The 288,358-nt window shown below is 43.0% G+C and overlaps 2 protein-coding genes across 6 annotated transcripts; one reads left to right on the top strand and one right to left on the bottom strand.

The window, feature by feature from the left end:
• Positions 1-46,807: 46,807 nt before the first annotated feature.
• INO80C (INO80 complex subunit C) lies at positions 46,808-71,853 on the bottom strand. 3 transcript variants are annotated; one of them, XM_005889230.2, is made up of 5 exons: positions 71,648-71,853; positions 56,406-56,516; positions 55,079-55,190; positions 54,082-54,149; positions 46,808-47,186 (listed from the first exon to the last, which is right to left on the bottom strand). In XM_005889230.2, exons 1-5 carry the CDS (start codon positions 71,801-71,803, stop codon positions 47,055-47,057), a joined length of 579 nt encoding a protein of 192 aa, XP_005889292.1. In that variant the 5' UTR covers positions 71,804-71,853; the 3' UTR covers positions 46,808-47,054. The 3 variants fall into 3 exon arrangements, with proteins under 3 accessions (XP_005889292.1, XP_070217609.1, XP_070217608.1); XM_070361508.1 differs by lacking the exon at positions 71,648-71,853 and adding an exon at positions 69,899-69,922; XM_070361507.1 differs by lacking the exon at positions 71,648-71,853 and adding an exon at positions 69,668-69,855.
• An 86,579-nt stretch (positions 71,854-158,432) lies between these two features.
• On the top strand, positions 158,433-281,669 carry GALNT1 (polypeptide N-acetylgalactosaminyltransferase 1). 3 transcript variants are annotated; one of them, XM_070361984.1, is made up of 13 exons: positions 158,435-158,583; positions 201,703-201,757; positions 212,740-212,984; positions 224,923-225,097; positions 249,373-249,539; positions 255,076-255,283; positions 259,744-259,914; positions 262,027-262,144; positions 263,613-263,793; positions 264,803-264,942; positions 273,630-273,728; positions 274,207-274,341; positions 280,310-281,669. In XM_070361984.1, exons 3-13 carry the CDS (start codon positions 212,846-212,848, stop codon positions 280,454-280,456), a joined length of 1,680 nt encoding a protein of 559 aa, XP_070218085.1. In that variant the 5' UTR covers positions 158,435-158,583; positions 201,703-201,757; positions 212,740-212,845; the 3' UTR covers positions 280,457-281,669. The 3 variants fall into 3 exon arrangements, with proteins under 3 accessions (XP_070218086.1, XP_070218085.1, XP_070218084.1); XM_070361983.1 differs by having other exon boundaries at positions 158,439-158,583; positions 201,700-201,757; XM_070361985.1 differs by lacking the exon at positions 201,703-201,757 and having other exon boundaries at positions 158,433-158,583.
• The last annotated feature ends 6,689 nt before the right edge of the window (positions 281,670-288,358 follow it).

Below are 288,358 nucleotides of genomic sequence, written 5' to 3'. Positions count from 1 at the left end.
GTTCCTTCCTTTGTTTTCTTGACTTGGGATTTTAGCTTTTACATTCTTGAATTGTTCTTTAATAGTTCTCTTCCCTTAGTTCTCTTTCTTCCCTCTTTCTAAAACTTATTCTGCTCTCTGCATTGTCTTTATTTCCAGCTTTTATTTTTTTTATCTGTTTATTTGATTTCCAGTATTCATGTTAAAGGCTTTCTCCAGTTATCAGGTGATTTCTGGTTTCTCATTCATGTTTAAGAGGATATTCATTTAAAAAACAAAGTGGAAGCTCTTGTCTTTTTACACAATAGTATATTTTACATTTACAACAGTTAACTTCACCAAATTATACACTCACCTTTCTGCTCCTTATTCCAAAGTTCTTCTCTATATTTACTTATTTGCTAAAATTTCTCCTCCAAGATTACTGTCAAAGAGTTTGTTTGTTTGTTTTAAATCTGGTAAAACTGTAGACTTTGTGAGTCTGGGGATATCTTTATTTCATCCTCACATTTAAATAGTAATAATGGGGACTTCCCTGGTAGTCCAGTGGTTAAGAATCCACGTTGCAATGCAGGGGACATGGGTTTGATCCCTGGGTGGGGAACTAGAATCCCACATGACGAAGGGCAGCTAAGCCCACCCACAACAATTTAGACAGAAGCCTAGGCAGTGCAAGGAGGATCCTGTGTGCCATAACTAAGACCCAACACAGCTAAATAAATAAATATATTTTTTAAAAAGCAATATAGCTGGACATAGAATTCTAGTTCAAAGTTCTTTTTCCGCAACACTTCCAAAATCATCATTCCATGATCCTATCAGGAGTGGCTGCCGACAAGTCTGATGTCTGTCTAGTTCGGGGCTGTCTTTAGATTCTTTGTCTCACATGCAGTGCATCTTTTTTTCTTTTCTCTTTTCCAAATGTCCTTAATGAAGCCAGGATGTCAGATCCCTCTCAAGAGAAGGGTGATGACTCTATGTGATTAAACCCTCCCTACAGCTAGGACTCGGAGAAGGCACTGGCACCCCACTCCAGTACTCTTGCCTGGAAAATCCCATGGACAAAGGAACCTGGTAGGCTGCAGCCCATGGAGTCGCTGAGTCGGACATGACTGAGTGACTTCACTTTCACTTCTCACTTTCATGCATTGGAGAAGGAAATGGCAACCCACTCCAGTGTTCTTGCCTGGAGAATCCCAGGGACGGCAGAGCCTGGTGGGCTGCAGTCAATGGGGTCGCACAGAGTCGGACACGACTGATGCGACTTAGCAGCAGCAGCAGCACAGCTGGGACTGTAACCCGCACCACACTGTCTGTGGGGCCAGCCGATGACTGATCACCCTGCAAGATAGATTCTGCAGCTGAGGGAAACTGCCAACCACAGAATCATGGAAAACGCCAAGTCCTTTGTCAGTTTGCTCTCAGAGATGAAGACAGAAGAAGGAGCCCCCAAGAGGAGGAAGGTGATGGCCTACAGGAGTCAACAGCAACCCTCAACTTATGGCCAGCAAGTAAACAGGGGCCTGGGGTCTACAACTGCAGGGAACTGAATTCTTCCAATGAGCCAAGCGAGCAGGAAATGGATTCTTCCCTAACACCTCCAAAAAAGAATACAGCCTGCTGAGGCTTTGACTTTTATCTAGCCTAGGAGGAGCCATATATCAAATTTCTGACCTCCAGAATCATTACACTATTTGTGTTTTACACAGTGAAGTTTGTGATAATTTGTTACCACATCAATACAAGGCTACCACAGAACCTTGCTGCTGCTGCTGCTAAGTCGCTTCAGTCGTGTCCGACTCTGTGCGACCCCATTGACTGCAGCCCACCAGGCTCTGCCGTCCCTGGGATTCTCCAGGCAAGAACACTGGAGGGGGTTGCCATTTCCTTCTCCAATGCATGAAAGTGAAAAGTGAAAGTGAAGTCGCTCAGTCGGGTCCGACTCTTAGCGACCCCGTGGACTGCAGCTCACCTGGCTCCTCAGTCCATGGGGATTTTCCAGGCAAGAGTACTGGAGTGGGGTGCCATTGCCTTCTCCAGCCACAGAGCCTTACACAAATGTCAAAGAACATTCAACAAATTGAGATGACTGTGAATCTTGTAGGAAGGAGGCCCTTATGTCCTCTGTCTTGGGCATTACTATGTTCCCAGATCCCTATCTGAAGGAGCAGGAATTTATATATATATACCATCGATTGTGAAATGCATCCCTACTTTATAAATAGTAAATTTGAAAAAGAATCTGGAGTTTAGAACTGATTACATTAGAATTGACTGATGAGTTTGAAACTGATTAAATTCTGTGTAGCCTTCAGGGCCAAAAAAAATCCTGAAGAAGGGAAGAAGAAAGATGCCAGGAATGGCTTGAGTGGTGCCAGGCCCGGAGGATGGCCTGTCTACCTGCTCCCCTTTGACTCCCTTGGCCCTGCCCTCGCTCCTCTGACTGTCAGAGCCCCCCACACCTTTTGGCCCAGAGGAGAAAGACAGTAACACTGTATCTGTTGTGTCTTAGGTTTAATATCTTCTTCTCTTCTTGCTCAGGAAGAAGGTCAAAAGCAAGAGCCCAGAGCCATGGCCTGCCTCCCTGGTGCAGGTGAAGTTTAATAATAAAGGAATCTCATAAAATAGGGTTTCCCTCGTAGCTCAGCCGTAAGGAATCCGTCTGCAATGCAAGAGACACAGGAGACGCCAGTCTGGTTCCTGGGTCAGGAAGATCCCCTGGAGGAGGGCATGGCAACCCACTCCAGTATTCTTGCCTGGAGAATCCCATGGACAGAGGAGCCTGTCAGGCTACAGTCCACAGGGTTGCAAAGAGTTAGACAGGACTGAAGCGACTGAGCACGCATGCATGAACTAAACTGTAAGTGAAAAACCATTGAAAACCCCACCAGCTTACTTAGAATAAAATAGCTACCTATGAACGTGGATTTTAAATCTTGTTCTGTCTATATATTTTCAACTTTTTATTATGGGAATATGAAAACACGTACAAAAAATAGAGAAACTAATGTTATGAGTGCCAATGTGTTATCTAGCTTCAACCATCATCAACAATAATCTCTTATTGTTTCATCTCTTTCCTCACAGCTTGGTCTTTACGTGAGAATATTTTAAAGCAAATCCCAGCCACCATGTAATTTCACCTATAAATACTTGAGTGTGCCTTTCCACTAAACGAGGATATTATTTTTAAAGAAATTATTCCTTTGGTATTATTATTATAACAAAGTAATCTTAAAACAAAATTATAAGGATTTGATGGAGAAGGAAATGGCAACCCACTCCAGTATTCTTGCCTGGAAAATCCCATGGACAGAGGAGCCTGGTGGGCTACACTCCATGGGGTCACAAGAGTCAGACATGACTGAAGGAACTTAGCACACTCATAAGAACCATTAGGCATGAGGCTACAAAGTGGAATGAGAGGGGAAAGACTAGAAGGAAAGTGTTTAGCTCTGTATTAGTTTCCTGTTGCTGCTGTAACAAATAACTACAACTTTAGTGTCTTTAAACAACACATTTATTACCTTACTTTGCAGTTCTGAGGCTTGAAATCCAAAAACCAGTGTTCGTGGGTCACAATAAAAGTGTCCATAGGCCTTCCTTCCTTTCTGGAGCCCTAGGGGAGAATCTGTCCTTGACTTAGCCAGTTTCTGGAGGCCACCCACATTCCTTGTCTCATGGTACCCTTCCTCTATCTCCAAAGTCACAAATGTTGCATGGCTCTGACTGCCTTTATTTTGTGGCTACATCTCCCTCTCTGTCCCTTCTGCTTCTCTCTTCCACTGTTAAGGACCTGTACATTACTGGGCCCACCAGGATAGTCCAAGGTGATCTCCTTATTTTAAGGTCAGCTGATTGTCAACCTTAGTTTCAACTGCAAACCTGATTCTGCTTTGCCGCATAACCTAACATCATCCCAGATTCCAGGAATAAATTGGGATGCAAACATCTTTAGGGCCATATTTGGCTTACCACAAGCCCCCTCCTCCATTAGGTGTGTGGCTGGGGACAGCAACCGAGAGAAGCAAATGATGGCAATATCTGGAAGGAATTCAAGTTCTATAGAGTTGGCCAAAAAGTTTGTTTTGATTTTTCCCTAAGACGTTATGGAAAAACCTGAATGAACTCTTGGGCCAACCGAATACTGGTGTGGTGGTGAAGAATCCTCCTGCCAGCGCAGGAGACTTGGATTTGATCCCTGGGTCAGGAAGATCCCCTGGAGTAGGAAACAGCAACCCACTCTAAAATTCTTGCCTGGATAATTCCGTGGACAGAGGAACCTGGCAGGCTAACAGTCTAGGGGGTCAAAAGAGTTGGGCACGACTGAGCAACTGAACATGAACACGTATAAACAATACAGAAGAAGCTTCAGGGAAAAGTCTTCCAGTGTCCCGAAACACAAGGAAAGAGATATGAAAGATGCAAGGAAAACTGAGAAGTTCCTTTGCATGATTTTCCAGCCTTGGCTGTGTGTTTGGAGTAGAAGGGTGGTTGTGAAATCCTCCCCTTTTCTCTCTAAACAGGGATTTAGTTGTGATAGGAAAAGTCATCATGGAACTTTTAAAAATTATAGGACTGTAAACCCATGATAAAGATGAGTCTTTGGCCAACAGATGAGGTGGCTGGCAAGTGCTGCTCATGTGCCTTTGTGAGGAAGGCCTAGGGGCCAGGAGGGAAAACAGTGTCAGGATGAGGGGAGGGACCCCAGCGTCCCCCACTGAGAGTCAACTTACAACGAGGCCAGTTGACTTGGATGTGATTCACACTGGTCTGAACAAGAGCACAAACCCAAGAAAGAAATATTGTTGAATGAGGTATTGATGACTTCATTTTATCTCTTCTTTTGAAACATTAAGAAATATGTTTATTTGAAACAGGCTTCGTTTGTTCAGATTTATTAGGGGTTGCATGGAAGAGGGGAAATTTTTAAAAATAAAAAACAAAAAGAAGAGCAAAATCTTGTTTTCGTTTGGCTCACATCTGTCTCTTACACATCGTTTCCAGGCCTGAACTGCACTTTGTAAACCAGGGTTTACCTGTAAACTTTCCTTCCTTTAGGACAGCTGGTTGCCAGAACTTGCTGACACGTGTATGCTCACGTGGTGATCCACGCCTGCTGCTTGCTGCCTGTTGTTCATTTGTAAAACCTCCTGAGGTTTTACAGGAGGTTAACTTGGAAACCATTTCCAAATACTATCACTTTAGTGTTCCTCCGGAGAAGGCAATGGCACCCCACTCCAGTACTCTTGCCTGGAAAACCCCATGGACAGAGGAGCCTGGTAGGCTGCAGTCCATGGGGTCGCTAAGAGTCGGACACGACTGAGCGACTTCACTTTCACTTTTCACTTTCATGCACTGGAGAAGGAAATGGCAACCCACTCCAGTGTTCTTGCCTGGAGAATCCCAGGGACAAGGGAGCCTGGTGAGCTGCCGTCTATGGGGTCACACAGAGTCGGACACAACTGAAGTGACTTAGCATAGCGTAGTATAGCATAGTGTTCCTCACTCATATTTTCTGTTTTCTAAAATTGTATTATTAATAATGTGCAACTCTCATGTGTGTTTTTATTTAACTAGCAGTGCTTTGTCTGTTTTCTCTGTGTGTGTGTACACACTGCACACTTCTGCCTGTGCATGGACATAAAGGAACCACCAGTCACAAAGGAAACACCAAATACTGTTCTGCTTCCACCCCAAAGTCAGATTTAAGGCTTGTTGAATTATATTATTGCGGATTTGAATAAGACGTTTGCTGCTGCTGCTGCATCGCTTCAGTCATGTCTGACTCTTTGCGACCCCATAGATGGCAGCCCACCAGGCTCCCCCGTCCCTGGGATTCTCCAGGCAAGAACACTGGAGTGGGTTGCCATTTCCTTCTCCAATGCATGAAAGTGAAAAGTGAAAGTGAAGTTGCTCAGTCGTGTCTGACTCTTAGCGACCCCATGGACTGCAGCCTTCCAGGCTCCTCTGTCCATGGGGTTTTCCAGGCAAGAGTACTGGAGTGGGGTGCCATTGCCTTCTCCAAGACATTTGAGTGCAGGGCAAATCAGAGCAAGCAAAGCACTGAGGCAGACTCATAACTGTTTTATCTTAATTTTACTGTAAAACAAAGCTGTGGCTACAGCCACAGTTGTGGGTCATGCTCTCCATATTTATTTATTCAGGTTTAAAAGAAAGGCTCGTCCTGCCTTGGCCATGTGCAGGCCATGTTCAATGAGCCACCCACCTTCCTCATGACCAGTTCAGAAGACAGACACAAGGAGCCCAGACACTTGCAGGCTCCTCTCAGGGACATGGGAGGGGGGTCCCTCTTGGAGGCTGTGTGGGCACCTCCACCCTGCGCTCTTCCCTCAGGACCCATCTTGCCAGGGTTCCCGCCTAGCTCTGCCAAGAATGTCAATGAGGCAGAGACTTGAGAGAGTCAATTCCTAGGCAGATTGATAAGAGGTCCAGGGGTCCCCAAGGAGAGAGGGGTCTGAAATTCTCAAGGAGGAAGAAAGGACAAACATTTTTTGTCCCTCTACATTCCTTAGGATTATATAACAATAATGTATCCTGCTTGAGGACCGTCTCTGGAAAAACCTTCTGGCTAATCCTGTTATCTTAAGGTATAAACTATGGGAGTAGGTCTAGTGAGGTCTTTACAACCTCCAGACATTCCTTTGATTCACTGTAATAACTAATTAGAGAGTATATAACTCCATGGCTAACACTAGCAAGGGGATACTCTTTCTGCCCCCTTCTGATGCCTATGTCAGAAGTTTTCTCTATCTCCTTTATACTTTAATAAAAACTTTATTACACAAAAGCTCTGAGCGATCAAGCCTCGTCTCTGGCCCCGGATTGAATTCTCCTCCTCCGGAGGCCAAGAATCCCAGCATCTTTGCGTGGTTCAGCAACAACCTTTCAGACTGATGGAAAGAAAGTGGGTGGGAGGCAGCTCAACTGAGCCTTCACTCCAGGAGTTTCAGTGTTGGTTGGAGAATCCCAGGGATGGGGGAGTCTGGTGGGCTGCCGTCTATGGGGTCGCACAGAGTCGGAGACAACTGAAGTGACTTAGCCACAGCAGCAGTGTGCTGTTGACTTGAGGATGGGCCTGTCCTCTAGCTTCAAGCATTGCTCCCAGTCTGTGCTTCCTCATGAAACTGGGGCTCCAGGGAGGAGGGGAGCCCCTCAGGTAGCCAGGAGGAGCCAAAAGCAGCTCTGGACACTACCTCTGCTGTCATTCATCGCAAAAGCTTTCCTTCTGTCTCCTATTTTTCCCGAGGGGAAGGATTAGCAAATTCTGAAAGGTCTCTCTCTTTGCTTCAAAAGGAAAAATAGAACAAGGGCAGAAGAAAGGGAAGGCATCGATTCATCTTCTGTTTGGGGAAAACCTTAGGCCTGTAACAGCAAACATCAATTGTGGCGGGTGGCCTCAGCCTTGCGGAAGGCCGTCCAGGCCACATGAGAATCCAGGGAATTCGAAATGGCGGCATTTGTGGTGGCTTGCAGATTTCCACTGGCGAGTTCTTTAAAGTCAAAGAATTATAATTAAAATAGAAATGGATCCAATTATATCTGCCTGCTGTCTGGAAGGATGGAGCTGGTAATGAGAATCACATGTCTAAACTCCAGCTCCTTCTATTTCCAAGCAAGCTGTCCCATGAGAGAAATTCCTTCTTTTCAGCAAAGCTCAGTACACCACGTTTCTCCCTCCTCTTCAGCTACTGTGGTTTTGCACTGATTTTTAATAAGTCTAGGCAGTGGAGTTCCAGTCATAGTAAATGCTTCATTTCTCTCTCCTTTCTTCTCTTTATGAGACACATCGGGTGATATGATATCAATCTTTTTGTTTCAAAGACAGAGGTCAGGAGAGTAGAATGCTGAGTCTCAACCACTCAAGATGCCCCCTCCCAGGATTGACAGACTAGGTAACTCAGGCCATTTCCACTTGGGATGTTGTTAGACTGTGAGAAAGTGACTGGGTTATGCAGGTGAGGTGAGGATCTTACTTGGTGGCCAGAGGAGACCAGTTGTGGGGAGAATTTTACCCATCGGATGAGTGAGGCTCAGATAACATGGCATTCATTAATGTGCCTTGAAAATGGCTGTCTGTACTGGGGCAGAAGGCCATGGTTGCCAGGAATAAATAGATTATGTAAGAGTGTCATTCTTGTCACTGTTACTACAACGACTCATGACAGATTTAGTTTGTGTAGGTCAGATCCATTCAGGAACAGGACATCCGGATGCTATTCTCCTTTCAGGAAGCCCTAGAAGCAAGAATAGGGGCAGAGTCAGCCCTTTGGTGCCCACCTGTTAGACACAGCCACATACAAGTCTTTGGGTAGACATATGTTTTCATGTGCTTATTAATTATTTGAATATCTTCTCTGGTGAAATACCTGTTAAAATCTTTTGCTCATTTTTAATTGAGTTTTTTGACTTATTGAATTGTTAGAGCTCCTTTATATCATTCTAGATAAAAATTTTTTTTTTATCATAGATTGCAATTATTTTTTCATAGACTGTGGTTTGTCTTTTTATTTTCTTAATTGTATTTTTTGAAGAGCAAAAGTTTTCAATTTTGATGAAGTCTAATTGAGCTTCCCTAGTGGCTTAGACATTAAAGATTATGCGTGCAGTGTGGAAGACCTGGCACTTTTGTTGAAAACTGATCGACTATAAATATAAGGGCTTCCCTGGTGGCTCAGATGGTAAAGAATCAGCCTGCAATGTGGGAGACCTGGATTCAATCCCTGGGTCATGAAGATCCCCTGGAGGAGGGCATGGCAACCCACTCCAGTATTCTTGCCTGGAGAATCCCCGTGGACAGAGGAGCCTGGCGGGCTGCAGTTGATGGGGTCACAAAGAGTCAGACACGACTGAGCGACTAAGTGCAGCACACATAAATATAAAGGTTTATTGCTGAATTCTCAGTTTTATTCCAGTTATCTGTATGTTGATCTTTACGCCAATATCACATTTTCCTGATTACTGTGGCTCTGCAGTAAGTTTTGAAATCAGGTAGTGTGAGTCCTTCAAGTTTGTCCTCCTCTTAAAAAATTGTTTTGACTAGTTTAGGTCCTTTGCATTTTCATAAACATTTTAGGATTGGCTTGTCAATTGCTACAAGAAATTCTGTTGAGATTTAGATAATGATCCCTTGGCCAGTCTGGGGAGAACTGCCATCTTAATAATATTGCTTCTTTCAGACCATGAAGATGGAATATAATCTCTTTATATCTTTAAATTCTCCTGTAATTCTCTTTAAATTCCGTTTTTAGTGTACAAGTCTTGCACTTCTTGAGTTAAATTTATTGTTAAGTATTTTATTCTTCAGGATGCTGTTGTCGTGAATGGGATTTTCTTAACTTTCTGGACTGTTCATTGTGAGTTTATAGGAAAAATTAATATATTGTATATCAATCTTTTATCCTGAGATTTTCTACATTCTGAGTGATGCTGTTTGTGGATAAAAACAGTTTTACTTTTTCTTTTCCAATGTGCATATGATACATTGGGTTGATCTTTCTTATTTCATTGTATTGGCAAAAACCTTCATTATTATGCTGAGAATATCCTTTTCCTCTCAGCCTATTTGACTTTGACTTGAAAGCCTGTGTCTTATAGACAACATATCCTTGGTTTTTGCTTTTTATTCAGTCTAACTATCTCTGATGTTTGACTGGAATATTTATTATTACTGTAATTAATAATATGGTTGAATTTGTATGTGTGTTATTTTCCTATTTGTTTTCTATATGCCTTGTGCCTTTTTTATTCCTTCTTACTCCCTTCTTTTTTATTCAACAAAGAATTTTGTATAGTGTTTTAATTCCTTGGTTGATTTTTTTTAAGTATACTTTTCCGTTATTGTCTTAGTATTTGCTGTAGGAATCACAATGTGCGTTTTAACATAGCACAGCCTACCCCAGGTTAATATTAACTCAACCTAGTAAAATATAGCAACTTTTTAAAATGTAGTTTTTCTCCCTACCTCACTTTTCTGCTGTTAGGGTTGCATATATATTGCTACAACTTTATACATTATAAATTGCAAAATACACTTGCTTTATATAATCTTATTTCATTTAAAGAAATAATAGAAGAAAAAAGACAATGTATATTCATTAAGTCTTTTATAATTACCCACATTTTTACCATTTCTAGTCTTCATTTCTTCTTGTGGATTCAAGCTATCAATTGAAGTATTTTTCTTCCCTCCTAAGGGACTTCTTTTAATATTTTTTGTAATTTAAGTCTGTTAGGATCACAGTCGGAAAAGGCAATGGCACCCCACTCCAGTACTCTCACCTGGAAAATCCCATGGACAGAGGAGCCTGGTAGGCTGCAGTCCATGGGGTCGCAAAGAGTTGGGCACGACTGAGCAACTTCACTTTCACTTTTCACTTTCATGCATTGGAGAAGGAAATGGCAACCCACTCCAGTGTTCTTGCCTGGAGAATCCCAGAGATGGGGAGCCTGGTGGGCTGCCGTCTGTGGGGTCGCACAGAGTCGGACACGACTGAAGTGACTTAGCAGTAGCAGCAGCATCACAGTATCTCAGTCTTTGTGTTTCTGAGAATATCTTCATTTCACTTTCACTTTTGAGTGTAGTTTTGCTGGATATGGAATTCTTAGCTGACAGTTGCTTTCTTATCCTGCTGCTTTCTGGCCTCTAGTTTTTCTGATGAGATTTAGCCATTATTTGTATTGCTGTTCCCCAATATATGATTAGTTTTTCTCTTGCTGTTTTCAAGATTTCCTCTTAGTTTTTTGGTTAGAAGAGTTTGATATGATTAAGTGAAGATCTCTTTGTGCTTTCCCTCCTTGGGATTCAGTGGTTTGTTAGGATGTATGAGTTTGAGAGGTTTTCAGCCATTATGTCTTCAATTTTTTTCTGCTTCTATTTCTTTTTCCTCTTTTTCTGGGATTCCCATTTTGCAGTTGATATGCTTGATGTTGCTTCATAGGTCTCTGAGATTGATTGTTTTTCTTCAATCTTTTTTCTCTGTGTTTCAGATTGGATAACATTCTATTGATCCATCTTCAAATTCACTGATTTCTTCTTCTGATGTTTCAAATCTACTGCTGATCCCATATAATAAAATTTTCATTTTGTTATTCTGTTTTTCAACTCTAGAATTTCCATTTGGCCTTTTTAAAAAATTTATGTTTTTTTTATTGATGTTCCTACTTGTTGAGTCATTTTAATAATATTTTCCTGAAATTCTTTAAATATGGTTTCCTGTAGTTTTTAAAAATACTTAAAATACCTTTGAAGTCTTTGTCTGTTAAAACCAACATCTGGGCCACTCAAAGAAAGTTTCCATTGACTTTTTTCCCCTCAAAGTATGGGTCACACTTTCTTGTTGTTTTGCATGACTTGTAAATTTTTTCTTGAATGTTGGCTATTATAGATAAAAAAGAAATCTAGATTAGGTTTTCTTTTCATCTTATGAGATTCCTAGTTGTACTGCTTTTTGTTTGTAACATGCAGCTTGATCTGCAGAATCTGTCACCCCACAGTATCATCAGTTGACAATTCAGTTCAGTTTTCCAATTCTTATTTGTATTTTTTCCTTTGCGGCCCTGGGTTCTTTGGAGTCACCTCTGTGTTTGTATAGCTTAATGGCCACTCAATGATTGGTCAGCAGTTGTGCTTAAACACCACTCTCTGCGGGTAGATCTGTGTTTGAATTGGGGGATGTATTCACATTTGTCGGTTTTCAACTCTACTCTTGCTATTACTTTAACACCAGGCCCTCTTGGATCTCCACTGTGCATGCACACAGGCTGCCAGACAGCCAGGGTTATGTCAAATGCTTACCAAGATCTCAGTAGCTATCTCATTTCCAGGATTTCCCTATTCAATTTCTGGCCAGTCTTATAAGCTCATCCTAACCAAGACTGCAGCTTTTTCAGGCTAGGAGATCTGCAGACTTTTCCCATTTGCTGTAGACTGTGGGTTTCTACTTTACTCCAGATCAAGTGAAGGCCAGTCCGATCCTGGAAGAACAGGCTGACTGGGTTGAGATGTCGGATGGAGTCAGTCCCAGGCAAGAAGGCCATGTAGCTCCACTGTTTTCACCTGTGTGTCCACAGTTTTTCATGGTTACGTGCATGTGTGCTTGGACTTCCCAGGTGGTGCTGCTGCTACTAAGTCGCTTCAGTCGTGTCCGACTCTGTGTGACCCCATAGACGGCAGCCCACCAGGCTCCCCCGTCCCTGGGATTCTCCAGGCAAGAACACCGGAGTGGGTTGCCATTTCCTTCTCCAATGCATGAAAGTGAAAACTGAAAGTGAGGTCGCTCAGTCGTGTCCCACTCTTAGCGATCCCATGGACTGCAGCCTATCAGGCTCCCCCGTCCATGGAATTTTCCAGGCAAGAGTACTGGAGTGGGTTGCCATTGCCTTCTCCCTATGTGGTGCTAGTGGTAAAGAACTCACCTGCCAAAGCAGGAGACTTAAGAGACGTGGGTTCAGTCCCTGGGTCTGGAAGATTCCCTAGAGGAAGGCTTGGCAACCCACTCCAGTATTCTTGCATGGAGAATCCCATGGATAGAGGGCTATGGTCCATAGGGTAGTAAAGAGTCAGACACAACTGATTTCTTAACATAGCATGCATGTTTGCCTGTGGTTAAATTTTCAGAGCCCTGAAATGATTGGGTTTTTTACAGTTGTGTCCGGTTTTATAGTTTATTTTAGTGGGGCAGATTTGTTGATCTCTTTACTCCTTTGTAGCTGAAAGTCTAACCACATACAATTATTTTTAAAGAAATGCATTTTATTATTTTTAAGCATGATAGATTATCAATTGGGCTATGAATCAGTACTAGTAAGCAAAATCAAATTTAGAAAAACTGATCTTTTGGCTAAGATCAAGTGTAGGAAAATCATAGTTCACAATAATGTGACTTTGACATTTTATTATTATGATCAGAAACAGAAAAGCTTTGCAAAAGACATTTTGAAATAATTCCTAAGTTTTCAAGTCTTGGATTTGAAAAGTCTCTCTGAATAATATGTCTCATTTTTTATAGCAGGAAATTATTTCAAATTTTTAATTTAGCAACAAGCATATGAATGAACTGGAGTCTGAACTGAAGAAGTCCAAATGTATTCCTGACTTGGTTGCTATTGAGGCATAATATAAATATTTTCCAGGTGTCCTGTGAGGGCAGGCACGATTTATATACTTGCCATCCTCTTTTAAATGGATTCTATGGCCTCAGGAGAATGTGGAGGTCAGCCTGTGGACCAGGACTGTGGCCATTTCAGGTGTTCAGCCAGACAACCTCCCCTGGGTCCTTTCCAGCTCTCCTCCTTTTCAGCCCATTTCTCTTGCCCTGCTCTGGATGGGGACATGGGAAGAGGGCCTGAGGGACATCCAGCCTTGGTCTCAGAAGCCACAATGTCCCCAGGGCAGACTGAGACATCCCAGGACCCTGAAAGCAGGGCAAAGAGTCATCCCTCAGGAGGATGGGGGGACATCTGGAAGGAAAGGCTTTCCTACTGGAAGCACCACAAGCTTGTCACCAGTGAAGTTTGAAGCCATTGACCATCCCCTTCTTCCCTGGTTTTCCTTCAAGCTCCTGTTTTCATCACCGACCAACTCATCTTTCCTTAAGTCTCAGTCTCTCCTAAAGAGAAACTCCAAGGTTCATCTTCTCCCTGGGCTCAGACCATCAGATGATCTGCACCCTCACATCAAGGATTCTCTATTCTTTTTTCTTTTAACTCTTTTTTTAAAAGTTATTTATTTATTTATTTTTGACTGTGTGGGTCTTCATGGCTGCACGAGATTTTATCCATTTGTGGCAAGTGGGGCTACTCGGGCTTCTCATTGTGGTGGCTTCTCTCTCGCAGAGCATAGCTCTAGGGTGCTTGGGCTTCAGTAGTTGCAAGAAGCAGGCTCAGTAGTTGTGGCACACAGGCTTAGTTGCTCCACGGCATGTGGAATCTTCCCGGACCAGGGATCAAACCTGTGTCCTCTGAAATGGCAGGAGGATCCTCAACCACTGGACCATCAGGGAAGTCCAATGAGTCCCTATTGTTGATCTTTCCCCTCTACTTCGATTCCAGATGACTCTTGGTCTGTGCCCTTCGTCCTGCCATGCCCAGTCACTCAGTCCCAGACACTCTCTGTTTCCCACATCACTGCCCTGCTCAGGAATGAATAGTTCCCTACTACTTACCCAAGGGGCTTCCCTGGTGACTCAGATGGCAGAGAACCTGCTTGCAATGCAGGAGACCCAAGTTTGATCACTGGGTCAGGAAGATCCCCTGAAGAAGGGCATGGCAACCCACTCCAGTATTTTTGCCTGGAGAATCCCATGGACAGAGGAGCCTGACGGGCTACAGTCCACAGTGTCACAGTCGGACAGACTGAAGCAACTTCGCATACATGCATGCACTGCCTACCAAGCTAGTTCAGATTCTGGATCTTCCATGACCTGGTCTAGCCTTACCTATTGCACTGACTGCCCAGCCAGACAGTGTGATGGCCATGGGGTAAGGAACAGGGGGAGGACCAGTCACTGAGGCCTGCATGACAGTAACAGTATCACTAACAAAAGCGTCCCAGCCTTAGGAGCATAAAACTTCTTTTTTACTTGAAATTATACAGCAGAAACACCGAGAGTAAAGCATGTTTTTAAAGGTATTGGTGGGAGTGATTCAGAGTCAGCAGCTCCAGTGTGTGGACGTGAGCTGACAGCATCTCTGGTGCAGAATCTACAACTCAGTCCTGTGCCGCCCAGTCCTTTCCAAGCTCTCTTCTTATCCTGGCAGAGCCATGCATTGTGGGTTGAATGTGTGCCCCTAAAGGATACGCTGAAGTGCCAACTTCGGGTGCCCCAGAATCTGACCTATTTTAAAGTAGGGTCATTGTGGATATAGTTAGGTGAGGTCATTAAGTTGGGCCCTATCCCATATGGAGCTTCGTCGGTGGTTCAGTGGTAAAGAATCTGCCTGCAATGCAGGAGTCGCAGGAGATGCGGGTTTGACACCGGGGTTGGGACGATCCCATGGAGGACGGCATGGCAACCCACTCCAGTAATCTTGCCTGGAGAATCCCATGGACAGAAGAGCCTGGAGGGCTACAGCCCATGGAGTGACAAAGAGTTGGACACAACTGAAGTGACTTAGCACACACACGCGTGTCCCATATGACTGGAAGATGATGTGATGATAGAGGCAGGGTGCTGCTACCAGGGGCCAAGGAATACTTGGGGCCCTGAGAACCTGGGACAAGCAAGCGGGATCTGACCCTGGAGACGTCAGAGAGAAAAAAACCCCTGCTGACAACTCGATTCCAGGCTTCTAAACTCTAGAATTGCGAGAGAGGAAAGTTCTGTTGTTTTAAGCCCCTCAGTTTGTGGCACGCGGTTACAGCAGCCCCAGGAAACTGATAAAGGCAGTGTGCATCCTTGGTCACATCAGCCTCTCTGTCTTCACGGTTCCCACGCCCATTTCCAGCCTAGCACACCAGCCTGGCTGCCACATGGTGGTGCCATGTGTGGGTCAGTGGCTTTGGAAGTAGGCTCATTTTATAGACTTGGATTTTTAAGAGACAGCCTTTTTATTTTTTTCCCACAATTTCTCACACTTCCCAGCATCTGGTCTGTTATAGAGGAAAGTATCTGTCATGGTCACGGTGAGATTACAGCTGTTTCTTGGGCACTACTGAAGAACTAGGCAGGCCAAGTTGACACCCTGGTACGAGAAATGGCAAGAGTGTGTGGCTGGTGTCCTGGATACAGAGTGCTGTTCCAGGGAGAGGCCAGGCGGGGACCGGGCTGAATGCTGTCATGCTGGCGTCCTCATCTTTGGATCTGGTCCCACCTCCCTGGTGCAAGGCCTTCGCAAGGCTGCTCCTTCTGCTGGGGACTCTACCTAGCTGCCAATCCTACTGTGTGTCTCAACCCAAGTGGCACCTTCTTACCTGACACTTGCTGCTGTTCAGTTGTTAGGTTGTGTCCGACTCTTCTAGACCCCATGGACTGCAGTTCTAGACCCCGGGGACTGCAGCACGCCAGGCTTCCCTGTCCTTCACTATCTCCCGGAGTTTGCTCAGATTCATGTCCGTCGAGTCTGGATGCTGCCTCCCCCGTTCTTGGCTTGCTTCCTAACTTTCGTTATGATTTGTCACTATTTTATTTATTCATCTGCTCTCTTGTTTTCTTGCCACGGTGAGTATCCCCCAGCTCTACCTCTGATACTGAGCACTGGTCACTACACATACCAGGCCCTCAAAACCTCCTGTTAAATGAACGCATTCCTACCTGGAAGGCTCGGGGACAGACATGCAGACACTGGACCATCCAGAAGAGGTTTGTTTTGACTGTTCTAAACTGCTAGACTCCCAGACCTGCCTCCTAAGGCCCGGGAGGCAAATGATTAAGTTACAGCCTGATGTTCCCTGTCCTTAGGCGGCCCCTCATTTTTACCCACATGATCCTTATCCTCCACTGTTGGCATGCTCTCTGTGGGTTCCCACTGCAGACTTGGGGTTTTCTAAGAAGAAACGTAAGAAGCTTCTGCTTACGTTACCAAAGATCTGCATGTACACATGTCCAGGAGAGGCACAGACAGGGCCGCCAGAGCAGGGGAGATGCCAGATTCATCCAGGGAGTCTGCAGCAGCCTCCTCACTGCCTCCCTGCTTCTTCCCTGACCCCACCCCCTGACCCCCCCAGTCTAGTCTCCACACAGCAGCCAGGGGGTGGATTACAGGGATTCTGCTGCTCAGAACCATCCAAACCTCCCCTGACCGCCAGGAGTGAAAGCCCGGGACCTCACCATACCCAGCAGACCCTAGCTCCCTCTCTGACTCATCTCTGTACCCTGTCCCTTGGGGCCTGCCCTCTACCCCCGCATGCCACATGCTCTTCTGTGGTGGGGCCTCTGCCAGAGAGAGTGTCCACCAGATAAATGCATCTCTAAAGTCTTTCAAGTCTTGGTTCAAATGTCACCTTCTCAGTGGGCCCACTGGGGCCACTCTATTTTTTTAATTAAACTTTTTATTGTGAGACAATTGGAGATTCAAATGTAGTTACAAGAAATCCTACAGGAAGATCTGTGCCTTTATCCTGTTTACCTGCCATGGTGATGTCTTACACACCTACATCTTACACATGTGGGACACCAGCATTGACAGTCAAGGTACAGACCATCTCTAGCCCTGCCAGGATCTTCCTGTTGTCCCTTTCATAGCCACACACACTCCCCTCTGGCCTCACCCCTTCCAGATCCCTAGAAACCACTCATCTGTGCTCCATTTCTAGACCGTTGTCATTTCAAGAATGTTCTTTATATGCAATCAAACAGTATGTAACCTTTTGGGATTGACTTTTTCACTCGGAAATAATGCTCTGGAGATTCCTTCAGGTGCCTGGGGTATCAATGGTTAGTCCCTTTTTCTTGCTAAGTAGTGTTCCAAAGTGAGGAAGCACCAGTTCATTTGATCATTCAGTCGATGAAAGGCAACTCTGTTATTTCCAGTTTGGGGCTCTTACAAGCAGAGCTGCCATGGAGATTCATGGATAGGTTTTTGTGTGGCCACAAGTTTTCATTTCCCTAGGAGAAATGCCTGAGGGTACAATCCCTCAGATCAGATCAGTCGCTCAGTCGTGTCCGACTCTTTGTGACCCCATGAATCGAAGCACGCCAGGCCTCCCTGTCTATCACCAACTCCCGGAGTTCATTCAGACTCACGTCCATCGAGTCAGTGAGGCCATCCAGCCATCTCATCCTCTGTCGTCCCCTTCTCCTCTTGCCCCCAATCCCTCCCAGCATCAGAGTCTTTTCCAATGAGTCAACTCTTCGCATGAGGTGGCCAAAGTACTGGAGTTTCAGCTTTAGCATCATTCCTTCCAAAGAAATCCCAGGGCTGATCTCCTTCAGAATGGACTGGTTGGATCTCCTTGCAGTCCAAGGGACTCTCAAGAGTCTTCTCCAACACCGCAGTTCAAAAGCATCAATTCTTCGGATCTCAGCCTTCTTCACAGTCCAACTCTCACATCCATACATGACCACAGGAAAAACCATAGCCTTGACTAGACGAACCTTTGTTGGCAAAGTAATGTCTCTGCTTTTTTTTTTTTTTAGAGGCAAAGGATATTTTGCCTTTATTCAGAAAGCCGGCAGACCAATAAAATGGCAGACTAATGTCTCAAAATGCCAGCTTATTTTATAGAGCAGAGATGGAGGAATGTGAAGAAATTAAGTAAAAAGGGCAGAATAGTTAAGGAAAGGTAGTGAGAAAGTAAAGTAAAAGGGCCATCAGAATTACAAAATGTCTCTGTGAAGGGCTAGCCTATGGACTCTGCTTTTGAATATGCTATCTAGGTTGGTCATAACTTTCCTTCCAAGGAGTAAGCGTCTTTTAATTTCATGGCTGCAGTCACCATCTGCAGTGATTTTGGAGCCCAGAAAAATAAAGTCTGACACTGTTTCCACTGTTTCCCCATCTATTTCCTATGAAGTGATGGGACCGGATGCCATGATCTTTGTTTTCTGAATGTTGAGCTTTAAGCCAACTTTTTCACTCTCCACTTTCACTTTCATCAAGAGGCTTTTGAGTTCCTCTTCACTTTCTGCCATAAGGGTGGTGTCATCTGCATATCTGAGGTTATTGACATTTCTCCCAGCAATCTTGATTCCAGCTTGTGTTTCTTCCAGTCCAGCGTTTCTCATGATGTACTCTGCATATAAGTTAAATAAACAGGGTGACAATATACAGCCTTGACATACTCCTTTTCCTATTTGGAACCAGTCTGTTGTTCCATGTCCAGTTCTAACTGTTGCTTCCTGACCTGCATACAAATTTCTCAAGAGGCAGATCAAGTGGTCTGGTATCCCCATCTCTTTCAGAATTTTCCACAGTTTATTGTGATCCACACAGTCAAAGGCTTTGGCATAGTCAATAAAGCAGAAATAGATGTTTTTCTGGAACTCTCTTGCTTTTTCCATGATCCAGCAGATGTTGGCAATTTGATCTCTGGTTCCTTTGCCTTTTCTAAAACCAGCTTGAACATCAGGAAGTTCACGGTTCACACATTGCTGAAGCCTGGCTTGGAGAATTTTGAGCATTACTTTACTAGCGTGTGAGATGAGTGCAATTGTGCGGTAGTTTGAGCATTCTTTGGCATTGCCTTTCTTTGGGATTGGAATGAAAACTGACCTTTTCCATTCCTGTGGCCACTGCTGAGTTTTCCAAATTTGCTGGCATATTGAGTGCAGCACTTTCACAGCATCATCTTTCAGGATTTGGAATAGCTCAACTGGAATTCTATCACCTCCATTAGTTTTGTTCGTAGTGGTGCTTTCTAAGGCCCACTTGACTTCACATTCCAGGATGTCTGGCTCTAGGTCATCTAGATTGCATATTAATTGCATGTTTAAATTTTAAAGAAACTGGCATTCTATCCTGATCTATAAGCTTCCCTTCTCACACCCAAAACACCCAACACCTTTTATCCCTGCTTTGTTTCTATCTTTTCTACCGCACTTCTCTTTCTAATGTAACATTTGCTGTTGTTTATTTGCTCAGTCATGTCTGACTCTTTGCGACCCTGTGGACTGTAGCCCATCAGACTCCTCTGTCCATGAGTTTTCCCAGGCAAGAACACTGGAGTGGGTTACCATTTCCTTCTCCAGGGGATCTTCCCGACCTAGGGATGGAACCGGCATCTCCTGCATTGCAGGAGGATTTTTTAACAGCTGAGCCACCAGGGCTTCCCAGGTAGTATAATGGGCGTATTTATTTATTAGATGTATTGCATTTGATCTGTCTTACCCATCCCCTTCCCCACAGCGTCGTTCTGGGCCTGAGCAGACACAAGAAGCGCCCATGTGGGTAAAGACCTGAAGTCAGCTCTCTGGCCATCTCCACTGGGAAAGCTCACTAACATCTTGAGGGCATACAGAGGCCAGTGAGCCCACGAACCGCATAATGTGGCTGTGATGACGAGGCCGACTGGGTGGACGTTCCCCAGCTGAAGCAGTCCACTGGGTTTGCAAGCAAATCACATTGAACTCAAAAAACAAATTAGGGCTCTCCAGAAGTAAAACTTTCTTGCAGTCAAAGTTTTAACTCAGAAACTCTTGTTGATTTATGACCAGACCTGCAGTCCACACAGGCCCTGGCCCCCCCAGCTGCGCTTCTCGGCATCCCCAGTCCCAGGGGAAGGAGTCTTTCTGCAAATGAGCAGAAAGGAGTCTAGTTAGAAACATCAGAGAGCTCGAAAGGCAGGAGAAGCAAGACAGAACTATATTTCAGCCTGAAAAGTGAAAACCAAATATACAAAGCTGCCTGTGATGGCAGCGGGCCAGCTCAGCTGTGTAAGTGAACAGCAAAAACATTCCTCTGCCCTGTGGAAGCCCCTGGAAGAAGTCCAGAACCTTGTGTACTTAGCCGGACCGGGAGGTTGTTGTTATTATTATCATCACCACAAATTCATTTCATTCTTACTACATTGGTTTCTTTCATTTTGAACCTTAGCTTGACATCTGTACTGATCAAGTGAATGCTGGAAGAAATGATTAAGTTCTATTGTAAAATAATGATTTGGCTTGACTTGAAGTGCAAATGTTTATAGTGTTCTCATTAACACCAGATGATGTCAGCCTGACTATTGTGCCTCTTTCTCAAAAACACACGGGGCTGGAAAAAAAAAAAAAAAAAAACACCTCACAAACAATCCAAAATGAGTCCAGGCTCTCAAAGACTTTTCCTCCATAAATATCCTTCTACATGACTAGATTCATGAAGGGGTTGGGAGTGCAGCAGCTCTTGAGTTTTGGGAACTCGTGTCTCGGCATCCAAAGTGTCACCCGGAGAGGTGACTCTGGTGTCACTTGTCCACGAGCTGCCTCTGTCCCCTCCCTGCCTGGCTCTGCAGGATCTGACATCTCTGCTTTGATCCTGCAACTCCTAGTCCCCACTTTTCTTCCTGACCCTTTTCCTCCTCCATTTTATCCTTCCTTTTCTTCAGTCTCTTCCCCACTGCTGCTGCTGCTGCTGCTAAGTCGCTTCAGTCGTGTCCAACTCTGTGCAACCCCATGGACTGCAGCCCACCAGGCTCCCCCATCCCTGGGATTCTCCAGGCAAGAACACCGGAGTGGGTTGCTATTTCCTTCTCCAATGCATGAAAGTGAAAAGTGAAAGTGAAGTCGTTCAGTCGTGTCCGACTCTTCGAGACCCCATGGACTTCAGCCTACCAAGCTCCTTCATCCATGGGATTTTCCAAGCAAGAGTATTGGAGTGGGGTGCCATCGCCTTCTCTGCTCTTCCCCCCAGTATAGGTTAAATCAACTCAGTTAACCAACTGACCCAACTCGGCCTCAGCCCCGGTGTCTATAATGGAAATACAGCTGCAGATAATTTGCCTTCATCACCTGGGAACTGCGACTCCGCAGTTGCCCTGGGCAATAGGAAGGAGGTATGGAGGCCCTGGGCATGGCTTGTGCCAGGGGGCAGTCCTCAGTGTTCTTCTCCAAGCAGACCAGCCTGCCCCTGCCCAAGCCCACCCCCTGAAAGTTCCACCTGGTCACCCCGAGCTTGGGTCCCCAAGGGACTGTGGAAACCACAGGAGACAAGCACTGTGGTCTCCTGACAGTGTCCTGGGGGTGGAGGAGGGGTTCTGAGGAAGGTATTATTGCAGGCTGCAACGTGATCTCTAGGGAAGATTATCAGCTTGTGGGAGAAAAGCAAAACTCATCTCCAGAGAGTCTCCAAAGACCAAAATATAAATTCTCAGTGAACACAGCAAGTGATGGAAAGGAGAATAGGCAAGTGCCTGCCCAGGCCTGCAGCGGTAGGTCAGGGAACCACAGGAAGGACCACTGTCCTCAGAGTCAGAGGCCCCAGGGCCTGGATCCATGGATCAGGCTATACTGGGGCAATCTCATGGCGGCTCCTGTATTAGTCTGCCCAGGCTGCCATAACAGAAACTCAGCATGTGGATGACTTACACACAAGAAATTTATTTTGTCACAGTTCTGGAGGCCAGTTATCCAAGGTCAAAGTCCAGCAGGGCCAGTTTCTGGTGAGGGCTCTCTTCCTGGCTTACAGACAGCCACCTTCCTGCTGTGACCTCACATGGCCCTTCCTCGGTGCATGCACACAGAAACCACTCTCTAGTGTGTCTCCGTATAGGAAACCAGTCCTGTGGGATCAGGACCCACCCTCTTGACCTCATGTAACCTTAATACCTTCCCATAGGCCCCATCTCTGAATACAATCACATGACAGGTTAGGATTTCAACATATGAATTTGGGGTGGGGGGCAGTCACAGATCAGTTCACAGCCGCACCCAAGGAACTGGTGTCTCACTTTGCTACCTGGAGGGAGGTCAGGACTCCCCAGCATCAGCTTGGCTCATGTCTGCTCAGGAAGCGTGTCTGCTGCTCTGGGTAGGGGCTGGGGCCCTAACGGGATCAGCATGCCCTGACTGGCCTGTCAAGACAGAAGCTCAACTGACAAGCGGGGAAAGTTATGGTGCATGAGTTCCTTCCAAACTGAGCTAAAGTGCAGATGCAGGAGCTGTGTGCTGGTCCCCAGCTGAGAGAGCTGGATGGGAGGGAGGCGCGAGCCATGGTGCATCTCAGACAGCAGACTGGCCTGCTTGTGAGAAGCCAGGCGTCCCCTCCCCACTTCCCACGCGCATACAAGGAGGATATACAGTGAGCGCTGGGCACCCATGGGGTTGTGTGCTGTTTGCACGTGCTCATATGGGTGGAGCCCCGAGAAGGAGGGAGGAGCTCTCAGCAGGAAAGGGCGCGAGGAGACTCCCCACCTTCCTGTGTGCCTCCAGAAGCCAGCCCTTGGATTAGCCGGCCCCCTGGGGTAGCCGGCCCCTGGGGTAGCCGGTCCCCGGAGTAGCTGGTCCCTGGGTTGGCCACCCCGCAGCCATCTCTCTCTGGCACTATGCCTTCCTGGTATTTGTCTCTAAATCTAGACTCTAAAAGAGTCATCAAGTGCCTTGTGACAAAAATTAGAGGCCTGCTGCCCTTGCCCCTCTGCAGCCAGCTCTCCCAGCCACAGGAGCGGACCTCTGCTTCCACCCCTGGCGGGACAGGGGCAAGAGGAGTCACACAAGGGAGAAGGTCACGGTATTTTAAAAGGAGATTAAAAATTACATAGCTGGAGGCCACAAATAGGCATCAGGATGCTCCCATTTAGTGTTGGCAGCCCTAATGTGTGTTATATAAGGCAGAGCTGGGCCCTAAATGACCTGTTACTTGGAATATGCTATTGCCAACAGGATAATATTTGGAAATGTCCTTTTCCCCCATGTGGAAGTGGACATGTTAGTCTCAGTCATGTCTGACTCTTTGCGACCCCATGGACTGTGGCCCTGCAGGCTCCTCTGTCCATAGAATTCTCCAGGCAAGAATACTGGAGAGGGTTGCCATTCCCTTCTCCATGGGGGTCTTCCAACCCAGGGATCGAACTGCATTGCAAGCAGATTCTTCACCATCTGAGCCACCAGGGAGGCCCCTTGCATCCATGTAACAGGTATCCGTAGAACCTGCAGCTGCACTGGGCCAGAACATCACTAGAGATGCATCAGTAAGCCAATCAGACAGAGTTCCATCCATGGAATTCACATTTAAGCAGGAGGAAATAGACCATGAGCCGCTAATAGAGTAAATCAGTAAATTGCGCTGTGTACCAGATGTCAGATAGGTGTCAAAGAAGGAAAAAAAGAAAGAAAATGAGAGAAGGGCAGTAACAGGATGGGTAGAGCAGGTTACAACTGTGGTCAGAGAAGGCTTCGTGGGGGAAGGGACGTTGAGAAAAGGCAGAAGAGCAGGAGTGGGTCAAGTCGAAACTGGGGCAAGAGCCTTCCCACCACAGAGAAGAACCAGTGCAAAGGCCCTGAGGCAGATAAGACAAGCAAGAGTTCATGGGTGACGTTTTCAGGGACCCACAAGCAGAGTGGAGAGACGAAAGATGCCCACAGGGATCAGGGTCCTCCTCCAAGTCATCTTCAGGAAGTCCCCTCAACTCTGGTTCTCTGAGCCCCAGGCCAGGAGACCAGCACTTCATGAAAATGGGCTTTATTGCACCAGGTGCCGCATTCAGTCTCCAGGCTGGATTCCAGCTTCCTATCTTTGGTCCTGAGCATCATTTTCTCAGTGGCTCATCCCCTCTCCATCACGGTGGTGCTCTGCCTTTGTGTCTGTTTTACCCTTCACTCCCCTTTGAGGGTCTTGGTTCACACTCTTCTAGCTACGCCCTGCTTGGCTGCCTTCAACCCCATCTCTAGGAAAGGTCTCTAGACTCAATCCAGATCCTTGAATTTTTCACTTCAGAAACTAGAAAATGCACTCTCACCCCTGGGTTCCTTCTGGACCCAGAGTTAGTGTCAAGATCATCCATCCCTCACAGGGCATTAGATTGAATGTTTCACTAGATATTTTCAAGGCCTGGTATTCCTTGACCCTAAGAGAAATATCTAAAAATATAATACACTCCTTATGGCCTTAGAAACTGATGTCCTTAGAAACTGACGTAGTAGACACATTTCATCCTTTCTGCAAACTGCAGTCATAATTTACATTACACAGTATAGAATCCTAACATTTTGGAATTGCTCTTAGGGAATATTTGTTGTCCTTGTCTACAGACAAGCAAAGGGATTATCAGATTATATGTGTGCGGGTCCCAGTAGAGACCCTAAAACATACCTGCTTGCAGAAGCCTATGCTTTCCGCTTGTGTTTTGTTTTTGCCCTTGTCATTTGGTTCTTACAAAAGCAGAGTGAAGACCTCAGCTCTCTCTGCCTCTGAACAGCATCATCCAGCAAAACTCATTACTGATTCCAAGAGGCTATATTCTCTCCACCAGTGTTCTTCCCCCATAGTCACCTTTCTTTGCTCTTGCCAAAACTCCCCGAAGTACACTTGCAGTCACACCTTGTATTGTCCCCTGGGTTTCCCGCCTATAGAGATTTTCCTTTCAATTACTCTCTGTTGGAGAAACCACAGAGCATTCTGAACCTCTGTGTGTGTCCTCTGTATTTGAGGAGCCAGGACATAACTAGGCCCTCAGCAGAACTAACTCGAAACCATTCCTGACGTTCCCGTCGGAGTAGCCCCAATATTTCATCACTTCTCGGGGCCTAAACTCACAGGCGCCACTGAAAAAACTTTTCAAGTCCCACAGCAAAACCATACAGTGTTACATTCTTTAAGTGGGATTGGTCCTGACACATAGCTCTGCTGTAAAAGTAGATATCTGCAAACACTCTGAGGCTTAAAAGGACCGAATTTTACTTCTTGCTCATTCTCCAGGCATGCCGTGATCAGCTGGGGCTCTGCTGTGCTCTGCGTCACTCACTCAGAAAAGCAGGCTGACAGCCTCCTCAACTTGGAGCGTTACTGTAGTTGGGACAGAATGTATTTGTTTCCTGGAATATGGAAGTTGCTCAGTCTGCCTCTTTGTGACCCCATGGACTATACAGTCCATGGAATTCTCCAGGTCAGAATACTGGAGTAGGTAGCCTTTCCCTTTTCCAGGAGATCTTCCCAACCCAGGGATTGAACCCAGGTCTCCCGCATTGCAGGCAGATTGTTCACCAGCTAAGCCACCAGGGAAGCCCAAGAATACTGGAGTGGGTAGCCTATCCCTTCTCCAGCAGATCTTCCTGACTCAGGAATCAAACCGGGGTCTCCTGCACTGCAGGCGGATTCTTTACCAACTGAGCTATCAGAGAATTGCTGCTATAACCAGCTACCAGAAACTTAAGTGGCTGAAAGCAATGCAAATTTGTCTTACAGCGATGAAGGTCATAGTTTGAAATGGGTCTCACTGGGCTAAAAATCAAGGGGTTGGTAGGACTGTTTATCTTCCCAAAACTCTAGGAGGACAAGCATCTTCTTCCTTCCCTTCCAGCTCCTCAAGGCTTCCTGTGCGCTTTCCTCTGTCTTCTGAGTCAGCAGTGGGGCATTTTCAAGTCTGTTACCTCAACCCCATCATCACATCTTCTCCCATTCTGCCTCTCCTGCCTCCCTCTTGTCAGGATCCTGTGATTACATTGTGATAATCTCCTTATCTCATAATCCTTACCTTAATCACACTTGCAAGGTCTTTTCTGTCCTGTGAGGTAACATATTCACACGTCTCAGGCATTCTTTACCCTGGTAGTCAGTGGTCACGAATCCGCCTCAATGCAGGAGACACAGGAGCCGAGAGTTTGATCCCTGAGCCAGGAAGATCCCCTGGAGAAGAGAATAGCAACCCACTCCGGTATTCTTGCCTGGAGAATCCCATGGACAGAGGAGTCTGGCAGGCTGCAGTCCATGGGGTTGCACAGTCAGACAGGACTGAAGGGACTGAGCACAGCACACTTGCAGGCACTAAGAGGACAGCTTTGGGGGGAGGGGCATTATTCAACTTACCATACAGAGGGCAGTGACCATGTCCAGTCACACATAAACTTTAATGCGTTACCCAGAAAGTCACATTTCACATTTAATTGGTCAATCAAGTCACATGGCCACATGTCACTTCAGTGAGGCAGGAAGTACAATCACTCCTGTATTAATATATAGAATGAGGGAATAGGAATAAATACCCTGAATTTTATTTTAGGATTATGATGAATGAGAAGGCAAAAGGCCTTCATTACCATGGTAAGAGCAAAATAAATCTACATGAGTGAAGAATCATTTGGTGAATAGGTTGTAGATGCAAGGAAGCCCTGATTCACTGAATTTCAGGTAGGAATGAACCCCTCCCCCAACTTTTGAACCAATAGCCCCAGCTGAGGCAGACACCTAGTCTGGTGTCGGAGATAGAAAAGCAGAACTGTAATAGAGGAAGACGATGTGGGCAGGAGGCAGCCAAGCTTTAAATGACTGAACAAAAGAAAAAAAAAAATATAAACCCACAGCCCCAAGAACTGAGCAAGTCATAAGCAAAATGAATATAAAAAAGTCACACCCAGTCACTTTGTAGTCAAAGTGCTGATTACAAATTAAAGGAAAAAAAAAAAATCTCAACAGGAGCCAGAAGAAAAAAGACACATGATACACATACACAATTAAGCTGTACATCTCATCAGAAATAGTGAAGGCCAAAAGATAAAGGAACAAGATCTTTTAAGTGTTGAAAGAAAAATGCCTGCAATTTAGAATTATAAACTATACTAAAATATCCTGTAAAATTAAAGCAAGATAAAAGCATTTTTTCAATAAATAAGAGCTGAGTCATCTCTAGCAAATTCACACTACAGGAAATGCTAAACAATTTCCTTGAGGCTGATAGAAAATAACACCAGATTGAGTAGGGTAACAAGAGAGAAAACAAACATTTCAAACAATAGGAATAAAGAGGGGCTATCACTAGCAAATACTAAGTTAGATTAAAAGGAAAAAATTTCTTGAAAAACACAATTTACCAAAACTGACACAGGAAGAAATAGAAAATCTGATGTTGATTTAAAAAATTGAATGTGCAATTAAAAACCTTTTGTAAAGAAAACTTCAGTCAAAGATGGTTTCACTGGTAAATTCTATCAAACTTGTAAGGAAGAAATTATGCCAACTATACACAAACTGTTTCAGAGAATAGAGGAGAAAATCATTTCTCAATTTTTAAAAATTTTGGCCAGCCAGCTCTAATACCAAAACCAGACAAAGACATTACAAGAAGAGAAAGCCACAGACCAATATTCCTCTTGAACATAGACACAAACATCCTTAACAAAATATTAGCAAACTGAACCCAGCATTTTTTAAAGGATAATACAGCATGACCAAAAACTAGGATTTTTCCTCCCAGGAATGTAAGTTTATTTATTTTTTAAATATTAATCAATATAATTCATCATATTATCAGAATAAAATGGAAAAATCATATGACTGACTCAGTAGATACAGGAAAAGGGGTCTAAAAAATTCAATATCTATTCATAATAAAAACTCTCAGCATACTAGGAACAAAAGAAAACTCAGCCTGATGTGCGTGCGTGCTGTTGTCTCAGTCGTGTCCGACTCTTTGTAGCCTGCCAGGCTCCTCTGTCCATGGATTCTCCAGGCAAGAATACTGGAGTGGGTTGCCATGCCCGCCTCCAGGGAATCTTCCTGACTCAGGGATCGAACCCATGTCTCTCGAGTCACCTGCACTGGCAGGAGGGTTCTTTACCACTATCGCCACCAGAAGTCCTATACCTAACACCATACATAGTGATGAAATATTGGAATTTTCACATTAAGAGGGGAAGCAAGGCAAAGCTGTCCACTCTCACCACTTCTCTTCAACATGGCACTGGAGATGGCTATTCACTGGGACAATGGGGCAAAAAAATAACAGGCATATAAACTGGAAAGAAAGAATTAAAGCTGTCAAGAACTAGTGAGTGAATTTGGCAAGGTCAAATTAATAATTTAATAATAAGCTACTAATAAATAATAAACCTGTACACCACAATAAATTAATAATAAACTAATTTGACAAGGTCAGACATAAATTCTAGTTTTATATGGTGCAAAAATTTAAAAATGAAATTAAATATACCATTTGACAAAATGGGTCAGATTGAGGGATGTTGGAATTATGTTTATGAGGGTATTGGAATCATGTTTATGATGGTAATAATGAATGATCTGAAAATAAAACGAAGAAAGCAATTTCATTAAAGTAGCATAAAATGGAATAACATACTTAGAAATAAATTTAACCAAGGAGGCAAAAGACTTGCAGGCTGAAAACTACAAAACATTGTTGAAAGAAAGGAAAAACTTAAATAAGGAAAGATATCTCATTTTCATGTATTGGAAGACTTAATATTGTTGAGATAACTGTACTCCCCAAAAGCAACATAGTTTCAATGCAATCCCTATTAAAATCCCAATGGCATTTTCTTTTTTTACAGGAATAGAAATGCAGCTGAATGTTTAGATGGTTCTTAAGGAATTCCAACTCACTAAAATAATCTTGAAAATAGTCAAGTCCCTGGACCCACATTTCCTGGTTTCAAAACCTCATGAAAAGCCATTGAAATAAAAAGTGTTGCTCTGACGTGAGAATAGATATGCACACCAATGGATGGAGTAGAGAGTTCAGAAATAAACCCTTGCATGTATGGTCAGTTGATTTTCAACAAGGGTCAGGACACTTTAATGTGGAAAGGACAGGCTTTTTAACAATTGTTGTTTAGTCACTAAGTCATGTCTGATTTTGCAACCCCATGGACCGTAGCCCACCAGGCTCCTCTGTCCATGGGATTTTCCAGGCAAGAATACTGGAGTGGGTTGCCTTTTCCTCCTCCAGGCAATCTTCCCAACCCAGGGATTGAACCTGCATCTCCTGCATTGGCAGGCGGATTCTTTACCGCTGAGCCACCAGGGAAGCCCTTTTAACAGTTAGTGACAGAAAAACCGTATATCCAAATACAAAGGAATAAAGTTGGGCCTTTACCTCACATCATATACAAAATTTAATTCAAAATGGATTAAAGGCCTAAATGTCAGAGGTGAAACTTTACAACTCTTAGAAGAGAACATATAGGAAATGTTTCATGATGCTGGATTTGGCAGTGATTTCTTGGATATGACACCAAAACACAGGCAACAACAACAAAAGAGATAAAGTGAACTTCATCAACATTCTGTAAGTTCTGTGCCCCAAAGAACATTATCAAGAGAGGAAAAATGCCATCTACAGAATGGGAGGAAATGTTTGCAAATCATATATCTGATAAAAGTCTAGCAACCTGAATATCTAAAGAACTTTATAACTCAACAACAAAAAGATAAGAAGCCAAATTTTCAAATGGGCAAAGGAATTGAACAGATGTTTCCCAACAAAGGTATACAGTTGGCCAATGGGCGAATGAAGAAGTGCTCAGCATCATTAGTCATTAGAGCAACGCAAACCAAAACCACAATGAGGTATCACTTCACACCCACTAGGATGGCTAAATAATTTTTTACAAAAGCCTATGTGCAGCAAAAAAAAAAGAGAACCTGTACACCGCAATGAAGACTTAGCTCAGCCAAAAAAAAAAAAAAAAAAAAATGACATGGAGGAATCTTAAATGCATATTAGTAAGTGAAACAAGCCAACCTGGAAAAGGCTACATAATGCATGTGAGTCCATCTGTATGACATTCTAGCAAAGGCAAAACTGTGGAGACATTGAAAAAGACCAGTGGTTGCCAGGGGTTGTGGGGGAGGGGAGGGGCAAATAGAGAGTCCAGAGGGGTTTTAGGGCATCGAAGATACTCTGTGTGATACCATAATGATGGATACATGTCATTTATCTAAACCCCAACATCATCCTCAAAATAATTAATTCAAGATGATAACAAATCTAAATAAAAAAGGGAACCAAAATGCGTTTAGCAGAGAGCATAGGAAAATATCTTCATGACCTCAAGGTAGGCAAAGATTTCTAAGGACACACACACACACAAAACCCCACTAACTGTACAAGAAAAATAGTGATCAATAAAAGCAAAATTTAAGCTCAGTTCATTGAAAGATACCATTCAGAGAATGAAAAGACTGAACAGCTCTGGTGACAACCACAGACTGGTTAGTGGCAGAGGGCCCCAGCCACTTCTACCAGCTTCCCACTCTCCTGCCCCAAAGTCTTGGACCTTTGAAAGAGCTTGTCAAGCCCTACCCATCTTTTCTCTCTCTTAGATGGATAGGTGGACAGCTTGTGAAGTTTGCATCTGGCCCTGACCAATTCAAGAGCTTTCTTGCCTAACTGTGAAGCCTACATCTCCAGTAACATTTCTGCAAATGCCAATCAGCCATGGTTTTCTCAACCTCCTTTTTAATATTCAATTGGTAGCCAAGTGGCACAAAAGGCCTGAAGAATTACATTTTTAATATCATGATGGAAGTGACAGTTCTGAGACTGCTTGCACCTTACCTCAGCTTGCTCAGGAAGCATCTTGTGTAGACTTTATACTGTGAAGACTAAAGGCATTTCATATCTGTAGCCCTTCACAAAGCACAATTACGTAAAATTGCGCACAAGCTCCGCAACACACAGGGATTATAACCGTCATTTTCTGATGAGCACATTGAGGTTTCTGAGAATTCCTGTAACCTGTCCTTCCCCTGTCTAGTAAGTAAAGGTGTGAAGCTCAGACCCCGACCCTCAGCCTCCAAGTCTAGACATTTCACTTCCTTGTCAGGCCTGGCGCTGAGACATGGCAGAAATAGTCTCACTCACTCTGCTTGATCACCATAGGAGTGAATCTGTGTGTAAACATTTGGCAGAATTTACAGAACAGTGGTGGAACCAAGCAGACAATTTGCCTCTCTCAGGATGACCTTGTGTCGTGTGAGCAGCCAACCTGGAGCTGCCGAAGGCTTTGGGCAACTGAAGATTTTGTTTGGGTAAGCAGTGCTAAGAACTCCAAGTATGAGCAGACCAGTCAGATTTTACTTAAACTGGGACTCCTTTGATCACTAGTTACCAGCAGAGGTGGAGAAGGAAATGGCAACCCATTCCAGTACTCTTGCCTGGAGAATCCCATGGATGGAGGAGCCTGGTGGGCTACAGTCCATGGGGTCGCAAATAGTCGGACACGACTGAGCGACTTCCCTTCCCTTTCCCTTTACCAGTGGAGGGGACGTGAGCAAACTGCTCAAAAGACAAGAGAGCTGAAAAGATGGCAGGTAAAACAAAACCAGCAGATGCTGGGATTTCAGTGGTGGGGCAGGACTGTATGACAGGCTTCATGGTACATACTACAGTTTTCAAAGGCATTTGCCAGCCCATTTATTTTCTATTTTGCAGAGCCTTTCATAACTTGATCTCATGGTGGTATCATAATGTGTTTTGTGCCACACATAGGCAAGCAGCTCAGTCGCTCAGTCATGTTTGACTCTTTGCGACTCCATGGACTGCAGCATGCCAGGCTTCCCCGTCCATCGCCAATTTCTGGAGCTTGCTCAAACTCATGTCCATCAAGTTGGTGATGCCATCCAGTCATCTCCTCCTCTGTTGCCTTCTTCTCCTCCTGCCTTCAATTTTTCCCAGCTTCGGGGTCTTTTCCAATGAGTCAGTTCTTCACATCAGGTGGCCAAAGTATTGGAATTTCAGCTTCAACATCAGTCCTTCCAATGAATATTCAGGACTGATTTCCTTTAGGATTGACTGGTTTGATCTCCTTGCTGTCCAAGGGACTCTCAAGCAAACCAAGGCACTAATACTATGTTCGAGATATTTCTTCAGAGAACAAGAAAAGTCTCTCCCCAAATTTCTACTTGATAACACCTCTCTCCCCTTCTCAAATCCTCTCATTCTCCATAAGACAACATCAGCAAAAAAAAATATATGATGGATGAAATCAGAATAACATGCTTTCATAACTTCACAAATTGCTCCAAGAAAGAAGAGAACAGATTTCAAATTTGCACAATAAGATATGGAATCATCTTATTGGGATGTAAGCCACCTAGCTATTACTGGAAATTACTGCTTCGTTATCACAGTTTCTACAAGGTAGAATGTGGTGGAGTCAGGAAGCATTCTGAGTCATTTCCAAAAATACTTTTAAGAGAAGTTTGCAAATAGTACTATTTTTTATGGGAGGAACAATTTTGCCAACAGTTTCTTTTCAAGTCTTACCAAGTAATATATTACTTTCTGAATCAGAAATAAGTCTAACCAGAATTTTTAAAGGACATAGTAATAATAGTTCTTTTGGAGTGTATAGTAGATACTTAAAATAGAAGTAAAGAAAGCTAAGGGCTTCCCTGGTGGCTCAGAGGTAAAGAATCTGCCTACCAATGCAGAAGATGCAGGTTTGAACCCTGGGTCAGGAAGATCCCCTGGAGAAGGAAATGGCAGCCCACTCCTGTTTTCTTGCCTGGGAAATCCCATGAGTAGGCTAAGTAGGGCAGAGTAGGCTGGCAGGCTACTGTCCATGGGGTCATAAAACAGTCGAATACAACTTGGCGACTAAACAAAAAATAAGGCTAAAGTGGGTGAGTTTTCATTTAGTACTAGTGATACGTTCAGTTCAGTTCAGTCTCTCAGTCTTGTCTGACTTTGCGGCCCCATGGACTGCAGTACACCAGGCTTCCCTGTCCATCACCAACTCCCGGAGCTTGCTCAAACTCATGCCCATTGAGTCGGTGATGCCATCCAAACACTCAACCTTGTCATCCCCTTCTCCTGCCTTCAATCATTCCCAGTATCAGGGTCTTTTCCAATGAGTCAGCTCTTCCCATCAGGTGGCCAAAGTATTGCTGTTTCAGCTTCAGCATCAGTCCTTCCAATGAATATTCAGGACTGATTTACTTTAGGATGGACTGGTTGGATCTCTTTGCAGTTCAAGGGACTCTCAAGAGTCTTCTCCAACACCACAGTTCAAAAGCATCAATTCTTTGGCGCTCAGCTTTCTTTATGGTCCAACTCTCACATCCATACGTGACTACTGGAAAAACCATACCTTTGATACAGGCATGATAAAGTGATACTTTATCATGGCTATAGTTTGAAAGGCAGCATTTAGGATCTGTAAGTAAGATTTACTTTAGTAATAAAGGATTCAGCAGCTGCTGCTGTATTAGGGGTTGTATAATGACTTTTCAAAAAAGCCTTTGTTTTTTTTAAATGAACTTTTTCTTTTAGAACAGTCTTAGATTCACATAAAAAATGCAAAGATCGTACATGGAGTTCCCACACAGCCACACCCTGTTTCCCTGATTGTTAACTTTGTATGTTATACCTTTATATATTTGCTAGAATTAATGAACCTATATTGATGAATTATTATTAACTAAACCCCATATTCACAAGGCTTCCCTGGTGGCTCAGACAGTAAAGCGTCTGCCTACAATGCAGGAGACCCAGGTTTGATCCCTGGGTTGGGAATATTCTCTGGAGAAGGAAATGGCAACCCACTCCAGTACTCTTGCCTGGAAAATCCCATGGATGGAGGAGCCTGGTAGGCTACTGTCTATGGGGTCAAAAAGAGTCAGACATGACTGAATGACTTCACTTTCACTTTCACTTTCAAACCCCATATAAGAGCCAAACCATTGGAAAAGACCGGGATGCTGGGCAAGACTGAAAGCAAAAGGAGAGGAAGGCGACAGAGGATGAGATGGTTAGATAGCATCATCAGCTCAATGGACATGAATTTGAACAAACTTAAGAGAGATAGTGAAGGACAGGGAAGCCTGGTGCGCTGCAGTCCATGGGGTTGCAAAGAGTCAGACACGACTTAGTGACTGAACAGCAAAACCTTATTCAGGTTTCCCTAATTTTTTGCTTAATGTCCTTTTCTGCTCCAGGATCCCATTTAGGACACCATGTTACATTTCATCCTCATGTGTCCTTTGGCTCCTCCTGACTGTGACAATTTCTCAGACTTCCTTTGTTTTTAATGACCTTGACAGTTTTGAGGAATGCTGGGTAAGTTATTTTGGAGACTGTTGCTCAGTTGGGATTTGTCTGAGGTTTTGCTCATAATTAGACTGAACTTATTGGGTTTTGGAAGGAAGATGACAGAGGTGAAGTGTTATTCTCATCACGTACATCAAGATGTACACTACCAACATGACTTACTACCATGGGTGTTAACATGTTGATGTTTTCTTTTACTGGGGAAGCAGGGAACTTGCTGAAGGATGGGCCAGAACTCGAAACTCCAGGCATTTGTAGGAGAGGTTGAAGGGGAAGGGGCCTGAGTGTCAGAGTTCATGACAGAAGGAAAAAAACAGAGAAACCTGACAAAGCAGGGACCTATGGGTGGTTTGCATGCATGCTAAGTCGCTACAGTCGTGTCCAACTCTTTGTGACCCTATGGACAGTGGCCCTCCAGGCTCCTATGTCCATGGGATTCTCCAGCAAGAATACTGGAGTGGGTTGCCATGCCCTCCTCCAGGGGATCTTCCTGACCCAGAGATCGAACCTGTGTCTCTTTTGTCTCCTGCACTGGCAGGTGGGTTCCTTACCACTAGCACCACCTGGGAAGCCCCCCTAAGTGGTTTAAACTGCCTACTAATGAGAGCACTTCCTAGGGAGAAGAAGTTGCACCCTGTGCCTGGTCTCACCAGCGGTCTGGTGAGTGGATGCCCAAGAAGGATTTTGATCATGCTGCAAAGAAGCCCCGGAATCCTCTGTGTGGAGTTGGAGGGTAGACAGGGAAGGAGAGGTGGTTCAGGTGGGAGTAATTTACGAACAAGGGTATTTGTTTAGCAGGCAGAGGCCATGTTTAAAATGGGAGCCCACTAAAGGGAGTAAATTAAGGCACAAGCATTACAAAGATGTGGCACAAACCTGGCTGGTAGGAGAAACAGGCCTGAGATTTGAATCCAAGGGTTAGAAGGCGCAGAGCAGGGGGACATCTGAGGGCAGGCTAAAAGGGTCTAGGGCAGCTCAGGGGCTGCAGGGCTGGAAGGTGGAGCCAGCGAGTCTGTAAGGAAGCTGTGGGCACGGCACACCAGGCCTCAGCCACGCTTCCCTCCCTTTGTCCACTGCAGCTGGGTGATGGATGGTTCCATCACCCTCCAGGACTCTGCCTGGCAGGCCAGCCAGAATTCTCCTGGGCCCTGGGCTTGTGCCTGTGCTCCCGATTGGAAGGTCCCCCAGGCTGCTCCAGGATGTCCCCTACGTGCCCCATCCTGTCCTCCTTATCACAGCTGCAGGCGGCCTGAGCGGCATTCCTCTTGCCTGAGTCACGGCCCCAGGCCCCTGGCTGCCTTTCCTTCAGCTTGGCCTAGGGGCCAGCCCCTGTCCATCCCACCTTGTTGCTTGTCCCTTTACTTGTCAAGAATACTGCAGATGTATTCTTACTGCCTATATGGAATGGCAGTTATTAGCCAAAGCAAATCTCCCATACTTAAGGTAGCCCTTTTCCCTTCTGCCTCCTTCTCAAGATCTAGCCTATCCCATCCCTATTGGGCCCCACCCCTGATCATAGCATTATCTGTATTGTTGTTAATAACCTAGGTTTCCTTGACTGTTACAGCGCCATTTGATCAGAAGTCTGTTTTTAGCTTTGGTTGGTGCACGCTATCCACCCGCTGTCGACTTCTGAATTTCTGAGGTGAGAGATCCCATACAGGCCATCAGTGTATGTGAACTCAGCTGTGTCCGACTTTTGTGACCCCATGGACTGTAGCCTACCAGGCTCCTCTGTCCGTGGGATTTTCCTGGCAAGAATACTGAAGTGGGTTGTCATTTCCTACTCCAGGGGATCTTCCTGACCCAGGGATCAAACCTGTATCTCTTGCGTCTCCTGCATTGGCAGGTGGATTCTTTACCACTGAGCCATCAGAGAAGTCCTCTGACCCTCTCCTCCTTGCTTATTGATGTCTTATCTCCCTGACCACCTTGAACCCTCCTACAACAGGGGCCTTCCATTCCCCACGGGAGCGGATGAATGAATGAAAAGGGAACAAGCATGATGTTGCCTAATGTGTAAACCAAGTGATTTTGAATTTGTTGAATTAACTGGAAAATTTGAGACCAGCTGGATCTTATTTTTCTAGATAATTGGCAGACCCCTGGAATCCTGCCATATTGAATTTCAAGTTGAAAATATCTCTAATACCCCCTAATTTGGGGCTAAATTTTGTGCTAATTACTAGATTGTAGATAAGCAACAAGGTATTATGGTGGTTTTAGAAAATGTATGGAAGGAAAACTTAAAATTGAAAGCATTCTCTCCATGGCCATTGATGTTTTTACCCAGAAATGACAGTGAGACTGCCTATTATCACCACAGCACAGCTGATGTCAGGGGCTATTTATTCTGAGCATAACCTTCTCATGTTTGAGAATTATTCTATAAACACTGAATGCCCATTATGTATCAGGCAAGATGAGTAGGAATTTCTAGTCATTTTTCCCTAAAAGGAAATATTTCCTAGTGTATTTATTTCTTCAATCCCCATGGTTTAGTCAATAGATGTTTACCAAGCTCTACCATGTGTCAGATGCTCTCAGTGTCAGCCTTCATGCCCTGAAAGGGCTCAACCTATGGGCTGCCAGGACTCCAAGGGGCACTTGTGGGGGGTGGGGGCAGGGAAGGCACAAGGAAGTTTTCTGGTGGAGGTAACTGCTAAGCTGAGTGCAGAGGGATAAGGGAACTCTCTAAGCCATAGGGTAGGACTTCCCAACCTCCAGGATCTTACATCTGAAGATCTGAGGTGGAGCTGATGCAATAATAATAGAAATCAAATGGACAATAAGTGTTACATGCTTGAATCATCCCGAAACCATCTCCAACCCTGGTGCCTGGAAAAACTGGCACAGTCCCTGGTCCCCAAACTACTGGGGACCACTGCCATAGGGGGCAAGAAATGAGCTCCCCATGTTGTGGGAAATGAAGTGTGGTGTTGGACTCCACTTTTTTGAAAGGAGACACTAGGCCGGAAATTCAAGTGAGAATTAAGAAGCACTCTTTCATATCTGGGTCACAGCTCTGAGGAGAAGCCAGGATGCCAGTCTCCATCCCTCCATCAGGCTCTGCTCCTTGAGAAGGGGTGAGGCTTGGTGAGTGGCGATTCCAGAGAAGCCAGGGCACATCCTCCCAGACCCCTTTCTTCTTCCCAGCAGCCCCACGACCAGCTCAGACCATGACTCCCACGCAGCCCTGGGCAGATAGCCCAATGTCCCTGGGCCTCAGTTTCCACCACAATTAAAATGGAAGCAGTGATGCTCTCCTATTAGGAGCTATTTCTGGGTTCTTCTTCCAACTCTCATAAAATGCAAACCATGCTAGGCACCTAAATGAGTTCATGCTGGTCTCAGCATTGTGCATATGGTGACAGGAAGCCTCTGCCGGCGGTGAGGGGTGTGTAGACAGAAGGGGTTGGGCCCTTCCTTACAGAAAGGACCTGAGCCTAGGACGGGAGGTGAAAGGAAACAGTGCCAGCCTTGGAGCTCTGTTGCTGGCCCTACCAGTCCCTGTTGACTCTGATTTATAAGACAGAACAGAAGCTATAGTTTCTGGAATAATCCTGGGTCACAGACTTTTCAGAAAAGGAAGGCACCTCACCTCTCATCACTCCTACCCACCCACCCTTGATTTAATCAAGATGAACTGTTCTTTTTCATGAGATTCAGTGACTGAGACAGGAACAAAACAACAGTTTAAATAAATATCCTATCCGGCGAAGCCATAGAGCATTTTCAGCCTAGCTGGTGGTTTTCACTCAATCACTTATGAAGCATATGAGTCTCAGAAGCCTCACTGCCCGGTGTGGTGATGCCCGTGGAGGGTAGTTTAGAAGGCATGTGTTCACCCAGTCTCCTTTAGAGAAAGTGTGTTGGTCAGAGTTCTCCAGAGACACAGAGCCAGTGGGATATGTGTATATACATGTAGAGAGAGATTGATTTTAAGGAATTGACTCATATGATTGGGCTTCCCTGGTGGCTCAGCTGGTCAAGAATCCGCCTGCAATGCGGGAGACCTGGGTTCAATCCCTGGGTTTGGAAGATCCCCTGGAGAAGGGAACGGTTACCTATTCCAGTATTCTGGCCTGGCGAATTCCATGGACTGTATAGTCCATAGGGTCGCAAAGAGTCAGACACGACTGAGCGACTTTCACTTTCACATGATTGTGGGGCTGGCCATTCTGCAATTTTTTTTTTTTTTTTTCATTCTGCTATTTGAAGGGCAGGCCCGCAGGCTGGAGACCCAAGGAAGAGCTGAGCTTGCAACTTGACTCCAAAGGCAGCCTGGAGGCAGAATTCTCTTCCATGATTGCTTTCTTTTTCTCTTAAGGCCTTCAACTGATTGGATGAATCCCACCCATATTATGAAGAGTAAAGTGCTTTATCCAATGTTCACTGGTTTAAATGCTAATCTCGTCTGAAAAATATCCTCACAGGGACATCTAGACTGCTGTTTGACTAAATATCTGGGCGCTATGCTTGAGAGCGTTGCAGGTGGCTCAGTGCTAAAGAATCTGCCCACCAATTCAGGAGATACAGGAGACATGGGTTCGCTCCCTGGGTTGGGAAGATCCACTGGAGGAGGAAATGGCAACCCATGCCAGTATTCTTGCCTGGAAAATTCCATGGACGGAGGAGCCTGGCAGGGCTACACGCCATGGGGTCGCAAAGAGTTAGATACGACTGAGCGTGCACACACAGACACACCCATGGCTGAGGCATGTTACACAGAGAGCTAACCACCACAGAACAGTCCTGGCCTGGTCATTTTGGCGTTCTGGTGGTACACCCAGGCAGTCTCTGTGCTCCGTTTCATCCTCCTCAGGTAGCTCCAGGCCAATCTTTTCCTGCCAGAGGACGCAGGGCTAAAAGGACTCTGCATGTGGATAGAGGAGCCTGGCTCACTGCCCCCGCTGACTCCCAGTAGCTGAGCAGTTTCTTGTCTTGGATTTCAGATTCCTCGGTGTAAAGTGGGCATGCTTCTCTACTGGCCTCACAGGATTGTCATGGGCATTAAATGGAAATAACATTTGCACTCTGTTAGGTACAGTCTTTGTGTTGTGAGAAAGAGCCAGCATTCCCCGCCTTGGAGCAGAGGGTGGGGGCAGAGAGGGTCCTACGTCATCCAGGTGGTGAGGGGGGCTTTCCTTGTGGACCAAGGCAGCCTGGGAAGGAGCGCCCAACCTCCAGGACGAACCTGAGTTCTGCGGGAAAGTGAATTCTCCCCACCCAGAGCTCCTAAATTGAGGTGGTTTTTTTTTTGCTCTTTTAAAATTACTTTGTGTTCTCTCCAAAAATTCCTAAATTTCCTAACTTCCTCTCCTTCATCACTCCTTCCCCCAAATCCACTCCCTTCTCCAAAGGAGGCAGCTGTTAACTTGTTGGCATAAATCATTTCACACTTTCTCATTTATTTATTTGCTGTTGTTACTATAAAAACGGAGTTTGGGGGCTTCCCTGGTGGTCCAGTGGCTAAGACTGTGCTCCCAGGGCACGGGGCCCAGGTTCCATTCTTGGTCAGGGAGCTAGATCCCACATACTGAAAATAAGAGTTCACTTGCAGCAGCTAAAGCTCCTGCATGCCGCAACTAAGACCCAGCACAGCCAAAAATAAATCATTTTCTTTAAATGGGGTTTGTCTATGGCTTTGTGATTTTTAAAATTCACTTAGCAATATACCATGCATGGTTTCTCATATCTGACTCTTTGTATGTGTACATACTCAGTGGTAACTGCCTCTTTGCCACCCCATGGACTATAGCCCACCAGGCTCCTCTGTCCATGGGATTCTCCAGGCAAGAATACCGGCATGGGTTGCCATGCCCTTCTCCAGGGGATCTTCCTGACCCAGGGACTGAACTCACGTCTCCTGCATTGCAGGCAGATGCTTTACTGCTGAGATACTGGGGAAGCCCATGTGTAGTGGGTTCCCCACCCTCTTCTCATTACATTAGAGAAAAAAGATAAAAAAGGGGGGAGGAAGTAAATTAAATAAAAAGGCTTTTTACAAAATAAAGGAGTAACCTCGCTGTAGACCCAAGACATCAGATTTCTGAGAGTGTCCGGAGTGTTCTCTGCAGAGGGCCCTGGCTGGGCAGTTCTACTGCCAAGGCTGCCTTTGCCCCCCAGACCCACTGTGCACCCCCAGTCCCCACGGACACCTTCCTTCCCTGGAGTCCCGCCTTGCCCTCCTTCTCTGACCCTGTACCCACATTTGCCACTGAGGCCAAGGCACAGGTTGGCCGCCTGCCACTCCATAAGCCTAGAAAGAACAGCATCAAATTTCAGACAGAATGGTAACGAGTGGGCACAAATATTAATACTTAGGTTGTTGTCTCTTTAACAGAAACTTCCAGGGGGGCAAGCAAAGCATTGGGGGGAATTTTGCTAGTGGGAGCTTTGGGGACACATTTTCAAGGTCTGGTGTTGAAAACACCAGAAGCTCTCTTATCTTTATCTCTCGCTAGCAGTTTCCTCCCCAGTTGTTATTAGGGGAGATATCAGTCACCAAGGCCTCAGCTGGATCCCATAAAAAAAAAGCCCCTGCAATATTCTACATTGCAAAAGCCCAGGCTGTGCCCTCCGAGTTCACTGGGAAGACCCAAGACTCTGAGGTCCGGGGCCAGTGGCGCTGACTCATCTTCCTGGCCCCAGCGGAGGAAAGCGGCATGTTTGGGGCACAGTGTGTGCCTGTCAGCCATCAGCATCCTGTTGGCCAGGAAAACGCTGCCTCTTCCCAGGAAAGCCTTTGTCTGCAGCTGGAACAGAATCACCAGTGGACAGAGGCCACCGAGTCATGGAAGAAAACCGGGCTGAATCCAGGGCTCTGTGTCTGTAGTGGGAAGAGGGATGCCTGTAGTTTCCCACCGAATCCTAAAACAAGTAGGCAACTTGGCCCTTCTTTTTTTTTTCTTTAATTGGCTGCACCACATGACATGTGTAACCTTAGTTCCCTGACCAGGGATCGAACCAAATCCCCCTACATTGGAAGGCAGATTCTTAACCACTGGAAGGAATGAAGTTCCTGAAGGATTGCCAGGGAAGTCCCCCTTTTTTTTTGTTTTTAAGGGTTTCCTGGTCCAGTATTACAACACACTTATTTACTTAGTTACTTACACCTTCCCTTGCTCCATTAAAAAGCTAAACCAGCTTATAAAAACACACAGAATAAAGGATAGAAGAAGTGACCAAGATAGGCAATGAAGAGAACAAGGAAAAGAGTGATGGAGGTAATAATAGGATGAAGACACAGGAATGAATTTCAGATGAGGCCGTTCAGTTACTGCAAGCGGGCTGCAAATTTGGGTCCAAGAGTCCCAGCAGCCAAAGAAAAGAGACAGAATAATCAGGCACAGAGTGTACACATCAACAAGTCAGGAAAAGATCCACCTTTTGAATGCAGAGACCAGGGGGAGGTGAGGACCACCATTCACGCTAGCTGGGCATGTGGGCCAGGGGCTGAGTTAAATGCTCTTTTTAAAAAAAAATTTTTTTTTATTTGGCTGTGCTGGGTGTGAGTTGTGGCGCTTGGGACCCTCGATCTTTGTTGCGGCATGCAGGCTCTTCGGGTGTGGCATCTGACATCTAGTTCCCTGACCAGGGTTTGAACCCAGGCCCCCTTGCCTTGGGATCATGGAGTCTTAGCCAGTGGACCACTAGGGGAAATCCCTGAGTTAAATGCTTGTCTGACATCTTCTCATTTGATCTGGTAACCGTGTCGGGTGAATGACAGTGATAACGAAACTGAGAATTTGAGAATAAGTTAGTAATTTGCCCAAGACCAGAGAGTTAGTCAACTGTAGAAATGAGATTCAAACCCAGACTATGAGGCTCCCCCCCAAGGCAGTGGGGGGCCCTGGGGTATTTCTGCAGCAGATGCAATAGAGATTTTGGTAGGACTGTGTCTCCTCACCTCTTTCAGTACAATTCCTAAATATAGGCACAGAGGCATAAATGCCGTTAAATTCTGTGGAAGCAGTGCCTTCAACTCAAACAGTTTGTTCAGGTGCTTAGTTCTCTGATGATTTAATTCCCATCTCTGTATAGATGTACAAACATTGCAGAGCCTACCAGAAAGTATATCAACAGTTATTTTCTCGAACCACAGTCATTTTAACATATCCCAAACCCACTCTAGTATATTTTATTTACTCCCTGGAAGAAATTAGAAGCTGATGTCTTTAGTTTCTCCACTCCCACGCCTGCCCCTACATGGGAAATACTCTCACAGCCTTCCAGGCTAACAGAACCCACAACGAAGACCTCTGTTAACAACGTCTTGAGGACAGCTTCCTCTGACTTGTGATTCTTTTCTTACAACCCATCTTTTGTGAGATGCTTTGAGAACTGGGTATTCCCTCTATTCAAGACCATACAACATTTAGCAGAGTTTCTCAAACTTTCAGTTTGCATAAGCCCCTTTATGCTCATGCAGACCACCAATTTAGGTAAAAAAAAATCATCACAATTTTTAGTAATAAAAATGTCATTCTTAAAAAAACCTTTTCATTATAAAGAAATTCAAACACCTATGAAAGCTGAATAGTATAATGAACCTCTGTGTACCTACCACTCAGCTTCAACAGTTACTGACTCCCGGCCAATCTTCTTTCAACACTATTCCCATCCCCTTCCTGTCTCCTGAATTATCCTGAAGCAAATCCCACTTAGCACATCATTCCATCCATAAATATTTCAGCATGTGTTTCTAAAAGATATGAATCCTTTCTTTTAACATTACAAGACCATAATCACAACTCAAAATATTCATAAGAGTTCCTAAAAACTATTCAGTATCAAATTTCCAATTGTCTCAAAAGACCTTTTTGTTGTTGTTTGAACCAGAATCCAAATAAGGCCTGGACATTCCTATCAGATAAGACATTATTTTAAATATTACTAATCGTTTCTTACACTTGTAAGAGGACAACATTTTCAGTCCCTCCCCAGGGTATCTGTCCTCTTTGTTCTGGTTTCTTTACCCTGTACTCCCCCAGTTTATTTCCTTCCTTTTTAGCTTTGCTAAGACCCCCAATTCACAGTTATAGGTTGCTGGGTACAGCATCTGGTGCTGATGTTGCTTTCTGATGGCCCTGGATTCAGAAGGCACAGATATCTCACTGATGGTACTTTTGGCCCAATTACAAACCACATTCAAAATCCAGAATGACGCATGCTTTTACCTGGGAGATGGGTACCCCTCATCCACACAGACTGCCCTCAGCTCTGGAAAGCATCTGCCCAACATTCCAGGTCATTCTAAACTGTGTCCACTAATAGATGACTTTCTTCTCCTCTCAAAGACAAGTGTCAGATACCAGGAAGAGTCAAACTTAGAGCAGACTGGACCTCAGGCTGGTTTTATGAAAACAACCTGGTTTCTCAGCTACCTGTTTTCTCTTTTAAAGGACTGAGTTCATCCTTTGGACACTACAGGCCAGCGCCAGAACTGACAAGGTATCTCAGACTGATCACCAATGGATGTGCCGCGACGCACAAAGTCCCGTGTCATCCAAAGATGTGGAAAGGCCCTCCGCGGGCAGAGAGGTGGGGTCAGATTGTTGGAAAAAGCAGTTAAAAGGACACCAAGAACGTCCAGGCAAGAGGCGAGGTTGGGTAGGAACGGGGCTGATAGGCGAGAAAGGAGTAGTGTGAGAAAAGGATCAGAGATTGGGTCCAAAGTGAACATGAGGAATAAATATAGAAGAGGGAGGAATCTTCAGTGACATTCAAGTTTCTGACTCCAGGGCTGGTTGTTGTTCAGTGGCTCAGTCATGTCCAACTCTTTGCGACCCATGAATCGCAGCACTCCAGGCTTCCCTGTCCATCACCAACTCCCGGAGCTTGCTCAAACTCATGTCCATCAAATTGGTGATGCCATCCAACCATCTCATCCTCTGTCGTCCCCTTCTCCTCCCGCCTTCAATCTTTTCCAGCATCAGGGTCTTTTCCAATGAGTCAGCTCTTTGCATCAGGTGGCCAAAGTATTGGAGCTTCAGCTTCAGCATCAGGCCTTCCAAAGAATATTAAGGATTGATTTCCTTGAAGATTGACTGGGAATCATGAACAGACACACCCACATACATAAGAACCCCCTTCCAAACTGCTCATGGGCCTGGGGTATACAGAGACGGCTGATCTGTGAATCAGAAAACATATCTCATGGGAAATACTCTCTTTATAGTTGCCGCAAGAGTCTCATCACTGACTGCACAACAGACTCATCCAGGGAGTTTAAAATAAACACCATGCCCAGCCCTCCTCCTGTATTACCTACCTCCGGCTTAGAACAGCTGAATGCCAACCTCTGTGTACTTTGACCCCTGCCCACTGCAGAGGTGATGCTATCATACAGCGGGACTGAGAACACTGGACCAGGTGTGCACAGCGAGGGCACCAAGTTACCTGCCTGTTCAGAACTGCTAGGAGGACTCCTTGGAGCTGCTCACAGCCCGAAGCTTAGTTTGGCTCAGCCTGGATCCCCGTTGCTTGGGGTGAGAGAAGTGACCTGACCTTCAGAACTCAGCTCTCTGGCCAAAATAAGGGCTGGCAAGGAAGACCTGGCAGGGGAACAGGAAAGAAGGGAGCCAGGTGTCCGGCATACGTGCTTCCCCTCTGGCTGCGGAAGGCGGCGGTCTCACCCTCCTGTGCCTCACAGTCACAGTGGAATACGGGTCAAATGCAGATGCCCGCGCTCCACTCCCTGCACTGGTTAGAAGTCTAGTGTGTAGCCCAGGAATCTGCATTTAACGGGTCCCAGGTGACTTCCAGAGAGCGGGTGGCACACCTCCACTGCCCATCCCCAACCTTGAGAAGCCCACAGGGGTCTGTGGCCCCCACCATGGACATGTGCCCGGTGGGGGCTCTCTTTTTTCCTGGACATGGCCCAGGAGAGTCTGAAGTCAGGATTGAGGTAGCGGCCAGCAAGCAGGGTTAAAAATGATTAGAACTGCCATTTCTAGACATGGTTAGAACTGGATAGTGGGCCACTAACCAAATGGGGGCCCTTCCTGGAAAAGAAGTGCACCTGCCCCAGGCGTTCTGCGTGTCACAGACGGTGGAAGTGGGGCAGGAAGGTCCCGTGACTCACTGGCTCCTTGATTTCAACAGAAATGTGAGTTTCCCAGGGCGAGTGCAGGAACCCAGGGAGCAGCCTCTGGCCTTGCAGAGAACTTCTGTGTCGGCAGTGGGTTTCAAAGTGCGGCTTCTGGGTCAGCAACATCAGTCTCGTTAGTTAGAAATGAAGATTCTCAGGCCCCACCCCTGATCTATGGCTCAGACACCCTGCTGGGGGCGGGTGTCTGAGTTACGCTGAGGCCTCAGATGGTTTTGTTAGTGCTTAGTGCCTCAGCGAAGCCTTGAGTGCTTCAGGGCCCACAGGCTTAGGAAAGGTCCCCGCTCTCCTGGCCGTCAGCCAGTCCCTTTTCATGGGGGAGAGGGAAGCACACAGCACCCCTCCCACCCCCTCGCCCCGCCCAGCTACGGGGCAGGGGCTGAATGACACAGGATTCCAGGCAGCTGCCGCTGGCCCTGCAGGCAGCCCCCAGCCGACTCTCGACCTTGTTTTCCCTTTCTCTCATCCAATACTTTGGCCACCTAATGCGAAGGGCCAACTCATTGGAAAAGACCAGATGCTGGAAAAGATGGAGGGCAGGAGAGGGGGCTGAAAGAGGATGAGATGGTTGGATGGCATCACCGACTTGATGGACATGAGTTTGAGCAAACTCTGAGAGTTGGTGATGGACAGGGAAGCCTGGCGTGCTGAGGTCCATGCGGCTGCAAAGAGTTGGACACAATTTAGCAACTGAAAAACACCACCACCCAGAGGGGCTTTCCCTAAGAAAGAAAAGGAACTTGGGGACCTAATCTCCAAAGCAGAGCCAGCCCCAAGGCCTGGTTCCACTCTCCCCTCCCCAGAGACTTGCAGGAATGGGGCTCAGAGGGGCTCAAAGCCCATCTCCTCCAGGCCCAGACTGCTTTCCTCTCGGAGGAGGGGAAGCGGGTGGCTTCCCGTGCCCAGACAGACGCCCCCATGGAAGGGGTTACAAGGGTCACACCCCATACCTCCAGAAATAGGCCAGAGCTAGTGTTTCAGTCAGCTCAGGCTGCTCTAAATGCCACAAACCGTCAGTGGCTTACCTAACAGGTTCTGGAGGCTGAGAAGCGAGGCTGATTCAGAGACCAAGGCCCAAGGGAAGGACCAAGCCAGGGCAAAGGGGTGAGCTCCTCTGTGCTTTCTCCTCCAGCCCCAGTTCTGGACCTCTTCCAAGCATTCTGATCAGAGACAGAGATGAACGTGCTCAAAGCGGGGATCACAGGGATCAGGGATAATCCAGCCTTACCGTCAGGATGCATCGTAGAGTCTTTAAACGTGTTATAAGAGACTCCATAGCTTTGAAGCCAAAATTCGAGGACTTACTTGGGTTAAACTAAAAGCACAATTTTCTTTCTTGTCAAACAACTTTATTTGAGGCAACAACTGAAGTATAATTTAATTCAACAGGAAATATCACACTTGGAGGGAAAACAGAAAAAAAAAAAAAAACCCTCCTTCAATGAAAGCCAAACATTCTTTCCAAGGCACAGCACTGACATTTCCAGATTGACAGCAGGAGTTTGTTTCCATAAAACAAAATCTTGAGCCCAAAGTCTGCCTTGGGAAATGGTTTTCCACCTCATCTCTGTTTCTCCAGGCTCAGGGAACGATGCTCGTGGCTTTCCTCAGGGCCAGGTAGCCTGTGACCACGTCGGACGGCAGCCGTCGAATGTAGGAGAACTCTTCGATGGTGCTGAAGCGCAGCTTGCTCTGCGGGTCCGTGTAGTTGGCCTGGGTGAGAAAACAGGCAGAGAGAAGGGCAGAGAGGTGTTGTTGGCAGTGAGATTCAAGTTCAAGTTAAAAATTAGTTTTCTGGTTTTTACTCAAAGTGCAATCAATGTATCTTCATCATGTCTGACTCTGTCACCAAGAAAGCCAAATCACTCACTGTGGGAAAGACACGTTAATCTCCCCAGACTTGAGAGATGCTTCAGGGTACGGACAGGAAAGAAGGGGAATAACCACAGCAGACACCTGGGGAATCTTCTGCTTGGCGCCTCAGGGCGGCAGGCACCCGTCCAGACGGCACCCGCCCCCACTCCACCTACTCCAGGCGCGCTCCTCTCCTGGTCCCCCCACCCCAGGCCTCTCCCAAGGCCCCCCACCTGGTTCCCCCACCCCAGGCCTCTCCCAAGGCCCCCAAGGGCTCCCCTGCAGGGCTGGGATGGCCACCCCACCCTCTTCCACTGGAAGGGACTGCCATCAACACCCGCAGCCAGGGGCATCGTCACAACCTGCAATTCTGATCATGTCTTTTCTCATGAAATCTCTCAACGGCTCTTCTCTCTGCTCTCAGGACAAAGGCGCAAGGCCACAGCATGGCTCCTCAGACACTGCCTAGAACCGCCCCCTTCCCGAGCCTCTTCCTCAGCCACGTGTACCCCACTCTCTGGTTCCAGCTACCCTGGCTCTGACACCCTCCTTCCTGTCCTGCCCATTCGCCCTTTCCTTGCTCAGCAATCACCTTCAGGGCTCAGCCCCCAAAGTCATATCATCTGGGAAGCCTTATCTGCCCCTGTAGGCGGGTCAGGACCCCACCCTGGGGTTCACCTCAGCACCTCTGTCTCCGGTGGAATGCATATCTCTGCTGCTTTTACGTTTATTATCTGTGTGACTCTGACTGAAGTCTAGGCTGTGAGGCTCCATGAGGCCAGAACCCCGTGGTCTGCTTATCACTGGATCCCAGCTGCACTGTCTCCTGGCGCGATGCAGAGCACACAGTGGGCCTACGGTGAGTGCTTGTCCCATAAAAGAGGGATGAGTGGGTGAATGAACAAATGAACGACCAGCACAAGCACGGAAAAGAGAAGTTGTTTCCGCTGACATATCACATTTCTCTTTTGGCCTGTTCTCCCCATATGCAAAGTGGAGAAAATACTCACTTACTGTCTACCTCAGGGCACACGGCTCCTATAGACTTTGAAACAGAAAACACGAGGGTGAGTCATTTGGAATTCCTTTAAGAAATTAGAAAAGATGCCACTAACATCTAGATAGATAGCAGCCAATTACTCAAGTGTGGATCATCTGTGCCAGCGCCGGTCGACTGCGTGGACCCAGACGCCCAGCGATGCAATGATTTCAGGAGGGAGAGAGGCTGGGTGAAGAGGCAACAAGCTGAAGAGACTGAGTCATGAGTTTCTCAATCTCTAAAAAGTCTCAGTTCTACCACAGGGAGCTTCCTAAAGTGTTTAAGGTCTGCATATCAGGAAACTGAGATTATCCCTAAAAAGCTAAGATTAATTAAAGCTCTATACAAAACAAACCTTTGATCCTTTGGCTTAATCCAGCGACTGCCTCTCTGTACAATGTTTCCTTCAGTGATGCTCGTGTAAAGGAAGGCTTAACTAGAAAAACAGCAGCGGGTCCCTTCAGAGGGACCATGAGGCAGTGAGATGCACTGACTGGCAGGGGAGGCTGCCCTGCAGTTCCCAGCAGAGGTGCCGGCGAATGCATCTGGCTTTGATCATCTGGCCTTCGCGGATGAACCAGCCCTGGCCTGCCTCCATCTCTGTGGCTGCCTCACTCCCAACATCAAGCTGTGCCTTGCCGGCCCGCCCAAGTTCAGACCTTACTGCCAGGAAGGCTGCTGAATCGATACTGCGGGACTCAGGGCACCGCTGCACCGACAGGAAGGTCAATGTAAACTTGCACAGACCGGACCTGACCGAGTGTTCTGAACAGAGGGAAGGAGGCCGGGGACCCCCCAGAGATGAACGAGCAGGGAGCTGGACTCCTGTGGTCTGTCCTCCTCTGGACTCCATCCCTCCAGCCTGAATGAAGCCAAGGCCCCCTCCTCAGAGGGCAGGCAGCAAGTGGCTTTATCGCCTCCCTTGTTGCAGGGAGCTGGGCAGTGAATGCTGGCCCCCACTTCCCCCAGGGCTGAAGCACTTTCCACAGCCTTGTAACCAGGGCTCAACACAGGTGTGACCCTGTGGGCCTTCTGGCCAGGCCCCTACACAGGGAAACAGCCCCTCACCGGAACAGACGTGTCAGTGTAAACACAAGCCTGGCTTTATTTTTTAATTACATAAGTTTAATTTATACAAGTAGCAGGTGAACATATTCTTCTCTTAACAAAAAAAGAAAGAAAAACATTGTCAATAAGACTACAGTCTCCTTTTACAAGTCTAACTGCCTGCCAAGCAGAAGACTGGGTTTGATCCCTGGACTGGGAAGATCCCCAAAGAAATGGCAACCCACTCCAATGTTCTTGCCTGGGCAATCCCATCAACAGAGGAGCCTGGGGGGCTACAGTCCATGGAGCTGCAAAGAGCTGGACATGATTTAGTGGCCAAACAACAACAAGTCCTTTATCTTCCCCTGTAGAAATCACTGCTAGGTGGGCACCTTTCCAGACTTTATATACACATACTCTTACACACACACACACACACACACACACACGCACATATGCCAGAGAAGCGCCCGGTGACTGGGTGTTTATTCTTACTTGGTAGTACCGTGCACTTACACTGCTTTGTACCACATCTTAAAAGTTTATCCATGTTTTTACCTATACATCAACCTCACAGAACAGGATGAACCCCTACCCCACATTGAATGCGTGCTTAGTCACTTCAGTCATGTCCGACTCTTTGTGACCCTATGGACTGTGTAGCCCACCAGGCTTCTCTGTCCATGGGATTCTCCAGGCAAGAAATACTGGAGTGGGTTGCCATGCCCTCCTCCAGGGAATTTTCCCGACCCAGGAGTTGAACTGCAACTCTTCCTGCATTGGCAGGTGGGTTCTTTACCACTAGCGCCACCTGGGAAGTGCCCCCCACCCCGCCCACCCCACCCCGGTTGACCTTTATGTTGCTTTCAATGTTTTGCTTGCACGTTTTCTCATGAGCATTTCTGCATGAAGCTCCTTGTACACACTATTTCTCTAAGGCACTGGCTGGAAGAGAAGTTGTTACATTGTAGGCCTCTACTTTCCTGTCTCCCTCAGTTCAGTTCAGTCACTCAGTCATGTCTGACTCTTTGCGACCCCACGAATCACAGCACTCCAGGCCTCCCTGTCCATCACCAACTCCCGGAGTTCACTCAGACTCACGTCCATCAAGTCAGTGATGCCATCCAGCCATCTCATCCTCTGTCGTCCCCTTCTCCTCTTGCCCCCAATCCCTCCCAGCATCAGAGTCTTTTCCAATGCGTCAACTCTTCACATGAGGTGGCCAAAGTACTGGAGTTTCAGCTTTAGCATCATTCCTTCCAAAGAAATCCCAGGGCTGATCTCCTTCAGAATGGACTGGTTGGATCTCCTTGCAGTCCAAGGGACTCTCAAGAGTCTTCTCCAACACCACAGTTCAAAAGCATCAATTCTTCGGAGCTCAGCCTTCTTCACAGTCCAACTCTCACATCCATACATGACCACAGGAAAAACCATAGCCTTGACTAGACGGACCTTTGTTGGCAAAGTAATGTCTCTGCTTTTGAATATGCTATCTAGGTTGGACATAACTTTCCTCCCAAGGAGTAAGCGTCTTTTAATTTCATGACTGCAGTCACCATCTGCAGTGATTTTGGAGCCGCAAAAAATAAAGTCTGACACTGTTTCCACTGTTTCCCATCTATTTCCCATGAAGTGATGGGACCAGATGCCATGATCTTCATTTTCTGAATGTTGAGCTTTAAGCCAACTTTTTCACTCTCCACTTTCACTTTCATCAAGAGGCTTTTTTTTTAGTTCCTCTTCACTTTCTGCCATAAGGGTGGTGTCATCTGCATATCTGAGGTTATTGATATTTCTCCCGGCAATCTTAATTCCAGCTTGTGCTTCTTCCAGCCCAGCGTTTCTCATGATGTACTCTTCATGGAAGTTAAATAAGCAGGGTGACAATATACAGCCTTGATGTACTCCTTTTCCTATTTGGAACCAGTCTGTTGTTCCATGTCCAGTTCTAACTGTTGCTTCCTGACCTGCATACAGATTTCTCAAGAGGCAGGTCAGGTGGTCTGGTATTTCCATCTCTTTCAGAATTTCCCACAGTTTATTGTGATCCACACAGTCAAAGGCTTTGGCATAGTCAAGAAAGCAGAAATAGATGTTTTTCTGGAACTCTCTTGCTTTTTCCATGATCTAGCAGATGTTGGCAATTTGATCTCTGGTTCCTCTGCCTTTTCTAAAACCAGCTTGAACATCAGGAAGTTCATGGTTCACATATTGCTGAAGCCTGGCTTGGAGAATTTTGAGCATTACTTTACTAGCGTGTGAGATGAGTGCAACTGAGCGGTACTTTGAGCATTCTTTGGCATTGCCTTTCTTTGGGATCAGAATGAAAACTGACCTTTACCATTTGTTTTCCTAAGAATATGCACGAATGTAATTCCCATCTCAAAACAACCATATAGGAGGATGTCCATTTCTGTATGTTGGTGGCAAGGCATAGAAGCCAATGTCTTCATTTCTCCCCTATTCAATGGGTCTTTTTTCTAACTATCAGTGAAACCGAACATCTATTTATCAGTTTCAGTGAAACTTAACATCTGCATTTCATCCTTGTAATTGTCTATTCATAATCTTTTTAATTGATTCTTCTATGGGATTGCTCCCTTCTCCAGGGGATCTTCCTGACCCAGGGATCAAACCTGAAATTGCAGGCAGATTCTTTACCATCTGAGCCACCAGGGAAGCCCCTCAGTGATTTGGTAGAGTTCTTTGTATATTCAGAATGTGTTAATTCTTACATACAGTAGGGCAAAAGGTTATGTATAACATGACAAGTCCTTTACCAATGGCATAAAGGGGCCTGGAACAATGCTTTTCAACATGAACAAAATTCCCTGGTGGCTCATACAGTAAAGTATCTGCCTACAGTACGGGAGACCCGGGTTCGATCCCTGGGTCAGGAAGATCCTCTGGAGAAGGAAATGGCAACCCACTCCAGTACTCTTGCCTGGAAAATCCTATGGACAGAGGAGCACGGTAGGCTACAGTCCAAGGGGTCTCAAAGAGTTGGACACGACTGAACGACTTCACCTTCAATGTGTAAAAACCACTGTTATTAGCAGATGAGCTGCCTGGAAACGGTGACGATAAAGCTATGATCTAAGGGGCCACCCTCCAAGTCATAAACCATGGCTGCTACAAGCTCAGCACAAAATGGAACAGGGGAAAATTTCCACTTTGGGCCAGAACAGAATAACTGGTGCGAGACTAGTTCTCCTTCCATAAACAGCTACTAAAATGGGTCAAATATACAAGGCAACTATTCTCTGGCAGGAGACAAGAGATAGCCTAAAACTACATTTCTCTCAAATGGAAGCTCCCTCAGGGGACCTTTCGGAAGAGACACACGCCCATGAACGGATGAAAGGAAGAGCCCACCAGACACAACCCCCACACACCGCTCCCTTCCCCCACCCCCCACACTGCTGCTCTCCCTGTTTCTTAGGCTCATTATACTTAAGGTCTGTGTTAATAAGTCTGAAGAGTATATGCTCCTCTCTGGAAGAAAAGCTAAAAACATACAACTAATCCAGAGAGGAAAACTAATGAAAAAAAAAAATCTTTCCTAGTGTAAAATGTGTATCATTAATTTAGTTTGTTACAGAGGTTGGAGTCATATATTTTCATAAAAAAGTAAAGAATTTAAATGAGGTATATGGGCTTCAAAAAATGAAGTGTCTCATTATTTCCACAGTTATGAGAAGAAGCCCACCTTCCAAATCTAATAATAATGAAAAAGCATGACAAAGTTCTAAAAACTTCTATACTTCATCCACATTCTGAAAATAAGGAAACAAGATTCTCTGGGGTACACCGAGGTTCATGGACTTGCCCAAGTCCCACTCATCGAACCACACTGCTGGTTTTCAAACTGTGTCCCCTAGAAGTACCACAGGGGTCCCTGTGGTGGGGAGTGGGCAGAAGGACAGAGGACCAGACCCACATGGGGCCACAGTGAGCAGGTGGGCTCCAGGGCATTCTGTAAAAGCTTTCATTTGGAAAAGGGATTCTGATGCTTAAAAATAAATATGAAAACCACTATCTTCACTGTAGTGCCTCTTTGGAAAAGTTTACATTTTTTTTTTTTTTTTAAGTACAATCATCTCTAAGATGCAGGGAATTTTTTTAACTTTAGCCAACAAAAAAAAAAATGTTTCTTTCATGTTATCTCATATAGTTAACAAGGAGAGGAAAGGAAAGTAATACCCAGGTCTCTTGCTTTCTGGAGCAACACCTGCTCCAGGCTGCCCACATGGATGCCCCAGGTTGCTGCTGCTGCCTTTTAGTTGCTAAGTCATGTTCAACTCTTTGCAACCCCATGGACTGTAGCCCACCAGGCTCCTCTGTCCATGGGATTCTCCAGACAAGAATACTCAGAGTGAGGTTGCCATGTCCTTCTCTCGGGGATCTTCCCGACCCAGGGATAGAACCCGTGTCTCCTGCGTGGCAGGCAGATTCTTTACCACCAAGCCACCTGGGAAGTCCCAGCTCTTGGTCGCTGCCGCTCTTAAATAACTGCATAAACGCTTCTGTACAAACCCATCACCTGTTCCCAGTACACGAGCCCCAGGCAGGACCAGTGTCACTATTCAACACTGTCTAAATAGAGGGGACAGTGAAATCTCCTTTTCGGCTCAGTGTTATATGACATAGAGGTGTGATGATACTCACAAGAAGACCTGAAACATCAGAATACTTCTTAGCTGGTTTAAAGGATGGAGGAGCATCAATACTGAAGTCTGGAAAAAAAAAAACAAGAAGCTAACTGAACTGGCTTTAAAGCATTCAGATCCCTTCCCCTTTTTCCCTAAAAATATTGCTTGATAATATTCCCAAACTTTCTACCATGTGACTAAGTGCTCAGAGAATTCTCTGGGGAAATAATACAGGATGCCATAGGCCAAGCACAGGCTTCAAGTATGGCTCTGCCTTGTCCCCAGGGACCCTCCACTCTAGCAGAACCACCAGAAAGCTCATCGGCCCACCAGCTGCTTTCACAGTCTCTGGCTACACAGGCTGATGGTGATGAGGTGTCAACAACCCACTAATTGGATCTGAGCATCCGGACACCGGAATGTCCACACCCAGGCATCTGACTAGCTCATTTGTCATCAGTCTGAGTCACCCCCACGAAACACACGCCGTGGGGCAGGAGATGGAAGGAACTTTGAACCTGTACTTTCCACTAAAGTGGAGCAGAACATACAACAGACATTCGGAAATACTGTAGTATAAAGCATTAACTCTGAAAAACACTGGCTTGGAGAGTAAAACAGAGCGGGCCTTTAAGCTGGTGGTGAGAAACCCTCCTAAAGCTTGGGCAACATTTTACTTGGAAACACATTTTAAGAGTAGACTTTTGAATAAGCAGTTTGTCTAACAGCAACACCCATATCATCATATCTAGACCTGCTTCTCCAGATTGAAATGTTAACAGTGACACTAAAAACCACACATCCATGACAACGCCAATACACACAGATTCAACACAGAGTATAAAGCTATGAGGAAACACACACATAATCTTCCTATATTGATACCACTGTAAAATTCCTAAGCTAGAAAATGTTTCTCCATGAACGCAAACATGGTAAGATAATGCAGGTTTGTTATAAGAAGGTTCCTAGGCTGAACATTGTGAACACATAGGAGGGTCTAGACAGCTCACAGTTGGGATCATTCAGTTGCCATGGCAATGCCCTTTCAGAAGCCAGGATCTGTTTCAGGTTCTTCCAGGTTCTGTTCTTCTTGCCAGCCACTGCACCACCATGGCCAGAATGCTCGAGGCGCAAGCGTGGATTAGAAGAAACAAAAATCAATGGAGACGATCATTTCAGAATCTGACATTTATGCTTATTCATAACTGTAATAAACCTTTCATTCAATCAACAGTCAGTGTACCCTAAGGCTTTAAAAAAACATATTACACCATATACCTTAAGCTTACTTATAAAAAAACACAGCTTTTGGATTTTTAAAATGCATGAGTTAGTCGCTGATGGAACAGAAATAAAGGGTTATTCTTTTAATATGTACATAGAAAATCACATCCTTTATTGGGTCTAACTTTATGGAATTCACTCATGAATTTCTCACTACTTTAAAGTAAGTTTACTACAAAGTTAGATTTAAACACATGACCACATCTCTCAATTCCCTTCTGAGGGCCAGTCTCCACCTTGTAAATTACTGGGGCTCCAGGAAAACCCAAAGAAGCCTCCCTCATGACACGGCAAGCTTTCTGGAAATTTTTTTTCTTTTTTGTCTTGTGAAGATAAAATGGAAAGAACACAAAAGTTACAGGCACTATTAATGCTGAATTTTCAAAGGTAATTAGTGAAAAATAAACTGTAATGGTATAATCAGAATCATGGAATTTATCCTACCCCTCAAGAACAAAAGAAAGAGGCACCTATATCTACTTGATAGCACAAGACCTTAGATGTACCTAAAGAAACTAGTGAGGCGCATTCCTCCTATAATTACTGCACACCTCATCTAAATCTCACGAAAAAAGGAAGGCGAGCAATCATCCTGGAAATGACACCCTAAAAACAGTATCACTGAATGAATTCCACAAAATCCTTGGGAACTGGGAGAGCCACAGGAAGGGCTGTCCTGCCCCCAGACCTCAAACCACAGTCCCCGGCGGAGGGCGTGGTGACTTAGACTGAAGGAGAAAGGCCACCAGCGCTGCCCGGGCTCCAGACCGACCGAGTGAGATCAGAGGCCGAGGCATGGTGGTTTGGTTTTTTATTTATAAAACAAATTCGATGCTTCTGGGGCTCAGAGCATAGTGAACCCACCTGACGGTGCAGGAGACCTGGGTTCAATCCCTGGGTCGGGAGGAAACCCTGGAGAAGGGAATAGCAACCCACTCCAGTATTCTTGCCTGGAGGATTCCACGGTCAGAGGAGCCTGGTGGGCTACAGTCCATGGTGTCGCAAAGAGTAAGACATGACTGATCAGTGGACACTTTCACTTTAGATGCTTACCACAAAGTTGGGATCCTTAAATGGCAATGGTTTGGCAGCTTTCTCCATGGGTCCTGTGCTAAAATCAGAGGGCACCATCTTATTCTCAGTCACACCATCCATGCTGATACCCTTAAAACAAAATAAGAATAGTATGGGGTCAGTGTCCTTTAGCTGAGCTTCCTAACTCAGCTCTCAACAAGATCTAAGATGACAGCACCAGACACAGGAGAGCAGACAGGGTGCCCGGAGCCCCAGCCGGAGATCTGCATGGGGTGGGGTCGGGGGAGAACCTGCCAGGCTGGGATCTGCACCTGTCTGTGCATAGGCCACAGTGGAGGCAGCCGGGGGACCCCAGCTACCAGACGTCCTGGCTCCTCTGTGTGCCAAGCACAGGTGTCCTACCACTACAAGGTGAAAACTGAGGCTCAGGCGGACAGGTCCAAGGCCCCACAGTAACTGCCTCTGGATTCAATCCAGCTGGGGCCAATGCCAAAGCCCCACCATCCCTGTGACTCCACGTGGCCCCTGCTCCTACTGATCTTGTTAAATTATGTCTTGAAACATTAAGACCGAAAAGATCCAGTCCCTTGAAGGGTCTCCAATCAGAGAACCCAGGCTGGTGCTGGCACGCTTCAGGGCACAACAGAATGCATTGTGAGCATTCTGAGCGAGGAGAGGAGAGGAGGCAGGAGGCCTCGGTTCAGCTGGCTGCAGCAGAGAGCGCCCTGACAAGCAGGCTCCCAGACTTTAAAACAAAATGCCTTTTAAGCTAAGAATCAAGAAGAAAAAAAACAACAAGCCAAAGCAAGAAATCACTTCTGATTTGTATTGCAATTTCCAATCTTCCCAGACTGCAATAAACTGTTTTTTAATGGATACACAATTTATACACAGTGAAAGGCGCAGATCTTAAGTGTAGGTTTCATGAGTTTTGCCAAATGTTTCCATTTGTGTAACCCAGGTCCCTGTGGAGACAGACTTTTTCCATCTTTCTCAGAAAGTTCCCTCAGGCCTCCTCCTGGTCAGTATCTTCCACCTTCATGGTCCACCATTGTTCTGAATCCCACGTTACTTTGGCCCGTTCTAGAACTTTATGAGTGAAATCCGACAGCATGTGCTGTCTGCTGTGTTTGGCTTCCCAGCATGGAGTTTCTGAGGTTTATCCATGTCACAGCATGGACTGGTGGTTTGTTGCACAGAATTTGTATACTGCTCTTAAGGTGGTATTCCCCTGAATAGGATGTACACAGTGTGTTTACCCATTTTCTTGCTGATGAAATGTGGGTTGCTTTCAGCCTTCAGCTATTATAAATAAAGCTGCTGCCAACGTTCTGTACAAGCCTCTGCATGGATGTATGTCTTTACTTCTCCTGGGTAAACATCTACATGTGGGATGGTCAGGTTACACGGTAAGCACGTGTTTCTAAGAAACCAACTAGTGTGTGCGTGTGTAGTCGCTCTGTCCTGTCCCGTTCTTTGTGACCCTTTGGCCTGTGACCTGCCAGCCTTCTCTGTCCATTGGGTTTTTTCAGGCGAGAGTCCTGGGGTGGGTTGCCATTTTCCTCCTCTAGGGGATCTTCCCAACCCAGGGATAAGAAACTGACATACCACTTTCCCAAACGGGCTGCCCTCTTTCACACTCCTAGCAGCAGAGTGCGAGAGTTCTGGTTGTATGTATAGATCCCACCCCTACCTGCCCCCCTAAAATGGCCTCCATGTGGGGGAAGGCGGGAGGGGGAGATGGGGACCACTCACTCTGTTGCAACAGCCCCCTGAAGGGCTTCTCCTCAGACACTTCCCAGACTCCTCTCCAGGGTCTCCCCTCCCATCCCCCCTCCCCCGACCCTGGGCCTGTGCATGACCCCTCTGCTATCCGGACGGCCCCTCCCCTCATCCGTCCCCCCATTCATAGCTTCTCCTAACTTTTCTCCTCTCCAAGATCTGCTCAGATGTCCACTCTCTAAGAACTAAGATCCCTCCGATTCCTCATCCTTTCCCCACCATATGTAGCCATAGTTCTCTCTCTTTCTTCTCCTTTCCACCCCTCCCTCCCACAGTCCTTCCTTTATCTGGCCCTTCCTCAGTTGTGGGTTCAGAGGAGGCCTGAGGCCCACTCCATTCTCTGCAGCATGCTCAGCGACACACTGTTAAGATGTAAGTTTGATGTCTGTCCCCTGCTGACAGCTGCCCAGGGCTTCCCACCACCCTTGGGATCAGACACAAATGCCGGCCTCCTTTCCAGCCTCCCCTCTCTCTCCCCCTCCCTCCTGTAATTTGTATTTTCTGGTCCCCAAACCCATGGAGTCATTTTCTGCCAGCATAAATGGTCTTCAGTGTTTTCCATTTTTTATTTATGCTTCATAAAAATTTCCGTCGGGATTAGCTCATGTCAGTTTTAATTTTACAAGAAAGATAAGATCTAGCATTTTGTATGTAACTAACTTCCATTACCCTTGTGATTTTTCCTTCATGGTCCTAAAATTTCTGTGGGTATTAATATATGTGTCCTGGGAGACCCAATTTGATGGAGCTTTGGTTTTTTCCCATCACATTTAATCAGTAACCAACATTACCTTGCGCAGTTTTGGCCAGTTGTCAATGCTATTTTGTGTTGACTATTGGTAAGAGTAATATCATAAATTGGATACATAATTAACAGTTGTATTTAACTCTTGGTTAGTCAATGAAGGGCTTCCCAGGTGGTTTGAGTGGTAAAGAACCTGCCTGCCAACGCAGAAGACATGAGAGACCTGGGTTCAATTCCTGGGTTGGGAAGATCCCCTGGAGTAGGAAATGGCAACCCACTCCAATATTCTTGCCTGGAGAATCCCATGGACAGAGGAGCCTGGTGGGCTTCAGTCCATAGGGTTGCAGAGGGTCAGACATGACTGAAGCGACTTAGCATGCAAGTAGTCAATGAAACGATAGCAGCTTTGTGAAACAGGCAGGGAACAACAGACTGGAACAAGGAGACACAGAGGAGAGAGGTGAACAGATGAGGAGAGGGGCCGATCTGAGACTGAGAAGACACAGGGGCCTGAACATCCGGCTTCACCATCTGGCCCAGTCTTCCATGCCTGCGTCTAACCCAGCACCTAGCACAGAGAAGCACCAAATAATCACTGGCTGATTAACTGATTGGAGTTAAGGAACAAGACAATGCAGCATAACTCTGTCAGCATCCGTTTTTGAGATATATATGTTCAGGGGTTTGTCGTAAGGAATCGCCTCTGGATGGCAAGCAGCAGCCAAACCCAAAGAAACACAGGAAGGCTAATTCAGAAATGACTGGGTTTGGTTACCCGTGGGTGCAAGGGAACAGGGTGGAAGTAAGAGAGGAGTAAACATCTCCAAGTATAGCTGTCCGTAGTTTTGACCTTTTGAGGCATGTTCAGTTCAGTCGCTCAGTCGTGTCCGACTCTTTGCGACCCCATGAACTGCAGCACGCCAGGCCTCCCTGTCCATCACCATCTCCCAGAGCTCATTCAAACTCACATCCATTGAGTCGGTCATGCCATCCAGCCATCTCATCCTCTGTCGTCCCCTTCTCCTCCTGTCCCCAATCCCTCCCAGCATCAGTCTTTTCCAGTGAGTCAACGCTTTGCATGAGGTGGCCAAAGTACTGGAGTTTCAGCTTTAGCATCATTCCTTCCAAAGAACACCCAGGGCTGATCTCCTTTAGAATGTTAAAGTTTCACATACAAATAGATGGACAAATCCAACAAGCATGGGGCAGCAGATAGAAAAAATGGAATGCACACAAGAAACCAAAACAACCTGAGGTTTGAGTGAATAACACAGACACACTAAAAGGGAGGAAGGGAGAAATAACGTTAGTGATATGAACACAGTATTCCAAAAATATAACTCAAGGTGAGAGGCAAAAAGAACCATGAACAATTGGGAGGTTTGTTTCTCCCAGGAGTACAGGTTAATGGTTCTGAAACTACTTAATATGCGTTCTAAGATGAGGCAAATAAGGACTGAGGGACAGCTAGAATGAACCGCCTGCTACTGGACTGAAATCACAGGTTAGCGATATAAATTCATGGGTTTAACATATAGATAGAAAGATAAACATGGAAATGGGAACTTCCCTGGTGGTCCAGTGGTTTAGAATCCACCTTCCGATGCACGGGACGTGAGTTCGATCCCTGGTCAGGGAACTAAGATCCCGAATTCCACAGAGTGACTCAGCCCACAGGCCATGACTAGAGAGTCCGCGAGCTGCAACTCCTGAAACCTGCCTGCTCTAGGGCCCATGCTGTGCAACAAGAGAAGCCTGCACATCACCACTAGAGAAAGTCCACATGCTGAAATGAAGACCCAGGGCAGCCAGATTTTTTTTTTAAATAATAATAATAATAAAGAAATGGATACAGGAGCATGGGGGACGGTCATACACACACTCACACACATGACCCCCTACATTTCCTAATTGCTTCCAATGAGATGGCTAGAAACAATGAACATGTCAACCGCAAATCGGCTTGCCAAGGGCATTTGCCATCTCTGCCTCTGTGGAGGACTGAACCCCGTGCTGCTGCGGCTGCACATGCCCTGAAGGGAGTTCAGGGTGGAGAACAGCAGCGAGGCCCTCTGTGCTCCAGGAGGACTGGTGGACAGCTCCTTGCTGCTACTGCTAAGTCACTTCAGTCGTGTCCGACTCTGTGCGACCCCATAGACAGCAGCTCCTTAGATACGTATTTTCAGGAACTGAGTTCACGGTCCCAATCCTTGCACCTCCTATCTACAAAAGCACTAAATCCCTTCATGGTGACATCAGCTCCTCTTGACTAGAGGAAAACCTTTTGTAAGATAAGCGTTTGATTGCATGGAACTCTTCACCAAAATCTTATTTATCAACCTTCCCCCACTACCTCTCTGGAGCAGTTTCTCCGAGCTCTTTGAGGTGCTGTCTCCTGGGCTGCAGTCCTCATTTTGCCCCAAATAAAGCTTAACTCACAACTCTCACATTGCGCACCTTCTATTGGTCAACACACAACAGGCACACCAGTGCTCAGATCCTGGTTTCCAGGTTTTGTTCTCCAAGAACAAGTGATCTATGAAGAAACAGCTGATTCCAGGACTGGGGCAAGAAAGTACAGCATGAGTTTTTGGTGCCAGAAGGTAAGAAATCACTTGTATCAGTTTGCTAGGGCTGTGTAACAAAATATTAATACCACAGACTGGGTGGTTTAAATAAGAGAAATTTAGTTTATTAAGGTTCTAGAGACTAGAAGTTCAAGATCAAGATGTCAGCAGGGCTGGGTTTTCCTGAGACTGATCTCTTTGATTTGTGGGTGACTGTCTTCTGACTGTGTATACACGCCCCTATGACAGCCTCCCTCTTATGAGGACACCAGTCAAATCGGATTAGGGCTCCACCCTTATGACCTCATTTAACCTTAACTACTAATGGCCCTATTTCCAAATATAGTAACTTTCTGAGGCATGCTGGGGGTTAGGCTTTTAACAAATAAATCTTGAATGAACACAGTTCAGTCTATCATGGCACTCAAAAAATGACAGAGGTAAAGTAAAAGACACAAGAGTCAGTTTGAAGAGGTTCCCACTAGGCAAACCTGGACAATTTGCTCAACATCATTAGTCATTAGGGAAATATATCAAAACCACAATGAGATATTACTCCATACCCACCAGGATGGCTCTACTCAGAGGCATAATAACATGTGTTGGTGAAGATGTGGAGAAACTGGAACCCTCACACACTGCTCGTGAGCTGTACAAAGGTGCAGTTACTTGGAAGAACGTCTAGTGGGTCCTCAAAAGTTAAACACAGAATTATCATATGACCTAATAATTCCAGTCCTAGGTACTTAGCTAAGAGAATTAAAAACAAATGTTTATGCAAAAACTCATACATAAATATTCATAGAAGCATTATTTATAATAACCCAAAAGTACAAACAACCTAAATATCCATCAACCAATGAGCGCATAAACAAAATGAGGTTCATCCATACAGTGGAATATTCTACAGTTGTAAGAAGGAATGAAGTACTAATACATGGTACGACATGGATAAACCCGAGTATATTATGCTAACTGAAAGAAGCCAGACACAGAAGGCCACCTATTGTATGGTTGCATTTAGCTGAGGCACCTAGAGTAGTCAAACTCACAGAGATAGAGAGTAGGCCAGGGGTTGTCAGGAGCTGGCAGGACAGGGGACCGGGGAGTGCTGCTAATGGGCAGGCGCTGCTTTTGGGGGTCACGACACCAGCGAGGAGCAGGCCGGTGGGTGTGGACTGCCAGGACACAGGGCCTATAGGGCGGCCCATGTTAAGGGAGAGAGAGAAAAACAACTCTAAGAACTACATGGTGAGCATCAGGTCAGACCAGAAAAGCCCAGCCAGCCGGGGCCAACTCGAGAAAAACAGGTGGAATGTGAAAGAGGTATCCTGGGGCCAGATCCACTTTAAGATTCAGCTTCACTGAGTTTTTCATAAAGAAAATGACTGCTTACATAATGCTGTTTCCACCAGGGAGAAAAGAAACCAACGGAACTGCTCAGAAGCAAAGAGGAGATACTTGAGGGCAATGAAGAACCAGGCCCAAAAGGCTCTGCTGGTGATTCCAGAACCATCCACAGAACATGCCTGGCTCGCAGGGCACCGTCCTCAGCAGGGGCATCAGCTTTTTCTTCTGAACCAGAAGTGTGTGTGCGTGTGTGCTAAGCTGCATCAGTCCTGCCTGACTCTGTGTGACCCCGTGGACTGTAGCCTGCCAGGTTCCTCTGTCCGTGGATTCTCCAGGCAAGACTACTGGAGTGGGATGCCATGCCCTCCTCCAGGGGTCTTCCCAACCCAAGGATCAAACCCGAGTCTCTTATATCTCCTGCATTGGCAGCGGGGTTCATTACCTAGGAAGCCCCCGACTCCTAAGTGGGGAGGCTCAGAGGTGCTGGGTGCACAGGGAAATCCTGGGAGGGAACACAGAACAGCCCTTTGATAAGGGTTGTTTGCTCCCAGGTCCTCGGAGGCCCAGGAGGACGTGGCAGGAATGCCTCGCTGGACCTGGACTGCTGAGGAACGAAGGTGCTTTGCAGCCCACGTGGGTTGGGAGGGCAGGGACCCCACCTGGAGACAGACAGCAGCCAGAGGGAGGGAGGCAGTGGGAGGAGAGGCCTGCTGCGCGGGCTGCTCCAGCAGTAGGAAGGGATTGACGAGGCCGCGCTCTAGCCCTGACCCCAGCACCAACCGAGCCCTCCTGTTTGTCTGATCACCTTTTCCTCGCCGCTTCCCCGTCCGCAGGCCAGACCTCCAGCAGCTGAGGCGGGGACAGGAAAGGACACCATCCTGACACCAAATGGGCCACCGTTGACCCGGAGCCGCTTCCTGACCCTGAAACAACGACTGCTGGCTTCCCTCTCTGAGCAGGTGCAAAGAACACGTGGCTCTGGGCCCAGGGCTGGGTGCTCTGCTTTTCTTTCCCCTTTAAACCCACCCTCTGTGGTACTCCACCCTCGGTCTTCCCTTCCCCTGGGCTTCTGCCAAGCTGGACGCCTGGGTCTGTTAGTGACGAGATGAGAGGGAGAGACCTTCTGTCCAGAGGAGGATCGAGTCCGGGAGGCAGGGCTGCAATTAATATGTGACTGCTAAGTCGCTTCAGTCGTGTCCGACTCTTTGTGACCCCATAGACGGTGGCCTACCAGGCTTCCCCGTCCCTGGGACTCTCAAGGCAAGAACACTGGAGTGGGTTGCCATTTCCTTTGCTAAGAGACTTTAGGAGCTGAACGGTTGAAGACATGACCGCCCTGCGATCAGGAAAGAAGTGACGCCTGGCCCTAAGGGGTGTCTACTCTGCAACACAGAAAGAGCTAAAAAGACCCTGATGCTGGGAAAGATTGAGGGCAGGAGCAGAAGGGGACGACAGAGGACATGAGTTTGAGCAAGCTCTGGGAGTTGGTGATGGACACGGAAGCCTGGTGTGCTATAGTCCATGGGGTCGCAGAGTTGGACACGACTGAGCGACTGAACTGAAGTCCCAAGGAAGAGAAACCCAACCCGCCAACAAAGGAACACCTGACAACCCCTACGTGACTCCAGAATCAGCCAGGCCTCAGCTTGCCTGCCTGGAGATCCCAGTCACACAGCTTCGTGTCTCCAGGGCAGCTCGCAGGGTCCTGACTCCAACCGAAGGGTAACTGGGGCCTTCTCTCTGGTTACACAGAGAGAGACAAATGTCCTTTGTCTATCATGTAAGAACCCAACACCCAGTTACATCTATCTAATAGTAACCTAGATTCAAACACCTGAGCCTAGTCTACAACGCAGGGCTACTGTAGGGTTATTACTTGAAACAGCAAAAATGTGAGATGTAATCTAACATCCAATCAAGTCAATTAAGTTAGAGCACTTAATTCCTTGTGAAGACTATCAACACAGAGAAAGGGCCAGGAAACAATGCTAAGTGGAAGGCAGGGCCCACAATGTTATACACCAAATATGGTTTATGAAAACCTGTATCTACACGTAGGAAACACAAATGATCATAGTTGTGGGGGAAGAAGACTGGCTGGTGTTTTATGGCCACTTTAAAAATAGAAAAAAGAAAACTAAAAATATGGTTTGTTTGAAAGGTGAGGTAGAATGATCGCTTGCTTAAATGAATAAAGCAAGCCAGGATAGTGTTCTCCAGCTGCCTCCAATGGCAGAAGAGTCTACTGTCCCCTGTACTCTGCACTAGCCTTCTAAAGAAGCAACTGTTGCCTCTCAGCTTACATGATGTTATGATAACTGCGTCACCATCATACATCAGCCGATTAGGTAACCTATTAGTCTGTAGGTCAATTAGGTTTCTCTGTAGATTTTATTAACCTGAATAGCCACTTGGAAAATATAAACTGCCCTGTATTCATAGAGAAGGACTTGCGGACACAGAGGGAGGAGAGGGTGGAACAAATTGAGAGAGTATCATTGACATATATATAGACTACCATGGGGCTTCCCTGGTGGCTTGGTGTTAAAGAAACTGCCCGCAATGCAAGAGACTTGGGTTGGATCCCTGGATCAGAAAGATCCCCTGGAGAAGGGAATGGCAATCCACTCCAGTATTCTTTCCTGGAGAATCTCATGGACAGAGGAGCCTGGCAGGCTACAGTCCTTGGGGCCACAAACAGTCAGACATGACTGAGTGACTAACACACATACACACATAGACTGCTGCTGCTGCTGCTGCTGCTGCTAAGTCGCTTCAGTAGGGTCCGACTCTGTGTGACCCCATAGACAGCCTCCCACCAGGCTCCCCTGTCCCTGGGATTCTCCAGGCAAGAACACTCGAGTGGGTTGCCATTTCCTTCTCAAATGCATGAAAATGAAAAGTAAAAGTGAAGTCGTTCAGTCGTGTCCAGCTCTTTGCGACCCCATGGACTGCAGCCTACCAGGCTCCTCTGTCCATGGGATTTTCTAGGCAAGAGTACTGGAGTGGGGTGTCATTGCCTTCTCCGACACATAGACTACCATATGTAAAATAGATAGCTAGTGGGAATTTGCTGTATAACAAAGGGAGCTCAGCTCAGGTGCTCTGTGATGACCTAGAGGGGTGGGATAGGGGTAGGAGTGGGAGGGAAGCTCAAGAGGGAGGAGATGTATGTATACTTATAGCTGATTAAAAAGCATGTTAAAAAGCAGAGATATTACTTGGTCGACAGAAGTCCGTCTAATCAAAGCTATGATTTTTTCAGTAGTCATGTATGGATGTGACAGTTGGACCATAAAGAAGGTTGAGAGCCAAAGAACTGATGCTTTCAAATTGTGGTGCTGGAGAAGACTCTTGAGAATTCCCTGGACTGCAAGGAGATCAAACCAGTCAATCCTAAAGGAAATCACCCCTGAATATTCATTGGAAGGACTGATGCTGAAGCTGAAGCTCCAGTACTTTGGCCACTTGATGCAAAGAGCAGACTCATTGGAAAAGACCCTGATGCTAGGAAAGATTGAGGGCAGGAGGAAAAGGGGGCGGCAGAAGATGAAATGGTTATATAGCATCACTGAATCAATGGACATGAAGTTAAACAAACCCCAGGAGACAGTGAAGGACAGGGGAGCCTGGCGTGCTGCAGTCCATGGGGTTGCAAAGATTCGGACACAACTTAGTGACTTAACAACAAATAGCTGATTCGCGTTGTTGTACACCAGAAACTAAGGCAATATTGTAAAGCAACTCTCCTCCAATTTAAAAAAATGCCCTGTATTGATCTAATAAAATCTTCCCCCCACCCCAAAGCATTCTCTGCACCTGGGATATGGTTATATTAGAGATCTAATTGTATCTTCTCAGATGTAGAGCAGTAAGAGTGATGTTAAGACAGGCAGTCAAGAAAAAGAATGTAGATTCTGGGTAGTCCATTTGTATCTCAATACCGACTCTATCACTTGTCAGCTGTGTGACCACAGAAAAGTTACTTAACCTCTCTATGCGTCTGTCTTTTTATCTGTAGAATAACAATTCTCAGAGGGTTGTTCTGAGAATTAAATGAGACAGCAATTAGAAAGTACTTAGAACAGTACTTGGTATACATAGTAAAGTGAAAGTGAAGTTGCTCAGTCGTGCCCGACTTTTTGCGACCCCATGGACTGCAGCCTACCAGGCTCCTCCGTCCATGGGATTTTCCAGGCAAGAGTACTGGAGTGGGGTGCCATTGCCTTCTCCAGGGTATACACAGTAAGTGCCCAATAAATATAACTATTATTATTTATCACGATTGCTTTCACTTTAGCACAGTGTATCTGTTTTTCAACCCAACTTAACACTAGTCATTTTCAAAGTATCAGGACCAAAATGGGTGGGAGGTGGCACTTTCCAAATTATAATGTAAGTAATCAATAAATATGTTAGTTACACTGAAAATCTAAATCCAAAAAGAAGACTTGTAGTTTTGTACAGATGTACTACTTAGCAAGCACAAACACTAATGATTTCTGCTGAACTAAAGATTCATCTTGATGAACTAATAAAACAAAATTGTTTTAGTACTCAAAGTATTTAATATCACTTTACACGGCTGACATAAATGAGACATCTATAAATGCTTTGCTCCAAATACTTTCAGGTCAAAAATATTCCCTTCAACCCCTGAGGATTTCCAAGCAGTAAGCCCTTTATATTTCATCCATTCATTCAATTTTACTTCAGAAAAAGCATGCACCTTCTGGAAAAGTAAAACCCACCTTAAGAATCCATCAAGTTATTTTCACTAATTTCAAAAAGCACTCTAATGTCTATGTGAGTGTCCTTTGTAAATTTTTAAATCCCATGAAAGGTTAACAGACACTGTTTTTTTAATTTTTTTGTAAGACACAAAATAGCTGAAATGACTGAAGTAGGGAAATTTAAGATACTGAAAGATCTGTAAAGTCCCTTTTAACTCAATAACTATGATCATTTATATAGAAAAACACTCATTTCCCATTGATGACACTTTGAGCATCCTGACACTTGGGCATAGCTCCAAGTCTGGAAGGCCTTCCCTAGTCAAACTGTCCACTCCTCAAAGGCCGCCTCTAGTCCCTCTTCTCTCTACTTCTCCTTCTCTGGTGACCATCTCTGGCTCTGAGTCTTCATCTTCCTGTGTCCCACCACTAAGGCACCAATACCAGAAAAGACCCATAACTGGCTTTGGGACATGGTTAGAAATGATGAGATTTTCCCATTTCAGATATGTGACAGGCAGAATTCAGAGATGGCCCTTAAGATTCCAGGTCTCTGGTGTATACACACCTTGACCCCATTTTTACGCAAATGCTAATGTATGTACCACTGTGAAGCGATCTGTGATATATTGAAGGGAAATGCAACACATATCTTATATTTGAAATAAAATTAAGGTCTCAGGTCAGCTGATCTTAAAGGAGACTATCCTGGTGGGCCTGCCCTAATCACATATGCTCTTTAAAGCTGGGCTCAGAGTCAGAGACAAGAGAAGTCAGAGATGTTTGAGGAGTAAGAGGGATTAGACACAAAAGAGATTCTCAACAGTTGGCTTCAAAGACGGAGGAGACAGTGCGTCAAGGAACTTGGACGGGGACGAACTGACAGCCAGGAGACAGGGACTTCAGTCCTACCACTGCAAAGAACTGAATTCTGCCAACGATCTCAGTAAGGCTCAAAAAAGATCCTCCCTCAGAGCATCCACCCAACAAACCAGCCCAGCCGACACTTTGATTTCAGGGACCAGGGAACCAAACCTATCTCGTTGTGCCTGGACTTATGACCTACAAAACCAGGAACTGATAAACCAGTGTTATCTAAGCCACAGAATTTGTGGTCATCTGTTATGATAGCAGAAGAAAACTACTACAATATATGTAGGTCATTCTCTCCTCCTGGAAGGATTTTGGGAGGGCAGAGACAAGCGATAATCCACTGAAATAACTTAAGCTTACTGCTGGAGACAGAACAGATATAAATACTTGCTGACTGAACTCAACAGAAACATAACCGAAGGCTGAGGACAATTTAGGAAGATGCCAGGCAGCCCTCAGGGCAGCACTGTGCTAATGCCTGCATTTACTGCGGACCAGGGAATGAGGACGCAATGTTATGTTGGTGGTGGTGGTGGTTTAATTGCTCAGGCGTGTCTGACTCTTTGTGACCCCATGGACTGTAGCCCACCAGGCTCCTCTGTCCATGGGGATTGTCCAGGCAAGAATACTGGAGTGGGTTGCCATGCCCTCCAGCAGGGGATCTTTCCAACCCAGGGACTGAACCCATCTCCTGCCTTGCAGGCAGATTCTTTACTACTGAGCCATTTGGGAAGCCCTGGTGCTATGTTAGAACAGGGGGGAAATCTAAGACTTCTGGAGATAGAAGACAATTTTTTTTTTCCTTCGTGAGATGCTGAGGGTGGGAGTCAGGTAACTGGCTATCCACCTCATTAGTTAAACACCAGCTGGGGAGAAGTGAACAAAGAAGTCACTATTCCTGGGAATGCCCTTCTCTTTCCAGCCCAAAAAAGGGCTGAGGCTGCTGAGATGGAGGGGACTCACAGGAAGAACCTAGGCAGCCCTTCCCATTACTGAGAGTTCTAAGACCAGCAAGGTTGCGATGTCCACCCAGTGGGGTTACTGGAAATCCCCCCATTCAGAAGGCATTCATCCACTTTCTGAAGCTTGCTGTGGTGGTGGGAGTTGATGAGCAGTGCTACCTTGGGTCAAGACAATCATTCCTCTCAATAGGTACTGACTACATTCTTTGGTCTTGGCACAGCTGGATATCAAAATGCACTGAGCACAATACTGGGAGAAAGTACTCACAATGCATATATCTGGCAGAGAACTCCGTGCGTGCTAGTGCATGCATGCTAAGTCACTTCAGTCGTGTCTGACTCTTTGCAACCCCTTGGACTGTAACCCACCAGGCTCCTCTGTCCATGGGATTCTCCAGGCAAGAACACTGGAGTGGACTGCCATTTCTTCTTCCAGCCAAGAATACGTAAAGAATTCTTATACTTTAGTTCCCTGGTGGCTCAGTGGTAAAGAACCCACTTGTCAACGCAGAAGGCTTGGGTTGGATTCCTGGGTCAGGAAGATCCCCTGGAGAAGGAAATGGGGAAACACTGTTTCACAGAGAAATCCAAACACACACAAAAGAATATGCTCTGTAAGAAAAGAAACGGTGTTAGTCACTCAGGAGTGTCCAACTCTTTGTGACCCATGGACTGCAGCTCACCAGGCTCCTCAGTCCATGGGATACTCCAGGTGAGAATACTGGAGTGGGTTGCCATGCCCTCCTCCAGGGGATTTTCTCAACCCAGGGGTCGAACCCAGGTCTCCTGCGTTGCAGGAGATTCTTCACCGTCTGAGCCACCAGGGAAGCCCTATGCTCTGTATGATTCCATTTATATTCTGCTCAAAAAGACAAAGTCAGTCTATGGTGGGAGAGGTCAGAGTAGCAATTACCTCCAGTTGGGAGGGAAGAGAGTACCAACTGGAAAGGTCACCAAGGAATATTCAGGGGCTCTTAGAAATGCTCTCTATCCTAATCTGGATGGTGGCCACATAGGTGGGTACATATGTAAAGTCACTGGTCTCTACTCTTGCAGGTCACTGTATGCAAATCATACACAAATATTTTAAAAGGAAAAAAGTGCACTGCTGCTAAGTCACTTCAGTCGTGTCCAACGCTGTGCGACCCCATAGAAGGCAGCCCACCAGGCTCCGCCGTTCCTGGGATTCTCCAGGCAAGAACACTGGAGTGGATTGCCATTTCCTTCTCCAATGCATGAAAGTGAAAAGTGAAAGTGAAGTCGCTCAGTCGTGTCCGACCCTCAGCGACCGCATGGACTGCAGCATACTAGGCTCCTCCGTCTATGGGATTTTCCAGGCAAGAGTACTGGAGTGGGGTGCCATTGCCTTCTCCGAAAAAGTGCGCTACCAATTACCAATGGAGAAAACCATAGACAGCTAATATCGCTAGACTATCCTTCTGGGTGAAGGATGCTACACCTTGTGTTGGAGAGTACAAAGTAACACACTCCATCTTTGCTCTCTCACGGCTTTAAATAAAATACAGGAGCCAAGAAAAACACTTATCTAACCAAGCTACTCTTGTGCTGCAAATGCTTTTCTGGAATCGTGGAGCCCGGATCGCCCAGATGCGGTGAAGTCGTGCCAGGCGCTGTGCTCAAGATCTTTACGACCATGATCTCACTGAATCCTCATAACAACCCTATGAGGTAAGACCAAACCTACTCTGGGGCAGGGAAACTAAAGGTCAAAAAAGCACTTTCCCGAGGATGAGGGAAATCATCCGTAGCAATACATCTTTATATTCCTCCACACGGTTCATTAGGGCGCTCTGCACCTCACAGGTATCTGGTAAATGTCTGAAGAATGGAGCAAGGCGAGACACACGCGAACTTCTGCTTAACTGAAACTCACATTAAGGAGAAGTCCGGAGCCTCGCTCCAAACAAGACTTCGACGGGAAGAGGTGGCCCTACGATTAAGGCAATAACAGCCTCCCCACCTCCCCTGTTCTAGACAATGCAACGCGGATGGTTATTTAATCAAAACCCACGTAGCCAAAGTAAGAGGGTGCGGAGAAGTTTCACTCGCACCAGAGACCGCATCTACGAAAGAGGTGTGACTGTACGGCCCCGCCCACAAGAAACGCCCAGCCTCGCTGAGCCCCACCCACTCGGGCCCGCGCATGTGCCCTCGAGCCCCTGGGATCGGGAAGGGGAAGGGAATGTGGGCTTCCGCGCACGCGCAGATTAGGCGAGTGACAGCGAACCTGCGCAAAGCCGGAGGCGGACACCTTTTTCTTCTTGCTAGCGCTGTAGCCCCCGGCGCTGCTGCCGTTGTGGGAAGGACTGGCCGGCCTCTTCTTGCTGTTCCGGGCTATCCCCGGAGTGGACGTGGTGGCCACAATGGGGATCTGAGCCGCCATTCCCACCCTGAGCCTTGCTCCTCCCCCCCTCCCCACTCGGGTCCCGGTGCAGGCCCTGGAACTTCCGGCCCGCTGTACTTCCGTCTCGATGGTTTGAAAACCCGGCCCGGACTCGGAGAGCGTGCGTTACTTGTCTCTGGGCCAGATCTAAAAGGCGGAGCTCGGAACAGTTTGTTCCTTCCGGGCGGGACGGCGTCTGCCACGGCCGAATGCAGCTCCTCCCGCGTTCTGACGCCGGGCACGTGCTAGGACGTCCCCAGGGATGGAGGAATAGACCATCCCACGATCTGTTCTGATTAAGTGGATTTTTAAAAAGTTAATCACCACGTTGTCTCTTCTCAGGTCAGAAGATTGATCCCTTTTGTTGCCTGTAAGTATACTTGTAAGTTTGTACTTGTAAGTATACAAGTCAGGGCATTGTCTGTGGACCAGTACTGCGACGCTCCTGGCTCTCCCCTTAGACGCAGCCTTGTTGCTCAGAAGTTTGTGTTTCGTGGTACCCAGATAAACTTGAAGGGTAGAGTGGCTGCTAACCTTGTAGGGGTCATCGACCCCACTGAGCATCTGAGCTCCCCCTCCACACCTCCTCGTGCAAGTGTACAGTTCAGTTCAGTCGCTTAGTCGTGTCCGACTCTTTGCGACCCCATGAACTGCAGCATGCCAGGCCACCCTGTCCAACACCAACTCCCGGAGTCCACACAAACCTATGTCCATCGAGTTGGTGATGCCATCCAACCATCTCATTCTCTGTCATCCCCTTCTCCTCCTGTCCTCAATCTTTCCCAGAATCAGGGTCTTTTCAAATGAGTCAGCTCTGCTCATGAGGTGGCCAAGTATTGGAGTTTCAGCTTCAGCATCAGCCCTTCCAATGAACACCCAGGACTGGGTGTTCATCCTTTAGGATGGACTGGTTGGATCTCCTTGCAGTCCAAGGGACTCTCAAGAGGCTTCTCCAACACCACAGTTCAAAAGCATCAATTCTTTGGTGCTCAGCTTTCTTTACAGTCCAACTCTCACATCCATACATGACCACTGGAAAAACTATAGCCTTGACTAGACCGACCTTTTTTGGCAAAGTAATGTCTCTGCTTTTTAATATGCTGTCTAGGTTGGTCATAACTTTCCTTCCAAGGAGTAAGCGGCTTTTAATTTCATGGCTGCAATCACCATCTGCAGTGATTTTGGAGCCCCACAAAATAAAGTCTGCCACTGTTTCCCCATCTATTTCCCATGCAGTAATGGGACCAGATGCCATGATCTTCGTTTTCTGAATGTTGAACTTTAAGCCAACTTTTTCACTCTCCTCTTTCACTTTCATCAAGAGGCTCTTTAGTTCTTCTTTGCTTTCTGCCATAAGGGTGGTATCATTTGCATATCTGAGGTTATTGATATTTCTCCCAGCAATCTTGATTCCAGCTTGTGCTTCCTCCAGCCCAGCATTTCTCATGATGTACTCTGCACATAAGTTAAATAAAGTGAAAGTGAAGTCGTTCAGTCGTGTCCGACTCTTTGCGACCCCATGGACTGCAGCCTACCAGGCTCCTCTGTCCATGGGATTTTCCAGGCAAGAGTACTGGAATGGGTTGCCATTTCCTTCTCCAGACTATCTTCCTGACCCAGGAATCGAACCCAGGTTTCCTGCATTGTAAGCAAGACTCTTAGATGTACTCCTTTTTCTATTTGGAACCAGTCTGTTGGTCCATGTCCAGTTCTAACTGTTGCTTCCTGACCTGCATACAGGTTTCTCAAGAGGCAGGTCAGGTGGTCTGGTATTCCCATCTCTTTCAGAATTTTCCACAGTTTATTGTGATCCACACCAAGGCTTTGGCATATTCAATAAAGCAGAAATAGATGTTTTTCTGGAACTCTCTTGCTGTTCCGATGATCCAGCAGATATTGGCAATTTGATCTCTGGTTCCTCTGCCTTTTCTAAAACCAGCTTGAACATCAGGAAGTTCGCGGTTCACGTATTACTGAAGCCTGGCTTGGACAATTTTAAGCATTACTTTACTAGCGTGTGAAATGAGTGCAATTGTGCAGTAGTTTGAGCATTCTTTGGCATTGCCTTTCTTTGGGACTGGAATGAAAACTGACCTTTTCCAGTCCTGTGGCCACTGCTGAGTTTTCCAAATTTGCTGGCATATTGAGTGCAGCACTTTCACAGCATCATCTTTCAGGATTTGGAATAGCTCTACTGGTATTCCATCACCTCCACTAGCTTTGTTCGTAGCGATGCTTCCTAAGGCCCACTTGACTTCACATTCCAGGATGTCTGGCTGTAGGTGAGTGATCACACCATCGTGATTATCTGGGTCATGAAGATCTTCTTTGTACAGTTCTTCTGTGTATTCTTGCCACCTCTTCTTAATATCTTCTGCTTCTGTTAGGTCCATACCATTTCTGTCAAGTGTACAAGCAAACATTAAAAAGTTCACAGATCTGCTAAAACCTGTTTATAAACTTAAGTGGAACACCACCACCCCCCTGCCCCTCTCAGTTACTAGCCATGTACTACTTTATATGTCTTCAAAGTTTCGTGACATAAGTTACCTGGTTTATAATTGGTAGACTAATTTATTTGGCTTCTGCTGGAACACAAGCTGTATGAGGGGAAACCAGTTATGTTTTCCTCACTTTTCTTTCCCAGGTTCACAAGTACCTTGCAAGTCGTTGTTACATTATACGTATTTGTGTAATGAAGTAATTAAAAACTGAATGTAATGAAGTAATTAAAACTGAATGAAGTAATTAAAAACCTTGTAGTAACTCGTTGAAGCTGCTGTTTTCTGATAGAGGAAAGGGATATTGGTCAATCTGGATATTTGAAAGACATAGGCTGCAAAATGACTTAAAAGGTGAGAGAAAGAACAGTTAGGAAACTAGTAGTAATGTTACTGACATCTTTTCTCCTTTAGAGAAAAGAATAGCTTACCACTGTTGAAATGTTCCCTTGTGTGCTCCAATCTCCACCCCCTCTTCACCTAGATCTAGTCTTCCTCATTCCTTATTTCAGTAACTAACACCTCCAGCAGGCTTGTCACCTAAGCCAGAACCTAGGTAGTGATCCTGGCCTCCTGGGTCCATTCTCTTCTCATTCTGGGTAACTACCCCCTCACTTCTGTTCCTATCCTGGGGAATCCATTTACCCTCATCTGGATCCTTGCAACACACACACTCTTTTTGTTTTGTTTTGTTTTAACTTTTTTTTTTTTTAATTTTTATTTTATATTGGATTTACACTGTTATCTCACAAAGCCCCTTTATGTCAGTTTGAACTTTTGTCTTTTCAGATACCACCCTGACCGAAGACCACCCTTCATACTGGTTTCCAGAATGGTCTGACTAGATCACAGAGCTAATCACGTCACCTGTGTTCTTCAGTGGCCTTTTACTTTGGCATATAAGGTTCTTATGGAGGTGATGGAATTCCAGCTGAGCTTTTCAAATCCAAAAAGATGACGCTGTGAAAGTGCTGCACTCAACATGCCAGCAAATTTGGAAAATCAGCAGTGGCCACAGGACTGGAAAAGGTCAGTTTTCATTCCAGTCCCAAAGAAGGGCAATGCTAAAGAATGTTCAAACTACCGCACAACTAAACTACCGTACTCATTTCACATGCTAGCAAAGTAATGCTCAAAATTCTCCAAGAAAGGCTTCAATAGTACATTAACTGAGAACTCCCAGATGTTCAAACTGGATTTAGAAAAGGCAGAGGAACCAGAGATCAAATTGCCACCATCCACTGGATCATAGAAAAAGCAAGAGAATTCCAGAAAAACGTCTGCTTCTTGACTATGTGGATCACAGCAAAGTGTAGAAAATTTTTAAAGAGATGGGAATACTAAACCACCTTACCTGCCCCAGAGAAACCTGTATGTGGGTCAAGAAGCAACAGTTAGAACCAGATATGGAACAACGGACTAGTTCCAAATTCAGAAAGGAGTACGTCAAGGCTGTATATTGTCACCCTGCTTATTTAACTTATATACAGAGTACATCATGTAAAATGCCAGGCTGGATGAAGCACAAGCTGGATTCAAGATTGCTGGGAGAAATATCAATAACCACAGATATGCAAATGATACCACCCTTATGGCAGAAAGCAAAGAAGAACGAAAGAAGGTCTTGATGAAAGTGAAAGAGGAGAGTGAAAAATTTGGCTTAAAGCTCAACATTCATAAAACTAAGATCATGGCATCTGGTCCCATCACTTCATGGCAAATAGATGGGGAAAAAGAGGAAACAGTGACAAACTTTATTTTCTTGGGCTCCAAAGTCACTGCAGATAGTGACTGCAGCCATGAAATTAAAAGATACTTACTCCTTGGAAGAAAAGTTATGACCAACCTAGACAGCATAGGGTTCAGGATGGGGAACACATGTATACTAATTAAATAAAAATTAAAAATAAATAAAATAAAAAGCAGAGACATTACTTTGCCAAAAAAGGTCCGTCTAGTCAAGTCATGTATGGTTTTTCCAGTGGTCATGTATGGATGTGACAGTTGGACCATAAAAAACGCTGAGTGCTGAAGAATTGATGCATTTGAACTGTGGTGTTGGAGAAGACTCTTGAGAGTCCCTCGGACTGCAAGGAGATCCAACCAGTCAATCTTAAAGGAAATCAGTCTGGAGTATTCACTGGAAGGACTGATGCTGAAGCTCCAATACTTTGGCCACCTGATGCAAAGAACCAACTCATTGGAAAAGACCCTGATGCTGGGAAAGATTGAATGCAGGAGGAGAAGAGGGTGACAGAGGACAAGATGATTGGATGGCATCACCGACTCCATGACATGAGTTTGTGCAAGCTCTGGGAGTTGGTGATGGACAGGGGAGCCTGGCTTGCTGTAGTCCATGGTGTTGCAAAGAGTCAGACACAACTGAACAACAACATACAGTTCCTAATAACTGCCTCTGCCCCCTTCTCTTGTTTCATACCGAACATTTAATTCTCTGTGCTCTGGGTGGGTCTAACTCTTGCGAAGAGTGTACATTCATTCTGATAATTCTTCATAGTTTCATTTCCACTATTTCCTAAGAATTCTGCAGTTCAGATGCTACTTCCAGTGAAAAGCTCCCTGCCACCTGATGCCCCTTCCATTTCCCTCCCCTGCCTTTTGCCCACCCTATGCATGCCTCCCAGAGGGCATCGAGCACAGTGTGCTCTGCTGGGCACCTTCCCATAATCCCCTAAATCATAAATGTTTACTGAGTTCAAACACCTATCCCCTGCTTCTGAGGAGTCAGACAAGTGGGTACCTCACCATCTGGCTTCCTAGCACAAAATTCAGTCCTGATTTTGTCTCCTCCTTTCTTCCTGAATTCCTTCCCCTGGGACTCTGAAACACCACCATCCTTTTTTTTTTTTCCCCTTTTTCCTAACCATGGATCCTTTCTTTGACAGTTTTTTTCTTTTACCAAATGGTTTCTAATCACACTATACTTTTTTCAAAATATAGGTTATATAGACATGCTCCCTGGACTTCCCAGGTGGCCCAAGTGGTAATGAATTTGCCTGCTCCAGAAGGCTCCAGAGACACTGGTGTGATCCCTGGGTTGGGAAGATCCCCTGGAGAAGGAAATAGCAACCTACGCAGGTATTCTTACCTGAAGAATCCCATGGACAGAGGAGCCTGTCAGGCTGCAGTCCTTGGGGTCGCAAAGAGTCAGACACAACTGAGCACACGTCCACCACACTAGATTTACTCCTCCTCCAGCAGGTAGGCTTTTAAAATTTCCCAGGTGATTCTAAAGGTCAGTCAGGTTTGGAATCAGCTCCTCCTGCTCAGTCCTTACTTACTAGTTCCTCACTGCTTGGTTAAAGGCCCTCTGCCCTCCACACTTTGTAGTCTCCCCAGACATTTCACCAATTCACAGGGGGTTCAGGTGCCATCTAAATGAAGATGACTTTCAGATCTACATCTTTTATCTGGGTCTTTCTACAAATATGCATATCCAGATATAAAATTCCCCACCTGGATATGAATTCATATTCAACAATGATGATGCCTACAGTCATCTCACAGTCAACATGGCAAAAACAGAATTTGTCTTCCTCCCTCCTCCTCCAAAGCACACTCCTCCCTACTGTTTCCTATCACAGTAAATGCCACCATTATCCACCAGTTGTTCAAACTGGAAACTGGACGTCATCCTGGACTCCTCCTCTTCGGCCACCTCTGAACTGTAACCCCATTCTAGCCACCATCGTCTCTCTCTGCTGCTGCTGCTGCTGCTAAGTCACTTCAGTCATGTCTGATTGTGTGTGACCCCATAGATGACAGCCCACCAGGCTCCACCATCCCCGGGAGTCTCCAGGCAAGAACACTGGAGTGGGTTGCCATTTCCTTCTCCAATGCATGAAAGTGAAAAGTGAAAGTGAAGTCACTCAGTCGTGTCTGACTCTTCGTGACCCCATGAACTGCAGCCTACCAGTCTCCTCCGTCCATGGGATTTTCCAGGCAAGAGTACTGGATCGGGTTGCCATTGCCTTCTCCGCCTCTCTCTCTAGGACTCCCATAATGCCTTGTATCTTTTGGATTCCTGTGGTCCCTCCAACCCAATCCCCGCATGCAATTCCACTTGACCTTTTGTACAGTACAGACGTGCCTGTGTTATCATGCCCTCTGCTTGAAACCCTTTGGTGGCTTCCCCTGGTCCCTAGAGTGAAGTCCAGTGTCCACAGCATGGATTAACAGGCCTTCAGGGAGGTACCCCCCTCTAACCTTGCCTCTCACCAGCTCCCTATCCTCCAGTCCAGTTTTCACGTTTTTCTCGGTTCCACCAATCAGCTGTATTCCCTCCTCCCTCAGGGCCTTCACCCACGTTGCTACTACATCTCCCTGGAAGTTGCTTTTCTCCCCATCCCACCCTCATTTCTTTCCACTCACCCTTCCTGTCTTGGCTGATGTTCTCTTATTTTAGCCCTCCCCATCTCCCTGGCTTGGTTAAAAGCTCTGTTCTGTGTTCCCATCACTGTTGATCATCCAGTATCTACGAAGCGGTTGTAATGTGTCCAGCCCTGAGGATGGAGCCAAGGACAAACAAAACAAGAGTACTCCCTGCTCTCAGGGAGCCCCCAGTCTAGCTGGGGAACAGACATTAGATTTGTCTTCTCAGCTGGACAGAAGCTGTCTGTGGCAGTGACTAGAGCTATCGAGGATCGAGTGGCTGAGCAGCAGGAGATGATGAGGAACAAGGAGAAGGAGAGAAATGCAGGCGCACAAACACTCAAGGGAGCAAAAAGCTTCAGGTTGGGAAGAAACCTGGCCCACGTCCACCTTGCAGAGCCATCACTGCACACCGTGGGCACCTGCAAGGGCTCCATGCCCTGCCATGGGTGTGGCTTCTGTGTGTGCTCAGTCATTGGCCGGGCTCCTCTGTCCGTGGGATTCTCCAGGCAAGAATACTGGAGTGGGTTGCCATTTCCTCCTCCAGGAGATCTTCCTGACCCAGAAACTGAACCTGTGTCTCCTTGCTTTGGCAGGCGGGTTCTTTACTGAGCTGCCTAGGAAGACCCTGGATGTGGCTCACACATGCTGGAGAGGAGATATGTGAACAGTGATGACCCGTATTCTGCTAGCTTTCATGTGGAGGCAGGGCCTCAGCCTTCCCTAAGTCCCCTCCCCAGTTTTTCTTGAGAACTTGCAGGCACATCTGCTGTAGCACGAGGCCTCTCTATGGACTTCCTCTGCAGCCTTCTTGCTGCTACCCGTGGCTCCCGTGTCCCTCACCGATGCCACCTTTCCTTTGGTGAAAGCTGCTGGTGCCCTCACTGTGACCGCCAATTAAGTATTTTTAGCCAGAGTCTCGATCCCAGTTAACACATAATTAAGAATAAATACAGTTGGGACTTCCTTAGTGGTCCAGTGGCTAAGACTCCACGCTCCCAAAGCAGGGGGCCTGGGCTGAATCCCTGGGCAGGGAACTAGATTCTGTGTGCCACAACTAAGACCTAGCACAGCCAAATTAGTAAATGTTAAATGAAAAGAATAAATACAATTGACCTTGAACAACGTGGGTTTGAACTGTGTGGGGCCACTTACACAAGGATTTTGGGGGTTTTTTTGGATAAATACATACTATAGTACTAAGGCCGAGCACTGAAGAATTGATGCTCTCGAACTGCAGTGCTGGAGAAGACCCTTGAGAGTCCCTTGAACAGCAAGGAGACCAAACCAATCAATCCTAAAGGAAATCAACCCTGAATATTCATTGGAACGACTGATGCTGAAGCTGAAACTCCAATACTTTGGCCACCTGATGTGAAGAGCCGACTCATTAGAAAAGACCCTGATGCTGGGAAAGACTGAGGGCAGGAGGAAAAGGGGACGACAGAGGATGAGATGGTTGGATAGCATCTCTGACTCGATGGACATGAGTTTGAGTAAACTCCAGGAGTTAGTGATGGACGGGGAGGCCTGGTATGCTGCCATTCACGGGGTCACAAAGAGTCGGACACGTCTTAGTAACTGAACAAGAAAACAATACAGTCTGGGCTGACTGAATCTACAGATGTGGAACCATGCATCTGGAGGGCTTCCTGTAAAGTTATATGCAGATTTTCAATGGCTCGTGGGTGGGCCGCCCCTCCCCCCAGCCCCCATGTTGTTCAAGGCTCAACTTGATGAGCTTTTAAGCTACTCCATCTCACCTGAGATATAATGTTATCTACTCAATCGTCTCATCAGTCTCAGGAAGAATGGTGTGTGTTGGGATCATGCTATAGGATGGAGGACACGGTGTCTGTCTTCTCTTGATAACTTGTGTAAAGTACAATGGGTGTTGCTCTCTGTATGATCAGTGGCTGCTCCAGTTGGTATGGGACTCCTTGACACAAATCTCGAAGCTGCAGTCAAGACCCTCAAAATCCCCAACTCCCAGCCACCAGGAGAGGAGCAGAGCGTGCAGTGCCTGTCCCAGACTATAGAGGTATGCAGGCCAAAATAGCCCAGGGCTACCAGAAGTCGATGGAGCCCCTCGGAGAGGGTCACAGTCTTATCTGGATTTGTTCTTTGGATGTCACCTCCCAGAAATCACCTCTGATCTCTCTGTTCCCACCTTTAAACCAAGTAAGATGTCCCTGAAGGACATGCTCCCAGCTGCCTGTTTCTTCCATCACAGGACACGTTGTGTAGTGTGGATTTTAGGCTCACTTGGGCAGAAACAGTTTCTTCTCCATCAGTTTTCGGAGCTTTGCACGCCCTGCAGTGATGATCTGCTGAGGGCCTTACTATACCAGCATGCTGCGGGCCTGCCCTAGTTACCATGTGCCCGTGGGCAGGCTGCACACAGCCCAACTCCGGATGCACCTTTTATGTCAGCTATGATATGATGGCAACCCCTCTAGTCGGGCATTGCACCTGTCACACAGTCACACCTGGCAGACCCAGGCTCATGCAGTCTCCTCTCTGAATTTTGACCTCAATAGGTAATATTGCTTTGCAAAGTCTGAATGAGAGAAAATAGTTTTAAGGGCTGCTGTGTTTACTGGTGGAGAAAGAATTGGCAACCTACTCCAGTACTCTTGCCTGGGAAATCCCATGGACAGAGGAGACTAGTGGGCTACAGTCCATGGGGTCACAAAGAGTTGGACATGACTCGGAGACTAAATAACAGCAACAACATGGTTTCTGGAATTACTCCTTAAACCCATTCATGTTATATAAACATGAATTTAACATTACAAATATGCCCCCAAATGCTGACATATGTCTCCCCCAATAGTGGGGTTCTTCCCTTTAATTTTGAGGGCTAGTGTCATGCTCCAGGGATAGTATTTTCTTATCCTGATCAGCCCCATACCCCTTCTCTGAGCACTGGTCCTGCCCTCGTCTCTTACCAGAGGCCCCACCCATTACTTAAAATGAATTACTTAGCATTTTAACGTTTACTCTTTGTGCATATTATATAGAGAGAAAACAATTGTGATTACTATAATTCTGTGTCTCTGAGGTTGCCTCCCTATTTTGCTCTCTGCAACCCTCAAATTTGCTAATCCCTGGGCTGTGGCAACACCTGCCTTCTTAATGTCAGCCAGCTTCAGTTTTCCCCATGTGTCATGGTTCTGAATTCTGCTGCGATGTTGTTGGTTTTTGTGTTTTCACTCACCCATGACATTTTGTTTCCACCAGCATCAGCTGTACTTATACTTTGAGGTAGCAGTGGAGACAGTCAGTCCAAAAGTTTTGGGGACAGTTGGTTGCGGAACAAAACAGTGATGATACAGAGGCCCAGAGCTGTTCATTTTCTAAGTTTGCAAAGAAATCCTCAGAAGACTCTAAGGAGCTGAGGTCTCCTCCCAGGTGTTGTTCATTCTACGTCCTCACAAGACCTTGCTTTTCCTGCTCCAAGGCTGGTGAACCGGCCAGCCCAGCTCCCAGAGTGTGCCCGGCTTGGAGACGGGGGCAGGGCCAGAAGATCCATGGCCAGCCGAGGAAGGGAGACCCATTCCGGGCAAAGGGCCAGCAGCAGCCACCTTTCTCCTTAGTGGGACACTGGGAGGCCCCAAGAGCTGTGGGGGCACAGAAGCCCCCACCCCCGCCTTGCCCAAGGAAGCCTGGCTAGCTGATGGGGTTTCCTCATCAACCCAATAATGGGTTGCCATTATTTGGAAGAGCAGAAATGGAACATGTGATGTCATTCATAGTTTTTTAGAAAACTATTCATTCTATAAAGTCTCGAACTACTTACAAGGCCCTATGATCAGTCTCATTATCTTTTCTTTTTAACTCTTACTGAAGCACACTTGAATGGGTGCTGACCAAGTCCAGCTGCCCTGGCCTCCCATCTGCTCGTCTCAGGGTTCCTGGACACCACCCCCCGCAACCTCACCCCAGTTCCTGAAGTGGCTGCTCTGAGTCCATCCCTGAATCTGAGTGCAAATGGCTCCTGACCTCTCACCTTAGCCCACATTTACCTTTGCAACTCTGACCCCATTGTGGAGCCATTTCTGAAATGGTCCATTTGATTCCCCACCTACTTGCGCTAAGGATCTGAACTTTTGTAAGGATTGGGAATCGTCAGTGTGAATGGAGCATCTGAATGTTTGAATGCCGCTCTAAGACAAGGAACTTCTCGTGAGTTGGAGCTGGTGTGTAAGGCGTTTTCCCTGTACAGAATGGCCCTGTACCAATACTCACTTGGAGTGCTCGCCTTCTGTTTTTCACTTCTGCCATTAAAGAGTTGGCTTTAGATTTCTCTCCTAGCACATCCATATGCTTAGCAGATTGTCTCTTTTTAATATGCTGTGGACTAAAGTGACAGATCCCCAAAGGTGTTAGAGGTATGTCTAAAATCATCACAGATGCCCGTGCGGGAGGCCTTGGGGTGAGCATTCATGGACCAGGGCATGTGCTTTGGTGTATGGACTTTGAAGATTTCGTTTGGTGAATCAAGGACTTTTCCTTTTTTAAGTCTTGTAACTTTTTATGACTTCATCTCTAAAATGAGTTAGCCAATCCTGTTTATCTAAGTTTTCAGAGATTAAAATTAAAAAAAAAATTTTTATTAAAGCATAACTCACATACCAAAATTACTCAGATCATAAGTGTACAGCAAGATGAATTTTGGCAATCTGGTTCAAGAAGTAGAACATCATCAGTGCCTTAAAAGCCCTCTGTTTTATGCCCATTGCCAACCCCTTTTCCTCCCCACTACTCGAAGATTCAGTCATGCAGCTCTGCTTCGTTTTCATTGCTGTATAGTTTTCCATTGTGAGAATACACCACAATGTATCTGTCCCTTTCCTGGAAACTTAGGTGGTTTCCAGGCTTTGGGGGTTCTGTTGGATTACCCTGCTATGAACACTGTGCACATCTTTTGATGCACTCGTACACATTTCTGTCGGTAATGCCAAGAATGGAATTGCTGGGTCATAGGCTATGGCTTAATAAATCCCGCCAATAGTTTTGGTAAGTGATTGTACCAATTTACCTTCCCACTAGCAGCGAATTAGAGTTCCAATTACTCCAAATGATCAAGGAACTTTTCCTTGAATTTTACAATAAGTTACTGTGTTTGCCAAATAAATGCCCCTAGTAAGAGGAGAGGCAGTGGAGTGTGGCAGAAATCATGATAAAGGGAAACCTCAAGCAAAGTGTGAAATCATTCTGGACCATGAAGTCCTCATTTCTGAAGCAGAGCTAATCTCTAAGATCACTTTCATCTTTAACTCTCTTGGCTCATTTTCTGATTCTCTTAAGAAGTGCTTTGTTCATCATGTAGTTTCTGGCGTGGTGGACACTAAGCAACAGATGTATACATGTGGGCCATCAGTGTCTGGCTTCAAGTGCAGAGGCTGCCCTGGAGCAAGGATGCTGACTGCTGAAGGGTTTAGGAAGGGCGGGTGAAAGAAATTTGCAAGAAGAGTTCTTGGGTCCAGAGTGTTCTAGGCAGCAAGGCTGAGCTACCAGAACAAATGGTCCGAGTCCAAAAGGAGCCAAGGAAGAGGCAATGCTTGAGCCATTGCAGGCGAGTCATCTCACTGCTTGGCCACACAAACCCACCTCCTCTGTGCCCAGCCAGACAGGGAAGGTGACTGCCCACCTTCTGCTTCGATGCTCCACTGCATCAAAGTTTGGGCTCAGTCTTTGGCTTGATGGAGCCTTTGGCTGTGCTCAGACCCAAGCTGCAAAAGAGACTTGGAAAATGAGGACCTGGCATTTTCAGCTTCTGTAGAGGGAAGGGCGGAGAAGGCAATGGCACCCCACTCCAGTACTTTTGCCTGGAAAATCCCATGGATGGAGGAGCCTGGTGGCCTGCAGTCCATGGGGTTGCTAGAGTTGGACATGGCTGAGCGACTTCACTTTCACTTTTCACTTTCATGCATTGGAGAAGGAAATGGCAACCCACTCCAGTGTTCTTGCCTGGAGAATCCCAGGGACGGGGAAGCCTAGTGGGCTGCCGTCTATGGGGTCGCACAGAGTCAGATACGACTGAAGCAACTTAGCAGCAGCAGCAGCAGCAGAGGGAAGGGTGCCCTAAACCTGAGTGGTATTGCTAGGATATTGTTACTGATGGTAACTAGAGCTGGAGCGATGATCAGTTGTCACCCTTCCTGGATTTTTTTTTTTAATCACAACTAAAGAGGATTAAGACACTCTTTTATTCCTCATTGTTTTCTAAAGTTAAAGCTCCAGGATCTGCTCCTTAGATCCACTCCACAACTGCCACATGTTCAGAAGTGACACAGCTTCTCAAAACCATGCAAGGTATGTAGGAAGACTGACTGAATCAAATGGTGGCAGAATCAAGGCCCTACAGCTCCCCACTGTCAGAAGAAGCTGTCTAACAGGGCAAGTGTTTGTTCCCAGACCTGGAGCTCAATAGTTCACAATTCCTCAGTTAAAAGTTCGTCTCCTTCTAGTAGTCATGTATAGTTGGGCCATAAAGTCATGTGAGAGTTGGACCATAAAGAAGGCTGAGTGCAGAAGAATTGGTGCTTTTGAACTGTGGTGTTGGAGAAGACTCTTGAGAGTTCCTTGGACTGCAAGATCAAACCAATCAACCCTAAAGGAAATCAATCCTGAATATTCATTGGAAGGACTGATGCTGAAGCTGAAGCTCCAATACTTTGGGACCTGATGCAAAGAGCTGACTCATTGGAAAAGACTTTGATGCTAGGAAAGATGAGGGCAGTGGGAGAAGGGGACGACAGAGGATGAGATGGTTGGATGGCATCACCGACTCAATGGACATGAGTTTGAGCAAGCTCCAGGAGATGGTGAAGGACAGGGACGCCTGATGTGCTGCAGTCCATGGGGTCACAAAGAGTCAGACAGGACTTAACAAACCAACTCCTTCACACAAAGACTTGATCAGGTACTCATTCTGAGAGTGGTAGAGATGTGCTTTCTTCCCACTGGGCCCAGATGCACAGCTGCAAACTGACAAATGCACACATTCCAGTGTCTCCCTCCTTAGCCTCCTGCCCAGCCCTCCTGGCCACTCTCCTGTGGCTGGGCAGACCTGTAACAGGAGAGAAAGGGGCAGGGCACAACTTTTGAAAGAGTGACACAGCCCAAGGACACAACATAAGCTGATTAGAATCAAATAGGACAAGACTTGACCTTGATCCTGAATCAGCAAGTGAAATGACACACCCAGAGGTGCCATAACAGTTCCAAGGCACTCTACAGTCCAAGCAGTGGGTGGTGGCCCAGATCTTGGAAATCTCTGCCTTTTACCCAAAATAGTTGGAATAGTCCTCCCACTCATTAGCATGTGAAATTACCCAGCCTATAAAAACTAATACCTGAATGGTCTAGTGGTTTTCCCTGCCTTCTTCAATTTAAGTCTGAATTTGGCAATAAGGAGTTCATGATCTGAGCCACAGTCAGCTCCCTGTCTTGTTTTTGCTGACTGTATAGAGCTTCTCCATCTTTGGCTGCAAAGAATATAATCAATCTGATTTCGGTGTTCACCATCTGGTGATGTCCATGCCCTAACCCTAACCCTAACCCTAGTCTTCTCTTGTGTTGTTGGAAGAGGGTGTTTGCTATGACCAGTGTGTTCTCTTGGCAAAACTCTATTACCTTTGCCTTGCTTCATTCCATATTCCAAGGCCATATTTGTCTGTTACCCCAGGTGCTTCCTGACTTCGTACTTTTGCATTTCAGTCCCCTATAATGAAAAGGACATATTTTTTGGGTGTTAGTTCTAAAAGTTCTTGTAGGTCTTCATAGAACCGTTCAACTTCAGCTTCTTCAGTGTTACTGGTTGGGGCATAGGCTTGGATTACTGTGATATTGAATGGTTTGCCTTGGAAACGAACAGAGATCATTCTGTCGTTTTCAAGATTGCATCCAAGTACTGCATTTCGGACTCTTTTGTTGACTCACTCAATATGCCAGCAAATTTGGAAAACTCAGCAGTGGCCACAGGAATGGAAAAGGTCAGTTTTCATTCCAATCCCAAAGAAAGGCAATGCCAAAGAATGCTCAAACTACCGCACAATTGCACTCATCTCACATGCTGGTAAAGTAACGCTCAAAATTCTCCAAGCCAGGCTTCAGCAATATGTGAACCGTGAACTTCCTGATGTTCAAGCTGGTTTTACAAAAGGCAGAGGAACCAGAGATCAAATTGCCAACATCTGCTAGATCATGGAAAAAGCAAGAAAGTTCCAGAAAAACATCTATTTCTGCTTTCTTGACTATGCCAAAGCCTTTGACTGTGTGGATCACAATAAACTGTGGAAAATTCTTCAAGAGATGGGAATACAAGACCACCTGACCTGCCTCTTGAGAAACCTGTATGCAGGTCAGGAAGCAACAGTTAGAACTGGACATGAACCAACAGACTGGTGCCAAATAGGAAAAGGAGTACATCAAGGCTGTATATTGTCACCCTGCCTATTTAACTTCCATGCAGAGTACATCATGAGAAACGCTGTGCTGGAAGAAGCACAAGTTGGAATCAAGATTGCCAGGAGAAATATCAATAACCTCAGATATGCAGATGACACCACGCTTATGGCAGAAAGTGAAGAGGAACTAAAAAGCCTCTTGATGGAAGTGAGAGAGGAGATTGAAAAAGTTGGCTTAAAGCTCAACATTCAGAAAACGAAGATCATGGCATCCGGTCCCACCACTTCATGGGAAATAGATGGGGAAACAGTGGAAACAGTGTCAGACTTTACTTTTGGGGGCTCCAAAATCACTGCAGATGGTGACTGCAGCCATGAAATTAAAAGACGCTTACTCCTTGGAAGGAAAATTATGACCAACCTAGATAGCATATTCAAAAGCAGAGACATTACTTTGCCAAAAAAGGTCCATCTAGTCAAGGCTATGGTTTTTCCTGTGGTCATGTATGGATGTGAAAGTTGGACTGTGAAGAAAGCTGAGTGCCCAAGAATTGATGCTTTTGAACTGTGGTGTTGGAGAAGACTCTTGAGAGTCCCTTGGACTGCAAGGAGATCCAACCAGTCCATTCTGAAGGAGATCAGTCCTGGGATTTCTTTGAAAGAAATGATGCTAAAGCTGAAACTCCAATACTTTGGCCACCTCATGTGAAGAGTTGACGCATTGGAAAAGACTCTGATGATGGGAGAGATTAGGGGCAGGAGGAGAAGGGGATGACAGAGGATGAGATGGCTGGATGGCATAACTGACTTGATGGACATGAGTTTGAGTGAACTCTGGGAGTTGGTGATGGACATGGAGGCCTGGGGTGCTGCAGTTCATGGGGTCACAAAGAGTCGGATGTGACTGAGCAACTGAACTGAGCTGAGCTGATAAAAACTAACCTTGCCGCATTTCACAGCCACAGTCACCCTCTGCGATGGCACACACTCTGTCTGTGGAGTGTGCTTCTCTCTGTATTTGAATAAATCCACTTTTTACCTGTCACTTTGTCTCTCGCTGAATTCTTTCTGCGATGAGACATTAAGAACCTGATCTTCATTAGGCTCTGAAACCAGGTATGGTGGATTTTGGCTGGGTTTGAGTCCCAGCCACGTGGGTTCAAGTCCCAAGCAGGTTTTGGCTGGGTCTGAGTCCTAGTCACGTGGGTTCGAGCCTCAAACTGGTTTTAGGCTGGGTTTGAGTCCCAGTCTGGGGCGTGCTCCAGTCCATTGGGTTGCAAAGAGTCGGACATGACTGAGCGACTGAACTGACTGTGGCAAATGGTTTCAGACCAGCCGGCTTTTGTATCGCCTAGTCTGCCTCACCCTACCAGTAACAACTGTGAACTAGCCACACCTGTCCATCCTTTCTGCATCCTCACCCTTCCCCCACTCCTGGTGCTTCCTCTGGCAAGGTGGCCTCATCCTCTCCTGAGGTCTCCCCCCACCCCTGCTGCAGGGCAGGCAGCTAGTCAACTCAGTCTGAGAGGAGGAAACTCTGGTGCAGAAGACTAAGAGACTGTGACCTAAAATACCTCCTGGGCAGGAGCCCAGCCCTAGCCCTCCCCAGGCTCCTGGTGAGTCACATTAGGCGCCGCCTTTGTCCTGGGCTCTTTTAAAAGGCAGAAACTCCCAGAAGAGGTCAAGTGTTGAGTCATCGCCCCTGGTGTCTCACTGTAGGTTATTTTCATCAGATTACTTTCCTCTGAATTAGGAGGAGCCTCTAGAGGTTGGTTTCCCTTGTGGTTCAGATGGTAAAGAATCCGCCTGCAATGCAGGAGGCCCAGGTTTGATCCCTGAGTCAGGAAGATCTCTTGGAGAAGGAAATGGCAATCGACTCCAGTATTGCCCAAGAAATTCCATGGACAGAGGAGCCTGGTGGGCTACAGTCCTTGGGGTCTCAAAGAGTCGGACACGACTGAGTGACTACTTTCAACTTCACTCTTTAGGGGTGGAGGGAGCTTCTAAAGGTCAGTGAAGGGAGCCAAGCAGTAAGGAGGGGTTCTGATCTGATCCAGGGCTCTGGAGCCCCCTCCTCTCTTCCCACTGCCTTCAGGCCCCACCCCCACCCCCCAGGAGAAGAAGAGGCCCAGCCCAGCTGGGTGCCCCAGCGCTTAGGAGGCGAGGGCCCACACCTCTAGCCCCAGCCCTTCCTTCTATACACTTTGCTCCTCAAATCCCAACCCCCCACATGTACCTACCTGCATTCTTAGCAGATCACATGGTTCCCCAGCACTCAGCATGAATGTAGCAAAACCAGACTCTGGAATGGCCCTTTGCAGTTTACTTTTATATACTTAGTCCATGTAGCCTTCGTGATAGATCTATAGGGGAGTGTTATTATACCCATTCCATCCCTTAGGAAACTGAAGTTCCAAGAGAATGAAAAATGAAATAATATCCAAAGGCAGGGAGGGCCGGGAGGAGATGTTTTAAGCTACATAGTGGTCAAGCTGGCTTGAGTCAACATCTTATCCAGTCATGTGCTGGAGGACATTAGAGGCATTCCCAGAGGACCTGGGGCCCCGCCCAGTGTCAGGCCTGAGCCAATCAAGTTTTCAATTTTTTTTTTTTTTTTGCTTATTGCACAGATCAGAATCTCCAGTGCAATATTGAACAGAAGGGATGCGAACAGACATCCTCGTCTCATTCCTGATCACAGAGGGAAACCGTCTTTGATCATGAAGTCTGAAGTTTGCTGTGGGGTTTTCATTGAGTCTAATGTTATTTATCAGTTGAGGAAGTTGCCTCCTATTCCTGGTTCACTGAGAGTTTTTAATCAGGAACGGGAGTGGGATTTTATTAAATGCTTGTTATGTATCTATCATGGTCATCATACCCTGGAGGAGGAAATGGCAACCCACTCCACTATTCTTGCCTGAAGAATTCTGTGGACCAAGGAGCCTGGCAGGCTGCAGTCCGTGGGGTCGCAAAGAGTCGGATATGACTGAGTGCGCACACACAACACAACGCAAGGTCATCATATAGTTTTTCTTCTAGTCTTAATACGAGGAGTTAAATTGAGTACTTTTTGAATGTTAAACCAATCTTGAATTCCTGGATTAAATCCCACTTGGTGGGAATGTATTATCCTCTTAGTGTATTGTTGGATTTGATTTGCTAAAATTTTGTTAAGAAGTTTTGCATCTGTGTTCATAATTCATCTCTACTTTCTTTTCTGGTCATGTCTTTGCCTGGTTTTGGTGTTAGGGTAACACCGGTCTCATAGATTGGGTTTAAAGTTATTCCCTCCTCTTCAATTTTCTGGAAGACTTTGTGTATTATTTATTCCTTAAATGTTTCATTGAATTCACCAGTGAAATTATCTGTGGCTATTTTGAGGCTTTTTGGTGGTGATTTAAAAAAAAATAATAACAATACAGAAAATGTCGACAACAGGCCATCTCGGTTGCTAATGTTGGCGTCAGCATCTTCACCGGCAGCAGACAATATCCTTATTGTTTATCATCCCTGCCAGCTCCCAGGAAGACTGAAGCTGGCATCTGAATGATGCTCTCGTAATACTTTATGGGGCTGAAGTCAGCAAGGGCTTCTTTCTCTTTTGACCCAGACATTGCAGAAACCAACGGCTTCTGAGAATTAGTACTAACTCTTCCCGACGCTGACCCCCAGCCCCTCACACAGGACCTCCAGCCAGGCCTGTGCCCTGCGTGCAGCTGGTTTGCACACCTTCCTCTGTGGCCTCGCTGCCCCCACCCCTCAAGCACTACATTCTCTCTGTCGCACCGTGCAGATTCTTTCCATCCTTCCAGGCCCAGCTGGCATCTGTCTTGATTTCCCTGAGAATCTGTCAACACCACCCGAGGCTGCCTGAATTCCTGCCACCCTGACAGCCAGAACTACACAGCTGAGCCCTTTGTGAAATTCTGCCTGTGTTATCTTCTCATTGATTTGTCTATATGTTTCTCTCTAACTAGATTATAAACTACTTATCTTATATTGCCTCAAGCACCTGTTGGAAGGTTGATTTAGGGCTAGTCATCCTAGCAAATGGCATATGAATTTCTTACTTCAGTGTCTGCTCATCCAGCATTGATTCTACTACGAGACAAATACGAGGGAAAACATCTTTTCATGTATAACTTGCTCTCATAAATGATTGCACGCGTTCTATGTCAGTTCTGCATATCTCCTAAACACTGCCCTGTTTTCCTATTGGCAAAATTGCAGGCTTGATTTTTTACTCTAAAAGCATAGATGACAGAAGTTAGTCTCTCTTAATATCTGAAGCCTGTCTGCTGCTTTTCATTACACTCTACCATGAGGTGGAGAGAGCAAGTTTCATGCTCGTATTTTACAAGCCCTGGCTCTGTCCTGCCCCCTCTGTGCTTGGCCTCGGCTCTCACTCCCTGGGCCCAACGCAGTGCTGTTCCATGCCCCAGGCCTCACACCATGCCCTTGACCTGGAAATCCACTGGAGTCTAATTCAGACATAGCCTCACATGAATACTATCCACTCCTGCCCCCAAGCTGAATTAATTACTAGAATGTAAATTTCTAAAACCACCTTTTTATTTGCTTCATCACGTTCTATTTTTAAAAATCTTTAGAACTCATTAATCAAAACTCATTAATAAAATATGCCTTCATTTCAAAAATAAATAGTAAAGTTGATAGTCATTCCCATCATTGGAGAGTTTGTCAGCATTTCCAAGGGCAGAGAACATTGATTCTGATGGCCCAAACCCAAGCTATTAGCAATTGTTAAAATAAACACGTTTACCACCAAAACCCAGGAAGTCTCTAAATACCGTCTAGTCTCGCTGTTTTCCAGTTCCCCATTCTTCTGATCCTCATTTCTCTGGGTGTACAGTCTCAAATGTCTCTTTGTTTCTGCTCGTGGTTCTGCCTTGGCCCGGGGCTCCTGACTGTTTATTTTCTCTTCCCTTTTCTTGCCTTTCTTTGTCGCCTTCCTCATTCTTTTATTGTTGCCGTAACTTGGGCTGACTGGACGTTAGGTCGCACCAGGTCTTGGCAATCAGGAGTCAGAAAGGACAGTGACTCTCAGAAACTTCCTTACCCACAGAGCCCAGCCCTGTGCTGTGTAGACACTGCATTTTCACTTCTTGTCCCAGAGGGGTCAAGCACAACTGTGTGTCTGTATTACTCCCTTCTTACCTAATCCCTGGAGACCAACTGTCAGCCTACGACTGGGTAACACACAGCAGGTGCCCTGGACCCCGGATCCTGAGTGTCAGAGCTAATGAGTTCATACACCCACCCCCAGCTTCAGGGGGTACCAGGTCATACAGCTGGTTAACTGACATTGTGCTGATGTGAATTTTTTGTGATTATATTTTTGACCAACTCAATGGACACGAGTTTGGGTAAACTCCGGGAGACAGTGAAGGATAGGGAAGCCTGGCATGCTGCAGTCCATGGGGTTGCAGAGTCAGACACCACTTAGCGACTGAACAGCAACAAGATCAAAATCTAGTTTGAGATAAAATAACACTTTAGCCTTAAAAGTCCAACATTGCGATTTTTGCAACTCCAACTCACCAGCCACTCAGGTTGTTTTTTTAGTTCCTCTTCAGATGTTACCCCCTTTATATGTTAGTCCCAAATAGGTGCGTCTAAAATTGGAAAACACACCCTTCTCGGACTGATGATCTTCCAAGTCTGTCTTCTGCTCTTCTTCTTCCTGCCGTCTGCCCATGTGCCTGACCCAGAACAAGGGTTCTCTCTTTAGCCCGCTGATGCCCAGGTGAGTGTAGCCAGCGGGGAGCCTGAGCAGGAGATGGGTGGGAAGAGTATTTATTCCCTTAGCTCCTTCAGGACAAGGTCATAGCTCTCAACTAGAGGACCCAGTGTTGTGGAATCCGGAGTCACAAAACACTTCTAGAAGGACACTCAGACAGTGGAGTACAGTTTATTACGCCAGCGGGTCCAAAGGGAATCAGTTCCCAACAAGGACCCTGCTGTTTCTGAGAGGCCCAGTTTTATACCCCCCACTACATGACTGGTTACATGTTAGCAACCTCTTTGCTGTATATGATTGAGTTTTACAACAAGTAGGTGCTAGGAGAACAAACAAAGTTAAAGGGGGGGAACAATGATTATACATCAAGGCGGGGATGTCTCCACGGTTAATCTAACAGGGGCAGCCTGACCTCAATTGCAATCTCCGTTTGTCATCTGCAAGGAGGGAAGTTTCCAGGAGACCTGGTTTTCCCTAGCAACGGTTTCCTCACTCTTGGGCAGGGTTCAGACCCAGTTCACATCCTGTTTTAAGATGGATGACAGGCTTCAAGATGGAGTCTCTCCTGCTTTCCTCACACTGGCCCCAACACCAAGTCCCCTCAAGGAAGCCTGCTCTGTGAGGCTTTCTCCTTCAGAAACAGCCCCTGGAACTGTACTCTCCCTTCTGGTTTCCTGACACTCAACCACTCCTCTCTAAACTCTTCTGTTATTGAATCCTTCATGAAAGTGAAAGTGGAAGTCATGTCTGACTTAGTCATGTCTGACTCTTCATGACCCCATGGACTACACAGTCCATGGAATTCTCCAGGCCAGAATACTGATGGGTAGCCTTTCCCTTCTCCAGGGCATCTTCCCAGCCCAGGGATCAAACCCAGATATCCCACATTGCAGGTGGATTCTTTACCAGCTGAGCCACAGGGAAGCCCAAGGATACTGGAGTGTGTAGCCTATCCCTCTCCAACAGATCTTCCCAACCAGGAATCGAACTGGAGTCTCCTGCACTGCAGGCGGATTCTTTACCAACTAAGCTACCAGGGAAGACCTTTTTCATGAGTTTTTCCTAACTCAGGTGTGCCACTGATTTCCTGCTGAAAGACTTGGAAAAGTGTTTGAAATCCTCATTCAGAGATAATGGTTGGTTGACAATATCATACCACATTTAGTTGACAATATCATACCACCTAGATGTAATCTCATATCCAAGAAGAGTGACAGACTCAAATGAGAGCCTGGGTGAGAAATCTTTTGATTTCACTCAAGGAAGTTGCATCACTGGAAATCCTGTGTTGGAACTGATGAACATCTTAGATAGCGAAAATACTAGGAAAGAAGTAAATAGCATAAAAGTTGTTTTAAAATGTGTTTTAAATCACCCCTGAAATTTGGAATCCTGGCAACCTTAAACTGTTTGCCTGTTTCTCCATGTCAGGGTAAGTTATGTTGTGATTTTTATGCCACCAGAATAAACAACTCCATTTCACTCTGCTCGGCCGGTTGGTGAAGTTTAGAGGAGGCCGAGGTTCAGCCTGAGCACCGAACCTGCAGGGTCTCCAGGGGTTCTACGTCCTGAGGATGTCCCACATGTCAGATCTGCGCCAGCATGTCACATGCAGCATCCCAGCTGTCCTCAGCTCAGCCCTGGCGTGGGTCTGCTGGCCTGGTGGCCTGCAAGGACATCACGGAACTGGGGAGCCCAAAGCATAGCAGGGGCCTGGGCCAGGCGCTCACTTGGAAGGAAACATCCAGGGGATGCCACTAATAGCTCCTGTGGGCCTTCCCGTGTGTGACCTCACCCGCTGAGGTGACTAGGTTATGAGCCTGGGATTGCCCTTCGATGCCCGGCCACTCCTCCTTGCCTGTACATGATGCGCCTCTCAGAGCCTGGTGCCCCACCTGCTGAGTCTCTTGGAGAGAAAACGGTGTCTGGAGAGTGTGTACTCCTCTTTCTCACTTTTGCAGGGTGACTAACTTCAGGGAGCAAGTGGGAAATAGGATCTTACTGTCTCTCCTACGTGGAGGGGTTGGGGTTGTTCCCGCCTCCCGTTGTCACAGACCATCATGGTGACCTCACAGGAGCCGCTGTGCGGGGCTGAGCCCCCTGCCCCTCCCAGACCACCCTCCTCCTGACCTCCAGATCAGGCCAGGCCTCTCCCCTGACCCAGGACTGCACCTGTGGAGACTTGAGCCAGGTCAGCAGTTGTCTGTTAGCTTCACAGGCCACCCTGATCCCCTGGCTATTTCCTCATAACTTGGCCCTGTATTTCACAGCCCTGAACTCTGGAGATCATGCTTCCCCCCACGGCATCATGGCAGGTGTTGTGAGCGTTATTTAGTATGAGTCAGGCAGTCTCAGATGGTGTCCCAGTGAAGGAGACATGAAGTTGGAGGTTCCAGCAGCCCCATGGGGTGGGGGGCCACCTTTCTGGGCCTGCCCTGCCCTCTGACCTGGGCCAGCCTACCCAAAGGAGCACCCTGTCACCTCTGGAAACAGGCAGCGCCCCACAGTCAGGGTTCCCACCCCAAGTTCCCAACGGTGCTCTATGGAATGCAGGGCACTCAGGCTTGGCCAGGCCAGGCCTCCAGGAGTGTGTGAGCCGGGCCCCAGCCCATCAGGGACACATGAGCTGCACAGAGAGAAGGAATCACATTCTCAGAGGCACTTGAAGCTGACCCCACTGGAGGAGAGAAGAAGATGCTCCTACTGGAGGCTCCAATTCTTCCCCAACCCAAGCTTCCCTAACTCTAACCATTCCCTCCCCTAACCCAAACCCGAACCACCCCACCCGGGGCTGCATTTCTGTGCTGTGGGGCTGAGAAGCCTTTATCGCTCCATGACCCACCTTGTCCCCAGGTTTGGCATCATATTAATACCTTACACACACACACACACACACACACACACACACACCTGATACACATATATGCACAAAATATTAGGGTGGCCCAAAAAGTTTGGGTTTTCTGTAACAGCTGATGGAAAAATCTGAATGAACTTTTTGGCCAGCCCAATCCATAAACACCTCTATACACATGACACGTGCATGTTCTTACACACTTTGTGCATAATGGACACAATTACCCATAACATACTCACTCTTACACACTTACCATACATAACACACATACTCTCATAGACACACACACGCAACCAGCCATTAACTGTGGCTCTCTCTGTTGCTCAGGCAGAAAGGAACCAGGTCTGATTCAATCCTTTCTACCCAACGTCCTTCTGATGGGAAGCTGGGGGTCAGAGATAGTGACCATTGGGCTGATTCACCCCCATCACACTGAAACTGAAAGTGTTAGTCGCTCAGTTGTGTCCAACTCTTTGAGACATCATGGACTGTAGTTCATTAGGCTCCTCTGTCTACAGACTTCTCCAGGCAAGAATACTGGAGTGGGTTGCCATTCCCTTCTCCAGGGGATCTTCCTGACAAGGGATCAAACCTGGGTCTCCTACACTGCAGGCAGATTCGTTACTGTCTGAGTCACCAGGGAAGCCCAGTTCGCTCCCATCACATTGAGATGCTAATAAATAAGTAACTTCTAAATGAAGAAGCAGAATGGTCATGATTTAGGATGTGTCTACCTATGGATGAGATGAGTCTGTTTCTGAGGATCATACTTTCTCCTCCCCCTGGCTGTGGATTCAACCAAGGCTGGGGTGCTTTCTCATTTTTTATTTTTATTTTTTGGTGGTTTGCTTGTTTTTATCCCAAGTCCTCATCACAGGCAGGTAGTAAGCGCTTGGTTTTAACGAATGGATGAAAGAACAGATGGATCAATGAGTTCATTCATTAAAAGCAAAGACTGTGAATAATGGTGAAGATGACCACAAAAGATAGACATTTGAATGGATGGGTGACATTCGGCATGAGGAATAAGATAACTTGATAAATTATTAATTTTGCCTTCTAATTTTTTTCTCTCACCAACTCAAGTGGGCAAAGAAAAGTTACTTGATTGAAGTGGTTAATTACTTGCTGGCTCCTGGCTCCAGATCTTCCTGGCTGGTGGAGAACACAAGCTGTCCTTGCTGAATGTCCTAATCCCGGGTTACACAGCACCAGGGTGTGTATGGTGGGGGAGAACCGTCTCCCATCTTCTGTCCCCAGGTGGCGCCTTCAGGACTTGGGTTCCTTTGTATCATCTGTTCCCAGGGTGCCTCGGGGGATGGCATCTGGCCCGCAGCATCCTGTGTTCCTGGTTCCCAAGCAAGGTCACAGGCTCTAGGATCCAGGCTGTGAGTGGGCCTGAGTGGGGCCCACTGAGCCAGACTCTGACAAACATGGGCTGACGGCAGACTGGAGTGACATTCAAGTTGCTCACGGCACCGTGCTAACCAAGATGTCTCCCTCTACAACCAAGTCTGGCTTGTGGTCTCCAGTTTCCAGCCTTCACTCTGGAGGGAAGGTGCAAACTTGCACATACTGGTTCCCTCTGTAATTCTCCTAAGGGTATATTTAGGGCACAGCCTCATCTCCAGGGATGCTGAGCATCTCAGCGCAGCTCTCTCTGGTTTCAGGCCCCCATAGAGCCCTGTGTGTGCATCTCCTCATCTCTCCAGCCTTCCCTGCCACACAGGCACATCCTCAAGGGCATCTCCGCAGATCCGACTAGAGAGGTAAACTGGCCCCTCATGTCCTGATGAAAAAGAAGGACGGACATTCAAACGGGAGAGTCGGTTGAAAGAGAATTACCAGTGACCAGAGAGAAAAGTGGCCTTGGCTCAAGCCGACGGAGAGGTGCAGGGGCGTGTAAAGAGACCCCCCGCTCCCCTCTCTCCCTGCGATGCTGGGATGCCAGCCTTGAGCAGAGAGATTTAGGATTAGATGCGGGGGAAGGGAGGTTGGCATTTTCAATTGTTTTAAATTGGCCCTAGACATTTACCACCCTCCAAGAAAAAGTCAGCCTGAGATGTCAAGGAGCCAGGAATGGAAATTCGATTAAATATGTTTAAAGACAGAGAAAGGTAAAGTAAAGCCATTCCCTATTTGTGTCCCAGCAGGTTCAGCTTCTAAACAGATCAGCTTCCTCCAGCCCCAGGAGACTCTGTCTACCTGGGGAATACACACTTTGTGTTTATTCTAGATGATCTGGGTCTGACCTGAAAGCACAGACCTTTGGAAGATAGGGTCTTAGAAGTTACTCTACTCTCCTGTCCACTGCATCCTTCCCAAGGGAAATGAGGACAGGGCAACGCCAGCTCGAGCAAGAAGCCGGGAAGAGGAAAAATATAGGAAGGATTTACAAGTATGTAGATAGATTGGTGCAAGATGGCAGAGTAGAAGGATGTGCGCTCATCTTCTCCTGCCAGAGCACGAAAATCACAGCTAGCTGTTGAACAACCATCGACAGGAAGACACTGGCACCCACCGAAAAAAGCTACCCCACATCCCAGGACAAAGGAGAAGCCACAACAAAACTGCAGGAGGGCCAAAATTATGATAAAATCAAATCCTATACATGCAGGGCTACTCACAGACTGGAGAACAATAATACCAAGAGTGTGTACAGATTACTCTCAAAATCTTAGCCCAGACACACCATCAAAAGCAAGCAAAAATCAGAGATCAGAGTGGAAAAGAGGGCTGCTCGAGCAAGGAGGCATCCTTGGCTTCCTGAAATGCTTAAGGGACAGAGATCTCACAGTTCCTTCAGCTCCCGTGCGCCCTTGGCCCGTGGACCAGCCAGGGCAATTTCTATCCAAGACCTCGGTTTTCCTGACCATCAAAATAGACACTAAAACCTGGTTCCAGTGACTTCACCAAATGGCATGGAATCAAATACAATTTCATGGCCTCACATAAAAGAGAAACTCTGAAAATTGCACAGAGTCACTCTGTACCCCCAAACTCTCCCCCTTGTCAGCATTGCCAATTCCTGAGGCCTTTTTGGAGACTGCTTACCTCTGTAATTCTCCCAAGGATATATTTAGGGCATTCTTGCTTTGTAACTGTCTTTGCGATTTTGCAATACAGTATTCTACTAATTTTAAACACACACAGTCTCAGCTTACAAACAAGTTGTGTTCCAAAAGTAGATTTGCAGGTTGGTTAGTTGGCTGTCAGAATTCAGTTTCACATGAAAACTGTGCTAAAACAAATCCATGATTCATGTGCAGTCCAACTAGTGGAAAACAATACTGTCACAAGGTGGTAATGAAGCCAAGTGGAAAAATGTTATATTAAAATTGACCAAGTAAATGGTACAGTGACTAGTTTAAGTCCAGGTACTTAAAAATTCTCCACTGGGGCTTGAATGCAGCCGTTTCCTGCGTCCTGAAGCCTTGCTCTGGGCATAAAGTAGATAAAACAAGGAGGGGATGTGGAAAATTGTGATGGAATTCCTGGCAAGTCCCAGCAACCCACACATTTCTCCCCTAGAACTTCCCGGAGCCAGGCCTCCTCCACTGTCTGTGTCCACTGGCCACTTCCTGGCTCCGCCTCACCCTCAACACACCTCCGGGTCCGCTCCCCCCACCTCTGACAAGGATGAGAGCCACACACAAGGTGCTACCATTTAGCGGGAGGAGGGGTTGACATTTCTGCTTTTAATTTACTGAGATAATTTAACTGCATCAAAAAAAGAGAAAGTAGCAGGTCCTCAACTGCCAGTTTGTAACTCAGAGGAGCAGAGCGTTGAATCAAGCCCAGGGCACCTGTACGTGTTTCTGCACAGGCCACATGTTCAGCAAGCAGGCCCTGAATGCAGCACCTACCTGCTTGCTGGACAACCCTGACCCTCCTGGCTCATGTCCCATTTCCTGTCCAGATTTCCCAGGTGCCTTCGTTAAGCCTCCTTCCATTGTGTGGACCGAGATTCCCCTAAGGAAGGCTTCTCTGGGTCCTGGCCTCAGAGACACCCTCTGCCTCCAGGGCCCCATGACTATCTGGCTAAGCAGACAGTCTCTAAACCAGCATGCTTTCCACCTCCCACTGTGCCCGCACAAAACTTCCCCTTTGACAAACTTTCAAAAATAGGAACACAGTCCGTCCGTCCTAAGTCGCTTCAGTCGTGTCTGACTCTTGGTGACCCTATGGACTGTAGCCCGCCAGGCTCCTCTGTCCATGGGATTCTCCAGGGAGGAATACTGGAGTAGGTTTCCATGCCCCACTCCAGGGGATCATCCTGACCCAGGGATCAAACCCGCGTCTCTTATGTCTCCTGCACTGGCAGGCAGGTTGTCACCTGGGAAACCTGGGGCTGCGGTGTTCATGCTGGGTCCTTCCTGATTCAGCCTCTGCTTGTTCACTGGTCCACCCCTTCAGCACACTGGCTGCACCCAGGCCTTTCTTTAGGTCTTTAGCCAACATTAAACCTCAGTGTGATGGTTGATTTTATGCGTCTATTTGACTGGGCCACAAGATGCCCAGATACTTGGTCAAACACTCTGAGTGTGTCCGTGGGGTTGTTTCTGGATGAGATTCATGTTGAATTCAGCAGACTGAGTGAAGCAGACCCAGTATGGGTGGGCATTACCCAATCAATCAAAGGCCTGAATAGAATTTAAAGGCTGACCCTCTCGTGATGAAGAGGAAAAACACGTCCTGCCTGATTCCCTTGAGCTGCGACATTGGTCTCCTGCCTTTGGACTCAAACTGAAATACTAGCTCTTCTTGGGTATGGAGCCTGCTGGCTTTGGGGCTGGAGCTTCCACCATCAGCTCTCCTGGGTCTCTAACCTGCTGACTCCAGATATTCTGCTGACTGCAGACTGTGTGACTGGTCAGCCTCCATAATTTTATGAGCTAATTCCTTATAATAAATTTCCTCTAGCTATCTAACTAGTTACCTACCTTCCTGTGTATCTGTCTAAAATAAGCTTCTGTATTTATATGTTCTGGGCTTCCCTGGTGGCTCAGTGGTGAAGAATCTGCTTTCTAAGCATGAGATGCAGCTTTGATTCCTGGTCTAGGAAGATCCCCTGGAGAAGGAAATGGCTAACCCACCCCAATACTTTTGTCTAGGAAATCTCGTGGACAGAGGGGCCTGTTGGGCCATAGTCCCTGGGATTGCAGAGAGTCAGACACAACTGAGTGACTGAGCACACACACACACACACACACACACCTATCTATCTACCCACCTACCTACCTATATATTTGTGTGTTTTATATACAATGTAAGTATCTCCTATTGCTTCTGTTTCTCCAAAGAACTGTAACTAATGCACCCAGTCTATCCAAAAACAGAGCAGTTAGGATTGAAAGTGTTCATAACAATGAACAGGGTCTCAGTGATCTTCAGCCAAAATCTCCCAGGGACACACACTGAGGGAGCACGCACACCGTGGGGAGCGTGGAACATCTCTGTAAGAGGGTGTTAGAACCTATTATAGAATTTAGGCTTTCATGGTGATCAGGGAGGATCTGAGAAAGCAATGGATTGCACAAAAAAGTGAAGCAATTCTACAATATTCTCAACAAATACCTTCTCTCTGGGGAGGGCTGACTAGAGCAGGGATAAAGCTGTGCTTAGCAAAGATGCAGCCATCTCTCATTTTAGCCAAGAGCGAGGTTTTGGAAGTTTGTGGGTGGCACAGTGACTTCGGTTTCCCTGTGCTTGGTCACAGGGATGAAGTGGCCCGTGCTGTCTCACTTTGTCATGGTCTCAGAGTGGGCTTTCCTGATGTTGGTGCTCTGTGAGACTGTTTGTGTCCCCCCATCCATATTCTCAGTCACTTCTAGTTCCCTAGTTCTCCCCTTCCCTCCCCACCCCCTGGCCTGCCCCTCCACCCAGAAGAAAGCTGAAAGATTATCCAGGGAGGCAGACAGGCTGGGTCCACCCTGTGTAGATGAAGGGTTTCTGGAATCTTCTGAGGGGAGTAACCCCAAATACATATAAGCGTTTTTCCTGCTTATCATGACTCCTTTTCCAAATCTTTCTGCTCTGTATTGTTACCAAAACCCAACTGCTGTGCCGAACACTTTACATACATTTTCATATTTGACCCTTAAAATAACCCTAGAGAGCAAGGATAGTAGCGTTTTCATTTTGATGGTAGGGTAACTCAGGTACGCATAGGGTAAAAAACAATAACAACAGCAAAGCAAAACCTGACGACAAAGAACTCTACTCCACCCACTGCTGAAAAGTCCCTCTGGCGCTTGATCACGTGGCATACTGTGCATCTGTGCAGGATGGCAAAATCAGAGAACTTCCTTTCCACCTGCACACCATTTCCAGAGTAGAGTGTCATTTGGCTCTGGACCAAAACCCTGCATGGCTCCCTATCGCCTAGAGAATGGAGCCCAAATGCCGTATGTCAAGCCCCCGGCCAGTGCTGAGACTCTGTCTTGACTACTCTGGTGTCCTTAGTTCCTCCCTTTTTCTTAAGTGAGCTCCCTGTTGTGGCCACAGCTGGACATTCACTGCCCCCCGCCCCCGGAATAGGTCAAGTGCATTTGCACATGCGTGCTACTCCTGCAGCTGGAATATTCCCTGACGTCCATCCAATCTCAGTTCCATCACTCTTTTCAACTCAGGTCTGAGTTCCTCTGCAGTTTTCCTGGCAGATATCCTGTGCTATTTCATATTCTTATTTATATTTTCATGAATCACCCTTGTTGTCCCAATAAGACCTATGGTAGGTAATTTTCAAAGCAACCACAATAGTTTCTCCCTTGCCTAGCTGCTGCCCCTTTGCCACGTGACTTGCCTTGGCCACTTCTACCTCCAAGAGGCAGAGTCTGTGTCTTCACTCTTTTGAGTCTGAGTTTAAATGTAAATATGGCTTGTTTTGGCCAATGAAACATTAGAAAATCCTGAGATTACTGTGTGAGGAGCTTTGGCTAGCCAGTTAAGGGGTAGAAAACACAAGGAAAAAGGAGACGGATCCCTCAGCTGACCTACCAAAGACGAGCGATCCTAGACCAACCAGCCTGCAAAATGTGCGAGCGAGGCTATCCTACATCGTCCAGCCCCAGTTATGCTGTCCGGGTCACAAAAGCCATCCCAGCCAACTCATTGTGAACAAGCAGTAGATGTTTGTTTTTACAAGCCAGCACAATTTAGAATGGTTTGCTATGCAGCACAAGCTAACAAATATAAGATTCTAAATGCCCTAGGTCAGGTACTGAGCTCTGACCCACCTTATCTGAATCCTTGGAATCCAGTCTTGCTCATGATAGCTGGTCCTCAATGAATGTTTGTTTTTGATGATAACAACGCTAATAAAGAATGTTGAGGAATTCCCTGATGGTCTAGTGGCTAGGACTCTGCTTTAGTTGCTGAGGGCACAGGTTCAATCTCTGGTTGGGGAACTAAGATCCCATACGCCACACAGTGTGGCCAAAAGAACAATAACAACAACAAAAAGTTAAAAAAAAAAAAAAAGAATTCTGAGAGCTGGAGATTTAAAAATGGCCAAGCCTAGCCTTCAGAGAGGATAGAGATTTGGGAGTGCCTGGTTTTCAAGCTTAAAACCTGGACTGAGCCAACTGGGTATTATCAAAGTTCATGTTAACATACTTAACATATCAGGAAATTCCCTTCTCTCACAGGACACCTTAGCTGTGACTAACTTGGCCACAGGTGCTGGATTCAGCTGATGGAGTAGCAGGAAGGGGTTCTCTTTGGGAAGAGAGATGCAGCTTGTGGGGGTGAGCTCTCACATTTTCTCCTTCCTTCCATTGATCGAGTGTCTCCTGAGCTCTCACCACTTGCCTGGTGGTGCATTGGGGACCAAGGAAATGAACCAGTCCGATCCTGGCCCTCAAGGGGCTCTAGGTCTGACCATCTCCTGGCCCAAGTTCAACAAGAGAGGTGAGTAAGAGAGCTCCTGTTCTAGGGCTCATCTTTCTGAACAAATTGACCATTTTATGATTTTAGCTCTTCTACTTGTGGGAACTGACAGACAATTTTCCAAGTCTTTTAAGTTTGCATGTGTGTAATTAGTCGTTCAGTCGTGTCTGACTCTTGGCAACTCCCTGGACAGTAACCTGCTAGGCTCCTCTGTCCATGCGGATTGTCCAGGCAAGAATACTGGAGTGGATAGCCTTTCCCTTCTCCAGGGGATTTTCCCAACCCAGGGATCGAACCCAAGTCTCACCAGGGAAACCCCAAGTCTTTAAGTTTACATTTTCTTAACCAAATTGAATTTTTCTTAAGAAAATGAGTAAAAATCAATAGGACTTAATGGTATAATCAGGCTTCCCAGGCGGCACTAGTGGTAAAGAACCTGCCTGCCAGGGGAGGAGACTTAAGAGACGTGGTTCGATCCCTGGGTCAAGAAGATCCCCTGGAGGAGAGCATGGCAACCCACTCCAGTATTCTTGCCTGCAGAATCCCATGGGCAGAGGAGCCTCATGGGCTATAAGCCATGGGGTCACAAACAGACACACCTGAAGCGACTTAGCATGCAACGGTATAGTCATCTAACTCCATATATAACAAAACTCTGTGCAGCTGGGTTGTAGGTGCCACATACTCCAATATCAAGACCTTAGACCACAGTAGAAAAATGAAAGGCAGCGATGCCTGGTCCTCTAAAGGCTCAGTGACACCCTGCCTGATAGCCAAGGGCCTGACCATGGCTCCTCAGGTGGGTTATAGTAATCACATACCCAGTCATGGATCCCTGGGTATCAAGTGCTTATTATTTAAGCACTCTATTCTTTGCAATTCTCTCAGCAAGCCTGTGAGACAGAAACTACTATGATTTTTCTTTTACAGATGAGGAAACGGAAGCACGAAAAAGTTAAGCAACTTGCCCAAAGCTACAGAGCTATTAAGTGGCAGATCTGGGGCTCAACCTCAGTGTTTTTGTTTTTATCTTTGGTAGAGCCCACAGAGCTTCAGACCCGGCCTGTTGACAGCACTATCGCGTGTCCCTGGTCTCCTTTCCTTCCCTCCCACGCCAGAACAGCAGCCTGCCTGCAGCCCAACACTTCCTTGCAGGTGGCATGTACCCCCTTGCTGTTTTTGCTCTTAGAGGGTTGGGAGTGCTTCTGACACAGCACTTAACTTCCTGTTTGGTTTATTTTTTATTTGTTTGAGCTGAAGCTCAAAACAAATAAGAGAGCCTGACCTGTTTCCTCCAGGCAACTTCTGAAGGAGAGCCTTCCAGAACTCAGTCAGCACTTAGCTGACACCAGCCCAGCACCAGGCTGCAAGGGACTTGGGGAGACTTTGCACGGCTCGCTGGAGCTCCTGTCATGCAGACCCATGCCATAGTCACCACTGATTAAGTGACAGAGTCTGAATCCAAGAGGCAGGATGCGACCTCACCTGCCAGGACCACACCAGTCTTTTCTACTTTCAGTTATAGAAATTTTTTAAGAATAAGAGAAAACCCTTGGAGATGGCTGCCTACCTGGATCCCAGCCCTTCCCTTCCCTTTGTTGCAGCCCCAACCCCCACTAGCCACTTCTCTCCCTCCCTCTCCTCTCAGCCCAGCACTTCCCTCTCACCTCCTCTCCCTTCCCCCTTCACTTGCTATCTCCTTTCCTTCTGGTAAAGTCCAACCTATAGGAACTTCCTCATAATGCAGATGACTTTTCTGCGTTTCCATGGCTACCCACAGCTACCAGGGTTTTTCAGCAAAGTCACTTCTCCCCTACACTTTTCATAGGAAATCTACATTCCACATCTTATTTTCCCTACTTGCCCTGTTTGAGCAAAACTCCAGCCCTAGGCTCTCAATGTCTGTAGGTGTTTTTAAAAAGCCACATCTCTTCTATATCAACTATGTTGATGTATTTTGCATACTCTTGGATACTGTTGTTCAGTCACTAAGTTGTGTCTAAAGAATCAATCTTTTTGAACTGTGGTGTTGGAGAAGACTCTTGAGAGTCCCTTGGACAGCAAGGAGATCAAACCGATCAATCCTAAAAGAAATAGACCCTGCACATTCTTTGGAAGGACCGATGCTGAAGCTGAAGCACCAATACTTTGGCCACCTGATGGAAGAACTGACTGATTGGAAAAGACCCTGATGCTGGGCAAGATTGAAGGCAGGAGGAGAAGGGGATGACAGAGGATGAGATGGTTGGATGGCATCACTGACTCAATGGACATGAGTTTGAGCAAGCTTTGGGAGAAGGTGAAAGACAGGGAAGCCTGATGTGCTGCAGTCTGTGGGGTCGCAAAGAGTTAGTCACAATTGAGCAGCTGAACAACAGCAAGTCGTATCTGGCTCTTTGCAACCCCATGAACTGCAGCACACCAGGCTTTCTTGTCCTTCACCATCTCCCAAAGTTTGCTCAAACTCATGTGCATTGAGTCGGTGATGCCATCCAACCATCTTGTCCTCTGTCATCCCCTTCTCCTCCTGTCCTCAGTCTTTCCCAGCATCAGGGTCTTTTTCACTGAGTCTGCTCTTCACATCAGGTGGCCAAAGTATTGGAGTTTCAGTTTCAGCATCAGTCTTTCCAATGAATATTCCGGGTTGATTTCCTTTAGAATTGACTGGTTTGATCTCTTTGCTGTCCCAGAGTCTTCTCCAGCATCACAATTGGAAAGCATCAATTCTTTAGCACTCAGCCTTCCTTATGGTCCAACTTTCCCATCCATACATGACTACTGGAAAAACCACAGCTTTGACTATATGGACCTTTGTCAGCAAAGTGATGTCTCTACTTTTTAATATACTGTCTAGGTTTGTCATAGCTTTCCTTCCACAGAGCAAGCATCTTTTAATTTCATGGCTGCAGTCACCACCTGCAATGATTTTGGAGCCCAAGAAAATAAAATCTGTCACTGTTTCCACTTTTTCCCCATCTGTTTGCCATAAAGTGATGGGACCAGATGCCATGATCTTAGTTTTCTGAATGTTAAGTTTTAAGCCAGCTTTTTCATTCTCCTCTTTCACTTTCATCAAGAGGCTCTTTAGTTCCTCTCCACTTTCTGCCATAGCGTGGATATCTGAAGTTATTGATATTTCTCCCAGCAATCTTGATTTCTGTTTGAGCTTCATTCAGCCCAGCATTTTGCATGATGTACTCTGCATATAAGTTAAATAAACAGGGTGACAATATACAGCCTTAACATATTCCTTTCTCAATTTTGAACCAGTCTGTTGTTCCATGTCCAGTTCTAACTGTTGCTTCTTGACCTGCATACAGGTTTCTCAGGAGACAGGTAAGGTGGTGGTAGTCCCAACTCTTTCAGAATTTCCCACAGTTTATTGTGATCCACACAGTCAAAGGCTTTAGTGTATTCAGTGAAGCAGAAATAGATGTTTTTCTGGAATTCTCTTGCTTTTTCTTTGATCCAACATTTGTTGGCAATTTGATCTCTGGTTCCTCTACCTTTTCTAAATCCAACTTGTAGGTCTGGAAGTTCTTGGTTCACGTACTGTTGAAGCCTAGCTTGAATGACTTTGAACATTAACTGGCTAGCATGTGAAATGAGCACAATTGTACAGTAGTTTGAGCATTCTTTGGCATTGCTTTTCTTTGGAATTGGGATGAAAACTGACCTTTTCCAGTCCTGTGGCCACTGCTGAGTTTTCCTAATTTGTTGACATATTGAATGCAGCACTTTATCAGCATCATCTTCTGGGATTTGAAATAGCTCAACCGTAATTGCATCACCTCCACTAGCTTTAAATTTTTTAATTTTAAAAAAATTAAAGCATTTTTTTAATAATGCTTCTTAAAGCCCACTTGACTTTGTACTCCAGGATGTCTGGCTCTAGGTGAGTGGTCACACCATTGTGCTTTTTCCGGTTCATTAAGACCTTTTTGTACCATTTTGTAATCTTGCCACCTCTCTTCCCTGGTAGCTTCCCTGGGGCTTCCCTGGTAGCTCAGCTGGTAAAGAATCTGCCTGCAATGTAGGAGATCCCAGTTCAATTCCTGGGTCGGGAAGATCCCCTGGAGGAGGCCATGGCAACCCACTCCAGTATTCTTGCCTAGAGAATTCCCATGGATAGAGGAGCCGGGAGGGCTACAGTCCATGGGATCACAAAGAGTCGGACACAACTGAGTGACTAAGCACAAGCACAGCACATCTCTCTTAATCTCTTCTGATTCTGTTAGCACCTTCTCTCATCAAGTTAGGTAATTCCAAATACATCAGTACAATGTTCTCCATGGAACATATCTGGCTTACTCAGTGAAATGTGGACAAGTTGAACTTGTACTTATGCAAGGGGCTTGACAAGAGCTGAATTGTGAACACTGAGTTGGGAAGTGGTTCAGGTGGGACTGTTAGCACCCCAGAGGCAAGGCAGGGGCAAACCAGACACCTACCCCAAAGAAATTGTCCCGCTCACCAAAATCAGGAGAAGCTTGTGAAAACAGCTAAGAAAACACCCAGAACTCAGCTTCCTCTCCAAGCCCTTGCTGAACAAATGCTCCTGAATCTGGTGCAAAGGAAAGACTATGCCCGGCAGAATTAAGTGAAAGAATTAAGAATTCATTCTTAAGTGAAAGGATTAATTCAGAAATCAGGCAGAATTAAGTGTTCTCGTCTGTTAATGAACTAGCTGTGCTGTGAGAGCTTGGGCAGTTTCCTTACCCTCTCTGAATCTCAGTAGTCTATCTTTCAAAGTTCTTGCGAAAAATAAATGGGTTAGTGCATGTAAAAGGGCCTAAAGTAGTTCTTGGCATACACCTGGCAGAGAGTAACTGCTGAATTCTAGTTACTATCATGAGCAAAGCCCTCCAAGGCAGCACTGAGATTCAAATAGCTGAGCACAGGAAGCAGATACCAAGGTTATCAAATAATCAGGCTGCACAACTGATAACTAAACCAGAAATCATGATCTGAACATGCTGAAGTTGAGGATATAAGCATTAATGAGAAGCTAAGGCACCAAGTCTCATTAGATGCTGTTACAAGAGCATTGTCCAAGCATCATCGGGTGGAAACTGACCCAGCGAAGCAACCATGCAGCTGCTGCTTTCAGGATCCTCTTTCCTCTCCTTGGCCTACTGGAGATGTGCTGGAATGTGTGGTAGGCAGGCCAAGAGCCAGGGCCAGAAGAGTTTAAGGGAGAGAAACCCAGATCCCTGCTCAGGCCCAGGAAAGAAGGCTGAGCACACACAGATGGGGATTTGACCTGATCTAATTCAACAGGATTAGCTCAGGTCATGAGTGTGGGGTTGGGTCCAAGCCTTGAACCTTCAAGTTGAAAAATATGTCATGCAGAAGATTCTTAAGTTGAGTGCATATGAGGAAGGTAAATGAGACATTTCCTGACATCAGTAACAACAGGGGCTACATCACCAGTGCTCTGCATACTAAGAGACTATACCTACCAAAGCAGCCACTAGCTCAAGTCCTCTTTCTAGGATCTATAAGAGAAAATCAAGTAAAACTAATGGGAGCCCTTTCTTCGGAAGTTATTTCCCAGGAAGACGTGGCAGGGAGCGGGGCAGAGAATTTGTCACATGTCTGTTGGAAGGTGAAGGGCTGATGTTTGAGAAAAATATAAGAGTGAGACATGGTAGTTAAAGCTTCTCCTGGGGCTTTCCTGGTGGGTCAGAGGGTAAAGCGTCTGCCCTCAATGTGGGAGACCTGGGTTCAATCCCTGGCTCGCGATGATCCCCTGGAGAAGGAAATGGCAACCCACTCCAGGACTCTTGCTTGGAAAATGCCATGGATGGAGGAGCCTGGTAGGCTACAGTCCATAGGATCGCAAAGAATCATACACAACTGAGCAACTTCACTTCACTTCTCGCTGATAGTGGAAGAAGGCAAACCAGCTGCACTTCCAGAGACAAAGAAAAGCAAATCTTACCACGGGTCAGCCATGAACTTTCCAAGAGGAAGCACAATCTTGAACAGGACTCTGCCCAGAGGCCGTCCCAGAGAATGAGATAACCCAGTAGAGGGTATGTGTGGGGTGCACTTTGGAACCAGGAAGGAGTTATAGGTTCCAGCTGGAGGAAGCACAGTCCAGGGCAGAAAACTACAAACCACAGAAGACTACACTACACGTCCATACTGTGTGTAAGTGTAGGGGTGGGGGATGAGCATTTGAACATGAGCCACACACCCAGAGGGCACCAAACCAGATGACAGCAGTACAGACCTAGTAAAAACTTCTCTATTCCCTTTATCTTCCTGCCTCCTTGAGTCAACCAGGAGGAGTTAGAGGCTGGCCAGCGCAGTAGACGGAAACAAGATGAGGAGACAAGGAAGAAAAAGCTGGTAACCCACACCTACCCTAACTGAGCGTGATCTTAACCAGCAGCTGCTGCTGCTGCTGCTAAGTCGCTTCAGCTGTGTCCGACTCTGTGCGACCCCATAGACGGCAGCCCACCAGGCTCCCCCGTCCCTGGGATTCTCCAGGCAAGAACACTGGAGTGGGTTGCCATTTCCTTCTCCAATGCATGAAAGTGAAAAGTGAAAGTAAAGTCACTCAGTCGTATACAACTCTTAGCGACCCCATGGACTGCAGCCCTCCAGTCTCCTCCGTCCATGGGATTTTCCAGGCAAGAGTACTGGAGTGGGGTGCCATTGCCTTCTCCAGCACAGAGGAGCTTAATCCGGGTGAAGAATACATTTTTTTTTCTTTTTTTAACTTAATTGAGATATAATTGACAAAAATACGCATCGAAGGTGTACAGCATGGTTGTTTCATATAAATACACATTGTAAAGTGATCACCACAATCAAGCTAATTAGAAATCATTCCCTCCCATAGTTACCATCTTGGGGGTTTGTTTTGTTTTGTTTTCCTCCCCGCTCTGGCAATCACTTTTTCTCTGTATGTATTAGTCTATTTCTGTTTTGTTATATTTGTTCATTTCTTTTGTGTTTTAGCTTCCGCATGTAAATGAAGGCATATCGTATTTCCCTTTCTCTATCCGACTCACCTCACTTAGCATGAGAGCCTCTAGGTTCATCCGTGTTGCCACAAATGACAAGATTTCGTTGTGGGTTGAGGGCTGTGTAATATTCTAATGTATATCTATCTTCTGTCTGTCTAATCTTCTTTGTCCATTCATCTATCAAGAATGAACATTTAAGTTACTTCCATATCTTGGCTAATGCTGCGATGAACATATGGGTACCTGTATCTTTTAGAGTTAGTGTTTTTGTTTTCTTTGAAAAAAATACCCCAAAGTGGACTTGCTGGATCACATGGTAGTTTTATTTTTAATTTTTTGAGGAAACTTCGTACTGTTTTCCATAGTAGCTGTGCCAGTTCACAGTCCTTCCAATACTGCACGCGGGTGCCTTTTTCTCCACATCCTTTGTGGTCTTTTTGATGATCGCCGTTCCAATGGGTGTGAGGCAATATCTCATTGTAGCTTTGATTTGTATTTCCCTAATAATTAGTAATATTGGGCATCTTCTCACATGCCTGTTAGCCATTTGTATGTCTTCTTTGGAAAAAAATGTTTATTCAGGTCTTCTGCCCATTTTCTGTTAGAGTTGTGTTTTTTTTTTTTTTTAATGTTGAGTTGTATGAGTTTTTTGTATATTTTGGTCATAAATCCCTTATCAGATATATCATTTGCAACTATCTTCTCGCATTCAGTAAGCAGTGCTTTCATTTTGTTGATAGTTTCTTTCTGGGCAAAAACTTTTTGACTTGAAGTAGTTCCATTTGTTTATTTTTGTTTCCCTTGCCTGAGGGGATACATACAAAAAGATATTGCTAAGACTAGTGTTAAAGAGTATTCAGCTTATATTTTCTGCTAAGATGTTTATGGTTTCAGGTCTTGCATTTAGCTTTTAACCCATTTTAAGTTTGTTTTTGTGTATGAAGTAACAAAGTGGTCCAGCTTTGTTCTTTTGCATACAGCTGTCTAGTTTCACCAGCATCCATTTTTGAAGATATTGTCTTGCCTCCTTTGTCATAGATTAATTGCCCATATAAGTGTAAATTCATTTCTGGGCTCTCTATTACATTGCATCTATTACATTGCATCTCTATTACATATGTGTCTGTTTTTGTGCCAGTACCATATTGTTTTTATGAATGTAGTTTTGTAGTATAATTTGAAATCAGGGACCATGATACTTCCAACTGTGTTCTTCTTTCTCAAGGCATTTGGGGTCTACAAATTTTGGAATTATTTGTTCTAGTTCTGTGAAAAAAATTCCAGTGGTATTTTAACAAGGGTTGCATTAAATCTGTATATGGCTTTGGGTAGTATGGTCATTTTAACAATATCAGTACTAATCCACAAGGATGATCTGTCTTTCCATTTATGCCATCTTCAACTTCTTTCATGAACGTCTTATAGTTTCCAAGTACAGATCTTTTACCTCCTTGGTTATACTTATTCCCAGGTATTTTTTTTTTATACAATTGTAAATGAGACTGCTTTATTAATTTCTCTTTCTGATAGTTCACTGTTAATGTAGAGACACAAAAGAGTTTCATATATTAATTTTGCATCCTGCAACTTTACTGAATTTATTAGTCCTAATAATTTTTTTTGGTGGTGTTTTCCAAGTTTTCTATACATAATATTATGTCCTCTACAAAGAGTGAAAGTTTTCCTTCTTCACTTCCAATTTGGATTCATTTTATTTATTTTTCTTGTCTGATTACTGTGACTAGGACTTCCAATATTTAGAAAAAAAAATGGCAGAAGTGGGGGTCCTTGTCTTGGTCCTGATTTTACAGAAAATGCTTTCAGCTTTTTATCATTGAATATGGTGACAGCTGTGGGTTTGTCATATATGGCTCTTCTTATGTTGAGGAATGTTCCTTTGATACCCACTTGATTGAGAATTGATGTTGAATTTTGTCAAAAGTTTTTGCATCTATTTAGATATTCATACGGAGAAGGCAATGGTGCCCCACTCCAGTACTCTTGCCTGGAAAATCCCATGGACAGAGGAGCCTGGTAGGCTGAAGTCCATGGGGTTGCTAAAAGTCGGACACGACTGAGCAACTTCACTTTCACTTTTCACTTTCATGCATTGGAGAAGGAAATGGCAACCCACTCCAGTGTTCTTGCCTGGAGAATCCCAGGGACAGGGGAGCCTGGTGGGCTGCCGTTTATGGGGTTGCACAGAGTCGGACACGACTGAAGTGACTTAGCAGCAGCAGCAGCAGCAGCAGATGTTCATAAGATTTTTATTCTTAAATTTATTGATGTGGTGTATCATATTGATTGGTTTGTAGGTATTCAACCATCCTTGAATTCATTAGAATCTCTTAAAGAGAGAATTCCCCAAGGTGGAAGTGTTTCAATTAATGGAAGGATCACAGCAGATTCAACCACTCTGTGAATAAATTACTATATATATCAAAAGCCATTTTCCATTCTGGTTCAGTTAAAATGACATAAGCACACTTTGCTCTGTTATTTCCACTGCTGCTGCTGCTGCTAAGTCGCTTCAGTCGTGTCCGACTCTGTGCAACCCCATAGACGGCAGCCCACCGGGCTCCTCCGTCCATGGGATTGTCCAGGCAAGAACACTGGAGTGGGTTGCCATTCCTTTTCCAATGCAGGAAGGTGAAAAGTGAAAGTAAAGACGTTCAGTCGTGTCCGACTCTTAGCAACCCCATGGACCGCAGCCTACCAGGCTCCTCCGCCCATGGGATTGTCCAGGCAAGAGTACTGGAGTGGGTTGCCATTGCCTTCTCTGGTTATTTCCACTGAATACAACTAAAAATGACAGAAAAAAAAAATATATGGAGGAGCTATTAAAGATTTTGGAGGGAAAAAATAGGAAAATTGCATAAGAAAATCAAAACTCCAAATAAGATAGATTCATGGGCGAATTTCCTGTTATCTTTTCTTACTCCACTGTCCCTTAGTCTATAATTAAAGGCAATGAAACCTGGAACTGTGTACTACGGGTGGTGAAAAAAATCTCTAAAAGAAACTCTCTCTTCCTTGTTTGAGAAGAAGCAAGAGGACCCATAAAGCTCAGAGATAATGGAGGGAATCCCCCATATTTTTAGTTATTTCTATCTTCTCCACCTAAACCTCTAGGTACCAAAATTCAAAAGCATCGCTATGGTGGTGATAGTGACAGCAATGGCAACAGCAGCTGAACAGTAACCTGAAACTACAAGGGAACAGAACCCTTCTCTCTGACCAAAAGGACTATAGTTCCAAGAGTATAGTGAGTTGTTTGCATTGATTTTTATCTCTGTCTTTCCCTCCTCCTCCTTGGCTTTGAAGGTCGACAAAGTCAGAAATATGCCATAGGATAGGTTAGTGTTAGTCACTTGGTCGTGTCCGACACTTTGTGACCCCATGGACTATAGCCCATCAGGCTCCTCTGTCCATGAGATTCTCTAGGCAAGAATACTAGAGTGGGTTGCCATTCCCTTCTCCAGGGGATCTTCCTGACCAGGGATCAAACCCAGGACTCCCGCGTTGCAGGCGGATTCTTTACAATCTGAGCCACCAGGGAAGCCCCAAATATGCCATAGAGTAGGGAAAAGCAAACTCCAGCTTTCCAGTCACAAGACCAGTAGAGGTTCCTGGGGGCCCGAAAATGTCACAGAGATCATGGTGAAGAAGAAACTTAAGGAAGCAGTACTATAAAGTTGAATGTGTAGTCTAGGTTCATTCTTGAGCCAATGAAAAAGAGAAGAAAATTAGAGTCCATCATCCATCATTTAACATAGAAACAGTATCCTCAACAGAATACTAACAAACTGATTCCAGCAATAAAAAGAATAATTCACCACAATTACATGGGATTATTTTCAAGACTGTAAGAATGGTTTAAATTTGAAAATCATTTAACATAATCTTCCATATGAACAGGCCAAAGAAGAAAAACCACACACAATTATATAAGTTAATGCAGAAAAACTGCTTGAAAAGTTCAATATCCTTTCATGAAAAAAAAAAAAAAAAACCCAAGCAAAGTAGAAATAGAAGATAAATTATTTAAATTGCTAACAAGCGTCTATAAAAATAAACAAAAAAAAAACATATCCAATATCACAATGGTGAAAGATGGCTTCAATATAAAAGCGAACAAAAGACTTAAAAATTTTACCAAAGAGGATGTGAAGATGGCAACTAAGCACATATAAAGATGTTCAACACCAATAACCATTAAGAAAATGCAAATTAAAACCACAATGAGAAACCACTGCACACTGATTTGGACAGCTTTTGAAAAAAATAAAGACAATATCAAGTGCTAATGGTAATGAAGATTAACTGGAACCCTCATTCTTTGCTAGGGGGAATGCAAAATGGTATAGGCATGTACAGTTTGAAAGTTTCTTATAAAATTAAACACATGCTCACCTTATGACCAAGCAATCATATTTACCCCCCCAAAATAATGTTCACACAAACAGCCGTACACAAATGTCTATAGCAACTCTTTTCATAATTACCAAAAATTAGAAATAGCTCAAATGTCCTCAACAGGTACATGATTAAAAAAAAAAAACAAAAAACTATGGTGTCTGTATGTAATAGAATACATTTTAGGAATAGGAATGATCATAAAAGTATTATGCTGAATTTACAAAACTGGTCCCCAAATTTACATATCATTTCTTTTATATGACATTTGGAAAAGGCAACACTTTTTATAGGGAAGTTTATTGGTTTCCTATTGCTTCATAACAAATGCCCACAAACGTAGTAGCTTAAAGCAATGCATAATTATCTCACGGTTTCTGTGGGTTGGGAGTCAGAGTTCTGGTTAGCTGAGTCTTATACTCAGGGCTTATACTCACAAGGCTGAAATCAACATGTCAGTCAGGCTGTGTCCTACGTGAAGGCTCAACTAGGGAGCATTCATTTTCAAGCTCATTCAGGTTGTTGGCAGAAGTCATTTGCAGCTCTGTGACTGAGGGTGCTGACTTCTTACTGGCTGTTGACTGGAAGCTATCCTCGGGTCCTGGGTTTCCTTCCATGTAGCCCTCCTCCCAGACAGTCACACAGGATAGTTTGCTTTTTTTAAGCAAAGTAGAAGCATGTCTCTTGTAAAAGAGTGTCTCTTGCTCCAATCTGCTAAAAAAAAAAAACCCTGTTATATAATACAATGTGATCATGGGAGTGACCTTTGCTACATAATAATCTAACCAAGATCCAATAATTCTGGCCGTATTCTACTAGCTAGAAGTAAGTCACAGGTCATTTCCACACCCAAGATTGGGGAGATGATATAGGTTATACCTCTGGAAGTGAAGTTCATGGAGCCATTTTAGAATTAAGCCAACTACAATAAGAGGAAAGTGGCTGTAAGAATTGAGGCATAAGGGGAATGATTGGTGGACAAATGAGCCATAGAGCCAATTTTCAGGGGTAATGGAACTATTTGTATCCTGATTGTTTTGATGATTACATGAATCTCAGTTCAGTTCAGTCGCTCAGTCGTGTCCAACTCTTTGTGACCCCATGAACTGCAGCACGCCAGGCCTCCCTGTCCATCACCAACTCCTGGAGTTCACCCAAACTCATGTCCATCCAATCGATGATGCCATCCAGCCTCCTCATCCTCTGTCATCCTCTTCTCCTCCTGCCCTCAATCCCTCCCAGCATCAGTCTTTTCCAATAAGTCAACTCTTCACATGAGGTGGCCAAAGTATTGGAGTCTCAGCTTCAACATCAGTCCTTCCAAAGAACACCCAGGACTCTTTTAGAATGGACCGATTGGATCTCCTAAAACTCATACTATATACACACACACATATATACTATATATACTTCCCTGATTGCTTAGCTGGTAAAGAATCCACCTGCAAGGCAGGAGACCCCGGTTCAATCTCTGGGTTAGGAAGATCTGCTAGAGAAGGGATAGACTACCCACTCCAATATTCTTGGGCTTCCCTGGTGGTTCAACTGGTAAAGAATCTGCCTGCAATACAGGAGACCTGAGTTTGATCCCTGGGTTGGGAAGATCCCCTGGAGAAGGGAAAGGCTACCCACTCCAGTATTCTGGCCTGGAGAATTCCATGGACTGTATAGTCCATGGGGACACAAAGAGTCCGACACAACTGAGCAACTTCTTCCGCTTTCAACTTTCATACACACATAGGTCAATTTTACTGAATATAAATTTAAGAAATGAAGGATGAAAGTCTTTTTTTTTCAAAAAGACATTCTCCTGGACTTCCCTGGTGGTCCAGTGGTTAAGAATCCCTTGCCAATGCAGGGAACATCAGTTTAATTCCTGGGCAGCAGCTAAGACCCCACATGCTTCAGGGCAGCTGAGCCCATGCACCACAACTACAGAAGCCTGTGCAGCTAGAGCCCACGCTCTGCAACAAGAGAAACCGCAGCAAGGAGTGGCCCCTACTTGCGGCAACTAGAGGAAGCCTGCATACAGCAACAAAGACCTAGTGCAGCCAAAAATAATGCATTAATAAATAAGGCCATTTTCCCATTTGTTCCCATTTAAAAGCGGTATCAAAATTAATTTAAAAAAATTCATTTTCCTCTTTTCTCATTATGGGGACGTAGTTTTAATACCATTTCTCATCTCCTTCCCATCAGAGCATGGCACTGGGCCAGTGCCTCACAACCCAGTGTTTAATGCCCTTTATCCTACAGTCAGGGGATCTCTCAGCACAGGTAAAGCTGCACATCCCAAACAGGAGAAAAATTTATTTTTGTGAAACATTCAAGAATCACATCTCACTATTTTGTTCAGGTGTCATATCCGCAAGTGGAAAGGGCAATGGCACCCCACTCCAGTACTCTTGCCTGGAGAATCCCATGGACGGAGAAGCCTGGTAGGCTGCAGTCCATGGGGTCACGAAGAGTCGGACACGACTGAGTGACTTCATTTTCAGTTTTCACTTTCATGCATTGGAGAAGGAAATGGCAACCCACTCCAGTGTTCTTGCCTGGAGAATCCCAGGGACAGAGGAGCCTGGTGGGCTGCCGTCTATGGGGTTGCACAGAGTCGGACATGACTTAGAGACTGAACAACAAGGGTAATGCTAAACAATCTGGTTTTCGGTTTATTCCATGAACATTTAAAATTCTTTCTTAATTCAGGACTTTTGACATATGATGTTCTCCCTACCCGGCTCATTCATGAATCTACCTCTGGACTCATCTACTCTTCATATACCTGCTTCTCTTAACTTCCTCTTAAAAAGTCACCTTCCAGGGTTTCCCTGGTGATCCTGTCTGCCCTTTCAATGCAGGGAGCACATGTTCCAATCCTGGTGGGAGAACTAAGATCCCACGTGCTACAGCAGCAGCCAAAAATAAATAAATAAATAATAAATGCTCAAATACTGCCTCCCTTTTTACCACATCATTTTTTTTTAAGTCACCTTCCCCAGTAGGCTTCTCTTGACCTCTTCAACTAAAGCACCTCTCACTCTGCCACCTCTCTGACTATTCAGTCCCTTCTTAGAATTTATCAATTTATTGAGCCAGATTCATCTTATTTATCTATCACATTTCTTTGTTTACCTTCTTTCTCAAAAGTAAGTTCACTCTAAAATACTAAGGGGAAAAAAAGACCAATAATCTTGTAGAAAAGGTGGGCTAGAGTTATGAAGGCAGTTCACAAAAAGAGAAAGTCTTTTCCATGCTCCATGTCCTTAAATATTTGAAAAGATATCCAATCGGACTCACAATAACAGAAAAGTAAAGACAGAAAGTGAAAGTGTTAGTCGCTCAGTCGTGTCCGACTCTGCGACCCTGGGAACTACAGCCCACCCGGCTCCTCTGTCTATGGAATTCTCCAGGCAAAAAGACTGGAGTGGGTAGCCATTCCCTTCTCCAGGGAATCTTCCTGATCCAGGGACCGAACCTGGGTCTCTCACATTGCAGGCAGATTCTTTACCATATGAACCACCAGGGAAGCCCCACAATAAGAGTATTACCAATTAAAATCATGATAACTTTTCTCCCTGTCAGATTTATTTCTGTCAAATGATCCAAATAGTGGAAAAGATACTCTTTTGACGAAGCAATGTAAGAACTGACATATTCATACTGCTGATTGGAGTGCAAAAAAAAAATGTATGACGTGAGTGGGGTTTAGGAATATCTAGCAACAGTACATCTGCAATTACCCTTTGACACAACAAACCCTCTTCTAAGAATCTTTCACACAGATATACTGGCAAAAGTAAAAAATATCATATGCATAAAGATATTAACTCTGGCACTGCAATAAATAAAACAGCTCAATGTTCTTTTTTGCTTTATTAAAAATTTATTTTCTGTAATAAATTATACAATTTAGTCTTGTTTTTAAATAATCTACATCAAAATTAATTGGAGGAAAGTTGTTTAACAATGTTTTATTGGTTTCTGCCATACAACAGCTCAATTTTCTATCAAGAGAGAACTAGAATGTACATCTATGCAATGGAACATTTTGGAGCTATAAAAAGGGGTGAAGACGATCTTTATAAAATGTTCTAGACTGATCACCAGGATATATTGTTAAGTGAACTAAACGGTGTGTAGGTGTGCACAGTACCAAGTCAAAACCATAAGACAAGACACCTTAGTTAAGTCTAGTTTCCATCCTTGTCTCTCTCCATCCCATTTCCTCCCTTGACAATAACTAATAACTTCAACAGATTTTAATTTACTCTTTATTTTAAAAACGATAAGCATATGTGTGTGTGTGTGTGTGTGTGGTGGTGGTGGTGGTGGTGGCGGTTTAGTCACTCTGTTCAACTCTTGAGACCACATGGACTTTAGCCCTCCAGGCTCCTCTGTCCATGGGCTTTCCCTGGCAAGAATACTGAAGCGGGTTGCCATTTCCTTCTCCAGGGGATCCTCCAGACGCAGTGATCAAACCCAAGTCTCTTGCGTTGGCAGATGATTCTTTACTGCTGAGCCATGAGGGCAGCCCAAGACCTAGATACCCAAAACACTATATGCTTCATGATGTGATGTAACAGGAAACTCAGAGTACCTTCTTCAAAGTATTCTTGTCAAATAATTGACCTGAGTCTCATCAAGCCTTTGAAATCAGCTACCGGTTTGTAAGAGATAAGCAACAGAGCATGTTAGACAATGCCATAAGGATGCAGGCAGCCAAATTCAGAATCTGGGAAACTCTACAGAAAAAAACGTTTCTACAATAAGTAAAGAGCAAGAAAAAAAGCAAGCAGAGCTTCCCAGGTGGTGCAAGTGTTAAAGAACCTGCCTGCCAATGCAGGAGACGTCAGAGATGCAAGTTCAATCTCTGGGTCAGGAAGATCTCCTGGAGAAGGGCATGGCAACCCATTCCAGTATTGTTGCCTGGAGAATCCCATGGACAGAGGAGCCTGGCAGGCTACAGTCCATAGGGTCACACAGAGTCGGACACAACTAAAGTGACTTAGTAAGCACAGAGGAAAAATGAAAAATGCCATAAAATGTAAAATGCCAGTTGGTGTAGATAGAATTTGTTCAGATCCTGACTTCATTATATCAGGAAAAAAACAAACCCTATTTGTGGACCATCAGAGACATTTGACCACTGGATGTTAGATGATATTAATGAATTAATATTAATGTATGATAATGATATTGTTCTGTTTTTCAAATAGAGCTTTTATGTGTTAGAGATATATTTGGAAATATTTACAGATGAAGTCATAAAGTAATTGGGATTTGCTTTAAAATAATAGAGATTCAGAGGGAATGGGGAAGTAAAAAAGAAAGAAGATTGGTCGTGCGCTGATAATGACTGAAGTTGGGCCATGTGTACCTTGGAGTTTATTGTACCATTCTCTCTACTTTATGTAGAACGAAGATGTCCATAATAGAAAGGGGTTTGTTTTCTCTTCTTTTTTTTTTCCGGCTTCACTTTGAGGCTTGCAGGATCCTAATCTCCTGACCAGGGATTGAACCTTGGCCCTTGCAGTGAAAGCATGGAGTCCTGACCTCTGGACCACCAGGGAATTCCCAGGGTTTTGTTTTCTGTAATTTTTTTTTTAAGTGAGTTCCAATAGGATGGGGGCCTTGTATCTTCCTCCTTCTGTATTAGTTTCTCTAACAAAGTACCACAGACTGGGGCTTAGACAACAGAAATGCATTTTCCCACTGTTCTGGAGGCTGGAAGTCCAAGATCAAGGTGCCAGCAGTTCGGTTCCTTCCAAAGGGCATAAAGGGAGGATCCAGTCAGGCCTCTCCCTGGTTCATAGATAGTTGTCTTCTCCCAGCGTCTTCACACTATCTTCCTTTGGTGTCAATGTCTATATCCAAATCTTCCTTTTCTTATAAGCACATCACTCATGTTGGATTGGGGCCCACTGTAATGACCTCCTTTAATCATCTCTATAAAGGAATTTTGACTCTAAACAGGCACATTCTGAGGCATTGAGAGTTAGAACTTCAATTTATGAATTGGGTGGGGAGGGCACAATTAACACTGATCTATCTCCAGTATCCAGTGCCTGGAAAATAGAGGGGCTTTAATAAATATTTTTTCAAAAATTATTTTTAATTGGAGGATCATTGCTTCACACTGTTGTGTTGCTTTCTGTCATACAACAATGTGAATCAGCCATGAGATACATATGTCCCCTCCCTCTTGAACCTTCCTCCCATACCCTACCCCATCCCATCTAGCCCCTCTAGTTGTCACAGAGTACCAGGTTGAACTCCCTGTTTAATAAGTGTTTTTTTTTTTTAATGAATCAATGAATTTAAAATGGCAGTTGGGCAGCAAGACCCTGGTGCCTGAATTCTCCCCTTTCCCCAGTGTCTTCTTGCTGTAGTTTTAATGGTATAGGGCCTTTCAATATAGCCTGGGGGCCTGAGTCTGTTGGGGCACTTTTAGAGGGAAAACAATGCAAGCAGCTCAGCATCTGGTTGGGTTTTTGGCCACCGCAGTTCTGGCAGGCTCCATCCTATGCTCTGATTTGTTGAGAACATGGCTTTTAGTAGGAACCAAGATGGGCAGCTGATGGAATACACTGCGTGGGGTCTCAGAGCATCAGAGATGACTTGGCGGCTACTGAACTAGGACCACAAAGACAGGGAGACAAGACTGAGCACACTGCCCCAGGCAAGGCCCAGCCAGGCCTGACAGCTTCCTGCATTCCCCAGACTTGGTGTGTTCCTCCAATCATAATCGCCCACTTAAGCTCAAATGAATGAGTACTCAGCATCCAAGCCTTCAAAGATAAGGGAGAGACGTGAGCTATTATTAATAGCTGGGAGTTCCGCTGAAGTATTTAAAAGCCAATAAGGTCTCGACTTCAATTCAGCTGTGCACATTAATAGCCAAAATGAAAGGAGAAAATATCTGCAATAAAAATGTACAATAAAATCCTTTCAGTCTCAAATACATTTATCTACTTAGCCATAGATCCATTTATTCCTTTGAGTTTTGCCTCTGAGGTAAAAGAATAAGAGAAAATTAACTAATTCAAAGTTATTGACTATATGACCTATTTTAAAATTGTTTTAAGCCTCGAAATCAGACAATTACAGCTATATTAAAGCACTTAGCATAAATGCTGTTTTGCCAGCTGTTTCTTTCCTTTCCTCTTCATTTCTGCCTTGCAGATTTTAAAAGGAATTTCAATTTCTGCCTTGCAGATTTTAAAAGGAATTTCAATTTTTTAAGATAACTGTTCCCAATTATAAATTCTTTATGTTCACTGAAGAAAATTTTGCACACCCAGAATAGTATGAAGAAAATATTTAATCCCACCCTCAGAAAGACCTATAGGCAAACTTTCAGTGTATTTTCTTCCAGCTGTTTATTTAAACTTTTATTCTCTATGTTGTATTTTGATTTCAGTTTCGCATTATACCAAGTCTTTTTTCCATTGGCTCCACTCCCAGGCTGTCCCACCCTGCCCCCTTGCTGCATGCCCCAGGAGGTAGCCTGTGTTGACCAGCTCCCTGGCTCCCTGGGTTCAGCCAACTGGGAGGAGTCAGAATGAGTTCAGAGGGAGGAAGGGAAAGATTGAGTCCTTGGTGTTTTCCCCCAAGTTCCGTCCCTATAGGTCTTCTCGGCAGGCTGCAACTCCAGACAGAAAGTCTCAGTTCCCACCGAGAGTTCTCTCCTCCGAAGGGAACGCTCCTCCACTGTTGGTGGGAATATAAATAGATGCAGCCACTACGGAAGACAGTATGCAAGTTCCTTAAAAACTAAAAATACAGTTACCATATGACCCAATAATTCCACTCCTGGGCATGTATCTGGGAAACAAGAAAACACTAATTTGAAAAGATATGCACCCTAATGTTCATATCAGCAACTGTTCATAACAGCCAAGACATAGAAGCAACCTAAGTGTCCACTGACAGACGAATGGATAAAGAAGATGTGGTGCATATATTCAATGGAGTATTGCTCAGCCATAAAAAGAATGAAATACATTAAGTCCCCCACCTACAAACAGGGTCCATTCCTAGAGCATGTTCATAAGTCCAATTTGTTTGTAAGTCCAACAAAGTTAGCCTAGATATCCAACTAATACAGTTCACTCCATACTACTGTTGTCGTTTAGTTGCTAAGTCGTGTCCAGCTCTTTTGAGACTCCATGGACTGTAGCCCACCAGGCTTCTCTGTCCATGGGATTTCCCAGGCAAGAATACTGGAGTGGGTTGCCTTTTCCTTCTTCAGGCAATCTTCCTACCTCAGGGATCGAACCTGCATGTCCTGCACTGGCAGGTGAATTGTGTACTGTAATAGGTTTATATTACTTTTCATGAAAATAATATACGAAAACCAAACATTTTAGTCATGTCTTTGTACATAATAATACACAAAAACACAGAAAATAAAGAAAACACTTTTAATCTTACAGTATAGTAGCTTGAAAAGTACAATAAGTAGTGCAGTATAACAGCTGGCATACAGTGGCTGGCATCAGTGAACAGGCAAGAAGAGTTACTGACTGGAGGAGGGCGGGGAGGCGGGAGATGGTAGAGCTGAACAGTTGTCAGCAACAGGAAATGGAATCAAGCTGCAATTTCACTCATGCCTTGCATTGATGCACAGGTTCTGGTTTGTTGCTGGATTCAACTCTCTCTACCCTCCTGAAAAAATCATCCAGTGATAACTAGGTCATAGCTCTTTTTTTCTCATCATAGGGGACACAGTAGCACTGGCTTGCATTCTGAATGGTGGCCTCACGCAAACTTTCCTGTCCCGTTCTATGCGCAGGTCCTGTGCCTCCAAAGCTAACAGTGCCTCCTTGAATGAAGAAAATCCCCCTGCCATTTCCTGTGTCATGAGTCTCTTCGGTTCTTCAGTTCTTTCTTCTTCCTCTTGCCGCTCTTCATTCTTTTGCTAGGCCTCCATCGTTTCACCTTGCTCCACTCTTATCAATTATTTTCATTTTTGTTGCCATTGTTATCGCGTGACATTTCTTAGCAGTACCAGTTACATCACTGCTGCTTTAATACTTGCTTCTGGACATCCTGGACTTGAAATGAAGGTACTCTACTACTGGACTCTATACAGTGCTGCACAGTAAAGTACACAAAAGGACAATTACTTGTAGAGGATGCACTCAGGTAACAATGTACACCAGACATGTGAGCTAACTTACGTAATTGGACATGCAAACATATATTCACATCTTTGAAAGTTGAAAGTTCACAACTTGAAGGTTTGTATGTAGGGGACTTACTGTAACACCATTTGCAGTGACATAGATGGGTCTAGAGATTATTATAATAAGTGTAATATTTTATAATTTAAATAATTTTATAATTATTTTATAATATTCTATATAATTATGTGGTTTTGTAATGTAAAAATTATTTTAATAATAATACTATTATATATGTATAAATAAAAATGTAATAAATAGATAAATATTTATAATTGTTATAAATCAAAGACAAATATCATATGATATCACTTACATGTGGAACCTAAGAAAAGATATAATTGAACTTATTTACAAAATAGAAATAGACTCACAGACATAGAAAACAAACATGATTACTGAAGGGGAAAAAATGGGGGAGGAATAAATTAGGAGACTGGGATTAATATACACACACTAATCTATATAAAATAGAGAACCAACAAAGACCAACTGTATAGCACAGGGAACTATACTTAATATTTTATATTAGCCTATAAGTGGAAAAGTCTTAAAAAGTCATATATACACACACACACACACACACATAACTGAATCACTATACCTGAAACTAACAACACATTGTGAATCAACTATACTTCAAAAAAAAAAACAAATACAGAAGTCGACTCACAGACATAGAAAACAAATTTATGATTACCAAAGGGGAAGCGGAGGGAGGGATAAATTGGGAATTTGGGATTAACAGATTCACACTACTATATATAAAATAAACAAGGACCTAATATATAACACAGGGACCTATAGTCAATATCTTGTAATGATCTATGATGGAAAGAACCTGAAAAATAATTATCTATAACTTAATCACTTTGCTGTACACCTGAAACATTGTATGTTTCAATTTTTTTAAAAAAGTTCTCTCATCCCAGCTATACCACATTCCTTTCATCTCCAGATTCTGATCTCAGAGTCTGTTCAGGGGAGTGACTGCACCTGCTGTTTCTAGCTTCAGAGTTCTAGACCATTCTTTGTGGTTTAACTGGATTTTTTTCCCCTGGGACCTTGACTGAAAGAGTCACCTGAATGACAGAAAGTGTTACCACATTGAAAAGAATTTGAAAAAGAATAGATGCATATTTATTTATAACTGAATCACTTTGCTGCACATCTGAAACTAACAACATTGTTAATCAACCACGCTCCTAAAATATTATATCAGTTTTTAATTATTTTGTTTACTGTATAGAATACAAGCTCCAAGAAGGCAGGATTCTTAACTATTTATCCCCTGTGCCTTGGAAAACTTCTAGGATACACTGCTGCTGCTGCTGCTGCTGCTGCTGCTAAGTCGCTTCAGTCGTGTCCGACTCTGTGCGACCCCATAGACAGCAGCCAACCAGGCTCCTCCGTCCTCGGGATTCTCCAGGCACTAGCTGAGAAGAAAATATTTGTTAAATAAATGAACAAATAGTAATAATATCAGATTATGAAAAGTTTGTCTAAGTACAAAAATCAAAGAAGAAAGTAACATGAAGGAAAAGAAATACACATAAAATATAAGGCAAAGTAAATTTTTTCTTCATCAAAAAACAAAATTATGTGATAGATGGAGGAAGTATTTGCAGTGTTAAAGGCTGACTGTCTATGATGAAATGAATAGCTTTTGTAAAACAGTAAGTGAGTGAGTGATAGTTACTCAGTCATGCCTCACTCTTTGCAACCCCATGGCCTGTAGCCTGCTAGGCTCCTCTGTCCATGGAATTCTCCAGGCAAGATTACTGGAATGAGAAATGGACAAAGATGATGCCCAAAAGAAAAAACATTAATGACCGGTAAACATAAGGTGTGTAACATTACTATCAGTGAGAAAGCGAAACCAGTAACAACAGAGAACACTGTCCCATCAACTCATGTCTGGCCTTTCCTCAACACGTCAGTCACTCGAGCTGAACTCTTCTGACAAGTGTTTCTAATCCCATCCACCCTGGGTAGGTGCATGGCTGGGTCTCCTCTCTTCCTGCAGGTGGATGTCTCTACTGGGATGTTGAGTCAAATGGTTATTGCGCAACCTCAGCTCTCCAATGGACTTCAAAAAAGCTGTGAATCTGAAGTTAGCCTATAACCAAAAGTGGGGTCCGGCTGCTTGCCGCTCAAAAGCCAATTAAGAGGCCGTGTTGGTAGAAAGGAAGTTAGCTTTATTTTGGATGCCAGTGACTGGGGCTGGGGTGGGGAGGGTGGACAGCTGTCCTAAGGCCAACTCCCCTCCACTGATAATCAGTGGGCCAGAGCATTTATAGACAGAGGGAGGGGGCTACATGCAGAAACAGCACATTCATCTCTGACAGTCATCTTGAAATTGGTCATCGATGGTTTGACTGGCATCATCTTGATTGCTTCAAGTACAGATAATCTACAGTTCCATGATCAGTTTGTTCTCATTTTCTTGAGGCCAATTCTTGGAATTGTGGCAGCTTATGTCATGGTTACAGTCTAGTCATCATGTAGTTAACTTCTTCCACCCAGTAAGCATTTCAGTATCTGTAAGACAGCTCACAGGATATGGCTCAGAATATCATCTATTACCCTTGAGAAGGAACTAAACATCCTTGACTTTGCTTAATGACTACATTTTTATTATGTGGTTTCCTTTGTTTTCCTTTGTTTCTGCATTTTCTCACTTCTCTGATTAAACTTATTCTTCAGTTAAAGTTTTTCCATAGGCAAAAGGTAGGTTGGGGACATGAGGGGCAAGGACCATAGGGTCCTGCTCTATTTCAAGCCTGCCCCCCTCCTTTTTTGTTTTAAGGATGGGAGTGATGTTGTACCAAGCCCTTTACATCCTGGGGGGGAACAAACCGATTCGTCTGAAAAACTTTTAATTTTGATATAACTTCTAATTTGCAAAAACGTTGCAATTGAGTGATGCAGAAAACTATCTTATACTCTAATTCACTCATTAAAAAAAAAACATTTTGCCGTGTTTGTTTTGTTATTCTCCATCTATTAATATTGGTCTATCTGTTCTGAATCATTTGAGAAGAGGTTACATGCCTCATACCCCTTTACCTAGTAATATTAATACTTTGGTGTAGATTTCCTAAGAATAAGGTTATTTTTCCTATGTAACTGTGGTACAGTTATCCAGTTCAGGAAATTTAACGTTGACAAAATACATTAAGCTATAGTACATATCGGAACTCTACATTGACCTGATAATGTCCTTTATAACAGCCCATAAGGGAGAGGCAAAAAATGGCCTAGATCTTTTCCCTCTCAATATCTCAGATAAAATCAAAGCCGTATTCTGTGGTGTGTGTGTGTGTGTGTGTGTGTGTGTGTGTGTGTGTGTACAAGAAGCAAGGGGAAGGAGGGCAACAAGCGCTGCTTCCTTAGGGCACCAGTGCAGCTGGGAACCGAGACCCTCCTGTGAGAGGCGGGGATTGTGCAGGGCCCACAACTCCACCAGAAGGAGGGCAGGAAAACTGGGAAGGCCACTCCTCCACCCTGGTTCCAGGGATTTGGTACACGCTTAATTGTGAGGCCCAATTAGACCAGCATAGGAAACCTAGAATACACTCTCTCTTTTATACTAACAAGTTTTAAATAATAAGTTAGAGCAGACTGGAGCTTCCAGGTGGTTCAGTGGGTAAAAGGATCCATCTGCCAATGCAGGAGACACAGGAGATGCTGGTTCAATCCCTGGGTGGGGAAGATCCCCTGGAGAAGGCAATGGCAACCCACTCCAGTACTCTTGTCTGGAAAACCCTATGGACAGAGGAGCCTGCCGGACTATAGTCCATGGGGTCGCAAAGAGTCAGACATGACTGAGCATGCACCCATGCACGCTAGAGCAGACTACTGGGAGAGGGACAGGAAAAAATGAAATGTTCAGACAGACCCTCTTAAATGAGGCAAAACATAAGGGGAAGATCTAAAGCTCAGACTTAAACAGACTTTCCTCTGGTAAACCAACCCATAAACTACAAAGTCCCTTATTGGAATTTGCAGCTTGTGGTGCAAAATGTAATCATAGCCCTAGTTCATCTCCAACCCAGCCCAACGCCTGTCTACATGGCTTCTCATCCCTGTACTAAAGCCCTCACTGAAGGAAAGATACGCCCATTGCCAGGCATAAAAATGATGACCTCAGTCTTTTTGTTCTGTGCAGGATGTCCAGCTTCCAGTAAAAAATTATAAGGCATATTAAAATGTGTGAAAAAAAACACACTCCCAAGAGACAAAGCAATGATCAGAACCAGACTCAGAAATGACACAGAAGTTGGAACCAATAGGACATTTAAAATAACTCTGATTAATATATGATTAATGGAAAAAGTTGAGAACATGCAAGTTTAAATGAGTAATTTCAGCAGAGTTAGAAACTGTAATAAACTATAAAGAAGAATCAGATAGAAATGCTTGAAAGGAAAAGCAGAAGTAAAAACCAGTGGTAATGGTTTGTCAGTAGACTCAACCACACTGAGGAAATAAACAGTCCACATGAAGATAGGTTACTAGGAATTTCCCAAACTGATACACAAATAGACAAAAAGTGGTGAGTAGGGGCTGGGGAGGACCAGAACATTCAAGGAACTGTGGGACATTATAGAACATTCTAACTTATGCATAATTGGAATTCCAGAATTAAAAAAAGAGAGCGAGAATGGGGCAGAAGAAATATATGAAGAAATAATGGCTGAGAATTTTCCAAAATTAACAAGTGTTAACAATTAACACTAAATCACAGATTCAAAAAGCTCAGAGAACACCAAATTGGATGAATACCCAAACAAAAAGCACACACACACGCACACCACACACACACACACACACACACACACACACGGCATATCATATTAAAATTACTGAAAACAAAAACAAAGGGAAAATCTTGAAGGCAGTCAGAGAGAAGCATTACAAAGGAAGAAAAATAAAAGTTATAGGAGATTTCTCATAAGAAAATAAGAAACAGGTGTGATATTGTCAAAGTGCTGAGAAAAAGCTTTCAACCCAGAATCCTATATACTCAGCAATAGTATTTTTCAAAAAATAAAAGGAAAAATAAATACTTTCTCAGACAAACCTGAGAAAATTCATTGCTAGCAGATCTACTCTATAAGAAATATTAAAGGAAATTCTTCAGTCAAAAAAATATATCAAACTGAAACTGGATATACAGAAACAAACAAGAAACTCTAGAAATAAATAAAGTAAAATAAATGTTTTCCATATTTTTAACTACTCTAAGATATAACTTACTACCTAAAACAAAATGATAATGTATTACATGTTTAAAGTATATGTAAAATGTATGACAATAGTACAAAAGATGGGAGGGAAAAAATGGACAATATATGGTTATAAAGTCATTATATTGATGATGAAGTGCTATATTATTATTCCAAGGTAAATAATTATTAATTTCATATATATATGTATATAAATATACAGTCCACTATGTTCATATGTATATACATACACACATGTATATATATGTGTGTATTAGACTCTAGGTGGTGTTGTTAGTCGTGTCTGACTCTGATTTCATGGACTATAGCCCATCAGGCTCCTCTGTCCATGTGGATTCTCCAGGCAAGAATACTAGAGTGGGTTGCCATGCTCTCCTTTGGGGGATCTTCCTAACCCAGGGATGGAACCCAGGTCTCCCACACTGCAGGGGGATTCTCTACTGTCTGAGCCACCAGGCAAGCCCATTAGATTCTACAGTGGCTACTAAATGTTTTTAATGAATCTTCTCTATGGAAGAGATTAAATGGAGTCATAAAAAGTGTTCAAATTACACCACAGAAGGCAGCAGAAAAAGAAGAAAAATGAAACAATGAACAGTCAGAAAATAGGCCAACTAGCAAAATAGAATTTAACCCAATCACATTATATCAATAATCACATTAAATGTGCTTAGATGGAGAGGTATCTGTTCAGTTCAGTTCAGTCGCTCAGTCGTGTCCGACTCCTTGCAACCCCATGACTGCAGCACACCAGGCTTCCCTGTCCGTTACCAACTCCCAGAGTTTACCCAAACCCATGTCCGTGGAGTCGGTGATGACATCCAACCATCTCATCCTCTGTCGTCCCCTTCTCCTCCTGCCCTCAATCTTTCCCAGCATCAGGGTCTTTTCCAATGAGTCAGTTCTTCACATCAGGTGGACAAAGTATTGGAGTTTCAGCTTCAGCATCAGTCCTTCCAATGAATATTCAGGACTGATTTACTTTAGGATGGACTGCTTGGATCTCCTTGTAGTCCAAGGGACTCTTAAGAGTCTTTTCCAACTCCACAGTTTAAAAGCATCAATTCTTCAGCACTCAGCTTTCTTTATAGTCCAACTCTCACATCCATACATGACTACTGGAAAAACCATAGCTTTTACTTGATGGACTTTTGTTGGCAAAGTAATGTCTCTGCTTTTTAGTATGCTGTCTAGATTGGTCATAGCTTTTCTTTCAAGGAGCAAGGGTTTTTTAATTTCATGGCTGCTGTGATTTTGGAGCCCCCCAAAATAAAGTTTCTCACTGTTTCCATTGTTTCCCCATCTATTTGCCATGAAGTGATGGGACCAAATGCCATGATCTTAGTTTTCAGAATGTTGAGTTTTAAGCTAGCTTTTTCAGTCTTCTCTTTCACTTTCATCAAGAGGCTCTTTAGTTCCTCTTCACTTTCTGCCATAAGGGTAGTGTCTTCTACATATCTGAGGTTATTGATATTTCTCCCGGCAATCTTGATTCCGGCTTGTGCTTCATCCAGCCCTGCATTTTGCATCATGTACTCTGCTTATAAGTTAAATAAGAAGGGTGACAATATACAGCCTTGACTGTGGAGAGGTATAAAGCATGTAAACAGTAACCAGAAGGAAGCTGGAGTAGCTTTATTAATATCAGATAAAAGAGACTTCAGAACAAGAAATAATATTAGGGATAAAGAGAGGTATTACATAATGATAAGCAGGTGACTTATCCAAGCATATGTAAGGACTCTAAATGAATATGGACTGAACCGCAAAAGTCCAAACTCCATGAGAGAAACACTATTAGAGCAGAAAGGAGGGATCAGGTTCATAAGTGCTGTGGGGACCTCAGTTCTCAGTTCTCAGTGATGACAGAGCAAGTGGCCAGAAGATCCATGATGATGAAAATTATCTGAACACAAGCAACAGCATCATTTTCTCCTAGCTCTCAGTGTTACCTTTTTGTAAAATCCACTTCTATTTTCCTGATTCTTTCTGTGTGATCCCCCCACCAATCTAGAATCATTTAGATCTTCACTTCATCTCGCATGCTCTGAGATGTTGGGATAAACTTCCTGAGCTCCTGTTTTCCCTCCTATTGTTTTGCCATCTGACTCTCACATTGAGGGCTTCCTTAAGTATCTGGTGATCCTGAGTGGAAGGTGCTACTTATGTTTAAGAACTAACCACAATTTCAGAGAGCATGAACTTTATTATAGAGTAGTGGGGCTTTTCTAAATTCTTAAAAATTTCTAGAAGTTTCTAGAAGCCTTTCCTTTGGGTCATTCAGACTCTCCAGAAGAGACTCCATCAAGGAAGGAAGAGTTGTGCTGATGGACCCAACCAAGAAATGAATGAAAGGATTGGGGAAAATGGGCAGTCAAGGGATTATTGAGATCAAAGAACAAGGTGACATGAATGGTGGGGGGTTGAGAATTCCCTTAACTCAAATAAGGTAATAAGAGGTGGGGAAGGTTAGGAGGAAAATTAGAGTAAGAGAGGCATTAAATGTGTGGCTGTCTGTGCTGTGGAGACAGGGGTGTGGGGAGGGTGCAGGTCTCACAGTTCAGTGTCCACTGCTACTTGCTTTCACCTGTGGCCAGGCCTGCAGGTGACCTCCAGCCACCTCTGCACCCTGCACCCTGACACCTGCACCTCAGCGGTTCACAGGACCAACCACTGGTTCACGGGGACCAGTGCAAAATGAACATGCAGAGCCCCTGGTTCAAAATTTAGTCAGAATTTCACAGGGAAATGGGGAGATGTTGGTCAAACGGTACAAACTTTCAGTCATAAGATGAGTATGTTGCTGGATCCAAGATACAGCACAGTGACTGCAGTTAACAATACTGAACTGTATTACTTGAGAGTTTCTGTGAGAGTAGAGCCTTAATGTTTTCATCATTAGCAACAAGAAAATGGTGATTATGTGAGGGAAAGGATGTGTCAGCTAACCTTCCTGTAGTAAGCACTTTGTAATATATAAAGTATATATGTTTGTATATGTTTATCGAGTCATCATATTGTACAGCGATTATTGTGTTAGTCTCTGAGTCATGTCTGACTCTTTGCAACCCCATGGACTGTAGCCCACTGGTCTCCTCTGTCCTTGGGATTCTCCAGGCAAGAATACTGGCATGGATTGCCATTTACTCCTCCAGAGGATCTTCCTGACCCAGGGATCAAACCCATGTCTCCTTCATTGCAGCCAGATTCTTTACCATCTGAGCCCCCAGAGAAGCCCAATACACAGTGTAGTATGTTAATAACATCTCTATAAAGCTGAAAAACAAAGTAGCTGTGGTGGGGACAACGAACCGAATCATACAAAGGTTGATGTGGTAATAACATCAAATCTGATCTTTAAACCTTTATATTCAAACTTCTGGCAAGAAACACAGTCCCCAAAAGGCCAGGCTTTAAAAAGTGTTTAAAACATCCAGGCAAGGAGAAGTCTTTGTGTCTGGACTTAAGAGAGTGAATGAACATTTTCTTTGAATCCATTGAATGAGGGGATTTACTCAACATTCAAGAAAAGAAAAAAAAATAAAAAGAGAATTTCAGCAGAGAACAGCAGACCATCCACAAGCTGTAGGAACATGAAGCAGGCAAGCCTTTGTGGTACAATTTCTCAAAAGAGTAACCTCCCCTTGCCCATTTGAGGGAAGTGGTGCAGGATGGAGATAATTAAGGGGAGAATCAACCTGGTGGTCGCCCTGGCTTGGAGGCAGCCTGCCACCCCCTCATCCATGGTTTTGAGGTTACCTAAGAGGTGCCTGCTGGGTTTCTGAGCCCTCCCTCCCCTCAGCAGCCTCTCTCTGAACTTTCTTAAATCAATTCTCCTTCCCCTTTCTGTTAATCTTTTTTTAAAAAATGTGTTCAAATTTCTCATCCAATATTGTCTTTAATGTTCTTGTTCCTCATGGGTGGACATGTTCCTTTTTTGTTTACTATAATTTGGTGGGATTTTAGGGGAAGTGGAGTTCAGTAACTGAGACTGGTCTGCCACTTAGGGCCTTGAAAAGGAATCCACAAAGAGGGGATAACAACAAGCTCAGAAGGGGCTTCTGATGACATGTTGACTCTCTCTGCCAGACCAGATCTGAAACATGGCTCCTACCCCAGCTCTCAATCAGCAGTGTGACCTGGGCATGTTACTGGTTCTCATTATGCCTTAGTTTTCTTACCTATGGAGAAGGAAATGGCAACCCACTCTGGTGCTCTTGCCTGGAAAATCCCATGGATGGAGAAGCCTGGTGGGCTGCAGTCCATGGGGTCGCAAAGAGTTGGACACGACTGAGTGATTTCACTTCACTTCACTTCTTACCTATGCAACAGGGGTATTGTAATAGTACTGCTGATGCTGAAATCTTGGCCTTTTTACACAGGAGCAGAATTGAGTCGTAGAGACAGAGTTCTGAGTGAAATAGAAAAGAATAGCTCTATTGCTTTGCCAGGCAAAGGAGGACATAGCAGGCTCTTGCCCTCAAAATTATGTGTCCCCAGCCTGAGAGGATTTGATGAGAAGTCTTATAGCAACAGTTCATGGGTGGTGGTTGTTGTTGTTCAGTCGCTCAGTCATGTCTGACTCTTTCTGACCCCATGGACTGCAGCACGCCAGGTTTCCCTGTCCTTCACCATCTCCCGGACTTTGCTCAAACTCATATCCATTGAGTTGGTGATGTCATACAACCATCTTGTCTTCTGTCGTCCCCTTCTCCTCCTGCCTTCAATCTTTCCCAGCATCAGGGTCTTTTCAGATGAGTGGGCTCTTCACATCAGGTGGCCAAAGTGTTGGAGTTTCAGCCTCAGCATCAGTCCTTCCAATGAATACTCAAGGTTGATGGAGGCTGCTGATAAGATAAGGATGTAGGCAGGCCCTGCAGTTCTCTAATCTGGTCTCAGATAACCTTGATGTTGCCAGATCATGGCATATGGTCCCATCACTTCATGGCAAATAGATGGGGAAACAAAGGAAACAGTGACAGACTTTATTTTTCTGGGCTCCAAAATCACTGCAGATGGTGACTGAAGCCATGAAATTAAAAGACCCTTGCTCCTTGGAAGAAAAGCTATGACCAACCTAGACAGCATATTAAAAAACAGAGACATTACTTTGCCAACAAAGGTCCATCTGGTCAAAGTGATGGTTTTTCCAGTAGTCATGTATGGATGTGAGAGATGGACTATAAAGAAAGCTGAGCAGCAAAGAATTGATGCTTTTGAACTGTGGTGTTAAAGACTCTTGAGAGTCCCTTGGACTGCAAGGAGATCCAACCAGTCCATCCTAAAGGAAATCAGTCCTGAATATTCATTGGCAGGACAGATGCTGAAGCTGAAATTCCAATACTTTGGCCACCTGATTCGAAGAACTGACTCATCTGAAAAGACTCTGATGCTGGGACAGATTGAAGGTGGGAGGAGAAGGGGATGACAGAAGATGAGATGGTTGGATGGCATAACTGACTCAATGGACATGAGTTTGAGTAGACTCCAGGAATTGGTGATGGACAGGGAAGCCTGGAGTGCTGCAGTCCATGGGGTTGCACAGAGTTGGACACAACTGAGCGACTGAACTGAACTCAACAGAATCTTGATGAGTTTCTCTAGTTCCTTTAATCTAGCCTCAGGTGCTTACTTGGCAGCTCCTCCCTTGATTAGAAGTCAAGGAAGGTCATGGAGGCTGGAGTCTATCCCCTGCAAGCAGAAAATGGGGGACAGAAAGACTTCTGTGCCCTGGAGCCCTACAGGGTGCTGCTTGGTTTTACTACCTCACATATGTGTGTTACTTACTCAGTTCAGTCTGACTCTTTGCGATCCCATGGACTGTAGCCCACAGGGCTCCTCTGTCCATGGGATTTCCCAGGCAAGAATACTCGGAGTGGGTTGCCATTTCCTACTCCGGGGGATCGTCCAAACCCAGGGATTGAACCCGGGTCTCCCTCATTGCAGGCAGATTCTTTACTGTCTGAGCCACTGGGTTGGAGGACCTCACAGTGTCATTAACACAACAGAACAAGTTAGTTCCTGAAAGCCTCCAAAAAGTTTATTATTGAGATGAAGAGGGGAATGTGAGTCCCTCATGGCTGGAGCAGACAGCACCTCTGTAGGGTACCTCCCCCAGAAATGGGAAGACAATGGGCTTTGAAAAGAGGGGCAAAGGTCTACTTATAGCTTGGGAACACGTCTCATTTTGCTTTTTGTAGATGCCGATTACTTGGTGTGTGGTCAGGCCACTCAAGGTGGCTGCTCTCTTGGTCTCTGTAAATCCCCTGCCTGACCAGTGCCTGCTTCACCTACACTCCACTCACTTGAGTGACCTTCCTGCACGCTTTCAGCTAGTGACTGTTCTTATCAGAGGGTGGTGAGGGGCAGGCCCCTCTGCTGGTTTCTCTGGTGACTAATGAACCCACCTGATGTCAATTCCCCTATAACTGGTAATCTCCCCTTCCCCCCGGGGGGCTGACTGCTGCCATGTCCTGCCTGTCATCCTCCATACACGGGGGGTGTCTCTGCAAGACCTTGCTCAGGCATGTAAGCTCCCCCATCCATTAAACCACTGATAACCCCTTTGCTGACTCCAGGCTCTTTCTTCAGTCTTGAAGCTGGGCAAGCACAGGCCTTGCAGGTCTGCGGGGTGCTGCCCAGCACTTGGTTTACCAGGTTGACCTTGGCCCAGAATGTGGAAGAATAAGCCACATGTCTGACCCTGTTTGTGGAACCACCCTCTTCCCTCTCCTCGGCTTCCATTTGGAGGGTCTAGATCCAACCCCGCCCCCCGAAGTCTAGTTACTGACAAAGCCTGTGGGCATCTAGGATCCCACTGGTGTAGGGAGCACATGTGCTGAGCAAGGCTCTTTTGGTTACTAGCAACTGAAACCCAGATATTCTAAGGTAACTTAAGAAAGTTTCGGTTAAAGTAAATAATCAATGACGACGTTGGGTGGGGCAGGCCTCAGAGACAACATCAATGTACTCTCTTCGTTCAGATCTCGGCTCTGCCTGTGTGTGACTCATTCTCTGCACACTAGTGTTCACACCCGGGGCTGCAGTCTTCAGGGTTCCAGCCAGGCAGGTGCTCCACTGTCTTCTCCAAAGTTGTGCTTGTGGCTTTGTGAGGTTATTTAGTGTTCACAGACCTAGAGGCATATGCACACATCGGAGCTAGGGCTTCATTTTGTAAGATAAAGGCCACATCTGAGAGCGTTCTTATCTCCTCAGACCTTGAGTAACAATAAGCAAAAAGCGAATGACGTCAGGAGGGAAAACCAGCGCACAGCAGAGCGCTGTCTGCACAGACCTTTGATCTGAGTCCACCTGGGCTGGTTTTGAAATGAGCTGTGTAACTCACGAGCTTTGGAAAAATGCTGGAGCAGAGGCAATTTTCCCTACTGCACCTGAATAAACAAAGGCTCCTGAGATTGCGTCCTTATTTCTCCTTCATCAAGCATCAATCCCCTTTTTAGAAGGGATGCTCATATTTCTAAATTCATATTTTCCATGACCAAAGACCAATTTAATATTATTCTGATGCCACTTGAGAGAAGAGGTAAAATTCCTAGATCCCTGGAAGAAATAATATACAGTCCAGAAAGAAAAGAAACTAGAAAATGTAAGATTCTGAGGAAATGAACAAAAATAAGGCTGGAATCAAAGTATTGTTGACTAGAACAAAACGGTGACAGAGAAACCAAGTGAGAAGCTATAAGACCTCCTCAGAAACAAACACAGAACAGATAGAAAACAGATAGACAGATAGATATGAATTAATGGGTCCAGGCATGACTGAGGCATCTTCCTAGATGGCACAGAGTTGAGTGGGTATCATCTCAGACCCACTCACAGATGTCCACATCGGCTAACTTACAGAAAAACAAGTGGCCCAGCTTAGAAGAGGTCAGAGGGAATTTTCAATATTTGTAAATGATTAGGCAGGAGACCGAAGACCTAAGGAATATGCACAGTATTGTTGTTACTTCTCACAAGCTGTCTATGGGATCTGGGGAGAGAAATTTATTGCGGAAGTGGTTTTCTACCAGATGGTATGAGCCCATTTGGCATTCTGAACCTTCACATAAACAGCTGGGATGAGGTGTTTCTAACTAGAGGGGAAATGGAGCCCACAAAGATAGAGAAGAACAGTCTTGTCCCGAGACTAGCTGACCTGCTCAGGAAAATTCTAAAGGAAAGCCTATTAGGTTTTTTGTTCTTTTTTAAGCCTATTAGTTTTTTTAAAGTAAAGAGACACAGTAATAAAGATAATAATGATTCAAAAGTTTACTGGACAGAATAAATCTTAATTTTAAACAATGAATAGATACAATAACTTATGCACTTATGAGTAAAGTTCAAATAGTACCTGAGAGGTTTTTATACAAAATATGAATGAGGATGGAGGGAAAGAAAACAAGTATTACATGGAAAGAAGACCAAGCAGGCAAGAGGTTCCCAATGACTCTCATGAGGAAAGTGGTTGAGAAGCAAAATGCTTTTGGCCTCGATTTCTCCAATGTGGAGGAAATGGCCAAAAAGGTAAATTCATAATTTTAGTTAACGAAGACTGATACGTTGAAATTCAAAAGTAGAATGTGATGGAAGACCTTACTTTATTCAAAAGAAATGTATTAATGTATCGAGAAAATGCAGCAACCTTCATGAAATCAGTGTATTCATCGAGCACGTATCATCTTTCAGGAGCCATTCTAGATATTGGAATCCAACAGCTGCTCTCAAGGAGCTTATAGTCCATGATCTCAAATTGCTTTTTGAATTCATCCAGGTATGCATGCATGTAGCCCTTCAGGCTCCTCTGTCCATGGGATTCTGCAAGCAAGCATACTGGAGTGGGTGTCATGCCCTTCTCCAGGGGATCTTCCCTACCCAGGGGTGGAAACTGAACCTCCGGTGGCTCCTGTATCGCAGGCAGATTCTTTACCACTGAGCCATCAGGGAAGCCATCATCCAGGTATATAAATAATCCCAAATTGTTCTAGTGGGTAAATAAGGACATACCTGCAAGAAAGCTGTGTTAATTCACTGAACGCTTGAGTTGTGATCAGTCTTTCTGAAAACACACACACAGAAGAGGAAAAGAAGGACGCAGAACCAAGGATGACTGCACGGTTAGACAGATGTGTAAGAACGCTATCAGGAAGAACAAAGCCCCGTGGAGACAGGGCTTGATTTTTTTCCTTCAGTAAACATTATGGAACAACAGCATGCATACCCCAAAGCACAACAATCACAACCGTATCATACATCCATTTTCACAACTGAACACATCCATGTAACCAGCACCCAGATTAAAAAATACCCAGAATACAGCCAGCACCTCTAGAAACCTCCTCATGGCTTTTCTAATCATTAAGCACCCCAACCCTCACGCTTGGCTAAGGCTAACTGCTATCTTGACTTCTAACACTATATCTTAGTTTTGCCAAAAATAGTTCACTTTCTTAAAACTGCTTTGCTCAGGTATAATCTGAATATATTTAAGTGTGAAATTAAACAACACCCAGTCAAGGTACTGAACATTTCTTTCCGTCACTCTTGAAAAGTTCCTATGTCCCTTGATAACCCATCCCTCCTACTACTTCTGTTCGTAGGTAACCTCTGATCTGTTTCTGTCACTATGTTATTTGCATTTACTAGAATCTTATACAAATGAGATCTTACAATAAATGGGCTCATATACATACATATATATATATTTTAGCTCTTGTCTTCTTTTACTCAGTGTAATGATTTTCAGATCCATCCATGCTGTTTCATAAGTCAGTGGTTTGTTCTTTTGTTTGCTTGAGTAGCATCTATTGCGTGGCTACACCACAATTTGTTTATCCATTGGGTTATTCACAGGCTTATGGTTATTGCAAATAAAGTTGCACCAAGTTGCTGTGAACATCCATGATCAAGTCTTTGGAGAAACATAAGCTTTCACTTTTCTTGAGCAAATGCCTAGGAGTGGAATGGCTAGATTGTACTGTGTGTGTTCAACGCCTTAAGATGAAGTCAAACTGTCTTCCAAAGGGATGTATGAGAAGGCCAGTTGTGTCCCATTCTCACCACTGCTTGCTATCATCAGTCTTTTTAAAAAAATATATTTATCCATTTAGGCTGCAGTGAGTCTTAGTCATAACATGTGGGATCTTCAACCTTCGTTATGGCAGGCAAACTCTTAGTTTCAGCATGTGGGATCTAATTCCTTTATGAGGCTTTGAACCCAGGCCCCCTGTATTGGGACCGTGGAGTCTTAGTCACTGGACCACCAGGAAGTATCTGTGCTTAGCTGTGCTTAGTCGCTCAGTCATGTCAGACTCTTTGCGACTCCATGGACTGTATCCCTCCAGGGTCCTCTGTCCATAGGGATTCTCCAGGCAAGAATACTGGAGTGGGTTGCCATGTCCTCCTCCAGGAAGGAAGTCCCTACTCTCTGTCTTTTTAAAGTTTAGTTATTCTAGGGGATGTATAGTGGGGTTTCATTGTGGGTTTAGTTTGCATTTTCCTGATGACTAGTGATGTGAAACACCTGTTCATGCCCTTCTTTGCCATTTTAATAAATTCTTTTGTGAATTGTCTGAGTGATTTTTTTTTAATGCCAATATCAGTTAAAGGGACTTACACAAATGTTCAGAGGAAGAGAAGGGAGAGTGGACCATAGATGCAGTGTTCCTGGATAATAAGGACAATGCAGACTCTTTAACACTTATTTTGCTTTAGGCTTCTATTTCAGGGGGAAATCTGCAGTCTAAAAGGAGGAAAGGCAGGCTGCATATAGGAAGAAATAGTGGATCCATAAAACAAATTGGAGGGTGAGGGAGAGACCTAGTGGTCCACCAATAATCATCTTCCCCTTCTTTCTTTTGGGCTTCCCCAGTGGCACAGTGGTTAAGAACCCACTACCAATGTGGAAGACCTGGGTTCGATCCCTGGGTTGGCTAGATCCCCTGGAGAAGGAAATGGCAATCTACTCAGTATTCTTGCCTGGAGAATCCCCATAGACAGAGGATCCTGGTGGGCGACAGTCCATGGGGTAGCAAAGAGTCAGACACCACTAAGTGGCTAAGCACAACCAATGCAGGAGAAACAAGAGACACAGATTTGATCCTTGGGTCAGGAAGATCCCTTGGAGTAGGAAATGGCAACCCACTGCAATACTCTTGCCTGGAAAATTCCATGGACAGAGGAGCCTAGCAGGCTACAGTCCATGGGTTTGCAAAGAGTCAGACATTACTGAGCACATACACACACCTTCTTTCTTTAGAAACTCCGAGTTTTAGTTAGATATAGAGTGGCCAGTCTCTCTTTTTGCCCAGGTCTGCAGGGGTTCCTAGGATGCAGGACTTCCTAGAAAAGACCTTGGTAAACCTAGGGAGGTCCTTAGCCATCAAAAATGAAGATGGCTATTTCCCAGGCTCCTGCTCAGCTAGATGTGGCCATGCAATTAAGTTATGACCAGTGACATAAAGCAAAGGTGATGTCTGAACTTTCTGGAGTATTCATGTTAAAGGAAAGAGCATGTCCTCCTCTCTTTCCTTTTTGCCTTCCCACTGGCTCGAATGAAGAAGTGAGAGCAGGAGCAGGCATGCCCGTCCTAATCTGTGAGATAGAAGCTGCAGGTTAAGAATGCCACAGAAACAGGAGAGAAGGACGAGGAGCCCCTGATTATTATGAAGCTGCCATAACAACCAGAGGTGCCTACTCAGCCTTTATGTAAGAGAGAAATAAATTTCGATTTTGTATAAGCTGATGTTTCAGACCTCCTTTTAAAGTTTTCTACATAATACAGTATATAAGAGCTCAACCAGGCAAGCTAAATGATTTAAATGGATATAAATGAGAGTTTTTGAAGGACTTCCTTGGTGGTCCAGTGGCTTAAAGTTCATACTCCCAATGCAGGGGGCCTGGGTGCAACCCCTGGTTGGGGAACTAGATCTTGTGTGCTACAATGAAGATTGAAGATCCCACGTGCTGCAGCTAAGAACCTGTACAGCCAAATAAACAAACATTTTTTTTAATGAAAATAATTTTTTTTTTAATCTTAAAAAGAAGAAAGAAGGCCTAAACAAACTGCAAACTGGTAAATTTGATGACAGTCTTTGGTCATTTTTCTAGAGTCGATTAATAAAATGATGTTGGTGAGTCACTTAAAAAGGCAACACAGATTGCCAGGCTTGGACACGGTTGCACCAAGAAGAAATCTTGTTAAACTTGTTTTGTTTCACTCTTTTGAGATGTTTACTGTACTGGTAGCTCAGCAACATGTGTGCCTATAATAAGGCTACTGACAAGAACATATGTGGCATTCATGCAGACTTGTTCTGGGTACACCTAGGTGGGTTAATAATCAGTTGAACAATCATACCCAAAGGGTATTGAGTAATGTATCAACATCAGTTTGGAAGGAAATTTCAAGAGGTAAGCTTTGATCTAGCTTAATATTTTATCAGTGATTTGGATGCCTAGACAGTGAAGTACTCATCCTATTAGCAGATGACAAGAAAGACAGTACATACTAAAGACAGAAACAGAACTGAAAGCTCTTGCTGGCTAGACTGGAAGGATGAAACAAACAAATTGAAGTGATAAATGTGTGTTTATATACTAAGATTAAAAAAAAAACATCCAATAAGAAATGGGGGAGATATGAATTATTATTAAGTATTTTAGGTGATGCCTCTAAATGAATCAACAGGGCAAAACTGAGGCAGTCCCAGCTAACTCTGTTAATGAGGTGACAGCATCTGCCATGGGGGGATATGGTTCTGTCAGCAATGTTCATAGTGGCAGTTCTCATGTCATGATCTGAAAGATGTGTAAATAGATGCACAGCTTGCAGGAATGGAGGAGACATGAAACTGACCTCAAATATTGGCGGGCTCTCCTGTGGCATCCTGACTGTACACAGCCATGGCCCTGGTCCCTCACTCTGATGCCCACATTTCACTCACATGTATACAACTATCACCATGCTCCAGACCCTCAGCTTGCCAGTCTATTCCTGCTGCTTATCCTCACACATTGGTTCATCCTGCTGCTCTCTGCTTTGGGAACATTGTCTTTCTGACCTGAGACCTTGGTATCAAGGAGACTGGGTAGACACAAGAGTGGAGAAGCTAAGGGTGAGCAGCGTGAATGGTTATGCCCCAAGAACTTCCTGTTCAAGCAGTGTCTTTTCAGATTGTGAGATGCACCCAGAAGGCAGTTAAAAGCAGTAACTTTTTTTCTTTTGTGGTGGGGGATGCTTTGCTGTGCAACTTGTGGGATCTTAGTTCCCCAGCAGAAATTAAACTGTGCCCTCAGTATGAAAGCATGGAGTCCTAACTACTGGGATGCCAGGGAATTCCCAAAAGTAACAACTTTCTAATGTGTTCTTTTCTCTGAAGTGTAGAAGTTGCTGTGCTTCTGAGGCTTACTGGATAATATGGGGCAGTATGATGAACTACATACCTTAAATAACCATCCCAAAGATACAACTAAAACTGCTGAATACAATTTTAAAATACATGTATTTAAAAATGCATTACTGAACTTGCAAGAAAAAATACCTCATAAGCCAAAAATGAAATGAAAGTTAAATCCAGGGAGGGAAGATGGCCCTGAGGTTGGCTTTTACTTTGAGACCATCAGCCCAAGTGACCGTGATCTGTCAATAGGTAGTCCTTCAGGATAGGAAAACAGAAGCCAAAATCCAAGGCCTGCCCAAGTGTAGAATCAAAAGGATATCCTGTGTAATGTTGGGAACCCCCAAGGAACATAGCATTGATAAAATGATAAATTACAAAGAAATCCACCCTAATGAAAAAGACAACAAGGAAACATGTTGACTTTGGACTTGGGGAGAGGGAGAAAAGTTTACCTGGTAAGTAGTAAAGTAAGTCTACCTGGTAAAAGTCTGTCTGGTAAGGTGTGTAAGTCTGTCTCAGTCAGCCTCATATGAGTTTTGTCCTGTATTCAACTATCTACAAGGTTCTAAAAAAAAATCTTAGTCTAAAAAGTTCAAGTAATTTCAAGCACCTAGAGAACCAAGTCAAATCTTTTGTGAAAAGTTGAAGTTTATTTCCAGATAAAGTTCCAAAGAACAGGAGCTCACTCTCAAGTACTACAGAACATGCAAGAAAACAAGGCAACCCAAGTGAGAGCAGACAGAAGACTCAATCTACAAAAACTTCTATTAAGTGGAAGTATCATACACTAACTATAAAACAAATTTGCTTAATTTGTATATAGAAATAAAAAGAGGGGAGGAATATGACGAGAAAAAGAGCAATAAGAAAAATAACCAAGGATAATTTTAAATGACTAAAAGAGAAGTTACAGAAAATGAAAAATATAATAGTTTCAAGAACAGGCAAAAGGCCAGTTAAAAAGTAGATGTTTTAAATAATGTTATAAGCCAAGTAGATCTAATAGTCATGTGTATAACATTCTATCTAATAGCATCAGAATTTATATTCTTCTCAAGTGCACATAGAACATACTCCAGAATAGACCATATTCTAGGGCATAAAACAAGCCTCAATAATAGAAATCAATATTGAAATCATACAAAATATGTAATCTGAACAAAGTAGAATGAAATTAGAAGTCAATAACAGAAGAAATTTAGGATATTTATAAATAAATATATTAAAATTAAATAATATATCCCTAAATAACCAATGGGTCAAAGAAGAATTCACAAGAGAAATTAGAAAATACTTTGAGATGAATGTGAAAATGAAACATAAAACAGGGTTTAGAGGGAAATTTATACCTGCAAACACCTATATATAAAAAAAAAAAAAAAAGAAAGAAAAATCTCAATCAAGAGCCTAATCTTCTACCTTAAGAAATTAGAAAAAGAGCAAATTAAACCCAAAACAAGCAGAAGGAACAAAATCATAGAAACTAGAGAGAAAATAAATAAAACAAAGAATATAAAACCAAAAGAGAAAAATCAACAAAATGAAAAGTTTTTTTATTTGAAATATCAAAAATTTGACAAAATATGAGCTAGACTGTCAAACAGAAAAGAGAGAGAAGATTCAAATTACTAAAATCAGGAATGAAAATGGAGATAGTGTTTCTGATATTTCAGAAATAAAAAGGATTATAAGGGAATATACAATGTTGAATGTTCTATCACTTATGTCCAGGCATTCAGCAGAACAATAAATCTAGAAAACAATAATAATTTTAAAAAGTCAATAGGCTAGATAAAATGAACAAATTGCTAGAAAGACACAAACTATCATAACTGAGTCCAAAAGAAAGAGGAAATCTGAGTAGAACTGTAAGTAAAGACATTGCATTATCAGTGAAACAAAAACAAAAAGAAAACCAACAAAACACCAACCAAACAACAACTTTCCAAAATGAAAAATCCAGTCCCACATGACCTCACTAGTGAATTCTACCATCTTTTAAGAAAGAATTAGCACCAGTTCTTAATAAACTCTTCCAAAAATTAGAACAGATGGTACACTTCTCAATTCATTCTATGAGGGCAGTGTTACCTTGATACCAAAATTAAGCAAAGACATCACAAGAAAACTACAAAATCCCTTATGGGATAGACTCAAATATCCTCAACAAAATACCAGCAAACTGAATTCAACAGCTTATAAAAAGGATTATACACCATGAATAAGCAAGATTTTTCATAGGGATGCAAGGTTGGCTTAAGATATGAAAAATAATCAATGTAAAACCCTATATTAATAGAATGAAAGACAAAAACCACATAATCATCTCAACAGAAAATACAAAATTCTTAGAAGAAAACACTGGAGTAAGTCTTTGTGATCTTGGATTGTATGATTTCTTAGATATGACATGAAAAGCACACATGACAACAGAAAAAGCAGATACATTGGACTTCATCAAAACTTTTTAAAAATGTGCTTCAATGGATACCATCATGAAAGTGAGAAGAAACGTACAGAATGGAAGAAAATATTTATAAATCAGATATCTGATATGGGGCTTATATCTAGAATATGTAAAAATCTCTTACAACTCAATAATTAAAAATTGCTTTAAAATTGTTTTAAAATGTGGGCAAAGGATTTGGCTAGAAATTTCTCGGAGAGATACATCAGTAAGAGTATCAGTGAATCTAAACATTGTTAGACTTTCTAGAAGAAATAGAAATATTGTATTATAATCTCTAAACTGTTAGATGGGTAAGCATAAGTGACACGAGAAAAGTAGAATGGATTTTTTAAAAGACAAAAAAAGGACACCAGAAACAAAATCAGAAAAATAGGACAAGAAAGTATAAAATGAAAGTAGGACTAGATTCAAATATAATTCTAAATAGAATAAACTCGGTCTTGAAGACAAAATTTGCTGCTCACTTTTAAACTCTAGTTATACGTCATTTTCAAAAGACATACCTAAAACATGAGACACAGAAAGTTGAAAATTAAGCACAGAGTGGGGCAGGAGAGGATGGATGTCCGAGTCCATGGGATGGCTGCCAATTGTGGGTTGTTGGCTTTGCATAGGAAAGAATTCAAGAGTGAGCCACAGCAAAGTGAAAGAAGGTTTATTCAGGGAAGAAACACACTCCACAGACAGAGGGAGGGCCGTCTTGGAAGGCAAGAGAGGTAAGAGAGGCCCTTTGGTATGGGGTTGTCAGTTTTTGTAGGAGTGGGTAATTTCACAGGCTAATGAGTGGGAGGAGTATTCCAGTTCCTTTGGGAAAGGGGTGGGGATTTTCAGGAATCGGGCCATCGCCCACTTTTTGACCTTTGAGGTCGTGGCCCCTGTGGCTGTGTGGTTTAGCATGCTGATGTGTTACAATGAGGGCATACTGAGCCTCAAGGGCAAGTGAACGTGAGTTCATCCACCATCCTGGATCTAGTTGCTTTTAATGGGTTTATGTCATGTCCTTGGGCTATGTCATTCTTTTAAACGTGTTTTGTCCCCTTCCAGTCTCAAAAGGACAGGAAAAAAAATATCCAAAACACAAAAATAGATAGTGTAACTGTTTTAATGTCAGACAAAATTGATGTTAAGGTGAAACTAAAGGACACAGATTTTCTGTCAGTGTAAGCCAGAAATGTCTAAGGGAGCTTTAACAATAGTGGAATGAGTGACTTCTGGAGTCACTGAATTCTCAATACTTTGAGAAATTAAAATCTCAGGTGATGACCTCTTGGTAGATGGGTTAGGGAGGACATTATTAATAAAACATCCAGAAAGGTAGGAATTTGATGACCATACAGTTTCTCTGTAGGTCATCAAATCCTAATATTTTATCTGATTTTTCCCATTGACTTTCAAATTATTTTATTTTTTTAATGGCTAGAAGATTTTCTGATTAGTCATGTATTAGAAGGAAGCTCCTACATTCCTGTCTCACCTCCTTTTTACCTCATCTCTAAAGTAGAAAATCTGTTGCACATAGATGTCTATATAAGAATGTAATTTATGTGTGTTTAGGCCCATTGGAAAAGACCCTGATACTGGGAAAGAGGACTTCCCTGGTGACTCAGATGGTAAAGAATCTGCCTACAATGCAGGAGACCTGCGTTTGATCCCTGGATCAGGAAGATCCCCTGGAGAAGGTAATGGTTACCCACTCCAGTATTCTTGTCTGGAAAATTCCATGGACAGAGGAGTCTGTCGAGCCACAGTCCATGAGTTCACAAAGACTCAATCATGACTGAGTGATGTGGCTCAGATGGTAAAGAATCCACCTGCAAAGCGGGAGACCTGAGTTTGATCCCAGGGTTGAGAAAATCCCATGGAGGAGAGCATGGCAACCCACACCAGTATTCTTGCCTGGAGAATCCCCATGGCCAGAGGAGCCTGGAGGGCTATAGTCCATGGGGTTGCAAATAGTCAGACACGACTGAGCGACTAAGCACAGCACAGCACAGCACAATCTGTTCCTGCCTCCTCTGCCTTCTTCTGCCTTCTGCTGGGAAAGATTGAAGGTAAAAGGAGAAGGCAGCAGCAGATTATAAAATGGTTAGATAGTGTCATGGACTCAATGGACATGAAGTTGAGCAAATTTCTGGAGATAGAGAAGGACAGGGGAGCCTGGCATGCTGCAGTCCATGGGGTTGCAAAGGATCAGACACAACTTAGCGACCAAACAAGACACATGTGTACATTGTTCAGGCTTCAACCTCCTCTGCTTCAAGATTTATCTTCCAATCATTTGTCTGAAAGGGATGTTGAGAAAACTCCCAAAGGAAAATATTAATGTCCTACCTTGTCTCACTTCGTAAACAACAGTTAGTTGTCTGAGTCACTAACAGATATGCAAAGAAAGATAAACACGGCAAAGTCTTCAGAATACTCGACACATTTTGAGGGTGGGGTGGGTGGCAACTGTTTGGCAATAGCATTCAGCTGTTCTTTTGCAATACAGATCTTCAGGTTTTAAACTGCTTGGTCAAGATCTAGCCTAAAAATCTCAAAAAATTTCCTGGAAGATGTCTGGATCTGGGAGTGGATAGAACCTGCTCTACCTGCTCCACGATACTCCAGCAGTGGGACCCAGAGAATCCTATTTTTAACAAGCATCTCCAGAGGAGTCTGAATCACACTAAAAATTGAGAAACATGAATTTAAGATATTTCAAGGATGTAGTATAAAAGAAGTGAGCTCTTTCTCCATGCTTTTAAGTATCTATTTCTTTAAAATATTCCTTGATTGTCTTTTTCTTGAAACTGGTGACACAGATTATAAAGACATTTGGAGGTAATGTTCTCACCTTACTTTGAGGAGAAACCATCTTGGGTCCTTTTTTCCAGTCATATTTCATTTATTCTCATCAACTTTAAAAGGAGATCATGTCATTACTCACTGTAATGGCAGAAATCTGGCCTTCATGGTCTAAGTCAGGGTTGCCCAACTTCCGGGGTCTAATACCCAATGATCTGAGGTGGAGCTGATGTAATAATAATAGAAATAAAATGAACAATAAATGTAATGCATTTGAATCATCCTGAAGCCTTCCCTGCCACTCTGCTCCCCATCTGTGGAAAAACTGTCTTCCACAAAACCAGTCCCTGGTGCCAATGAGTTGGGGGCTGCTGGTTTAAGTGCTCTAGGAGTATACCCACAAGAAAAGGAAAGAAATGGTCTTGGTTTTGTTTTCTTTGTTGGTATAGATATCTAGGTTAGGGGATGTGAGTGCTATGATCCTGTGAGAAAGTATAGCAATAGACAAACCAAGCCAGTGAGAAGCTCACTGTAAATGTGATCAAGTTGCAGGAGAAACCAAAAAGAGGGAATAAAAAGGATGAATTTCAACTGTATGCTGCTGCTGCTAAGTCACTTCAGTCGTGTCCGACTCTGTGCGATCCCATAGATGGCAGCCCACCAGGCTCCCCCATCCCTGGGATTTTCCAGGCAAGAGTACTGGAGTGGGGTGCCATTGCCTTAGTCACTTACTAAATATTTAAAATATTTAATAATTATTTTTAAATGACGGTAATGGAAGATTAGAAGAAAAGGAAACTTCAGACAGGAAAACAAAAGGCAGCTTTCAGCAAAAGGGGGCAATAGCACAAAGGAATGGCTAACTTTATTTCCTCCTCACAAAGTCACAGAATTTAATATTTTTACCAGAAGGTGGAAAAATAAATAGCTTTTATTGTACACAGCCTCATCAAACACAAAATAAATGACTGAATGCAACTTGGCTTATTTAAGAATCCATTATGTAAGAGTCGAGATTTATTCCCGACCACAAATGTATTCCTGTACATTGAAGCTCTCTGAGAAATAACTGTGTTCCTCTTGTATGTGCCGCACATATCTTCAACACTGTTGATCATGTAATAGGACATCAAAATGCTTGTTGGTTAAATAGTTGACTGCTTTTTGAACAGCACTTATTGTGGACACACATATTCTTATGAAATTTGACTATACTAAGTTAAAGAGGAAACTCTGGAAGCTTCTTGAGAGCAAAAACAACTCATTTGCTGACGGATCCCCTGGTGGCTCAGCTGGTAAAGAATCTGCCTGCAATGCAGGAGACCCTGGTTTGATTCCTAGGGCAGGAATATCCGCTGGAAAAGGGATAGGCTACCCACTCCAGTATCCTTGGGCTTCCCTTGTGGCTCAGCTGGTAATGGATCCACCTGCAATGCATGAGACCTGGGTTCAGTTCCTGGGTTAGGAAGATCCCCTGGAGAAGGGAAAGGCTACCCACTCCAGTATTCTGGTCTGGAGAATTCCATGGACAGTATAGTCCAGGTGGTCATAAAGAGTCAGACATGACTGAGCAACTTTCACTTTATTTTCACATATGGCTTTCAGATTTTTCAGCTGTAGGCTGGAATACAGTAGAACAATGCCTTCAAAATGCTAACAGAAAGTCATTTGGAGCGTAGAATTCTATATCTAGCCAATTTACCAGTCTGCAAGCCACACTGAAAGAGTTCAACATTTTCCTCCCTTTATGGAAAAAAAATCACTTGAGTATATACTTTAAGAAAACAAAAAAACCTAGCAATCTCACTACTGGGCATATACCCTGAGAAAGCCATAATTCAATGGTACATGTACCCCAGTGTTCATTGCAGCACTATTTACAACAGTCAGGACATGGAAGCAGAGTAAATGTCCATTGACCAATGAATGGATAAGGAAGATGTGGTGTGTGTATTCAATGGAATATTACTCAGCCATAAAAAAGAAAGAAATTGGGTCCTTTGTAGTGATGTGGTTGGACCTAGAGTCTGTCATACAGTTTGAAGTAAGTCAGAATGAGAAAAAAAAATCATATATTAATGCATATGTATGGAATCTAGAAAGATAGTACAGATGAATCTGTTTTCAGGGCAGGAATAGAGATGCAAATGTAGAGAACAGACATGCAGCCACAGGGAGGGAAAGGGAGGGTAAGACGAACTGGGAGAGTTGAATTGACGTATATATACTGCCCTGTGTGAAATAGACAGCTAGTGGGAAGCTGCTGTATAGCACGGGGAGCTCAGCTCAGTGCTGTGATGACCGGAGGTGTGGGAGGGAGGTTCAAGAGGGAAACGGTATATGTGTACATATAGCTGATTCACTTTGTTGTATAGCAGAAGCTAACACAACATGGGTGGAGAAGGCAATGGCAACCCACTCCAGTACTCTTGCTTGGAAAATCCCATGGATGGAGGAGCCTGGTGGGCTGCAGTCCATGGGGTAGCGACGAATCAGACACAACTGAGCTACTTCACTTTCACTTTTCACTTGCATGCCTTGGAGAAGGAAATGGCAACCCACTCCAGTATTCTTGCCTGGAGAATCCCAGGGACGGAGGAGCCTGGTGGGCTGCCATCTATGGGGTCGCACAGAGTCGGACACGACTGAAGCGACTTAGCAGCAGCAGCAACACAGCACTGTAAAGCAATTACATTCCAGTTTAAAAAAAAGAAAATCAAAATAAAGGAAGATGAAGAAATGAAATCCAAAAAATAATGGCCACAACTCAGAACAGCAATAAAAAGAACCTCTAGGCTATTTGTTGGGCAGCAGGTATAAAGATAATTGTTTCAAAATAAAACAGAAGACTTTTAACTATTTAACTAGATATATGACTTTCAAACAAATGCATTTGATAAGAAAATGAATTCACTTTAAGAAACAAGTATTATTTTTAAAGTTACATAAACTTAGTGATAGAGTGAAGGTGATTATTTCTTCTGTTAACAAGAGAAAAGTAAGGCGAACGGAAGTTTTCTAAAAAAAAAATCTCTATAGCAAAATCACAGCCTATATAAAACAAATGTAACATGATTCTCACTAGCATATGGAGTGTAATGAAAATAAAATATTCAATCTTGGTTTTTGAAATATTATTTTTGAATCTACACATATTTAGGAAAAGTGTAAGTGCATTTCCTTCTTCACAGGTCTACCTAGATTTCTTGATTCTACAGAATCAAGAAATATGTACACAATTTTATATTTCAAGCACCTTTTATTGGATTTTAGTTTTTTAAATCAATTTATACACAAAGCATGGAAGATTTACTTATAGTTCCAGAACAGAAGGAAAATGTTATAAAACTCTATAACATATAAATTATGAGATGTAAAGAGAAGAGAGGATATAAAAGTATAAGGGTGTACATATCCTCATTTTTTTTATAATGAAGACTCTTGTGAGACACTACCTGAAGTTGAGTGATCCAGAAAAGCACTTTCTCTTTGTAATTTAAAGTTATAAAGTAAGCTAGTAGAAGAAGTACTTATAACACAACTAACAAAGTATTAAAAAGAGGAGGGGGACAGAGGTGGGGTTAATAGGCCCAATTCCTAATCTTCGATAAGTGGAAATCAATAAAAACTTCTATATGTGGGATGTTGTTTCCAAATTTTTGCTTCTTCTATGTAGTGGATAATGCATCCACTCTCTCTGTCATGCCACTTCACAGGGCACGTATGTTGTTGTTCCGTCGCTAAGTCACGTCTGAGTCTTTACGACCCCATGGACACCAGCACACCAGGCTTCCCTGTCCTTCACTATCTCCCAGGGTTCACTTGGATTCATGTCCACTGAGTCAGTGATGCTAGCTCACCATCTCATCCTTTGTCACCCTCTTCTCCTTTTGCCTTTTGAGTTTTGGTGCTGGAGAAGAATCTTGAGGGTCTCTTGGACTACAAGGAGATCAAACCAGACAATCCTAAAGGAAATCAACCCTGAGTATTCATTGGAAGGGCTGATGCTGAAGCTGAAGCTCAAAAACTTCGGCCACCTGATGCGAAGAACTGACTCATTGGAAAAGACCCTGCTGCTGGGAAAGATTGAGGGGCATACATAATTTCTCCTTTATCCCCATGAGCTCTGGGTTTGGCCATGTGAATTATTTTGAACATGGAATGTGGGTGGAAATGACAGTGGTTAGCTCTGAACAGAGGCTTTTAGAAGTAACACATGTTTCAATTGTTTCCTTCAGCTGTGGCCCTCTGTCATGGGAAAAGCGTATCCCAAATAATAACAGACACTTCATTAGCCCAAGGCCCATGACTAACCCAAGCCAAGTGACTTGGGAGATTGCAGTAAGTGTTTGTTGTAAACCACGATTTGGGGATTATTTGTACGACCACAAGGATTGATAAACACAATTGTCTAAAGTTGATATATCAAGAATTTGAACTATATTATTTAGAAGCAGGGGAGATTTCCATCAGCAGAGGTGGGGTGGCAACAACCAGGAAGAATCAGTTAAAGGCAGTTATCTTTGGGGATGCTGTTGGGTTGAAAAATTTTGAGCCTTTGTTTCATACCTTTCCATCCTATTTGAATTTTTTTTATCATATGTATGTACCTTATATATGTATATATTATTTTCATATGTAAAATGTGCAAAGTATAGCACATACTGTCTAGGAGGTGATATAAACCATAAACACATAAAACATTGTAGATAACATATCATGAGCCAGCTAATTTGTTGGGGGGGAAAAATGCCCCAGATGATAGGAATTCAAAAAGAGAGAGAGAGAGACTACTGAAGAGGTTGTAGAAGGTAAAGAAGATTGCACTGAAAAAGAATCCTTAGGGATTAAGATAAGTGGAGGAAAGAAGGCAAGGAAAAAATAAGAGTATAATAAATCTGGAGAGAGGGAGCAATGAGCTGGCTGGGGTGACTGCAGCAGAGAATACTTATGAGTGAGCTGTGCGCAAGAGGGCTGGGATGGGTGGAAATCAACCAGGTTGTGAAGGGCTTGGATGGCTTGAGTAATATACGTGTGGACAGAGCGGTTTTATGAACTTGGTGTTTCAGGAAGACCAACACAGCAGGGCAGTGTAAGATGGATTGTATTCAGAATCCTCAGAGCTAGTAGAAACTATCTCAAGGGTCACTTAGCCAGGTGGTGTGGCATATTGTGAGGGTTTTGCTATTAGTCACTAAGCTTCTGTTACCACATCTTTTGGATCTAAATCTATAAAAGCAGTGCCTCAGTCCTTTGCTAAAAATGTGTAAATAATTCTCCAGATTGACTGATGTCCTGCAAGACTGACAAGCTACAACTGGGGGAAAGAAGGGCCCAAGAAAATGCATTTTATAAATTTCTCAAAGCCATTCTTAGCTGGAAAAGACCTGCAGTCTCCTCTTCCACCATGTGCTAGTTACCAAGCTTTTTTTCACTGAGTCTTCCTGAATGTCATCTAACAATACAATGAATTCACATGTGCTAAAACTCAGATTGTTTTAATCCACCTATCTCTTTTGAACGGTGAATCCATCGTCTCTCCCATTTTTCTTCCTTTCAGATTCATTCCATTTGATTTCAAGTGATGACTGCCCACCTAAATCTACTGTCAACTGACTTGCTCCCATTGCCCTTAATGATTTTTGTTCCTGACTTAGGTTTTAGCTTCTAACCTGTCTCCTGATTTCCTTAACCTTAAAAAAAAAAAAAATCATATTTATGACTTGTCTGACTCTGTTATTTTCAGTGTCTTTAGGTTCATTTCTGTCACTGCGTTCTTCACCTTCACTGACCATGTGCCCAAATGGCACATTCCGAGGCTTCGCAGTGCAAGGCCTATTTCACTTGCAGAACCTCCAGCTTCTTCTTCTAACTGGATGTCTCAGCTTTTCCACTCCTTCACGCTTGCTGACCTCAGACTCCATGGAGTCTATGATCTGGCAGTTCTCAAGATTTCCTCTGTTATTTCTCATATGAGATTATAGCCCATGTAAATGTCCAGAGTTTATCTGTAGAATTCCTAATAGACCAGCAATAAATCTTGCCTTTTGTCTCTGACTCATAAAAGCCTACTGAAATGCAAGAAACTGGGAGTGGTTTTTTTTTTTTTAATAGAAATAATCTGAAATCTGCTCTAATTTAGGTTTTAAACCTTTATTCTCCACTTCTGGTTCCTGTCTAATAGTTTGGTTGAAGTGCATTTCCCACTAAGAACAGGTAAAAGCCCTGGACATTGTATATGAAACAAACAAGAGAAAACTCTGAAAGGCAGAGAGAAAGCAATTGACTAAGGACTTTGGGATCCAAGGAATGACAGGATGATGAGTTCTCTGCGTTGTTTTCTGTCGGTTTGTTTTGCCCTGTACGTCTTGGACTGGAGAAGCTGGCAACCCAGGAGCATGACAGAACTATTTTTTAAAAAACCCTAAGCATCGCCTGCTCTCACTAGCCAAAGGACCAGGAGAGGGGCAATGTATAAAATGTTTACACCAGGAACTGCCCTATTCTGACTTACCTGCGGGCTCATATGGGAAAGAATCCACCTGGAATGCGGAAAGCTGGGTTAGATCCCTGGGTTGGGAAGATCTCCTGGAAAAGGGAATGGCTACCCACTCTAGTATTCTGGCTTGGAGAATCCCCATGGACAGAGGAGCCTGACAGGCTACAGTCCATGGAGTCACAGAGAGTTGGACATGACTGAGCAACTTTCACTTCACTCTATTCTAGCCAAAGCCTGCAAAAAAAAAAAAAAGTGACCTCACCCCTGTCCCAGGTAACTAAAGGCTGAACAGAGGGAGTCCTACCTTCACTCTAACATTAGAAGGCACCTCTCATGACCCCTCTACCCACTGCTGGGGTGGTGTTAGAGAAGACCACATGGGGAGCCAGCACTTTCACCCCAGACCAACTGACAAGTGGCGAGCAAAAACAAACAAAATGACCAAACCTTATGGAAGTGTATTATACTGTCTAAAAAAAAAAAATAATAATAATAATAAAAAGGACTTACCTAGTGGTCCAGTGGTTAAGAACCTGCCTTCCAGTGCAGGAGACATGGGTTTGATCCCTGGTCAGGGAAATGATCCCACGTGTTCCAGGGCAACTAAGTCTGAGTACCACAACTACTGAGCCCACACACAAGATTTCACATGACATGACTAAGACCAGAAGCAGCCAAATAAATAAATTATAAGAATTTTTTTTTTTTAAATAGAAGGCTGTGGGCAACCTTCTATGGAAGGCCCACAGTCCATGCTTAACTGGCAGAGACAAAAAAGAAAAAGCCAGTCTCAAGCGGTCACATACTGTATAATTCTATTACATAACATCCTTGAATAAAAAAAATATAGAGATATAAAACAGATTGTGGTTGCCAGGGGTTAGAGGGTGTGGGTGGGGATAGATGGGGGTGACTAACGAAGGAAGAGTGTGAAGATCTTTGTGGTGATGGAATAGTTCTATACTTTGTTAGAGAATCTGCACATGTGATAAAATGGTACTGAACCATACACACACATTGTACCAATGCTAATTTCTGGGTTTTGATATTTTGATATTTAAGTATAGTTAACAAGTTTATAGCTTTTTTATAAGTTAGTGTTATAAGAAGTAACCACCCGGGGGAATGGGTGAAGGGTATGAAGTACATCTCTGTACAGTTTTTACAACTTCTTATGCATTCATAATTATTTCAAAATAAAAGGTTAAAAAAAGTTATCCTCCAATTTTGATACTTATGATAATTATTAACATTATAATCCAGATTTTTGCAGCTCTCTGCTTTCTGGGGACAATGTTGGGATATATTGCATTTTCCTGCTTCTTTGAAAGTTACATATGGCAGGTCATTCAATTTGGCCATTGAAACACATATATAAAAATTACACGTGGGGAGAAGTGTTAGAAGACCTTGTGCAACTTGCCATGTGCACTTCTACTATGTCTACCAAAGAGGAACCATGTGCTGTTCTGGACTCTTCTTCAGCCTGGGCTAAAGTCCCCCACCCCCACCGCCAAAGGACTTGGAGTACAGGCCGGAAAGGAACTGTGTAAGCTCCCAGCATTTGGGGCTTTTGGATATAGACATCAATAAACTAATACAACAATTAGTCACCATTACTTGCCCATGCCCCTTAGAAATGCTTCAAATGTACTGCTCTTATCACCAGATCCAAAGCAAGGCAACTTCCCACTGCTTATGATCCCCATTAACCACTCCCAAGATTGCCTTCACCCTGCTGACACATACTTACTGCCTAACCTTACCCATGATGACTACCCAGCTGGCTACTTCCACTTAGTTTAATGTTTTTGAGGTTCCTCTGTGATGTATGTACCTTCCATGTATGTTCTATGTATCTTTCATTCTGTTTTATTGCTGAATAGCAATCACTGTATACATATACCACATTTAGTGTATCCATTCACCAGTTGCTGGACACCTGGACTGTTTCTACCTTTCGGGTATTGTGAACAATGCTGCTATGAAAGTTTATATACAATTAGCTATCTGAACATATTCTCAGGTTTTTTTTTCCCACCTAGGAGTGGAATTACCGGGGGCATGCGGTACTCTTATGTATAATTTTTAAAGCATCTTTTAAATCAACTTCCAAAGTGGCTGCACCATTTCACATACCCATCAGAAATGTAGATCAGGGTTCTAATTTCTCATCTCACCAACACTTGCTATTTTCAGTCTTATTACAGTCATTATAGTGGGTGTGAGGAGCTTTCTCATTGTGGTTCTGATTTGCATTTCCCTAGTGACTAATGATGTTGAACATCTTTTCATGCTATAGTTGACCATTTAAATATTTTCTTTGGTAAAATGCCTATTCCATTCTTTTGTCCATTTAAAATTTGATTATTAGTTTTATTAAGTTATGAGTTGTTTATATATTCTGAATACAACTTTTTTTTAGCAGGTATACAATTTGCAACTCTTTTTTGCCCGAGATGGTTTTTTTTCCTTAATATGGTTATTTTTAAAAAAGATACAAACTTCAAAGTGAAGTTTCCTTGTGGTACATTAACAGGCCAATCATGATTCACTTTGTTTCAAAATATTATGTAAGTACTTTTAAAAAGCAACTTTAAACTTTTATTTTAGACTACTTGGAAAATGTAGATAAGCACAAAATAGGATAGTAAAATTCCAGAGACAATCTTCAGTAACATTATTCGCTTCCAGCCTTTTGGTTCTTTCTGTGAACATACCTTTATTTAAAAAATAAAAAGTATAAACATGAGCTTCATCATTCCAACTCTTGGCTGGCAGGCAAGACTTTACAAAAACCTCTGAATGATTCAAGTAGAAAATTTATTATGTCTATGAGTGGCAGAAGACCAGGCTTGCATCTTTTCTTAGATTAAGGGACAGCTAGGTACTGGAATTAGTGCCAAGGAAGATTGGTTCCCAAGAGGTCACAAGTGGAAGGGCCCCTCTCAGCACCACGCGGGAGACACTGCCCCAGTTACCCGCGTTGCGGGGGGCCGCGGCTGTTCAGTACCCCCAAGGCCTGGCTGCCTCTTCCGGCTGTGCTGGTCGGGGGCCCCCCCTCTCGCCGCCCACCCTGGGTCCAGAACCTCCTGCATCCCCGGCGCCGGCCGCAGAGCTCAGCACGGCCGGGCCGAGGGGCCGCTGACCGTCCTCCAGCTCCGAGTCCTCTGCTGCAGCTCGCGGGTGAGAAGCAGCCAGGGGCTCGATAAGAGGATCTCGTCGGCGCGATGAGGGCACCGTCCTTTCCTCCCACCCCGCGATCTGCTCGACGTGAAACGGCCCGAGTTGTGCTTCACTTGGGGCGGCGGTAGCGGCCCCTTTGTCCGTGCCCAGGTTCAGGTGGAGACCACCAGCCCGGACGGCACGGCCGAGCCCGTCTCAGCCCCAGCCTCTCGCCCGGGGACCCCTCGCTCCGGGGCTCGGGTTCCGCGCCTCCCGGCGGGTCGGACCGGCAGGGGGCAGAGGCGCGGAGGAGCCGGAACCTCCAGGGCCCCGAGGGAAGCGCCGCGGCCCCGAGGTGGGCTCGCCGCAGGGACGGGGGCGGCGCATCCGGGTGAGCGCGCGGCGCCCCCGCCTCCCCCGCGCAGCCGCACGGGCCGCCGCCGCCGCGAGCACGCCGCGCGCGCGGGGAGGACCGCGCCCAAGCGGCCTGCGCGGGTGGCCCTGCGGCCCCGGCCCGCCGCGCTGAGGCGGCCCCGTGCGAGCGGCAGCGGCGGCGGCATGCGGGGCCGCCCGGGTAGCGCGCCGAGCCCGCGAGGCCCGGCGCGGAGGCGGGGGCGGGCGCGGCGGAGGCGGGGCCCGCGCCGGGCCCGCCCGCTCGCCGGGGAGCCGCCGGCAGTGGCCGAGAAGGCGGCGCGGCGGACGGCGGCCCGAGAGTAGCGCCCGCGCTGCGGCCCGCGGGACCGCGCCGCGACCGCCGGGGCCGGCCTCGAGGAGCGCCCGCTGCCGCCGCCGCCGCGCGCGGAGCGAGGTGAGTGTCCGCCCGCGCCCGGGCCGTCCCGGAGCCGCGGCCGCTGGCGCGGGGCGGGAGGAGGCGGAGAGGCCCGGCCGCGTCCGCGTCTCCCGTCCCTTTGTGGCCGGCGCGGCCGTGGCCGGGGCGCGGGCGCGCGAGGCGCGGGGTCCGGGTCGGGGACTCGGGGGCTGCTGGACACGCGGCGTCTCTGGTTGGCAGCTGCGGCGAGCCTCGAGTTTCCGTCCTAGTTTGACATTGAGTTGGGACCGTTTTTCTTTAGAAGACGGAAGTTTGTTTTATTGACCAAAAAATACAGCTAAATATGGCTCCTGGTTCGGTCCGGCGGTGTGGTACTTGGAGCCGCTGTGCCAGGCTGACCCTCGCCGGGCCCGCGCGACGGAGGAGGGGAGGACACGCGGGCGGCCGGAGGTGGGGGCTTCCCGGCCCTCTGCCCGCGAAGAGGACCCGGCCCAATTAGCAAATGTCTGTGGATGGGAAGTAGCGGGCTTTAGATAATGTGGCAGCGCTTCCTGGAAGAATGAATGAATGAAATGTCATTTACTCATCCATAATCAATACAATGCCCATTTAAAGATTTGCCAGGAATTGTGATGATTTGCAGTGTCATTGCCTGTCTTACCTGGTCAACCTTGCTACGTGAAGGTCCCCCCTCCTTCGAACTTATGACCTTGGCCTCATTCACAGAGCCACTCAGCTAACCAAGCGGACTTGACATTTTTTGGCAAGTGTGGGCAATGGTCAAAGTAATCTTTGTGATTGTGAAGTGTTTCTGGAGGGCAGAGACGATACTTTATGGTTAATACAATGACCTGTAACAATTCTTGTCAAGAACCCTGAGAGGCTGGAGGTGGTGTTGGGGTGGGGGGTATTTTGTCCTCCTTTCACAAATGAAGGAAGTTAAGGCCCTGAGACATTGTAACTTTCCAGGTCACAAGCTAAAGCAGGAGAGCTGGAATTCACACCTAGGTCTTATTAATCCAGGGCTCTTGACATCACATCTGTGTCTAGACCTAGATTGGCCATTATGGTAGCCACTAACCACATGTGGCTATTTAAATTAATTAAAATTGAAGTTTTGAAAAGTCACTAGCCACGTGACAAGTGTTCGGTAGCCACATGTGACCAGTGGCTACTGTTGAACTTGTCTAAGACCATATATCCATTTGTTCATTCAGTAAATATTTATTGAGTGCTATCCATGAATAAGGCACAGTTTTAAGTCCTGGGTATACTGTGGTGAATAAGAGGCAAAATGTCCTTGGCTTTACAGAGCTTGCATTTTACATGATAGTTTGAGGGATGCTTTCTGTGGTACCTTCACTGCTTTGCTAATTCGATGTGGTTTGTGATCCAGCAGCATCTCTGTCCTCTGAGAGTTTGGAAGAAATGCCGAATCTCAGGTCACAAACCACGTCAGCTGAATGAGTTTCTGTTAAAGTGATTTAGCAGGTCACAGGTGATACAGATATCAGATCTCAAGTGATTTGATTTCACATTGAAGGCCTTATTCAGAACACCAGTGATAACTGGGTTTAGCAAATGTCCTGATGGATTGTTTGGTAGGACTCTGAAGCCAACTTTGAAAGGCCTGGAAATACTCATCATTTACGCAGATACTTGTTAAATGCCTGGCTTCTGCAGTAGAGAGTCAGCTTGTATGGGAGCAGAGAGGGTGTCTTCCGTTTCTGTGTCTTTTCCAGCCGTGTATTCCCAAAAACTTTACAGTGCCTGGTAAACAGTAGACACTCAATAAATGCTTGTTGTGTATATTAATGAGCCTATTCTGAAGTCAGAACTAGTTAATTCCAAGCAGTTTCAGGCCAAGTAATTTTCAGGGCATCAGGTAAGAGCATAGCACCAGAAGCAAAATGAAGGTAGATCTACATGTAGCTTTTCAGCTCTAAGCCCCTAGGTACCCTGACCTAAGTTTCATTTCCTGGTTCCCTTGTGTGCCCCATCTCTTTCTCTTTTTAATAATATAAAATAATATTTATAAATCTGGGTCTTGTTTGTTAATACCATATATATATGTGCTCGTGTGTGTGTGTGTATATATATATTTGTGTCTTTTGTTTTTAAACTAAATTCCAGACTGTATTTGGATTTCGCCAATTTTTCCATTAGTGCCCTCTTTCCATTCCAGGCTCCAGTCCACGGCACCACATTGCATTTAAAGTCATGGCTCCTCAGTCTTTGGTCGGTGGCAGTTTCTCAGCTTTTGTTCTGTGTAACCTTGGTAGCTTTGAGGAGTACTGTCCTGGCTGTCTTCAGTGGACAGCTTTCCATGGACCAGATAGGATCATCAGTTCTGGGCAAAGCATCTCATATTCAGGAGAGTAAGGCCATGACAGGAATAGCTCTTACTTGTTTGTTTATGTAATATATGAATCTGTTATGCTTCTGTAACAACTTGTAACTGTAGTACTCGGTTTTCAGTAGCAGATTTTTGGGATAGGTTCTTATTTGGTTGAGATTGAAAAGAGTGTTAACATTCCAAATGTGAACCCCTGTTTTAAAATACACTGTTTTTATTTTTATGGTGGGTTGAGAACTGGGCTGAGGTGGAGCAAGGAAAAAGGAAGGATGAACTAAAAGAGGTAGGCTGTCAGAGAGGGACCAAGCTGCACAGAGTGACAGACAATGGAGGAAAGAAGACAGGCAGCTGCGCAGAAGAGGACAAGGAGCGAGTACCGACTGTTGGTTCATTGACTTGGTTAATGTGTGCTGGGCAGTTCCTGCGTATCAGATCCAGTGCCGCTAGGTACTCACCATGACTGGGGTGAGACAGCATTAGATGAACGTGCAGGGAAATACATGATAATTACAACTTGTGCAGGGTGCTAAAAAGAAAAGGTGAAGGGTGTTGGAGAGACTGGGGCAGGGGGGCTGCTGCCTTTGGTTGGCTGGGTTGGTGAAGAAGTCTTCTTTTGGTACGTGACATTTGCATTCCTTGCTCTGGCTTTTGGGGGCCTTCTACTGTTACCCCACACTGCTTAGTCCATCTTTTGTGTTATCTCACGACACACACATGTCCCTTTCTTCATAGGTGCTTATTTTTAGCTTGGCGTCTTTATACGTGATTTCTTCTACCCAGAATGTCCCCCTGTGCACTTGCACTTGTGGAAGTGCTGTCTCTTGTTCAAGGCTTTGCTGAAATCCCATCTCCTTTATGAAGTCTTTCACTGTTGATTTATGCCCATGTTCGTCTCGCTACTTGAGTGTATGATGCTTGAGGGTAGGCATAATGTTTTACATTTATAACTACGCATCCTCAGTCGACCACAAAGCCAAGGTTGATAAGGGGTTGTTACAAAGGTGGACCTATTCTGAAGTGTTGACATTTGGGTAATGAATCTTAGAGCAGTGAGTGAAGGTCCAGTTTTGGGCTTTTTAAATTAAACTGTTTTTGTGGAGCATAATTGCAGATCCACATGCATTTACAAGGAATAATCTAGAAAGATCCCATGTACGCTTTACCCAGTTGCTTCCAGTGGTATCATGTAAAACTGTAGTGCAGTATCAGCCACTATGACGGTGTCATCAATGCAGTCAAGATAGAGAACATTTCCAACACCGCATGCTTTCTGCATGTTGTTCTTTTATAACCATACCCTCTTCCCTCCTGCTCTATCCACTCCTTAAGGCCTGGCAATCACTCATCTGTTCTCCATTCTATAATTTTGTCATTTCAAAAATGTTTTATACATGGAATCATATAATAAGTACCTTTTGGAATTCACGTCTCCGCCCTCCCCCCCCAGCATAATTCTCTGGAGACTAAGAGAAGTGCTGTGTATATCAATAGTTGCTTCCTTTTTATTGCTGAGTAGTATTTCATAATATGGATGTACTTTTATGGTTCCTATAACCATTTTCCTGTTGAAGGGCATCTGGTTGCTTCCAGTTTTGGCTGTTGTGACACTGTTGGTTGAAAAGGCAACATTTTCTTCCATGGAATTGTTTTTGTATCTGTAAAAAAAAATCAGTTGAGTGTATGTGTATGAGTCTGTTTCTAGGTTCTTTATTCTGTTCTATTGATCTATGTGTCTGTCCCTCCTCCAATGTTATAGTCTTGGTTACTGTGGGATATAAGAAGTCTTAAGTGGGTGTGGAATGATTCCTCCCACTTCAGTCTTCTTTTTCAAAATTGTATTAGCTTTTCATTCCTTTGCCTATCCATATAAGTTGTAGAATAATCTTGTTTATATTTACAAAAAAGTCTTATTGGAATTTTGATAGGAGTTTCGTTAGACCTGTATATCATTTGGGGGAAAATTGATGTCTTACTATGTTGTCTCTTCTAATCTATGAACATGGTATGTCTCTCCATTTATTTAGGTCCTTGATATCTTTAATCAGCATTGTGTAGTTTTATCATACAAGTCTATGTTTTGTTAAATTTTGTTGGGTTTTTGTTAGACTTATGTATAAGTGTTTGTATTTTGAGCAACTGCTGTTTAAAATTTTTCGGGATCCATGTGTTCATTGCTAGTATAGAGAAATATTATTATAACTTTCTTATGTTGATCTTGTATGCTACAGTCTTGCTGAACCCGTTTATTAGTTCAGGAGTTTTTTGGTAGATTCCTTGAGATTTTCTAAATAGACAACCTTGTCATGTCTACATAGGGACAGTTTTATTTTTTCCTTTTCCATCTATATGCTATTTATTTCCTCTTCTTATTGATACTGGCTAAAACTTCTAGTACTGTGTTTAAGAAGAATAGTAAGAGAAGACCTTTTTGCCTTGTCCCTGATCTTAGGGAGAAAGCATTCAGTCTTTCACTATGTTTTGGGTCAGTCTCAGGCAGTCCGTAGTGACGCCATTGGCTAGAAATGACCGAGGGCATTCACCTGGGCCTCTGGTGAGCCCCCACCCAGACTTTCCCCCTTTTGGAGCCAGTGTTGTGTCTCGACTGGCTCTGGTGGTTCTTACCATGATTGTAAGATACACCTCAGTGAGAACCATCAGGGAACTTGGAAAAGAAGAGGTTTATTACTTACAGGACCTGGAGGAGGGTGCATGGCACGCCTGAGGCCTCACAGTGGGATTGTGGGTAGAGAGTGCTGATTGGGCTTCTGCTTTCATTGTGGCTGATGGTGAGGTTCCTGGGATTTTGTGGCTTCTCTCTTGGTGAATGTAAAATGTAAGAGCAAGAATTAGGACACAGGAAGGGAAAAGCAAACCATCAAATGGTCAGTTATCTGATCTACAGAGCTCTCGGAAAAAAACAAAAAACCGAATTTTATGGGTGAGGTGGCCTGACTCTATCTTGTATATCCGGCAGTGTGTTTATTCAAGATGGATGTCTTCGGATGCCCGGGCAAGCAGAAGCTTAATGCTAGGCATTTATATTGTATAACCAAAAAAGCTGACTGTTGGGCATTTATGCTACACACTATTAAGTTTAGTGTTAACTGTAGGGTTTTTGTAGATGCTCTTCATCACGTTGAGGAAGTTCCCTTTTATTCCTGTCTTTCTGAGAGTTTTTATCATGAATGGGTGTTGAATTTCGTTAAGTGCTTTTTGTGCATTGATTTTTATGGTCATGTAGTTTTTCTTCTTTAGCCTATTGATATGATGGATTATTTTGATTGATTTTTAATTGAGCCAGCCTTGCATTCCTGGGATAAATCCCACTTGGTTTTTTATCTCTTTTATATGTTGTTGAATTTTAATGACTAATAATTTGTAAAGGACTTTCTGGATTTATGTTCATGGGGGCTTTTAGCACTATAAATTTTCCTCTAAGCACTGATTTAGTTGTGTCTCATGAATTTTATGTTGTGTTTTTATTTTCTTTCAGTTTAATATATGTATTTATTTCCCTTGAAACTTCTTTGACCCATGGATTGTTTAGAAGTGTGTGGTTTAGCTTCCCAGTGTTTGGAGATCTTACTGTTATCTTTCTGGTTTTGGCTTCTGCTTTGATCCTGTTGTGGTTGGAGAACAAACTCTGTATGTTTCAGTTCTTTTAAATTTGTTTTGGCTTGTTTTATGACTCAAAGTATGCTCCATCTTGGTATATGGTCTGTGGACACTTGACTAGAATGTTTTTTCTGCCGTTGGAGTGTTTTATAAATGTTCATTAGATAATGTTGGTTGATGGTGTTGAGTTCTTCTGTACCTTCCTGCTTAAGTGTTCTGTCAACTCTTGAGAGCGGGGTATTGAAGTCTCCAACTGTATTTTTGGATTTGTCTGTTTCTTTTTTATTTTTTAATGTTGACTGTTTTTAAAGTGTTTATTGAATTTGTTGCAATATTGCTTCCCTTTTATGTTTTGGTCTTTTGGCCCCGAGGTATGTGGGATCTTTGCTGTCTTACCAAGGGTTGAACCTGCACCCTCTGCATTGGAAGGTAGAGTCTTAACTGTTGGACTGCCAGGGAAGTCCCCTGTCTGTTTCTCCTTTTAGGTTACATCCGTTTTTAGCTTTACATATTCTTCAGTTCTCTGGTGCATACACATTTAGGGTGGCTGTGTTTCCTTGGTGGCTTTACCTTTTCTGTCACTGCATGATGTCCTTCTCTGTCTCTGGTAATTCTCTTTGCTCTGAATTCTACTTTGATATTAACATAGCCACTACTTTTCTTTCTTCTTCTTTGATTGCTTTTCCTTTATTGTTTGGATGATATATCCTTTTCCATTCTTTTACTTTCAACCTGCCTAAACTGTTTTGTTTGAACTGTGTCCTGTAGACAGCATATATATAGTAGGGTTGTTTTTCTTTAATTGATTTTAGCAATCTTTGTCTTTTTCATTGAGGCATTTAGACCATTTACATTGAATGTAATTATTGATGTTAGAACTTAAGTCTGACGTTTAACTTTTTGTTTATTCCCTCCATTTTTTTGTTTCTCTGAATATTGCCCCCCTCCTCCTCTGCCCTCAGCTTCCTGTGGGTTACTTGAGTTTTTGTTTTTTGTTTTTGTAGAATTCCATTTTAATTTATAGATACTGTTTTTTGTGGAGAAGGAAATGGCAACCCACTCCAGTATTCTTGCCTAGAAAATGCCATAGACAGAGGAGCCTGGTCGGCTATAGTTCATGGAGTCATAAAGAGTCGGACTCAACTGAACACATACACACACACATACATACTGTTTTTTTGAGTGTATTTCTTTGTATGGGTTTTTTTAATTAAAAATATTTTTACTGGTATACTTCTTCTAAGTATTACATTATATATATGTAGCTAATTGCTGTCTACCGGCGTCATCATTTTACCAGAACCTTTGCTTCCCTGTGCATCGCTTAATCCTCACTCATTTTAATACGATTGTATGTATTTCTTCTAAAACATTTATAAGCACCCTAGACACTGTTATAGTTTTTGCTTTCACAAACATAAACGAGTAAACTCAAGGGCAGAAGGGAAGCCTCTTTTTCTATATTTTTGCGTATTGTGTTTTCTCCTGATGTCTCAAGATTCCTTCCCTTATTATTTCTTTTTTAAGAACTTCTTTAGCCTTTCTTAAGGGTATGTCTGCTGCTGACAGACTTTCTTAGTTTTTCTTCATTTGAGAATGACTCAATTTTGCTCTTCATTCCTGAAGGATATTTTCTTTGAGTATAGGACTGTGTGTTGTTGTGTTTTTTTCGTTTTAATTTTTATTTATTTATTTTTGGCTGTGCTGGGTCTCCGTTGCTGTGTGGACTTTTCTCTAGTTGCAGAGGTCGGGACTACTCTCTAGTTACGGTGCACGGGCTTCTCATTGTGGTGTCTCCTCTTGGTTGCGGAGCGTGGCTTCTAGGTGGAGAAGGCAATGGCACTCCACTCCAGTACTCTTGCCTGGAAAATCCCATGGACAGAGGAGCCTGGTAGACTGCAGTCCATGGGGTCGAGAAGAGTCAGACACGACTGAGTGACTTCACTTTCCCTTTTCACTTTCATACATTGCAGAAGGCAATGGCAACCCACTCCAATGTTCTTGCCTGGAGAATCCCGGGGACGGGGGAGCCTGGTGGGCTGCCGTCTATGGGGTCGCACAGAGTTGGACACGACTGAAGCGACTCAGCAGCAGTAGCATGGCCTCTAGGGCATGCAGGCTTCAGTGGTTGTGGCACATGGGCTCAGTAGTTTGGCTTCTTTGCTCTAGAGTACAGGGTCAATAGTTGTGGCACATGGGCTTAGTTGTTCCACAGCATGTGGGATCTTCCCAGATCAGGGATGGAACCTGTGACTCCTGCGTTGGCAGGTGGATTCTTTACCACTGAGCCACCAGGGAAGCCCAGGATTCTGTGTTGGTCTTTTCTTTCAGCACTTAAAAACTGTTGTACCATTTACCTCTGGCCTCTATGGTTTCTTCCTTCCTTGTTTCCTAAATTACAGCCTTGTTTATTCTACTCTTTTCTTGCTTTTGTTTTGTTTGGCCGTGCCGCGCCGCATGGGATCCTAGCTCCCTGACCAGGGATCAAACCCATGCCCCCTGCACTTGGAGTCTTAACCACCGGACCACCAGGGAAGTTGTATGGCGTCCACGGTTTTTAATGAGAAACCTGGTGTTTGCAGGTTTTTCCTCTGTATTTAAGTTATCATTTATCTCTCACCATCCTCAGGACTTTTTCTTTACTTCTAGTTTTCAGCTTAATTGCAGTAAATATTGGTTTGAATTCCTTTGGGTTTATCCTGTTTGCATTCACTCAACTCCCTGAACCTGTAAGTTTATGTCTTTTGCCAAATTCGGTAAGTTTTTGCTATTTTTTCTTTTCTTTTTAAAAAAATTATTAATTAATTTATTTGGCTGTACCAGGTCTTAGTTGCAGCTCTTGGGGTCTTACATCTTGATTGCAGCATGCAGGATTTTTTTTTTTTTTTTTTTTAGTTGTGGCATGTGGGATCTAGTTCCCTGACCAGGGATTGAAACCAGGCCCCTGCATTGGGAGCTCAGAGTTTTAGCCACTGGACCACCAGGAAAGTCCCACCATTACTTGAGTACTTTTTCAGTCCACTCTCTTCTCTGTCTTCTCAACTCTTAATTACTTAGATGGTAGATCTTTTCTTATGGTCCCACAGGTTCCTAAGGCTGGCAGTTCTTTTCTAGTTTCTTTCCGCTGTTCAGATTGAGTAATATCTATTGCTGTGTCTTCCAGTTTTGTCCCTTCCATTCTGCTATTGAGTTCATCAACTTTTTATTGCAGTATTTCTCAGCTCTGAAATTTCCATTTTGTTCTTGTATCTCCTCTTTCTTTGTTGAGGTTATTTATTTATTTTAAATTTCAAGCATGCTTGAAATTTCTCGTTGAAGCATTTCTGTCATAGCTGCATTATAATCATTCTGAGATAATCCTGCTATCTCTGTCATTTTAGTGTTGGTGTCTGCTGATGTCTTTTTCATTTAGTTTGAGTCCTCCTGGCTTTTGGTATTGAGAGTGATTTTTTTTTTTTTTTTTTTAATTAAAACCTGGAAATTTTCACAATATGCTATGAAATTCTAGATCTTATTTAAGCCTTCATTGTAGCTGGCTTTTCTTGATACCTCTCTCTCCATCAGGGGTAGGGGATGCCATGTGGTGCAGCCTTGCTACTGCTAGGTATAGTAGAAGTACAGGCTCCCCCCTTGACTTCCCTTGACCTAAGAAGTAGAGAGAGTGTTCTGTTATGGCCAGGTGGGGTTAGAGGTCCAGGATTCTCAGGGCACATGGTGTGGAAGGGTGCCTTGTTACCAGCCTGGGTGCTCCACTTGGCCTTCTCAGCAGCACTCCATTGTGGAGGGGGTCGGGGTGCCTTGTTACAGCTTGTGAGTATATGGAAGTCTGAGCTTGTTGTACCTTACCTTTGTTGGCCTGGGTGGGCCACAGTTTTTTCTATGGTGTTTGTCTGGAGTAGAGTGTTTCCCCCCACCCACCAACCCCCTGTAGAGTTTTCTGTCTTGCTAGGATGTCCCTTTGCTGGTCCTTTGGCTAGAGAGAGCAGGCTTTTGTTGGGCTTTTTTTTTGGGGGGGGTGGTCTGTGCCTGTTAGCATTTCCAGTTGGCCAGCTCCTTCAGCTCCAAGTCCAGGAGCAAAGGTGAGACCCAGGGTAGTCACCATTGGGTTGTTCTTCAGGGACTGAGGTTTTGCCTTCTCTCCTCATTTATGAGTTTTATTACATTTGTTTCTTCTGGGAAGCAAATGTCCCTGACAACCAGTTTTTGTCCTGGGCCAGTTCTTTTCTAACATATGTAAAAAATGAATTACAAGAAAAATGAAATAAAAAATGTACAATATATAACTGCCAGTTTTGTAGTTTTAGATTCAGTGGATGTACAGTTCTGTAACGTAGCTGTCAGAGTTTCTGAGTCTTTACTCTCAGTCTCTGTACTCACTCCTTGTGGAGTGTCTAAGGACCACACTGACTAGCATTGCCTAGGGTATAACTACTTGATTCTTTTTGAAATTAGAAGTCAGTGATCAGTCATTCAGTTCAGGCTCTCCTCTGCCATTTTCCTTGTCTTTTTGTAGGGACATCTTCAATGTGAAACCCTTTTAGTCCTTAAGGAGAAGGAATGTTTTAGGGCAGATGTAACATTAGCAATGAGAGTTCAGAGTGCATCTCTGATTTTATATGTCTTATTTCTCCTTTAATTTTTAGGGTTCTTATACAATGTCATAAGTTATAGAATAAATTCCTATGCATGTTTATAAGAATCTTTTACAGTCATTGTAACTTCTAATGTTACATGGAGAATGTATGATGGTTCTGTAAATCATGGGTTCTGTAAAGATGTCTAAGCATAGGTTTCTGGTGTGTAGTCTTCTGGTTGACAACCTTAGCTGTGGGACAAACACCAAGGGACACTAGATAAAGCCTTCTGGGGAGCCTTGAAGTGAATTGAAAACAGTTCCTTAGGTTTAGATGTCATTGTTTTTGCTAGATTTTATGTCCTCAGTAGTTACGACTTCCTTTTTGTTAAAAAAAAAAAAAAAAAGTTTTTTTTAAGTATCAGTTTAGTTATAAAAAGAAGTAGAATTTGCATTTGTTGGTAACGCCACATGCTAAGTTATTGGATTGGGCTTTGGAAATTGTACACTGCAGTTTATAATTTATTGTTTATCTTAAGGTTAAATAGCGAGTAAAATTTTCTAGTAATCTCATTTTTCCATCTCTTGGGATTAGTGAGTTATCAATAAACATTTTATTAGTATTTACAAGTCCCTGTGCATGGCAGGAGTTGTAGAGGGTTAAGTGAGGTCTGACCACTTCAGAGAGAAGTCCATATTCTGCTCATAGTCAGGCTGCAGAATTAGTTTTAATTATTTTAAGCATTTCCATGCAAAGAGAACACATCCTAATGAAATAGGCCTGTTGCAGGGAGAGCAGGCATGAGAACTTCAACTTTTACCCAGAATCAGGGCCATAAGAGAACAAAAACAGCTTTGCCACTCTGAATGGAGAAGGGTTGCAAGATGGTCTCTGATGGGAAACTTGGGAGAGGGGTGAGAAAAGAGAGGGACGAAGAAGACGGTTAATGGTAGACAAGGCATCTTTGCGCAGAGCTGGAGCCCTATGACAAGCAGCCTCTGGCGCATTTCAGCACTTGAGCTGTAAGGACGCCCCCGAGAGAAGGGGGCTTGGTGGTAGGAGCTTTTGACTGGAAATGCTCTGAGTTGGAGGAAGGGGTGCAGTGCTGGCGGCTTACCAGCCAGTGTTGATGAGCTGCTGTTGCGGGCTCCCACCTCACGAGGGGAAGCTTGGGGAGTATCAGGGGAACAGCAGGTTGGTTGAGATAGACTGGGACGTAGGCTGTTGACAGCGGGAGACGCTGCTACAAGGCGCACACAGCGCACACAGGACGCGATGCTGGTAGACTGATCAGTGCCGGGCACTATGCTAAGTGCTCTAGTCATTTAATCTGTTGTTTTGTCTGTTTCTTAGTTTTCATTGTAATTCATCTATTAACAGTCCCTGGAGGTTAATACTCTTCCCGTTATCCCGTCCTTCAGATGAAGGATGAAGGGACCACAGCCCAGGGAAGTTGGTGAAGCTGGTATCTGCACTCATCCCTGTTTCTGTGCCTTTACATGACAGTCTGGCTCCAGAGTTTATGGTCTTAACCACTAAACTCTAAGTAGACTGCCTGGTTAGGATAGTTCAGGCAAGATTGAGAGGCTTCGAATGCCAAGCAGAAGAAGATCACATTATTTGGGGGACAGTAGAGAGCCATTGATTTTGATGGGACTGTTGATTGACATCCGAATTCAACTTTGATATGTGTGTAATTGGGTGATTTTTATTTTAAGACTAGAGGTAGTACCTGAGGTGCACCGGTCTAGTTGACTGTATGTATAGGAACATATTGGTGCATTTTCAGAGGTGGAATCAGTTTTTCTTGTCAGTGAGTGAAGGAAAGAGAGAAGTTAGTCACTGGAGCTGTAGAAGAATATCATCATTAACAGAAACGCAAAAAGACAGGAGACTTTGAGGATAGTTGCTGAGTGTGTCTTGAGACACATTCAGCTGCAGGTGCCAGAGAGGAACTCCTGAAACTGTCCTGCGGACATCATAATTGTGGAGCTTGATCTTGGCAGGAGAGGTCAGTTCTGGAGGTACAGATGAGCGTGAGCAGCCTGGAGATGATGAAAACAGGGCATGGAAGAGAGGGATGAGAGACGAAGCAAAGGGGATGCTTACATTTGGGACTTCAGAGAAGTAAAGAGCCTTTTACATCATCACTGAGCAAATATTTATTGAGTGTCTGCTAAGTGCCAGATGCTGTAAATACACAGTGAACAAAAAACACGGTCCCTGTGCTTGTTGATCATGCAATCTAATGGGGTAGAGAAAAACGAGGATAATTAAGTGAATTATGAGAGTTTTCAAAGAAAGCTAAATAATGGGGAAATGGTGTTCCAGTTAAGATCCAGATGTCAGAAAAGCTTTTAGTACAGAGAGTGGGGGCCAGAGGATTCCAGGTAACAAGAGTGGTGTGTGCAGAAGTCAGGCAGCAGAAGAGAGCTCACCCTAAGGAACAGGAAGATCAGTGTAGCTGAAGGGCCACTGGTGCAAGGGAAAGAGAGGTGAGATGCAGGGAGAGAAATCGGTGTTGGCTGATGGGACGATGGACGTTCATCCCAATGCTGTTGGAAGGCTTTGAGCAGGAGAGAACTCTGTTTCAGATTTTAGGCAGATCACTCCGCTGCAGTGGGGAGCATGGTTTTAAGCAGGAGGCAGGATGGGTGGAAGAGAGGCGTGGAGACCAGTGAGGAGACTTGCAGGAGGCCTGGGCTGCAGTGGTGGCAGTGGGTGTGTGAGGACGAGGATGGTGCTAGCGTTTCTCCCAGCAGGCGGCCCGTGCCCTCCCTGGCCTTCCTCTTGGTGCTGCTTTTTTCTCTGTCGCTCGATGTATCGTATTGACGCTCAGTTTATCCATCTGTGTTCCCTCTAGACTGTGACTTCCTCAGCAGAGGTAGGGACCTTCAGTTACTAGTCTCTTAAGAACCGGTGCTTTGCAGCTGAGGAGTGAGCAGTAATGCTGAATAAGAGAATTCGCCTGCGAACCTTTGGAGGTGCAGGACTATGGTTAGGTTTGGATTGAGTTTTTCCCTGAGAGAAACTCTAAGGCCTGGGCTGGCCGGTGGCAGTGTTTCGGGGAGAGTGTGCTCACTGTGGGGTCTGTATGGCACTCAGAGGTGTTTCCAGGTGCCTGATCACCGGAGGTCGGGAGGAGAAACGAAACAAAGTCAGGAGAGCCATGGGGGAGGCCTTGTGAGGAGCGACTGTCCAGCGCTCAGTTCCCGGTGCTCCTGGGCGGGAGGACCTGGAGAGCCTCTGTAGTTCCAGCAGAGCTGACAGCAGAAATCCTATTACGTGGTGAGAAGTGGCGGCCGCAAGGGGAGCCAGTTCCCCGAGGAAGTGTGAGGGGAGAGGGTGGGGTCGATGGGGGCAGCTGGGTGGGGTGGCCCCCAGGACGGGGGCCGGGGGTGGGCATCAGAGCCTGTGTGTAAGCAGTGGGGTGGCCTGTGAGAGCAGGTGCCCGCACGGGGCGGCGGGGCAAGGAAGGAGGGACAGGGCGGCTGGTGGCCAGTCATCAGCTCTGAGGACTTTGCTCTTTGGGTGTGCCCCTCCTTCAGGGCAGAGGGTTCTGTGTTCCCACAGGAACCAGGAATCCTGATTTTTTTAAGTGAAAAGTCCTGATTTTTCACTGTTGGCAGTTCATTTTTTTTTTCCAGAATCTTGTTTTATTGGGGAGAAACCAAGCCCTCACCTCTGACAGTTACCTCAGGAGAAAGGGCTGGCGAGTGTCAGAGACAGCAGAAAAGTGTGTGGAACAAGGCTTCCGAGGCTCTGGGAAGGGATGCAGTCAAGTGTGCCAGGGGAAAACACGGGGAGGGCTCTGAGTGGAGCAGAGGGGTGTGAGTCTCGGGAAAAGGACTGGGGCTGCCTGGTGTGGCCAAGGGGGTGTGCACGTTTGGGCATGAGGCATGCATACGTGGCCAAGAGTGTGTATACACATGGCCAAGAGGGTGTGCACAGGTGGCTGGCCGGGCTGGTGAGACGGGTTTACAGTGGACCTAGTCAGCCTGTTGTCAGGACTTTCTCTGTAATGATAATACCCTAGAAGTCGAAGCAGAATAAAACAGTGGCGCTGGCCTGGGCTTCGAACTGAAAAGCTGAAAGGTCCAGTGGGTGAGGGTTTTTTGTGTCAGGAGGGTGTTATTACAAAGGTTGTATGACTTCTAGGTTGGTAGCTGAGCATGTGGGAAGTGGGATGGGGGAAGAGGAAGTGGCTCAGGGGCAGATGGAGAAGGGCAGGTTTGGTGGGGTGAGGAGTGTTTGAGCCAGATGGGGAGAGTGTGGCTGGGTGTGATCTGTGTCTGTGTTTGGGCTGAAGGATTGTGTAAGATAGGGGCTTCCCTGGTGTCTCAGGCAGTAAGGAATCTGCCTCCAATGTAGGAGACCCAGGTTTGATCCCTGGGTTGGGAAGATCCCCTGGAGAAGGGAATGGCAACCCACTCCAATATTCTTGCCTGGAGAATTTCATGGACAGTGGAGCCTGGCAGGCTACAGTCCATGGGGTTGCAAAAGAGTTGGACACAACTGAGCACACACTCACATTGTGTAAGATATCAATAGGCAGGTTGGTGTCAGGCTCTGAGACAGAAGACAGATCACAGGATAGAGGCTGATGAGGAAGACAGTGTTAGAAGGCAACTTGAGTGTTGCAAGCAACAGAAGATGGAGGGGTTGGAAGTAGGTAGTGAATCCAGTGCTGACTCAACCCATCGGGGAAGGTTGGCTGGTGTCTTGAAGATCAGTCTCAAAATAAGGATACTTTGTGGGTGGGGCCTAAATGAAGCAGCAGATTTTGACTAATCCACAGGTCAAGCTTAACAATTACAATACGCTATTTTTAATAATATGGCAAATGTCCTATGTAGAATATTCTCATATATAACAAAAAATGTAATAAAATAACACGTAAGAGGGTTGGGACTGACAGGTGGGTCCACTTGCGATTCACTTGACCCACACCTGCAGCAAGGCTTGATTGCCAGCCCTGACCTATTCTGTTCTCATTTCTTAGCAGCTCCGAGACTTTTGAGAAGTAGCAGTGACTGACCCAGTCAGGCCATCACCTGGGCACGTAGAAATCCTTGCCTATATCACTTTCCGCAAGGCCAGGGGCTCAATGAAGGTCTTCAGATTTCCCTTAAACTTTCAGCAGTAGAACCCCATTGGCTGGGTTAGTAACCAGACCATAAGCCTATGGCAGCCAGCTGCTGCCTGTTGACTTGGCACCCTCCAAACAAAACTAAACAAAAATGATTATGAATTTAGGGATGCTTTCTTCTCTCCATCTGATGTCCACATGTTCCTGCATAAAAATACTACTGGGAGAGTAAGACTAAAGTCATTTTTTTTTTTTTTTGCATTGTTAAGTAATAGGAATTTTTTTGTAATAGAAGTTAATGTTTACATAGTAAAATATCCTGACAGTACTAAAAGTTATATAGTGAAAAGTAATTCTTCCACCCCAGTTTTTTTTTTTTTTCACTTGCACATGGAAGTCATAGATGTTTCTGGGTCAGATGAGAGTTGACTTAACTTTCTTTTTGTAAATTAGAATATTACAGAGAGACATGATAACTAAGCTATAGGGGAAAAAAACTCCCAGTTGGATGTGATTTTCAGTAGGCATTTTTTAAAAGTTTAATTTGGGTTGTATTTAGAGACATGAAGGAAGGTAAGGAGAGTGTGTTTTGGAGAGAGAGGGTGCTGTGGAGACCAGGGAAAACAGGAGAGGTTTGGGAAAGAACTTGGGACACTGGGTGTTAGGTGCAGAAGTTAGGATAGGTTCTGTCGGAGCAGAAAGCAGCACCCAGTCACTTAGCCTGGGCTTCTCTGAGCCCTGAAATTTAAAAACTTCTTTTCTCCACAGACTCAAAATGGGAGCTAAAAATAGTAGCAAGATTCAGATTGGGCAGGAAGGTGGAAATAAGACGGATCAAAGTAGCCTGGAATCTAGTGATGTAGAGTAGCATAGTAAAAATAGAATTCCGGGAAAATTTGTTGAGGACTTTAAACCTAAAACAACCTAGCTGGATAACTTATACTTTTTTCCTACCTTTGGATAATCTCTGCCCTTACCTGCTATGGGCTTCCCTGGTGGCTCAGACTGCAAAGAATGCACCTGCAGTGCAGGGACCGGGTTTGATCCCTCGGTTGGGAAGATCCCCTGGAGAAGGGAACGGCAACTCGTTGCAGTATTCTTGCCTGGAGAATTCCATGGACAGAGGAGTCTGGTGGATTACAGTCCATGGGGTCACAAGGAGTCAGACACGACTGAGCGACTAACACTTTCACTCAACTTTACATACTGTTGAGCTATAATAGAGTTTCATTATGAACATGAACCTTCTAAATGCTAAAGTGTGCAGAACTAGGGAGAAAGGTTTCCACCAGAGAAAGAAAAAGGGGGATGGTCTCCGCCTTTGTGTTTCTGTATAGAGAGCAGCAGTGAACCTGAGATGGACGTATGCTGATAAAGTCTCAGCAAGATTATACAGGCTGGAGAAAGGTAATTCTCCTGAAGGAATTGAGGCTGGCTGCCAGACAGCTAAAAAGAAACGTCTGCTTTTCAATATCAAAAGTTTTCATTATTCTTAAAGGGAGCCCTCATACACAGTTGGTGAGAATGTCAATTGGTGCAGCCACTATGGAAAACAGTTTGGGGGTTCCTCAAAAAATTAGGGCTAGAACTACCATATGATCCACCCTTCCACTTCTGGGTATTTACCCAAAGAATCAAAAGCATGAATTCAGAAAGGTATATGCGTGCCTACATTCATTGCAGCCTTACGTACAATGGCCAAGACATGAAAACAACTTGAGTGCCCATCAGGAGCTGGGCAGATAAAGAGTATGTGGTATATAGACACAGTGGACTACTACTCAGCCACGAAGAAGATGACATCTTGCCATTTGCAATAACATGGATGGACCTCGAGGAAATTATGCTAAGTGCAATAAGTCAGACTAAATACCGTATGATTTAAATACATGATTCACTAATCATTCTAAATACATGATTTCACTCATGTGGAATCTAAAAAACAAACAGAAAACAAAAATAAATGAACAAATCGGACAAAACAGACACACACGCAGAGAACAGAGTAGTGGTTACCCAAGGGCAAAGTGGATAAAGGAGATCAACTGTATGGTGACAGATGGAAGCTGAATTTTTGGTGCTGAGCGCCCTGCAGGGTATACAGAGGTAGAGATACACTGTTGTACACGTGAAATTTATGTTACAAACCAATGTTACCTCAGAAATGTTTTTGCAGTTCTTCCCACTGTAGTACCTTATTTGTAGGAGAGAAATAATAGCTAGAATTTATTTAGTGCTTTGCTCAATACAGTTTATACTGTCTGAAATCAGCCCTCCACATGCTGCTTCCTTAATCATCACAAGAGTCTTGTAATGTGGGTAACCACTTGTGTGAACTTCCCCGATAAAAGGTGCGAGAGCCAGGTACAAACCCAGGTAGTGTGTGCTGCATCGCCTCTGTGCTGTTCAAAAAATTATGAATTAGTTAATGCTTTTAAATACAATTGAGTTTTATTAACTTTTTGTGCAGATTTTTAAAAGGTAGTACCAGGTCTCTCTCTCTGTCACTCACACACAACTTATATAATGTGTTCAGAAAGTTCGTGAGGGAGTTCTTCAACTTCTGAGGCTTCTTGGCTCTAGATTAGGAATCACTGGCCGTGCTTGTGTTGATGTGCAGTTCTCTCCCAGGCACAGCTACTCTGTCCCCACTGTGTGGCTGTCAGTGGCCCTGAGTAATCTAAGGCAGTCATGGTAGTCCCATACCCCTTGCTAGGGACTGATTCAAAAATAGGCGTGTTCCCATTTTAGGCTGAGCAAAGTGTGCAGAAGCTTCTGCGAAGGACTTTTTTCCTTGTCCACGGCACAGGGAAGAGGCCCATCTCTTTCTGTAGATGTTGTCAGATTTGACTGTGAGGCTCTGAGCTGCTACAGTGATCTTGTTATCAAACTCCAGGAGGAAACCAGCTCTAGAACGGGGCTGAAAGAATTGCAGAGGAAGGGAGCAGGAGTTGTTAGGCTAAGCCAATCCTGAATTCCACCCTACCCCTGGAATAACAGTTATGTGAGCCAGTAATTTTCTTTACGTTTAAGCAGTTTGAGATGTCATTTCTGTTCACTTAAAGCTAATGGCATCTCGGCAGATGTCATAATGCAGAATTGCAATGGGAAGAGATAACAAGATTCCTTCTGCTGAATATTCAAAGTAAAACTATTGAGATACTGTTAAAGCAGGCTGATTTGCTAGCCTGGGAAGGAAGAAATTGCATGAATTAGAGTCAGAGGACCCGAGTTACAGTTTGTGCTTTGCCGTAAAGTACCTATGTCATGGGCTTCCCTGGTGGCTCAGTGGTAAAGGATCTGTCTGCAATGTAGGAGATGTGGGTGTGATCCCTGGATTGAGAAGATCCCCTGGAGGAGGGCATGACAACCCACTCCAGTATTCTTGCCTGGAGAATGTCATGGACAGAGGAGCCTGGCGGGCTACAGTCCATGGGGTGGGTCACAAAGAGGTGGACTCGACTGAAGCGATTGAGCACGCACGCATGGACGGATATCACAGAACTAAAATTTCCTATCAGCAGTGACAAGAAGGTTGCGCTGAACAAGCTGCCAAGTACTTTTCATCTCAAACATCCTCTATTTTGGGGCCCATGAAAAGTATCTCGTTAAACTTAATTAGGAATTGAGGATTTTTTTTTTTAAACAGTGAGCCATCTTAGATTTCTGTCATAGTCTAGTAGCCCCAAGGCAATGTTTCTGTGGCTTGTATGAACATAGCACCGGTAAAGTTTTTAACAGTGTTTTAAAAACTCTTCCACCCACCCCAACTCTCCAAGGGCTTAAAACCAGTAGCACTTTTTATTTATTAAAAAATTTGTTGGAGTTTTTTTATTTTATTTTATTTTATTTTTAAACTTTACATAATTGTATTAGTTTTGCCAAATATCAAAATGAATCCGCCACAGGTATACATGTGTTCCCCATCCTGAACCCTCCTCCCTCCTCCCTCCCCATACCATCCCTCTGGGTCGTCCCAGTGCACTAGCCCCAAGCATCCAGTATCGTGCATCGAACCTGGACTGGCATCTCGTTTCATACATGATATTTTACATGTTTCAATGCCATTCTCCCAAATCTTCCCACCCTCTCCCTATCCCACAGAGTCCATAAGACTGTTCTATACATCAGTGTCTCTTTTGCTGTCTCATACACAGGAGTTTTTTTTTAAGATTCTTCAGATTGTTCGTATCCCCCCATCATCTCTCTCTCTTTAACATTTTCTGTGGAATATTTCAAATATATGCACAAGTAGAATAGTATAATGAATTCCCATATAGTCATCTTCTCACTTCACATTTTGACAGTCTTAAAGCCGTAGCTTTTTAAGTGCTTATGGTTGGCTCTTCTAGTAGAGATTTTTCTTCCCAGCTAAACTTTGGAGCTAAATTAGGTCTCCCTTGCTTTAAGGTTTCAGTTGTCTGCATTTGTTTGTTTAATACTGTTTTTTTTAGCATCAAAAGAAGTTACAGCACTGTGAAAACAAGTCTTTCTGTTAGCAGCTGTGTCCAAACAATTATGACTGTTTAGGCATTTGTGTTTGTGCCCGTCACGGTAGGATGAATTACGCTGTACTAATGTGCAGCCCCCAAATCGCAGTGGCTTATATACTGGTTGGCTGGGGACTCTGCCTTCTTCCCCTCTGGGAGCCAAGCTGAGGGAGCAGTTACTGTCTTGAATGCTGCCAGCATTGTCACAGAAGGAAGAGAGCAGGCAAATTGTGCACTGTCTCTTAAAGCTTCTTTGCGTCATTTTTGTTCACATATCAGGGGCCAGAGCAGGTCATATGGCTAACCCATATTTTAAGGGGATGGAAACTTGCAAACCTACCAGCTGCCTGCCAAGGGAACCAGAAGTATTTAGTGGATAGCACTAAACGATTATCACAGTATTGAGACAAATAGAAAATCTCTTCTGCCTTTCAGCTTTATATGTAACAGCTAACGCTTCAAAACTTGTTTCCTCTCATGGAACAAGTATAGGTCATGATATTAAAATTAACCTCATTGTTTTCTTAGCTCTTGTTTATTTAAAAGCTACTTTCAGACAAGTTATTTAGGAAAAGTCCTCAAGAGAGGAAATACCGGTTTTGAGATCAGATCCCTGGCTCTTTCTGGAAGAGACAGATTTTCCATGTCTCTCAGCTGATATAGTGGATCAGGGAATCCGCAGGGTAACTGTAGACTCTCAGGTGATGTGGTGGGTCAGGGAATCGGCAGGATAATTGTAGCTGCTTCACTTCTCTTTAGAGGAAGACCTTTCCCCATCTTTGCCCCTCATCTTTTAAAAAGTAACATTTTGGATTTGAATTCTGACAGGGGTAAAATCCTGGCTCAGACGCCTAGAATGTTTCAAGTGGGGTTCAGGATTTTATATCGGATCTCTTTGGTTTATGTCTTTTGCTAGATTCTGACCGTGCCACATGAGTCCTATCAGTCATAGCACCGGCCATATTTATATCACCTTCTGGAGGAAACTGTGTGATCCCCTCCAGTCTTTGCTCCAAGGTGCTCTTGGTTGGTCATGATTTTATAGCCTTCAGGAATGTGCACCAGACCAAGGCAGCCAGGCTTCTGTGAGACCTGGCTTGACAAGGGAGAGCAGCTAGCTCCTCTCTCTTCTGGAGAATTTAACCACCAAGACTGAGTCCGAGGCTCTGAGCCTGTTAAAAAGCCATAAGAGAGTAGAAAAGAGACTAGATCAATTCTAGCTGCCGAGGGGCTTTGCATTTCTGCTTCTGTCTGTGTGCCCAGCTCTCTGGTCACTTCTGTCCTGCTTGGCTTGGGAGTCCTGGGTTCCTTGCATGTTCTGTAGAATAGAATTAGGAGTATTTGTTCCAAAGACCCAGAACAAGAGTAGCTGGGGCAAGAAAAGCTGTTCTCTCTCGTGTCCAGGTCGGGGCATAGACGGCTCTTGGTGAACGTGGCAGCTCCACGGGACTCTGGGACCTTGGTGGCTCCAGCTCTCTTCTCTGTCTTCCCGGGGTCGAGTCTTCATCCTCGTGGCCTGAGCTGTCACATTCACATTCCACAAAGCAGGATGGAGGAAGAACAGAAGAGGATGCACGTTGTCGTTGTCAGTTGCTAAGTTGTGTCCGACCCCATGGACTGCAGCACGCCAGGCTTCCCTGTCCTTCTTCATCTCCCAGAGTTTGCTCAGACTCATGTCCATTGAATCGGTGATGCCATCTAACCATCTCATCCTTTGTCACCCCCTTCTCCTGCCCTCAGCTCCAATCCTTTTTGGACACCTCAGGAAAGGTGCACAAGACTTCTCATATCAGCTAGAACTTCACTGCAGGGAGACTGGGAAATGTACCCATACTCTAGCTGTCTCATGTGCCTTGCAAAAATTGGGGGTTCTGTAACTGCAGAAGGCGACTCAAACAATGGACCCCTCACTGTTTGCTTGGTGTATCTTGAAAGTAAACTCTGTTGCTTAAGGCTGTTATCATGCCTTGGGATGAAAGGCATGTAAGTCACGTCTCATAATGTCTTTTCGTTTCATGCCTATTTGTGCCTATTCCACTAATTGTTTCAGCTAAACTAAACAAAGATTCATGTGTCTGTTTACTAAAATGTTCTTTAATCATCATCCCACTTCAAGTACAGTCCTGGGTATTGAGAAAACACAAAAATGAAGTAATATGTGACTCCTGCCCTCAGGGAGCTCACAGTGTGGCAGAGAGATGTAAATGAATAGCAGCAGTGTTGTGTGATAAGTGCAGTAATGAAGGTCCTTGTTGAAGATAGGCAGTATACTGACTAGGATGGCGGAGAGGAACTGCTGGCTGCATCGTCCCCCTCTTTTCTTCCGCCAAGACGCAGGAAATGAAGGCCGCCAACCTCGCCCTAACTAAGCGCTAGCCATGGTAGGGGCACCATCTGTGCAAATTCAGATACTCTTTCCTGCAAGAATTTCCCAGTGCTTTCCTATTAGTGTGCAGATAAAAGGTTTCTAAAAGCAAATCCCTGAATCTACCACAATAAAGAGCAATATATATGCATAGTTTAACATACATATATCTGTATGTACAGTGCTTTATAGAGTCTTCTCTTGTGTTGTTGGAAGAGGGTGTTTGTTATGACCAGTGCATTTTCTTGGCAAAACTCTATTAGTCTTTGCCCTGCTTCATTCTGTATTCCAAGGCCAAATTTGCCTGTCCAGGTGTTTCTTGACTTCCTACTTTTGCATTCCAGTCCCCTATAATGAAAAGGACATGTTTTTTGGGTGTTAGTTCTAAAAGTTCTTGTAGGTCTGCATAGAACCGTTCAACTTCAGCTTCTTCAGCATTAGTCTATGTTTCAAGTGGGGTTCAGGATTTTATATCAGATCTCTTTCGTTTATGTCTTTGGCTAGATTCTGACCGTGCCACATGAGTCCTATCAGTCATAGCACCGGCCATATTTATATCACCTTCTGGAGGAAACTGTGTGATCCCCTCCAGTCTTGGGGCATAGACTTGGATTACTGTGATATTGAATGGTTTGCCTTGGAAACAAACAGAGATCATTCTGTGATTTTTGAGATTGCATCCAAGTACTGCATTTCGGACTCTTTGTTGACCATGATGGCTACTCCATTTCTTCTGAGGGATTCCTGCCTGCAGTTGTAGATATAATGGTCATCTGAGTTAAATTCACCCATTCCGGTCCATTTTAGTTTGCTGATTCCTAGAATGTCGACATTCACTCTTGCCATCTCTTGTTTGACCACTTCCAGTTTGCCTTGATTCATGGACCTGACATTCCAGGTTCCTATGCAATATTGCTCTTTACAGCATCGGACCTTGCTTCTATCACCAGTCACATCCACAGCAGAGTCGGACACGACTGAGCAACTGAACTGACAGTGCTTTATGTCATATAGCCTTCTCATTACAAACCTCAGTTATCCAGAAATCCAGTTACCTAGTTTTAGCAAAACTAAGATTCCTTTTGGACATTATCTATATGACAGTCTTTGTTTGTTACGATGGTGTTTTTGTTTTACTTTAAATCTTCTTTTTATTTACCTTTTGCCTGCCTCTGTCTGTAGAGAGCTGATCTTTGATCAGAATTAGTGGTGCTTTAGGGATCTTAGGTTGAAATGGAATTTTTATACAAAAAAATTCAGATCAGTTAAAGTGCTGTCAGCTTATCAGATAAAGGGGATAACTTGAGATTAATTCAGCATTGCTCCTGCAGCCTATCTCATGGGATCTGGAAATAGCTGTTTTTCAGACCTCTTCTCTGAAGCGGCGTTTTCTCTTTGATGATTTTACCTGGAGCCTGTCGTTGTTTTCATTGAACTCTTCTGTTTGCTCTGTTAGATTATGCTTTAAGTTTTTAAGTTGAAAACGCTGCTATACATCATAGTTTATTTAGATTAATTATAACTAAATTTTGTTTTAATTCTTGAAATCATAAGTACTATTGGGACTGTTAAAATTGTTTTCCTCAGAACTGCTTTTTAATATGGAAGGTGAAAAAGACAGATATGGTCAGAAGCATTTGGGAGAGAGCAGTGACTAAGACAAAGTGAATTAACTTTTTATATTGATTATAATCAGCTGCTTACTCTTTGCTTATATTAATCCCTTTAGATTATCTCTTTGAAGGAGTATATTGTAATAATGACATCTTAAATAGTACTTAACATTTTTTATATTTAAAAATGGAATGAGTCCCTAGCATTTGAATTATCTTCAATGTACATTTGATTCTTTTTGATAGAGGTAGAAAATTATTCGGAAAGTCATTATTCTGAAACTAATAGAGCATAGGTAACTTCAGCTTTTGTTTTGTTTTGTTTGTTTGTTTTTTAATCTTCATTGTGCCTGGAATGGTAGAGGTGTACTTTCATGGAGTCACAGAGTATTAGAATTTAAAGGAATAGCATGCGTGCTAAGTCCCTTCAGTTGTGTCCAGCTCTCTGCAACCCCGGGGACTGTAGCCCGCCAGTCTCCTTTGTCCATGGGATTCTCTGGAGTGGGTTGCCACGCCCTCCTCCAGGGGAGCTTCCTGACCCAGGGGTCGAACTTGCATCTCTTAGGTTTCCTGCCTTGGCAAGCGGGTTCTTTACCACTAACGCCACCAAGGAATAGTAGTAGCCATATAATGTGAGTGAGTCCAGTGCAAAATGAAAATGTGGGGCCTCTTATTAAACACCATTAAGAATTTCAAGACTGTGAAGGCAGAGCATTAAACCAAATGTGGAGCCCTTCCTAGTGTGGGGCCCCGTGTGACTCCACAGGTCACAGGTGTGTAAAGCCTGCCCTGCAAGGAAATCTTAGTGCACATTTAGTACAGGCCCCTCCTTTTATAGATGAAAATACATAGCATTTATATGTAATGAGATGCTGTTACCATATAGCAGGACCAAAACCTCAACCTTTAAAAATGGTCCTTCTGAAGGTTTCTCTAGGCGTATTTAGTCAGTGAAATTTAAAACTGCTATCAGTTATTCGTAGTGGTCGTAAAAATAATGGCATTGATAGGTGAAATAAATGATTCCAGAGAATTGTATCCTAAATTGTTCCCCAGTTTTCCATCCAGCAAGGTTTCTCTTTTCTTTTTTAAAATCTTTGTCATAGTTTCTGTCCTGCTGCAAATCTTGTTAGTTTAGATTTAAATTTCTTTATTCTCCTGTAAATGCCCTCAAGAGTTCTCCCTTGAACGGCCCCACAGGAGAGGGACTGAAGAGAAGCAGAGGACACTTATAACCTACAGTGTAGATAATGAGCCCTTTACAGCTGAGAATGTGCCTGTGTCAGGGTGGTGGGTATTCCATTGCTGTGGGCACATGGAAGAGCAGGCAGCATGTGTTTGTTATTTATTTTTGTCTGTTTCTTTTGTTTATTTGACTGCACCCAGTCTTAGTTGCGGCATACAAACTCTCAGTTGTGGCATGTAGGATCTAGTGCCCTGACCAAGGGATTGAACTCCACTCCTGCCCCCTGCATTGGGAGCATGGAGTCTTAACCACTGGACTACCAGGGAGGTCCCCAGCGTGTGTTAGTTATTGAAAGTCTGCTGTATACATCCCTGTCACTATAGTTTTTTTTTTAATTAAATACTTTTATTAACTAGTAATCAGATGGTTTTGGAGAATCTCTTTAATTATGACTGCTGATGGAAATAAATGGAAGCAGCTTGCGCTTGAGCATGGTGGATGGTCACATCACTTTAAAACTTAAATGTTGCTCAGATAGCTACTTCAGGGGGCATTTTTATATCTTGTTTCATTAGCTTAGCCAATTTTAAATGATGTTTTAATAAAACTGACAGATTATAATGTGAAGTAGACCTGCTCTTCTAGCATTGTAGAATACATTGGATAGCCAACTGAAGAGAACTACTAAAAAAGTTCATAAGCAAACAAACTACTAATTTAGGAGCATGGTGGGGTTAAGAGGATTTGTGATGCAGACAGCTGCCATGTCGTGGAGCTGCCTCTCAGCTCACACAACAGAAATCAGCTCAGTTGATGAGAAACAATAAGACCTAACACCCTTCTAAATTGAATAATTTGGGGATCATCTTTTACTGTTTTGATTGCTCTGTGAAGTTGCCAGCTAGAATGCTGAATCCACTTTACTCAACTTTCCGTTTTTGGCTGACTTTTACTACAGTCTGGTGGCTAACAAGGAGCCTTTGCTTAAGCGCTGAGCCAGGAGCTGAGACCCGTGTCGTGGATACCAGACACCTCTTGCACATTAGGGTAAAAACAGAATAAGGGAAATGACATGCCTGTTTGAGAGTGTTGCCTTTTACAGAATGACTCTGAAGTTCATAAAGTGCTTTGCAGGTGAAAATCAGTTCAGTAATCTGGTGAACATTTGTGGAGTGTGTATGATGTGTTAGATTCTGTAGGTGAATCTACACCTACAGAAAGGTAAGACGTAATTCCTGCTGTAAAGATAAGACCTAAAACTATAGTTAGACTAAAAGTTGATTCAGTGATGTAGTCACTTGTCTTATAGCTCGGTGAAGCAGACACTGCTCCGCACTGTGAGTTCAAAAATGCCTGCCAAAACCCACAGTCAGAGAGTAGACTTGACGTACAGATGTACACCCGCGTGATGACGTCAGTAGACGTGTGCGGAGCCTGAGGTCCGATGAGGTGAGGAGGCATTCCTCGAGCCCCAGCTGTGTGTCAGCAGGCACCGCCCGGGTCCCGGGAATACAAACCTTCGGCCTTCACGGAGCTCCGTCCTGAGTGGTGTATGAATCCGGCAGATGGACAGGCAGAGGCCGTTTCAGACAGAAGAGTCAACACCTATGGAGACGGGAAGCCAGAGAGAGCATGGCCCTGGAGCCTGGGCGTGGTTACAGGCAGGGCCCCTGAGGCGGGTGTGGACTGGGGGCTGCCGCGGGCCTGCTCGTGAGGGGCAGGGCCGCGGCGCTCCTCCGGCTCGGCTGTGGCTTCCGTCTCCTCCTCAGTGGCACTGCCGCAGGAAAGTGCCTTTCCTGGTCACCCGGCAGAGAGGAACTGCCCAGGCCGTTGCTAACACAGCACCTGTCTTTTTTTTTTTTTTCGGAGCCCTCCTTACTAGCTGACCCTTTTTGTTTGTTTTTTATTTGTAATCTGTGTCCCGACACTTGGCTCCAGTGAAGGCAGGAGCCGGTCTGTCATGTTTATTTCTGTGTCCCTCGCACCTAGAGTCCAGCATACAGCTGGCATCTGCTGCGTGTTTGTGGAATGAATGTAAGTATGGAATGTTGTACTATAAATTTTGGATTTTATTGTGTAGACCAGTGGCTCTCAATATTATTGTTCTCTAGACCCCTTTTTACCAAAAAATTATTGAAGACCTCAAAGTTTTTTTGTATGTGGGTTATGCCTCTTAATGTTTATCATATTAAAGATAACCTAGACATTTTAAAGACATTAATTGATTTAAAATAATAAACCCATTACATGTTAATATAAATGTATTAAAAAAAAAAAACTGTCTTCCAAAGCAAAAAATGAGTGAGAAGTGTGAAATTGTTACATTTGTGCACATCTCATTGTCCAGCTTCACACAGCTGGATTCTCAGATCTTCTTCCCTATTCAGTCTTTTATGATATCGTATGTCCCCTATCCTCTGGACTCAGCTATATACTCGTGGTGGAATGAGAGTGAAAGGCGAATGGTGACTTGATATTAGTATTCAGTTAGTTTTAACCTTGCAGACTTCTTGAAAGGATCTTGAGGACCCCCACCCCAGATGGGGTCCCTGGACTGCTGCCATTTTAAGATCTGCTGCTGTAGGTGGATGGTTTTGCAACTTTTTAGTAGCAGGAGTGTGTTCTCAAATATCTTCTACCAAGCTTCAGTGTATAGATAAAGAGAGCTGTATGGGTTACAGTGTAGGGTTACAGGTGTATGGGTTACTGTATGGGTTATTAGAGCATACCTCTATTTCGTTGAAGTGGATTGAGTGGTGTAATATTAACATATCGGTAGGCTGCTTAGCATTCCTACTTCACATCAAGAGAAGAGGAAAATGCTCATTTCTTATAATTGTATGTCTAGTAAAAATTAATTGGTGGTATGTGGTGGAAATACTTAATGTTTTAGTAATAGCTACCTTGTTTAAGGTTGAAGTCCTCACCTTACTCTAGATCCTTCTTAAAGGATTGTTATTTCTTCTTTCCATTGCTCCTACTACCTTCTGGGATACAGTTCAGTTTGCATATGTTTCACTGTTTGCTGTCTGTACCTCTCCTCCCACTTAGGGTTTTTGAATGCGTTACTCTTTATTTAGTGATATATGCCAAGTGTGTATAACAGTGCATCTGTGTTGGGAGTTACGTCCCAGGACCCCTAAATTCACTTTCTTTCTCATTCCTTGGCTAAGCTGCTAAATTGACCAAGGAGTTGATACCTCCGGAATGGAACATTGTGTGAGAGAGGGAGCATAGTGGGTTTGCTCTGAACCACTTGGTACTATAGTTAAATTTCAGTGTTTTATTTAATGGCTGTTAATATAGCATAGCTTACTATGTTTTAGCATGCACCACTAGATTTTATAAAGGCTGTTTTCCCTAAAATACATGATCATTGGTTTGCTTTTATTTAAAAAAAAAAAAAAAAAAGATTAATTGCAACCAGAGACCTTATTTTCTTAGGTTTACTTTTCCAATAAGAAATTTTACTGAAATTTGCAGCAACCTTATAGAAATAAGTATGCCATTAAACATTACCTAACCCAGGTTTTTAAAAAACAAGTTGCTTTCTTTATACATCAGAGAGTAGGTAAAATAAAATTCAATCAAGGCCCAATATGTAATCAGACAAAGTGAGAAGGTAACGTAATCTAATTCTACTTGCCAAATACAGGAGAAATTCTGATGGTCGGGAGAGTGGAGGAGAGAGGCAGCTGGCAAGAAGCCAGCAAGTGCTTGTGAAACTGAAAGTTGCTCAGTCAGGTCGGACTGTGCGACCCCAATGGACTATACAGTGCATAGAATTCTCCAGGCCAGAATACTGGAGTGGGTATCCTTTCCCTTCTCCAGGGGATCTTGCCGATCCAGGGATCGAACCCAGCTCCTGCATTGCAGGCAGATTCTTTGCCAGCTGAGCCACAAGGGAAGCCCAAGAATATTGGAATGGGTAGTCCATCCCTTCTCCAGCGGATCTTCCCAGCCCAAGAATCCAACCAGGGTCTCCAGGGTCTCCTGTGTTGCAGGTGGATTCTTTAACAACAGAGCTATCAGGGAAGCCTTGGACAGTGCTATAAGTAGCATCACCGCTAGCTAGCTTTAGTATGTTTAAAATGCTATTGTAACTCAGGAGCTTCCCTGTAGCTCAGATGGTAAAGAATCTGCCTGCGATGCAGGAGACACAGGTTCAGTCCCTGGGTCAGGAAGATCCCTGGGGAAGGGAATGGCGACCCACTCCAGTATTCTTGCCTGGATAATTCCATGGACAGAGGAGCCTAGAGGGCTACAGCCCATGGGGTCGCAGAGAGTCAGACACAGCTGAGCAACTTTCACTTTCACTTTGCCTCAGGAAACATTCTCAGGTTGGTCTGTTTTGTTATTATGTGGAACTGTTTCTAGTATTTTTTATCTTGAAGAAAGATTACAGTTTCCTCTAAAGCTTCTCCTTTTACAAGTGAATCCCATCTCTCTGTTTTGTAGATCCTGTCCTTTGGGAGTTTTCTCTGACAAAGTAAAGTGACCATGTTGGAATATTAGTCCATTACCATCTTTAGTACCCGTATCATTAAAAAAGAGGTCATCCGTTGTTTATAGTTACAATACAGTGTTTATATAGAATATAAACTCTAGCTTTATTGTCTGTCTTTTAAGAGATGGAAGCAAAGATTGAGGGATACAGAGAAGAGCAATGAAAATAATTACAGGACTGAAAAGTACAGTCTCAGTTTTGTAGTTCAGTGTTTTAAGGTGTGATTTAATTACTGACTCAACTTCATATGTGAGTCTTCTTATGGAAAGAGAAAAACCTGTTTTAAAGAGTTATAAATAGGGCTCATCTCCATAAAAGATAGAATGAAATATAATTGGGCAAATTGCCTTCTTTATTAGGTTTAACATTCAGAAAACTGCCTAATTAGTGATAGCAATTGATTCCTAATTATCTTTAGAAGTATGAAGGATGATTCTCATTTAACCATTCTCTCAGTAAATGTTAAATTGTCTATTTGGCTTGGATAGTGTAAGTTTATTTTAAAATTTCATTTACTTTAATTTTTTGAATAGGTAGCATAATAACTTGTTAAGCAGCATCTCCAATTATTAATATTAGAGTGTACCTCTGTTTCTTTGAAGTGGATCGAGTTGTGTAATATTAACATATCTGTAGGCTGCTTAGCATCCTACTTCACATCAAGAGAAGAAAATGCTCATTTCTTATAATTGTATGTCTAGTAAAAATTAATTGGTGGTATGAGGTGGAAATACTTAATGTTTTAGTAATAGCTAGCTTGTTTAAGGTTGAAATCCCCACCTTACTCCAGATCCTTCTTAAAGGATTATTATTTCTTCTTTCCATTGCTACTACTACCTTCTGGGATACAGTTCAGTTTGCTTATGTTTCACTGTTTGCTGTCTGTACCTCTCCTCCCACTTAGGGTGTTTGAATGCGTTACTCTTTATTTAGTGATATATGCCAAGTGTGTAGAACAGTGTTGGGTATGTTTTTGTTAATCAAATGAATCATTTTTCTTTTGGGTTTTAGAAGTAGAGGTACATTTCTTGGCTGGGGGAGGATACTCAGCAACAAACTATTCAGAATGTATAGAGGCTTCAGTTTCTGGCAGTGTGGCAAATTAGAGAGTAAAAAAAACAAGAATGTTTCCTCTTATGAAACATTGCAAATACTGGATCAGATATTCAGAGTGCCTTTTAAATGTGTAGATGAACTGACAAGCAAGTAAGGAAACTCCTCAGAAGTCAAAACAAGACATCTTGAATCCAGGGAGGTAAGCTAACGGGATTATGGCTACTGTGCCAGGGTGCCAGGTCACCTGGAGACCTGGAGCTTTGGGTTTTCAGGGTGACCATGGGGGAACTGTCTAGACAGAGTCTCTGGATCAAGCAAGGTGAGAAGTTAGGTCCAGGGACTCTTGTATAAAGCTGAAATTCCCTAAAAGATGTTGGTAGATAAACTAGGAAAAATTTAAAAACCTGTCCCACAGTGTGCATGGGTGGGGACAGTAGACATGAGGTAAGGAGGATTGCCCGTCTCAGGTTGTCTGTCATTGGAAAGGTGAGCAGTCCTCCCTGGGAAATGGTAACCACACATCCATTCTTCACCAGGTTTGGGGTTGGAGCTCATGCTATCAGAATGGCACCAAAAAAAAAAAAAAAAAAAATCCAAGAAATTAGTGAGGAGTATGGATAGTTTCTTACTTCACACCATATTTTTAAAAAAAAATTCCAGATGGATTAAAAACGTGTGAAAGGCAAAACTTAAGCCTTCAGAGGGTGCTTTATGATTTCAGGCTTTCTTAACTAGTTTCCAGAAGCACAGCTGTTGAAGGAAAAGGTTAATAAATTGGGCTGTATTAAAACCAAGATCTTTTGTTTCTTGTTGAAAACAGTGTGTCGGGACTTCCTTAGTGGTCCAGTGGCTAAGCCGCCACACTCCCAATGCAGGGGGCCTACATTCAGTCCCTGACTAGGGAATGGGATCCCACATGCTGCAGCTAAGGCCTGGCTCAGCAAGTAAAAAAGCTAAAAGAACAGAAAACAGTGTGTAAAGACAAGTCACAAGTGCACAAATAGAAGTTATTTCTAACACATACAACTGACAAAGTTTTTTTTTGTCGCAGTAATATATACGCTCATATGTATATATGTCAGTACACATGCATATGTTAATGTGAGAAGATAAATGAGCAATAGAGAGGAAAAGCTTTTCGTAGAAAAAAATGAATAGCCACTAAATATTTGTCAACAGGGAAATGTAAATTAAAACTACATTGACAAAATTATAAAAGTTGAATAATACCCAGTATACTCCTGTAATGCTCTATGGCCAAAGTCAGCCAACTTTCTATAAAGGGCCGGATAGTATTTTAGGCTTTTCAGGCTGTGCAGTCTCTGTTGTAATCGCTCAGCTTTGCTGTTGTAGAGCAAAAGCAGCCATAAACCATACATAAACAAATAGAATAGATGTGGCTGTGTTTCCATAAAATTTTATTTATAAAAATAGTGGTTCGCCAACCCCTGCTCTGTGGCGCCAGAGGTAATGAACTATTAATAAATCAATATGGACAGATCTCTCACAAACTGGATTACTAAGATAGCAAAAAAGACATTATCATGTGATTCCATGAATGTACCTTCCAAAGGTGGACAATAAAGAATACAGATGTATGGGTTTACCATGTTTACTGGGACTTGACTGGTTTTGAGTTCTGGCCTTTAACAGTCTCTGTTGGCCAAATTACCTACCTACCTTAGAGCATCAGGATTCTTACCTGTTTGATGGGCTTAATGGTTCCTAGTTCTTTGGCTTGTTGGGAGGATTTTGTTGTATAGTGGCCCTGAAAGTGCTTATTAGCACAAAGTTAAAAGTTCAGAAACTGTGGCTCTGCCTTCATTCTCCTTTTACAACCTAAATTTCCATTAAAAGAAAGGATAACCTTTCTTGCTTTGGGAACTTGAGGTATTTTTTTTAATCCAGCCTTGCACTGCATGTGGTTAATGTGGCTGATAGTAAGGTTTGAAATAGCCTTACCCCGAAGTCCTGAGTAAGATTTGATTTCTTTTAATTAGCACAGTTTGTGAGACCCTCTGATGTTTTAGTGTCATGTTTAAATCACAGACTCTGTGTAACTTGCTAAATACAAGACAAAAACAGCTTCCAGTGTCACTTAACTGTCCTCTGTAGTTAGCATGGAGCATTGTGGGGACTCCTCTCAGAGCGCTGTCATCTTTTGCCTTTATGTTCCGCTCTCCAGGCTCTTCTCTGACCTCTTAGCCCTTTCAGTTCTCTAAATGTTGCTCACTCCTGAAACTCATGACATATCAGCTTCTTCAGCTGAAAAATGATAAAATTTCCCCCTCGATCTTTTGTCTGTGGCTTCTGTTCTCTGTAACCTCTTTTGATACCATCAGTATCCTGATCACAGATGTTCATATTAGCTGTCTCCTCCCTAAGGATAATGACATGGTCTAACTCACCTTTATTTTCCCATGGTCTGGTTACGTGCTTGGTATATAGTACATAGGTGCTTATTATATTGAAGTTAAGTGAATGAATGTATTCATGACTTGATTTTGTTCACAAAAAACCAGTGTTTTCGATAATTGGCCTGCCAAAGTAGGATTTTAAATCTATTCATAACTCTAAATCGGCTTTTAGCTATCTGAAACAAATTTAAAAGTTGTTTCTTTATGTCTCAAAAAATTGTAATATATTTAAAAGTAGAGGAAATAGTAAAGCGAACCCCTGACTCTGGTTTCCATCTTCCAGATTCAGCAAAAGTTAAGATTTGCCATGTATGCTTCACCTCTCATTTCTTTCCACACCTTCCTCCCAAGCCCAAGTATCTTTTTTTTTAATTAATTTTATTGTGGCATAGTTGATTTAAGATGTTGCATTAGAAACCCAAGTATCTTAAAGCAATACGAGACATCATGCTGTTTTGCCTCTAACGGTATCCATAGTGGATCTTTTAAAAGTGAGTCTATTTTCACATCTAGCCATGACACTGTTATTCCTAATAAAATTAACAATAATTTCTTGGTATCATCTGTTACCCAGTCCATAGTCGAATTTCCCCAGTGGTCCCTTAGTGTCCATTTGAGTTGGCTTGTTGATTCATAAGTCAAACAGATACACACGTTACATTTGGTTTTTGTGAAAAAACCCTTCTTAAGAAATAAAGCAATACCTAGTTTTTATTACCCCCCCTTTTTTTTCTTTTCTTTATGCTCTCTCAAGATCAGAGTTCTTTATAATAAAACCAAAATCTTTGCAATCGTGGGTACAGGGTCCATCTCCCTTGAGACTGCTTTGCTGTTCCTTTTTGTGAATTACTTCGCATGTGCAGGGCGGTGCTATCCTCTGCAGCACAGCGAACGCAGATGAAACGCTGTTACAGTCAGCAGTTTCCCGCAGTACTGTTAGGACTTTTCATGAAGCCTGTCAAACTATTTTACGTTCATTAAAAGTTATGCTCTTAGATAATGTTTAAACATATCTTAATATTTTATAGTTATTTTTCTTGAATTTATGATTGTAAGGAGGAAACGAAATCTAGGCTGTAACATAGTATGTTTGGAAAACTCTACTTATTGATGAACGTAATTCTTAAGTTCTGACATGGAGAAATATCATCTGTAGAAAATTTGCCTTTTGGTTATATTTTTGTCAATGATAAAGAAAAATGTGTAACTGTTCAGTGTGTATAATAAGGAAAAGAGCGATGACCCAAGTGTTTAGAGGTTTTGGCAGAATATAATTTTGAGAATTAAGTGGGAGTTTAAAAAATAGTGCAGAAGTAATGTTTTGAGTTCTTGATGTGAATTAAATAGAGTTATTCCAGGGACTTTTTCAACAATTTCCTTGTTAACTTTCTATTATATTGTTAAATGATTAATATCCTAATTGCAGTGGTTTTGGGGCTTTCTGAGAGCAGGAAGCAAATCCTGTGTTTGCTCCCAAAGAGCTGAAAAAAAATTCCAAGAAAATACACTTGGGGTATTATCTCCTAGTGTGGATCTTAAGTAGCATTGGTGCAGAAGCCATGTGAAACTAGAAGACTAAATTAAGGGAGTGAGGTAGAAAATAGCTATTCTCAGAAACAAAAGGCAAAGGGCTAGAGTTGAGTAAAAACAGCAAGATAAAATGCAGAAACAATATAAGCAACAAAGAGGTTAAGTGGCGTTAGGGAGAAACCAAATTGGGGGAAAAAATCCCCACAAAACCTGATATACCACATTGCTGGCTGGTTAAGGGGAGAATCTGAATAGCATGTTTTATAATCTCTGGTGCTTGTTATTTAATCGCCAAGTTGTACGGACTGTTTTGCGACCCCTTGGAGTATGTAGCCCGCCAGGCTTCTCTGTCCCTGGGATTCTCCAGGCAAGAATACTGGAGTGAGTTGCCATTTCCTTCCCCAGGGGATTTTCCCAACCCCCAAAAGAAGCCTGCGTTGACGGGTGAATTTTTTACCACTGAGCCACCAGGGAAGCCCTGTAGTTTGTGGACCTGGAATAAGTCTGTGAAGTAGAATTCATGACTAACTGGAATACCGTCTTTCTGTAACACAGTAATAGATTAACAAAGGGTTGGTGTTTTGTTTTTGTTTTCCTGTTTTGTTTTAATGGTAACTAAATATTTCAGACCATCATCTTGGTCTGATGCCTACCTCCAGCCCAGATTTCCATTTTGGTCTGTTGAGCAAATTTAAAACTTTTTTGATCTCAAAAGGTCACTTAAAGTTAACATCCAAGTAACATCAGACAGTGTTTTAAGTGAAGTAATTCTCGAAAGCCTCTTCATGTTTGCAGTCATAAAAGCCAGGTTTCGTTTGAGGGTTCTGTCGCCCTTGATATTCCCCCGCCTTTCTCTCTCTGGATGATTCCATGGAGGAGGAGGAAAAGTATGGCACTGAGCTCTGGGGAATGCATGGGAGAAGGAAAAATAGGAAAAGGGAATGACAACAGAGATTTCCATTTAGTCTGCAAATGTTTTTGGTTTTTCTCATCCCAAGTCCGGAGCCAAGAGACTGTGGGATCTTACCGTCTTGTTTGTCATCCAAACTGGCAGTAGCAGCGCTGGTGGTAATAGCATAGTACTGTCTGCGTTCTTGGAGTGTGGTTGGTTGGCCAGTTTCTAGTGAATTCTTTATCCTCTCTGCTTGGCCGCCTCAGTGTATAAATGTTGCCTGTGCATTTTGGCTTGATCTGTGGGTCAACATCTGCCTATGGGTGACATTTAAGAATCTCTGTTTAATATCTGAGAAGTAAAGGATATTTTTTAAATAAAAGATTTTAAACATACAGAAAAGTACAGTAGCAGAAGACAAGGAACAGCCATGAACTCACCTTTTCCCCGTGTCTTATCTTTACATTTTTCGCTATTTGATTCTGTGTCAGTATTAATATTCAGTTTAGCTCCATTCTTCATGTCTACATTCTGGGCAGTGAAGTCAGTTCCCTTTCAGTATGTTTCCCATACCCCGCCCAGTGATTTCTGATTAATCCTTGGTGGTGGTTTAGTCACTAAGTCATGTCCGACTCTTGCGATCCCATGGTATGTAGCCTGCCAGGCTCCTCTGTCCATGGGATTTTCCAGGCGAGAATACTGGAGTGGGTTGCTATTTCCTTCTCCAAAATTAATCCTTACTGGCTACCTTAATGTGTGTGGCAGGCCAGGATATGTAAATTGCCAGTCACAGTACAATAGTTTGAAAAGAGACAAGAGGAAAGCAGATATTCAGGGAGCATCTAGCAACTTGCCACAATTTTAGGTCTCTTACCTTTAAAAAAAGTCCATTGTAGTTGAAGCCCTTTCCTTCTTCCTTAGAATTAACCATATATGAATGTGGTATATTATTCTTATGCATATTATTTTGTCTTTAGATTGTATGTTTGTGTCCATGAACAGTGTCTTATTTTAGTATCTTTTAAAACTGTGTGTAAGTGGAACATTCTGTGCATATCCTGCAGATTACTTTTTTCCTTCATTCAGCATTATTTACCCAGTTGATACACATAGTTCTACTTGAACTGTTGCTTTGCAGCCACACGTTCTGGGAAACAGACTCACTCAGAAGCACAGTGCAGGTAGTGGAGTGCAGTTTATTACACCGGCGGGCACAAGGCAGAATCTCCTCTTAGCCAAGGACCCCAACCAGTTTTTGTGAAAACCTTATAGACCCTAAGTGTACTTGCTCACACCCACCTCCCCAAATTCCTTGAAACTAGTCTGGACAAGGTAAAAGAGAGATACGATCAAAGTTAACCCATGATTCGTGTCTCACAAGACTAGATAAAAAGTGGATATTTATCAATAGGCCTGTGGTCATATCCCGATAAACATAATGGAATTTACCACTTTGTTCTGTTACAGAGATAATTAGCATATTCTTTTAGGCAACGGAGAGTCCAAGTCCAAGTCCTGAGGCTCTTTTATCCGGGGGTCTGGTTTTCCATTGGTGTGCCATTTCTATAGACACCGGGCTCAGAGTTCAGAGTCCATTGGGAGGGTGACCATGCGTGTAGCCTAATGTCTGCAGCCTGGCCTGAGATGGAGTCCAGCTCTGTCTGTTTCCTCCTTCATGTGTAGTGTTGTTATACGGTTCATGTATCCACTTGCCTCTTGATGCATTTGTAGGTTATTACCTTTCTTCCCCATTATAAACAATGCTGCAGTCTTTATACATGTTTCTCTATACACATGTATGAGTTTCTCCTGGGTGTGTACCTAGAAGTGCAATTACAGAGTGAGAAGATAGTACTTTTGTCGGCTTTACTAGACACTATCAGATTGCTCTCCAAAGTGGCTGTGTCAAATTGCACTTGGAACAACGTTGTATGAGTGGCCTGTACAAACACCAAACTTGTGTTTTTGGTAATCTGTTGAAGTCAAATTCATTTCCCTGAATACTACTGAGGTTGAGTATATTTTCATGTTCATTGGCTATGTATGATTCCTTTTCTGTGATTTGCCCATTCATACCTTTTGGCCATTTTTCATTTGTGTGTTTTTGTTTTGATTTGGAGAAGTTTTTAAATACATTCTGATAAAGAAGCTGCCTACAATGCAGGAGACCCCGAGACAGAGGAGCCTGGTGGGCTACAGTGCGTGGGGTCGCGAAGAGTCAGTCACTACTGAGTGACTACACCACCACCACCACTAATCTTTTGCTGATTATTTCTGTTGTGGATATTTTCCCATAGTCTTTGGCTTATCATTTAAATGTCTGTGATGTTTTTGGTTGTGTTAAAAATTTTTCGTTTCCATAAAGTAGTTATTTTTTCTTTTATGGTTTGTGCTTTTTGAGTCTTCATTGAAAAATTCTTCTGTAACCAAGGATTTACAGATACTTTGTCTCATTTTCTTTTAAAGTTTGAGGTAGGAATTTAACTTTTACATGTGGATGAACATTTATTAAATAGTCCATCTCTCTCATACATTTGTGGTGCCACCTCTGTCATGCACCATTTGCATGCTCAAGGGCGTCTGATTCTGTACTTTGTTCTGTTTGATTAATCTTTTAATCTGCCTCTGTCCACAGTCACACTGACTTCATTCCTATAGCTTGATTGACATGTAGCAGTCAGAGTTCCACTGCCTTGCTGTTCAAAATTTTTATTGGCCACAAAAAATCAAAATCTTTTATGGCTTTGCCGTTCAGTTGGATTTTAGGATCTGCTTTTAAAGTTCTTTGAAAAACTATGTTGAGGTTTTTCTTGGAACTGTATTAATTATGAGGATTAATACCAAGATTATTTACTTTTCTAATAAATCTTCCATATGTGAGCATGCTATATCTTCATTTTTTTAAAAGGTCTTTCTGAGAAATTTTCTTAGAATTCTTAGATGAATTTTGTATGTTGATCTTGAATCCAGCAACCTTGCTAAAAGTTCTCATTAGTTCTAATTGCTTTTATTTTTTTGGATTTTCTGTCATTTCCTTTGTGGTTGCTCTGTTTTTTTCTTTCCAGTTCTTAAATCCTTTATTTCTTCTTGTTTTACTGTTCTGAATAGGAATTCCAGTACATTGTTCAGAGGAAAAAGTGATAGACGGCATTTTTGACCTTTTCCTAACTTCATTCAAAGGGAATGCTTCCAACACTTCACCAATAAGCGTTTTGTTTACTGTAGATTTAGGGCAGATAACCTTATCAGGTTAACAAAATTCATTCTTTTTTCTAATTTCCTACCATTTCTTTGTTTTTGTTTTAAATATCATGAATAGATGCTAGGCTGTATTATTAAGTGTAAAAGGTAAGCCCCTGGCAACCATATAGTTACATTTCCTCCCACCACTATCCTTTTCTCTAATTTTGTCTTATACTTCATCTGTATGTTAATAAATTATACAATATAAAGTTAGAATTTTTTTTTCATCAACCATCTCTTTTAAGAAATCAAGAGGAAAAACTTTAGGCTTTTAAATTTACTGATATTTACCATTGCTGATATTCTTCATTTCTCTTACAGATCTGAGTTTCCATCTGGTTTCATTTTCCTTCTGCACTTCTTATAGACCTGCATACAGGTCTATGAGAGATGAGCTTTGGCTTTTTCTTATCTGAAAATGCCTTTGTTTCATGTAATGAGAAGTAATCCATTTTTTCTCTGTATATGATACTGTCTTTTTTTCTTCCTCTGGTTGGTTTAAGATTTTCTCTGAATCTTTAGTTTTCAGCAAATTGAATATGATGTGCTCTCGTTGTGATTTTCTTTGTATTTTTCTTAGAGTTAGCTGAACTCAGATTTGCGATTTTCTCTTTTCCACCAGCTGTGGACATTTTCAGTTCTTACTTTTATGTATACTTTTCTGCATATCTTTCTCTGCATAAGTTTCTCAGATGGAAAAATCATGGAAGGGCTTCCCTGGTGGCACAGTGGTAAAGAATCTACCTGCCAATGCAGGAGATGCAGGTTTGATCCTGGGTCAGGAAGATCCCCTGCAGAAGTAAATGGCTGCCCACTCCAGTATCCTTGCCTGAAAAATCCCATGGACAGAGGAGCCTGGCAGGCTACAGTCCGTGAGGTCGCAAAGAGTCAGATACGACTTAGCAACTAAACAGCAGCAGCAGCAAACTTCATGGTAGACGATAGTCCCTGTTGGATGAGAGTTCCTTGCCAGTATCTGATACTGTCAGTGTTCTGAATTTTAGCCATTATAGTACATGTATAGAGGTGTTTTGTTGTTTGAATTGTATTTTACTGGTATAGGGAGCATCTTTTCATATGTTTATTTGCCATCTGTATATCTTTGGTAAGGTTGCTTTCGCTTTTAACTGCTCTGTAAACTGCTCTGAATCCTTACATAGCTTTTATTGAAAAAAATCCAATCTGATAATTTTTAATGAATACAGTTAGGCTTTTTATCTTTATTTAAATTACCTATGTATGGGATTTATTTCTGCCATTTTGTGCTTTCTATATTTGTGGGTTTTTTAAATCATTTTAAATTTCCTTTTATTCTAAATTGACTGGTTTTATTATTTCTCCTTTTTTTCCAGTTTGGTTTTTAATTATACATGCTGTTTTTACTTAATTAGTTATCTTTAATATTAAAAATATTAATCATAAAGGCCTTAATCAAATATCTCTGCCCTAAACCTAAACACAACGCCCTTAAAACGCTTTCATTTCAGGTTCCTTTATTCCTTCTTACATGCTGTTGCTTTCTGGTATTTTTGTTCATTTAACCAAATAATTATTAACTTCTGTCATGTGCCAAGTACTATTCCAGGTGCTGTAGTAATAGCATTAAAATAAAGTCTCTGCCCTCGTGAGGCTTACAAGATATTTAATACATATATTACATTGTAAATTGGTGTTTGGTGCTAGAATGGAAAGGAAAGCATTAGGACAAAATAAAGAATGACTTAGAAGTGGAGATGCTATTTTGTGTATGAGTTTCTCTTGTCCTCAGACATTTCATAAGATTTTTAGAGCTTAAATGTGAAAAACTTGATTCCCATGCTGGAGGAACTTGCATTCTAACCAGAGAGTCAGAGAAGTTAGAGATGTGAGAGCCATCAGCATACAGGGGAGGTATGTCAGCTTTACCTCTGGTGGATTCCCCAGGGACCTGTGTAGTGTCAGCCTGCAGACACATCCAGGGCAGAGTGGGGTGAGCCAGAGAAGACTGCAGAGCATGTTGAGAAAAGTGGGAGAGAAAGGAATGACCCTGGAACCAAGATAAGAAGAAGGTTTGGTTCTATTTACAGCTTGTCTGTTCCCAAGATATTAATAATTTAAGAGGCTGAGACCTCAGGTAGGATGAATATAAGAAAGCGACTTGTTTTGGTAGTTAGAACATTAGAGTGATTTGATTAAAAAAGAAAGTTTCATTGAAGTGAAGCCATACCACACTGGGTTGAGAATTTGAGAAGTTAGACACAGAAAGTGAAGCCTTCTTGCACAGAAGGTAGTAAAGGAAACAGTAGAGTGAGAGAGTGATGATTTGAAGGGAAGAGGGCAGCATTGTGGAAGTCAGGGCTAAGATGGATGTTCTGGCAAGATGTGAAACAAAACTCCCCTTGGAGACTTTCGGGGCTCTATGGCCAGGCGATAAGGTGGGCCTCTGGGCTGGAGAAGGTTTCTCCTGGATCCGTTACTTGCCAGAAACTCGTCCCCAGAATCTCTAGTTTTTCCATTGCTGATGGTGGCAATGTATTTCCTTGTGTCTGCGCTCATGGTCAGGAGGAAAGATGTAAATTTTCTGAAACCACGTTGTTCTGTTTTAATGAGTTGGCGTTTGAATTCAGGAGATAAAATTAAAAACATGGGGAAACATCCCCTGACCATTGCTCTTCAAATGCCTTAGCGTGAGAGGACATCACCATAATGTGCTAACTACCAAGACAAGTCTCTTTCTTATACTCATTCTACTTGAGACATCAAGTAGAATGAGATTTCCCTTTTCCAAACACACAACCACATCTCCCCATTTTTCTGTTCATTGTCCCCAGAAGTCCCTTGATTTTTCTGTCTGCCTATTTTAACTCATATTGTTTTGTCCACCTGAAATATCCTTTTGCCTTTTCCTAACTCAGACCAATTCCCCAGTCGTTCTCCTTCACCATTTTCTCTCCTTGGTGTGCTGTAGCTCCTTGTAACTTGGCACCTGTTGCAAAAATAGAAAAGCATTTTGTAAATTGTAAAGTGTCATACAAACTTACTAATATTATCTGTCCTTCTGAACTGCAAGCTCATTGAAGGCAGAAACTGAGCCCTTTTCATGTTTATGTACATCAAACTACACAGTGTTGTGTCTTGCACATCCTTGTTATTTATTAAAGTCTGAATGAATTAGGGATATGTGATTCTTTGATAGGCTTAAGGGTTGTTAAGACTGGGCATGTAACACACCAGGTTCTGTCTTGCAGCTATTCCATTTATATTGAAATTCTCCTTCTATGGAATCTCCTTTAAAAGTAGATTCCCTAATTTGGATCCTCCACTGGTTTACATTTCGTTTTTTTCTTCACAGGCTACATACCTATCTAAATCAATAATTATAGGTTGCATAGTGATGTATTGGCATGCTTTTGACTGTAGTATTGCAGAATATCCAGTTAAACAGTCAGAGTTTTATCCCTTTGATAACAAAAAGTCCAGCTCTGTGCAGTTTCAGGATTAGTCTGTTAGTGGCCCCTGGGGATAGTCAGGGTCCCTTTTGCTTTCTGTTTCCACCTTGCCATCCTAAGCATGTTGACGTTGGCTCCCCTCATGCCCCCAAGATGGCTGCAGCACTTCTCAGCATGTTCTGCACACAGTATCCAAAGGCAGAATAGTGTCTCCTTCCGCTTCTCTATGAGGCAGCGTAACTTTTCCTGAATGCTTCCCAACAGATTTCCCTTCAGATCCTGCTGGTTGAGATGTGGTTATTTACACTGGCAAGAGGAGTGGAACAGTCACAGTTGGCTGGGACCAGTCAAGAATAGGTAGTCTAGCGGAAAATGATCACTTGAATTCAGTTAGAGGTCTAATGGCAACGAAAAGCAGGGGGTGGGGGTGGGATATGGAACAGTGTCTGCCATAGGTACTGTCTGTGTGTCCTTGACCTTCCCACCAGGGAAGTTAATATCCTTGTCGATTTCCAAGAAGAGGAAAGATACTTTTTACAATATTTCCACTGAGCTTGGTGTTGGATCTCAGAAATACTGTATTCGTCGACTCACTCATTCACGTAATAAACATGAACTGAGCACACATTTTGTGCCAGGTGTGGTGCTCAGCACGGGGGAAGTAGCTGAGTAAGACCTGCTCCTCCTCAGGCGAAGTGGCTGGCACTTAGTCCAGTGGAATAGGGTGGCTGAAGTAAAGCGGGGAGGACAGAGTTATTCTGTAATAAACTGATTTTAGGAAATTTATTTTTCAGCAGGAGATGTGGGACATGTGGATTTGGGATGTGAATTCATTTGAAAAGCCACTTTGGGGTAAGTTGATCACTGGGCGTAAATGACTTCAGGGTTGGACTTCTCTTTACATTGGGATTTGCTCTTACAGTGGCGCAGGTTCAGATTTACCCTGACTGGACTTGATGCCTCATATACATGCCAGAAAGTGAGTGGCTTGTACTAAAATCCTAGCACAGTAATTTGAGAAACATAACCATCAAGCATAGCCACATGTGGTACTAATTAATTAGCACATTCACTTCTCATTCACGAAAGCAATGTGAAGACTAAATGAAGACCACATTTAGAAATAGAAAGATACTTATTATATAGGGTTTAACTACTGGGTGTTCACCCAGTAGTCCTGATGTGTGGACTGGAGAGCACTCATGGCGCCAGTGTTAGGAGGATGAAGGGTTCAAGTTTGTCTCTGAGCTTCTCTTTGCAGGACTCCAAATGCATCAGTACAAATGTAAAATGTTCCTGATTTTTTTTGTTTCATCTAAGAAAGAGCCTTTAGAATTACTATTTAATATTTACTGAGTGTTTACTGTGAGTATGTTGTGCATTACTGCATTTAATTCAGGGACTGTGACCTGGGTATGTTTTTCTCATTCAAGGAATAAAGAGGCCCAGGTTTATGCAAATAAAGTAAAATTGCTAGGAGCACATTACTGATATTAATACGTTCTGGAATTCAAATGTGAATTTTAGCATTTGGCCTAATAGACCATCACTTCTGTTTTAAAATGCTGATTGTGTTGGCTGTTCCCAAGACCACCCCCAGATTTAGTGATTGCCTAGGGGGATCTATTTCTGCTTTATTGACTGTGCCAAAGCCTTTGACTGTGTGGATCACAATAAACTGTGGAAAATTCTTCAAGAGATGGGAATACCAGACCACCTGACCTGCCTCTTGAGAAATCTGTATGCAGGTCAGGAAGCAACAGTTAGAACTGGACATGGACCAACAGACTGGTTCCAAATAGGAAAAGGAGTACGTCAAGGCTGTATATTGTCACCCTGCTTATTTAACTTCTATGCAGAGTACATCATGAGAAACGCTGGGCTGGAAGAAACACAAGCTGGAATCAAGATTGCCAGGAGAAATATCAATAACCTCAAATATGCAGATGACACCACCCTTATGTCAGAAAGTGAAGAGGAACTAAAAAAGCCTCTTGATGAAAGTGAAAGAGGAGAGTGAAAAAGTTGTCTTAAAGCTCAACATTCAATAAAGATCATGGCATCCGGTCCCATCACTTCATGGGAAATAGATGGGGAAACAGTGGAAACAGTGTCCGACTTTATTTTTCGGGGCTCCAAAATCACTGCAGATGGTGACTGCAGCCATGAAATTAAAAGACGCTTACTCCTTGGAAGGAAAGTTATGACCAACCTAGATAGCATATTGAAAAGCAGAGATATTACTTTGTCAACAAAGGTCCGTCTAGTCAAGGCTATGGTTTTTCCTGTGGTCATGTATGGATGTGAGAGTTGGACTGTGAAGAAAGCTGAGTGCCAAAGAATTGATGCTTTTGAACTGTGGTTTTGGAGAAGACTCCTGAGAGTCCCTTGGACTGCAAGGAGATCCAACCAGTCCATTCTAAAGGAGATCAGCCCTGGGTGTTCTTTGGAAGGACTGATGCTGAAGCTGAAACTCCAGTACTTTGGCCACCTCATGCGAAGAGTTGACTCATTGGAAAAGACTCTGATGCTGGGAGGGACTGGGGGCAGGAGGAGAAGGGATGACAGAGGATGAGATGGCTGGATGGCATCACTGACTCGATGGACATGAGTTTGAGTGAACTCCAGGAGTTGGTGATGGACATGGAGGCCTGGCGTGCTGTGATTCATGGGGTTGCAAAGAGTCGGACACGACTGAGCGACTAAATTGAACTGAGGAGGATTCATAGCATTCAGCATGTGATCTCTGAATAATAGCTAAGATTTATGACAGCAAAAGGATACAAAGCAGTGTTAGCAAAGGGAAGAAGTGAAATCTGGAGGAAAGCAGTTACTATCTTCCTAGAGTCCTCTCCCCATGGAATAAGCTTAATTCCTCCAGGTAAGCTTAATTCCTTTAGCAGTGAATTTTGACAACATGTGTGAAGTGTTGTCAATCAGGAAAACTCATTAGACTTAATGCCAGTGTTTTTATCAGACCTGGTAATGGAGGTACCTTCTGCCTAGCATGTACCAAAATTTCAGGCTCCCAACAGGAAAAGAGGTGTTTTGCATAAATCATATTGTTTGTACAGGCAGTTTCAGCACAGTGAGGCCTGCTTATCATTTAAGGTAAGATTTATATCAGCATAGGAAACTATGTATCACTCAAGTTCCCAAACACCAGCCAAGGGCTAACATTGCAACCAGACCTTTCTAAAGACAGTAATCTCAGGCCTATGTCTTAGCTTTTATGCTGTACGCTGATGTATTCATTCAAGGATATCGTCCTTATGATCATGCAGCTTCTGAAAAGGAATGAGAGAAGTCGGTATTATGGTGTTGGTTTTGGGGGCCCTTTGATGCTTTTGAACTGTGGTGTTGGAGAAGACTCTTGAGAGTCCCTTGGACTACAAGGAGATCCAACCAGTCCATTCTAAAGGAGATCAGCCCTGGGATTTTTTTGGAAGGAATGATGCTAAAGCTGAAACTCCAGTACTTTGGCCACCTCATGCGAAGAGTTGACTCATTGGAAAAGACTCTGATGCTGGGAGGGATTGGGGGCAAGAGGAGAAGGGGACGACAGAGGATGAGATGGCTGGATGGCATCACTGACTCGATGGACGTGAGTCTGGGTGAACTCTGGGAGTTGGTGATGGACAGGGAGGCCTGGCATGCTGCTATTCATGGGGTCGCAAAGAGTAGGACACGACTGAGCATCTGATCTGATCGGATCTGATCTGACTACCCACTAGTTTGATTTGCTGGAAAGACTGACACAGCTCAACATAGTGTTGTACTCACTGCATTTTTATTACAGCCAAAGATACAGTGCAAGAACAGCAGAAAAAAGATAAAACAGGTGAATGTTGACGAGATCAGGTGTGGACTTCTGAGTCTTCCCTCCGTAAGGATCACAGGACCACGAGTTCCCCTCCAGCTGTGAATGATAAGAGACAAGTACAAGACGTGTCTGGTCAGGGAAGCACATGAGTGTCAGAGCCTGGAGCTCCTGTTGGTAGCCAGCTGGTCACGTAGGCGTATTCCTGCCATGTGGCTAGCTTTGGCAGCTGAGAGTTGGGCCCCAGACCAGACACCAGGTGCGCGTCATAAATCTTGATGATTTCTTTAAACAATGCTGACAGCCTGGTACATCCTGACTCACCACCTCTAACATCCTTAACAAATAACCATGAACATTCCAGGAGTTTCTTCTCAGCATTTGGCCAGGGGTCATTGCCATGGCCCTAGGCATCCCCCTGGGCTTAGCATGGACAGGGTAGAACACACCTGCTGTGTTAACTCTTTCCTCACAGACTTCCACATGAAATAATGTTGCATTTGCTGAATGCAAAATTTAATGATGATATATTCTGTAGAATATGATACTCCACACTTGAAAAAAAATAACTGATAGTGGAAATAGTTGACAGATTTCACTTACCTGAAGGGAGGCTTCTAGATTCTTTTCTTTTAGGGATTTATATATAATGGTGACTTTTGGATTTCCCATTTTGTCCACAAATCCTGGTGGCTTAGACAGTAAAGAATCTGCTTGCAATGCAGAAGACCTAGGTTCAAACCCTGGGTTGGGAAGATCCCCTGGAGAAGAAAATGGCAACTCACTCTAGTATTCTTGCCTGGAAAATTCCATGGACTGAGGAGCCTGGTGGGCTACAGTCCATGGGATTGCAAAGAGTCAGACATGACTGAGTGACTAACACTTTCACTTTTCATTTGTACTATATACAGGTATATGTTATGTTAAATAAAAATATAACAAAATTAACTTAATTAATTTTATTAATTAAATTAATTAACACATTACAAAATTACACATTGACCTTCTGTCTGTGAAAGTCAGCCTCATGAGAGGCTTTTAAACACAATGGGATTTCTTTTTTTTACTCAATTTGCAGCTTTACAGAGATAATTTTGCAGAAAGAAAATAACTCATAGCTTAAAAGTTACCTGCTTCCAGGATTTGAAGCCAGTCTTCACTAGTTAATTTATTGCTGTTTGAAAACTGCTTTCTATTATGCAAAAAAGGAAGAGTAGTTGGGGAAGATTCCGTGCTTGAATCTGAGAAGTTCTGAGTTAACAGAATCACGCAGCTTGCCTCGATGCAGGGCTTCATAGAACCTTTGGTGCAGTGATATACAGAATGAATCTCTCAGAGCAAATGGAGGAAGTAACATTTCCCTAACTTAATTCTTTAGTGAGAACTCTCAGGTATGAGTCCTACAAATGGTGTTCTTCAGAACAAAATAGCAGGACATCAGGAAGCCCTTAAAGGATTTTAGCTAAAGGAGAGAGAACAAAATATTTGTAGAAAAAATTTGAAGAAAACCTTGTTGCAGCAAAGTTTAGTATCTTACACTGTCTGATAAAACCTGTTTAGAAACTTCCCTATCTGGATGTCTTTTTCCTGCCAGGTTTCCTGAGTTGGTGTTTCTCTTTTGTAATGTGAATGGCGTGTCTCTTACCCTGGTATTTAGTAGCGTGATAACAGTTTCCATGGTGTGGATCATTGCCTTCATGCTCCTACCATCTACAGTGTCTGACATGGTATCAAGAACAGAGTTGGCCAAGACTCAGTAAATATCCAAGCAGCATGGAATGATTGGGACTCTAGAATACTGGTTTGTTTTGTTTTGTTTTGTTTTAAAGGAATAACAAAGTAGTAGACATAAAGTTTAGATAGTATACATTTATTTTAGTAATGTCATTTTGAAGAACATTTTTAGAACTTTGCTTTTGACTTCTTGAATTTAATTCCTCTTCTCATCACCAACTTCTTTTTTTATGACTTATATGAATTTTTAATTGGTTTATTTTCTCAGAACAGTAAAATTGTTCCACCATAGACATGTAAGCATTTTTAACTACTGGATTTCTTGTGCAGTAGATGTGGTCAGCATAGCTAAGGAAGGCCAGTGGGTCAGAAGTAGCCAAGGTACTCCTCACCTAGTAAAAGGTGAGAATATTTGCTTTACCTAGTACCAAAAATTGTTGTAAAGCTATAATTAAGATGCTGTGTGGTGTAGGGATAAGCAGACCAATGGAACAGAATGTAGAACCTCAGAAACATGACTTATGACAAAGTTGGCATTGCACACTTTTAGGGAGAGATTGAACTTTTCCATAAACAGTACTGAGACAATTGGTTATCCATAGGGAAGAAAATAATATTGAATCTGTACTTACACTGGAAAGGTAAAACTTTAAAACTTCTAGACATTAAAATATTTTTAATGATCTCTAGGTAGAGAAAAACTTCTTAAGACATAGAAAATATGGACTACAAAATACACCTCTTATTAAGAAGATAAGCTATAAACTGGGCAAAGATACTTGTAGTACATGTAACTGACACAGATTAGAATCCAGACTGTATAAAGATCTTCACAAACTAATAGGAAAAAGACAAAACAACTTCACCCAATAGAATAAACTTCAGTGAATACATTAGGAAGAGGAAATGGAAATGTCAGAGATGGTGGGGAAACTCAAATTAAATTACACACTTACCAGATTGTCAAAAAATTAAATAGTTTGACATCAATAAGTGTTGCCAAGGACATAACACATCCAGAGTTCTCATTTTGCTTTAGACATCTGGGAAAGCAAGTTTGCCATATGTTGTCATATTGAAAATACGTGTAGTCTCATGACCTAATATCCCTAGGTATGTCCTCTAGATCAGGGTTGTGACAACTCATGAATAAAGAAAGATTTTTAACATCTTTAAATGATTAAGAAATAATTTCATAATTTATAATTTAAAAATTATATGAGATTCAAATTTAATTTCCATAAATAAGCTTCATTTTATTGGAATACTGTCACACTTACTTGGTTACATATCATGGCTGCTTTTGTGGTACAACCCCAGATTCAGGTGATTGCCACAGAGATGTTATGTCCCGCAAAGCCTAAAATGTTTACTGCCTGGCCCTTTGCAGAAGTTTGCTGACCCCTGGCACATGTGTACCAGGAAACATGCATAAACCTAGAAATAATGCCATGCCTATTAAGCATGAAAGGGATAAGCTATGATTAGCCCCATAGTGTATGATGACATTAATATAAGCCAATTGAGCATTATACAGTGGTGAAAAGGAACGGACTACAACAACATGCAGCATGAATGGGCTTGAGAAATGTAGTGTTAGAAGAAAAGCAAGTTTCAGATTTTTCCACTTATAAGCGGTTCAGTGTCCCTTCAAGTAGCATAGTGTGCCTCATAATGTATAATTGTTCTGACTAGTAGAGAGGAACTTCAGAAGTGGACCAGAGCCTGTCTGACTTTAGGTTTCCTCTCTCTGCCCCACCACTACCCCCGCTTCCGCATCCCAGGTGTGTGTCAGGAACCCCGTTCAAACTCTCATAAGTGGAAAAGGGGATTATTAGAAGGATTCCTGAGTGGTCACGAAAGCCAAAGAAGAGACAGGGACTCAGTCACTACGGGACCCTCCTCCTCTCGTCCTGCGTGCCTCTGTCTGAGCTCGCCCTCTTGGACTGCAGGTCGGCTTTCTCTCCGTGACGGGCAGTGTAGCTGACTGCAGCGCTAGGTTAGCATGGGCTTCCAGTCTGTGACTTGGGAAGTGAAGGGCTGAGGGCCTGTGCTTGGCCTGGCCAGGTCGTTTGGCTATCCTGTGCCCATGGGACTAGGTCTATTACCAGAAGTCCTTGGGGTATGGTGGGCAGAGCAAGAGTCAGAATCATGAGCCAGGAAACCACCTCAGCCTGTGTCTATTTTCTCGCTTCTTTAAAGAGTAGTAATGTGTAAAACAATATGTGGCATTCTGACACAGCTTTGTGGATATCAGGCCTTTTTTGGAGTGATCATTAAGACATTGGTTGTCTAAGACCATATGGTGGAAAGAGAGGTTAAATGTCTGTTGAACATATTAGTTTAATTAAAAAAAAATCTCTGCAGCATTACCACAGAGATCTCTCATGCTTCCCCTTTATGGTCACAAACATTTCAGTCTTTTCCTCCTGTAGGGACATTTAAGACATTAAAATATTTGAGTCAAAATAGATGTTATTGTTGCTTTAAAACATGATACACGTGGACTTCCCTGGTGGTGTAGTGGATAAGAATCTGCCTGTCAATCCAGGGGACATGGATTTAATCCCTGGTCCAGGAAGATTCCACATGCCTTGGAGCAACTCATGCACCTCAGCAAGAGAGGTCCCCGCAGGGAGAAGCCCAGGCGCCGCAGAGTAGCCCCTGGAGAGAGGCGGCTGGAGAAACCCCAGCTGGAGAAAGCCTGCGAAAAGCAACAAAGGCCTAGCGCAGGCAAAAATAAAAATAAATAGTATTAAAAAATTTATTTGGTTCTGTAGTACTATAGCCATGTGCCCAGAACTCATTCCAAAAGTTCTGAGAATATGTAGGTATAATACAATTACTTAAAAAAAAAAAGACATGACATACTGCTGATTTTTTTCTGAATGACTGGGAGGGTACTTAACCCATTGGTAATAGTGTTTAAGGTACTTGAAGAAATATACAACAGTTATCCTCCTAAAATTTAAATTGTTTCTTTGAAGGGTCCTCACCTCTTCTGTATTTACCTATTTTTAAGGTTATTGAGGTTGAATTTATTATGTACAGTAGAATTCACCCTTTTAAGTGTAGTCATACCCGTTTGGACAAATGGACACAGTTGTATGAGCACCACCACAAGCTGGGAGTACCGGGTTTCCCATCATCACAAGTTTTCAGTCCTTTGAGGGCAGTCCCCTACTCTTCCAAGCCCCTGGCAACGGCTGATCTGATTTCTCTCTCATATAAATGGCATCATGTAGTATACAAAATGCAGCCATTTGTTACTGACCACTTTCACTTAGCATAAGGCTTGTGAGATTTATCAGTGCTGTTGCATGTACATCGAGAGTTTTTCTTGATTGCTGGATTCTGGGTTGAAGTCCTTCACTGTTTAGAGTACCACAATTTGTTTATCCATTCACCAGGTGGTAGACGTGTGGATTGTTTCCAGATTTTGATGGTTATGATTGAGTTGATATAAAGGTTGTGTACAAGTCTTTGTGTAGACATACATTATCCTTTCTCTTAAGTAAGATTCTTATGGGAGAAAAACTTTGTTTTCAGGAGAGACTGTACCATTTTGCATTCCACTGGCAGTGTGTTAGTGGTCCAGTTACAGCAGTTCTTGCTAGCATTTGGTAGTTTTCGTTTTTCCTTTAGCTGTTTATATTGGTGCATAGTGGTGTTTCATTGTGTTTTTAATTTGCAGTTCCCTAGTAGGTGGCATTTGGAGAAGGCAGTGGCACCCCACTCCAGTACTCTTGCCTGGAAAATCCCATGGACGGAGGAGCCTGGTGCAGGCTGAAGTCCATGGGATTGCTGAGGGTCAGACACGACTGAGAGACTTCACTTTCACTTTTCACTTTCATGCATTGGAGAAGGAAATGGCAACCCACTCCAGTGTTCTTGCCTGGAGAATCCCAGGGATGGCAGAGCCTGGTGGGCTACCCTCTATGGGGTCGCACAGAGTCAGACACGACTGAAGTGACTTAGCAGCAGCAGTAGGTGGCATTAGCGGTAAAGAATCCATCTGCCAGTGCAGGAGACACAAGAGACATGGGTTTAATCCTTGGGTCAGGAAGATCCCCTGGAGAAGGAAACGGTAACCCGTTCCAGTATTTTTGCCTGGAGAATCCCATGGACAGAGGAGCCTGGCAGGCCACAGTCCCTGGATTGCAAAGACTCGGATCTGACTGAGTACACACACACAATAGCTAACAATGTTGAAAATCTTTTCTTGTACTCATTTACCACCTGAATTGCTGTTCCGGTGAAGTGACAGTTCAAACTTTTCGCCCACTGTTTTCGATTAGGGTTTTTAAACACTGTATTTGGAGAGTTTTTTATGTGGTCTGGTTACAAGTAATTTATCAGATGAGTCATTTGTAAATATTTTCTCCCCATATGTGACTTGTTTTTTATTTAACTGTCTTTTGAAGAGCAGATTTTATTAAGTCCAACGTGCAGTCTTTTTATTTTTTAATGATTTGTGCATTTTACTGTTAATGTCTGAGGAATCTCTGCCCCAAGGTTTCAGAGGTTTTTGCCTCTTCTTTATTCTCCTTTCTCCCTGCACCTCCTGCCTTCTCTGTACCGCTCTCCTTCCAAATACATACACACCCCCTGCGTTTCATCTTCAATTTTAGAATCTAATTGTGCTGCCTTGGAAAAATTAAACAGGGATGGGTACAGAGTTATAAAGACTTACATTTAAGTGTTCTGGGCTGTAAGCTTAAAAGAAATAACAATCAGCAGGTTTTAGAGAACACAGCCACATTTGCGTCCCAGATAGCGCACCAGCAGTTAGACTGCTTGCTTTGCCAGTGACCAAGAGAGGTAGCCTTGCACGTGAAGTGGCTTGAAATACATGGTATATCGGCTTCTCTGGAGAGATCTGTTGTTCCATGACACTGCGCGTTGTAATCCTTTTGGCCTTGCCCTCACCCTAGTCACTAGAGTTAGTAGTGGTTGCTCACTCCATGTGAGGGACTTGAGGCAAGAATCCGACAGTGGCACCCCTGTTCTAGGGTACAAGTGGGGAGTGTTGGTTTGATGGAAGGAGACCAATAGGCAAGAGATCACAGTCCCCAGAGAGGTGAGCAGAAATAATACTTCACAGTTACAAGTGTCACCTAGTATTTTGGGGTGCTTTTCAGGTTGCTGGCTAGCCCCTTTGTAAGGTAGGAAAGAACTGTTATCTTTTTCATAGATAAACTCTCTGATCTATCCCGGGTTCATGCTACATAAACTGCCCTTGTAAGAAGCTCCTGGGCCCCCCTGGAGCTTACAGCCCTTCAGAGCATCTGCACATTGGCTTTCAGTGGGGGGCACCTGTGCCAAGTGTTTCCTCCATCCACCCCAAGTGCGCTTGATTCTTCCATCTCCCGGGCAGCACTGACACGCGCCTTTGAGCCTTGGTGCCCACGGCTCCATGCAATGATTCCTCGTCTGAGGTCCTGGGGACTGCTTCAGTGCTCCCCCAGACGAGTGCCAGCATGCCAGGAGTGTTTTTGATCTAGCCGTCCCATATTTGGTAACCGTCCATCCAGTCATTTTCTCAAGATGTAACAGATTGGGGTGAGGGTGGGACACATAGAAAGGAAGGTTCAGGGAAGTCTGTGCAGTTACTGTCAGAGCCAAGTCCAGGCCTCAGATCTCTCGATGCCCTTTTCTTCTACGCTTTCCATGAGTCTGTTTCTGAATGGCTGGTGACTAGCATTTTTAGAATGGGATTCAGTGGGACAGAGAGATAAGAATCACTCCAGTTAAACTGATGCAGTACAGCGACCGGGAGAGCTCATATAAATCCTTGGACCATGGAACTGAAGGGGAGTGTTTGAAATGGACTGGGAATTACTGATTTCTTAAACCCCTGTGGCAGTTAATGGGTTAGTTTTTACTTGAGTGTTTAATATAGCAGTTGAATAGAAGGCAGTAAAACCCCACGTGTTTAATGGATATGAGATAGTCACTCACTGTTTTAATTTGCATTTTCTTAATTGTAGTGAATCGAGCCCATTTTCACTTGTTTATTGGCTCTTCCGGTTTCCTTTCTGCAAAGTGCTTGTTTGCATCATTTACCCATTTTTCTATTTTATTGTGTATATTGATTTGTAGGAGTTATTTGCATGTTATTGATACTATCAATTTTTATATATTTTACAAGTATTTTTTGAAGTCTTATTTAAAACTTATTCTTCATGGTAAAATTTCATATGCATATAAGTTAATCTTTCGATTGTGCTTTAGGTTCTGAATTTTTTAGTTAATCTTTTTCTTTTTTTTCTGTCTGTAGGTTATGAAGGTGATTTCTGATGAAACTGGATTGGAATAATTTTACGTGATCTTTGTATATTTATATATATATATATTTTAAAATTTTGCATTTGACTTAAAGTGCCATGAGAAAATTTGCATACTGCAAGGTGGTCCTAGCCACCTCCTTGATTTGGGTACTCTTGGATATGTTCCTGCTGCTTTACTTCAGTGAATGCAACAAATGTGATGAAAAAAAGGAGAGAGGACTTCCTGCTGGGGATGGTGAGTGACATTTTATAATAATGGGCCTGTTTTGATACATGTGTTACTTGTTTGTAATAACTAATTTGGGAACTATAGAATTTTAACATTTTTTAGATTAATAGTAATCCCTGGCTTTCTGTGTATGATGATCATATTTCTATCAGTTCTCCAGTGGGTTCTTCTAACAGTATTAAAGTGTCATGTATAGAATTGCTAAATTCATGTGTTCAGTGTTAAAAGTAGTTAATTTTCTGGAAGTCGTATTACCAAATAATGTAGGGAATCGCATAGCTGGGACTACCAAAACTGCACAGGAGATTAGCCTAATGTCATAATACTGAGTGGAGCGTTAAAATTGCATTATCAGGCATGAGAGAGAGAGTTCTCTAGCCCTCCTATCTCAGTCCTAAGGGAAGAAGTTATTTTAGGTAGACATGGTCTGGTGAGTTCATTTTGTTAATGCTGTCAATAGCTCCAGTGAGCACATTTAGGGAGACCTTATGAAAAGATCAGACTATAAAATCAGTGCTGCATTGAGAACACTGCAGTCTCTGGCGTGGAAAAGGAAGGAGACACCTGAAAAATTCCCTTTTAGACTCTGTGTTTAAACCAAAAAACAAATGCCTCCTTTTATTTACTTATTTTTAAACAAAATGAAAATGACTTTGCATTGTGAGTCAGTAATTTAGCTATTCTGGGCCATGCACTTTGTCTGGTTAGTTATAGAATATCTGGCTAAACAATAATTCTATTTTTAGGAATTATATGTAAATGTTTTATTTGAGTATACAGCCATATTTAAGTATCTTACACTTTTATAATGAAGGTACCTGGTCCTTAGCAAAATGGCTGTCTGGGGAGGCCTTACAAATAGCTGTGAAAAGAAGAGAAGTGAGAAGCAAAGGAGAAAAGGAAAGATATAAACATCTGAATGCAGAGTTCCAAAGAATAGCAAGGAGAGATAAAAAAGCCTTCTTCAGCGATCAATGCAAAGAAATAGAGGAAAACAACAGAATGGGAAAGACTGGAGATCTCTTCAAGAAAATCAGAGATACCAAAGGAACATTTCATGCAAAGATGGGCTCGATAAAGGACAGAAATGGTATGGACCTAACAGAAGCAGAAGATATTAAGAAGAGGTGGCAAGAATACACAGAAGAACTGTACAAAAAAGATCTTCATGACGCAGATAATCACGATGGTGTGATCATTGACCTAGAGCCAGACATCCTGGAATGTGAAGTCAAGTGGGCCTTAGAAAGCATCACTATGAACAAAGCTAGTGGCAGTGATAGAATTCCAGTTGAGCTATTCCAAATCCTGAAAGACGATGCTGTGAAAGTGCTGCACTCAATATGCCAGCAAATTAGGAAAACTCAGCAGTGGCCACAGGACTGGAAAAGGTCAGTTTTCATTCCAATCCCAAAGAAAGGCAATGCCAAAGAATGCTCAAACTACCACACAATTGCACTCATCTCACATGCTAGTAAAGTAATGCTTAAAATTCTCCAAGCCAGGCTTCAGCAATGTGTGAACCGTGAACTTCCTGATGTTCAAGCTGGTTTTAGAAAAGGCAGAGGAACCAGAGATCAAATTGCCAACATCCACTGGATCATGGAAAAAGCAAGAGAGTTCCATAAAAACATCTATTTCTGCTTTCTTGACTATGCCAAAGCCTTTGACTGTGTGGATCACAATAAACTGTGGACAATTCTGAAAGAGATGGGAATACCAGACCGCCTGATCTGCCTCTTGAGAAATTTGTATGCAGGTCAGGAAGCAACAGTTAGAACTGGACATGGACCAACAGACTGGTTCCAAATAGGAAAAGGAGTACGTCAAGGCTGTATATTGTCACCCTGTTTATTTAACTTATATGCAGAGTACATCATGAGAAACGCTGGACTGGAAGAAACACAAGCTGGAATCAAGACTGCTGGGAGAAATATCAATAACCTCAGATATGCAGATGACACCACCCTTATGGCAGAAAGTGAAGAGGAACTAAAAAGCCTCTTGATGAAAGTGAAAGAGGAGAGTGAAAAAGTTGGCTTAAAGCTCAACATTCAGAAAACAAAGATCATGGCATCCGGTCCCACCACTTCATGGGAAATAGATGGGAAAATAGTGGAAACAGTGTCAGACTTTATTTTTCTGGGCTCCAAAATCACTGCAGATGGTGACTGCAGCCATGAAATTAAAAGACGCTTCCTCCTTGGAAGGAAGGTTATGACCAACCTAGATAGCATATTGAAAAGCAGAGACATTACTTTGCCAACAAAGATTCGTCTAGTCAAGGCTATGGTTTTTCCTGTGGTCATGTATGGATGTGAGAGTTGGACTGTGAAGAAGGCTGAGCGCCGAAGAATTGATGCTTTTGAACTGTGGTGTTGGAGAAGACTCTTGAGAGTCCCTTGGACTGCAAGGAGATGCAACCAGTCCATTCTAAAGGAGATCAGCCCTGGGATTTCTTTGGAAGGAATGATGCTAAAGCTGAAACTCCAGTACTTTGGCCACCTCATGCGAAGAGTTGACTCATTGGAAAAGACTCTGATGCTGGGAGGGATTGGGGGCAAGAGGAGAAGGGGACGACAGAGGATGAGATGGCTGGATGGCATCACTGACTCGATGGACGTGAGTCTAAGTGAACTCCGGGAGTTGGTGATGGACAGGGAAGACTGGCGTGCTGCAATTCATGGGGTCACAAAGAGTCGGACACGACTGAGCGACTGATCTGATCTGATCTACCTGGTCCTTTAAAATTTATAATCTAAAACTTACTTGCCTACGTACTATAATTTTTATAGATGGGATTATGTAACCAGTTCTGTTTATTTTATGGGAAATTTGCCTAAAATTAGTCTCAGTTGCTAACACTGAATTTTAGTAATACCTAAGCTAACCCCTAACTTTTTAATTTTTATCTTCCCCATTATGTAACCAGTTCTGTTTATTTTATGGGAAATTTGCCTAAAATTAGTCTCAGTTGCTAATACTGAACTTTAGTAATACCTAGGCTAATGCCTAACTTTTTAATTTTTATCTTCCCCATAATTTTTAATAAGATATACTTTTATACAAGGTCAGCCTATCTGTTGGCTTTCCTGGTTTCCTTTAAGGACCTGCTGCTTAGTAAGTTTGTTGTGTGACAAGACCCAGCCTCCTTAACTGGTGTTAGAGCTGTAACTCTGTTGACATTTAAATCAGAGGGCAGGTATCGCTATTCACCATTAAAAACCTAGAATATTCCCAAATGGAACAGATTAACTTTCCCCTCATTCCACACTAACCCATTGCCATTTATAGTGGGAACTCATGGTATTCTATCTTAAATGCAAAAGCACAATCATAAGACAGACCAGGACCTCTGTAGTGGGTGAAGACACACTTGGTCTTCACCAATGTTTTGTAATGTTTTGTAAACTGCTGTGTGCTGGGCAGTGTGCTACGTGCTAGTGATACACATTTCAACAGTACAAAATAGTTTCTCCCGTTGGGAAACTCCCAATCCAGTAGGAGAGGAAGAATAATAGACAGGTAGTGATATGATAGCTTCCCTGATAGTTCATTTGGTAAAGAATCCACCTGCAGTGCAGAAGACCTCCATTTGATTGCTGGGTCGGGAAGAGCCACTGGAGAAGGGATAGGCTACCCACTCCAGTATTCTTGGGCTTCCCTAGTGGCTCAGCTGGTAAAGAATCCACCTGCAGTACAGAAGACCCTGGTTCAATCTGTGGGTTGGAAAGATCCCCTGGAGGAGGGAAAGGCTACCCACTCCAGTATTCTGGCCTGGAGAATTCCATGATTGTATAGTCCATGGGATCACAAAGAGTCGGACACAACTGAGCAACTTTCAGTGATACGGTAGATAGCACACTAGAGGTGTGTGGGAAGAAGGAACACCGTGAGACCTCTGAGAAGGTGCTGCAGGGAAGTAACACTCAGGCTAAAGTATCAGGGTGCATGGGTGTTTGTTAGGTTTGACAGGTGAAGGGAATACATCCCAAGCAAAGGAGAAAAGCATGCATAAGATAAGCACATGAGAGAACAGAGTTGATGGATAGGAAAGCGTGAGGAGAGAGCACAGACGAGGCTGGGAGGTCAGCAGAGACCACATCGCAGAAGGCATTTTATAACATGCCAAGGGTTTTGCACTTTATCCTGTAGGCGAGGCATGCCATCAAAGGATTTCAAAGAAGGAAACAAGTAACCTGATGGGATCCCGACTTTCAGAAGAGAGTGGTCACTTGGCTGATGTAGTGGGAGAGAGTGAGACATGTGAGACTGGTTGTGAGACTGCTGGGAAAGTTTGTAGAAGTTCTTGGGGCCCACACTAAAATGGGGCACACAATAAAATATATGGGAAGTTTGTAGATAGTGGACTTTACATAGTAGGGAGAGTCACTGAATGTAGGTAATAGGGCAAGTGAAAAGTCTCCCATGGCTCTCAGGTCTCCGTCTTTGGGTAAATTGGTATGAGGAGGGGCCCCAGAGGCAGAGCGGCTCAGTGGGAAGGCAGAAGGACGAGTTGTGTTTGGAGCATTTCATGTGGAGGGGCTGGGGGCCAGGGGGGCGCGTTATGCAGCAGAGAGTGGCTGGGGTGGAGCACGTGGGCGGCACTGTGGGCTCCGGAGTGTGCAGCAGAGACAGGCAGAGTTGGAGAGGATCACAGAGAGTCAGCAAGGGGAGAGAAGGCTTCTGGAAGTCAGGGGCAGCCTGGAAGTCAGGAAAAGCCAGAGGGAGCAGGGTCATGGAAATCCAGGCGTGATGGATGGATGTTCAGTGATTTCACCTGAGATGAAAAAGTGGTTGTGATACATTTCCTAATGGGGTTTCTCGTTATCCTAGAAAGTGCCATTTCAGTACCAGTGGACTTGATATTTACTGGTGTGTAGCTTATCCTTTTAGGAAGCTTTGACACACAGAGTACAATAGTTAGAAGAAAGGAATGGAGCTAAGGTTGGTTTTCTGTGTACAGACGTATTTTTTAATGTATTTTGAAGAGGTTTAAAATATAAAGGAATGAAGTAATACTTCAAAGAACAAACTCTCGGCAGAGGAGACAGTGGGGTATCAAAACCATAAGAAAAGATTTATCCTTGAAGAGGATTCTAAGGTTAGTATGCTTCTGAAAACCACTAGTGACATGAGCATCAGAGAAAAGGAGTAGCTTTTATTCAAAGTATAGAAGTACAGAGTAAAGGAGATACGGTCTGAGAGCGCAGTGTGGAGCCGTGAGAGACAACAGCGTGTCCTGAAAAAAGGAGAATGAAGGTGAGTGAGGGTTGTGAGCTTAGTGGGCCTTGTGGGAGAGTCAGGTTTAAGTCTGGTGGATGGGACCTCTGTGTTGAGGAAACTTGATATTTACTATGTGGAAATAGCAAGATGGTATGGATGACTGAGAAAGAGGTCAGCAGCGGCAGGATGAGAGCAGGCTGAGCAGTACGATGCCAGGAGGGGAGTTAATAGCTGAAGGGAGAGACTTACGAGAGGCCAGTGGTTCTAGATGGGGCCCTAAGGCATCCATTTTTCAAACTGTTTCAAGGGATTGAAGGGAAAGAGTGGGGAAATGACTAAGGGAAGGGGAACCATGGCTGCCAAGCAAGAACAGTTTGAAAAATCTGCTTTGATGGGGGATTTCAGTGCAGTGGGCACTTGGAGGTCCCAAGTAGTGTAGGAACCCTAAGGTTACTGCTCTCAATATACGGCTGCTGAGAAATTGTGGTGCCGATGAAGAGATCTTTCACTAAAGTAGTTGGGAGAGGGTTGACAGGCGATGGCATGAAGGATGTAGACCTTCTTAGTGGAATTAGCAGGTACAGTCAGTGACCTGGAAGAATAAGTCTCTTCTGTTAGAACACATAAGGTCTCCAGGATCTTCATTCTCTGTGGCATTTGAAAAACCAAATTAAAACAAACAATGAGCAGATATGATACTCTAGAGCAGTTGTCTCAGTATCGTAAGGACCTCCTTTCTGAACTGCTTTACAGTGCCAATTTGGTAAAATTTACCAAATTCTGCTCTTTATACTGTTGTGTGCAATTAAGCAGAATGGATTCATTATCCTTATGATAATGCTCATCAGATTATCCTAGGGTCTTACATGTACTCACTACTTACCTACATCACGTATCAGCAGGCCTGTCTGGTGATTACACAGGGTTGATTTTATTCTGTTTTATTTTATGTTCTTGAGCAGTACTCTCTCATTGTTTTATATTTACTTGTGTTTTATACACCAGACTCTGTGAGAATAGGAAAATTCTTCTTTCGCTAGAGAAGTAGATAAAATTGCCCTTGGAAAAATAAAATTAGTACAAGTTATGTCTTAGGAGTATTTTTGCAACTCCTCTGCCTTGTTGGAATTAACTCATTCAGTTTATGGATTTGGATGTTGCATAGAACATTCAGTATTTTTACAGATACACTTTCAAGTAGGAATTAATCCTTTATGCCAGCTCGGTACCTGATTTTCAGATTACTAAAATACTGATTATTCAAGTTTTTACGTGCTTAGGCTAGAATTATTTCAGTTGTCACATTAGGAAGACTTTGAGAACATATTTTATAGAAGAAACTTTAGATGGTTCAGTTCAGTTCAGTTGCTGAGTCGTGTCCGACTCTTTGCGACCCCATGAATCGCAGCACGCCAGGCTTCCCTGTCCATCACCAACTCCCGGAGTTCACCCAGACTCGTGTCCATCGAGTCAGTGATGCCATCCAGCCATCTCATCCTCTGTCGTCCCCTTCTCCTCTTGCCCCCAATCCCTCCCAGCATCAGAGTCTTTTCCAATGAGTCAACTCTTCGCATGAGGTGGCCAAAGTACTGGAGTTTCAGCTTTAGCATCATTCCTTCCAAAGAAATCCCAGGGCTGATCTCCTTTAGAATGGACTGGTTGGATCTCCTTGCTGTCCAAGAATATTGTTAGTAAAGGCTTTCAGAAATATTAACAGACTTTTAGTGTATTTAGAGTTTTATTTGTACACATTACAAATGTATATAAAATTGGAATAAGGGTTAAAACACAGGTATTGAGGTAGCAGAGTTATCAATGAATTTTGTTATATGCAATAATATTTTAATGTTAAAAAAATTAGGTAATTTGCTTTGTTTATATAATACTTATTTTATATAACACTAAGAAAACAGAAACATTTCAATTATCATTGTAAGCCAAGTCCCAATTTCAGAGATATTAAAATATGGGGAAAATACTTTGGAGTAAGTGAAATATAGTGCATAAAAACAGGAAAAATCATGATCGCCTAAGAAAATTGTTTGGGAGAAATGCTTTTAGCTTTTTATCTTCCCAAATGGATATCCTGTAACTTTGAAAAAGTGGAAGTGTTAGTCAGTTAGTCATGTCAGACTTTTTGTGACCCCATGAACTGTAGCCTACCAGACTCCTCTGTCTGTGGAATTCTCCAGGTAAGAATACTGGAGTGGGCAGTCATTCCCTTCACCAGGTGATCTTCCTGACCCAGGGGTCGAATCTGGGTCTCCTGCACTGCAGACAGATTGTTTATGACTGAACCACCAGGGTTTATTCTACTTCCATGAGAAAATACAAATTGTAGAAATTTGTAAGCTGTGTTAAAGCTAAGGTATGTCAGGTGGTTTGTATATGTAAATCTCATTTGGCAGCAGTCAGAGTGAGCTTGTAGTTTTTTTTTATAATTAAATTTTCTAAGAAATGAAAAATTTCTGCCTTGTCATGTAGATGAAGTTTAGCTGAAGTATACAATAAAATGTTAGTATTGTGTTTTCACATAATACTTCAGAACAACACTTAGTTACCCCCTTGTCAAAGCTGATTTTATTCTTAGAAATTATCTACATAATGAAATTTTATGCCAAAGAAAGTATGTTTTTCAGTTCAGGAAAATGATAATATCCAAACCCATTTCCATTGCTTTCAAACAAGTTTCACTGATCTCTTTTTTAATTTACATGAAAGACTGGTAAGTAGAAAACAAGGGAAGTTAATACTTACTATCTTTTTTGTTAGTTGCTTTTTGCAAGTGTGTTAGTAATAAAAATATTCATTAACTAATTTCATTTTATCCTGGCATCTTTGCCAAAGAAAATTAGTTTACTGCTGCTGTAAGTCACTTCAGTCGTGTCCAACTCTGTGTGACCCCATAGACGGCAGCCCAACAGGCTCCTCTGTCCCTGGAATTCTCCAGGCAAGAATACTGGAGTGGGTTGCCATTTCCTTCTCCAATGCATGAAAGTGAAAAGTGAAAGTGAAGTCGCTCAGTCGTGCCCAACTCTTAGCGAGCGACCCCATGGACTGCAGCCTACCAGGCTCCTCCGTCCATGGGATTTTGATGCAAGAATACTGAAGTGGGTTACTTTACTGGTCCCCCTTTAATTCTTTGGGATATTATAATTTCTAAATTCAGTTATTGTGGTGGGTTCTGTAAGTAGTAGTTACAAGACTTTTGATTAATGGTCATTTTAAATGTGGCTCTGAAAACTCACATGTATCAGTGGGGTAAAGTATGTAATGTGGGTATTATACTAGATATTCGGGTTGTTAATAAGTACCAGCTGATCAAATTTGTAAAGTATTATAGCCAGGAAGATTTTGTATGTTGTACAGTTTTGCCCAATTCTTTAAGACTTCCAGGCTGGAGTTCACTATGATGGGGCAGGATTTTAATTTTCTGGTCATACAGTCTCTTAGGCTATAAGCAATCAAGTTAATACTTACTAGTCTTACTAGTTCTTACTGTAATTTCTTGAGTGCTCCTTCATACTCCCCCAATCCTCATAGAAAATTTGAAGCATAAACAAAATTAGAGAAAACAGAAAATTGATCTCCCGTATACCTATCATCCAGAGAAGGCAATGGCACCCCACTCCAGTACTCTTGCCTGGAAAATCCCATGGACGGAGGAGCCTGGTAGGCTGCAGTCCATGGGGTCGCTAAGAGTCGGGCAAGACTGAGCGACTTCACTTTCACTTTTCACTTTCATGCATTGGAGAAGGAAATGGCAACCCACTTCAGTGTTCTTGCCTGGAGAATCCCAGGGATGGGGGAGCCTGGTGGGCTGCCATCTATGGGGTCGCACAGAGTCGGACACGACTGAAGCGACTTAGCAGCAGTAGGCAGCAGCAGCATACCCATCATCTGGAGAAAGGGAAGGCTACCCACTCAGGCAGTCTGGCCTGGAGAATTCCATGGATTGTATAATCCATGGAGTCACAAAGAGTCAGACATGACTGAGCAGCTTCCACATATCCATCATGTCTTTAACAGCTGTCAGTGCAAAGCTAGTCTTGTGGCATAGCTACATGGTACCTCTTTCTTTTTGTCCTCTCCACCCAGCTTTGTTGGTTGTTGTTGAAGAAGAAGAAACTGTTTTCTTTTCTCCAGTTTTCCACAGTCAGGATTTGCATTCCGTTAATGTTTGTTTTAAATCATGTCCTCAGTCCCCAGTAGTATTTCCTGTGAATTGATAAGTGGGTCCAGGGACTTAATTACATTCAGAATCTACTCCACCTCACCTTGCCTCAGGCAAAACTATATTACAGATGGTGTTCTGTATAACTTAATACTCAATTAAAAATTTAAAAACCGAGCAGTGTGAGAATGTTTCCATTTTAACTTTTCTTTAAAGCATCATCTTATACTAAAATAGGGCACAGGTAACTGAAGGATATTTATAACCAGGGCCACTAGATGTCTCCCACCTACTCTTTGTCTGTGCCATGCACAAAAGGTAAGTGTGACTTCCAGAACTCCAGTGCTTTGTACTGACCCCTGAGTGTCCCAATCCCCAAATCTGTTCATTGCTCTTTATTTTCAGAGACAGGTAAGTAGAAATTGACTCTGAGAGTTTAATAATTTATGGTTTTTTAAGTTTTAAAAGTTTATATGAGCATTGTGTTTCTGTACTTACAGTTTTCATTATACTTGTCATTAAAAATTTTTGTCACTGAGAATTTTTTAAAAATTCTTATATTTAAAGAGCTTAGTTGGCAAACATTAGATAGGATTTGTTTTTTAAAATTGTATTACAGGAGTTTCCTATGATTTTTCAAGTTATTTCCTAATGTTTTAACTTCCTTCCTGAAATCGCAGTTTCTAAGCTCTGAGAATGGGGACAATTATTATACACCATTTTTTCCTTGATAGTTCTTTAAAACAGATTTTATGTTCTGTTTATGTTTTATGTTGAAGGCATAGTGAGTAATATTCTGCAGCTCTGGTATGGATAGGTTCCTTTGTACCTGCTCTGGACAGTCATCCTGTAGGCCAGCTTTGCCGGCAAGAGTTGTTTTCGGTCAGACAAAGCCTAAAGCCTGTCTGAAGAGAACTCCTGGTTCATCTACTGCCGTGATGTCTTCAGACATTTCCATCCAGAGACTTTGGGGGGGATGCCTTAAAAACACACTGCAGGAGAATAACACTTTCAGCTTAAAAAATAAGTAATGTATAAACAGATAATTTCATCCCATTCTTACCCTCACCTCATTCTCTATCCATCCCTTTTAGGTGGGAAGTTTAACACAATTTTTTCAAATTTAATATATTCTAGAACACATTTTTCTTGTAACACTTTTTAATATCTCAAAAGTACATAACTAGGAACAAGATTTGGGATTTGCTGGTCAGAAATATTCTTTTTTTTTTTTTTTACTGATACAGCCAGTCCTCCGTATCTGTGGATTATGCAGAGGGGTGATTGTACCACATCCATTTTTACATAAAGGATTTGCACATCTGCAGATTTTGGTATCCACAGGGTGGGGTGACAGTTGTCTTGGAACTAGGCCCTCGTGGATACTGAGGAACAACTGTGTGTTAAGAAACAACATTACTTCTGATTAGAATTACATTTCTTGATGTTCTACCTTGCATAATGCTTATTATAATGTCTATTGTTAATTCTAGGGTTTCATTTTGATTTATTTTGAATAATACTTGTACTCATGTATTAATTTAGCATATAGTTATAAAATGCCTATTAAACACTGCTAAACTCCACAGAAGGTACATGAATAAACAAAAAACTCCAGCTAAAGAAGAAATCATAATCTAGCTAGGTGGGGTGTCACAGGCATGTTTATCAGTCATAATTAGGGAGAGCTGTTGATTAGAGGGACTTTCCTGGTGGCTCAGTGATAGAGAATCTTCCTGCCAATGCAGGAGATGCAGTTTTGATCCCCGGGTCGGGACAATCCCCTGGAGAAGGGAATGGCAACCCACTCCAGTATTTTTGCCTGGGAAATCTCATGGACAGAGGAGCCTGGCGGGCTACAGTCCTTGGGGTCGCAAAGAGTCAGACATGACTGAGCGTCTAAACAACAACAATTGATTAAAGACACAGAGCCTTGGATGAAATGATGTGGTCAAAAGTAGTAAGCCATCACTCGAGAGAGATGCAGAAAAGCTGCAGGAGAGAAGCCGTCCTAGCTGGGGCTTGGACTAGTGTGGGTTTGGTGTTTCACAGGTAGAGGTGGGAGGTGCCAAGGGAGGTGGCCAGTGTGAGCAAAGGCACTGGCACAAGTAGACATGAGGCACAGAGAGAGCAGCAGGTGGTGCTTGATGGGAGGGTGGGGCTGGGAAGCGAAGAGCCCAGCAGGTGGTAGGTTTGGAAACTTAAGTTTCCTGTTAAAGAGATTAGACTCCCTGAGACCATGGGAATAGCACAGTGAAGACTGTGCTTTAGAGAAGTTACTGTGGCCACAATATTCGAGATGGGAGTGCCAAGGCCATGCAGTGATTCAGGTGAGTGGTGCATGGTGAGAAGGTCTGGAGTTAGGGCACAGTGTGGAAGCAGGGGACAGGGCAGCCCCTAGGCTGTGTCCCACATTGGTAGAGGATGGGCTCAGAGGTGGCTCTGGTTGTTGAGGGCATAGTTTAAACATAAATGTTATTCAACAGAAACATGAATTAATTGCTATAAAAATTAATGTTAGTTAAATTTCCTCCTTATTCTTAGTTCTAGAGCCAGTACAAAAGCCTCATGAAGGTCCTGGAGAAATGGGGAAACCAGTCGTCATTCCTAAAGAGGATCAAGAAAAGATGAAAGAGATGTTTAAAATCAATCAGTTCAATTTAATGGCAAGTGAGATGATTGCACTCAACAGATCTCTACCAGATGTTAGATTAGAAGGGTAAGTACCTAGTGTGGTCCTGATGGTATTTAATGTGAATGAAAAGTATGTTCTGAATTCTCAGTAAATCACACATCAGTGTTGACTATTCTTGAAATGAATGTTACATCACTGAGTTACTTCTTACCACCACCCCCCACTTAAGAAATAATGCTGATAAAATAATATCTCAAGTTCTAGAGATCATTGGGACCATGTGTTTTAGGCTTTGAAAGATAATTGTTTATCTTGATGGATTTAGTAGGGATTTTAAACCTCATTATTACCAAAGCATTTATATAGTCAATTTTATAAAGGATCATTTTAAGTTGTGTGTATCTTAAAACGGTGAAGTATGCAGTCATAAGCATACAAATTAGTGAATTGCTACATACATGTTATCTTGTCTAATCATCGTCCAAATCAAATTATAGAACATTTTCATCACCTCTAAAAGTTCTCCTATGTTCCTTTCTGGTCAGTACTCCCAGCCCCAGGGGCAGGCATTGTTTTGATCTCTAAACATAGATTAGCTTTGTCTTTCTTTGAGCTTTTTATAGATGAATCTACACTGCTTATAGTCTGGTGTCTCTGAGATCCATGTTGTTGCGTGAATCAGAAACATACTGTTTCCATGGCAGTGTGGTGGTTTGTTACGTGAATGTACCATAGCTTACACACTGATGGATATTTGGGTTGTTTCCACTTTTTCGCTATTATGAATAAAGGCTAAGGTGATATTTCTGTGAATGTTTTAGGAAGACCTAGGCTCTCATTTCTATTTGGTGTATATATTGGGGAAAGGAATAGGGTGTACACTTACATAGCTTTAGCACATTTTTCTAAGATGGTTGTACCAACTTACACTCCTACCGGCACCTAATGTCCAGCTGTGCCATATGATACAAGGTATCTGGACTAGAGGACAACAGGCGCTGTTAAAAGCAAGGGAACTGTACAGGGAAAGGTGGATAAAGTGAACATTTTAGCTGTTGAGACCCCGTTAGCCTTCTGTGGCTCACAGTAATGCTAGCAGCTGAACTTTATCCCTCCAGGCAAGAGATTGGAGGATCTTTTTCAACAGAATTGGACTAGCCCTAGAGAAAAGGAAAACAACTGCAGACACTGACATCAGAGACTCTCCAATTTAATGACAGCAGCCTGATCACGCCAATGAAGGAGACTCATAGTCAGAAAGCCTCACATACTGAGAGCTTACAGTCAGTTTTTTGGCCTTCCATTTTTAATAATAGATAACCAAGAAATACTAGACATCACAGAAAACTCTCAAACATGGAAAGTGTAGTTCAGAACTTTAAGCAGCTTGGAGGAAGCAAAGACTGACTCTTCAGTTAAAATGCCACTACCTCCACTAACTTTGTTCGTAGTAATACTTCCTAAGGCCCACTTGACTTCACACTCCAGGATGTCTGGCTGTAGGTGAGTCTCCACACCATCGTGATTATCCGGAACATTAAGTCCTCTTTTGTACCATTCTTCTGTGTATTCTTGCCACCTCTTCTTAATCTTTTCTGCCTCTGTTAGGCCCTATTCCTGTTCTTTATTTTGCCCATTTTTGCATGAAATGTTCTCTTGGTATCTCTGATTTTCTTGAAGAGATGTATAGTCTTTCCTATTTTATTGTTTTATTTCTTTGCGTTGTTCACTTAAGAAGGCTGACTTATTTCTCCTTGCTATTCTGTGGAACTCTGCATTCAGTTGGGTGTATCCATAACTTTTTCCTTTGCTTTTCACTTCTCTCCTTTTCTCAGTTGTTTGAAAGACCTCCTCAGACAGGAGGCTTTCTTGCATTTCTTTTTTCCTGGGGGTTGATTTTGGTCACCACCTCTTGTACAGTGTTTCAAACCTCCATCCATAGTTCCTCAGGCACTCTTGTCTATCAGATCTAATCCCTTGCATCTATTTGTCACTTCCACTGTATAATCATAAGGGATTTGATTTAGGTCATACCTGAATGGCCTAGTGGTTTTCCCTACTTTCTTCAATTGAAGTCTGAATTTTGCAATAAGGAGCTCATGATCTGAGTTGCAGTCAGCTCCCGGTCTTGTTTTTGCTTACTGTATAGAGCTTCTCCATCATTGGCTGCAAAGAATATAGTCATTCTGATTTCAGTATTGACCATCTGGTGATGTCCATGTGTAGAGTCGTCTCTAGTGTTGCCAGAAGAGGGTGTTTGCTATGACGAGTGAATTCTCTTGGCACAACTCTGTTAGCCTTTGCCCTTCTTCATTTGTACTCCAGACTAACTTGTTACTCCAGGTATCTCTTGACTTCCTACTTTTGCAATTCAGTCCCCTATAATGAAAAGGACATCTCTTTTTGCTGTTAGTTCTAGAAGGTCTTGTTGTTCATAGAACTGTTCGACTTCAGCTTTTTTGGCATTAGTGGTTGAGGTATACACTTGGATTACTGTGATGTTGAATGGTTTACCTTGCAAATGAACCAAGATCATTCTTTTGTTTTTGAGATTGCACCCAAGTACTGCATTTTGAACTGCTGTTGACTGTGAGGGCTACTCCATTTCTTCTAAGGGATTGTTGTCCACAGTAGTAGATATAATGGTCATCTGAATTAAATTTGCCCATTCCCATCCATTTTAATTCACTGATTCTTAAATGTCAGTGTTTACTCTTGCCATCTCCTGTTTGAGCACATCAATTTACCTTGATTCAGGACCTAACATTCCAAGTTCCTGTGCAGTATTGTTCTTTACAGCATCAGACTTTACTTTCACCACCAGATACATCCACACCTGGGCATTATTTGCACTTTGGCTCAGCCTCTTCACTCTTTCTGGAGCTATTTCTCTGCTCTTCCCCAGTAGAGTATTGGATACCTACTGACCTGCAGGGACAGTGCCCATCTTCCAGTTTCATATCTTTTTACCTTTTTTTCTTACTGTTGATGGGGTTCTCAAGGCAAGAATACTGAAGTGGTTTGTCATTCTCTTCTCCAGTGGACCATGTTTTGTCTCCTGCAGAGGCATGAACCAACAGTGGCCTGCCTTCTGGTCAGGGGTACTGGCAGCAGCAGTCCTGGGAGGCATGGCCTGTGGACTTAAGTCCTTTTGCCATTAGCCCTATCACAGAGCCTCTGTCTCTGTCATGGACACTGCAGACTCCAGGACTGGTCCACCTCAGGCCAAACTACAGGGAGGGACCACAGCCCCATCCATCAGCAGAAAATTGGATTGAAGATTTACTGAGCATGAACCTGCCCACCAGAGCAAGACATGTTTTCCCAACAGCCAGTCCCTCCCATCAAGAAGCTTGCACAAGCCTCTTATCCTCATCCATCAGAGAGCAGACAGGAAAAGCAAGAATGCAATCCCATGGCCTCCAGAATGAAAACCACAGTCACAGAAAACTAACCAAAATGATCACATGGATCACAGCCTTGAGTAACTCAATGAAACTATGAGCCATGCGGTGCAGGGCCACCCAAGACAGTTGGGTCATGGTGGAGAGTTCTGACAAAACATGGTCCACTGGAGAAGGCAATGGAAAATTAGTAATAATTACATAGAAAACCATCACAAGAAAAAAAAAAAACTCATTAACTCCATGGAGTCGATATTGTGAAAATGACTATACTACCAAATGCAATCTACACATTCAGTGTGATCCCTATCAAAGGCATTTCTCACAGAACTGGAACAAAAAATTTTACAATTCATAATGAAACACAGAAGACCCCAAATCGCCAAAGCAATCTTGAGAAAGAAGAATGGAGCTGGAGAAATCAACCTTCCTGACTTCAGACTATACCACAAAGCTACAGTCATCAAGACAGTAGGGTACTGGCACAAAAATAGAAATATAGACCAATGGAACAAGATAGCCCAGAGATAAACCTACATGCCTACAGATACCATATTTTTGGAGGCAAGGAGTCAAGGATATTAGACAAAAGGAGGCAAAAATATTACAGTGGGACAAAGATTGCCTCTTCAGTAAGTGGTGCTGGGAAAACTGCACAGCTATATGTAAAAGAATGAAAGTAGAGAACTTCCTAACACCATACACAAAGATAAAATGGATTAAAGACCTAAATGTAAGACCAGAAACTAAAACTCTTAGAGGAAAACAGAACACTCTGTGATATAAATCACAGCAGGATCCTGTATGACCCAACTCATAGAGTAATGGGGATAAAAACAAAAATAAACTAGTGGAACCTAATTAAATTTAAAAGCTTTTGCACAGCAGAGCAAACTATAACAAGGTGAAAAGACAACCCTCAGAATGGGAGAAAATAATGGCAAATGAAACAATTGACACAGGGTTAATTTCCAAAATATACAAGCTGCTCAGACAAGTCAATACCATTTGAAAAACAACCCAATCAAAAAGTGGGAAAAAGACCTAAACAAACATTTCTCCAGAGAAGACATACAGATGGCTAACAAACACATGAAAAGATACTCCAGGGAAAATTTTTCTAAACAGTGGTTCACAGAAGGCAGTCATGGTTTATCATTACATGGCATAGGTTTGAATAAAGTCAGAATAAGGAAACCATTGAATACTGTGCCTATAAAAACTCAGGGGCTGGAGAGTATCTGTTCATCTAGCAAACTGGTTAGGTGGACATCAGTCAAAAGAAGCTTCATTATAAACTTAGATTTTCACAAACTGTACTTTCTGAATAATTTAATAGTTATTGAAGCAAGCTAGGTTTCTCAGGGAAGTCTCAGATTCAGTGATGTTTAAAAGAACCTTAACTATTACTGTTTATAGGAGAGTTATTTTTGTACTTTAATAATTCCCCTAAATACATCACTGCTATCAATACATTTTATTAAATGTTTTTTAAAAGTCTTTTATGTGGTTCTTGAAGATACTTTTATTAATGAATAGTCTTTAATTGTATTATAAGCACTAGTTTTTGCAGAGTGAACAACTTTATGATAAGGAGATCAGTGTTTAAATGATGTGATACTTATGCTTGTACACCAAATTTGGGGCTTAATGAGAACTCTCAGACTTGAAAAACTCTTGCTTTGTGCTGGATTGCTAGTCCAGCTGCTTAAAACAGTCTGGCAACCACTGGGTCTCTGTGGGACTAGGCTGCTTCCAGGTGGAAGTGGCACAGAATCACTACTACTGCTGAAGAGCCTTTTTTTCCCTTAAACCTTCTTATTCCATCTGTGTGCTTTTATTCTTTGTTTAAAAACATTCTGAAAAGCTTTTTATTATGGAAATTTTCAAATATATACAAAATAGAGATAATAATGTGAGCCCTAATGTATTCATCACCTTCAGTAATTCTTAAAAGTTGTATTGTGTAACCTCATTTATATCCTCTAAGATGTCCTGCAGCAATCTCCATCTCCTGGCATTTACTCTCTGGATGTCTCTTTCTATGTTGTGCCAGGGTTGATCTGTATGACCAGCAGAACACAGTACAAGTGATGGAGTGTCATCTTCCAGTGTCATATCTTTCTGCCTTTTCATAATGTTCATGGAATTCTCGTGGCAAGAATTTTGGATTGGGTTGCCATTTCCTCCTCCAGTGGACCACATTTTTTTTTTTTTTTTTAAACTTTACAATATTGTATTAGTTTTGCCAAATATCGAAATGACTCCGCCACAGGTATACCCGCGTTCCCCATCCTAAACCCTCCTCCCTCCTCCCTCCTCCCTCCCCTACCCTCCCTTCTGGGTCGTCCCAGTGCACCAGCCCCAAGCATCCAGTACCGTGCATCGAACCTGGACTGGCGACTCGTTTCATACATGATATTATACATGTTTCAATGCTATTCTCCCAAATCTCCCCACCCTCTCCCTCTCCCACAGAGTCCATAAGTTGTTAGAAGTATTCACTATGACCCATCTGTCTTGGGTGGCCCTGCAAGGCATGGCTCATAGCTTCACTGAGTTATGCAAGCCCCTTTGCTACAAAAAAGCTGTGATCCATGAAGGGGAGGTTATAAAATACACTGTGGTTCCAGTTTGGTCTTTTATTTCACTTGGATCATTGACTCTGGGGTCAGCCAGCTGACATGAGAGGAGTGGCGCTTTGGAGAATCCCACACGGTTTGTGGATTTGGGGGATCAGTCAGGTAAGTGAGATGAGCAGCAGATTCCCCAGCCCCAGACAAAGACATACCATTTGTAAATATTACAGTATTTATCTCTGAAAGATGGGACTCATAGAATCAGGGGGAAAAGGAAATCATGGTACCATTTTTCATACCTCAAAATATATTAATAGTGAGTGATTCCTTGGTAACCTGAAATACCCAGTTTGTATTTACATTTCCTAGTTATGTCATATATTTCCCTTTTTAATAGTGTTTATATCAGAATTGCAACTGGTAGGTATCTCTTTCAAGTCTTTCTCAGTCTGCAGGTTCCCTCTTCTTTTTTACCCTCATGGTTTATTATTTGAAGACCAGGTAAAGTGTCTTATGGGCTTCCCTTGTGGCTCATCTGGTAAAGAATCAGCCTGTAATGCAGAAGACCTGGGTTCAATCCCTGGGTTGGGAAGATCCCCTGGAGAAGGGATAGGCTACCCACTCCAGTATTCTGGCTTAGAGAATTCCATGGACTGTATAGTCCATAGGATCTCAAAGAGTTGGACATGACTGAGTGACTTGCTCACTTTCAGTGTCTTATGTCCTTCCTGAGCCTGCATTTTGCTAATTGCATCACTGGTACCATTGATTGTTCCTCTCTTCCCTGTAGATTGGTAAGTTAAAGGTGTTTTGTACCAATATCCTTGAAGTCAAGTGAGTTGTGGCTTATTAGACAGGTCTATTATTTGTGCCATTGGGCTTCCCAGGTGGCTCAGTGGTAAAGAATCCTCCTGCCAATGCAGGAGACTTGGGAGATGCCAGTTCAGTCCCTGGGTCAGGAAGATCTCCTGGAGTAGGAATTGGCAACCCACTCCAGTATTCTTGCCTGGAGAATCCCATGAACAGAAGAGCCTGGAGGGCTGTAGTCCAAAGGGTCTTAAAGAGTCAGAAGCTACTAAGCATGCAAATGATATGTCCCATCAGTCTGTGTTCTCTCATTGAAACTCCTATTAGCCAGGCTTTGGACTACTTGCATTGATTCTCTTAGTCCCTTTTATTTTTATCTTTTCTCATCTTTCTGTTCTACTTCCAGGGAAAACTCTTAGGCTGTCTTTCAGCTATTCTTTTGAATTTCTTTTATTTGTTAAATTTTTAATTACTAACTGCTTGCCATTGTTTTCTGACTTCTTAAAAATAGACATAAAACCCTGCAATTTACTTTTTTTATTCATGGAAATATTTGTGAGATGTTTAGTATAACAATAGCCTTTTCATCTTTCTAGTTTTTAAAGTAATTTTAATTTGGTTTAAAAAATTATCAGTCCCATGTGGCAGGCTGCTGGTAAGTGCCTCAGAGAGATTGCTATAGCCCAGGACAATTGAATCAGGCTCATATCCAGGTCTTCTGACTTCTTATTCCCTTTTTCTCGACCTAATTACTGAAAGTTATTTTTTTTCCCTCATTTTGTTAACTATTCCTTCTAATATTAGATAAAATTCTGGAAACAGATCAAAATCTACAGAATTTTGTTTTCTCATTTCAGATAAGGTTCTTTTAGATGATTTTGATGAACTTCTGAAAATTGCTCTGCTTACAGTTTTTAAGACCCACAGTTTTGTATTCTTTCAGGTGTTTGCACTCACTTTGTTATAATTCTGTAAATAGTAGTTCCAAGGCTGGTGTATTTTTTGTTTCAGTTAAGTAAAATTTTGTAAACAGTATTGTAATATAATCATTACTCTGTTGTTGTTTTGGCTGTGCTGCCTTCATTCCAGTGAGTGGGCTTCTCTGGTTGGGGTGCGTGGGCTCTAGAGCACATGGGATCTTAGTTCCCTAAGCAGGGACTGAACCTGCTTCCCTACTTTGGGAGGCATATTCTTAACCACTGGGCTACCAGTGAAGTCCCAAATCTTACTCTTTGTATCTGTATCCTCTTAGAGTGTGGTTTTCTACCTGCTTCATGAAATGTAAATTTTTTTGTTTTACAAGTCTAGTGAGTTCCCTGATTTTTTATCTGTTGCCCTAAGACATACATGATATAGTTTTAAAAACGTTTTAAAATACTTAAAGTTTCTTTTGCATTTTCCATTTTTACTGGTGATCTCTTAACTATTAATCTTTTTAAATGAAATGGTCTAAACATTCAGAAAGCTGTAGGAGATAACAAAGCTTTGTACCAACCCCTAACTTTATTGAATCTCAATAAGTTGCCATATTCTCTTCGTATTTTGTTTTTAGCAGTAAAACTTTACTGCTACAGTTGAAACCATTTGTGTATCCCTCCCCAGTTATATTCCATTCTTCCCTAACTATAGGTCTCATTTTTTGCATTTATCATTGCTGCATGTCTTTCTGTCTACCTACCTAAATAATATATAGTATAGTTTCATAGTTTTAACAAATGCTAGTACAGCATATGTACATATTCTTCTACAACTTTAAAATTGTTTTTGTTTAAGCATTGATTTTGAAATTTGGCCATGTCATTACATGGAGTTCTAGGTTATTCATTTTAACTGCTTTGTAGAAGTCCATTGTGTGGATATGCATCACAGTTTACTGATTGTGCTTTTACTTAAGGGTATATATTTTAAAGTTACAAAGTATTTGTAAATATCCTTTTCAAGCCAACATGTTATTACATCTCTTGTACAGATGTAAAAGTGTTCTCTGGAACAGTGCTTTCTGAATATAGGTTGTGGGACTTCTCTGGTGGTCCGGTGATTAAGACTCGGAGCTTCCAATGTAGGGGGTGCAAATTCGATCCCTGGGTGGGGAGCTGTGATCCCACATACTGTGTGGTACAGCCGAAAAATAAAGCAAATTAAAACAAATAAAAAAACCTAAATTGCAGGTCATGACTCTTCAGCTATTAATGGATATGAGATCAATTTAGAAAACCTTAGGCCTTAAGTTTTGTGTTTTTTTTTAATGGTATTTCGTACACAATGTGAGTACCTGTTAGCATTTTAATTAGTGAAATAGAAGATATCAGAGTATGTTTAATGTAATAAGTTTATTTTTCATTAATCATTGTTTCAGAATATATGTTCTGGATTACTGTAAAATGTATTTGTTACCATGGATTATGGTCAGTTTCACAGAGATACGAAATAATTGTGCTGAGAGGAATCCGCTTTAAATTTCATAGGGTTTTTTAAAAAATTGCTCCCACTGTGGTTTCACCAGTTTATGTTTTCCAGCTGCAGTGGATGAGATTTTCATGCAGAGTATAGGAGTGTCATGAGTAAGATTAATAGAGGCATGGTCAAGGTGAAGAACTTTGCAAATTCTGATTGTATATTTAAGACGGAAGCTATCAATGCTGACAGATTGGGTGTAGAGCAAAAGAAAAAAAAACAGACCTGATGAGCTATCTGAATTATAGTGATAGTTTTCATATAGTGATAATTTCTTGCCAAGATGGAAAGAAGAGGAGAATAGAAATATGGGAATAGAAATCAAGAATTGTTAGCACAGATTTATAAAATCCTGGCATTCAGGGGAGAGGTTGCAGCTGGAGTCACTAAAGGAACAAGAGAATTTAAAGACACAGTGCTGGTTAAGATATCCAGCCATTGTCCACCAGGAGTGGATGAGGTGAAAAAGAGGTTAGGGTTCCAGCTGTCAAAGATAAGAAAAGAAGGAAGATCTAGCAAGAGGCTGAGGAGAGGTGAAATAACGTCTCAAGGAGGAGCTGGCCAACTATGTTAAATCTGCTGAGAGGTGAAGTAAGGTGAGACGTCTAAATTGACCAGTGGATTTCAGTGTGTGGAGGAACAGAATTGTTCCTTTGAAGTAATAGGAATGAAATCATGATTTAAAAGAATGGGGAGACTTTCATTCTGTAGTGGCTGGTGGTCTGGACCACCTCTCCAGTTGAATATATAGAGAGTTGGGAAAAAATACATAAAAAGCACCTGCTTGAAAATGTCCCGAGGTTAGAAGGCAAAGATGAGAAGGTAGTGGAGAATTTCAGAGCCAAAATCTGAGAGAAGATGGAACCCAGAGAAGTGAGCTTAGAGTTTGGAGGCTGCCTTTACCTAGAGGCATTTACTGTATCTGGAAGATATATTCTGAGAAACTAAAAAGTGCTTTTGAGAGGAAAGAAAAGTAATCAGGAGCAAGAGGGACTTGGGAGGTGCCCACTGTGTTCCTATTTCTTCATCTGAGTCATGAGCATTTGCTGTGTGATAACTCTTTCGCTCTAAATTTATGTTGGGTTTTTTTTACACTCTGTTATGCTTCACGTAAAATCAACATAAGAAAAGAGTGGGAGAAGCTCAGTGGGAGGGGAAGCAGTGGAGACAGCAAGTACAGCAGCCCTTTTGAGATATAGTAGGAAAAAAAGAATTGGGGCAGTAAGCTGGGGGGATCATGCAATCAAGGGCAAATAGTACAACACGTTTCTATATTGATAGAAATGATCCCATTGATGGAAGTTTGGGAGAGTTATGGCAAGAGCACTGAATTTGAGTAGATGAGAAGGAATGTAATTGGTTTCAGACAGGAACAGGGATAATTCAGACTTTCCCGGTATAACAGGGAAGAGGCTCAATGTTTATGATCACAGAAACCTACAGGATGGTCAGTGTGTTGATGAAGGTATGGAAATCCTCATCTGATGGCATTTTTAGTGAAATGAGAAACGGGTTACACCTGTGTGTGAGGAGGGTGGGAAACGTATTGGGACTCTGTGGAGATGAGCAGTTTGAAAGAGTTAACTGGGAACGGTAATGGGAATACTAGCTCGTGCCAGGAGCCTACTTGAGGTTTGTGTTTGTAAACTGAAAATGAGACCAGTCACCATGCTCATATGTTTTCTGTATTAATTCAGCAGCCCCAGTGCAAAATCAGCAGAAAGTTGGATTTAGCGAGGATTGGGATAATGCCAAGCTAGTGAGATAGACTAGGGAGAGATACAAGGTGATGAGTATAATAAAGGGAGAACATGAAAAGGGTAACAGCGAGTGAGAGGGTGGAAGGGTCTGGATTGGAGATCCCAATGAAGGATGGTAAAGGTCTGGGATTATTGGAGTAACTGAGTGGGAATAAACCTGGATGTCAGGGGAAGGGAGGAGGGCTGGGAGGTGGAAGAGTAGTGGTGACCAGAGATTGGGATGCTTAAAATGGAGAGTATCAGTAATGATGTGATTTAAGGGAATAGCGTGAACGCAAGTGGGTGAGATATGGTGGAGGAGAGCAGAGCAGAGCACAGATCTGAGAGGCCAACTATTGAAAAATCGACTTTGTGGAAACTAGAATGACCGAGACTAGTGACAGAGTTGGTCGGGAATGTGACAGATGACTGGACAAGGGTGGATTGGCAGCTTCTGGTAGCAGTGTCTTTAAAGGACCTGAAACTTCTTCAGGAGGAGGGAGGAACATACTCTTGAAACAGCAGTGAGGAACAAGGGAGGTATTTACCCCCCACCTCCAGCCTCAGTGATACAGCGATGTTGAAAAAGGCCAGCCTTCTCTTGAAAGAACACTCAGGAAACAGTATTCTTCGGAGATATTTTAATTAGTGTAGGATATGGTGGGAATATTCAATGAAAAGATTGTGAATATAAGGAATTTTGCTAATGACAGTAACCATGAGTTCCAGAGAACACAGTGGAAAGGTTTACAGAGTATGATCTTTAGTTAGCCAAATCACAATTAGAATTTGGGTAATTCATGATGAACTGGAAAACTTGATTTTTTTGTTTTGTTCATAGCATTATCTTAGGTACCTCATGATTTTAAAACATTTTTACTAGATCTGTAATTATGTATCCTCATTTTTAATTTTGTTTTTCTCTTTTTTCGTTAGGCAGTCTTGTTAGTGGTTTGAAATTTTTATGTTTTAAAAGAGGAGTAGTTTTTCCTTTTTGCTTATCCAGTTTTAAAAAATTTGTTCTCTATCTTCTATTTTGTGTTTAATCTGTTTTTTCACTTCCTTAGTTTAAATGCTTAACCTGTTAATTTAAAACATTTTTGTTTTGTAGTAAATTCATCAAACACTAAATTTACATCTTTGAATCAAGTCAGTGCATCCTGCTAGTTTTATGTGTAGTGTGTGCTTGCTGAGTTGCTTCATTTGTGGCCAGCTCTTTCATCCTTATTCATTGATAAGTAGTTTGTAATTTCCATTTGATTTCTCTTTAACCCAGGATGACTTAGAAGTACATTAAAATTTTTCTGTGTACATTTCATTTTGCCTTCTGGTTTTCTCATTTTTTATTGATTCCTAGATTAATGATCTGTACATAAAGATGATCTTTTTGAAATGTGTTGAAACCTCCTTTGTGATCTAGAAAGTGCAATTTTTTTAAGTTGTATTAAAAACTTCCACTGTGATTATGGATTTGACAGTTTCTCTGGTGGCTCAGATGGTAAAGCGCCTGCCTACAATGCAGGAGACCCAGGTTTGATCCCTGGGTTGGGAAGATCTTCTGCAGAAGGAAATGGCAATCCACTGCAGTACTCTTGCCTGGAAGATCCCATGGACAGAGGAGCGTGGTAGGCTACAGTCCATGGAGTCACAAAGAGTCAGATACGACTAAGCGACTTCACTTTCTTTTCTTTCTTTCTATATCATTCTGTTAGTTTATTTTTCAAGGTTGATGCATTGGATGCATTTAAGACAATTTACCGTGTGTGTGTGTGTGTGTGTGCGTATGCACATGTATTTTTTAAACTCAGCGTTCACTGTATCTTTATTGACTTTCTTCCTCCTGATTTTGATATTGTTATGTCACTTTTAGTTTTCTGATTTTCCTGATGCGTCTTTTTTCCCTTTTTTATTTATAGCCATCTGTATAATTTTTGTTTTAGGTGTACCTCTATTAAATGGCTGAATTTTATATTTTTAAATCACTCGAATAATCTTTGTTTTTAATAGTTGAGTTTGATGCATGTGCATTTATTGTGACTATTGATATATTTAGACTTCTTTAAGGCTGAACCAAATAAAATTGATATTCATTTTTGACTTATAGAAATGATAGCTTTATAAAAAGTTCAATCTAATAAATCATATTTTGTTTACCATCTTTATTTTTTTCTTCCCTGCAATACTAATTGCTACATTTTCAACTGGTAAAATTTTCAGTATTCATGTTTTTCTGTCACTTGGTTTGGAAGCTGCATGTTTTATTTTATTCCTTTAATGGTGAGATCTGGGCCCGTTGTAGTCTGTCAGGGTGTAAATTTACCTGTGTGCTCAGTGTATATAGTGTCCTTTTGATCCGAACAGTCATGTTATTTTTCACTTTTAGGACATTTCTAGTTTTAATCTCAAATTTTGTGGTGTCTCTGTGCCCTCCAGTCTATTCTTCTGGAACTGCTACTGTGCACATACTAGGAACTTCTTAATCTACACTGTTAGTTTTTCTCACTTTTGGAATTTTATCTAGATGAATTTCTCATAAATATCTTGATACCGTCAAAGTCTGGGTCTGCTGTTTACTGGCTTTGTGGCTTTGGACAAGTTCCTTGACCTTTCCATAACTCAGGTTCCTTATCTGTACAGTCAGGACACTTAACAGGGGTTGTTGGAAGACTCTAGTGCTTTGAATACTCGCTGGTCTAGGATGCAGAGAAGGCCTCTGTCCAGAGAATGAGCTCTCCATCCCAGTGCAGTTCTCAGGAAAAGGCGACTCGAAGCATGCTTTTCCATCTTCACTCTTTTTTACTCTTCACTGTCTGGCTTCTGAAGTGTATTCACAATGCCCTGTTAAATGAAAACTCTCAGACTGATAGTTAAGTACCCCTCCATTGAGCTGGACAAAGCTGGCCAACAGGTGCTTTTCAGACCAATTCCCCAGAGGTGGAAGAGGAGTAGTGTGGGGCATCGCCTAGAGAGCAGCCTTTTCGCCCCCTTATCTGAATCCAGAAAAGCCTTGGTTGTCTTATGAGGCTTAACTCCTCGTATAGCTGGAGTGTCAGGTCACCTTGCAGCAGAACCTTTACCACCTTATAGGATCTCCAAGGACACGTTTTTAAAGGCAGCTGTAGCAAAGAAGAACATTGTTCTAGTGTCAAGAAGAATTCAATAGAATTAACACTCAAAGAAAACCTTTGTAATGTGTAATCTTAGGGAAGAAGATTAACAAGTTCAAGGCATCTAATTTGGCAATTCCATCCTATATAATTAGTCTCAGATGATTAAGAACTAACAATAATACTACTTATTGAGTGTTTATTATGTAACAGGGGCTATATACATTACTACCCTGGTGGGTAGTATGCCATTTACAGATGGGGTAACTCTCAGACCAGAAGGAGCTTCTCTTAGGGCTCTTGCTTTGTGATTCTAGTGCACACTTCCAGTTCTGGAGTTGCCTTTGAGTGCAGCCTGGCTAATACCAGAAGGAGAAAAATGGAAAACTCACCACTGGTTGGATGGAACTTCAAATTACCATCTCTTGCCAGTTGACCTGCTACCATTCACATTTCAGTGTCCTGTCAAACAGCTGCTCCATGCATTCTGTCCAGGAGTTATGGTTTCACCCACTGGAAGTAACAGAGTGGCATGCACTTATTCCATCTTTCCTGGAACCAGAAAATATACCCATTTAAAGTGTATGATGCAGTGATTTTAAGTATTTATTAATAACTGCAGTAAACTTGCAGAGTTATGCTGGTATCACCACTCTTAGAAAGTTTGTTGTTCAGTTGCTCAGTCATGTCTGACTCTCTGCGACCCCATGAACTGCTGCACACCTGGTTTCCCTGTCCTTCACTATCTCCTGGGTTTGCTTAAACTCATGTCCATTGAGTCCATGATGCCATCCCACCATCTCATTCTCTGCCACCCCCTTCTCTTCCTGCCTTCAATCTTTACCAGCATCAGGGTCTTCTAAATGAGTCGACTCTTCGCATTAGGTGGCCAAAGTATTGGAGCTTCAGCTTCAGCATCAGTCTTTCCAATGAATATTCAAGACTGATTTCCTTTAGGATTGACTAGTTTGATCTCCTTGCTATCCAAGGGACTCTAAAGAATCTTCTCCAGCACCCCAGTTTGAAAGCATCAGTTCTTTGGCACTCAGCCTTCTTTATGGGCCAGCTCTCACATCCATACATGACTACTGGAAAAGCCATAGCTTTGACTATACAGACCATTGTTGGCAAAGTGATGTCTCTGCTTTTTAATACGCTGTCTAGGTTTGTCATAGCCTTTCTTCCACGGAGCAAACTCTTTTAATTTCGTGGCTACAGTCATATCCACAGTAATTTTGGAGCCCATGAAAATAGTCTGCCACTGTTTCCATTGTTTCCCCATCTATTTGCCATGAAGTGATGGGACCAGATGCCATGGTCTTAGTGTTTTGAATGTTAAGTTTTAAGCTACCTTTTTCACTCTCCTCTTTGACCTTCATCAAGAGGCTCTTTAGTTCCTCTTCACTTTCTATTATTAGGGTGGTGTCATCTGCATATCTGAGGTTATTGATATTTCTCCTGACAATCTTGATTCCAGTTTGAGCTTCCTCCAGCCAGCATTTTGCATGATGTACTCTGCATATAAGTTAAATAAGCAGGGTGACAACATATAGCCTTGACATACTCCTTTCCCAATTTGGAACCAGTCTGTTGTTCCATGTCCAGTTCTAACTGTTGCTTCCTGACCTATGTACAGTTTTCTCAGGAGGCAGGTAAGGTGGTCTGGTATTCCTGTCTCTTTAAGAATTCTCCACAGTTTGTTGTGATCCACACAAAGGCTTTAGCATAGTCACTGAAGCAGAAGTAGATGTTTTTCTGGAATTCCCATGCTTTTTTTTATGATCCAGGGGATGTTGGCAGTTTGAGTTCTGGTTCCTCTGGCTTTTCTAAATCCAGCTTGTACATCTGGAAGTTCTAGATTTACCTACTGTTGAAATCTGTCTTGAAGGATTTTGAGCATTACCTTGCTAGCATGTGAAATGAGCACACAATTGCACTCACTTGGAAAATTTTTATTCACCCCAAAAAAGTCTGTGGTGTGCATTTGTAGTCACTCTCCATTCCCACTCTCAGCCCCAGGTTAAAGTTATCACTAATGTGCTCTATTTATGTAGACTTGCCTTATCTGGCCATTTCATATAAACGGAATCACATAATATGAAGTCTTTGTGTCTGAGTCCTTTGAGGATAATGTTTCTGGGATTCTCCCAATTGTGGCATGTCCCCTTTGTTCCTTTTTATTGCCCAGTGTTATTCAGCTGTGTAGATGTTACTTCTGTCACCAGTTGATGGACATTTGAATTGTTCCCCTTTTTTAGCTATTATGAGTAATGTTACTAAGAACATTTGTATATAGGAGTTTGTGTGGATGTATGTTTTTGTTTTTCTTGGGCAAATTCCCAATTGCAGTGTCTTATAATACTCTTTATTTAAGAAATTGGCAAACTATTTTCCAGAGCAGCTGTACCATTTACACTTCCACCAGCAGTGTATGAGGGTCCTAGTTTCTCCACATCCTTTCCAGTGCTTCTTTTTTACTATAGTCACTTTACTGGGTGTGTAATTTTAATTAGGGTTTCTCTAATGATATCGGGGTTCTTTTTATGTACTTATCAGCCATTTTTATATCTTTAATGAAATGTCTTTTCAAATATGTTGCCCATTGTAAGTTAGATTATTTGATTTCCTGTTGCTGAGTTGCATCAACTCTTTATATATTCTGGACAAATTATAAATATCAGACATGTGATTTCAAAATATTTTCTTAATTTGTGGCTTATGCTTTCCATTTCCTTAATGGCTTAATGGTACCTTTAGGTACAGAATGTGCTCATTGGCACAGAAAAATTTAATTTTAATGAAATCATATTTATTGGTTGTCTCTTTTATGGATTGTGCTTCTAATGTCACATCACACTTTATGGAACAAGACTGGACTCCTCCCTGCTAATGTCAGAAGCAACAAAGGATGCCTGCTCTCTACTTCTTCTCAAAATTGTACTAGTCCAAAACTCAGAAGTGCACTGTGGGTACAGGAAGAGAGCCCCAGAAGTAGCCCTCTCTGGTCTGAGATACAAAAAGAGGGTCTCTTAAGGTTCGCTTCTTTTAACTTTTTTTTTTCTCCAATCTTCCCTATACTCTCAGCCCGTAGGCAATATTGTCAAGGCACACAGCCCTGAGAGCAGTGGCCAGGGAAGCAACTAAACATCTGAGGAAGGGAAATCCTCTCTTTGACTAGAAGAACTCTGGTCTCCAGAGCATGTGTAGAATTCCCATTGCTTTTCTTTTTCTGTCTCCCACAGTTTGACCTGAAACATAGATACAGTCTTGGGAAATATGCAGCAGAGAGAGGAAACTAATTCCTCATTCTCTAGCTATGTTGGAAGACTCAACATAAAAGATGTCAGTTCTCCAGTACGGGGATTCCTTAAAAAACTAGGAATAAAATTACCATATGGCCCAGCAGTCCCACTACTTGGCACATACCCTGAGAAAACCATAATTCAAAAAGACACATGAACGCAGTGTTCACTGAAGCACTTTTTACAATAGTCAGGATATGGAGGCAATGTCCTGACATGGAAGCATAGATGTCCATTGACAGATGAACGGATGAAAGTTGTGGCACATATGTACAATGGACTATTACTCAGGCATAAAGAGAAGTAAATCTGAGTTAGTTCTAGTAAGGTAGATGAACCTGCAGCCTGGTACACAGAGTGAAGTAAGGCAGCATGAAAAATATCATCAGATCAGATCAGTCACTCAGTCGTGTCCGACTCTTTGCGACCCCATGAATCGCAGCACGCCAGGCTTCCTTGTCCATCACCAACTCCCGGAGTTCACTCAGACTATGTCCATCAAGTCAGTGATGCCATCCAGCCATCTCATCCTCTGTCGTCCCCTTCTCTTGCCCCCAATCCCTCCCAGCATCAGAGTCTTTTCCAATGAGTCAACTCTTCACATGAGGTGGCCAAAGTATTAGAGTTTCAGCTTTAGCATCATTCCTTCCAAAGAAATCCCAGGGCTGATCTCCTTCAGAATGGACTGGTTGGATCTCCTTGCAGTCTAAGGGACTCTCAAGAGTCTTCTCCAACACCACAGTTCAAAAGCATCAATTCTTCAGTGCTCAGCCTTCTTCCCAGTTCAACTCTCACATCCATACATGACCACAGGAAAAACCATAGCCTTGACTAGACAGACCTTTGTCGGCAAAATGTCTCTGCTTTTGAATATGCTATCTAGGTTGGTCATAACCTTCCTTCCAAGGAGTAAGCGTCTTTTAATTTCATGGCTGCAGCCACCATCTGCAGTGATTTTGGAGCCCAGAAAAATAAAGTCTGACACTGTTTCCACTGTTTCCCCTTCTATTTCCCATGAAGTGATGGGACCGGATGCCATGATCTTCGTTTTCCGAATGTTGAGCTTTAAGCCAACTTTTTCACTCTCCTCTTTCACTTTCATCAAGAGGCTCTTTAGTTCTTCTTCACTTTCTGCCATAAGGGTGGTGTCATCTGCATATCTGAGGTTATTGATATTTCTCCCAGCAGTCTTGATTCCAGCTTGTGTTTCTTCCAGTCCAGCGTTTCTCATGATGTACTCTGCATATAAGTTAAATAAACAGGGTGACAATATACAGCCTTGACATACTCCTTTTTCTATTTGGAACCAGTCTGTTGGTCCATGTCCAGTTCTAACTGTTGCTTCCTGACCTGCATACAAATTTCTCAAGAGGCAGATCAGGCGGTCTGGTATTCCCATCTCTTTCAGAATTGTCCACAGTTTATTGTGATCCACACAGTCAAAGGCTTTGGCATAGTCAAGAAAGCAGAAATAGATGTTTTTATGGAACTCTCTTGCTTTTTCCATGATCCAGTGGATGTTGGCAATTTGATCTCTGGTTCCTCTGCCTTTTTCTAAAACCAGCTTGAACATCAGGAAGTTCATGGTTCACATATTGCTGAAGCCTGGCTTGGAGAATTTTAAGCATTACTTTACTAGCATGTGAGATGAGTGCAATTGTGCGGTAGTTTGAGCATTCTTTGGCATTGCCTTTCTTTGGGATTGGAATGAAAACTGACCTTTTCCAGTCCTGTGGCCACTGCTGAGTTTTCCTAATTTGCTGGCATATTGAGTGCAGCACTTTCACAGCATCATCTTTGAGGATTTGGAATAGCTCAACTGGAATTCCATCACCTCCACTAGCTTTGTTCGTAGTAATGCTTTCTAAGGCCCACTTGACTTCACATTCCAGGATGTCTGGCTGTAGGTGAGTGATCACACCATCGTGATTATCTGGGTCATGAAGATCTTTTTTGTACAGTTCTTCTGTGTATTCCTGCCATCTCTTCTTAATATCTTCTACTTCTGTTAGAGCCATACCATTTCTGTCCTTTATCGAGCCCATCTTTGCATGAAATGTTCCTTTGGTATCTCTGATTTTCTTGAAGAGATCTCTAGTCTTTCCCATTCTGTTGTTTTCCTCTATTTCTTTGCATTGATCACTGAAGAAGGCTTTCTTATCTCCTTGCCATTCTTTGGAACTCTGCATTCAGATGCTTATATCTTTCCTTTTCTCCTTTGCTTTTCGCTTCGCTTCTTTTCACAGCTATTTGTAAGGCCTCCCCAGACAGCCATTTTGCTTTTTTGCATTTCTTTTCCATGCGGATGGTCTTGATCCCTGTCTCCTGTACAATGTCACGAACCTCATTCCATAGCTCATCAGGCACTTTATCTATCAGATCTAGGCCCTTAAATCTATTTCTCACTTCCACTGTATAATCATAAGGGATTTGATTTAGGTCATACCTGAATGGTCTAGTGGTTTTCCCTACTTTCTTCAATTTCAGTCTGAATTTGGCAATAAGGAGTTCATGATCTGAGCCACAGTCAGCTCCTGGTCTTGTTTTTGCTGACTGTATAGAGCTTCTCCATGTTTGGCTGCAAAGAATATAATCAATCTGATTTCAGTGTTGACCATCTGGTGATGTCCATGTGTAGAGTCTTCTCTTGTGTTGTTGGAAGAGGGTGTTTGTTATGACCAGTGCATTTTCTTGGCAAAACTCTATTAGTCTTTGCCCTGCTTCATTCCGTATTCCAAGGCCAAATTTGCCTATTACTCCGGGTGTTTCTTGACTTCCTACTTTTGCATTCCAGTCCCCTATAATGAAAAGAACGTCTTTTTGGGGTGTTAGTTCTAAAAGGTCTTGTAGGTCTTCATAGAACTGTTCAACTTCAGCTTCTTCAACTTCAGCATTACTGGTTGGGGCATAGACTTGAAAAATATCATATATTAATGCATACATATATATGGAATCTAGAAAAATGTTACTAATGAACTAATTTGCAGGACAGGAATACATAGACACATACATAGACACGTAGGACACAGAGAGACTTGTGGACACAGCAGGGGAAGAAGGGATGAAATTGAGAGAGTAACATTGAAACATACACATTACCCTATGTGAAATAGATAGCTAGTGGGAACTTGCTGTAAAACACAGAAAGCTCACCCAGTGCTCTGTGACAACCTAGAGGTGGGATGGGGTGGGGGGTAGGAGGGAGGTTCAAGAGGGAAGGGACATATGTATACTTATGGCTGATTCACACTGTTGTATGGCAGAAAGCAACACAACATTGTGAAACAGTCATCCTCCAATTAAAAATGTTCTTTAAAAACAGATGCATAGTAGCCCCTCAAAAAAAGATGTCAGTTCTCCTCAGTAGATGTTCGGTGAAATTCCATTCAGAATCCGAGCAAGGGATTTACATTTTTATTTGAAAAGGCAAAAGAAATAGAATAACTAAAATAAATTTGAAAATGATGAATAAATTTGGAGGAAATACATTACGCAATTCAAAGCCTTTCTGTAAAGCTGCAGTAATCGACTTATGATGTTGGCAAAAGATAGATGTATGGATTAATGGGATAAGATAGCTCAGAAATAGACCCATATGAAAATGGCTCTTTTTAAATTTTATTTTATTGAAGAATAGTTGATTTACAATGTTGTGTTAGTTGTATAGCAAAGTGATTCAGTTTTATATAAATATATATTCTTTTTCATTATGGATTATTAGAAGACATTGAAAATAGTTCCCTGTGCTATACAGTGGGACCTTGTTGTTTGTTTGTTTTATATATAGTAGTTTGTATATGCTAATCCCAAACTTCTGATTTACCCCTCTCTCACCCCCTTTCCTCTTTGGTATTTGTTTGGTTTATTTTGTGAGTCTGTGAGTCTGTTTTTATTTTGTAGATATGTTCATCTGTATCATATTTTAGATTCCACTTAAAAGTGATATCATATGGTATTTGTTTTTCTCTTTATGACGTATTTCATTTAGTATGATAATCTCTTGACTTCTAGGTGGCGCTAGGGGTAAAGACCTGCCTCCTAATGCAGGAGACAAGAGACACTGGTTCTATCCCTGGGTCGGAAGATTCCCTGGAGGAAGGCATGGCAACCCACTCCAGTATTCTTGCCTGGAGAATCTGGTGGACAGAGGAGCCGGGTGGGCTACAGTACATAGGGTCGCAAAGAGTCAGATATGACTGAAGCAACTTAGGACTCAATGATAATCTCTGGGTCCATCCATGTTGGTGCACATGGTATTATTTCACTCTTTTTATGGCTGAATAATATTCCATTATATATATTCTTTATCCATTCATCTATTGATAGACATTTAGGTTGCTCCCATGTCTTATGTGTGTACTAAGTCACTTCAGTCATGTCCAACTCTTTGCAACCCCATGAACTGTTACCCCCGAGGCTCCTCTGTCCATAGATTCTCCAGGCAAGAATACTGGAGTGGGTTGCCATGCCCTCCAGGGAATCTTCCCGACCCAGGGATCCAACCCACATCTCTTGCATCTCCTGCATTGGCAGGCGTGTTCTTTACCACTGGCCCACCTGGGAAGCCCTGAGAACCACTGCTCTGTATTATTCCTTTTAAATAAAGTTGTTAAAAAGACAAAATTCATCTGTAATGCTAGCGGTCCACAGGAGTGGTCACCTTGGAAACGGGTGCAGTGGGAGCCCCCATGGGGTTGGTAATGGTCTGTTTCTTCTTCTGGGTGCTGACTCCTTGATGCATTCACTTTGTAGAAACTCATTGAACTGTATACTTATAGTTGTCAACTTGTTTATATATTTCAGTAAAAAGTTAAGACTCTTCTTTTCCCTCTCTTCCTAACCCACACCCTGTTGTTAAGTCTGTGTGTGGTCTTTCTGTTTTGTTTGTTTTTAAAGCAACATAGCCTTCCACTTGTGAGTTTTCATCCCCAAGGATGTGCTCACTTGGGACATAGTGGAAGAAAACGGCTTCATAACACAGCCTGTGCTCATCCTTAGCTCGGTGTCTCCTTCCCTCAAAGGGTTACCATCCTTCCAGCCCCACAAGGACAGGTGGCCCCTTCAGGGGAGAAGCTTAGCTGGAATGCTGAAAGCCTCGCTGGTTCTCCTTAAGTACTCTATGGCTTTCCCAGGTAGAGGGGAGTATGTGTGTGTGTGTTTACATGTTTGTGATCATTTATAAAGATTTTCCCATATTTTCTCTGTTTTCTGTTTTTTTTTTTTTTATGAAATCGTGTGGGGTTTTTTAATAACTTTATTTATTATTTTATTGTCTTATTACTTCCTTACTATGCACTTATTACTTATTATGCATGGGGTCTTCACTGCTGCCTGAGGGCTTTCTCTAGTTGTGATGAGCGGGCCTACTCTTCATTGCAGTGTGCAGACTTCTCACGGCGGTGGGCCCTCTTGTTGCAGAGCACAGGCTCTGGGCACACAGACTTCAGTAGCTGCAGCACGCAGGCTCAGTAGTTGTGGTCACGGGCCCTAGACCGTGGGCTCAGTAGTTGTGGCACATGGGCTTAGTTGCTCTGCAGCACGTGGAATCTTCCCAGACCAGGGATGGGACCCATGTCCCCTGCGTTGGCAGGTGGTTTCTTACCCACTGTAACACCAGGGAAGTCCTGGGAGAATGTTTGTGACTTTGTATTTCTCTGAATGATTAAATTCAGTTTTTGATTTAGGAAATTGTTATCCTTTTTGTCATCTGTTCTGGGTCCTAATACTCACTATGCTTTCTGATTCTTCCATCCTGCTGTGAATTGTTTCCATTTTAGTCTTCTTTATTTCCAGTGTTCCGTAGCCTTACTTCCTTTCCATACAACTTCAGAATTTAATTCCTTAACTTGTCATCCTAGTAATAAAATCTGACTTAGCACTCCTCTTCTGCAGAGCCGGCACCTCCGAGTTTTCCATCATCTTTCTATTGGCTTCCCAGTTGTGCACCCAGTTGGCTTCCCAGCTAGCTACCATTTGTACATGCCAGATTTACCTAATCATCCTCTGAGTCTCACTGGATTTTGTTCTTTTTGTTGTTTCTGTAAGCTAGCTTTGTAGTCACCATGGCTGTATTCTGTTTCCCAAAACTCATAGTAATCAGTAGGATTAGTTTGTGAAACAAGATGACTTATGACTGAATACGAATCAATGAAGCAATATCAGAATGTCCTGAGGCGCAGACCTTGATGTCTGGCTGCTCAGTGCTGCTGTCGCCCTCGGGTAGTCTGTTTCCAGTGGTTTCATCTAGCTCACAAGACTGAAAGATGAGACCATGTAGAACTAGTTTATTGATTCTGTGTGCAGATATTTTGGGTGTGTTTGGTCTTTTCCAGTGACTACATTTCTAGACACAGTCTATACTGAACAAGATGTGTGCTGAAATTGCGTTGTGGAACGGCAGCATCAAGATTGTGAAACTCACAGTCAGGCCCTGCCACTCCCTCCCTGGGTCCATCCTTGGCTTCTCATCTGTGAATTGTGGCTCCAAGTACCTCACAAAACTATTAGGAAGCTTCAGTGCCTGGTACTTAGTAGATAACTCAGTAAATATTAGTTCACTTCCTTTGTGGAAGGGAATCTTTTGCTTAGATTATTCAACTATAATAACTAAGCCTGTAGCGGTTCTGACTTTTTGTCTAATGGGGTTCTTGAGACCTGTTCTCTTTGGGATTAGTGATACGGCCTTAGTACATTCTCCATTAAAAGGAATCAACAGAAGACATATCAGGAGAGGTGCCTGATTTTAAGAATATGATTAACATCTTTAAAATGGTTTTAGTCTAAGCATATATAACTTTAGGTACTGTTTTATTAAATGCAACATTAACCAAAACCTAAATAAATGAGAAGTTACTGAGAGTTGCACCACTAGAGCCAACTGCCTTTATTCCTCTGTCACCCCTCTTAGTCCGGGTTACTGGATTTTGCTGTCTTAACAGTTTTACAAAGACATTTGCTTTGTTTCCAGGTGTAAAACAAAGGTGTATCCAGATAACCTTCCTACAACCAGTGTGGTGATTGTTTTCCACAATGAGGCTTGGAGCACACTTCTGCGAACTGTCCATAGCGTCATTAATCGCTCACCAAGGCACATGCTAGAAGAAATTGTTCTAGTAGATGATGCCAGTGAAAGAGGTAAATTTTACATTTTAATGCCAATAATCTACATGTTTTGTCGTTAGTGCTTATAAAACTAGCTGCCATCAATGATAGTTGCTATCAGTTTAACCTAATAATTTTATACAAGCTTCTAATTTATCCTAAAAGTTATTTATGACATTTGGACTCATTCACATATACAAACAATTTATACCCTTGTGAAACTTAAAATATTACTTTAATTAGCATTTAGTTGTATCACATCTTAATCTTGTTTTAAAAAGAGATAACTGTGTAAAAATTTATGCAAAACAGTGGGGGAGAAAAAAAAACCACTTAATTTTGTCAGGATTTTTTCTGTGGGGAGCTCAGCCTGGAGTCAGTGGAGAAAGACTGGCTCTGATTGAGAGCCATGAAGAGAGATTTAGTGCATGGACAGTGGGAATCATCCCTGCCAGCAGAGCAGAGCCTCAGCTGGGCGAGTCCAAGTTCTCCAGGTTCTTTCTGGGTCTTGCCATGTTCTCCATTCCCAAGGTCAGGCGTGGTCCGTAAAAGGGTGCACAAAAGGCTGATGGAGGGACTTGTGGGGGGTGGTGGATCATATGTCTCTGATCTCATGATGAGTCTCTGCAATGGCTCTGGCCCAGACATTCTTCCACGAATCCCAGAATTTTTCACGGGCCTTTTTGTTTTTCACAGCACAGCTGTTTAGGATCATTGGTGTCATGTGCTTTCGCCAATATTCCTATACTCACATGAGAAAAATTTGGAGGGAACTACAGAAAATGGCTCTTCCTTCCTTAAGCAGCTTGAAACTTCATGACTCATCTTTTCAACCTTTTTTTGTTGTTATCTTCACCTTTCTTGCCTAATCTCTCATTGCATATGCTAAGATAGTTTAGTCAAGTATTATACCTTCTCCTTCCTGTGCCCACACTAAACATATACATTTAAGCATGATGAAATTTAATTACTTCCTATCTTAACTATTGGGATTAATTTGCACATTGATAACAATTTAAATCTTCTTCCTTTGCCAGATTGTAGAAGTAAAACTAAATAAGTTACAGCCTTGCTGTCTCAAGGGCCTTGTAGCTTACTTCCTTATTCTAATCAAGGAGATAGTTTATAATTGCATAAAACATTTAATAATAAAACATTTAATAATAATAATTAATATAAAATGGAAAATGGATGAGAGCTGTTATAAACTAAGAATACCACACTTAAATAATTACTGTTGACAGTAGACATATAAATTTCACCTGAATAATTGTTAGCCAGGAATTAATTAATCCCTCTTTTAGAAAATTAGCCAAAGTTAGTTTAGCAGCGATATATAAAAACGTCTCTGTCCTCTGAGTGACTGACTTACATGTTGAAACTTGTGAAATTAAATATTCCTCAAGGAGAGATATTTTTCCTCAGATGAAATGATTTGTTTTTATATTTCCCCCTGTTTTCGCCATCATTTTGTTGCAGGCCTGAGAAGGCTGTGTGAAATAGTTAAGTTTTTGTGGGATGAGGCCTGATCAGAAAGATCCATGTGTCCACAACATGAAGTGGCAAAGAAAGTCACGTATCCCAGTTATTTTTTCCTCCCTCATGTAGGCCCTTCTGAATCACCATGGCCTGTGTAAACCTGTAATTGGAAACGTGTGGGCAGGTGTCTGCCTCCCTGCTCCGTCGGGCTCTTAGTCACTAAGCAGGTCTCCAAGTGTCACCGCACAGCTCTCACAAAGAACTTGGTTCTTCTGTATCTTCTTGCCTGGAAAGCCTCAGGTGTTCTGATCACCACTTCTGATATTTGGGAACCACTGGGCGTTGTGCTGTTGTGGTCATAGCTGCAGTCTTGCTGCCCAGACTGAGAATGGTCTGACCTTCTTGTTTAGGTGGTAACTATGGGCCCAGGAACCAGAGCCAGCTCTCTAAGTCTGCCCCTTCCTACTCATGAGGCCCAGCCAAGGCACCATTATTTCTCACCCGACTGATGAAATAGACTAGTCTCCCCATAAACACTGTCTTCCTGAAGGAAGCTTTTAAACATTCAGACCAGACCACATCACTTCTCTGATGAAAACCTTTCCTCGAAACAAAGACCTACTATATAACACAGGGAACTATATCAGTTTCCTGTAGTAACCTACAATTGAAAAAAATCTGAAAAACAACCTGTATGTAACTGAATCACATTGCTGTACACCTGAGAACATTGTAAGTCAACTATACTTAAAAAAAAATCATTTATCTGAGGCCTGCAACTATACTTCAGGTAAAAACAAGCAAACAGCTTTCCTCTAAGGCCTGCATGACCTGGTCTTTGCCTGCATCTCCAGTCTCGTCTTATAATTCCCTGCCCATCCTATCCCCACAGTTCAGCTCAAATGTTTCATCAGAGTCAAGTTACATTTAGAGAGGCCTTCCTTGACCTCCCAAGACCAGGTCATGTCCCACTGAACACCTCTCAGAACACTCTGTACTCCACAGCACCCCCCAGAGCTTTACCATTTTACACCCACCTCCACCCCCAACCCCCCAGGCAGGTGCTAGAACTCCATCAGGAAGGACTGTTTGCTCACTATTTTCTCCCCAGGGTCCACAGTGCCTGTTACATAGTAAGCAGTCCAGAATATATTCAGTGAATGAAGGAAAGAGTAATCCCCAGTCAGTTAATCCTTGTGTTTTCCTCCTTGTCTGCATAGAGTTCCGAACTAGCTTGTGTAGCATGTGTAGTCTGCTCATGGCCTCAGAGTACTAGATTTCACAGTTAACCTGCTGAGACATCAGTAGCTCCATTTATTAAGTATGAAGTAGGTGCTATAATTATCCCTATTTTATTGTTAAAGCAAAATGAGACTTAACCATAAACCTAGGGGTTGACCTCTTAGCTGCTATGTACTTCGTGTCTGTGATAACTTTACTGTTACAGGGTCTGTAATAAAGACAGAATCTGGATGAATCCCTAGTTCATGTTCAAAGTTATGCAGTTGTCATCTCAGAAGGGTATCTTAAGACTTAGAATTGATACAATGTTCTTAATCTGACATGACTATTGTTTTTCTTATTTTACACAAAAGGAAACAGGTTCTTATTTAAGTAGGGATTAGGAGTCAGGTTTATTAATATTACACTCTAAATTCCTTGCTCTTTCGAGTTCTAAGATTTCTCAGTTGTTGCCGGCAGCAGTGAAATTTTCCCTGACCTTTACTCTGCCAGCCTCGCACTGCCTGAGGTAGAGATGCCTTGGGATCCATTTATAGACTAATAGCTGTAAAGATATCTAATAAATAAGATTCTCCCTTATTTTTAGATGACGTTGTATCTTCTAATCATAATCAATTAACCCCCATGGCTTCATTTTCATAAAATGAGTTTTGAATAAATAGTTCCTAATCCCCCACCTAGTCCTGAGCACCTAATTTTCTGTCAGCTCTTAGGAAGACACCTAGTTTGTAGCCATATTGCATGAGAGCCACAAAGATGTCAAATAAAATGCCAAGAAAAGTTGTTCAATAGCAACTTTTTTGAGCTACCAGACCATGCATTTTTCATTTTAATTATTGACAAGACAGAGTATCGTAACTTTCAAAGATAACAGGACTCAGGGATTAGATTGCTCTAATTCTTAAGACGCACTTCAAACTTATTCTGGAAGGAAGACTTACTGGGAGATGTGTTGTGACACAGTTGCACTTGACTGGTCTAAGGTGCTAGAATATAACTCATAACTCATCACATGAGATTCATCAAACTCTGAACATAAAGCAGTTTAAATGTGTATCAGGTCAAGCAATTCCACAGTCCTGAATTTTTCCCTTGGTTGTTTCCTTGTAGGATTTCTTGCTGTGGGTGAAAAGATGGGCTTTGAAGTCAGGCAGACCTGATTGGACTGTTGGATCTACTCCTTAATAAACTGTGTCATCTTGATCAGTTCATTTAATATTCTAAGTCTTAGAATTTCATGTCTAAAATAGGTTTAATAACATCTCACAGGGTCATTATGAGGATTAAATGAAATAAAGTCTGTAAAGAGCCTGGCATTATACGAAACAGACATAAAAGGGTAAAATGGTGCTTTTCATTGGGATTGGCATCACCGTCACCTTTTTACTCAGAATCAAATTATAGCTTTCTGGTTCATAGAATCATGGTTATCAGGTAGGAGTTCTCCCCATATTTTTCAGATACTCTTTTTAGCTCAGATATTTCAGAAAATGTGTTAGCAGACATGGAAATGATCGGTGTTCTGGTATAGTGGACATGAGGCCTTTTTTCTCTTTCTCTGTTTTCATAGCCCTGATTATTCCATTATTGACAGTCAGGTCTTACCACTTCCAGTGAGCAAGAACTATTTCACTCCTATTTGTCTTTCCCTCTCCAATATGTAGGAAGCCCTTTTGGTTCCCAAATTTAGAATTTATCCCCTTAATATACCCAGCCACCCTTATGGAGATCCCAAGGGTCAGAGGTAGTCATAGGCATCCTGGTAGCTCCATGTCAAGATTTTCCTCCCCTGGAGGGATTGTCCTTATACTTCTTGTATGGGGACAAGTTGGAAAGACATTTGCCCACCATCCATTGCTTCTCTGGCATAACTACCAGAAACTAACCTGATCTGCAACTTCTTTTCTCTGCCTTGAGGAAGTGGAGACTTTTCTGCTTTTTTCTTTTTTAAATTTATTTATTTGGCTGCACTGGCTTATAGTTATTGCACATGGGATCTTCAGTCTTCCTTACAGCATGCAGGATCCTTAGTCGCAGCTTGTGGGATCTAGTTCCCTGACCAGGGATTGAACCTGAGCCCCCTGCATTGGGAGTCCAAAGTCTCAGCCACTGGACCACCAGGGAAGTCCCCCTTGTCTGCTGTTTAAAGTCAGTTATGTACTCTGGAGGCGGGAAATCCTTGACTTAAGGGCACAGCCTCTCTCTCAACTCTCCAGGATAGCTGCTGATTTTCTTTTTCTTTTCAGTGCCATTCACTCTTGAAAGCTCTTTTACTTGGACCAAACGGTCTGTTAAGGTTTCTGTTTGGTCTTGCAGCTACTGCCCAGCATTCTAGCTTGACCTCACTCCCCACCTCCTGCAAGAAGAACTGCATAGTCAGAGACTGTGACAGTCTGTAAGACAATTCACTCCTGTCTTTGAAGAAACCACAGTTTTCTGAACTCTTAACAGCTATTGTGTATTCGTTCCTTCCCTCTATTGCGGTCTGGGTTTAATTCTCTTAAACCACCTTCTTTCTGTTCCTGTTCCTTAAGCGTGATTTAAAAAAAAGAATTGAGCCTGACAGAAAGCTCCTTCAAGAAATGTGGTAACATGCCTTTGACTGAGCCTGACCCCAGAGGCTCTCCCCTAATTCCTCGCGTAACAAAGGAGAGGCAGTTCTGGGACATTCTCTCAGGAAATAAAAAGCCTTCCTGGGTGAACTGGGTTTGTGAGTCAGGGAGCCTCACCTACAGTGCTTAGTAAATACATGTTGAATGAATACTGCAATCCAAAGTTGCTTTCCACCTGGGCAATGCCAGCTCACAGGTTTTTCATGTTATTTTCTTATTGTTTCATTCCTTTTCAGACTTTTTAAAAAGACCTCTAGAGAGTTACGTGAAAAAATTAAAAGTACCCGTTCACGTCATTCGAATGGAGCAGCGTTCTGGATTGATCAGAGCTAGGTTAAAAGGTGCTGCTGTGTCTAAAGGCCAAGTGATCACCTTTTTAGACGCGCACTGTGAGTGCACAGTGGGGTGGCTGGAGCCTCTCTTAGCCAGGATCAAACACGACAGGTAATTTTATGGGATTTATAAATTATTTTCAGTGCCTTCGTGTTAAACTATGATAAGTTGCAAAATTCTGTTTTTAAATAAATATAAAAATATTTTCATCTGAGTTTTCCTTTTAAATGCCTTTGAAAAGTGAGTGTGCTCAGTTCCTGATCGTGTCCAACTCTCATGACCCCATGGACTGTAGCCCACCAGGCTCCTCTATGCATGGGATTTTCCTGGCAAGAGTACTGGAATGGTACCAAAGAGTCTTTCCAGTACTCTTTTCCATTTCCTTCTCCAAGGGATCTTCCCAACCCAGGGATCGAACCCACATCTCCTGCATTGGCAGGTGGATTGTTTACCACTGAGCCACCTGAGAAGCCCCATGAAGAGTGCTCTAGACTAAATGTGAAGACCACATTCTAAAGCTTGGAAGCACTGTTTGCAGACTGTCTTGTTAGTGAGGATGGGTTAGGAAACATGTTGTTAGGATGTTTATTGTCTGCTCTCTTCACTGAACAGGAGTAGAACATATAGACACTTATCTCAGGGGCGGTAGGATAAAAAGCCCTGTACTCGTCCCTGCTCTCTAAGGCTGACACGAGGGTGCGGGCAGGTCATCTGCTCTCTGTCTGCATCTTTACTGAGGCTGTATCTCTCAGCCTGTAGCACAGAGTTAAAGGGGGTGAGGAGATACACGTTGCCCCTAAAATGCTTGATTGTATATGAAAATAAGCACTGTAATGTTGGCTAATACAGGTGGAACATTGGGAGCAGTGCAAGCTCATGGTTGTAGTCTTTCATGATGCAGTTGTCAAAGAATTGTCTACTGCTGGGCTCTGGCTTTAGTTCCTAGATATCAGGAAAAAACCTAACTTCATTCTGCAGGACCTAGGTTTGTTGCATTTCTGCTTGCCATTGCAGTTTGAACCAGAGGCTGGCTGTGTCAACTTAACATTAAGATTTAGATTTCAGCAGGGTGTAAACTATTATTAGTCAAGTTGAGCATGCGTGCATGCTAAGTTGCTTCAGTCGTGTCCGACTGTTTATGATCCCATGGTCTGTCAGGCTCTTCTGTCCATGGGATTCTCCGGGCAAGAATACTGGAGTGGGTTGCTATGCCCTCCTCCAGGGGACCTTCCCAACCCAGGGGTTGAACCCGAGTCTCTTATGTTTCCTGCACTGGCAGGCGGGTTCTTTAATACTAGCACCACCTGGGAAGGCCCCAAGTTGAGCTTAGTGGGAGCTTGTCATTGCATCTATTCTGTTTGTAAGCAAATGCTGGACCTACATCTCTTCCCCTTTCAAAGATGAATTGCCTGGGCAATGAGAAGATACAGTAGCTTTAGGAAGGAGAACACTGCCTGAAAAAGACATAGGATATCTGTAAATTGTTTTCTGTATGTAACAAATGACTGATTCAGGAAGTGTTTTCTTGTGTAAAGACAGTCTGTAACCTTTATGAAGCAGGAGCCTAGACCCTTGGAGAAAGCAGTGTGAAGTGATGACAGAAATATGAAAGGGAAATTGCCTGAAATAACAAACACAACTTCCAGTTGGGCCGTATGGTAGATGAGGTATCCTGAACAACTTTTCCAACTGATAAAGCTAAATTCTGGATAAATACAAAACACAGTTTTAAGTGCATCACCAAGTTGGCACTAAAGTAAGAAATGTTGCAGCTCTCAGAACGAAGTACATACAAGTAAGTAGTCCAGACACTAAAGCCAGCTTTCACTTGTAGGGTTTCCTGCTGAACTTAGGGGATGTGGATCTTCTACCTTAAAAGACAAACAGATGGGAGGATAGGAGCCAAGGCTAGGGCTCTGCCTAGAGTGTGAAGACAAATAGCAAATATCTGCATAAAGCTAGGCTTCTGTTGTCTGTACTTCTGGGTTAGAATGAGAAATGAATTCTATCACACCAAAGGCAATCTGGCTGTTTGAACCTTGATATGGAGTGAAGGAGGGAAGACAGATCTCTCCTAAGAATTTGTAAGCAGGATACAGAAAAAGGGGATACCAGTTCAAAGTGTTTTTTGTGACTAGTATAACTTGATAAAATAAATCAGAAAAGAAGTACATGGAAAATTATTCAAACCCACTGGTGAAGCTTAATACGAAAATCTCACACCACCAGCAAACTGAATCCAACTGGGATTTATTAATATCATATCAACATATATAAAAACACAGGGGTCCCCAACTTCCAGGACCTAATGCCTGATGATCAGAGGTGGAGCTGATGTAATAAGAATAGAAATAAAATGCACAGTGAATGTAAAGCATTTGAATCATCCCAAACCCACACTGCCCCCACTCCAGTTTCATGGAAAAATTATCTTCCATGAAACCAGTCTCTGGTGCCAAAAAAGTGGGGACCACTGATAACATATCAGTATATATGTATATATAACACATCATTACTACTTGGTTTAGTTTAATATTACAAAACCAGTTCACAAAGTAGATGATAACATATTTCTGAAACTGTGATTAAAACCCTGTCATTAAAACTCTATAATCACTTTAGTAGATACAGGGGAAAAAAATGTTCATTTATGATTAAAATGAACATTGATTTGTGATTTAAAATACTTAGTAAACTATTACAGAATGGAAATTTACAAATTTTAGAAAGAATAGCTAAACAGACACATGTTAACTGGCAAACATAACAGAGAAATGTTGAAAGTGTTTTGCACAAGATAAGGATGCCCTGAATTATTTGCATTACTCAGTATTATTAGAAGCCTTAGATTTTGCAGTAATACAAGAATTAAATAAAAGGTGTAAGAATTGGAAAGGAAAAAAAATGAGTGCTATCAATTGCAAATGATGTGTTTTTTGCAAAGAAAAGTAATCTATACACAAAGTAGTAGAGATAAAAAGAATTTAGCAGTGTTGCCAAATATAAAATTACCACAGAAAAGTCGGTTGCTTTCTCCATAGCAGCAGGAATAGTTAGGAAATACAATGTAAAAAGAAGAAAAGAAATGATACCATTTATAATAGCAATGGAAATCATAGGCTGTGATTAGGAATATGTTTAACAAATGATGCATGAAATTGAAAATTGTTGGAATTCACTGGAAAATAATCTGAGCAGAGAGAAGGATAATATTAATGGATAGAAAAGTCAATATAAAAATGTCATTTCTCCCCACATTGATCTATAAATTCAGTGTGTTTTTAATTGAAATCTCAGCAGAATTTTCTTGGAGAAACTGGCTGATGCTGACATTTATATGGAAATACATGTTTTTTAAAAAAACAGCTAAAATACCCATGAAAAAGAAGAGTCAAGTACAACTGGGCCTGTCCTACTAGATATCAGGACTTATTTTAAAGCTGTTTAATTGTGGCAGTGATGTATTGATGCAGGGATTAGACTAGTGAAACAGAGCCAGTCCATATTTATGTGAAAACTTGACTTGTGACAGAGCTGGCCCTTATGATACAGCAGACTGTGAGATGAGTACCACTAGGACTGTTGGTTGCCCGTAAGGAAAATAAACGAAGTTGGATACTTGCTGCATGAAAACCCAAAATCAGTTTCATGAAGACTAAAGACAAATGTGAAAGGCAAAAATACAATTCATTTTGAAGATAATATAGGAGAATATGATTTTGGAGTAAGGAAAGATTTCTTAAATAAGACACCAGTCAGATGGGGAGGATACTCTAAAATGTGGCTCCCAATGGCTCTGAGAGGGGCAGTGTTCCTTAGAAGGAGCTGTGGTCATGTGTGGTTTTTCAGGTTCATAAAAATCGCAGTAACCAAAAGGAAAAATATTTTAGTGTGTATGATCAGACAATTTATATGAAGAAATACAAACTGCAATAAAAAGAACTCATTCTAATAATTAGAAAAATAAACTTTTTTAAACCTAGAGATACTGTTTAACATTATTATAATTACACAGTTGCAAGAAAATAGCATCCAAAGTTGATGGCATTATAAGGAAGCTGTATATACATATACATAAAACACTTTTGGAAAGTAGTAGTAAGCAGTGCCACAAAAAATTATTTAGAAGTTTACTCCTCAAGCAAAAGTGAAAAAATATATATGAACATGACCCCTTAGTTTCTTAATAGCAAAAATCTATAAGAAACACAAATGTCCAAAAGTCTATTTTTTAAGAAAGTTATTAGCTTAAAACTGTTAAATATGTAGTCATTAAAAGTGTTATTTTTTAATACTGTAGAAATATTTGAAGTACTTTTCATGTGGCAAAAAATGTAAAAAGTCCGAATGGAAAAGGGGTGGAAGGTTATTTTCGATGGGTTATAAATAAATAGGATAAATGATGCTAGCTTGGTAGGATAGAGTGGGGGATTTTTTTCACCATTGTCCTTAACATTATAGAATGCATTTTTATTTTAAAAACACTTAGTATATACTTGTTATGTAGTTGTTATGATAGACCTCAAAAAGGAAAGTTTTCAAAGATTTTTCATCTGCTTTTATGATTCCAGGAAGACAGTGGTCTGTCCCATCATAGATGTGATCAGTGATGACACTTTCGAGTACATGGCAGGTTCTGACATGACCTATGGCGGGTTCAACTGGAAGCTCAACTTTCGCTGGTATCCTGTTCCCCAAAGAGAAATGGACAGAAGGAAAGGTGATCGGACTCTTCCTGTGAGGTAATTGATTCATCAAACATTTTCCCCAAAATGTTACTGGCGGGGGATTGTGAAGCTTCGGGAATCACATTAGAAGGATTTTAAATGTATTTTGAAAGGCATGAAGGATTTGTTCACCATATGTGAAGTTAAGAGCCATTTTTCATTTATTTGAAGTAATATCATTATTTATTTGAAATAATGTCATTATTTCAAAGACGGGTTTTTTTTTTAAGTAAAAAAAAATAAGTTCAAATTTTTCATTTCTATAAATCTAGTGCCTATGAGAAATGATAGTGACATGCATATGTTCTTTCATTCCTACATGAACAGCAGTTTGTAAATCTGTAATTTATGCTTTAATTCAGTCACTAAGGATAATATTTAACTTAAACCATCCCTTCAGTAATTGTAAGTGCCAAGATGTGAAAGTATTGCCTAAAACTGGGTAATAAAATGTAAGACTTTAAATTCAGACATCTACCATCCTACAAGGTTAAAAAAAACTTGTTTCAAGTACAAAAATAACTAGAATTGACAAAAGTATAAAAGGGATATCCATTAATACATTTCTGCTTTTTCTTTTGTTCTGTATTTGGTCCTATATAGATTTTTTTTTTTTTTCCCTCAGAAAGGGATAAAAAGCTTCATGCTATTGAGGACCTTTAGAGAGAGACCTTGAGCCTTCTGAGCCATCCTAGGATTTATTCTAATTGCATCAGCCTGTTGCTTCTGTAGTAATTGAGACTTGCTTTTTAGCCTTCTCCTCTCCTAGGCTCCCCAGATCTGTCTGCCTTTGAATTGAGTTCAGTTCTGACAGCTGGAGAAAGCTTTCACTAGTTCTATGCTCTTTGTCCCTAGCCAGCCCAAGTCCTCTCCTACTTTCCCAGTAAAGGGACTTTTTCACTCTTTGGCTGACAGTTCAAATCAGCATCTAAACCAAGGGTTGCTAAACATTTCATGGATGATAGACTTCTTTTTTATCAGAAAAATCTGATAAAAGCTAGGAGTCTTCCCTAAACTGGGGGGTAGGGCGGTAGGTAGGGATGTCTGTATAAATGACTGTTTTACATGTATAACAGTTCTAGGAAAATTAGATGCCAAACCTAGGGGAGGAAAGCCCTGCACTGAAGGATAATGCTGGGTGTCAGCCTATTTCCTTTGACTCCTAAGATATTAGGCTTTCTCATTCTTTTTTGTCTTCTAAAATCAAAGTAAGGCCTAACTTCTTGGTGGAAACAACTATTTCTTCTGTAAAAGCAAATGCTACCTCCCTCACCAGTGCATGGAATGAGGATGTTTTAGGGTTATGTAGGTGGCCAGTTCATCCTAAACTATTATCTACATGTGTCCTCTGTTCCTAGAATTTAATTACATTCTCCCTAGTTGGAACCCATTTTTCTCCCATACTCATTCTTCAAGTAAACCAGTACTTGGTATTCATTTATTTAAATCCTCCTTTGTTATCATTTCTATGCTTAGTTCAACCTGTTCCCACTCACTCTGCATACCTGAGCCATGTTTTGTGGCAGAGAATTTACCGTACTTGGTCAGGATGATGATCCCCTTAGGAGGGATATATTGATTTATTCTGTACTTCATCTCCTTCCTTAAAGTTCAGGAAAAGAGCTGCATTGTTTTCATCCTGTTTAATCATACATCTTTGCAGTGTTTGCCACCCTTTAAAACCTGGTGTGCTAGAGCTGCTGATGTGAGTCTGTTTGGTTAACATGGTCAACTGCATTTTTAGTTGCTCGAAACTCCAGAGTGCATGACAGTTAGATGAAGAAGATTACAAGAAATAGCTTCAACTTAAGGAGTTTCGGGTGGAAGCTCAGTCAGGACCTGAGGATCAGGAATGGTACTGAAGACAGTAAGAGCCCTTGGGACCAGGCAGGGAAGGGTGTCCAGGAGGAGCTGTGACAGCGTGACTGGGGTGCAGGTCATATCTGGAAACCAAATAACTCAGCGTAAAAACAAAGCCCTTGGGGCCTGTGAAAGTTTCTGAAGAGTGTGAGAATCAGCATTTATTCCATAGTTATCAACAGTTATAAAACTACTTTTAAAAGCAAAAACTGATAGTAAACTTTAAATTGTTGCAATTAACAGTATAGTATTATGATTGAATTTCAGAACACCTACAATGGCAGGAGGCCTTTTTTCAATAGACAGAGATTACTTTCAGGAAATTGGAACATATGATGCTGGAATGGATATTTGGGGAGGAGAAAACCTAGAAATTTCCTTTAGGGTAAGTTCCCTTTGAAAAAAGTAACCTGTATAACCTCAAATATGAATATGCTTTGAATATTCGTGTTCTTTCTAAAGAAAAAATAAAAAGTGAATTTAATATGAGTTTAATCAGACTTCACAGCCTTTAGCCCATAAAAAGTTTGTTGATACTATTAAAGTATCTTTCTAAAATTTTAAGCAAATAATTCAGTTATATTAGTAGCTCACCTGTAAAATTTACATAGGATTCCCCAGTTGTCTTTACTTTCAAGGAGGTAATTCAAACTCTAAAAGTAAATAAAAATAACATGTAGTTTGTAAATGCTACTTTGTTCCTTAACTGCCAAAAACATGATTTTACCTTCTTTAATATGCTGTGTCCTTCTGGTTTGAGAATTGTTCTCTCTTATTTAAACCTGGCCACTTTACCAGCTTTCTGTTTTTCAATAAAAAGAAAAAGGCAAAAGAATTCTTAAATTATTCTAAATTAATTTAACCCAGTCAGCCTTAAGTCTTATGCATTTCATGTTCACAAAAATCAACTTATTTTTAGAATGATGTGTATTTCTGAAAATAATGAACTTTAGACACATGGCTTATTGGAAACCATAGTGAACTGCACAGAAGTCTAGCCCTGCTAGCTCACTGCATTCCTGGTGGATCACCTTGGTCTGTATAAGAGGAGAGGTTTGGACTCCAGAGCATCTTGGAGATCCTATTTGGCTGTATCACTTTATGATCCTGGGAAAACGTTAAAATGGGCACACTGAGTATTTAACAAAGTCAAGACTTTTCAAAAAGCAATGTAATTGAAAATAGTCTACAGTTAAATAGACTTTTAACTTACAAGGAAATGTATTTTGAAAGGAGTAGAAGGATAATTGATTAAGGATATAAAACCATACTTAATGATCTTTCTTTTACCCCTCTTTTTGTTTTTATGCTCACAAGGACACTAGACTGTGCTCTCACTGGCCACTGAGTAATTCATGAGTAATCCACAAGTTGAGAGTCCTAGATTCTGCTTAATGTATAGGTTGTGACACAGGTTTGGAGAAGGACGAACAGATAGGACCCTGGCTGACCACTCCATGGTCACAAGTTTTTTGACCATGAACCATATTAATAAATACATTATACACACAACCCATAATGTAAACATTTCATCATACAGTATGTCCTTGTTACTAAGTGCTGGTTGCAATTCATCAAATTTGAATTTTATGACCCTATTATGATTGATGGACTGCAGTTAGAAGAAAACACTGCTCTGGACCTCAGGTCTTTTCTGAATTTAACCTTCAACTTCTGGTTTGATCAGAACCAGAAATTGAGGAAGCACTGACTCTGGGACCATGTAGCAGGAGCTCCACTGTACATACACCCTTGCTTCTGTGAAATTCCAGCCATGAAATTCAGTAGATGTGAACGATTTTTTTTTTTAACTGTCAGTGTTTAAAACGGGTCTTCTTTGCGGCTGTTTCCAGATTTGGCAGTGTGGAGGAACTTTGGAGATTGTTACTTGCTCACATGTTGGACATGTGTTTCGGAAAGCTACACCCTACACGTTTCCAGGAGGCACGGGGCAGATTATCAATAAAAATAACAGACGACTTGCAGAAGTATGGATGGATGAATTCAAGAATTTCTTCTATATAATTTCTCCAGGTTAGCATTATTTTGCATTAGAAACACAAGACAAACTTTCTTGGCCTGATCCTAATGCATTCTAAGGAGAGGTAAGAAGGACTGGAAAAGAAGCTTTGAGCAGAGTTGTTGTAAAGAATAAATGAAATTACATATGGTATAGAAAGTGCTTAGCAAAAGCCTGGTATAATATTTACATCACAGGAGACACAAGAAACACAGGTTCGATCCCTGCATCAGGAAGATCCCCTGGAGAAGGGAATGGCTACCCATTCCAGTCTTCTTGCTTGGAGAATCCCATGAATAGAGGAATATGGTGGGCTACAGTCCATAGGGTCACAAACAGTCAGACACAATTGAAGTGACATAGCACGCACAAGGGAACAATAATAATACATGATCCAGTATTGCAGAAATTACTGTTTTAGCTCAGGTACTTTCCATGTGTTTTTTTTTTTTTTTTTTTAACACCTAACTGCAGCATTCAACATTTACATGAAATGGTCAAGTATTTCAAGGCCAATGCAAAGCCCTGTATCGTGCCTCCAGGAGCTTTTCTCTGCTTTTCAGAGTTTTGTGGCAACAGCTGTTCAATCAACTATAAATCTGCCTGACATTATGATTCTATACTCTTCAGTCACCACAAGACTGTCTGGGGTTGGGGTAGGGGGTGGTCGCACAATTTAGGGAGCCTGTGTGAGAAATACCTGACTGGAAACAATTGCTCTGTTTAACATCTGTTTCATATTTGGGCAAAATTGATCTTTGTTTTTGCCTTAGCAAATATTAAAGTTTTGTGATCCCATGTAACTTACATTTGTATGTATTGGCATGTAAACTGGTCTCATATGAATTTAATTTTTCTTTGGAAAACACATTATTTTCTTGTTTTATACCTTGGGAGGTAGATTTGTGGTATGTCACCAAAATGATATTGCTTTTCCTGTTTGGCTTGTTAGATGCAATATATAAATAGAAATGTATTACCTGACAGAACATTAATAATTCAATGACTTATTTCTTTTACCAGGTGTTACAAAGGTAGATTATGGAGATATATCATCAAGACTTGGTCTAAGGCACAAACTCCAATGCAGACCATTCTCTTGGTACCTAGAGAATATTTATCCTGATTCTCAGATTCCACGTCACTATTTCTCTTTGGGAGAGGTAAAAAAAAAAAAAAATGTATTCTGTGTGGTTCTCACTTATTTGTAAAAAAAGAATAGAGGTTAAACTTCTAACAAGGGAGTACCTGTATGTTAAAATTACTTAAACTCAAGTACAGGAAAAGTCCTTGTTAGTTGATGCAGTCTGCCTCATAACTTGAAGTCTTATTAATTTATCATGTTACATTTTATTAAAATAAGGCTCTACCTCTCACCTTTCACAGTTGGACTTTTGTTATATTAGTGTCTTCAATAGACTTATTTTAACAAACTGGTTCATTTAGTTGAAACCATATATTCCTGAAGGTGATATCCTAACATTAACTAGACTGAATCAAAGTTTGAGAAACTTGAAAGTAGAATTGTAAAGAACTAACAAGGAAACTTGAAAGACTGCGTATAAGAAGTTGTGTTTTTAACACCTGTTTGTTTTCCTTTCAGAGCCCCAAATCTCCATGTGGGCTTGTGGGTTAGCATGCTTACTCTGATGATGACTTTAGTCTTTGCTCTTAGAACTCAGCAGCAAATCTTCTTGAAACCTGAAATTATTTATTAATGCTTATAATTGGTCAACACAATTAGCTGTGCTTTTGGAGTTGGATGCCCACAGTGGAGGGTCGGGTTTGAAAGAGGCTTGCCCTTGCACCTTCTGGTATAACTGCCGGGCGGCCTCAGGGAAGCATTTCCTGTGCCCTGTCCTCACTGTGTTCCTAGACTGTCAGTAGCCAGTCACTCTGCTTCCCAGCCAAAGCAGTGCTGTGTATAGGAAATCTACATGGGTCCTTCCCTTAGTCCAAGGGTATGATCAAGTCAGGAGTCCCAGTAGTTTCCTAGGGCTGCCGTAGTAAAATACCACAAACTGAGTGGCAGTGGCATAGAACATGGGAAGGTATTGTCTCGCGGTTCTAAGGACGAGAAATCTGAGATCAGAGTGTGGGCAGGTTTCTGAGGCCTGTGAGGAAGACTCTCTCCCCTGCCTCGTTCTGGCTTCTGGTGGTTTGCTGACAGTCTGTGGTATTCCGTGGTGTGTGGAAGCATCACCCTGATTTCTGCCTTCGTCTTCACATGGCGGTCTCCTGTGTACACATCTGACTCCAAATATTCCCTCTTTACTAAGGACACCAGTCACACTGGAATAAGGCCTACCCTAATGACCTCATTTTAATTTGACTCCCTCTGTAAAGAACCTGTCTCCAAATGATGTCACATTCTGAGAGTAATGGGGGTTAGGACTCCAATATGTGAATTTGGGGGGACACAGTTCAGTCTGTAACAGAGATTGAGCTAGGTGGGGCTGGATTGTAGTTGTATAAAGACTTAGTTCACTTCCAGCTCAGGTATGCTTCTTAGGCCTGGTCTTTCAAAGCTTCTGAGTAATCGCACGGAGGGGTCTCTGTCTCCTCAACCCTGACAGTTTTGCCTTTCTGAGGTTTTGACGTTAGTACTTTAGCCTCTCACCTTTTTCTGTGGGAGGACCAGTCGTTATTTTTTCAAGTCTCTTTCTGGCAGGAATTTGTCTCCTAAGCACCAGGAGATGTGGATGGTTTCTGTTTTAATTTATTGAAGTATCATCGATTTACAATGTTGTGTTAGTTTCTACCATACAGCAAAGTGATTCAGTGATACATACATGTATATATACGTTATTTTTCATGTTCTTTTCCATTATGGTTTATCACAGGATATTGAATATATGTTCTCTGTGCTCTACAGTTGTTTATCCATTCTATATATAATCGTTTGCATCTACTAATCCCACAGTCTTAATCCATCCCTCTCCCACACCTTCCCCTCGGCAACCACAGATCTGTTCTCTGTGACTGTGAGTCTGTCTGTTGCATAGAACAAACATTTGTGTCATTCATTTGTGTCATATTGTAGATTCCACATATAAGTGATATCATTTGGTATTTGGCTTGATAGTCTCTGCATCCGTCCATGTTGCTGCACATGGCATTATTTCATTCTTTTTTATTCCATTGTATATATCTACCGCATCTTCTTTATCTGCTCATCTGTTGAAGGACGTTTAGGTTGCTTCCAGGTCTTAGCTATTGTAAACAGTGCTGCAGTGAACACTGGGGTGCGTGTTTTGAATTACAGTTTTCTCCAGATATATGACTAGTAGTGGGATCACAGGATCATATGGCAACTCTATTTTTAGTTTTTGAGGAATCTTCCATAGTAGTATACCAGTTTACATTCCCACCACCAGTGTAGTGAGGGGTCACTTTTCTCCACACCCTCTCCAGCACTTGTTATGACTTTTTAACGGTGGCTGGTCTGACCAGTGTGACGTAGTACCTAATTGTACTTTTGATTTACATTTCCCTAGTAATTAGTGATGTTGAGCATCTTTTCACGTGCTTGGCCATCTGTGTGTCTTTGGCGAAATGTCTGTCTAGGTCTTCTGCACATTTTTTGATTGAGTCGTTTTTTGATAGTGAGCCACATGAACTGTTTGTAAATTTTGGAGACTAAATCCTTTGTTGATGGCATCGTGTACAGATATTTTCTCCTATTCTGGGGTTGTCTTTTGGTTTTGTTTATGGTTTCCTATCTTTAGGTAGGTAGTTGCATTAAAAAATAAAAAACTGCAGTTTGGGTGAAAGTTTGGAATGGAGATCTAAATTTAGGGGTTGTCAGTGTATAGGTGGTTTTTAAAACCACAGAACTTGATGAGAGCACCTTGGGGTGAGTGAATGTAGATGGACAAGAGGGAAGGAAGGAGGAATAAGACATTTAAAAACTCCACAATTTAGACATTATGAAGATGAGAGGGAATCAGCTAAAAAGATTGAGAAGGAGCAGGCATTGAAATAGGAAGATACCCAGGAGAATGATGTGCCTAGTAAGTGAAGGACTTGCTTTAAGAAAGAGGAAGAGATCAACTGTGTGGAGCACTGCAGAGAAGGGAGGAAGATGAGTCCTGAGAACTGGCCACTGGGTTGGTGAGGGAGACATTGTCTAGAAGCTCCCTCTCACTGTGTCAGGTGGGTTCCCCTGGAGATGGGGAGGGACAGGATCTCTGATGGCTTCATAGGAGATCAGGAGAAGAAGTAGAGATGAGAAGCATGGACAAGAAATTGTACTGTAAAGGTGAACAGAGAAGTGAGTGGTAGCCGGAGAAGTAAATGGGGTTAAAGAAGGGCTTTTCTATTTGTTTTTACTAAGATGAAATGGTGCTGATGGCAGTGATACAAAGGAGAAAATTTGAAGATGCTAGAAAAGAGCTGCTGATGGCTGGAGTCACATGGAGGGGGGTCGTGGTGAGCTCTGATGCACAAGTAGGGAGGTGGTGGGGGGAGAAGGCAGTCCTCCACTGCACCAGGAAGGAAGGTAGAGGGGTGGGCCCAAGTCAGGTGAACTGTGGGTTGAGGGCTGGAAGCTGGAACTTTGAGGTGGACGTGAGAGGAAGCTGTCTGGTGACTTGATTCTTCAGCTGAACACAAGATTGTGGGCTGAGAGTGAAGGGGGATTGTTGGTGATGGGGGTTTGGGGAAAGAGGGGAAGACATAAAATAGAAATTAATAGGATATGGTGGAGCAAATAGATCACAGGGGGAGCTGCAGGGTGGTGAGGAGCCGCCTGGTCACAGCATCTCCAGAGCCAAGGCAAGCATGGACGCCACGTCCGTCCTTGGTAGTTACTGAGGCTGCTTCAGGGCTGAAGGGAGCTCCCTGCCTCTGAACTTTGTTGTGATTTAAGGAAGTCACCTCAAACACACGAGGAGTATGTGGAGTTCCTTGCCTCATTAGTGAGCACCTGCTCCCTTTGCTGTAGCCTCATTCTAGTCAAGGAAGGCCCAGCATGGGTGAGGCCATGGGAAGGCTGTTGGCAGTTGCTTACCTTTAAATGGGGCTTCCCAGGTGGCACTAGTGGTAAATAACCCACCCAACAATACAGGAGATGTAAGAGACTAGGGTTTGATCCCTGGGTTGGGAAGATTCCCTGGAGGATGGCATGGCAGCCCCCTCCAGTATTCTTGCCCAGAGAATCCCATGGACAGAGGAGCCTGGCAGGCTTCAGTTCATAAGGTGGCAAAGAGTCAGACATGACTGAAGGGACTTAGCACAGCACAGCAACTTTTGAGGAGCTTTTTTTTTCTTTTCTTTCTTTGAACCGACCCAGTTTTGGACAACACTTAGGCATTGTTAGCTAGGCCAGAATATAGGCGTATTACAAAGAGCCACTTGTCTAACCCACAGTAGCTGATTGCCAAGGCAGGCTTGCCTTTTACCTGCCTCTTGCCAGCTGGCTTTGTGTATAAAGAACAGATTTTACCCTCTCTGGCCTGCTTGTTATTGCCTTAGTAACAGCTGGTTTTAAGCACTTATGCCCTTCATGCCAGGCCACGCTGTCCTGGGTGAAGTGCTGGTGTGGGGACTGGGGTTGTTTATAAGCACCCACCACAGTGCAGCAGGGCACTTGTGCTTGTGATCATAGCTCCTCCTGTGTGAGCTTTCCTTCCCCAGAGACTAGAACCTAGCCCATCAAGGATCACTTGTCATCTTATAAGGGCCCAAGGAAACCTGAAGTCAAGGATTTTAGAGCAGAAGGAGAAATCAGAAGGTGTACATTTAGTGTGTCTGGGTTCATAAAATCCCGCTCTGTAATTACAGCTCTGGTAGAACCTGAAACTGAATAAATATGTTTCATGGTGATATCTAATCATTGTTAATGCAGGAGTTGAACTGTCTAAATAGCCACAGAAAGCAAATAATCCAGTCTTTTACAGTTTAACCAGTGCTAAGGACTGACCATTTGCTTTTGCACCCTAAAATTTTCTGAGCATGAACTTTATGTCAAGCACCAGTCTGATGCTTTATGAATATTAACTCATTTTCCCAACACTTTGAGATAGGTGCTATTATCCCCCACTTTACGGGTCAGTCAGTTAAGGCACAGAGAAATGGTTTAAGCAGCATGGCTCAGGCACAGCCACAAAATGGAAGAGACAGGGTTTGAACACAAGCAGTCTGGCGCGAGAGCTTGTGCTTATAACCACTGACACTCATACTCTTCCTCATGTCTAACCAGTGTTACTCATGACTCTCACGGGAGAGAGTGAAAAAGGAAGTCTAGATTCCTTAGTAGTAGATCCCCAAATACCTTTAATTGCTTACACTGTCCCCGCTAATGAGGTGCCAGAATTCTGGAGGAGACTGTAGCAGAAACCGAGAAACTGAGGCTCTGATTTCTTGCCCGGTTTCATTCACAATCATCAACTTGTAAGGTGGAAAATAACATTTTAGTAACAGCCGTGTACACCTAAGCTAAGGAAGGAAAATCAGTAGCTATTGTGGGCCTACTGGGTGTCGGTTTCTTCTGGGTCTGTGTCTGTTACCTCGCTTACAAATGAGAAAATGAGATTTTACAGCAACTTCTGCTGATGTCTGATGTCTCTCAAGGTGCCCATTAGAAAGGCAAGGGATAGGGGAGGAGAGGTGGATTTTATGGCCAAAAATATTTAGGAATTGCTGCTCTTTATATCTTACATTCTTCTGTACCTTCAGTCCCCACCCCTACCAAGAGTCTATTAAAAGGTTTTGAGAAGTTGTTCAGTAAAGAAAATCTATTTAAATTTGTTAATCCACTTCAGTCACTTAGTCATGTCTGACTCTCTGTGACCCCATGGACTGCAGCATGCCAGGCTTCCCTGTCCGTCACCAACTCCCAGAGCTTAAACTCATGTCCATTGAGTTGGTGATGTTAATCCAGTATTTCCTAAACAGACTTGATCACAAAATCCTTTGTTTAATGGCAGATACTGTTGTGCAAGTCGTAGTTTTGGGAATCACTGTCTTAGAATACTGACCTGCCAAGGTCACATGGCTAGTAATGAGACCCAGCCCTGCACTTCCCCCAACCCTAAGCTCTCACACCTACCCATCTGCCTCCAGAAACCTTGAAAGTGTGGCCATTGCCCCCAACCGCATACTTCAGATATCATTATGATTTTAAGTGTCAAATTTTGAGTAAACAAGTCTGGTACTTATTTCTATTCTAGTATGAACATTGAAACAAGTACATATCACCACCGTTTCTACCTTCCATAGTTCACTGGAGAGCAGATGACTGGTTACATAGCCTTAAGGCTGTATATGGAATTACAGTTTTGAACATCTAATCCAGCACTTCTTTAAAAATGTTTGTCCCTAATTTTTTCTTCTTCCAAAGGCTCGAAAATTAACTCCCACCAAACCAGCCGATTAAATAAATGATCTACTGCCTCTTGACATCATAAAGGATAGAACTGTTCCCAAAACTCACCCTTAGTCATCCTGGTTTTTCATGTCCTCAAAAAATCATCTCGCACACTCCATAGGTGAGGTAGCCCACATGTGTTCCTACAGAGGAAGAGGATATTCCCTGAAAAGTGTCTTCTCTAGCAATTAGCATATGGAAAAACTGCCTGGAGAGCAGCTCAGAGATGCCACCTACATGTTAAGCCCGACAGAATCCTCTCTGCCCAGGGACCAAGCATCACAGCTGCCCTTCTACAGAAGTGCTTTCTCACTGAGTGTGCGAGGCTTCCCCTATGCTTTTTTGGAGCAGTGCCATCAAGCCCTTGCAGTGGACTGACCACTCAGTCCCTGACCACCGGTCTTAGTGGGGCCACTTCTTGCTGATCAGAGTTCATTGTCACCAAGACAGGTGTTGGGAAGCCGTGGTTTCCAATCCTTGGAGAACTCTACTTCTCACATCTAGTTGTTAGTAGTAGTCTCAAGGGATGGAGGCCCAGATCTCTTATGTCAGAAAACAGTCCAGAAATGTTCTTAGAAATGGATGAAATAGTAGAAGATGTTACAGGTAAAACTCATAGAACAATGCCTAGTGCAGAGTAAGTGTATTTTATTTGCTGTAATTGTTAGCAACATCAGTTACGGTAACAACATCGCTTAAGTTGATATAGTTACAGAGTGATAGGAAGTCCAGTTACACTTGGGGAGAATTGTACTTTTAAAATTTTGATTCATATTCAGTTTGGTAAAAGGTAAGTATTTAACCAAAAAATCATCTCATGTGAGAGGGAGAAGCTGACAGTGATGTTGGTTCTTCCCTCATCATTTCTGTGACATTTACCACCTGTCTTCGGAAGCCTCTGTGTCTATATGTGGAGGGAAAAAAATTGAAGAAAATGTAGGACTGGGGATTGGTAACTTTTCAACAGTATAAGGAAATAATCAATTTATATGGATAGATGAGATAAAGACTCATCTTGTCAAAATTGGAACTAAAGTTTTTGTCACGTAAGAGAGCTGTGATCATCAAGTATTAATTGCCTATCCACTGAGGTACAGAAAGATGTCTTTCATGCATATTTGTATCTAAGTATAAAACCTTTTATAAAATCTACTTGTGAGGTAATAGGTTTCTGTTTTAAAATAATGGATAAAAAGATTATGTGTATTATGCAGTAAAAGAATTCCTGGAGACTGATGTGATATGTTATACCCAGGAGTCTCCTCAGAGGCAGGAGTGGCAGGGTTATGTTAAAATGTTCAGGTAAAGAAATGTTAGCATTAAAGATTTGGAAAATCCTGTATTTGCTTGAACTGAGTTTGAGGTTTTGATGGAATAGCCAGATGGAGGAGACTGGTGATAAGGCAGCAGTGCAGATTATTACCATTTGAGTCCACTCTGTGCTGGACTCCAGAATAGGTACATGGATGCCCTGTCTCACCCAGCCTCAGCATAGAGCTGACTAGTCACTCTTAGGAAATTGTCCTCAGAGGGTCTGGATTATTTGGACTTAAACTGAGGCCCTCTCTTAGGCCAAAGCCCCAGTTCTTCTTCTGACCCTCTGGGAATAATAGTTATTCATACTTAGACTACTCTATCTTTAAAAAAAAAAAATGCATCTGGACTTGTTAATGCCTTATTAAAATAGAATAATATGTAGACAGCACATGTTTATGAAAATAAATGAGTTATTTGTGGTTTTAGCTTTACTGCCACGTTATCTATCACACACAACTTTCCATCTACATAACATATAGTTTGTCCCACATTTCTCTTCTGGCTTACCTGCTAATGTATGAGAATAGATTTGGGACTTTACAAATGTCCATTAATTTGCCATATGCTTTTAAACTACTGTGGTTCAGAGAGAAACAAATATCAAGGAACAGAGCTTAAAATATTCTTCCTAATTCTGATGACTGATTCAGCTTTTTACAGTAATTGACAAACATCTAACAGAAGAGTGGTGTTTGCACTGCAGTGTGCTTAGGCTTCCCAGTCAAGCCAAGTTCTAGGTTCTTTGCTTAGAAAATACCCACCTTTAATCTCCTAAGAAGTCATCAAAGTAGTTAACAAAAGTACTGCTCCCTTATCATGGTGGCAAACAGTGTCCACAGGGACACTGCTTTAAAATTATTAGGCAAAGTGGAGCTTACTGAGTTAAATACAAATTCCAGAAGAACAGCTTGGGATGAAAGAAATAAGAACTTAAAGGATTTCTCCTTGAAACACAAAAATTATTATATAAATAGTTAAGAGCTTTTTAGACCACAGAATCTTTAGGCCATGATGTTCCCCCTGCTCTCAACTCATAGACCTTGCCTCAGGAATTAAAGATTTAGTGGGAAGTTTGAATCAATTTTAGTGTGTGTGTAGATCTGTATGTGTCTGTCTAGTGAACCTCTCTAACTCGTGGTGTTTTCATTATTCATTTTCCCCTAGATACGAAATGTGGAAACAAATCAGTGTCTAGATAACATGGCTAGAAAAGAGAATGAAAAAGTTGGAATTTTTAACTGTCATGGTATGGGAGGTAATCAGGTGAGTATTTTAGTAAAGCTTTAAAGTGATACTTTTTGGATTTGTTTTAATCTTCCCTTTTTGTCTCATGATATCATTCAGGAAACATTTTCCTACCTCTAAAGAGCAAATAATAAAGACCTTTAGAAGAATGGAGCCTTCAATCTAATGACTGTTTTTAAAGTGAAACATTTGTAAATGGCCCTTTGTGAGAACCATATTTACATTGTTGTACATGAGATTTATTTTGCCCTTTTTAGTCAAACAGATGACAACCCTTGACAATAAACTCAGTGTATACAGAGAACTTAAGGTCATTTTTTCTTCTCCTCTGCAAAAATAGTGGTGGCTTTTCTGAATCATTTATTCTCTATTATACTAATAAAAGTTCAAAAAGCATTTATTTTCAATACTTGTTTTTTCCCTGCCAGATCCTTGGGTACATAAAACACTAACTTACTGTGCTGTGAAAGCTTATACGTGCATTTTTGTTTATCAGGTTTTCTCTTACACTGCCAACAAAGAAATTAGAACAGATGACCTTTGCTTGGATGTCTCCAAACTTAATGGCCCAGTCACAATGCTCAAATGCCACCACCTAAAAGGCAACCAGCTTTGGGAGTATGACCCGGTGGTAAGTTACATTGCAGTTGAAAATAGGAATAAATATAGTAATAAAATTGTGTGTCAAAGGGTGTATACTATATAAAGTACTTTATACCTGAAAGAATGAATTCTTATGGAGTCTGCATACTATAAATCAAATTGTTCTTATACTCCCAAAATTGACAGGAAAAGCAATGTAAATTAAAAAGCACACATGTTGTAATCTGTCCAGTAGTTAAACTAGTGTTGACGCCAGTCCTGGGTCCTCGTGTTACTACAGTCACTCTCCCCTGTGTGTCCTCAAGCTCTGCCGTCCAGTGTGGAGGCAGTGGAACAGTAAGGAGGCTTTTAGAATTACTGAATGAAACATGTAGGTTTCATTAATGAAATTCTCTGGCTCCTCCTGTTTGTCAGTGACTTTATCTTTGCTCTCCTCTGGAGCTGCGCCCCCTCTGGAGCTGCGCCCCCTCTGCAGCACCCGTGTGTGGTGCTCACAGAGAGGACTCAGAGCCTCTCCAGTGAACCTCCCTTCTGCTCCTCGTACCCAACTAACCTCCCAGCTGATGCTTGTGCTCTCCCGTTCTGGAGCCGGCATCTTCCAGATGGGTTTCTCTGGTTGTTTCTCTTCTGCTCCCAGCACTGGCTTTCTTCTCTTCACATTGGGACAGACTTTGTTGCTACTTCGTTTTCTACATACCATCCTACTCTTCTCTTGTGTTGTATGACGGCAAGTGAATGGCTGACACTCAGGCCCCTGCTTCTTCAACCCTGGCTCCTGCCTTGGCCTGACACCGCAGAAACAGCTCCTGGATACAAAGCCAGAGCTTTTTCATCTCTTGTGCTTAACTTCTCTATAGCATTTATGACTGCTAAGCAGATACTTTTTTAAAATCCTCTTCCTGTTGCCTGTAGATGCACTACTGTTCAGTTTCTCAAATAGCTTTCTCTCTTCGGCTTGCTCGACTCTACTGCTTCATCCTACCCCTTAAATGAGATCCAAACCAAGTTTTGACTTTGGCTGTCTTTTCTCCTTATACTTGTCGCATACAAATCGTGGTCTACTTTCATCTTCGACCAGCTATTCCCTGACCATATCCAGTTCTTCCCTACTTTATATTTAAGGTCAGGCTAGTCCCTGTGCCTGACAGATCCCACCTGTTCTTGAGGGCCCAGAGTTGACATCACCCTCAGCCAGAAATTAGCTCTGTCTTAATTATAATTGTTTCTGACCCCTGTGATTTTGTGCTTCTCTGTAGTTATTAGGTTGGTGAAAAAGTAATTTCGGTTTCAGACTGTGAATTTTAAAACATTACAACTAGGTTCAAACACATCTTTATTAATCAAAATAGAAACCATTACAATCAACACATTTTTGCCAATAAGAAATAAGTTTATTGTAGCATAAAAATCCATGCTTCAGGATTCAACAAACTCTTGGAAAGCATCTTCTGCCTCCTACTGGTTATGGAAGTGTTTTCCCTGCAAAAAGTTGTCGAGATGCCTGAAGAAGTGGTTGTCGGTTGGCGAGAGGTCAGATGAACATGGCGGATGAGGCAAAACTTGGTAGCCGAGTTCATTCAGCTTTTGAGGCCTCAGTTGTGTAACGTGTGGTCAGGCGTTGTCATGGAGAATTGGGCCCTTTCTGTTGACCAATACTGGCTGCGGGTGTTGCAGTTTTCGGTGCCTCTCATCATGGGCTGAGCATACGTCTCAGATGTAATGGTTTTGCCAGGATTCAGAAAGAAGTGGATCAGACCGGCAGCAGACCACCAATCAGTGACCATAACCTTTTTTTGGTGCAGGTTTGGCTTTGGGGAGTGCTTTGGAGTTTCTTCTCGATCCAGCCACTGAGCTGGTCATCTCCAATTGTCATATAAAATACACTTTTCATTGCACTTCCCAATCTGATCAAGAAATGTCGTTGTTGCATAGAATAAGAGAAAAAGACACTTCAAAATAACTTCTTTTGATTTGCGGTAAGCTCATGAAGGCACTCCTTATTGAGCTTTTTCACTTTTCCACTTTGCTTCAAATGCCGAACGACCATAGAATGGTCATCATTTTCTTCAGCAGCTTCTCATGTAGTTGTTAAGAGGATCAGCTTCAATGATCCTCTCAATTGGTGTCATCAACTTCTGATGGCCAGCCACTGCATTCCTCTTCAAGGCTGTTGTCTCCTTTGCAAAACTTCTTGAACCATCACTACACTATATGTTCATTAGCAGTTACTGGGCCAAATGCCTTGTTGATGTTGCAAGTTGTCTGTGCTATTTTACAACCCATTTTGAACTTGATTAAGAAAATCGCCTGAATCTGCTTTTTGTCTAATATCATCTCCCTATTCTAGAATAATATAAAATACACAGCAAGTAATAAGCCATTAGCAAACAGAGCAAGAAGTGTGCTTTAAAAAGATTGTATTCTCATAACAAATAAAGTTCAACAATGCAATCACAGTTACTTTTGCACCAACCTTAATATTTGTCTATCAGTCTTTTTCTCCTCTATTAGTTGGATCCTAGAGGACAGAGACCATGTTTTATAATTCCTGGGTCTCCCTTCACAGTATCAAACTACAGTTTATATATATATATACACACACACACACACACACGTATATGTATGTATGCGTACAGTAGCTCAGTTAATATGACTGTTGGAAATGGACTGAATATTCTGTTCTGGAGTTTTCTATGGTGCATGCTGCTGCCACGTTGGGTGTAGCCGCCCCAGGTACTGCAGGATATATGGCATCTCTGACTCCAGACAGTGAATACCAGTGGCACCCCACAGTCATCATGAAACCAAAATATTTTTAGAAGCCTCCCAATTGTATATGTTCATTGAAAAATGGGAGTATATTTAAATAGGTAACAGAAACCTATTTATAGTAGCATGAACAAATAGTGGGTTTTTTCCCTTAAGTCTGGAGGTAAGTGGCTTCTGATGTGGATTCAGTGACACAGTGCTGTCAGGGGTAACATTGCAGCAATATTCTTGGCCGTTTTCTTGTGGCCACTAGAAGGTGTCACTCCCAGATCAAGGCAAGAAGAAAAGATGACTGGTATGCTGCTCCTTGAATTCCTCTTTATCAGGAAAGCCAAAGCTTTTCCTGGATCCTCCACAGCGGTCTTTGCTAGGTCTCACGGGCTAGAACTACTTCTCAGAGTGAGAGGCTGGAAAAGCAGGCATTTGCTTTTCCAGTCTTTATGGTATGATGTAGCCGGGAGGCAGCGTGTGGGAATGGCTTTTGGCAGACTGTGTATAACCTATACAGTCTACGACAACGGTTTTTCAAAAAGCAAATGTTTGATTAGAAATTAAGGTGCTTGAGTTGATTTATGATACTTTGAAAGAACCAGTTACCAGTGTAAAGTTTTAAAAACCCCTGGAGCATTTTGCAAGCAGGCTGGGTTTTCTCGGAGGCAGGCTCTACTCTGAGGTCAAGCTTAGCGTTCAGGATGTTTATTAGGGAGCACTCTTTAGATCAACACCTGTGAAAAGGGAGATGGCAGAACTGGGCAGAGGAGGAGTTAGGCTGTAGCAGGGCTCTCACGACTTGGCTTACTGCACAGACGGCCCGTCAGAGTTCTGCCTCCAGTTGAAAATAGCAATCTGGAAAAATAACATTTACGTCAGTAGTGTATCATCTAAACCTAAAGTTGTGAAATCTTAGATTTCAAAGGAATCCTAGAAGTAAAACTCAGGACCTTGTTTAATACATGCAAATATTGAAGCCCGGAATAGAAATTAATTGCCCAGGGTCACCCAGCAGGTAAACAGTGCTACCAGATCTCAGACAGACCTGGGATTCTTGAACAAGGATTCTTTGCATGATACCATACTGTCTTTTATTAAATATGTATATTCTGACATCTTTTAAGTCTTGTTTATATTACATATTGCAGAGTTTATGATACTTGGCTCTTTTTGCTTTGACTGCTTGTACCTGTCCTTTCTGGAATGAAAATGTAGATTTTATCACAGTTGCATTTAGAGGCAGGGAGCAGCAGATTTTTTATGCAGTGATAACTATAGCTTAATCCTCCTTTCAGAGGTTCAGTTAGTCCACTGCCTTTTTCTGTGCAGATGATGGTACAGTGACCACGAGCCCCAGAACTCTGTCCTGCGGTCAGCAGCCAGGTCTCCTGAAGGGAGTGGCAGCCCCCTGAAATTATGGGGATTCTGTCTTAATTTTGAGTAGTTAAATACCCAGTATGGATCAATAACCTCTTTGTTAACAAGCTTATTTTAATGATTCTAAATAAGTGAAATAATGCATTTTTTTACTTTTATTAATACTGACAATGGGCCTGATGAAGGTGGCCACCCTTTGAAGGGCCTGTGGAATGTTTGAGGGGTTCTTTTTAAAGTGCTCTGTTTTCGTCCTACACACGACCAAAGGCCTTGGGAGCAGTGGTATGTGTGGGGACCTTCGGCTCTCAGGGCTGCCAGACCGTCCGCAGCTGCTCAGAACGCTGTGGAACGTTCTGACAGCGAGCGACTCTGAGCTGGCCGCGCTCTCTGCACACTGTCTTAATGTTTCTTCACACCTTGAGAAGTATGTCTCCCCATTTCATCGATAAGGAACCTGGGGCTCAGGTTTTTGCTTTGGGGTGTGTCATTGGTATGTGACAAATCTGGGGTTCACTCTAGCAATGTCTGCAGAGCCCATCCCCTCAACCCATAAACTACACAGCATGTGTATAAAAGTAAAACCAGCCACAGCCATGCTGACTCTTCCAGGTCTTACTGAAGCATTTATAAGGATTAAGTGTCTAATCCTGAAGTCAGTGTTGATAGTAAACTGTGACATCTGCGAATGTGCACTGCCCTTTGTCAACTTCTGCTTGGGCCACAACACAGAAGAAATGACTGAAAGCTAAGATAGCTGTGTTGTAGACAGTCATCAGGTTTTGCTTTGTTTGAAGTTCAAATAGGTACAAAAGAGGCCTTGTAAGAAAAACACCAATACAGTATATTAACACACGTATATATGGAATTTAGAAAGATGGTAACGATGATAGCCTATATGCAAGACAGCAAGAGAGACACAGATATATAGAACAGAGTTTTGGACTCTGTGGGAGAAGGCAAGGGTGGGATGATTTGCACTGAAACATGTCTATTACCACATGTGAAATAGATGACCAGTCCAGGTTCGATGCATGAAACGGAGGGCACTCAAAGCTAGTGCACTGGGACAACCCAGAGGGATGGGGTGGGAGGGGGGTTCAGGATGGGGGACACATGTACACCCGTGGCTGATTCGTGTCAATGTATGGCAGAACCACCACAAGATTGTAAAGTAATTAGCTTTCCTACATAGTTGCTTTGGAGTTCTTCACCTGACCAGGGTTTGGTATCATATTGATTAGTATGGTCAGTATGTGTCTCTTAATGCCCATCTGTCCTTTTTTATTTTTTTTTAATTTTCCTAAAAATCAACATGATAGCATCAGGTCTGGAACGCAGACAAGTAGAGAGGAAGATACATAGTCACATCTGTCAGCCACTTATTAAAGACTGTTTTATAAATCTTATGAGTTAAGTCTTCAGAAAGACCTGAGTTTCCAAGAACTTAAAGTTTGAACAGCCTTCTCATGGGAAAATGAAGCAGTTTTGAAATGCCTTTTGGAAAACAGAGGATCCTAAATTGGGAATCACTAATAAGATCTTTTTTTTTTTTTTTTAAGGCAATCAAAGCACAAAAAGGGATTTTCCCACAGTATTGCAGAGCTTACGGCAGAATTGGGATTTAGAATTGAGGTCATCTGATCGCAGCTCTAGCATAATCCACTGTAGTCCCCATGCCTCCCCCCAGCGTTGCTGTCTTTAACATAGATACATTCCTCCAGTGTCTTAAATAATCTATTTCATATTGCAAAACAAACACTTTTCTACAGAGGAACTTCATAATCACAAATAAGGTGTCGGAGGTGCTTTGGCTTCTGTTTTCCACGTTCACATTAAGACTTGTTCCCTGTCTCTTTCAGAAATTGACCCTGCAGCATGTGAACAGTAACCAGTGCCTGGACAAAGCCACAGACGAGGACAGCCAGGTGCCCAGCATCAGAGACTGCAGCGGAAGCCGATCCCAGCAGTGGCTTCTTCGGAACGTCACCCTTCCAGAAATATTCTGAGACCAAATTTACAAAAAAAGGAAAACGTAAGGACTGACTGGGCTACCTCAGCATACATTTCTGCCACATTCTTAAGTAGCAAAAAAAGGAAAAGTGCTTTCCTTCTGCAGGATGTAAGGTTTATCAGCCATTAAAACTTTATAGACTGCCCTCGCTTCCACTAGCTGTGAACCAGCCTTCCTGTCCCAGGACGTGCAACTACGTAGTAGCGAGACTGTGCACACTGATGTTTACAAGATTGAAAGAGTCGGTCATCAAGAATCCTCGTAAAGAATACTCAGACTGAAACAGTCTGCGAACTGTGCTTTCCAGAGAGCTGCGCCTTTTATGGTTTGCGTGCACAGCAGTGAGTTCCGCTGACTGTGCTGTCATAATGAAGAGACGTCTAAGATTTTTTTTCTGATTAGAACTGGTAGCCAGTATATTAAATACTGATATAAAAATAAATGAACTGGAACCAGATTCAGAATCATGAAAACATTTTTACAATTTAAAAAACAAACTATATTAAACAGGGTTTAAAGGAAATTAAAACAGAACTATGAAAAGTACAATTTGTTATAGTATAGTATCAAATTTCTATATAGATTTTATACCTCAGTGGGGAAAAATAACTGATTCCAATGACATTCATTCTGTTTTCATCTGTGATAGTCATGGATGTTTTTTTTTTCCTTGGGGTGCTGAAATTGAGCTGAAAAAAGTGGCTCTTTGAACGTAGTTTTAATTGCTTTCTACAGGTTTTTTTTTTTTTTTTGGTTTGTGGGCTGTTGGAATTGTAATTTTTAATTGCCTTCAAAAAATGGAGATTTAAAGTGGTGTCTGGTCTTGGTGAACAAGTTAGATATCTCAGTTGCTCTTGGGTCAACTGGCTTACAGACTTTGCTCACACACACACAAATTTCTTATTAGAGTTTCAACTTCCTAACTTGATTCAACTGATTATGCTTACTTAACACCCAAGATTCATACTACTGTACTACAGATTTGTTTTCACAGCAATAAATCTTCTGTTTTTGTTTATGATTCCACTCAACAAAAGGCCTGCAGAAGTGATGTATTTGGAGATGATACGTTTGATGGTTTTTGGAAAAATTTTTTCACTCCATATTTGGATGTGCTTCTTTGTCAAGTGCATATTTAGATTAGGTTCTTGAATTGTAATGTTGATCTGCTGCTTTTTTTTTTTTTTAATAAAATCCGACTGAAAATGTTTAATTGGCATTTTTTAATGAGTTAACCAAAGAAGTGCAGCTATTATTCCATATTATTAGGCCTGCATTTCTTCCCTAAATTCCACTTAGGGTAAATCGGTTTTCTTGTTCCAGTTTTAAATACAAGATAACCTGAGGATCAATTAAAAGTTTAGTATCAATTTAAATTAGTGTTTTAATCTCATGGAAAGAAAATCTAATTGTAACATTTTTCCTGGTATGTGAGGCAATCCGTTGGCAAAAATTACATGTATTTTCCTTCCTATTTGTAAGATTATATTTAATGATATTCTTTTCTTTATCAGAGACTCTCACTGCAGGCAGTGCTATTTCTTGTGCCTAAGACTGTTTCTGAAAGTTGCATCACTAATGATACTTGCCGAGTTGAGTGTGCAGAAAGTTTCTCATACCATATTCAAGTTAATACCAAGCACATGTGACCGCTGTAGAGTGAAGCTGTAGTACAGAATGCGTAAATTCTGTCCCCAGGAAATCTGAGATAAAGCAAGTGCTGGCTGGGGTTTTTCCCCTACTCCATGAGCTGTGTTCATTCTCTCTTTGGTAGGCCTTATGCTTGAATAAATCGGATGTCTAATCAGTAAATTATTTTCATGCTCAGAATTTCAGGATTTTGTACCTAGTGTAGGTTGGTCTTATTTCTTACTGTAAGAAAACTTATCAACAATGTGATTTAAGGTTGTGTTGTGTTTTTTTTTAAGAGGGGGATGTGAGTGATTTCATTCATGGGTACTTTTAGAACCTGATAGATAATCCCATTGCCTTTATTTTTCTAATTAAAGAATTCCTAAATACTTTGAAAAATATAAAATATTCCTGAATAGTTGTGCCTTATATTGGTTTTATTTGAAGTTAAAAATGGATCCCTATTGTTTATAGCTATTTGTAGATTAGGCAGTGTGGTACTCACTGTTGTAAATTAAATTGGGAAGAAAGGAATGAATGAAAAAGACAATGAAAAGATTTGATTATTGACAGTGAATAATTCATAAATGTGACAGTTAAGGATAATTCAAATCTCACAAATCTGTTCACCCTACTCTAGTCCCAACCCATTTTAATATGTCTTTCTGGTCTAATTGGGATCTTGAAAAATAGTACTTTGTTCACCATTCTGCAAATAAGAGGCAGCATGTAGGCCATGTCCTCATTTCCCTGTTCTACATTCATTTGAAAAACAAAGGTTCCTCTGTAAAGATTTGGTGCTGTCTCCATTTTTCAAGAACTATACCAAGAAAAAATTTAAATCCAGAACTACATATTCTTCAAAGGAGAAGGAAATCAGAAAGAAGGTAGTATTTCTGAGGTGATAACTGTGAAAAAAGGTATACAAAAGGTGAATCCCTTTTTACTCTGGAAAATCAGATGTCTTATAACACTGCTCATACTGTCTGATTTCTTGAAGTGTGCTTGATAAACCTACCAGAACTACCAGTTTTGGGGGACGTGAGGCAACTCAGTTGTACTGTCTATACACTAGCCACAAACAATTGAGAATTAAACTTTAAATATGCAGTTTATCATCGAAGAAGTCAAATACCTTAAAAGCAATTAACAGATGTACAAGCCTTCTACCCAGAAAACTACAAAACACTGCAGAGAGAAACTAGAATACTTTAGTTTCTACAGAAAACTAATCAATATGTTCACAGATTGAAAAACTACATACTGTTAAGATCTCGGTTGGCCACAAATTGATCTACAGAATCAATGATGTTAAAATATGAGGCTTTCTTGTAGAAACTGGCAAATGTATATATGCTATGCTATGCTATGCTAAGTCGCTTCAGTCGTGTCCGACTCTGTGCGACCCCATAGACGGCAGCCCACCAGGCTCCCCCGTCCCTGGGATTCTCCAGGCAAGAACACTGGAGTGGGCTGCCATTTCCTTCTCCAATGCAGGAAAGTGAAGAGTGAAAGTGAAGTCGCTCAGTCATGTCCGACTCTTAGCGACCCCATGGATTGCAGCCTAACAGGCTCCTCCGTCCATGGGATTTTCCAAGCAAGAGTACTGGAGTGGGGTGCCATTGCCTTCTCCGAAATGTATATATGGAAATGGAATAGACCCAAAAGAGCCAAGAAAATCATGAAGAAGGAAGAAAAAAAAGTTGGAAGACTTTATACTACTTGATTGTGTGACTTGCTTTAGAGCTACAGAAATGAAGAGAGTGTGATACTAAAGTTAGGACAAATAGATCAGTGGATGGAACAGACTCTAGAAATAGATCCACACAATCATTACTGACTTTTCAACAAACAATTCAGTAAGTAAGGGGGGAGTGTTTTCATTTGGAGCTGGAATAATGATACCCATGAGATAATGAGAAAACACCAAACACTGATGCTTTCACACAACCTACACTTACTCAGAATGGATCACAGATCTAAATGAATGAGAGGGTAGAGCAGATCTCCTGGAGGGAAACAGAATATCTCCATGACTCTTAGAATAGGCAGATACTTCAGGACACAAGAGATGTTAACCGTAAAAGATAAAAACTGATAAATGTAACCAAAATCACGGGACTCCCTGGTGGTCCAGCGGCTACGGCTGTGCTTCCACTGATGGGTTTCATCCCTAATCAGGGAAGTAAAAGCCTACATACCACACAGTGTGATCAAAAAAATAAACTTTACCAAAATTAAGCCTTTCTCATCAAGAAGACGCTATTAAAGTGAAAAGGCAAGCTATGGCCAAGGAGAAGATATTTGTAATACATACAAATGACAAAGGATTTGTACACAGGAAAACAAGTTTTAAGAGCCATTGCAAAAGCAACACAATATAAAAATCAGTGACTTGAATACACACTTCACAGAAGCTGTCCTGATGTACAATTAGCACAGGAAAAGAAGCCCAACATCAGAGAACAAAATGAAACCAGAAGGAAACAGCACTGCATACCTGCTGAATAGTGAGAATGTGGAGCAACTGTGCAAGCGTCTTGATATTGTCACCTTGGAATACAGCTTGCCAGCTCCTCATAAAGGTAAATATACGCTTACTCACTGACTCCACTTCCACAGATACAACCAAAAGAAACAAAGGCTTGTACCCACAGTACGATTTGTGCAAGAATATTCTCATAGTTCCAAACTGGGAACTACCCAAATACCCATCCACAGATTAGTGAATAATCAAAATAAAGGTATATTTAAGGGTTTCCTGGTGGCTCAGATAGTAAAGAAGCAGCAGCCTGCAATGCAGGAGACCCAGGTTTGATCCCTGGGTTGGGGAGATCCCCTGGAAAGGAAAATGGCAACCCACTCCAGTATTTTTGCCTGGAGAATTCCATGGACAGAGGAGCCTGGGGGCTGCAGTCCATGGGGTTGCAGAGTTGGACACAACAACTAACATACACTGAGATATCAGTCTGCAATTTTAGAAAGTGAATTTCTGGTAGAACAGGGATAAGTCTAAAAAGTGTTGAACAAAGAAAGCTTGATACATTATTTCAAGTTCAAGGACAGGCAAAACAAAACTAGGGTGGTAACCTCTGGATGAGCATAGGGTGGAAATGAGCATGAGAGAACTTTCTGGAATGATGGAAGTATTCTATAAATCGGTTTACATAATGGTAATATGCATAAATATTCAAAATTTGTTGAGCTATATACGTACGTATATGCATTTATTACATGTAAATTAGAAAATATGGAAAATCCCTAAAGTCTGGGGGGGGAAATGGGGAAAAAGGATACATAAACTTGAGCCACAAATATACTGCTGCATATGAAGGCCTTTCCTCTCCAAGGATGAACTATATTAGGTTGGTGTAAAAGTAATTGCAGTTTTTGCATTGTTGAAATTTGTCATTTGATATCAGAATACATTCTTAAATAAATGTGGTTGTTTATACTGAAACTCCAATACTTTGGCCACCTCATGCAAAGAGTTGACTCATTGGAAAAGACCCTGATGCTGGGAAGGATTGGGGGCAGGAGGAGAAGGGGACGACAGAGGATGAGATGGCTGGATGGCATCACCGACTCAATGGAGATGAGTTTGAGTGAGCTGCAGGAGTTGGTGACCACACGTTACACAACTGAGGCCTCAGAAGCTGAATGAATTCGGCTACCAAGTTTTGCCTCATCCGCCATGTTCATCTGATCTCTCGCCAACCGGACTACCACTTCTTCAAGCATCTTGACAACTTTTTGCAGGAAAAACGCTTCCACAACCAGCAGGATGCAGAAAATGGTTTCCAAGAGTTTGTTGAATCCCGAAGCACAGATTTTTATGCTACAAGAATAAACTTACTTCTCATTGGCAAAAATGTACTGATTGTAATGGTTCCTATTTTGATTAATAAAGGTGTGTTTGAGCCTAGTTACAATGATTCAAAATTTACAGCCCGAAACTGCAATTTTGTTTGCACCAACCTAATAGTTACCAGAGTTTGGGGAGTAGGAGCTTAGGTCTTGTGCCTAAACAAAGTTGGAGAATTAAAGATCTGCATAAAGCTGGGACAGTCAGAGGAGTTACATCTACAAGCAAAAGGACGGGTCAGGAAGTCTGCCGCTTTGTGAAGGAAATCAAAGGGGAATTGACTAATTCTGTCCCTTCTTCAAGTGTAAATGGTGAGAGGACGATGCCACCTCTGTAATAAGGAGGCCTGCTTTAAATAGATCAGTAGTTTAATGACAGTCATATATGAGGTAGATTTATGGCACTTGCTGGAAATCATTAGGATACAAGTCTTTTTGAAAAAATCCAATCCCCTACCCTCCCACAAATTATGAAATCATTATCAAAAAGAGGAAATAAGCCCCCAATGTGAATGCTTAGACATTTTTTTTGCTGGACCTCTCATCACAAACACATCAAAATTACAACTACATATAGAGCAACTCCCACTGAAATCAACCTGGGGACTAACAGAACAGCTCCTCTACAACCAAGGCTGTAAAGAGAGACCCCCACAGCCTGGTAAGAAGGGAAGAGAGGCAATCTGGTGGAGACCTGCACCCCTAGTGGGGGGCACAGAGGAGGAGGGGGGAAATCACAGGCTCAGGGATCCTCCCTGGGCAGTGAGGAGTTCCGGTCACATAATAGGCATCCCAGCCCTCGAGTCTGACACCAGGAAGATAAGCCCTCTGCATTGGTCTGAACACCAGTGGGAGTTAACTAAGGACTACAGGAAAGGGAGATTGCCATTCTTGAAAGAGCACACATGGACTTGCTTACTCCTGATCACAGTGTGAAGGCTGCAGGTGGAGAAGTTCTGGGGTTCTGGCCAGCTTGCGGGGACCATCCCAGCACACCGCTGAGCCCCCACTGGGCTCGCTCCAGCCCCTCTTCCTCTGGTGCAGCTCCCCACTAAGGCAGAAGCTGCCATTTGCAGTGAGCGTGTGCACACCTAGAGATAACTGGGGTCAGCTCAGACCCCTGCCTTACCTGTGACCAGAGTGGAGACAGCTATTGCCAGTGAGCCTTTGGCGCATACACACAGGAGAGAGTGAAGTTAGCTCCAGGGCAGACAAGCATTGCTGGAGCACGTGTCTTCAGGCACACATGGGAGGGGGCTGAGCCAGTTTAGTGGTGTGGCGTCAACCCCTCCTTCCTCTGCCCAGCCTCTCACCAAGGCATGCACACCAGGAGAAACGTGAAACAAGTACAGAAGTGTATCCTCAAGTTCTCAGGCACATCCTAAACTGAGATGGAGATTGTCATCACACCTGGGAGAAACCCATCTCCCTTGGGGCTCCAGCTCCACCCCCGGAGGCCCCAGCCCTGGTCCCAAGAGGGCAGTGACGGCCACTGAGCATCGGAGAAGCCCCAGCTGGCACCTGGCTCTAAACATTCCAAATTCAGTCTCAGCTCCCACCAAAGGGGTGGCTCCCAGCACACCCTGAGCAGAGAGGCAGCTCAGGCTCAACTGAGAACTGGCTCTCCTCCAAAGCTACTGGGCACACGCAGACTGCATAGGATGTTTCCATATAAAGACACATCTTCAGGGGACTTCTCTGGTGGTCCAGTGGTTACAATCTGCACTCCCAATGCAGGGGGCTGAGGTTTGATCCTGGGTCAAGGAACTAGATCCCACGTGCCACAACTAAAAATCCTGCACGCCACAACAAAAAATGAAGACCCTTGTGCCACAACTAAGAGCTGGTGCAGCCAAATAAATAAATAAATAAATATATATATACACACACACACACACATATATTTTTAAAAAAGGACACACCTTCAAGACCAGGATATGTAACTGCTTCACCTAATTTCATAAAGACATGGGAAGTTACAATAATGATACAGGGGCATGTGTCAAAAGACACATGCATCCCAGTGTTCATGGCAGCATTATGCACAATAGCCAATTTATGGAAGCAATCTAAGTATCCATCAACAGATTAATGGATAAAGAAGCTGTGGTGTCTGCGCATGAACACACACACACACACCCAGGAATACAACTTAGCCACAAAAGGAATACAATTTTGCCTTTTGCAAAAACATGGATGGACATGGAGGGCATTATGCTTAATGAAAAAGTCAGACCAAAAAAATGACAAATACTGTATGTTATCACTTATAAATGGGCTTCCCAGGTGTCTCAGTGGGTAAAGAATCCACCTGCAATGCAAAAGATGCAGGTTCGATCTCTGAGTTGGGAAGATCCCCTAGAGGAGAACATGGCAACCCAATCCAGAAGTCTTGCCTAGA

Source organism: Bos mutus, chromosome 24 (genome assembly GCF_027580195.1).
Source record: "Bos mutus isolate GX-2022 chromosome 24, NWIPB_WYAK_1.1, whole genome shotgun sequence".
Classification (NCBI taxonomy): Eukaryota; Metazoa; Chordata; class Mammalia; order Artiodactyla; family Bovidae; genus Bos; species Bos mutus.
The sequence above is the reverse complement of the archived record's forward strand: the minus strand, read 5'-3'. Positions and strand labels throughout refer to the sequence as shown.

Excerpts from the sequence above, each read along its gene's own strand:
- INO80C (XM_005889230.2), bottom strand. The coding sequence starts at position 71,803 with ATGGCGGCTCAGATCCCCATTGTGGCCACCACGTCCACTCCGGGGATA. Across the intron at positions 55,191-56,405 it reads TTAAGGATCCCAACTTTGTG|CATTCTGGCCATGGTGGTGC; the intron begins GTAAGCATCTAA and ends TTGCGCCTCGAG. Across the intron at positions 47,187-54,081 it reads CTGATGTTTCAGGTCTTCTT|GCCAACTACACGGACCCGCA; the intron begins GTGAGTATCATC and ends TTTCTCACCCAG.
- GALNT1 (XM_070361985.1), top strand. The coding sequence starts at position 212,846 with ATGAGAAAATTTGCATACTGCAAGGTGGTCCTAGCCACCTCCTTGATT. Across the intron at positions 212,985-224,922 it reads AGGACTTCCTGCTGGGGATG|TTCTAGAGCCAGTACAAAAG; the intron begins GTGAGTGACATT and ends CCTTATTCTTAG. Across the intron at positions 264,943-273,629 it reads ACTATTTCTCTTTGGGAGAG|ATACGAAATGTGGAAACAAA; the intron begins GTAAAAAAAAAA and ends ATTTTCCCCTAG.